Genomic DNA, 253,925 nt, shown 5'->3' on the forward strand with positions numbered 1-253,925 from the left:
GCTGGCGGAGGACGCGGCCTTCGTGCTGGGCCTGGTGGGCGCGCCGGGCCTGCGCTTCCCCGCGCCGCCCAGGGCCAAGGCGGCCGCCGCCTCCCGGGACCTGGCCAGGCGCCTCTTCCAGGACATCAGCCCCTTCTACCAGCGGCGTCTCTTTGACCTCTACAAGATGGACTTCCTGCTCTTCAACTACTCCGCCCCCTCCTACCTGCGGCTGCACTAGCGTGCGGTGCTCCCCGCGGTGCCTGGTGCACTGCGGAGGCTCCCAGACCAGGGATGGGGATGAGAATGGAAGTTTTTGACAATCATTGCATTGGGCCGACATCACACCTGGCTGGTTTTGGGTGCAGCCACTCAGCTGTTGTACAAATAGGTGCCTGTCCCCTGTCCTGCCTGTCGCTTGATGTTGCTTCCTCTAACTGCTCTAGCTGGGGTGGGTGAGGATTGGGCAATAGAGTTTTAAGTTGCAAAGAGGCCATTTTTTTTGTCAGCTCTGTCCCTGAACCTGTCCATGGTGTAACAGAGCAGAATGCTGGCTCAAGGCAGCCTGTGGCCATCCTAATTCCCTCCCCACTTCACCTACTCTGGTAAGGACAGCCTTGGCCAAGGAGAGAAGCCCTCCCCTGCAGGCAGGCCTCAGGCTGGAGCCATCCTTGCCCATGGGCATGGCACAGGAGCCAGCTGTGAGCCGCCTTCCCTCTGCCTGTCTCAGAGCAAGCCACCTTTCCTGTTGCTGGCCCTGCCCTGGCCCCACCCTTGGTCTTAGTCTGGCCGGATGCTAGGTTGCCTCTGTGTGCCCAGAGTCCAGGGTGCAATAGGAGGCAGGTTTTATAGGACTTCGGTGATCTGGCGGGCTCATGTTATCGAAATAAATGAGTTTTGTTACTTTCTGACAGTTTAGAGTTTCTCCACTTAATTTTGACATTTGCTCTGGGGTGTGGGGCTGTCTGATCTTGGAATCTCACTGAGTCTCTGAGCCTCGGTTTCCACTGCTGCCAAATGGCCTTAGAATGCCGGGTGGTTATGAGTGAGAGAGACAGAGAGCCTGGCTTACCTTCATAGCAGCACACAAGCCTGAGGTACTCCATGGGGAGTGGGGCATGGGGGAGTGCATCCTGTGGGGGGATCCTAAATTGTAGGGTTGGCGAAACAGTCTCAACTTGGGAGAAATGTATTCTTTGCCTGGGCCAAAGCTGAAAGCCCAAACCAGCTAGCCCAGTGAAGCCCTGCGCGTTGGGCCACCTCGCACTGGGGTGAGTCCGCAGGAAGAGCACAGATCTTGCCTGGAACCCCTGTGGCAGCGGAAGCCTTGTCTAGTCCTTCCCACAGCGGTGGAGCTGGCTCCCTGTTGCCACCATGTGGTAGCTAGAGGGAAGAGCAGCAGTGGGCTCCCAGGAGACTTACTACTGGCTCCTTTGGGGATTTCACAGCGCTTGGAGGTTTTGAACATCCAGAGATGTATCCTAGCGGCCCAGGAAGCCCATGCTTTCTGGTAAGGCATGTTTGGGCTGGAGTGATGAAGTGGGTACGTAGGAGCCGAAACCACATGTGCCCTCGGAGTTTGGGAGCTTCATATTCAGCACAGGTGCAACGAGTTTCCAAATGTTTACATCTCCAGCGTGTACAAAACTCTCTTTGTCCTATTCAATGTTTCTTCACCCCCCACCCCCCACACCTGACATTATGATTGTGAGCCAAGTCTTTGACTGGGTAATGGGTTTGTTTTGAGAAGAACAAGTGATAACTCAATCCTTTGTTCTCTCCCCATGTAAAAGGCTGCCAGAAAGTCAGTCACACTCAGATCTTGGGACCTTGAATTCTGCCCAAAACTCTAATCTGGAGCCTAAGAGTCCATTGAAGCGTCAACTTGCACAGCATATTGTTAAACACATAAATCCATGCTCAAGTGTTTGCAATGGAGGAGACCACACAGACAGCAGCGGGGGGCCAGTGAGAGAACCCCTCCTAAGCTGGAGTCTGGCTTGTGACTGCAGGAGCAGTGACATTTGATATTGCTGACATTCTTCTTGGGTGAAGTCTTTTTGGGGCCTCAACACTTGGGTTTGTGTTCACAGTGCTTGGTGAGGCTCTGGGCTCAGGCTGCCTCCTCTGAGGTCATGGGGGTCCCAGACCCTGCCTCCTCACAGGGTGCTGATGAGTCCAGGGCCCCAGTTGCAGACAGCTAACTCTGGAGAAGGCAGGAGTCCCACCTCTTTCCCCAACACACCAGTTAGATGGCCCTGGCAAGCGTTGGCATATGCGGAACTGTTTCCCAAGGCCAGCAGGAACAGGTGGGTAATCTTTACACTTGGCCGCTCTGTCCTTGCGTGATGGTGATCCAAGAAGCCAGGCCAGCAGGAGCGGATGTGGGGAGGAGCCAGGAATGGCTGAACAGATGGTGGCAGCCAAGGCAATTGTTCAGCTTTCACTCCCTGTCATTTTTTGCCTTTCTAGAATTTTACTCTGAGGATGTGTGGCTTAGAACTCAGCACTCAGGGGGTCCTGTGCAGATCTTTGGACCTCTTCTCTGCACAACTCCCACCTATGCCTGCCCCACATTGTACAGCTGCCTCAACCTCCTATTTCTATCTCAATTTAGCAAGCTTGTCAGCTCTGTTTGGATTCTCCCTTGAGTTTAGAGTGAAAATTACTTCCATGCAGAAAGTTGGGGCAACTGTAGGGAACCACCTCATTTGTTTCCTTCCTCTCAGGAATTCCAGGTCTGCGCTGTCTTGTGGTTCCATGCCTGAACGCAGTTCCACATTTCCTCCAGTTTGTTTACAGAGAAGTGTTAAGTCTAATACTCGTTATTCCAGCATGGGTGGAAGCATATGTCTCAATAAATATTTGATTATCTCTTGCAATAAAGTCCTAATAGATCTCCTTGTCAGATAGTTCTCCATTGGGAAATAAAACCACGATTTGAAAAACTGCACTATTACTAAAAACCTATAAAGTGTTCTAAAGCTCATTATACACTAATTACCAAAGCTTGAGCTGTTTTTGTTTGTTTGTTTGTTTTTGGTTAATCTTCTTCCAGGGATATTTTCCCATTGATTGTTAGGGAGAGTGGAAGAGAGAGAGAAACATCGATGTGAGAGAAACATTGATTGGTTGCCTCCTGCATGCGCCCTGACCAGGGCCTGGGCTGGGGAGGAGCCTGCAGCAATAGTACATGCCCTTGACCATAATCAAATCCATGGCCCTTCAGTCTATGGGCCAACACTCTACCACTAAGCAACTGGCCAGGTGCTTGAGCTACTTTAACACTAGCTCATTCAGACCTGTATATTCCAAGAGACTACAGTAATAGGAACTCAATATGGTCTCATGTATCTCAAATTGTAAGGAACACTTACAATTCGACACTGTTCCAGCAGCAATCACAAATTCTGACCAACTACTGCCCAGACCCACTCACCTATCTCTGCCATATAACCCCCTTTGACTAGCCTCTGCCCTCCCCTCCAATATTCTTAAGTGCCTTTCCCTAACTGCTATTTGAGATGAGACTATGAAGGTATTGCTCTCCCTTGCTAATTTGAATGGCTTCCCAAGCAATCTGTCATGAGTTTTGACAATCAGGGTACTCCAAGGAAGTTCAGCAGAGGACCACCACAGCCAAGGCCCAAGCCCATGGACTTGGCCCCGTAAGCTTCCCTGCTTAGGGTTTCCTTGTCTGCAATTATGATAAAAATTCAGTGCTAAATCTGAGATCCAATCCCTTTTTGATGAAATCCCAAATCTATGTGAGGTTTATTTTGTCTGCCCTAGGAAAAGAATCTAAGACCTTTTAGGTATCTGATGACATTTGTACTAATTTTAATTTTCCATGAACTTATCTATTACTGTGAAACATAGTTATTCCAAAACATAGTGGCTAGAAAAATATTTATTATCCCAGTTTCTGATAGGAATCTGGGAGAGGTCTAACTGGATTGTTCTGGTCCACAGTCTCTGGAGATTGCAGTCAAGCTGCTGGTTAGGAAAAGGCTTGCCTGGGGAAATATTCACTTCCAAACTCATTCACATGGATGCTGACAGACCTCAATTTCTTGTTTTTGGCGAGAGACTTCAGTTCCTCAGCATCTGGGCCTTCCTGATATGGCAGCTGCCTTCTCCCAGAACAAGTGATCCAAGAGAGTGCAAGAGAGTGAGCAGAACTTCAGCTGCAGTCCTTTGATGACCTAATCTTAGAAGTGACAAACCACTTCTGCCAGATGTTACTTGTCACACAAACCAACCTTCGCACATTATAGGGGGATTATGCAAGGAAGTAACTATCCATAATTGGAGATTCCAATTTGGAGCCCTTCAGAGGCTGTCAAAGCCCAGATTTGTCAATAGGTCTCTTACCTATTGGATACACTTTTGTGTGTTTATAAGAACTTTCCTTAAATAAGGTCCCTGTTTATCATTGTGGAAACTAAGACACTCTACACCAATATGCTATATATTGAAAACTTTATAAATGAACTCAATTGTAATAACTGTGAAATATCCAAAACTCTCAACACTTAATAAATCAAGAATAGGAAAAGTTAAACAATTTATTTTTTCATGCATCTAGTAAGTTGCAGGGCTAGGCATTTGCTAGTCTACTATTCTTCAAAGTTTAGGATCTTTCCATAATTCCCTGCTTCTTGTGACTTGTTCCTGGCTCTACCCTGGCTCTTTCTAGCTTGATCTCCCATTAACCTCTCACTCACCTCACAATACCTCCCTACTCCACTTAAATCCATACTGTATGGATTTAAGGTCTCTGGGGTCTCAGTGTGTCTCACAGCTAAAATCTCTATATGAGACCCGTGTTTTTAAATTTGTTGAGCTATCATAGTACATGGCAAATTCCATAAATATTCCATGTGCCCTTGAAATGAGTAAGTGTTCATGTTAAACAGTCTTCTTCATAAGTTCATTAAACTGAGTTTGTAAATTGAGCTATTCAAAACTATCTTTGCTGATTTTTTGTTTGTTTGATCTAATAAATTAGTGAGGTATGTTAAAATCTCTACTATAATGGAGGATGTTCATTTCCTTGTAGATAGATTGGTAAGCATCTGTTATGTGATTAGGTGCATACAAAGTGTATCTTCCAGGAAAAATGAATCTCTCACCATTACATAGAGCCCATCTTTACTCCAGGAGAGGAGGAAAGATAAAGGATGAGAAGAGATAAAGTAAGGGGTGGGGCAAGTAGCATGGGAGAAGGGAATGGGAGTCAGTTTCAGAGAGGTTTATATCCAAGCCTTCTCTCCTCCTTACTAAAGGAAGATAACTTGCATAGTGGTTCCAGGCTCTTTGAATGGGATATTTTCTCCTACCCATGCCAGTGAGAAGACAGGCAAATTTCTTTGCTGCTTCCTTCTGTGAGGCAAAGTGCATTTCAATCACCCTTCCCCTGGGGGTATAGTTTACTATCCTACACCCAGTGCAAAGCAGAACTCAAGATTTCTATGCCTCCTTGTTTCATTTCAGTTGGAGTTCTGGAAACCCTTGGCTGTGTATGTGCATGTGGCTCTGCAATACAGGAACAACATTTAAAAAGTTACTTTATCTAATATTTGAGTTGAAGTTATTGAAAGGATCATTCAGTGCCTTCTCCATATATTTGAAATCCTATTCATCCCTCACAATTCAGTTCTAATATAGCTTCTTCCAGTAAACTCTGTTCAATGATCCCACCCCTGCCTGCCTCACATCCAGTGAAAATTCATAACATCTTTCTGTTTCCCCTATGCTGTTTCTACCTCAGCTCTGGCAATTACTATGCCCTGCCTCACTTTTTTGACAGTTACATTTTACTCTACATAATGAAAAAGCAACTCAGTCATGGGATCCTACGTCAGTTACCTTGGGTCCTTATCCCCCCTCCTCTCTCTGCCTCTGGGAGAGTAGCAAAATGTCCTGTCTACAGAATGAGTTCCCTAATTGTTTATTGGTTTCAATTTTTTCTTAGAAATTCTGATCATAGAACTATCCAATCCCAAGGCAAGTGCTATCTAAAAGGGCCTTGACTTGGGCTGCTGTGTGCTATGTTGCTCAAGAAAACAAGATTTTCCAAGGACGTTGGATAGGCCTCTCACTGCAAGGGCCTTGCAGATGCTGACAGGTATATACATTCAAATGGCATCTTCTCATATCACCTGGTCACTTACTGAACTTGACCATAATTCAACAGATTGTAGATGGAATCATTGTAAAGCATTAAATACAGTTCAAATAATACAGTAAAACTTTTTAATATTACTCTTAAGATCAACATGAAAAAGAACTACAAGCATCTCTCTCTGACATGAGACACTGCTCGGTTTAGAGACACTAAGGGGAGAATGGCTCCCAGGGGGTTCCCGTCAGGGAACCAGGAGAGGGTGAAGCAGACAGTTACCCGAAGGCACTTCCGCAGACACACCGCTCACCAGTGACCCCGTGTGAATTACACACCCACACGATGGAAGATCTCCATTTTATAGTTTCATAACTGAAAAAATACTTTCTTAGAAACGAAGCAAAAAGATAAAAACTTTCAACCAGAAAGGTTGCCTTAGCTTAGTTATGTGATTAAAAGGTCCTTGAGAGGAAAGCTCAATTCTGACTTGGAAGAGTATTGGTCTTAGCTCACTTCACATGAGTTCCGAGCTAAGACGTCAAGGAAGCAGTGCAACTGCCTCTCCCATCAGCTGAGACTGCTGAGCAGACGCCTGCTGCTGCCCGTCTCCTTGTCTACGTTCTCATCTACGTGCAGTGAAGAAAGCCCTGCACTGGGCCCTGTAACAGAGCAGGTGCCCAGTCACAGATTGGCTGGGTCTGAGCGCGCGTTCCTATGTTTGAAAGGAATGAGAACAGACGGGGAGACTAGATAGCAGCAGGCCTAGCTTCAGCAGCCTTTCTGGGTGATGTCCAGGCCTGATGCCTTCGTTATCTCCAAAGTGGTAAATACCTGTTTGAAAGGAAGAAAACAAATCTGTGTTTAGCCAACAATATTTCAGTACTGCTTTAGGAAAACACATTCTGAATATATCTATTCTCCTTAAAATATGCAAAGTAGTTACTAATATGAAAACTTTCTGACAATGTGCTTCCTAATAGTTTTTCAAACTGCAATTACTGAAGTCAACTTAAAAAAAACCCTCCCATTTCTGTACCTCACCACATGTGGGGTGAATTCCAATAGTGTCATCAAGTAGCTGTTTCGTGATCCCACATTTCATTGCAGCTGCAAATCCTTGGGTAACCTCACCGGCATTTGGTCCAAGAATATGAAATCCTATCACCCGATTCTTTAATAGAAAAACAAAACAAAGGGAAGCTCAGTAGGTTAATGATCTGAATAGGAACCTAATCACTGCAGGTTCACAGTTCAAACTGACAGCATCTATAAAGAAAAAGAGCCAACGTTGAACTCAGCATAGAACATTACCATGAAACTGAGCCACTGTAACAATCTGTTAAATGAGCCAGTAAAATCACATCCAGAGTAATCTCCACTCAATTTACTAGAAACGAGCAATTTACCCACTGCATGAAAGAGCTCATTAATATGTATGGTAGAAATGTCTGAATTATGCTGAGATAGTGCTAAATAACAACATGCAAATCTGAATTAAAGTCCAACACTGGAATCATCCTAAGGCAGTAGGTTTCACTGGCATTGCAGAGATTCCCAGGAGGCAAGTAGCCTGGCTCCTTAAATAATTTTTAAAAAATATATTTTATTGATTTTTCACAGAGAGGAAGAGAGAGGGATAGAGTTAGAAACATTGATGAGAAACATCAACCAGCTGTCTCTTGCATACCCCCTTCTGGGGACGTGCCCGCAACCAAGGTACATGCCCTTGACCGGAATCGAACCCAGGACCTTTCAGTCTGCAGGCCGATGCTCTATCCACTAGCCAAACCGGTTTTGGCTCCTTAAATAATTAAGGAAGATCAAGGAGCAGTGGGGCTGAGGGCTTTTCCCCTGGACTGCATGTTATGAGGTGCAAGGCACATGTGATGAGCAGACCATTGAGACAGAAAGCAGATTCAGTGTAGCCCTGGCAAGCGTGTGGCTCAGTTGTTTGGATGTTATCCCATATACCAGAGGCTGCAGGTTCAATTCCCAGTCAGGGCACATGCCTGGGTTGCAGGCTTGATCCCTGGAAGGGGCCGTGCAGGAGGCAGCCAATGGGTCTCGATCCTCCCCCCCCCCCCCCCCCCCGCCTCTCTCTCTTAAAAAAAATTCATTATAAATATATATTTTTAAAAAATTCAGTTTATTTCCAAGGTATACTGCATTTAGGATGTCCTTTTGTCTGTTTTTCAGACTATAGTCTTTGTTTCAATCTTCAACAGTAAAAGTGTACAACAGAAAGAAAGAGCATCAGAGATCTTGAGGCTGGCACAAAGTCTTGCCTCCTCATATTCTAGAGAAAGAACAATGGTTCAAAGCAGCCAACTCATACACATCTACTGGTGGGGCTGAAATGAAAAGCTCCGGGAACAGTGTTTCTGGAAGGAAAGTCACAGGCCACAGGGGCTTGGGTGAAAAGTGGAGCTCCCAGGGCCTCACACAACACTGAATTGGAATCTCTGAGGTGGTGCATTGTACACACAGAAAACTGGGAAAAGACATGCAGGCCAGACAGAGTGAAAACATCCGATGAAAACCCCCATCTGAAAGTGAAAATGAAGACAAGTCCTGTGAGAAGGAACACCTAATTTCCAATTTTTACCACACAGCTATAGTAAAATTCATAATAGTAGGATGGTCCTCAAGAAACAGAAATATGGACAGTAGTAAAAGAAATTAACAAGCTCTCTTGATGACAGTGTGCACATGTGAGGGGCAAACAGGGATCATGGGCACAGCTGAAGGAGAACAGAAGGTGTGACAAAGGACAGAGTCGGAGTTCAAAAAGAGGGGTAAACAGACCTGGAAATTCTGCCTCAGGCCCGACAGCCACAGTAAACAACTCTGTCAAGAGGCCAGAAATAATATGAAGGCTGAGAATCTTGGTTTCAGCAGCAGCTCAATCAAACCCCATTCCTGCTCACTTTAGGGGCCTCGGTGCATAGCCTCTGCCTGCTCCCTTTATAAATGCACCTACAACTTCAGGACAGCAACCTCAGATTGCTCTGTAAACTTTATGTCAGCTATTGCTGTTCATATGTATTCATATGTATATAATTTATCTCTCCAGATAAATTATAAACTCTTAAAAAGGGAGGAACCAAGTGCTAACACTGCTTTCTACCCTCAGTGTCCTTGATACAACCAGTCCTAAATAAACTGTGCTTTAAACTCCGATAATCAGGTATTTGCTGTCAATTTCACATTCACCTCAATAACAGGGAAGGCAGAGAAGGCTGCAACAACAGGCTCTCCACTCCACTGACTCTTCTTTAATGAATTGCTTCATTAGGAGTTAATTAACTAGAGTTTTCACTTTGTGTAAGCATCTCCTTGTAAAGGCTTTGTGACACACATTCACTTTACAAAATGCACACAAACATATCCCTTCCATTTTGTTAGTTGATGATCAAAATTTTAGCAGATGATCTAGTTCTAAACTGCCCAGTTAGATCTGGGAAGAGCCAACTTTCAATGATTATTTTGAGAAGGTATTGGAAGACTCAGTCACAATCTGTCACTTGTTCAACCAGCGCAAACATATTAACTAGGTAATAATTTGAAGGATTTATGCCTTTCCCTGAAAACTACCTTTAAAGAGATTGTAAAAACCCACATACTAGAATAAAAGCTACATTTTAAAATTACAGTATTTCAGCTTTCAATTACATCACGTACATTATCGTCTTTATTGCAAATTATCTTTGCATAACAAGTATTGTTTTCTCTGCCAGCTACTGTCCATTCAAGAGGCCAGAACAAAGTATGATATACCTGGAAGACAAGAAGAGAGAGAAAGAGGCCAAGATTAGCATATATAAAAATCACTCCTTGATATGCTTTTCAATTATATAAACACTAGAGGCCAGGTGCACAAAATTTGTGCAAGAGTAGGCCTTCCTTCCCTTGGCTGCGGGCACTGGCTTCCCTCTGGCACCCAGGACTTGGGCTTTCCTTTGGCCCCGGCTTCATCCAGAAGTTCGTCCAGTCTAATTAGTATGTTATCTTTTTGTTATTATAAATGATAATCTCTATAACAGCTTTCAAACGTTTAGAGTTCCATGATCCCAATTGTACGTAGCTGATGAGAGTACCTGGGCCAGAGCTCCTAAAATGCCAGCGGCACAAGTGTGTTGACCTTTGTTTTGCTCTACTGTTAGTCCAAAAAATCTATTAACTGAATCCAATTCTCAATCATTTATAGAATACTGCCATCCAAGGCAATGCAGTAGGCTGTGTGTGGATTGAAAAGATAAATAAATAAAGACTTAGATCCTGTCTCTGTCAAGTTAACAACCTTCTTACAAGGTTCACTGTCAAACCAAATCTAGGAAGAGCAGAAACAATTCAACCCTTTTAAAAGATATTACGAACATTACCTATGCTACTTGAAAGTGCTCACTCCAGCACCCCGAATACTCTGCTCAGGCTCCTCAATCTGGCTCAATCATCTAAGACCCAGAGCAAAGCACAATGTGACCTCCATCCTGCTGGGGGAAGCTATACATTTCCAGAATTGTTCCTCCTAACCTACCCATTTAGAAAGCAATGGGTTAATGTTTGTTATTGGGATTTAAAAAAAAAAAGAAAAAAAAAGGATTCTAAACTACAGATGGTCCCCGACTTACAATGGTTCAACTTACGATTTCTTGACTTGACAATGGTGCATAAGTGATATGCTTTTAGTAGAAAGAGTACTTCAAATTTTGAATTTTGATCTTTTCCTGGGCTAGCAATAAGAGGTAAGATACTCTCTCGTGATTCTGGGAAACGGCAGCGAGATGATTTTGCTCAACTGTACAGGCATACCTGGTGTTATTGTGCTTCACTTCATTGTGCTTCGCAGATATTGCATGATTTTACTTGAAGGTTTGTGGCAACCCTGGGTAGTACAAGTCTACCAGTGCCATTTTCCCAATAGCATTTGCTTCTTGTCTCTATGTTACATTTTGGTATTTCTCACAATATTTCACTTTGTGTAAGCTTTTTCATCATTATTATGTTTGTTATAGGTTATGTGTAAATAGTGATCTCTGAAGTTACTATTATAATTGCTTTTGGAGCGCCATGAACCATGCCTATATAAGATGGCAAAGTAAATTGATAAATGTGTATGTTCTCACTGCTCCACTAAAATGGTGTTTTCTCATCTCTCTCTCTCTCCTTGGGCCTCCCTATTTCCTAAGATACAACATTATAAAGTTTTCATAATACATTTCCCAACACCAGAAGTTTAAGTTAAGAGTTTCAATAAGTCATTAGGTCATTTAACTAGGAAATATCAGTGCTATAGTTTAAGGCAGTGGTCGTCAAACTCATTAGTCAACAGAACCAAATATCAACAGTACAATGATTGAAATTTCTTTTGAGAGCCAAATTTTTTAAACTTAAACTTCTTCTAACACCATTTCTTCAAAATAGACTCGCCCAGGCCATGGAATTTTGTGAAAAGAGCCATACTCGAGGGGCCAAAGAGCCACATGTGGCTCAGGAGCTGGTTTGAGGAAATTTCTAGTAATAAATTAAAATATCTTTAAGGGAGAGAACTGAAATTTCAACACTCTTTTGCTTAAAACCTCAAGTAGTAATAATCCTCCAACTCTTTTCTTTTTCCTCTCTATACTTCCTATGTTGGGAGAGTGTGCAGAAAAAAGATACTCAAGCCACCCACCAAAATGTAGAAAAATATTTATAAGGTTGTTGTGTGTAGATGGGGCAGTGGTGAAGGAGAGGTGGAAGTAAATGTATGGAGGACATCTTTGTCAGTCTAAATGGCCCACAGCTCATAAAAACCATGGGAACTGCCCATCTTTCCCACCTAGAGTCCACGGATAGTGTAGATTCCTAAGGCCATATTGACACTCCATGAGTCATCATACCAAATGGAAGTGGTTGGATGACAGACCCAACTCGGACCAATTTTGAATAAAGACTGAGAAACAGTGAGCTGATCAGTTCCTCTTAAGTCCAGAATTATCAGACAAACTTGGAGGGGAAAGAATGGCCAGAGTTTGGCTGCTATGTGCATTCTAGGAGCAAATAAAGTCTATCCGCAAGCACAGAGGAATGAACTGCATGCAAACACACAGACATACTCATAAACCCCAAGCAAGTAAAAGAAAGAGATGAGACGGTCTTACAATTCCTGGTCCTCAGCCCTTTCTAAGGCTTTGATACATTCCCCAAAAGATCTCATTATAACTTGTGCTTCCTTGTATAAGCTTACTCAATTAGATATTTGTTACCTGTAATTCAAAAGTCCTAATGCATACCGTATATGTCTCTCTTTCCCCAACTGTATTATTAGTTTGCAAGAAAGACAAGGTTTAAGTCATTTAATTTTTCTAAAATAAGCTGGTTTCCTATAATATAACCATTAAAATAACTTGCAAAATGACAAAATAAAGTTACTGAGTAGACAGGTAAGTAAAAGAGATTCTTTAAAAAATAAATAAAACATAATCTTACTTCTAGATTCTCTTTTTTATATATTTCAATAGCTTTCTCTTCAGATAATCCACAGCAGCCATATTCCAGAGGAGTAAACACTGTAGTTGGAACATTAATATAATTGCACTGAAAGATAAACAAAAATTATACACTCTTATTTTGTGACACTTTTTTTTAAATAACAAAAATCTCTATCACATACATTTATAAAAGGAAACTAAGTAGGTCTAGTTCAGTGTAACTGTTCTGACACATCACCACATCAGGGAATTCTAAGTTACACTAAGGAGATGGGGTGACCCCTGACTAAAGGGCAGAGACCACAAGCTGGCCAGTGACCAATGAATAGAACTGGCTCTCCCAGTGCCCCAACCTCAGACTTCCGGTCTGATAACCACAGTAGAGGAGAAGATAGTGCACTCTGTTGCCCCTACAGACATTTTCTACTATTTTTTCATTCCATCCCCCACGATTCTGGAACATCTCTACCAGGTGGCAGAGAATTACACTATTTCACCTGACGCTCAGACCACCCTTGGCCATTTCATTTAATGGTGTCACTGACATGACTTCTCTTAGGTCATAATTTTTATTTAGATGTTATCTCAAAAACAACAGTAATAAACATACCTTTTCTGAACCACCCCCAAAAAGTCTTCGAGCCAACAGCTTGCCTGCCTGTATAGCGACGGGAGTGAGCTCAAGTTTACCATCCAGGACATCTCCGACAGCGTAAACATAGGGCACATTGGTCTGTTCTATGTCGTTTACTGGTATCTTGCCACTCCTATTAGATTTTGAAAGTAAATATTATATGACTCACTCTATACTGCTGGATGACTAGCACTATTCCAAGAAAACTAAGTACATAAAGAAAAGACCTCGCTCTAAGAACTCATGCACCTCAGTCATCCCCTGTCTGTAAGACCAATGACTTATAATAACAAAGGTATTTGTAGTTCCTGGATGATGAAACCAGGCTCATTTTTTTGGATGTCAAGGATATTCTCAGATTTCCCCCAGAATTCCACGTAGAGCTTTGAAAATTTTCTCCTTGCCTGACCACAGATATAAAATCAGATAGTGGGTGAAAAAATAATTGTTTTGATTTTATCTTTAAAAATCATGCATGAGCTCTTTAAGGCATACAATAAAGTTACTGATTGATTAATGAAAAAAAAACTGATAACAGAGCTGGGACAGTATTTACTATAAAATAACATTAAAGCATTTTAAAATTTTGCATCTTAGTAATTAAATGAGAATTTTAAGAGGTGATCTGTAGGAACATTTTGCTTTGCGCATCAATAGTGCAATGATCCCACAGGTACATACTTCTCACTGATTTTGACACCAATCTTCTCCAAGCCTATTTTCCTTGTAGATGACTCACGGCCAATTGCTAATAAAACCTATATTTAGAGAGAGACAAATTATCAATATCAGGGATGAAAGCGGGAACATCACTATTGATCCTTCAGACATTAAAATACTAAAACTATTATGAATGCCCTATGCCAATAAATTTGACAGATTAAGTAGATTCCTTTTTTGAGGTCAAAATGCATTTTTAATTGAGGTATAATTGATATATAACATATTAGCTTTAGGTGTACAACATAATTCGATATTTGTATGTATTGTGAAATGATCACCACAGTAAGTCTAGTTAACATCCATCACCACACAGTTATACAAATTTTTTTCTTATGATGAGAACTTTTAAGCTCTACTCTCTTAGCAACTTTCAAATATACAATACAGAATTATTAACTACAGTCACCATGCTGTACATTACATCCCCCAAACAGACTCCTGGACACAGTTTATCAAACTTACACACAAATCTGAATAACGCTTTGTTACATGCTGAATTATGCCCCCACCCAAATTCATGTGCTGAAGATCTAACTCCCAATAAATACCTCAAAACATGACTGATTAGGAGACAGGACCTTTAAAAAGGGAATTAACATAAAATGAGGCCATTATGGCAGGGCCTAACCCAGTATGACTAGAGTCCTTATTAGAACCCACACGTACAGAGCGGGGAACAATCACGAAAGGACAGAGAGAAGGCAACCAACCTCATCCTGCTAGCCAAGGAGAGAGGCCTAGGAGAAACCAATTCTACTGACACCGTCTCATGCTTCTGGCCTCCAGAACTGTGAGAAATTAAATTTCCTTTGCCTAAGCCACCCTATCTGTAGTATTTTGTTATGGTAGCCCTACCTGACTAATATGCCCAATTTTCATTAAGAAAACTGAATGCACAATTTATAAACTTCCTATTAATTAACTCCAGACCCAAATGACTTCACTTGTAAAGTCGATTAAACACACAAGTAAACAAAACACTAGTGGTACACAAACTCCTCCAGAAAAAAGAGAAAGGAGTGTTTCCAAGTCCTTTTTATGAAGCCAGCATAAACATCTGACACCAAAATCAAACAAGGATATTTAAATAAAATTATAAGTCAATATTTCCATGAACATAAGATATAAAATAGTTAACAAAATCTTAGCAAATCAAATATAACAATATTTAAAAAGGATAATTGATCATGACCAAGTGAGGTTTGTTCCAAAAATACAAATTTGATTTAACATGCAAAAATCAATGTAATTCATCATTTTAACAGAATAAAGGAGAAAACAAATTAATCATCCCAATAGATGTGGGAAAAGCATTTGACAGAACTTTATACCCTTGAGGATTCTAATTAAATCCTCAGCACACTAAGAATAAACTTCCCCAACCAGGTAAAAGGCATCTAAAAACAAAAGAACAGCTTTCCATCCTAGCAATCATAAAAAACTGAATGGTTAGGATCACCCCTAAGATTGGTGTAAGATGAGGATATGCACTCACAATGTCTATTCAGCCCTGTACTGGAGTTCTTAACTAGTGTAACAAAGCAAGAAAAAGAAATTAAAAGTACATAGATTGGAAAGAAGAAACCAAACTGATTTTATATAGAGACATAAATCCTAAGAATCTACAAGGTCAGTGGGCGGGGGCGTACCTTGAGGTCCCCTGTCAAGCCCTGCTGGATAGGGGGCATGGCCTGAGGTCCCCCATCAAGCCCCGCTGGGTGGGCGGCGTAGCCTAAGTTCCTCTGACCCAGCACTGGGGGTGCACCTTAAGGTCCCCTGGCAAGCCCTGCTGGGTGGGGGGCACAGCCTGAGGTCCCCTGTCAGGGTGGCAGGGTGGCACAGCCTCAGGTTCCCTGGCCTGGTGCTGGGGCGGGGGAAGCAGCCTGAAGTCCCCTGTCAAGCCCCATGGAAGTGGGAGAGGGAATAGCCTCAGGTCCCTGCTGATTGCTCCTTAAGGCTCCTTTATGGGTACTTGGCCTCAGCTGTGGGTGCAGCCATATTTGGGATGGAGTGATGGTCAATTTGCATATTCCTTCTTTATTAAGATAGGATATACACAGAAAATTCTAGATTTAGATGGTTGCATCAGTGAATTCTAGCAAACAAAGAATGTTCTAATACCACATAAATTCTTCCAGAGAACAGAAAAGAAGAAACATACTCCAAACTTCTTTCATGAGTTAGAATATCATGAAAAAATCTGAACATTTCAATATGTGTAAAGAAATTATAAGCCAATGATTCATGAATATAATGTAAAAATTCTAAATAAACAAATCAAACAACATATAAATAGCACCTTTATATCAGGAATAAAAAGTTGATTTAAGATTAGAAAATCAATATAATTCAACATATTAACAAATTAAAAAAAACTTGATATCAACAGCTACAAAAAGGAACTATTACAACTGAACTCATATACTCATAATTTAAAAAGCAACAACAACAACAACAAAAAACAAAAACCCTTAGCATCAGGAAATAGAAAAGAATTAAAAAAAAATATACACACACACACACACACACACACACATATATATATATATATATATATATATATATATATATATATATATATATATATTTCAGAGAGGAAGGGAGAGGGAGAGAGAGAGAAACATCAATGATGAGAGAGAATCATTGATCAGCTGCCTCCTGCATGCTCTCTAGTGACGCCCTACTGGAGATTGAGCCTGAAACCCAGGCAGGCATGTGCCCTTCGCCGGAATTGAACCTCAGGCTGACGCTCTATCCACTGAGCCAAACTGGGTAGGGCCAGAAAAAAATGTCTTTAACTTGATTAAGAATCTTTACCAAAACCTCACCAAAAACATTATTCTTAAATAAGGAAACATGGAATACATTCCTTCAATACTGAGAACAAGACAAGCATGGCTGCTATGGCCATTTCTGGTTAGCACTGTACTGGAGGTCCGAGCTAGCAGTGTACTTATGCAAGATAAAAAAGTAATGAGGAAGACAGTGGAAAAAAGAAATAAACTGTGGTTATTCACAAATAATATGAATAGGCATAGGGAAAACTCAAAATCTAAGAATAAATGATCAAATAAGAGCTTTTATTTTCTAATATATTTTTTACTTTGTTGACTCTCTACATTTCCTTTTTTAACTAAAAAAGTGTATAAGAGTATATAAAACATACATGTACAGTTTGTATTAAAACTATAAATTTTACAAAAGAAATGCTGTCATCCAAATATCAGCAATTTAAATCAGAATTGTTGCTATCCAAAATAATCCATAGAATAGTCAGACTTTTTGGATATTTCATATTATTTGTTTTTTTAATTATATTTATTATTGTCTTTATTATAAAACTAGAGTCCTGGTTCATGATTTCATGCACTCGGGGAGGGTGTGGTGGGGGGGAAAAGGAAAGGATCCCTCAGCCTGGCCTGTGCCCTCCTGCAGCCGGGACCCCTTGTTCCTTACCACCTGCCTGCAGCAGAGGTGGGAGAGGCTCCTGCCTATGCCACTGCATTCACCAGCCCTGAGCCTGGCTTCTGGCTGAGCAGCGCTCCCCCTGTGGGAGCACACTGACCAACAGGGGGCAGTTCCTGCATTGAGCGTCTGTCCCCTGGTGGTCAGTGTGAATCATAGCAACTGGTTGTTCACTGTTCGGTCGATTTGCATATTAGGCTTTCATTATATAGGATAGATTCATTGTTTATTGCAAAAATATTCAAATGCAGAAATGTTTAAGATATGTAATGTCCCTGAACAAAGTACTAACAGCAGGTATAGTTACACATACACATGTATTTTAGCATGGTATTCTTCACATACCATTATCAAATGTCAACAAACTACCTTCCATATTTATTATACACTAACAAAGAATCCAAAATATGTTAAGCTGTTATAATGTTCCCATAAGCTTCTTCTGAGCTAATTTATGAGTGTGTTCAACCACTTCCTGCTTATAAAATAAAAACTTACTGTGTTATATACTCCTTCAATAGTTTCTGGCTCTTGAGTGGATTTAGCCACTACTTTCAGCTTTCCAGGTGAACCTTTCTCCAACTTTTGAACCTAGTAAGGATAAACAATGTAATGATTCTATCTAAAGGAGACAGAAAATAAACAGACCTAGGGCATACAGGTGAGTGTGGGTGTATGGGGACCCAGCCAGAAAGGCAGAGAGGGAAGGGAAGGCTTATTTGTTTAAAGATGAGAGAAACTGCAGGGCATCATGACAGAGGAAAAGAGAATACAATCAGCTTAAGATGGGATGTCCCTGAAAAGGTGAGAGAAGGTGAGGGGAACAGCGAGAGAAAAGGAAATCCGAGCTGAGAGGAGGAAGGACACCACCATATCAGAGGAGGAGGGGACCAGGACCAAAGGAGCCAGGTTTGTAGACTCAGGGTGGAAACACTGTCTTCAAGGTTTGCTATTGACTACAGACCAATTTATTTTATAAAATGGAGGAGGAGTGAAATAAAAAACTAATGAAAGAGGGAATAAAAAGAAAATAAAAGGAATTCCAAATGACATTCAGACTCACCATCACAGGTACAAATTTCCTTAAGAACTTAACACCATGTTGCTCCATGTATGAACCCACTTTCTCTGCCATTTCTTGATCAAAGCCACGAAGAAGGATTGAACGCACCATAACTGTGACATCTAAGCCAACACCAGCCAGAAATCCTGCACATTCCAGAGCCACATAAGATGCACCAACTACTAATGTTTTGCCAGGGCAATAAGGCAGAGAAAAAAGGTCATCACTGAAAAATAAAAATAAGAAAAAGAATACCTCGGCAATAAAAATGGCACGAATTACTTAGGTTTCAATGGTCCTTTGTTGGCTGAATTGCAACGTGGGACTTGAATGAAAGAACACTAGAAGAATTTAGAGGTTTGTAATAGTTTCTCCTGTGGAGGAGAAGTACACCTCCATTTTTTCAAAATCAAATTAGTGGATCACAAGCAAAGTTTTTAAAAAACAGAACAGACAATTTTAGATTGCATTAAATGTAATAAGAGAAAATATTATTTTGTTAGTTTGGGATATGTGTGTGTGTTCACCCGAGTACTAACAGCACAATAAAAAATGTATTTCTTATTGTGCATCTGGTCAAAAAAGCTTTGCAGGTCATCGTACTACATTATATACTGTCCTCTGTAGAACTATCCAGGGAGATTCCTATTAAACCGCAGTATTAGGAATAGCCACTATTCTCCTGATCAGCAGGTTCATTATTATATTAGACACTAAAACCCAAAGCTAATTGTATTCATTGATCTCTAGGAAGTTTAGGGCAAATTTCAGGAGCAATTACCTAAAACATATAGCATATATTTGTAAGTAAATTCGACCTTATTATTTACCTAACCTTATTTTCTCTTTGTTCCATTATGTTAACTACATAGCTTCTTGCACTGCATATATGTACCTTTATTCATCAAGTCAAAACTTTGTGAAATAAAACAGCGAATAAACTAGAAACTCATAAATAAACATAATATAATTTAGTTAAAATAATTTAGTTAAAATGGCCTATTTACTCTTACCTAGTAATACAGTATTCTTTATCTCCTTGGATTTCTAAATACCGTGGCCTTGCACCTGTTGCTATGACAAATTTTGCAGCAGTATAATAAGTCTCTTGTCCTTTTCTATTGGTTGCCTTTAAAAAAGAAAAGTAAACTTCACTTTTCAACCAATACTACAAAATACCAGACACCATGGACAAATTAGTTACCACTCTTATGGAGCTTCCCATCAATAGGAACAGATATGCAAAAATAGCAATACAGTATGATAAGTACCACCATAGAAAACAGAAGTCTTTACAAAACATTAACCAAAAGACCACAGTGGGGTGGAGAAGGGGACTGGAAAGCTAGGCAAGAATGACTCCAGTCAGTAACATTTTAAGTAGGGATGAGAAAAGTGAAAAGATTATTCAGAGAAATTGACATCTAAAGAGAGAATAGTACACACATATATGCACACAGGCCCGAAAGCAGCTGGCATCTGGGGAACAGCAAGTTGCCAGAAGTGCCAGGAGAGGAGAGTACAGTATGTGTTAGAGGTAAAGTCACACAGATTAACGCCAAATGTAAAGATGCTTCTATGCCATCCTACAAATCCAGGCTATGGAATATCAACAAAGGTTTTCATTGTTTTTTTTATTTTCAATTATACAAGTAAATCATAAATATATTAACTTTCCCCCCCCCCCCCCCCCCAGAGAGCGAGAGATACAAACATCAATGATGAGAGAGAATCATTGATTGGCTGCTTCTTACTGGGGATCGAGCCCACAACCCAGGCATGTGTCCTGACTGGGAATCAAACCGTGACCTCCTTCCTGGTTCATAGTCAACACTCAATCACTGAGCCATGCCAACTGGGCTATATTCACATTTTAAAAATTCAAAAAGCGATGGAAGTGTTTAAACCAGGAGGTGGTTTCAGTGGGATAGAGGGAGGGCGGCCTGGAGACAGGGAGCTGCTACAAACAAACAGTGCAAGCTGTGAGGATGAAGTGGGAGGAACCTGCAGTTTCATGCTGGAGTAACTGGAGAGACACTGGTGTCACTAAGTGAGCAAGCATAGAAGAGGCAAGTCTGGCTGAGAATGATGGGCTTATTCAACCAACTCTAACAGGTGTAAGACAGTGCGAGAACGGAAACTGACTGGCATATACCAGGTATTTCTAGTTATGTCCCATATGAATGATGCCATTTAAATTAGCCCATGTATAGTTCTAAAGGGGTAGCTTTAATTGGACCACCTCTCACGTTTCTAGAGACAAGAAATGACTACAAATTACCCTCAAATTCTGTCAAGATCATTGCACTCTGTGCTATAAAAAGCAGAGTACAAAAATAAACGAGGTGTTGAGGATGATATCTGACCGTCTTTTATAACTCCAATTTAAAAATTTTGTGTTCATTAAAACGGTTTTATTTTCCTTACATATAGATTGTATAATACATAAACATTACATATATAAATTTATAAAATATACAAATTCTTATGCTACCTTTATTTTTATAAATAATATATATTAAAGTCTTAATTACTAAGGTTTCATTTTTAAAGAGAATTAACACTATTAAAATTTTGATTTTTAAAAATTGTTTAAACTATTTCTTTTCTTTCTTTATTTTTAATATATTGATTTTTCACAGAGGGGAAGAGAGAGGGATAGAGAGTTAGAAACATTGATGAGAGAGAATCATCGATCAGCTGCCTCCTGCACACCCTACATTGGGGATGTGCCCACAACCAAGGTACATGCCCTTGATCGGAATCACACCTGGGACCTTCCAGTCCACAGGCCGACACTCTACCAATGAGCCAAACCGGTTTCGGCTAAACCTTTTCTTTTAAGATAGCAATGAGCCTGGCCAGCGTGCTCACTGAGCCTGCAGTCTGGTCAGGCACATGCTGGGGTGTGGGCTTGAGCCTCAGTTGGAGGTGTGCAGGAGGCAACCAATCCATGTTTCTCTTTCATCACTGATGATTCTCTCTCTGACTCCTCTCTCTTCCTCTCTGAAATTAATTTAAAAAAATTTTTAAAGATGGCAAATAGCCAAAGCCGGTTTAGCTCAGTGGATAGAGTGTCGGCCTATGGACTGAAAGGTCCCAGGTTCAATTCTAGGCAAGGGAATGTACCTTGGTTGCGGGCACATCCCCAGTGGGATGTGTGCACGAGGCAGCTGATCGATGTCTCTCTCATCACTGTTTCTAACTTTCTATCTCTCTCTTCTTTTCTGTAAAAATATCAATAAAATATATATTTTTTTAAAAAAGATGGCAAATAACTTTAAATTAAGAGTTTTCTTTAAAAGGCAATTTCTTTAAGTTAGCCAGACTTGTGAAATGCACTAATAATGGAGGAGCATGCACTAGCTATCGTCCTTAACATAAATATGGAATTTTAGTTCAAGGCAAGTACAAGCAGTAATAAAGGAAAAGCAAAGAACAAGACAAAATATTCAGAGAGTACCTTTATTTTATGGTGTTCGACAAATTCTCCATAGGAATTTACATAAGTCACAGACTTCTCCTTCAAAGACAGCCCATAGCTCCAATTTAGAGAGCCAATGTGGTTTTGAATAGCTTCTGTCATGATCTCCCAGTTGTGCTTTACTGAAAATAAGTAAACAGGGTGAAGTTATCAAGTGAATCTTACTGTAAATGGTAAATGATATAGAAACGCACAAGCCACATGATATGTTGCTTTAAAAATCAAGAAATGAACAGAAAATAATTAGCAACTTAAACCTTTTTAATACCAGTTATGGTTTATACTTCTTCCTCTTCTATATTATAAAACATGCAAAAAAGTATAATTCTGAAAAGAATAAAACTGGGAAAAATATCCATGGAGTGCAGAACGGAGAAAACTGGCTCTCTCATGGCCATGCATGCAAAGTTATGAGGCAAAAAGATCATCACTTCTCAGGAGCACAGATGGACATTTTCACATGGCTGGCTTGTTGCACGTGGCCTTCTACATGTGAAGGGAAGCAAGTCTCAGGTGAGCGAGCACTGCATATTTGCCTCCCAGATAGGCCCAGGCTAGTCCCATTTGGTTCACCTGGTGGTGGTTTTATGATAGTGAATATCCTATATTTCTTTATGATAAATGTGGTCAGTATCACCATTGCATACCATTTTTATTAAAATGCTATGCACTTCCTTTTGAAGTTGGGATGGAAGTTGATGGAATCAGATTTCCCATTTTAGGCAGAGTTTATTTCCAGGCATTCACCTTATCTGCTGATGCTGGTTCCCAAAGGAGACACCATCTCTGTGCACCACCCCACCATATTTATAAGACACAGAAGCCAGCCGGCGGCTCCCATCAAACTAGATGAAATCCCTGAAGACAAACCAGCCAACTGAGGGTTCACCTCTGGTCACACTGGGAGACTAGACTCACCGCCTCTAGCTCTCTCAAGAAAGGGCCCAGCACTAATCATCAGGAACATGGGACATTACGGTGTAGGCAAGAGAAAGAGGTCACAGTGCAGAAAGGTTTGGCCAATGTAAACATTTATAATAAAAGTCAACTAAGATTTTACAATCCAGAGAGTTATTCTGTTACTACATTACCCAACAACCACCTTATGATCCCAGGAGGTTAGACCCAGCAGTGGCACATACCCTCCTATCCTGAGATAACTGCCTCATTTCCCCAATAGTTGGAAAAGCTATTTTTCCAGCCCTTAAGTATCATTTATCCCAAGGATCTTATCAGTTAAATTCACACTTCCTATTCTTATTTCTAGTTCTTGTTGCAAAACACATTCTATATTAGAGGCTCCCACACATGGCTGCACATTAGGACCCTGGGAATCATGTTAAAATATACAGCTTCTAGGACCCACCTCAAACCTATGCAATCAGGAGCAGAACCACAGAAGGCTCCTAATGAATGTTTATTAAACAAATTTTAAACTCAGCTATAGAAATACAAATAGCAAGTCTTTCTCTAAGAAATCCATTCTTTCTTTTCTCCCAATCTCTATTTTTATATTCCACTATAGCCACCAATTCTGGCTTCTTTCCTGCCCATTTCCTCTGCTCAGTCTAAATCCTTACACACCCCTTTCTATGCTATTATATACACAAGAAATATGATTATTTCTTTGTGCGGTTTGTTTACATAAATTGTACTTTTTATTTAATGCTCTAAAAATTGCTTTGTCACTGAATAAAATGTAGCTTTCCCTCTCTTAGCACACATCCATCTAACTCGGTGGTTGGCAAACTGCGGCTTGAGAGTCACGAGGCTCTCAAGCCTCAGTTTGCCGCTCTTTGAGTAATGAGTTTGCCGACCACTGGGATAGGGGCTTAATCACAAGGAACAACAACAGCCTGTAACTATTGGAATCGAGAGTCTAGGCCAGTGGTCGGCAAACTCATAGTCAACAGAGCGGCAAACCGCGGCTCGCAAGCTGCACGTGGCTCACCAGCTGCAGTTTGCCAACCACTGCACTAGAGCCCCAACGCATGGGTTTGTGCACCGGTAGGGTCCCTCAGCCTGGACTGTGGGGATCAGCCAAAACCAGCTCTCCGACATTCCCCAATACATCCCAGATTGGGAGAGGGTGGTTCTTGGGTGACACACCCTGGAATCGGGCTCCCTCCTCTCTGGTTCCTGGTGTGTCACCTGAGAACCACAGCTGCCAAGTCACCCTGCATTGAGCGTCTGCCCCTGGTGGTCATTGCATGTCACAGCTCCTGGTCGGCTGGTCAGCCGGTCACTTAAGCTTTTATATATATAGATTACCCACCTTGTTGATTATACTCCCAGCCAAATTTCCTTGAGTCTCTTAATGCCTGCCCTAAAAGAGCAGCTTGATGCATCAGTTTCTTAGGAATACAACCTACATTTACACAAGTACCGCCAAGACCTGAGAAAGAAAATAATTTTAATTTTTTAAAATATTTTATTGATTTTTTTACAGAAAAGGATAGAGAGTTAGAAACATCGATGAGATAGAAACATCGATCAGCTGCCTCCTGCACATCCCCTACTAGGGATGTGCCTGCAACTAAGGCACATGCCCTTGAACAGAATCTAACCTGGGACCCTTGAGTCCACAGGCCAAACCTCTATCCACTGAGCCAAACCAGTTAGGGCTTTTTGTGTGTGTGTGTGTGTGTGTGTGTGTTGTTTTACACATGTGTGGAGTCAGTGTTATTAAAATGTGGAAATGGCCTGGCTGGTGTGTCTCAGTGGTTGAGCATCAACCTATGAACTAGGAGGTCAAAGTCCAATTCCCAGTTAGGGTACATGCCTAGTGTGGGCTTGAACCCCACTGTGGAGCATGCAGGAGGCAGCCAATCAGTGATTCTCATCATTGATGTTTCTATCTTTCTTTCCCTCTCCCTTCCCCTCTGAAATCAATAAAAGTTTTTTTTTAAGTTAAAATATAGAGATGACAAATTTGAATGGTTGTGGAATCAACACCATACTCCACAATAACATGCAAATGCTTAACCCAGACTTTTTCAGTAAAGGTCTGTGAAAGAGGCTCAAGGATGAGCAAAAAAGTGGTTGTGCATTTGGAGATGCGCCCAAACTTTCATTTGAGTGTGACCTATGAAGGGATCAGAACTGCATTAGATTAATTATATACTACATCAACAGCCAGAACCCCAGAGTCCAGACTTTTCTCTTTGTAACTTGACTCCTTTGAGCCAACAGTGGGTCCAATGCAAAGCAAATTAGCTTAACTAATATAAAATTCTTGGCTATATTTTTTTTTAGTAAGGTTTAATTTTTAAAAATAATTTTCATATTTTGCCAGGTTTCTGGCAGCAAATAGATGACAAATTATTACTGAGGTGTGGGCAAGAAAGCAAGGAGGGATAGAACAACAGTAGCAACTACTAACAGTGGGCTCATCACCAACCCTACATGAAGGGGTAAGAACACCAAATAGGTGACACAGACCAGAGGGGCTGTGGCTTTCCGCTGGAGATGGAGCCAGCTTGCAGCAACCAGCAAGGAGGGAACCAAGAAAATGAAGACCCCCCCTCCATTCTCCTCCCTCCTTTGTTCTCTTCCCGTTTCCTCAAATGGCCAAGCTAGCCAGAAACCAGAGGGCAAAGATACTAACTCATCAACCTTCTAGGACATAAAGTAGGGGTGGAGACCAAAAAGAATGGGATTAAAGGATAAACAGAAAGTATCCAGCACAAAAATCTGTGTGTTCTATTTTATAGTGGAAAGAATGTGGAAAGGTAAGCACTCTCATCTACAGCAAAGTCACAGGCCTTCAGCTCCCTCTGCGCTTCATTAAACTGACTTGGAACAATCACACACACACTATTCAGATGACTATCATACAGCCATGAAAGTCAGTTATTAAATCAATGCAGAAACACAAAAAAAGTTACAGAAAACTTAAGTGAGCATGACACAGCCTACACGACAATCACAACTATGTGAAAATATTAAATGCATGTGTATAAAAATTATGGCAAAAGTGTTGGATACTAGGTCATGGGTTTTTTTGTTTTTTTTTAATCTCCCCTAAGCAATGGTCTATGGACAATTACTTTACCTCACTGAGACCCAAGTTTCCTCACCTATGGAACAGGCTAGTCATACTTCCTGAGATTGCTGTGAGAATTAAATGAGATTAAACAAAGCAAAAATGTTCGTAAAGAGCAAAGAACAATGAAGAAAAGCAGCTTACCCCAGGATGTACCCTGAGGTGTCGGGACCACAAAATCTAGCACCATTACTTTCTTCCCCAAAATGGCAGCTTCCTGAGGAAAACAGTGACATGTAAAGATGTGGTCATTTCCCTCCCCCAAGTTTTCTATTCCCTAAATAAAAAGGCTGTGTTTGTGCCATAACATAGTCTTTTCTCTTTATGAAACCAGCTATTACAATAAAAGCTTGGACTGAAACATCAAAATTGGCTTTTTTTTTTTTAAGTAGCAGAAGTCAAGTCTTATGACAATCATCAAAGAACATCAGGGAAATTATCTCCAAGTTTTACTTTTTTCATACCTGAGCACATGCAAGGCCACCAGAACCACCACCAATGACAATGAGGTCATAATCGTATGTTGATTCTTTTTGAAGCAGCTTCTGTAATAAACCACTCTGATGTGCCTATGGTTTAATGAGAGAATATGGTGTGACTTGTTTTAAAACTGTTTCTTTTTACCCTATGTTTAATTAGCATTTATTTTTTTTTATAAAAATACATGAATTTTTGTGCACTGAAGGAAGTCCCTCATCCCAGCCTGCGCCCTTTCACAGTCTGGGATCTCTCAGGGCATGTCCGACTGATAGCTCAGGCCCGCTCCTGGGGGACTGGGCCTAAATGGGCAGTCAGACATCCCTCTGGCAGTCAAGGAGTCCTCGGGGAATATACAACTAACGACTTAGGCTTGCTACTGGGGGGTGGGAGGGTGAGGAGCGGGTAATAAGCCTAAGCTGGCTTCTGGCTGAGCGGTGCTCCCCCTGTGGAAGCACTGACCACTAGGGGGGAGCTCCTGCATTGAGCATCTGCCCCCTGTTGGTGAGTGCGTGTCATAGCAACCAGTCATTCCCCCATTAGGGTCAATTTACATATTACCCTTTTGTGATATAGGATTAGAAATAATATACAATTCATGTAAACTGGAATTTAAATTTATCTGAATGGTATTCAAATAAGGTCCACCTAGTTAAGAATGTATGCCAAAGTACATGTTTGTTTATTATCTCCTGATAGGTAGGCATGTGTCAAATGACCCAGAAATCGTGGCTTTATATCTGTCAGATGAGCTCCTTTTCTTTGGCCTAATCAATGAAATATTATACCCAAGCACAATAAATAGCTAAGTACCACCCTCCTCCACATTTGTTCACCTCTGCTAGGATTCCTTTTGAAAATAATTCTTATGAATCCTTAGTAGGACACACACTTCAAATATCTCATGGTTTCTCATAAATTGATCTAAAATTTGCAGCTTATTGACAAATTTCTTATATAAAATTGCATTTTGCTTTTTCTTTCAACAATGATTATGAGCCTGGCTCTTCACTATATTCTCTTGTCCATTTGGCCCTCCTTGTGATCAGAAGTAGTTTAAATGAGGTTAGAGGATCAAATGTAATTTAGCAATAGTTTTCTTTATATGAAGTTAGTTCTTCAATCCTATTATGTTAGCTTTAGCAATGCCATCCTGGGAAGCACAACAGAAGTGCTATCAAACTGCAGGACTCAATAGATGCAATGTGGCCCACTGAAGGATGGAAGCTTTCGGCACATTCTAAAAAGAACTCCTTTGGCCTCCTTACTTTTAGATGCCATGTGAGAAATCTGTCTCCTAGGCCCGTGGTCAGCAAACTGTGGCTCTCGAGCTACCTGCGGCTTTTTGGCCCCTTGAGTGTGGCTCTTCCACAAAATACCACAGCCTGGGTGAGTCTATTTTGAAGAAGTGGCATTAGAAGAAGTTTAAGTTTAAAAAATTTGGCTCTCAAAAGAAATTTCAATCGTTGTACTGTTGGTATTTGGCTCTGTTGACTAACGAGTTTGCTGACCACTGTCCTAGGCCTTTTAATCTTAAAATAGAGTGACTATCTCTACATCTCCAGATTCATCCTCTGCCACCATTTTCTACATTAGGATTGGCAGAGGTATTTAGGGTCTATGATTACAGTACTTATCACCATAGCTTCTAGGACTAATAGAACAGACTGTTACTTGATTAACAATACTAAGCAAAAGACTAAGATACAATGTAGATCATCTCTTTTTCCCCCCAAATGAGTACAATTTTAATTATAATTTCAGATATAGTCCAATGTGGCTCAGTGGTTGAACATCAACCATACCCCAAGAGGTAGGTCACTAGTTTGATTCCCAGTCAGGCAGCCTGTGTTGCAGGCTTGATCCCCACTAGGAGGTGTTGCAGGAGGCAGCAGATTAATGTTTCTCTCTTAGTAAGGTTTCCATCTCTCTCCCTTGTCCCTCTTCCTTCCTCTCTCTAAAAATTAATAAAAGTATATTAAAAATTCTTCAGATATAAGTACTTAAACAATCACTGATTACTATCATTTGCATACATACATAAAGAATGAGAGCAGAATTTTAATAAAAGTAAATAACTAGTTATAAAATAAGAATCTTATTTAATAAACACCAGTTTTTATCTACTACTGTTTAACTGAATGATTCCTGTTTATTTCTGCATTCTAGGAACCAAAAATTTAAAGGCATGAACCTTTGCAAAGCTCCCAGGGTTAGCAGCCTTGACAGGAGTTTTACTTACCCTAGCCAAGAATGTTAGCATTGACCTCATTTTAATAAACGATAAAAAAAGAATAGATCTTGTTTCTCCCCTCTCCAGGAAGAAGAGACCAAGGTCTCCAGGGTGGTCCACCTGGCTGTCCAGCAACCTCACTCAAACATTCTTTTTCTTAGTTTCTGAAGTCTGAGTTGGTAGAAAAGCTAATTTCTGTCAAAGTAATAATCAAAGTTATCTGATAAGCATCCTATACACTTTTCATCTAACAATTTCCAAAAGACTAATAGACTCCTAAAAATCATTTTTCCCCCTTTTAAATATTTTTAAAAACAAAACTTGAACAAAAAACACACAATGCCATTATTACCTTGAAAGTTCGGTCACATCCACCCATATGTACTTTATTCACAAAAATATTGGGCACCGTTCTCTGATTAGTGATCTCTGACAGCACTTCTTGAACATTGGCCCCATCATCTAAAGAATAAAAAGTTAAATATATAAAAACACTGAAAGGGTTCCAAACCTTTGTGAGTCAAAATGAAGTGTTATAACACTTAAGTGTTCCCACATCCACATCCACACAAGGTCAGTGTATTATATAACTTTATGAAAAAATGACTTTAAGAGACACCTTTGAGAATATAGATGAAGCACCTGATTCATTTGAAAAATAAACCCTTCTAAGTTAGATTCTGATATATAATTTCTTGGTTAGATAAGAACCCTCTTTAAACGGAAAATATTAAATAAAATCCTCTTTAAACAGAAAATAGCAAATATCAACAGTAATAACTCTGAAAATATTTCCTACAATTATATTTGAAAAATCTTTATGATCAAAGTCCAAAATCTGTCCTCTATCCCTAAAAATAAAACCAGGCCACAACTACCTAAAACTATTGGGTATGCTCTTTAGAAAAGTCTCACAAACTTAAGAACATTTCACTTATTAAGGTGCCCGGTTAAAAGGAGTTGGTGAAGTCCCATGAAGGCAGACATTCATTTTTTTGTGTGTTCACCACCTCTGCAAAACATATGCATGTGTAAAGTGCTCAATTAATATTAGATAATTAATGCATGCCTGACAAGAATTCAAAAATGAAAGCTAAAAGATTAATGCATTCATTCATAGGTACTTCAATCAGGAAATAGGGGCAGATTCTTTTCACTTACTACAGCTTAATCTATTTTGCTAGAAAGTTACCAGATACATCTGAAATGTCTGAAGTGCTTTAAGGTTAGCAGCTTATACATCTTTCTCCTCCCCTCAAATACCAAAAATCTATAATAATAAAAGCGTAATATGCTAATTAGACCTGATGACCTTCTGGATGAAGCTGGGTCCGGGGTCCCGGGTTCCAGGTGCTGCGGCCGGAGGGGAGCCCAGGTCCCAGGTGCCAGAGGGAAGCTGGTGTTGGCATCCAGGGGAAGGAAGACCTACTCTTGCATGAATTCCATGCATCGGACCTCTAGTATATAAATAAGAAACTATGCCAAATTATCTGCCCTATATTGAGAGGTTCATTTTTTACATGGTTGAATGTAGAAAAAACCAGCTCATCTCACCCAAAGAGACAAGAGTAAACTGAATTGAACAAAGCAAATGAAAAGAAGCAATCTTGTTGACATTTACTGAAACAATAGTATATACTAACTATTCCACTTACCTACTTGATCAAGTTCCAAGATATTATATTCAACTCCCAAAGAAGAAAAGAGTTCTTTAACCTGCAACAAAAATTTGCTTTTACTCTCACAGAGCCAACAGTTATGAAATATGGAAACAGTAATAAAGATGTCCAAAATAAATGTTCTTCAGATATATGAGCTCTAGAGTCTAGACTCTAGACTATGGTTGTTTTTGTTTTTGTTTTTTAATCCTCACCCAAGGATATGTTTTTATTGATGTATTTTAGAGAGAGAGGAAGGGAAAGAAAGGGAGAGAAACATTGATCAACTGCCCCTCATATGTGCCCCAGCAAAGGATTGCACCCACATCCTAGATACGTTCCCTGATTGGGAATTGAACCCTCCACCTTTGGTGTGTGGGATGATGCTCCAGCCAACTGTGCTACTCAGCCAGGGTGTTTTATTTATTTTTTATTCCCTTCCTCTACACATCTTTCCAGAGTAATCTCAGCCCATTGCTTTCCTTATTTTACCATTTGAATACTCAACTTTCAACTTTTGCCCAAATCCCTTTTCGGAACTCAAGACTGACAAAAATAGAATGTCCCCAGGCACATCACATGCAATTTGCCCCAAAATAAAACTCATCATTTCCTACATACATTTTCTTCTTTTTATTTCCTTTCAATAGTCATTAAAGCATTCAACAAAATGTATCCATCAAATACCTACTATGTAGTCAAGCTATAACAATGAATAGACACAATCCCTGCCTCCAGGAGGGGAAACAGACAAAAACATTGACAATTCACACTGCCACTATTCACCAGTTGCCTGAACAAGAAGAAACCCAGGGCCTTGCTATTTAAATAGGAGACAGAGGATCCGCAACACAGGCATCACCAAGCAGCTTATTGGACAAGGAACCAGCTCCTGGAGCAAAACCTGCATTTTAACAACTTTGTGAAGCAAAGGCTTTACCCCAAGATGAAAATTCCAGGGACCTGATCACCCTGGCCTCAGCCCACTTGTAAGGTGAAGTTCCAGGCTGGGAGCAAGGTCTCAGAGATTCTGAGTCATTTTAATACTCCCTCTTTTGCAACATTTTCCTACCCCACATTAACTCCCCATCCATCCAATTAATTAGTAAATGGTATCAATCCTCTATGCTGAGCTAGTTCACCTTTCTAATTCCCAACAGTTGCTATCTTAATTTGAGCCGTTTCTCAGTAGCATCCAGCTTTGTCCCTTCCAGTTCCCTAAATTGCAACCAAAGTAGACTCTAAAGCCTACTTTTCGCCATTACTTAAACCTTTCAAGGTCCTCTACAGCCCAGAGAGGTTCTGATTCCAGGATGGAGACAAGGAGGCTGGCAGAGTCACTCCCTAACAGAACATCCACACCTGGTGAAATTATTGTAAAAATAACCTTTGAAAGTCTCTGGAAATTGACCCAAGGGCACACAACAAATGTAGAAGGTGTATTAAAGAAAATCTTCTAGAAGTCAATATGAACAGGGAAAGTCTGAGGCACTTAAGCCTTAATCCACACCCTCCCTCCTCTGTCCTGGGTCAGCTTGACAGAAGCTCCACTTCACGTGAGCAGCCAAGTCCCTGATACCTAGTCTCCAAAAGGGATGAACCACCAGCATTTCTCAGTCTCCCCACAGTTCTGAGTGGCAAAGGCTACATTCCTGACGAGTGTAGCCAAAAGCATGGGGACCCCCTTCCTCCAGCCAGCCTCACTCAGGGATCGAAGGCTTTACCCCAAGGTGAAAATACCAGGGACCTGATCACCCTGGCCTCAGCCCACTTGTAAGGTGAAGTTCCAGGCTGTGAGCAAGGTCTCAGAGATTTTGCTCAGGGGAAGAGGTAAACCATAAGATCAGAGAACTCAGAAGCTCTACCCAAAGGAAATTACTTTAAACTATGGGGAAGTTCAAGTCCAAATGTGGTCTTGAAAATAATGGGAATTTTGACGATAAGCAATGAAGAGGAGGCTGGTAGTTCCAGGAGAACAATAAGACAGTTAGTTTACCAGAAAGAAAAAAATAGTAAAGGGGACACACACACACACACACACACACACACAAAAAAAAAAAGGCAACAAAGAGAGAGCTAAGACTAGTATTTCTAGGATAAGAATAGCCTTAAACTTGCCATAAAAATTCTCTCTGCAAAGGAGCCTAGATTTAATTAGATAAGAGTGTGGAACAATTTACCCTCCAGGACATTGTAAAAAATGAAAGCACAATCAGCCTGAAATTAATGGTGCATAATATCTGGGTCTGATACCAGTAGAGACCAAAAAATTTAACACAGACAAGAGTGCTGCTAAAATCCCTGTCATCCCACGGTGACTGTGTACATACTCAAGGCTGCACTCTGAGGAGTGACGCCAAAGGCTTCATCTTTGGATGGAAATAAACATCCCTAAATTAAACCAGCAAACTCACTACAAGGAAATAAACAAGCAAACAAAGGAGCCACAGAGGAAGAGGTGTCCAGCAGCTAAACTTGCTACAATATATTACTTACGGCAAAATATCCCGATTTCAACAAAAAATTACCAGTCATACTAAGAAACAGGAGAGTGGATCCCTTCACAGGAAAAAAATCAGGCAAGAGAAACTACCAGTGAGAGGCCCAGATGTCATATCAAATAGTTAAAGTAGCCATTGTAAAATATCTCTATACAGATAGAGATATTTCTATACAGATAGAAATATCTCTATACAGACAGAAATGATGAAAAAACATCCAAATGAACATTATAAAGTTAAAAATTACAAAAATAAAATGAAAAGGTGACTAGAATATCTCGACAGTTGATTCAAGTTGGCAGGAGAATTAGTAAACTTGAGGACAGATCAATAGAGATTACACAACCCGAACAGGCAGAGAAGAAAGAATGAATAAAAACAGAAAGTCTCAGAGAAACATGGGACACCATTAAGTGCATTAACATACACATAGTGTGCATACCAGAAAAATGAGAAAACTGCAGAAACTGATTTCTTAAATAAGACCCAAAACCCACGAACTATAAAAGAAAAAGGTGATAGATTCAACGACATTAAACTTGCAAACTTCAGTTAACCAAAATATCTCATAAAGGTAAAAGGAAAAAATAAATCTGAGAGATTTTTCCAATACATATAATCAAAGGATTATATCCAAAACATAGAAAGAATACCTACAAATCAGTACAAAAACAAAACCACCTGATAGAGGAAAAAAGCAAAAGGACTGGAAGTTTCATAGAAGAGGAAACTTAAATGGCCCCTAAACACACGAAAAGATGTTCAACTTCATCAGGAAATGTATAATCAAAGCCACATTTTACAAAAAGTTCATTTTACAAAGTGTGGAAACCGGGGCTCCGCGGAGTTCTGTAACCTGCTCCAGGTGAGGAAGATGGACCTGACTCCAGCTCTAATCTCCTATTCCCAAGCCCTGGCCATTCCTTGCACTACTCTTATCAGGCCAAAAGGTTTTGTTTTTTAAAATATATTTTATTGATTTTTTTACAGAGAGGAAAGGACAGGGATAGAGAGTTAGAAACATCAATCAGCTGCCTCTTGCACCCCCCCCACTGGGGATGTGCCTGCAACCAAGGTACATGCCCTTGGCAGGAATCGAACCCAGGACACTTGAGTCCGCAGGCCGACGCTCTATCCACTGAGCCAAACCGGTTAGGGCCAAAAGATTTTTATATATATATATACTTTATTCTCCCGAATAAACACTTGATAAAGAAGCCCACATCAGACTAACAACCAAGAGGAAGAGGACGGGCGGTTAACCCCACAGGCCACAGTCCCTGAACAAGTAAGTCCGCGACCGCCTCTCCCCGAAGCCCAAGGGGCCGAGCAAAAGGTCCCCGTCCTGGCTCCGGGCAACACCCCAGAGAGCGGGCCCCAAGTCCCGGGGAGTCGTTGGGCCTCGCGGGGTTGCATCCGAGGGCGGACAGGCAACGCTCCGCAGCCGAGTCCAGAGGTCCCAGGGCGCCGGAGGAAGGACGCCCGGCCCCGCCCCGCCTACCCGCTGGCTGTGCGGACAGTAGCTCTTGCTGAAGATCATCACCCGGTTGTCCTCGATGAGGCCCTGCAGGCGGCGCCGCAGTTCTTCGCGGGCCTCGGAGGACAAGCGGCTGGGCCCGGGGGGTGAATGGCGAGTCCGGCGCCCCGGCAGCGACGACATGGGCTCGCTGTGGACGCCGCCCAGGCGGCGGTTGGGGGCGGCGCCCACCTTAACCGGCCCCGGCGACTTCTGCGCCCGCGACGGCGGCGGCGGCGGCGGCGGATGCGCCAGAGCCTCGGTGTTGCTCCTGGCCCGGCCCGGCCAGGCCTGGTCAGAGGGACCGATCGGCGGGCCGCAGAGCCCGGCCTGTGGTTGGAAGGAGGAACCACAAACGCCACCCACGTCCACACCTGCCACAGATGCCCCACGCCGCCCCGCGCCCCGCCCCCGCCCCCGCCCCCGTCCCCGCGCCCGCCCCGCCCCGCCCTCCACGCCCCGGCCCTGCCCCCGCCCCCGCGCCCGCCCCCGCGCCGGCCCCGCCCCGCCCTCCACGCCCCGGCCCTGCCCCCGCCCCCGCCCCCCTCGCCGGGCCTGCCCCATCTCGCCCCGGCCCCGCCCCGCCCCGCCCCGGCTCTGCCCCATCTCGCCCTGGCCACGCCCCCGAGCCGGCCACGCCCCGCCCTCCACGCCCCGGTCCGCCCCCGCCCTCCAGCCCCCCCCGCCCCCGGCCCCACCCCACCTCGCCCCGGCCACGCCCCCGCGCGCATGCGAACTAGGCTGCTGTGGGCGTGTCAACTACACTCCCAAAGTGGGTGAGGCTATGGCTCTTGGGCCTCTTGTGGCCCTACCCCCGAGGGCCCCGGGGTTCGATACCCAAGGAAGGACACGCACCTGCATGCAGGTCGGATCCAGTCCTGTAGGCTCGATCTCCTATCCCTGTGTGTGTGTGTGTGTGTGTGTGTGTGTGTGTGTCTCTCTATTCTCTCAAATCAAATTTTTAAAAATCAAGGAAAATATTAAAATTTTTAAAAATGGGTGTGTGCTCCGTATATCCTCATTATCCTTGCCATCATCCCAAGGCTGCCCATGGATGTCCTGTGTATCCTCCAATGGGTGCCCCCTGTGGAGGATTTTTCACGCCTTATAATCTCCATCAGCCTTAAAAATAGTCTGCAACGAGGATGTCTGAATCTTACGAAATTGTGAAGAATGATATTTTTAAAAGTGTACTTCCCACAAACTAAATAAAAATACTATGCTCCCTATCATAAAATGAGTTTCCTAGGTTGCTATCTCTAAGTCCCTACCCAATACATAGAATTCTGGAGGCTTCTCTAAGACAGGGACCCCGAAGTCATTTGTGCCAGACAGGAATCCTGTATCCGTTATTTGGGTGTATGGGTAGGTGGAGGACCTCAGAGTTAATCTTAGTCATGGTGATTTACAGCCCCCTGCTCTGCAATGAATGAATGAAATCCCACTACACAGAGGGGCTCAACCACAGAACCAGCAGGAATGGCCTGGCCTGGTCCTTCTAAGATTGTCATCTCCTGACCTGATCCTTCTGAATCCTTGTTAAACCCATTACTGCCTTGGGGTCTTAGCATTTTCTGCTTTCTCAGCCAAGGATGTTCCCCTTCCAGCAAGAAACCTATAAAAAGGTCCACATAATGAGGAACTATATTTGCCTTTGCTTTTTCCTGGAATTCATTTTTCACTTTTTCCTATTCCTTACATGTACATTTAACTCATTTATCTCTTCATTGTTTTTTAAAATAAATATTAATTTAACAAAAATAAAATATGCTCACTACTTTTCTGCATAAAAATTCAAGCAACACATAAAAGTAGGAAGGATAATGCTAAATATAATAATCACCCCAAAATTTATTAAAAATATTATTTTTAATGTATCGTGACCATCATTCAAACAACTGTCAACCTCAAGCCCAGGTGGGAGCCGCTCTCTCTGCATAGCTGTTGGGGTTCTTGAATAATTTGGGCGGCAAGTTTCCAAGCCGGAGGTGCAGAATCTCGGTCAATTGCAGCAAGTGGGAGGTTAAAGCAGAGCACTGCACAAGAGCTGTGCTATCTGGGTGGACTGGCTGAGCTCTTTGTGTTCAGACTCCAGCACTCAGTGCAGTGGGTTCACATGCAGACTCTCCATCACTGTCTTCCCAGTTCCCTGGGATCCCCTAGAACTAAGGCGTCGGGGTTCTTCCTCTGCCACAAGGCCCCAGTGGCCTCTCTGCCTCTCCCACAGCAGGGCCCAGGCCTAGCATTGATAAAGGACTCTGGTGTGACTTCAGTGTGTTTTAAGCACACCCCAGAGTCCAAACCTACTTGCGGAGGAGTAGCGAGGACAGACTGCATTCTGCTGGTTGAATCAGGCAGCCCCGGGCTCCCACGCAAGTGTGTCCTGGTTGCCTGAAGCCCCGAATACCTGGTATCTCTTGCCCATCTGCCCACTCAGTGACTCTGCCACTCTGGGGCTTATGTTCCAATTAAACTACATAGGGAGCCTGACCTGAATCCACTGAGGTAATGCATACAAGCACAAGGAAAGCCTGGTGTGGATACACTGATAAACAGGAAGTGGAGAGGCACCCTTATCTAAAGATGTCCTGGGCCAACTACTGAGAGCCCCATCCTAGGGGGGGAGGCATATGGACAGTTGTGAAGAGCAGAAAGTGCTAAAGGCATTGTTCTGCGAAGGGGAGGATAAAAAGCTGCGCTGTCTGCTTTGCAGATGCTGACCCACTGAAACCTCACAGGAGGGCTCTGATTCTCTCTGAGCTACTGAGGTTATCCCCATTTTACAGAGAAGCTCTGACTTGCTGGAGCCCACATCTTAGCAAGTGGCCAAAGGGGATGCAGAATGGAAGTAATCAGAGGATGGTGTGGAGGGGAGACACTGGAGGGAGGCGAGTGAAAGGGGGCTGGGAGGCAAGGAGAAGGATGCCTTCTGGAGTAGTTTGGGGCCGCTTCCGCAGCCCACAAACAGAGGCCAGCAGCATTGGATGGCCCCTCTTCCCAGAGGTCTGGGCAAGGAGGTATGGTGACTCTAAGAGCCAGGCCTGGGACCTGTTGGCCTTTCCCTCTGCAGACAGGGTGGGAACACATGCTCCCACCAGCCCAGGCTGTTCTACTTCTCAGAGCCTTTACACTCACCAGCCTGTAATGCCACATTTGTATAATTTTCTAATTAATGTCTGGCACCTTCCCCCGAAAACTAGAACACCTAGGGCAGGAGCACTAGGTGTTCACCACCGTGTCATCAGTGCGGAGTGTGTGCTGGCGCATGGTTGACACTCACGAATAGTAGGAATGAAATGAAACAGCAGAGTCAACCGTGGCAAGGATGCGGGAGAAGGGACTTTGGGGTGTGATTTGCACAGTCACCTCTTTGGTCTCAGCCCCTCCTTCTCGCTCAGGCCCAGACTTTCTCCTTGAATGCAGGTGTGTCCTTTCAGCATGTAGGAGCTGGAGTGATGCTCCCTGGATGTAGAAAGTGTTCAGAGGAAAAAAGGAAATGAAATTGATGATTTCTTTAAGGCCACATCTTTTCTGCTGCGGCTTTAGCTATTTTCCAGCTGTGAAATATCTAAGGACAGCCATCCCATTTCACTGGAATGACTGTCTCAGGGCTGTGACCAGGAGGTGACAGAGCTAGCTGTGTCCCTGGGCTGGGAGGAATCACCCAGGATTCCATCTTTTCTCCAGGAGCTGGCCTCATAAAACTGGAGCCGGCACATTGGCCTCTCTGATTTGGTTCCTGTTCAGGAACCAAATTAGGTGATATTATTGCAGGAATAATATCACCTATAAGAATTTATTTATTCCTCAACTATATAAGTGTCATCTCTTGGTAAAAGATGTAGAGTAATAGTTATTCAAGAAGTGGCTGGTTTCTGCAAGTTCCAGTCTCTAATTTGGGAGAATAGTAATTGTTGATTATTAGAAGATTCATGGGTTTTATTTCTGTATTTATTTATCTTGCAGCATTATGTGTGCTTCTTGCCCTTTAACTGTGATGAGTGAGTATTTTCTGAGTGTTCTCCTCTCCGCCTCTGCCTTTCTTCCTTTTTTAACAGCTACAAGAATTAGTGTCTAAATAAAATCAACCAACAGGAATGAGTACATACTACTGCTTTATGAATCTGACAGATGATTGTAATGGGCCACAAACCTGTAGACAAAAAACGTTTAAAACACCTCAAAGCACCTCTCTTCTGCTGTGATGAAGAATATCTATAAACTCAGGGAAGGAAACTCAACCAGCCAGGGAATGTGAGTGAATTTCTTAGCTCTGGCAGACAAGATGTTTACAACACTCGGGAGATATCGAGGCTGGGCTTGGAGGAAGATCTTAAGTTTTCTCCATTTACAAAGTATAAAATTGGGATTATTCTGTATTTATCCCATCACCGAGAAACAAAAGACACAAAGCCTGTTTCTTATAAAAAGCAGTAAGGGGGAAATTTGGGAAAACCATCCTGTAGCAGCATGGAAGTTTCATCCATCCCACAGAAACCTTTGGTCAACAAAACCCATCTGCTATCAGTCTCCCAAAGGCCCATCAAGGGTAGACATGAACACTCATCAGCAGCCACAGGAACCACCTGTGGAAAACTTCTTTGCCTCCCTGCCACATTCATGCTTATTCTTCACCCACACCCCGTTTTCCCTTTTTGGCTACTTCTGAATATTGGATTGGTCAACTGATCTTATTGGCTTGGGTCAACCCTTGGCACTTTGGAGGGATTTTCACACTTCCTGGCTTTCTCCTCCACAACCACCTCCAAATAGGAAGATACCTCAATCTACCTTTGCCTCCCAAGGATCCAACAACTAATTCCCTAGTGGGGACTACCAAATAAACTATAAGGGAATTATTATTTTGGAGCAATGGGAAGGAGTTCTGGGAAGGGAAAGAGAAAGGATGAACAAGGAAAGAGCTATGTAGGCAGTTCTATTTTATTTTTTTAAGGAAATTCCACACTGTTTTCCATAGTGGCTGCACCAGTCTTCATTCCCACCAGCAGTGTACATGGGTTCCCTTTTTTCCCACATCCTCACCAACACTTGTTGGTTTATTGATGGTAGCCATTCTGGCAGATGTAACACGATACCTCATTCATTGTCACTTTAATTTGCATCTCTCTGATGATTAGTGCTTTTGAACATTTTTTCATATGTCTCTTGGCCATCTGTGAGTGTCTGTTCAGGTCCTTTGTCCATTTTTTAATTGTTTGTCTACCTTTTTTGAGTGGTATGTGTTCTTTATATGTTTTGGAAGCTAACCCCTTATTAGATGTATCATTAACAAAAATGTTCTCCTATCCAGGGGGTTCCCTTTCCATTTGATGCTGGTTTCCTTTGTTTTAAGGCCTCTTCTCTCTTCCCTCTTCCTCCTCCCTCTCTCCCTCAAACTCTCTCTCTCTTCGTCTCTCTCTGTGAGTGGATATGCATCTATTGTTCATCTTTTCTGAATATGTTTATCTGTAAGTCTCCTTTCTTTTTGAATCTGTCCTTTTTCTTTCAACTTTAGATTTTTGTTTCTTCTGCTCACCCACTCCCCATCTTTTCCTGTCTCCTCTCAGAGCCCCTAGTGGGAGTATTTCTTTCTTTCTTTTTTCTTTTTTTAAAAATATATTTTTATTGATTTTGTACAGAGAGGAAGGGAGAGAGATAGAGAGCTAGAAACATCGATGAGAGAGTCATTGATCAGCTGCCTCCTGCACACCCCCTACCGGGGATATGCCCGTAACCAAGATACATGCCCTTGACCGGAATCGAACCCGGGACCTTTCAGTCCCCAAGCCGAAGCTCTATCCATTGAGCCAAACTGGTTTCGGCCCTAGTGGGAGTATTTCAAACCAGCTATTTTTCACTGGCTTTTCAAGTCAAATATTCTGCAGGTTAGCCACAAGACCTGTTTGCAACTCGGTTTTCTTGTCTGTGAAATAGGAACACAGAACTTGTCCAGTGCTGGGCGTAAGTGGACAAAACTTCCTTAGACTGCAGCCGTCTTGCATCCTCCAAAATGGCAATTTTTAAATCTCACACTGATTTGCTGGCATTCTTTTGTAAAGAACTTTCTCCCTTTTTTCTATTCTCTCTCTTTCCCTCCCCACATGGGCCACTGGGTTAAAAAACGTAATTGTTATAAACTCACATGGTCAGTGTTATTAATGTTCAAAGTGTCCCAAGTTTGGCCAGTGGAAGCCCAAGAGGCCAATTTTCTAACGAAGTACCCCAAAGGAAATTGGGGTTCTGTTGTATGAAGGAACAAATTGTTATCAGCCAGCAACTACTGGGCCTGCCATACTTATCTCCCCAAAGCCTCAGTTTCCTGGACTTTAGAATGGGGTAATAACTCTCTCAGGATGATTCCCAATTGGTCATGGATTGACTGCATGAAAAACAATGCGTGCCTGTGTCATAGAGCCTGATACAGAGAAGGGGCTAAAAAAAAAATTTAATAATTTCCCTTTTCCTCCTTCCTATGCCACTACCTTTACTTAATCCTCAATCTTACTTTGTTTGCATGTATGTAACATTATCTTCACTTGTTTGCAAGTCGGTTTTCTCATTCTGAAATAGGAACACAGGACTTGAGTTTTCATGAGGCTTAGCTATGCTTTGTCATTGCAACCCTCATGCTAAGTCTTGTGAAATCCCAATTTTGTCCCAGGATTTTGCAGATGGTGGTGGTGGTGGTGATGGTGGGGCACACACAATCTCATGGTCACAGTGAGACTATTTATGGCCATAATTTGTGCTCCTGAACACCCTGTGGGATCAAGCTAAAGCCAGTCTCTAGTTTTGACTCCATCTTTACTTAGCTTATTCTGTTCTGTCACTTTTTTTCTCCCGAGGCACTCACTCTCCCAATAAACTACTTGCCCCAGAATCCCCTACTCAGGCTGTGCTTATAGGAAAGAAATGCAGGGCAGAGGGGATGGAGGGAGATTTGCAAATCAAAGTATTTTGAATAAAATCAGCATATGTCCTTGTCCATAAATATCTTCCCCAGCTGCACATCTGGAATCACCCAAGCTATTCTCATGTCAGAGTGTCTCACTGGTCTCCTCTCATTTATTCTCTCCTCCTCACTCCTTTATTTCCTGGTTGCCAAAAGGAGCTCCAAATTACCCTTGCTATTTCATGTAGCCATCCAGTCTTCCCCTCGTTCTAGATTCCAAACTTAACTCCAGGCCCACTTTGGCAAAGCAAAGCTAGTCAGCAATTCAGATGAACGAGAGGGGGCCTCATTCATGGTTGCTGTGGCTGTGAATAGCAATCAAGTGTGTTCCTTCGTTACACATATGGCCTGTGTGAGAAGCAAACACACTGTGCTCAATGCATGGTATGTATGCTCCTTGGATAATGTCTCCTAAATGCTTATGACCATTCACTGCCCGCCTAAGAAAAAAACTCTGACCTTGGAATATAAGGCCCTCCTGGTCTGACCTCCTGATTTCTTGCCCTCCTCTGCTTGCTTCCCACTTTCCATTCATGCAGCTAGACCCCTCTCCCTTTCTTGAGTGTGGCAAGGTCTTTCCCGACTCAAGGCCTTTGCACTAGTTGGCCCCCAGCGAAGCTCTTTCCCCATCTTCTCCTGGCTATAACCCCTTACTGGACCTTAGGTCTCAGTTCAAGTGCTTCTTCCTCAGAGAGGTTGCTCTGGCCTCCCAAATTAAAGAAGGATTCCTCTTTTTAATGTCTTTCATGGCATTTATTACAGTGGTTATCAAGTTTATTTACATGCTTGTCTGTCTTTTCATTTGTTTCTTCTGTTATATGTAAAAAGCAGGAAGGCTGTTAGTCACTGTATTCCCGGCGCCTGGGTCAATGTTTGCCTGGTGTTCAATATCAGTTTGCTGAATGAACCAAGCCGAGAACCATAACAAATTCACCTCCTCAAGTTTAGTTCAGGCCCCTCCCTCGGTGGTCTCCTGGCCTCAGAACATTACTCTCAGCTCTTCTTCAAGGGCGACCTTTCCAAAGCGAGTATTGTCCCCACTTACCGTGCCATTGGAGAGGCTCTCCTTGTGTAGGCTTCCGTGGCTTCGCTTTCAACGCGTTTTCCACTCCCGTCCCCGACGCCTCCCGTACTCACAGGTTGCAAGACAGGACAGTCCCACAGGACTACAATTCCCACAATCCCGTGCGGGTCAATGCCACATGATTGGCCGAACTCCCAGCAACATCCAATAAAACGTAACTTTGTTGACTTGTGCCCGAGTCCCGGAAGCGACAGTTCGGCGTCGGACTGGTTGCTCTGGAGCTGGGTCGCGTGCCCGCCTGCCTGCCCGCCTCCACTATGGGGGCCGCCGAGAGCAGCGAGGGCCGCAGGGTGTCCTTCGGAATGGACGAGGAGGAGCGGGTCCGGGTGCTACAGGGCATCCGGGTGAGCGGGTCGCCGGTGGGCGCGAGGAGCGAGCGCGGCGGCCGGGGCTGGGCGGGTGTGGAGGGCGCCCGAGGGTGAGGAGGCCTGGCCCACTAAGGGGAGGCGCGCCAGGAGAGGGAGTGTGCGCGCCTCGCTGGCGGAGCACTGCCTGCTCCGCGGCGGTGAGCATCCTTTTCTCCGCCCAGTAAACGGGGAAGGTGAGGCTTGGAAAATGCTCCGGGTCCCTGTGCCGGGAGTGGCTACCTTCAGGCTTCCCCACCGCGGGAGGAAAATTGGAGAGCGAGAGAGATGGTGAGGCCACATTCATGCCCCAGTTGACCTAACTGTCACGGACCTGAATCTGTTCCACCGCACACCACGTGTATGCGTCTTGTGTGCACAGGAGATGCTGCTGCCAACCCAGGACACCTGCAACAGCTTCTCAACATTGCAGCCAAAGGGGCACGTTTAGAAGTTGTAATTCAAGTCATACACCCTTCCCTTGCTTAAAATTCCAAGCAAGGGTCCCCCACTTCCCATTTTTTAAGATCCTCACTGGAGGACATGTTTATTGATTTTTTAAAGAGGTGTGTGTGTGTGTGGCAGGAGTGGAGGGGAGATCTCGGTGTGAAGTGTAAGAAAGAAACATGATCGGTTGCCTCCTCCCTATGCAGGAACCCGCAACCATCTGATGTACTGGACTGTACTCCAAACAACTGAACCACCAGGCCAGGCCTTCAGCAAGGGTTTCAATTAATGCCTGGCACATTTACGATGAAAAGGAATGATCTTACCTTATTTTACAAAGCTGTGCTGCTGATTTCTCTGACCTGTCTGACCTCCCACCCCCCATCTAATCACCAGCGTTAGGACCTCCTTGTCCCAGCAAGATGTCAGCTTGCTCCAAGCACAGGACCTCTGCATTTGCTGTTGGTCTTTTATTTTATTTATTTTATTTATTTTAACATAATTTATTAGTTTTCAGGTAATAAGCATAAACATATGTTTCTATAATGCCCTCTAATTCTGTTGTAAGGATGATTGTATATTAACAAACATCTAAATGTCTTACCAATTGAATTTATGGGCAATAATATAGGATCATAAAAACATTTCTAATTTCTTCATTAGAAACAACAATGTAAAGCCCTAATTTATTAATGTATCTTTCTGAGAAAATAGGTTTTAAGATTCTAAATCTAGATCTTGATGATTTTTAAATGAATCCTTGGTTTTTCCTATTTCCCCGAAAATCAGTTACAATTTTGAGTATAGTCATATAGAAACCACAATCCAGTTAACTGCTGAGGGTCTTTTTCAAATCATGTCCTTTCCAACATTTTTCTGAAGTCGGTTTCTGGCTGGTTCCATCAGTACCAAGGGTTCTTGTATGATGATTGCAGGGTAATGTTTGCCTAGTAGTTCAATTTCCACTTGTCCTATCTTACTGAGCTCCGTAGGGATGTTTGCAAAAGCCAGACTCTTCTGGATGCTGTAACTGTAGCTTCCAGACATGGTGTTGTCAACCACCTTACCATTGTGCCAGATGCTTTCATTTCCCTCCAGATCTACATCGTCCATTGCCAAGGTGAGACAGTCCAGTCTCTGTCTCTGCCCCTTGGATTTAATGTGTTTCACTGCTTTCTTTCCTATGAAGTCTGCTGGCTACATCACTGTTCTGGTTAATGGTTCCTTTATAGGCTCTATCCCACCCCCTCTTCACACCCCTCCCCTCCCCCAGCTTTTCTTATGTCCAGCTCTTATCATTCTTGTTATAGTTAAAATATCTCAGTATCCTTCCTTCACCACTAAATCTAAAGTCCCTCCCCACCCACACTGTCACACATCTAATATTTTCATAGTGCTTAACACCATTTGAAACTACTATTAATAATTCACTTGTTTCTTGTGTTTCCCAATACATGATCAGCTCTGAGGCTAAGGCTTTTGTCTGATAAATAGAAGTAGCTCATATTTGAATGCTTATTGGGGGCATGGGATACATAGGTGTCCTCTCATTTAATTTTCAACTGCCCTGTGAGAGATGTAGAATTCTATATGCCCATTTCATAGTCTCAAGACAACTGAGGCACCGAGAGATGAAGTAACTTATCCAGGATCACCTAAGTGAAAGCGGTAGAACTGGATTGAAGTAGGCAACTTGGGCCTGTTCATTGAATGCTGTATACTTACTTCCTCCTACACCTGTGTCTGGCAAAAAGTGGGTGCTTTGTAAATGTTGAGTGATTGAATGGATGAACTCAGTGAAACAGAGACTGAGTGTAAATGGAGTGCACAGAGCTGGGTGTAGGCGAGTTAGTTAGGAGGTGGTTCAGAAAAAGACATGGGGGTGGGGTGTGTGGCGGGAGGGTGTGAATTCCTAGGTGCTGCCTACGATGAAATGAAGATGTGCGTTGAAGCGTTTAGAGAAAGTACAGAGGTACAGAGTGTTTTTGTAGTAGAGTGGAGGCCTCCACTCTGCCTGGCATAGTCCTTAGCAAATACATTTGGTGCCTCCTGGTGTTACCTAATCTTAACCCGATTCCTGCCAAAGACAAAATGAGGTTGGTGTTGGAAGACTGAGAGGCAGGAACCTGAATTGAAATTTATTTATTTTTTAATATATTTTATTGATTTTTCACAGAGAGGAAGAGAGAGGGATAGAGAGTTAGAAACATCGATGAGAGAGAATCATCGATCAGCTGCCTCTTGCACAACCCCTACTGGGGATGCGCCCGCAACCAAGGTACATGCCCTTGACCGGAATCGAACCCGGGACCTTTCAGTCCCCAGGCCGACGCTCTATCCACTGAGCCAAACCGGTCCCGGCCTGAATTGAAATTTAGAAAGATACCCTTGGCCTTGGCTCTGTTTGGGTGCTCTCCCACCTTTGTCACCTGGTATCCTGGTTTGGGGAATGTTGGAAAGTTACGTCAGTGGGAGTTTTCTAAGGTTCAGGGGACTCCTTTAAGAAGTGATTTCCTTTATGTTGACAGAGGAACATCTACTTTTTGGGTGTCAGACAGGTACATTTTATTTCTAGTTTTCTTGACATGTCTGCAAAGTATAAATTCTCTTTAAAGAAGGAGAATCGGGCTTAGAGAGGTTAAGGAATTCGTCCAAGGCATTACCCGAGAAACTTCTGGGACTTTTATCCAGATCTTTTGGGTGCAAAAATCAGCCTTTTCTCACCACTCCAGCTCCTTCCCCACCACTGATATGCAAGACAGCAAGAAAATTCTGAGATAAAGCCTCCACCTGTCCTACTAGGTGCTGGGGCCTCATTTAGTTCTACCAGAGGTTGTTCAAATGATAGGAGGTCTCAGGTTGACTGTTGGGCAAATTCATTAGAGAATACATGACTAGTCCTGAGTCACACTGTGGAGTGCATGCCATGACGACCCCCCCCCCCCCCTCGACTTCTTCCCCCACTTTTTTATATTCCTGGAGATCAGAGAAAAGTAGGTGACAGCAATGAAGTGTTTTGGTGTAGTGACTTTGTTTGCAAAGTTACTTGAGGCTTGGGGAGTTCACTTTGTCTTTAGGCAGATGAGTAAAAATCAGTAGACAAGCCCTGGCTGGTTTGGCTCAGTGCATAGAGTGTTGTCCCAGGTTCAATTCCGGTCAAGGGCACATGAGGGGCCGGGGGGTGGGGGGGTGGGGGTGGGGTGACAGGGTGGGCAGGAGGCAACCAGTCAATGATTCTCACTCATTATTGATGTTTCTATCTCTCTCTCCCTCTCCTTTCCTCTCTGAAATTAATAAAAAACAATATTAAAAAAATCAGTAGACAAGATTGTTGGATGTAAAATAAGAAGTTAATTTAATAGAGGTTAGATGCCAAAGAAGAATATCTGCCCCAGCTCCTTCAGAGAAAGTTAAATATTCATAAAGACCACTTGTATTTAATCCCCTGGGCCTGGGCCTGGAAAGTGCTCTAGTCCCTTAAAATGAAATGCTAGGTCCTTACTAGTTTGCACACTTATTTGCATAAATTTACATAGTGAGTTCAAGCCCTATTTTCTTAGAAGGTAAAAAGAAATTTAATTAATACAAAATGCTGCAATTATATGCAGCTTGTTTCCAGAGCAAACGGGTTAAATACATAAGATTTCATTTCTACAATTATTATTTAACCTCCTCTTCCAATAAGAAAAGAAGGCACACATGTGGCAATAATGTCCTAATCATGTCCTTTTCTCTGCCCAGTGTGAGCAGCCATCTTTGGTGATTCAACTGAAATTGGTTGCTCCTCAATTTCCAGGTTCCTCACTGTCTTCAGCCTTTTCCCTTCCAACCACTAGATGGCTCTTCCATAGTCATTTCCCCAGCCTGCCGCTTCAGGTGTTTTCCCAGGCTCATTTACACCCTTCATCACATAGACCCATCATTTATTGCTCCTGTGAGGTCAGTCTGGGCCACTGCTGAGGGGAAGATCAAGGAGGATGTAGTAAGGCACACAAGAAACAGTTCCCAAACATGCCAACACCAGAGAAGCCACATGCTGAGCATTGTACTCATAGCTATCATTTATCCATCACCTCGGTAAAATGCTTCCTGTGAATGTGTGATTGCCAGACATAGGGCCTGGGTTTGCAGAGACAAAGGGGCAAAGCATAAGGTCCCTGCCTTCATGAAGACCTCAGCCCAGTAGGAAGGACAGACCAAAAGAAAGAAAGAAAAAAGGCAGAGGAATAAAAGAACTGCAAGTGCAATGAAAGAAACAAAGAGTAATGGGGCCACCCGCTAATAGGGATAGTCAGCTTATGCTGCTCTGAGGAGGTGACTTTGAAGATGTGCCTGAGCCAGCCAGGCAGTGTGCACATATTTACTCTTTGCTGAGTATTTTGAGAGCATGATCCTAGATATTCCCCTTGCTGACCTTGTGAGATATTGTCATCCCCATCTCAGAGGTGAGGAAACAGGTTCAAGGTGGGACCTGAATGCCAGAGAAGGCTGTTTAGTATATCCTGGAGGCAACACTGCAGTTCTCTAATCAGGAGTGGAGCTTTGCAAAGATTGTATCTGATGATGGTGATTTTTCTTTTTTTAAGCAGCTGGTCCCCCCACAACTGCCCTCCCCTGCAGGCCTGATCACCCCCAACTGCCCTCCCTTGTAGGCCTGGTCCCTCCCGACCACCCTCCCTTGCTGGCCAACTTGTGGCGGCCATCTTGTGTCCACATGGAGGCAGCCATCTTGTGTGTTGGATTGTTGGTTAACTTGCGTATTACCCTTTTATTGGATAGGACTCACCCTTTTTTTTTTTTTTTTTTAAAGCAAACTTATAAAGTTGAGCAACTGTAATCACAGTCGGAATTTAGAATATTTGTAAGACATAAAAAGATCCCTTGTGCCTATTTCCCTGGTCCCACTTCCAACCTCAGATCACCATTAATCCTGCCTCCATGCATTTATGTTTTCTGGACATTTTATGTAAATGCACTCATACATCTTTTACCCCTGGCTTTCACTTAGCACAATATTTTCGGTGTTGGTTCATTGATGTTGAAGCATGTATCAGTAGTTTCTTTTTTTTTTTTTGCTGGCCATATCCCCTTACATGTTGCATGGGTGCTTATAACTCACTACTCCAAAGGAACTCATCCACAACCCCTCTTATGCACCTAGAAATTACCCTGTTTGCTAGGTTGTGAGTAGCTTCACCCAGTCCCTCTTCCGGAAAGCTGGATCCTACATTTCTCTTTTTCTACAATTAATGACAGATCTTGAGTTCTCCTTTCCAACTGTTTATCTCCTTCTTATCCTTTGTTTTATCCTCTCTTTATCCTTCTCTTTACCTCAGTTTAGATCCATTCCATCTTCCTCTTAGCCATCTGATAAATTGTTCTTTCTCCCCATAGGCTTGCCTCCCACAAATCTATACCTCCTGGTGCTAGCAGGGAAATTTTTTAAAGGTAAATTTTACTTTTTAACACGTTTCAGCCAAATGGTAAAATTCAGACAGTTTGAAATGAGGCACCTAGGGAAAAGAACATCTTTCTCTTCCACCTTGTCAGTCCTGCTCTGAGGCAGCCCCTGTTACCAGCTTCTTGCCTCAGTGATTCTTCACAGTTAAAGCTAATTGTGGTGCTCCCTTCCTTCCCATCATTACAAGCTCCCCATTGCCTCTGGGTCAAAGGCAGATTTCTCCCTTTCGAAAGCCCTCTGCGTGTTGGCACCACTTTCTACCTCTTGCTACACATCCTGGCAGGGAGGACACTTGCTCTTGCTATACTCTTAACCGTTTCATGCTTCTGTGTCTGTATTCTGTTCTCAGCCTGCAGTACTTTCCCTTTGACTGGCTAAATTCCTCTTCATCCTTAGGATCAATTCAAGTGTTACCTTCTGAAGGATGCCTTTCGTGATGTCACTGCCCCGCCTCTCACTGGTCACCATCCTCGGTCCTGGAGATCCTGTGTTTACCTCCCAGTGCTTATTATTCTGGGCAGAGATGATCTCTTTCTTGCTTACTCCTTTACTGCCACTGACAGACCTGACTCCCTGTAAGCTTGTTTTTCTGGAAATTGCCCTGGGTGCTCAGCCTGACAGGAGCCCTAGGCCCTGCTAGGAGAGAGCAGTGAGCTGTAGTTTTATCTCCTGGCACCCAGTGGGTCCTTAGAAAGTGGTGCCCTGAGAGGCCATGGGCATGGCTGTGCAGACCTAGCTAACTGCTGACTCACCACAGACCTTGGGCAAGCTGCCTCTCTGCACCACGCCTGCTTCATTCCTTGCATGAGGAGGACACCTCTCCTGCCCATGGGGGAGCTGGTGCATTAGTCAATGCGAAGAATAGTGCTTAGGAGCTGCCTCCACATTGTTTCTTCTCAAATGTGTCTAGATGAGTAATATTTTAAGACTCACAAGTGCTAATTTTCATATTGACATTTTCCTAATTTAAGTAGGCTTTCTGTTTTATAAGTACATACATATTCCTCTTCTACTCTCTACCCTGGGGCTCAATAAAACACCATAAACTGGGAAATGTGACTTTCAGAAATATATCTATATATCTATATATCTATATATCTAGCTATATTTTACTATTATTTTCTAAATTTTGAATTGGTCCTTCTATACACATGGTTACTCGTCACCTCAGAGTGGCTCTTTTACTGCCTGTCTTCACTGTACAAGTGTCACTGTTAGGTGCCCTAGCTTTGGATGGGGGTCTTGGTACCAGCACTTAGGACTTCCTGTAATCTTGGGTGAATTGTTTCACCTCCCCAACTCCAACTTCTTCATCTGTAAAATAGGAATGTACCTAGCCTGGGCCTGGCGTGTGGGGCATGCTCAACAAATATTAGGTAAGGGCTGTTTTTATCATTATCTTTAGAGGCCCAATGCACGAAATTCATGCAAGGGTAGGCCTTTGTAGCCCTGGCTGCCTCACGACCCTGCCCCCCCAACCTGCACCTGCCTTAGCCTGGCATTGCCCACGTCTGCCACCCCCCACCCCCATTCTCTGGTTCCATGGAGCGTCCCCCCGTCCCCAATTGATTGCCCCACAGAGGGTGGCTTGGTCCTCCTTCTGTGAGGTGATCATGGGGTGATGGTGGGCTCCCGACCAATCGCATGGCACCCGCCTTGGCTGGCCTGGCGCCAGTGCGTGTCATAGCTTCCGGCTGGTCATTCTGCTGTTCAGTAGATTTGCACATTATGCTTTTATTATTATAGATAGGAAGCCCTGTCATCACTCTAGAATTGTGTGCTTCTGCTGCAGCTATGAGCTTTGTTGCCCCCTTTTGGAGTTTGGGGACATCACCTCCTCTCTGGTCTGCCCCTCAGCACTTCGTTGCCAGGGATTCCCTGTTTTTCTACATGCAACCTCTTGCAGCTTCCTGTGCAGTCTGTCTGTTTGCCTGTGAAACAGAGCTGCTTGGATGGACACCCTCCCCGCCCCCTCCCCCCGACAAGAACTATGCTTGGCTCAGTGTAGACACCCTATCTCCAGTTAGCCAGGTTTGTGTTTTTCTGACACCTTTCCCTCATTTAGTCCTTTAAGACTTTTTCTTCTTTCAAGATGCATCTTATTTTTAAACTAGAGGCTCAGTGCACAAAAATCATGCACTTGGGGGGGGGGGCTTCAGCCAAGCCTGCAGCCCTCTCACAGTCTGGGAGCCCTCGGGGCATGTCCAACTGACAGCTTAGGCCCACTCCCCGTCAGCTGGACATCCTTAGTGCTGCCGCAGATGCAGGAGAGGCTCCTGCCACCACTGCTGCACTCGTCAGCCGTGAGCCTGGCTTCTGGCTGAGTGGCTCTCCCCTTGTGGGAGTGCACTGATCACTAGGAGGCAGCTTCCCCCTGGTGAGCGTCTGCCCCCTGGTGATCAGTGTGTATCATAGTGACCGGCTGTTAGGCCATTAGGTTGATTTGCATATTAGCCTTTTATCATATAGGATGACACCTGCTTATAATTTCTCACGAGTACTTTCAGGCTTTTTCAAGCCTCCATATACAAGCATACTCTTTCCTTTTATAGTATGCATGAGATCATACTGTATACTCCCCTCTGTAAAAGGCTTCTTTCACCTGTCCAGTGCACTGGTCAGCTGCCAGGTCTTCAATCATTTTACTTCCTTGGTGTCTCTTGTATCCATTTCCTCCCCGCACTTCTCTGATTGCATTTCTGTCCTCTTAGTCCTGATGTGCACTGTTGGTGCCAGACTATTCTGTGCAAGGCGAAGCTTGAGTTCCTCTTCAGAAACCGTTGGCAGCTCCCAGTTGACTGCAGAATAAATTACAGCCTCCTTACCTTGTCATTCAAGGCACTCACCGAGGGAGCCCACCAGCCTCTCATCTGGGTTTCTTTATGGACCTGTGCTATGTCAGGCGGAACCTTGGACTTCGCTGAGTGTCGTTCCTCTTTGCTCTCACCCCTTCTCTGCAGTCATGTTTTTAAAAGCCCAAGTCAGGCTATCTTCCTTCCAGCCGGAACTTAGGGTTCCTTTATTAGAACTCCCAGGCACCTTATTTGAGCTTCATAAACCTGACAACTTAGTAGCTTGTGTCATCTGTATGAGTTTATTTTGCCCACCCTATTGGACCATAAGCTCTTTGAATGTAAAGCTCTTGGTTATTATATCTTTACATGCTCCATTGCATTAGTGTGTTATGAACATGTGGCTTTAGTAAATACTTATTTAGTTTATGTCTTTAACAAATATTGAGCATCTCCAGTGTGCTGTGCACTCTCTAGGCACTAAAGGTAAAGCAAGAGCAAAACAGAACTTGCTCCCATGGAACTTATATTCTGGTGGGAGTCATGGCAAACAAGTGGTCAAATGTGAGTTATGGCTCCTCAGCAATCCCGACTCCTTCCTTGCTTTAGATTTGCAATAGTTGTCCCTTCTAGGGCCCTTCCTGCCTGTGAGTGCTGCTTTGCAAGTGCATTTCCCCTTGCTGTTGTCGTGGGGTCACATCCTTTTACCCCACAGAAGACTGGCTAGGGAGTTAAGCAGCCTGGCTTGCACTCTATGAGCTTCATGGCCTGGGCAAGTGCTTTACCCTTTCTGTGCCTTGGTTTCCTCTACTGGGAGATGGGTGTTGCTTGTAGTTATTATGACTCTGACCTTCTCCATTATAGTGGGTCAGCAGGACACTGCTCACGCCTGTCACTGTTCTTCCATCCAGTGCTAGATAAGTCCCACTTGTGATTTTTCTGGCAGCACCTTTCTCCTCTAGCCTTTTAGTCGTGGAGTAGCCACATGACTTACTGATAGATCTCTGTGGTTTAATAAATAATTCTTTAGTCCCCTCTTTGGAAACTTGCCTCTAAAGTAAGCGAGGAAAGCGTTTGGTTGCAGCCATGCAATTTCAATCGTGAGGATGTGGGGTCTAGGTTCCCAGTCGCATTTGCTAGGACAGATGTGGTGAGGTCTCTCATGTTTGTGACTTTGATTGAGGTCTGACTTTGGCTGTTGATGGCCTGCCTGGGCTAGGGCTGTGGGCTGGAGAAGGGAGGAGAGAGAGTCCCTTCTTGGGCTCTGTGTTGTCGGTGGAGACCTGTGGAGCTGCCAGCCAACTGCACATGGTGGTGGCATAGGAAGGCCCCTCTTCTTGAAATACTGTGTTACTCCACACTGCGGACAGGAGGTTGGAGCTGGAGGGTGCTGTAAAACAATCTTCCTAATTTAATTTTGAACAGATTACGCATGTAGAACACTTAGAACAGTGTTCAGTTTATAGTATACTAGAGGCCCGGTGCATGCATTTCTGCATGGGTGGGGTCCAGCCGACCTGCCCAATGGAGGCCCATTGGGCCAGGCTGGTGGGTGGGGGGGGAGGGTGCACAGGCAGTTGGCCAGCTGGCCTGGCTCCTGATCAGGGTATTGGGGGCTGATCAGGGGCTGGGCCAACCGGTATGAGGGGGCTGATCAGGGCCCAGATCAGGCTGGTTGGTTGCCACAGTGCGCATCATAGCCACTGGTTGTTCTGGTCGTTCCATGTTCTGGTCGCTGAGCTTTTATATATATATATATATATATATATATATATATATATATATATATATATATATATATATATATATATGGTGAATGTTACCTATTGTTATTACAATAGTCCCTTTATCCACAGTTCTGTTTTCATGAGTTGCCCGTGGTCAATCAACTGTAGTTAGAAAATATTAAATGGAAAATTCCAGAAATAAAAAATTCATAAGTTTTAAATTGTGCCCTGTTCTGAGTAGTGTGATGAAATTTCACACTGTCCCACCTGGATGTGAAAGATCCCTTTGTCCAGTATATCCATGCTGTATGTACAGAACAATCAGCTAATTTGAGAGAGAGAAACCACATTCCCATTACTTTTATGACAGTATATTATTATAATTATTTTATTATTGGTTTTTGTTATTTATTTCTTGCTGTGCATAATTTATAAATTAAATTTTATTGTAGGTATGTATAGGAAAAACCAGTCTATACAGGGCTTGGTACTATTATGGTTTCTGGCACCCACCAGGGGGTCTTAGAACATATCCCTTGTGGATAAAGGGAACTAATATATTATTAATTTAGGTATTTTACATCCAGTATGTGCCTGGTATGGATTATAATTAATATTTGTATAGTGCTTTGCAGTTTCACATTATAGCCAATATTGGTTTTTACTTTGTGCCAACTGCTTTATGTAGATTGCTTCATTTAATCCTCACAACAACTCAACAGTCTATGCCATTAATTATTTCCATCTCACAGATGAAGAAACTGACTTAGAGATAAGAAGTCCCTTGTCCAAGGTCAAGGGACTTCTTATCTCTAAGCTTAGTTTGGATTCAGACTCAGGCCCTTCTGAGCCCAAAGCACTTAATTCCTGAGATGTATCACAGGGATTCCCATTTTGTAAGTGAGAGAGGTGATGCCCAGAGAAGCTGAAGAATTGGGTGAAGGCCACACAGCTGGAGTATAGGCAGCAGTCCTCTTTCCTTGCACTGCTGTGGATTTGGCCTTCCATCTCCTGACCACATAGGACTGTATCTGGCCAGCTATGATGGCACAATGACCAGTGGGCCTTTAGCATCGAGTTCCAGACCCGTCTGGCTCTGGAAGCCTCCATTCTGGTTCTGTTGGTACAAGGAGCACTGTCCAGATGGTGTTTATTCTCACATGACTACTGTGTGTGTATGTATATTTGTTGATTAAAAATATTACTTGCTCTATTTTGTAGCAACATTTTAAAATATTGCTTTTTAAATACAAATCTCCTACTGCCAATAAGAAGTGTGCCAATGTTTTCCTTAACCCCTCACTCACCTAGTAATATGGTTCAGATGGTACCACCTGAGCTGGGGCTAGGAGATCAGTCTGGGACTCACCTGTGTAGAACTCCACCGGAGCTGTTCTGGCCCGTGGATCAAATGTGATCCTTTGCCAGGTTGTATGGTCTTGCCTTTGCCCGACTCTTTGGCCTGATCATCTGGTCCTACTCTCCTTCCTACGCACTGGCCTTCTGTCAGGCCCTTGGACATGCCAGCTTCAGTTCTTCTTTGAGACTTTGTACTTATCCTCTCCTCTGCTTGGAACTAGATCGTTTTCTCCTGGCTCTACAGATGTACTAGTAAATGTGGAGGCAGAAGTCTTGGCATTAGTGTCATCTCCTCTGAGAGGTCTCTCCCAATGCTGGTGGCATCCCATAACTGCAATTCATTTTCTCCTAGCACTTATCACTAACATGTTCCTGATTTTTAAGACATATTTTGTTGAAGTTTAGTATATCTGTTTTTTAAAAATTGTTCCTGTTTTTGGTGTCATAACTACAAATCTACTACCAAAGCCAAGATCATAAAGATTAATCCCTAAAGAAAAGAAAAAGATTTACCCCTATATTTTCTTCTAAAAGTTTCATTGTTTTAGCTCCTACATTTTTTGTATATGGCATGAGATAGGTGTTCAACTGCATTCTTTTACATGTGTAAATAGAGTTGTACCAGCACCATTTGTTGAAGAGACTATTCTTTTTCCATTAAATTGTCATGGCACCTCTGTCCATCAATTGACCATAGATATATAGGTTTATTTATAGATTCTCAATTTTCTTCCTCTGCTGTATGTGCTTGGTCTTCTCTTGTCCTGTATTATTAATAAGCTATTTGATTCGCATCAATCTTAAATACTAGAGGGACTCAATTTTATCATCACCATCATTATTAATTTTTTTAGTTGCTAAAGAAATGTTCATGCTAAAGAATTAAAACTCAGAAGCGTCCAAAGTGAAAGTCCTACCCCAGCTGCTCCTGCCCCCACTTGCAGGTCTTTGTTTTTTATGTGGCCTTTAGACTTTCATATCTGAACAGACACATGTATTTGTATGTATGCATATATGTGAAAGTTCAAATGAATTTCACATTTGTGAATATGCATAGGCATATTTATAATTGTTTGTCAGCATTTTTAATAATTGTATGTCTTTTTATAAAATTGAGATATACAAAGTGTTCTATGACTTCACAAAATCACCAGTATATCTCATACATCCTTTTGTGACAGTTACATGTCTTACTTCATTCTTTCTTAATGGTTCCATAATATTTCATAGAAGGTATACACCATCATTTCTTTAATCAGTTCTCTGTTGTTGCAATTTATATTGTTTTCTTTCCTTTTTTTTCTATTTCAATGCTGCTGTGTACATGTGGGAGCATTTTTCTCGGCTGGATACTTGGAATTGGAGTTACTGATTGTGACTTTTTGTCTTAAAGTCATTTTTACATTTTCCTCTCAACTGTGCTTTATGATGCTTTGCACATGTTAGGCTCTTAGTAAATATTTACTGAAGTGAACACTTAGGGTTTTCATTCTTGATTTATCCTTAGCTACTATTTCATTTCAGTAAGCTGTTTTATGACACCCTCATGCCTATTTCACTTCCTCTAAAATGAATGAACGTTTTGGTTATTCAGTCTTTATTAGAGGGAACTAAGGTGAAATGAGTATATGTGGCACTGGGGTGGTACACAGAGGTGAATAATTGAGTCCCTCAAGGTGTTTACAAACGATTAAGATGAGGCAGGTAGGTTGTGTGTATGTACCTAAGAGGCACATATGAGTTCTAATGGGAGCGTTAAGGAAGTGGAGAAATGCTACTTCACTTAAGTGCTGTCAGGGAAGATCTCACAGAGGAGGGGACACTGAGATGCCCTTAAAGGAAAGGTAAGATTTGGGCAGGTGGAGGTGTGCCTGGGGTCGAGGGACTCCTGGTGGTTCTTGGCCGAGGAGCAGTGTCATGAGGGTGAGAAAAGTGAGAGCTCAGGTCCCATTGAGTGCAGGGTGCAGACAGGGAATAGCAAGAGATGAAGCTAGAGAACCGGTTTGGAATCCAGACAGGGCCATTACAAGAGGTTTTGGAATGTGATTATATTATTGGAGTTGGTCTTAAGGAAGTGGTGTCAATGGTCAGTCTGGGTTATGGATAAAGAGTAGTCTTCATTTCCAGAGGTTTCTATGATATAACTTTTTCTCATCCCTCAATTCTTCCCTTAGCTTTCTGAAAATGTGGTTAACCGCATGAAGAATTCCAGCCAGCCTTCCCAAGTGGGCCAGCTGACTTGTCCTCCTGCTCCTTCACCTTCCACAATTGACACCTCTAAAGGCCCAGAGAAAGGTATGGCAGGTTGTAGTGATTCTGTGGAAAGCTGGAGTGTGAAAGGAATGGAAAACCATGCTCCTGTCAGAACATATGTGACAGCTAATGTGGCTCTGGTTTGTTTCTGGGTGATGCCAACAATTCCTTTCTGATAGCTGCTTTGGAGGAGGGTGTGGCTCCGTGCATGACAGATGCTGTCTGGTACAATATAATCAGAGCAGCACAGGTCAGTCCGAGCTTCTGTGACTGGGGCCAAACTGTTTTGCCTTACTATTTCAGTTTCTCCGTATGTAAAAAGTAAGGCTGAAGGGCTTGGTTTGACAATCCCTATAGGAAGTTGCTTTTAAGGATTCATAAGTGAAGCATAATCGTTAGTGTTGGTATGGTCTAAAGAATGATAGATTTACGTGAATTGGGACCTTTCGGGGAACTGAGTCGATGACTTTGGCTTCAGCTTCAGCAACTCTAACCTAGCCCACGTGCTCCCAGGGGGGCCTTCCACTCTGCACCTCCTAGGAGTTCTTTTTGTACCCATGCAGGGCTCAAAGCTCATTTGTTCTCTACTCTTTTGTGCCTGTCACAAATAAGGAAACTTGTGCTTTTTTCTAAAAGGAACACAAAGGAACAAAAAGTTTAAGGAAACAAGTATAAAGGACAAAAACATAAAGATATTAGAAACCAAAAAGTCTTGGGGCAATTGCTGTTCTACTCAGTAAATACTCGCTTATGAGAAATTGAGTCTTAGCTATCACTTATAACTTGATGTGTATTTTTTTTTAACCAGTTTGAGGAGCCAAGGCACTGTAGAGCATAAACTCTGTCTTACAGTGGGTAACTGTTCATTGCATTGTATGTGGTTTTGCATTAGAGTTATCGTTTCTGCTAATCCTCCCTATTAGGTCATTAGATTATAGAAGGCAGGAACGATATCCTGTCCACTCAGCATTTACTGAAAGCTAAACAAGGATCAGGACATGTGCTTTGTACTGGGACACTGGCAGGTAGACAGGGACACCACTCTAGTTAAGGAGCCACACATAGAAATAACCCTGTAGATCACATAATAGAATAAGTTATAAAAAGAAGTTAAAATTAAATCCTTATGTTACCTCATACCTGAAAATGAATGTCAGAGGCAAACAAGATTTCAATGTATTATGTGATGTTGCAACACTAAATACATGGCAAAAGTCTAAGGTAGCACAGAGCAGTGAGTGACTCATTATTTTAGGGCGGGGCCCCAAGGGGAGCTGACTTTTAAACTGGATTTTGATGAGCAAGAGCGACAAGGAGCTTTTGTAGTCGAAGGAACCGCTGAGTTAAAGCCAGCCCTTAAACTGGATTTTGAAAGAGCAGTGGTAGGTAGGCAGTTTGGGCATGGTGAGCAGCAGAGGCAGGCCCAGAGGTGGCACAGCCTGGCCTGTTTGGGGACCTAGCGATGGAGTACAAAGTAGAGGAAAGGGGAGGTGTCCTGGAGACCTCCGCACATGGGCCAGAGAGCTCCAGCTTCATCCTTATGCCAGGGTGCCGGCTAGGTTGTCAACACCTCTGCCCCTGTATTGTCTGTCTCAGGGCTTCCTAAGCTTTAGAGCAAATCAGTTCCTCCATTTGGACCCATCCCAAGATCTTTTTGAATATTCTGTTAGTAAAGGGGCTGAGCAAGGTTCTCAAAACCCGAATTACATGCCTCCCCTCTCCCCCATCCTTTATCAAAAGGGCTAGCTCCCATGATCTCTCTAGCTGACTGATTCATTGAAGTGGGTCTAACTTAACCCAGGGCATTTTACAATAATAAGCTGCATTAACTGCTGAGAAGGAGAAGTGATGAAAAAAGCAAAAATTACTAAAGTATATCATGCACACATCAATTTCAGCTTTGGATGGTAAAAAGAAGCACTTATTTCAGTTTTGGTATGTTTCAATAGTTTAAGAAGCAAGAATTGTGGCTCATCTGTCATTGGGTTTTAGTTATAACAAAGTGATTTGCTGTTTAAATAAATGATGAGTGTGAGTTTTGAGTTTCTGAATGCTGAAGAATAGCATACATGTACTGTCTTGAAGTTGCTAATTTTAAAATATTTTTACTTTAAAAAATCAGTGTTTGCTTTTATTTTAGCGATAGAATAAGTTATAAAAAGAAGTTAAAATTAAATCCTTATGTTACCTCATACCTGAAAATGAATGTCAGAGGCAAACAAGATTTCAATATAAGAATTGAAGCCATAAAAGTACAATGATACATAAAATACAATAAGTAGACTTTCTAAGCACTACATCAAATAAAGAAACCCTAAGTTATGAAGAAAAGTAGGTAATATAAGTACAATAAATTAGAGACAATTTAGAAAAAAATAAATGAAAAATGAATAATAAACTAGGGAATTATGACAGTATTGGTAGTCTTATATACAAAAGAGTTCTTAAAGACTCTTAGTGTACCAAGAATGGCCATATTCATGTGATGAGATTCTCAACTTTGCTACTTATTAAAGATGCATTAAATAATAAGCGTTACCATGGGGCAGGGAAATGGGCAGGCTCGTACATGGAAGGTGGGAGTGTGGATTAGTCTACATTGTATACAGTGGATTGTTATATTATTTTTGTAGTAATAAAAAAGGAAAATAGTATAAAAAGCAAAAATAGGATAAATTATACCTCAGTAAAGCTGTCATAAGCAAATAAGGGAGCATTAATGTCAAAATAAGAACTGGTCAGTAGTATACTATTTTTTATTTCCATTTGAGAACCTGTCATATTACTATGGAGCATTTAGGAGTGCACCCCTCTCCCCCCCGCCCCGCCCCCCAAGGAGGGGCAGGCAGGCTGGAGCACCGCTGTGCCCATCCATCTGTAGGTAGTCTGAAAGTGCAAATCATAGGATGATTACTTTTGGAAATTACTCTCTGAAGGGTTGAGTGCTTCAGTCTGTGAGTTCAGCATGCTTTAAAAGATCTTGGGAGTGAAATAACAAATCCTCACAGACTCTTTCACAAAGCCTGACTCTTCTAAAATATTTTGTGCGGTCCTAGTCACTGTTGCTTTAGGAACCTATGATGGAGGTATAAGACATTTGCCCAAGGCCACAGAAAAATGTTGAAATTTGGCTGAGAGATGGTTTGAGAAGGATAAAGGCTGGGGGAGGAGAACAAAGCCTTCAGTATCACCAGGTAGGGAAGAGAGTAGAGTGAATTGGAAATGCTCAGAAATCTCCAAGTTCAAGGCCATCAAAAGATAGACCTGTTATAACAACTTAAAGAACCCAATAATTCTAGAGGTGATCCAGATTAAGTAATATATAAAATACCACAACTAGGGGGTACTTGCCACATTCAGGATTAGAAATTTGTAGAATGGGGTACTAAGGGAAGCAAGATTTAAGGAACCTCCCTTCCCCTATGTCAAACCCAGACCCTGGAGCTGTTCTTTTAGCATTAAGTGGTTCCTTAGCTGTTCCTGGCCTGTGTTTAATAGATGACCTAGATTCCAAGTAACTGTAGAGTGAGTAGGAATGGATTTGAAGAATCCATATGAACACTGCATTCATATAGTTCTGCTTCCTTCCAGTCCCATGAGTAAGAGGTCCTGGTGCAGAAGGAGGGACTGAAAGGCCTTTGGGCTATCACTCTCCAGAACGGCTGGATGGAGCATGTGTCCATCCCTGGGGCATGTCCATCTATGGGAACGCATTCCTAAATCCATTTCCTAGATGACCACCCTGCCATCACTTATCCTGGGGTGCTACTTACAGGCCTTTTCTTCTTGTCTCTTTGCAGACTCCAAACTGCCCAAGTCGGAGGATGGTGGTGCCCCGCAGCCCTTGGAGGTGGAGGAGGATCTCCTTAAGAGGTGAGTGTGAGTGCCTGCTCACTGCTGGCTCTGAGCTCTGGCTGACCACTCTTTCCTGACTGGGGACCTTTCCCTGGTCCGAAGGCTCTAGGGTTTGTCTCCCATGGTTTGTCTTATTTAGATTGCACAACAACCCTACGGTATAGGTTGTACTGGTCCTAGTTTTAAAGGCGAAGAAACACCAAAAGGGACTTGTGGACATCGATTGTGAATGTTTTCAAAAAATTCACTTGAAAAAGCCAGGACTAAATAGTTGAGTGTCTGTGCCTTCTGTGCCTGTGTGCATGTGCAGGCATATTTTTAGAGGTATGGAGGAGAAAGTGGACCCTCACAATTCTAACTGTAATTGGTGAGATGGACTTGGCTCTAGTATGCTGGTGACACTTCCCATCAGCATAGGCCACATCCTGGAGAGCTGGCCATATCTCTGAACTGGGACCTGTTTCTCCTCCTGAGGCCTGTAGAATAGTGGTGAAGGCACAGAGACCCTCCTGGAGTGCAGGCTTGCATTCTGACTTTGCAACTTATTGGAAATGTGACCCTGGAAAATCACTGCATCTCTCTAGGCCTCTGATAAGGACATAATTCGAGTATCTCTTTCATTGGAGTATTGTCGTGATTAAATATGTTAATGTATAAAAAGTACACACAGTGCCTGGCACACAGAGTTCTCAGTGAATGCTAATTGTAGTTGTTATTGACCACCTTCTTTAAAACCCTTGAGGACAGATAAAGGACCCAGTGAATTTGTTTAAGAAGTGAAGTGTCAATCACATTGGTTTTTTCCTTCAGTAGGTCAGCCTTGTAGGTCTGTTCCATAGTCATGGATTAAGATTGACAGCCTAAGAATTTTACCTCCCTAGTCCTAAGAGGCCTCTCCAAGAATAACTAACTTGAACCCCTTTTTGGGTACTTTTAAACAGTGAAAAAATGATCAAGTAATACATGCTAATGAAAGACTTAGAAAATATTTAAAATGAACAAATTGACCCATAGGTTCACCATTTCAAGACAACCACTGTCAGTATTTTGGAATGTTTGTTTCAAATGTGTTCTTTTCCCTAGTTTAGGATTATTTTTTTCAGTCATATATAATTTTATATTTTGCTGTTTTCACTTAGTATTATAATTTTTTTCCCCATTTGTTACAACTGCTTTTTAAACATTTTTATTGCTAAAAGTAGTTTATTGGTACTCAATTTTTAGATTCAACCTATAGACAAATCAAATAATGTATTTCATAATGATGATATAATATCCCATTATGTGATTATATCAGATGTCCAACAATCAAGGTCAAGTTAAAAGACATTTCAGTTGTTTGCATGTATTGCACTATAATAAATAATACTAACAACATCTTAGTACTAGTAACTTTTTTCTTTCTTTAGGATTATTTTACTGGACAAAAAGCTCATAAATAGTTCAAAGGTTAGGGACAGATTCAAAATGAAGAGTTACATGTTCAAAACAGAGGGCTGCTGCTATCTAAAAACCTTCAAGCACTCAAGTGAAGGCAGGGAAGGTTGTCTCTCCACCCTTCCAGTCCACTTTGAAAGAGTGGCTGGTGAGGGATTGAAATCCTGCCCCACGAATTTATCATTTGGGGATATGACTGCCTGACTTGGTGTCAGTGCTCCTTCTGTTCTTAATCCATATTGCTCTGGCTGAGAGTGTCACTGTATCCCCTTGTCTCAGGCACTGTCACTGATGCCTGACTTCCGAGGGTCAGATGGTATGAGCTTTCACAGTACTCTCTCTGGCCAGTGTTAGATCTAATTTCCATTGGCCCACAGATCCCAGTCCCCTGGTCAGCGGAAGTGAGTGCACAAACTTTTTCTTGGCTACCTTCTGCCAAGTCGTTATATCTGCACCTGCTTCTTTCATGTCTCTCCTGGCACAGGTATAAACAGAAGCAGGCTATAGTCCAGGATGAGCCGTTTCAGGCGGCAATGAGGGAAAGAGAGGCAGCCACGAAGTACGGGAATGCATCCCTACACGGCGGGAAGGACAGCCTTGACCAAGAGAAGCAGAAGTCACTGCTGGTGAGTGCTGGTCTTACTGAGCTGGCCTTTTATGCTCTCGTAATGCAGGGAAACAGAGGTGAGGCCTGTGACCTGATCTGTCTGAAGCCCGGGGCTTAGTGTCTGAGTTACCTTGTAGAAAGGGTGTTTAGGGACCAGGAACTTGAGTTCTTGTAACCTTTGCTCTGGTGCTGATACGCTTTCCTCCTCTGGTCTGTTTTTAGTCTCTGGGACCTCGGGTCTATAGTTTAAGGGCTGGATCATTTGATGGCCTGGTTCTGATCTGAAACTTAACAGGTGTAAGTGCTGCAGTGGTATGTGTGCCAGAGGGTGTGAAGGGAGAAGACTGGGTCTTGGGCCATGTGGTAAATGAAATGTTAAGTTTGTAGAGTTAGGCAGCGTGGTGTGAATCCTAGCTCCCTACTTGTTAGCATGAACACATCCTCCAGTGTCCATGAGCCTCGTTTGAGAATCAGAATGTTTGCACACAGTAATGCCCAAGGGATCAGTGGAGGTGATAAGTAACTGTGCAGGGCTTAGTGCTCCCTGGCAGATCATGAATGTGTGCTATTGATGCTGTTATTGTTATTAATACACTTAACTGATGGGAGTCTATTCAGAGTCATTCTTCTGTGAGTGCACAGATAGGCAAAGTGTACAGTAATCACATAAGGAATGTTGGCTGAACTAAGCCCTCTGGGAAATACAAACAATGTAGGATCCTCTCCCTTGGGAAATGTTCAGTCTAGTGGGGAAGGCAGACTTACACAAAAACTTTGAAAAAGGCCAAATCGGTTACATTAAGTGTGAATCGAAGGTAAAGATAATATGCTTGGGAAAGCAAAGGCTGTGGTGTCAACTGCAGGTGGAAGAGATGGCATTGATCTCAGCCTTGAGCAATGTGGATGCCCCAGGCTGAGGGAGCAGCTGGGCTGAGGGAGGTGGATATCCAGGAGGTGATGGGTCCCGAGAAGAAGTGAGTGAGGTATGAAGACAGGTTAGAGAAGGCCTTGGACATCATGAGTAGTTAACCCACAATATAGCTCACAGTGACTGAAACTGCAGAGGATTCCCGAAGTTCATAAGAATGGGTATGATGTGATTTGACTTGTGTTTTTAGAACCCTATGGCATCCTGGTGAAGAATCAATTAAAGTAGAGAAACTAGGGTGAGAACACAGTTTTAGAGGCTCTTGCAGTTAGTGTCTGAGGGGCAGGCGGGTTGTCACGCCTTTGCACGGATCTTGAAAACCAACTCAAAAGGACCCTGGTCCTGGAAATGAAGGGTTAATCAATATGGCATGAGCAAAAAAGGTTGGCCACCTAGGACAGTCATCTAGCATGAAAAATTGCAGCTTCCAGGTGTGGTATCTATTCTCACCTGGAATGTGTTAATTATAGTGAAAGGGAATTCACAGCTTCCCTTCTCTACCTGCAAAGAAGACCGCTGGGCCCTTCTTCCAGCAAGAGAACCTGTACAAGTGGAAGCAACATAAATGACCTCCAGGACAGGTGTGTAGCTTTTAAATGGAAGGAAACTTTAGAGTATAGGAGATAACATCTTTACTTGAGTCCCGCCCCCAAATCTCTGGATGGGTAATGCCTTTCTGAACCAGAGTTCCTAGGGAATAGTGAAGCAAGTGACTTCCTTTGTTTTGAAGATGTTTAGTAACTACTTTTCTTCATGCATTTAGTGGCCCTGTTTTCTTCTGGGAACTTATCTGTTTCTCAGTGTTGTGTCATCTTGCTGGGATTGCAATTCTAATGTCTGACTTCCTCTGTGGAAGCTAAATCTCTTCCCTCCCCCTGCCACGGGTACTAGGAGGATCAGAGCACGGCACCAAAGGCCAGGCAGTCAGATCCTCTCTCTTGGGACTTTCAGGTTTGAGTGAATGAGGAGGCCAAGGTGGGGGGCCATGATGGGGTTATTTGTTGAATGGCTGACCAGGACTGTCAGTCTATGAGGCTGTCATTCTCTGAGGCAGCACATCCTCCTTGTGAGGAGGCCAGGTTGAACCCCAAGGCAAAAGAGGCATGGCCTCTGGCATGAGCTGGCTGCTTACTTGTTCTCAGTGGCTACTCTGACTAGTGTCCGCAAGCCCTTCACCCTTGAACCTATAGCCTTGCCTGAAGGATTTCCTGTCTGGTCCTCCTACCTTCTTGAGGAATTGATCATCTGCTGGTAACCTGCATCAACTCTCCTTAGCTTCAGTTAGTTTCTGTTGCTCAGTGTTATAGCAGATAGATGCAGAGTCCAGGTTTTGTTTATTTTTTTTAAAAAAATACCGTATTTTTCGGACCATAAGACGCACCGGACCATAAGACGCACCAGTTTTTAGAGAAGGGAAATGAAGAAAAAAAGATTCTGAAACAAATAGTTTCCTAAAATATTTTATGTGCATTAAAACCCAACATCACAGTCATAAACACATGTAATCAACCCTGTAAAGTAAACAGCAGCATTTAGAACCATTTTAGAGCCGGGCAAGCACACAGAGACCACACAGAGCCGGGCAAGTAAAAAAACTTTTTTTTTGCAGTATATGTGTAGGCTATATTTGGACCATAAGACGCAGGGACTTTTTCCCCCCACTTCTGGGGGAAAAAAAGTGCGTCTTATGGTCCGAAAAATACGGTATATCTTATTGACTTTTTACAGAGAGGAAGGGAGAGAGATAGAGAGCTATAAACGTCGATGAGAGAGAAACATCGCCCAGCTGCCTCTTGCACACCCCCTACCCGGGATGTGCTCGCAACCAATGTAAATGCCCTTGTCCGGAATCGAACCTGGGACCCTTCAGTCCACAGACCGATGCTCTACCACTGAGCCAAACCGGTTTAGGCCAGAGCCCAGTTTTAAAGGCTTACAACCACATTCAGTACTCAGTGTGAACAGAGGGGAAGGGAAGCCATTCCCAGGCCCTGTTCTATAAATCAATAGGGGCACGAGGTACTCTCCTGAGCAAAGCTGTTACCATCACTTCCATTCAGGTTGGTGTGGTTAGCATGTGCTTTTAGTGGAGATCATTTCAAAATTGTGCTTTGAAGGATTTAAATAGGAGAAAGATGGAGAGAAGAACCTGACCAGCAGCATAGGGAATTTTCTTTCTTTATCTGTGTCTTCCAGATGCAAGGATTGAAGGACCCCACTAGGGAGAGCACATAAGGGTGCTGGGATCACAGCACTTCCTCCTTGTGAGGAGGCCAGGTTGAACCCCAAGGCAAAACAGGCATGGCCCTTGGCATGAGTTGGCTGCCCACTTGTTCTCAGTGGCTACTCTGACTAGTGTCTGCAAGCCCTGCACCCTTGAACCTGTAACCTTGCCCAAAGGATTTCCTTTTGAGTTGGCTGAGTGCAGTTTGACATTTAATGTGCGCTTCTGCCCTGTCTTTTTGCTTCTGACTTTTACAATATTGATTTTTAAATCCCTTTCTGCATAAAGGAATGATTCAGCTCATTATTGGGAAAAGATCATAAAACAAATGACAAGGAAAGGCAATCATTTGTGTAACCTACTTCTGATAACAAAAATGTTATCATTTCCCATCTAGTGCATCAGTGATGAACTGTTTTTGAGAAAGTTTATGCCTGATTCTTGCCACTTGCTCACTGATAAAGTCCAGTTATAATTGGGGCTGGAATCAATTGAGCCTGTATGAGGTGTGCTTCTTTCTGAGTTGGGGGAGGAAGTTTGGTATCCAAATCAATGTTTTAGAGTCCAAAACATTCCAGAGAGAAATAAGAAAGAACAGAATGGTTTCTTGGGCTGAGTTTTCTGATGGGAAGAGCTTTAAAAATCCAGTGGATGGAGTAATACAGGCTTGGCAGTAGCTTTGCTTTAGGGAAGAATGAAATCTATAAGCTTGTCTTTTAGATTCTTGATACATATGATTAGATATACATGATTGCATTAATGTGATAGAAAATAAAATCTTTAATTTTTTTGGTAAGCAACTTATATAAAATTTTCTCTGTATACCTGTTATATGTTAGGCATTGGGTTAATTTCTTGGTAAATGGAAATAAGTAAGATATAGCCTGACTTTCTGAACTCTAGCTGAACAGAAGTCTTACAACTAAGGATATAAAGAAGAAGCCATATTGAGACTGGTAGGAGGAGAGACTTGGAGTTGGCTGTTCCCTTCCCCTCATGTGGTGGTTAAAAATTGGGAGGGGGGGGGGGAATCACTTCTGGGTATTTATGCAAAGAAACTGAAAACACTAAGTTGAAAAGACATCTATACATATAAAAGCATAAGCAAACAGCCAACCGGCTAACTGGCTAGTAGATGTGATGTGCACTGACCACCAGGGGGCAGACGCTTAATGCAGGAGCTGCAGTGACTTGGCAGCTGTGGTTCTTGGGTGATGCATCTGGAACCAGAGAGGAGGGAGCCCAATTCTGGGGTGCATCACCCGAGAACCGCCCTCTTGCAATCTGTGATCCCAGTCTTCACAGTTTCAGCCCAATCTTCACAGGCCAAGCTGGGGGACCCCTCCAGTGCATGAACCTGTGCACTGGGCCTCCAGTATATTTATATGTTCATTACAGTATTGTTTACAACAGCCAAGATATAGAAGTGTCCATCAATAGATGGATGGATAACAAAGAAGTGAATATATATATATATATATATATATATATATATATATATATACACACACACACACACACACACACACACACACACACTGGAATATGACTCAGCCAAAAAATGAATGAAATCTTACCATATGCCACAACATGGATGGTCAGAGGAAGACAAATGCTATGTGATTTTATTTATACATGGAACCTAAAAAACACAAAATAAATGAATAAGCAGAACAGAAACAGACTAATAGATACAGAGAATATTTTGACAGTAGATGGGAGGAAGGTTGGGGGGGGGGGATGGATGAAAACAGGGAAGGGATTAAGTAGTACAAATTGGTAGTTACAGAATAGTCATGGGGCTATAAAGTATAGCATAGGGAATATAGTCTATAATCTATATATATGCAAAATGTCCCCTCAGAAGTTAGACTGGGAGACTGGGAGTTTGATCGCTCGCTATTATGTGTGCTGACCACCGGGGGAAGCGTGGAATGAAGGAAGGCCCTGGCTAGTAGCCGGAAGGCCCTGATTGGCCCCGATTGGCCCTGATTGCCAGACAGGCCTAGGGATCCTACCTGCGCACGAATTTCGTGTACCAGGCTTCTAATCTTATAATAACTGTGTGTACTATCAGATGGGTAATATATTTATTGGCATGCTCACTTAGTAAGTTATACAATGTCTAATTACTATGTTGTATACCTGAAACTAATGTGATATTGTATGTCAACTGTAATTGAAAAATAAAAAATTATTACCAAAAAATTAGCTATAGTCCCTCTCTTTGAGAAGATCTATTTATTAGGAGAGTTACATGTTCTCCAAAATGACCATAGAGTGTTACAATATCATACCGAAGAGACAGGGAAGTACCAGAGGAGAAAGGAAGCAGCAACACTAGCCTCTTCCCAGTGAGGTGTGAAAGTCTTTTAAGAAGAGGTGACATGTGAGCTGGATCTTAAAGACTGAGAGAAGTTTGCCACGTGAAGAAGAGTAAGAAAGGGTGTTGCAGATGAAGGATACTGCAGGAGCAAAGGCCAGTGGCTGGGAGAAGACCCGGCATTTGGCTGGAGGCTAGGGGAGTGGGGGGTATGGCAGATAGGAGAGGTCAGTTCAGGCCTGGGCCTGGAGTAAAATTCTGGACGTGTGACAGGGATCTCTAGAAGAAGGTTTTCTTCATCCTCAAAAGAGACTCACAAGAACAGAGAGGCTCTCTTCTACTGAATGGTGTACACAGGGCAGTAACTGAGTGCTTCTCTACCCGAATATGCCCCTCAGGACTTGCACAGAAAAGTGGCTGTCCTGTTTTGCTTTCCAGTTTGCAGGGAGTTCTGTTTGTTTGTTTGTTTAAAATATATTTTATTGATTTTTTTACAGAGAGGAAGGGAGAGAGATAGCTAGAAACATCGATGAGAGAAAATCAACGATCAGCTGCCTCTTGCACACCCCCTATTGGGGATATGCCCGCAACTAGAGTATGTGCCCTTGACCAGAATCGAACCTGGGACCCTTCCGTCTGCAGGCTGACGCTCTATCCACTGAGCCAAACCGGTTTTGGCTGCAGGGAGTTTTGATCTATTATTGCATTCTTTTCATTGTTCAGACATCTGAGAAGCTGCTACCTTAGCTCTATGAACTCTATAACCAGAATTTTAAGAAAATACCAGATTCAAGAGTTTTTGAATTGCAGTTTTTTGAAATCATGAGTGAGATGAAAGACTTATTTTGGTTTTACTACAGTTATAGCCTTTTATTCCTAATTCTCCCCTCCTACATCTTTATAAGTCTTGTTCCTCAGATTATAGGCTCCTTGAGGATAGAAACGGTGCCCTCTCTCTAGGTGAGATCACTTTGATCTTCTTTGTAATGCTCAGCAAATTGTAAATGCACAGCAGACCTTTATGGAATGGCAGATCTCAAGTGACTGAGAATGTGAGGTGATATCTTCTGATTCAGAGACTTTGCATAGAGCCTTTGAGAGCTCCTTGAGGCCTCATTGCAGTACCCCATTGCAAATACTAGGCGGTGGAAGCAAGTAGCCATTTCAGCCTTTCCCAGGATGGATATCAACTCTCAGATCTGACCTTCTCAAACAATCAAACAAAGCACAACAAAGAAACACCTTTCAGGATGATATCTTGGAGTCAAGAAAGCAGTTTATATGACTGAGACGTAGGGACTTTGGAGTTAACTTGTGTGGAACAGGCAGAGAGTAGGACTTTGGTGACCTAGGCCTGGGGAATTGGGCGGCTTTGTCCGTAAACTTCCTCCAATTTGAGCCACCAATAGAGAGAGATCTTGAACCTTTATGGAGATCTACTTGTCAGCACTTAGAAGGCTGGTAAAAGGCATAATCTGGAAAAAAAGAGAGCATGACATCAATAGCCCTTTCTTTGTTTCCTTAAGTCTTGCTGAGGTTTTTATTTTTTTCTCCTAGATTAGATCTGGATTGACACACTTTCTCTGTAAAGAGAGCCAGATAGTAAATATTTCAGGTTTTATAAGCCACATATGGTCTCTGTCATGTGTTCTTTGTTGTTGTGTCTATAGTTGTAAAGAAATGTCAAAACCATTCTTAGCTCGGAGGCCATACCAAAAGAGGCTGTAGATTGGATCCCACTGGTGGGCTGTAGTTTGCTGACCCCTAGACTGGGCAGTGCAGTTCTGGAGATTTTAATTTTTTAGGGCCCTGTTGAACTAGATGCCTCAAGGAGCTGGGGGAGAGTGGGGGCAGGCGGGGTGGAGGGTGGGAGCAGTGGCACTGACAGTGGTCTCAGTTCCTCAGTGGTTTTCATTCCTTTGAGTAGTTTCATGGCATGATGGTATCTGTCAGTTTCAGTCTTCTGATCTGTAAAATGAGGATTTTCTTTTTCTGGAGACAGCCTGGTGGGTTCTTTGCGAAAAGTCAAGAGTATAAACTTTGATCCTTTTTGCACTTGGCATTTTTTATGGTTCCCATTTTTCTGTTGAAATTCTCTATTGTTTACATATGTTATCCACTTTTTCCATATTTATCATAGTTATTCTAAGATCTCTACCTGATAATTTCAACATCTGGGTCATCTCTGGGTTTGGTTCAATAGACTATTTTCTCACTTGATAATGGGTCCCATTCTCCTGTAGCCTTATGTACCTTGTAATTTTTGATTGGCACTGGACATCATGTGCAGAGCAGTAGAGACTGAAGTAAATAGTGTTTATGCCCAGAAATGCCACTCTTCTTCTTTGGACAGGTCATTAGTGTGGGTGGATGAGTTAAGCTAGTCTGTAGTTGAGCAAGGTGTAGGCTTGTTGTTGTTTCGGCTTCAGACACTTTTTAGGGTAGAACCAAAACCTTCTGTTTAGCAGCCTGTGAATCTGATCACTGCAGGGTTTATCTGTGCTCTCCTGCTTTCCTAGCAGACTTTTTGCAGACATTGCTTATCTGTCTCTGGGTGCTTCCTCGTACCTGTTCCTGCTGTAGAAAGTACCTGTGGTGCTTGGTGCTTCTCTCCATCTCCTGTCTGGCTCTCAGGTGTCAGCAGGCCCTGTGCACCTGCTACTCGGGGTGTGCATGGCCAGTGCTCATTCAGTTCTGCCTCACATCGAAGTCTTTTAAATAATACAAAGAAGATTCTCATAACCGGTACCAAATTTATTTCACTCTTCTCTTTAATTGCCATCACTTTGAAGCACTCTTCACTCCCCAAGGAAAATGAAAAGGGCACAGTAATATGACTTATCTCACTCCCTTCCTGAATGTTTAGGCTCATATGACTACTAATGCATAGGGTCAGTCCTTCCAAAGGGCAGGTAGAGTTTCCCAGAGCCAGGTATTAAAGGGACATACCACACAGCTGACCACCTCTATGCCCCTGCAGCCACATTTGCTCAAAGAGCAATGCAATGGTGTGTACATTTAATAATTTTAGAGAAGTGGGATAATTAGTTGGAAGGAGCATAAGTGAGGCCTCCTGGGTTCCTCTTTATTAAGGTCAGAGTTAAAATAGTCTGGCTTTGGAGAAAAGAAAAGTACAGATAAGCTTGCATGAAAACTGGTTCAACCGTATTTTTAGCCGATTACACACCAGAAAAAGAACTTCGATTTTATTTCTCATATAGTTTATACAAATTGGTGGGGAGTGAGGGCATAAAAACCAGACATGGCATCTAGGCACACACTAAAAGTCTGGCCCTTTTTGCTGCCTGGATCACTAAGGGATATAGAGTGTTCCTACTGATGCTGTGGTTCCCCGGGCAGGGACCCTACTATTTGAAACGTTCACTAGGTAACCAATGGCCCTGCCCCTGACACAGCTTGCTGACCACCTGGATGCCTTTATCAGACTTAGCCCCAAAGGGGCTCGTTTCTTTGCTGAGGATAGCGAGGGAAGAGAATCAGCTGTCTGCTGGTACCATGCTCTGGGAGAGGCCTGGTAAGCTGGGCTCAGCATTTTAGAGGACTGGGCATAAGAAAATGTTGCTAGAGGCCAGGTGGTGATTGCCATGGGACATGGGGGAGGCCAGGTTGGTACCCATCAGACTTCCAGCATACCCTGGCTTGTGTGAGAGCCCAGACTCTGTTCCTTGTAGCAGCAGCCCCTATAATGCTGGAGGCATGTGGCAGAAACAGAAAGAACTTCACAAGGCAGGTTGGACCTACGAGCCAGCCAGAGCACAGGAGGGCTGCTGTGGCCTAGTTGCTCCTCTGGTCACGGGGATGTGGCCCCAAGTGGGCCCAGCAGAACTGAGGGTTATACTGCTGCATTGTTCCTGAAAACCCTGTTAAGTCCTTGTTTTTTTTTTTGTTTTTTTTTTTACCTCATTAAGTGCATCTTGATGATGTCCTTGGGGTGAAAAAGTCCTGTCTGTCAGCTGTTTTGTGCACCATTAGGAAGGTGGTTGTGAGAGGAGGAGGAGAAGGACCAGGGTGAGGGGATGAGTAGAGGGATGGCATTGAGAGGGGCCCAGTGTTCGTCTGGACAGGGTCACCTGGATGGTTCCAGTGGAGCAAGAAGAAGGTGAATAGTGGTTTGAGTCCTAGTAGGAAATGGAAAACTTACAGACTCCTCTGTAATCATTTTTATGCCATAAGTGTCTATAGATGTAAGTGGTGGACCTTTTTAAATTAAATTAAAAATATTGTGGCAGCTAACTGTCTAAAGAAAGTTATTGCTCTGTGGTCTTCTCAGATTAAAATGCCGGTATTTCAGAATCTGACCTGTTCCAGAATGGACCTGAGGTAGGAAGGGAGATTCCAACACTTTGGGCATAGTGCTAGATAAGCTTAAGTACTCTTAAAAAAAAAAAAAGTTTTACACACATACACACTCACTGGTGTGTGTATAAAATTGATTTTGGAGAGGAAAGTGTAGGGAGAGAGAGTTAGAAACATCAATGATGAGAGAGAATCATTGATCGGGTGATTGAGCCCGCAACTTGGACGTGAGCCCTGACTGGGAATTGAAGCGTGACCTCCTGGTTCATATGTTGACCCTAAACCATTGCGTAACTCTGGCTGGGTGTTCCTGAGTACTCTTTTAGTTAAGCTGGAATTCCAAGTAGGTTCACAGCCTGGGCTGATTAGGATCTGTGCAGCCTCCTTCCCTTTGCCACCTCACAGATCTGCAAGATGCCTTTCGATTTCCCCTCTGATGTAGCTCAGGTGACCTCCGCTGTGTGCTGACAGAAGCTAGAAATCCTCATTAGCTGCTAACTTTGTTAGGCAAATGGATGATTGCGGTTCCATTCCTGGCGTCATTGCTTCTAATTAGCAGATCGCATTTCTACCAAAATGTCTGTTAGCACCAGGCATGAGCTAAAGAGGCTGACAGCTAGGGCTGGGAACCGGAGAGAACTGTGAAAGAAGCTTTTTCTCTTAAGCCTCTAGGGGACTCAGCTGCTGACCTCAGCCAGGCTCCTTGGCCTCCTGTGCCTGATGGGTTCCAAGGGATCTGAGCTGCAGACTGCCTTGCCGACACCCACCAGCAGAAGGGGGTGACCTGAGCCAGCTGCCAGAGGCATCCAAGCAGCAGGTGGCACTGACTGACCTACTGAGAGTTTGGGGCTTTTGTGTTTTGAGTAGCTCTTGTGCAGCTGTGTATAAGCCTAAATTTGTAGGGAAACCCGACTTCAGAACTGGGGCCATCCTCATAGCCGGAGTCAGATGGTGTGTGCTGGCTGCCCTGGCCTTGGGGAGGATGCAGGCCATCTGAGGCAGTGCCTGCTCTGCACCCATTCCATTCCTCCTCTCTGGGATAGCATTGCTCAGCACCCCTGCCACTCTTTCATGCCTGTGGACCAAATGGGGCTGATCCCACAGCCCCAAATGACCTTGGCAACAGTCTATTCTCCTCTTTCCTGCTTGCGTGAAATTAGGCTGCTGTCTTCCATGTGCCTTTAGGATGTTAGCAGGACTGGGCAGAGGGGAGGCTCATGGTTTATTTTAAGTCTATTTGTGTTGTCTATTCATATAGTCTTTGGGAAACTATCATTCTTCCTTTTTAATTTTTTTTTTTTTTAGTGAATAAATGTTTTAGATTAGTCAGTTAAGCAGCATGTGTTTGCCCTCTTGGATAGATGCCATTGTTGGCTACCAGCACAGTAAAGAATTAAAAAGGGATTATGTAGCTGGCAAACACTAATAAGTGGGACAAGAGAAAAGTCTCAGATTTTTTTCTTTTTACTTGTGTGTCCACTCAAGAGCTGAGCTAGGTCTGGGTGCCAAGATGATTGCTCTCAGTGCAACATGTGTGCCAATCAGAAGCAGTCTCGGCTGTAATGGCAGCCCAGGTGGCTGTGGCTGAAACAGTGGGGGTTGTTCATTATAGGAGAACAGGAGTCGGGGGCAGATAGTCCCGTATGGTAGCTTGGTCCATCAGGAGGGGTCCATTGTCGTCCTCCTTTCCTTGTGACCAGCCATCCTTAATGCGGCTCCTCTCAGGGCTGCAAGATGGCTCCTGTGCCTCCAGGCATCGTGGCAGTTTTCTAGTCTGGAGGGAGAAAGGGAAAAAAAGCCTTTTCCAAGTCAAGTTTTGTTGCTTTATGTGGGAGGGACACCTTTCCCAGGGACTGTCATTAGCAGAACTGTGTCACAGGGTCACCTCTGGCTGAAAGAGGATCCTGAGTAATTTCAGCTGGGCACTTGACCGCCTCTGCCCCCGAAACAGTTAGGGTTATGTTCTTGAAGACGGGGCTAGAGGCTGGAGGCTGGTTAAGTGACAAGCTGTAGCATGGCAGCGTGGAAGGAGATTCACCAAGTGCCATCTCTGTGACACTGGACATGTTACTTAACTTCTGTGAGCCTCAGTGTCCTCACATGTCAGATGGCAAGCATCTAGCATTGTTAGAATGTTTCAGTGACATGCTGTAAGCAGAAATTCCAGCGTGCTATCAGGCACGTGGAAGACTGCCAGTTCATTCTTTTCTTTGTATAGTGCCAACTCCCCCAAATTCAGGGGAAGAGAAGCTGAACAGGTGACTAATCCGTGTCCAAAAGATACAAGAGGGGACTGTTTTTTACCATGGCAGAGAAGGGACAAGACACGGAGGGCAGGAATGGTGGCTCTTACTGAGTCCGGCTTTTTTCACCTGAGCTGGTGGCATTATCAGCAGCAGGTGCGGCACAACCCTCTCCACCTTGTGCTCTTTTATCCTGAAGCAGACCACCCAGGTCCTTCTGGGCATGGTCTGCTCTCAAATATAAGCTGGGAGAAGGGGTGCTGATGCCCTGGTGCCTGCACGGTCCTGGCTTGTTTTCTTCTCGAACCCCAGATTGCAGTGTTTTTGTGAGTCCTCACTCTTATGAGGCTCAGGAGAGCGCCCACTTGCACACATTCTGGTGGAGTCAGGGCACCCCAACTCTTGGCAGCACTTCCTCCCACCTTGCCTTGCTGAGTCCAGCAGAGTTTCTCTGCAGGATTCTGGTGCTTTGCCCTTTGCTGGGACCTGGATGGGAGTGCAGGAGCAGCCCAGCAGAGAGCCCAGCGGAGGAGCTCTGTGTTCAAGGCCTTTGTGTGATTCACACCAAGCAGCAGAGCTCTGATGCCACTGGGAGGAGCCGCTGGGATGGAGTCTCCAGGGAGAGGTTCTCGGAAGCTCCATGGCTCACCCCTACCCACCCCCACCTCCACTCCCTCATTAGCCACAGCTGCAGGCAGTGAGTCACCTACTCTCCTGTTACTGTGCTGACTCTGCCCTCTCTCGTACCCGTACCCTTTCCCGACACACAGCCCTATAAGGACTTTCCCCCCAGCCCCAGCCCTCTGCCCTGCGTGGACCCCACTCCTCTCCTCTGCACCTCCACCCTTGCTGGCCACCGCAGTAGGTGTCCCCGTGAGCGCAGGGCAGGCTCTGCAGAAGGGCCTCTGTTCTGGGGTCCCCGAGTGTCAGACAATGTGGAGCATGGGGCCCATTCTCTAGTTGACTAGTCGGACATGATGTAGGCACCTTATCTTCATGCTGACACACACTGGACATTAATAGAAATACATAGCCAGGGAACACGTGTGGAATTTCAAGCAGCCCTGCCGCCTGGCACTTTTGATAGCCTATTGTGTGCTTAACCTCTTCTGAAGAGGTTTTTGAAGAGAAATGAGTAAGACTGTTAACTCTACGAAGCTGGGTATGTGGCCGGTTTCCTTTCTTCCTTTTTTTTTTCTTTCCTTTTCCCCTTCTTGATTCTCTGCACTGCTTCCTTAATCTTTGCTCCTGAGCAGTGGGTTTTGCGGCCTAGGATTTATTTAAATCATTGCTGTGTGAGCAGTGCTCTGTTGGCACTGACAGGAGGACCTGGGGGCAAGGAGGGTGTCTGTGGGGTCTCAAGGAGGCCCAGGGGGACCAGGAGAATCTTTACCTCAGTCTTAGTTGTCTCATCCTGAGTTTCTCATCCTGGTCCCAAAGGCCATCCCCCCCAACCCCCCCCCCCCGCCCCCACTTTTTTTTTTTTTTTTTTTTTTACTGCATAGGGCCTCTAAGACCACTGGCTTCTCTTTTGAGATGTTTGAAGCTTTGGAGCCATTTCCTTTTCCCCCCTTTATCTCATCTCCTTATTTCCCCTCAAGAGCTGCCTCGGTTTTTCTGATTGGTCTCTAAAATCCAGGAGAACAATGACTTAGGATATTTGGGCCTTAATATGGTCAAGGGTGGTCATGTAGGTGTTGTAGAGAGACTTGTGTTTGCCATCTCTGCTGATATCTTCGTGCTTCTTCAGGTTCCCAGCTGTCAATGAGAACTGAAAATGCACACAGGCCACAGGTTTAGTACGGCTTTTAAATGATACCGTAAAACAGCTAGGAAATGTCCGCACTGTAGTAGGTCCTCAAGGAAAATCATAAACATTTTCTTTGTGAGGCCTAAAGCTGATTATATTTCTATCTTCCCTCTAGTATGGCTGCTGCTCTGTTTCTGTCCAGAAGCCTCTTTTTTAAACTCTTCTCCTCCCTCACTCCCCCTGAACCCTTATCTTCACCCTCTTTGTATCTCCTGGCCTCAGGCCCCTGCCTGCCCTGCAGGAACTGTACTGACAGCTAGTTACAGCCAAAACCCTCTTCCCTTCCCTCCTCCCCTCCCTTCTCATGTCCTTCCTCCACTCTGCTTTGCCAGATTTCAGCCTTGGGTAAGTCCCACCGTTGGCTTTCTCTGTACCTGGGCCTCGGCTCCTGAGGGCCACAAGAGGAAGTTACACACCAGGCTGAAGGGCTATGAGTTCTGACTTCCCTGCTTCTGGCTCACCCCCCCTGTCAATTACTCCTCTTCAGCCAGCTTCTGTGGCATTGCTCACTGCATCCATCCCGTGCTCTCTCTATACCATCCTGTTCAGCTCCAACTCAGCTTGCCTCGCCGCCCTCTCTTCTCCATCTTTTCCAAAGGTGCCTTATCTGCTGCCGGGGTGGCTCTCGCCCCTCCTGGGCCCTTGGAGCTTGCCCTCCCACTCCCTGCACTCACTTCCTCCCTGTCTGAAACCACTGCACATCTTCTAGCAGCTTCTCTAGTTGCAGACTGGGTCTTTCCTTTATTGTAGTGTTTTGAAATCATAGTGGTGATATCATAACTTCACTTCTCAAACTTATTACTATTTGGCCTTCACTTCCATTAATTTGTATGCTTTAGCCATTTAACACATGTTTTCCAAGGGGCTCAATTGCCGGTTCACAGAAATGACATGTCCTGGCCCAGTTGGAGAGACAGACATTAGGCAAATAAATATCCATTGAATTATAAACTAAGGTAAGTAGAATGCTATTAAAGATCAAGGTATTGAGAGAAAGAGAGAGAGAGAGAGAGAGAGAGAGAGAGAGAGAGAGAGAGAGAGAGAGAAACAGTAGGGATTTGATGAAGGTTAGGGAGGTTAGTAAAGGCTTCTCTGAAGAACCAATGTGAGTGTAGACCTAGAGGAAGAATGGAGTTAAACAAAGAACTGTGAGGAGGACCCTGCGGTCAGAAGGAAGAGCATGGTCACGGGCCTCGGGGTAGGAGGGAGCTCAGTGAGTTAGAGGAACTTTTAGGCATGGGGGAGGTTTGTTCAGATGCAGGAAGGAGCCTGTGAAAGGTTTTCACAAAGGTTTTCTGGACAGGGTGGCTTGGAGTGGACGAGAGCAGAGGCGGGAGATCAACAGGAAGCCACCCAGGAGTCCTGTTACAGTGACCCAGACAAAGAACAGTGACCAGGTGGGTGGGGAGAATTGCACAGAGAAAGAATGGACAAGTGTGGGTTTGTGGGATGAGGAGGAAGGAAGTGTTGCACATGACTTTGGGACTACTGGCTGGAGCCGGATGCTCTTTGCTGACGAGGGGATACCTAGGGGAATGAACCATCTCTGCTCTTCTGGCCTCTTCCTACTCATATGGATGTGTTGTCCACACATGGTCCTATCAGTTAGGGCAGAGACTGAGCTGCTATAACCAAGAGGCCCCCAGATATAGCTGTTCTTCTTTCATGTAACAGTCTAGAGGTGGGTGGGTAGTTCAGGGCAGGTGGGGCTCTGCCAACTTCAGCACCTATGGGTTCAAGGTGGTTGCTTCAGCTCTCTTGTTTTCCAGCCTGTGTGAAAGGGAAGAGGCCAGTGGGCTCACATCTACTCAGTCATTTAAGGGCAAGACCTTGACGCCACTTTTGTCCATAGCGTATTGCCCGAAGGCAGTCAGTCACATGGCCACACCTAACTATAGGTTGCTTAAGAAATGTAGTCTAGCTGGGTGCCCTGACGAAACACTGTTACACGGAGGAAGGGAAGAATGTGGTAGGGACAGTTGGAAGCTTGCCACTATTGTCCGCCTCCTTGTTCTCACTCAAAGCCTCCCCCGTCATCTACCTGTGGCTGGACCTCTGATCAGGGCCTTGCATTTCTAGGTGCTGCTTGGACACGGCTCTCCGATGCTTTTATGGACCTCCAACTAAGAATGTCCATCACAGAACTTGTCTTCTTCCTAAATATGTGCTTCGGTCATTTATAAACGATTTTTGCTATTGTGATAACTGCTCAATTCTGTACATTTAGCAGCAAAGGGCCTTAGAGAAGATATAATGCTGTTGGCTCTACCCATTCATGAAGGTGGTTCTGAGTGGCAAAGGGGCATGTTCCTGTAGAGTTGAGTTGTCTTTGACTTTTCCTTCCTAGTGGTTAACATGCCTTCCAGGCAGCCGACCTTGAGGCCTTTCACTGAAATCTCAGATAGATGTCTCTGTTGTTTTGAAGATGACCTACCAGGATGCTGAATATGGCAAGGCACATGGCTCTTCCCCTGCCCATCTGTCCACAGTTGGGCCCTGGCCAGACCTCACAGAGGGACATTGTTTTCCAGCAAATCTGATGGAATGAGAGAAGAAAAGTCCTCCAGGATTGGGGACTGTCTCCCTCCTGGAAGTTGTTCCAGGGAGAAGAATTGGACTGGTGGTCCACGCTGGCCTGGCCACAGCTCATTGGTTATTGCCCTGTTGAACATTGCCGCCTCTGGAGTGTGAGGTCCTGGGTCAGTTTCCCCAGCTTCCTACCAAGCCCCCTCCTGAATGAGCAGACCCACCCAGCTAATTCCCTTTGCATCTTCCTGCATTTCAGTTAAAGGCAACCCATTAGCACTGCCCCATCTGTCACCATCAACAAAACGTTCTTCTAACAGGTGGGCAGGCAGTGCTCCCAGGCTAATGAAGAATCTATGAAGTTCCTCTGGGGACTGGGGGCACTGTCAGAGGCTTAGCCTTGGCCCACCTCCATGGGAAAATGCAGCTGATAGAGGGCAGGCGGTTGGTGCTCTGTGCTGACCCCAGTACGGCCCTCTTGACCTCCAGAGGCTCTGGAAGCATGGGAGAGAGATTGTGTGGAGGAGGGCATTCTTATTTATCTTGCCCTCAGGTTTTCCCTGGAGTCGCCACCAGGCCGGGAGAAAGGGAATGTGTGTTTTATCTTTGTGCCGCCTGACAGGTCTCTGGGGCCTGGTGTTTTCCTCCTGGTCTCTGATAGCACTGCTTTGAACAGAGTTGTTTTTTCTCCCTAAAAGGAATCTGCCTGCCTTGCCAAACTTGATTCTTGTCTCTGCTCCCCTAGAGTAAAAGGGTTCTTGCTGGACCCTCTGTTTCAAACAGACCTGGGTTTTTATAATTTTAAGGTAGAGAGTTTTTTTGTTAGGTCCAGCAGCTGGAATTTGAGGCACTGGCATAGCCTGGCCTCAAGGGCTGGGATCAAATCTTGCTCCAGCTGTACTCCTTGGTTAAGTCCCTTCACATCTTCTGTTAAACGGGGATGACCGTTTTTCCTGTTTCCTAGATTGCCATGAGGACTTCTCGCGATAATGTGTGTAAGTGCTTAGGGCAGTGCTTGACACATAGTAGGTCTCAATAAGTGTCCTCATGGTTGTTCACAATTGAAGGAGCTACACAGGCTTCCCCCTACCAAGGCTCCTTACTCTGCCCGACTCGCTCATTGATCCCCGTGTAAAGGATTTTCTGTTTTAAGGACTTTACATCAGGTTTTGGACCAGAACGTTAGGGTTAAAGGTCAGAGCTCTGATCCTCCGTTTCGGGGCCAGGCACTCTGCATGCTGCTGTGATTGCATTGTTTCTGCTTGCTGGGGGAAGGCTCCGGGGCAGGGGCTGCTTGTCCAGGTTTAGGAATGGTGGGGAAGGCTCCTTCCCATTTTTCTTCCTGTGACTGGTCCCCGGGACTGTGTGGTAATGATTTTGGTTATTGCCCAGCCTTGTGCTTTCTGAACCATCTGAGGCCCTGTTGTCCTGGAACATCTTCCTGTACTGCATGTTGGGCCCTCTAGGTGGCAGTCCTGGGCCAGCCTTTGGCTGGGAGGATGTGAGTCCCGGGAGCTGGCCTCCAGCCAGCAGGGAGGGCAGGCCCCTCCCTCTGATGTGCTCCATTTGAGGGCCTGGATCTAGCTGAGAATGCGAGAAAGGCCCATTATTCTGGGCTGGATCTCCCACTGCCCCCTTCACCTTTTGTTGGGAGACCTAGGGTTTTGTCTTTGTCTGTCTCGTGAGGCCTCCCTTTGTTGTGGCTGCCCTGGAAACTGGTGCAGATTACTGGATGAGGCTGCCCAGTGGGGAGGCATCCTGCCCTCAGCCCCTTCTGTGGGCTGCGTGGGGGAGGGGAAGGTGGGGGAGGGGAAGGTGAGGGGAGGGGCCCCCTCCTCTCCTGAGGTATTTTACTCTTCATCCAGAAGGGTGCTCATGGCTTGGCTTGGGTGCTGAGAATGTAGAGGAGGAACAGCTGGGAGTAGATGAGGAATGAGAAATGTCGGGGTTTTAGGATGGGCTGGGCTGGGCAGACTGGGGCATTCACTCCTCAACTACAGGTTATTCTCTTCCCAGAGCCGGTAAGTCACGTTGCTTCTCTTTGACAAATAACTGAGGTTAAGTCAAACTAAGAGCCCAGTCTGTGGCCTTCTTCAAGTGGAAGGAAAGATAGGAAGATTCCTGCTGGAACTGGTGCCCCCCCTCCCCCCCATTCCCCTTCCCCAATTCCGCTTCCCCCATCCCCCATCACCATGTGCCTTTTCTTTGGCTCTCTTTTGCAAAACAAGTAGATTCTGACTTCGCTGTGGGTGGATGGACTGCCACAGTTTTGGCATCCAAAGAGATTTTTCAAGGCCCAGAGAAGGGACATAGAGAAATCAACTAACAGTGGTGACTTGAACTTCCCCTGGCGAATAGCTGTTGAGTTAAGGAGCCTGAAGTTGGCAACCAAACACGGACTTTCTTGCTTATTTCTACTGAGAAGCCAAAGTCCTGGCTGTAGGAGCCTTGCTGGAGGCGGAGGAGAGGAGGGCTGCGCAGGGGCTCCTGGCCTGGTGCAAATCATCCTAGTGATATTCCGGTGAGCATGCTGCAGCCTGCCCGCAGGCCTGCCTTCCCTCCTTGCCTGCCCTCGCTCCGCTGGTTGGGGTGGATCCTGAGTAATGACTGGACAGGGAAACAGCTGCTACTAAGAGGGCTTGCTGAGTTTTGTCATCCTTATCAGGCCCTTGGCATTCTCTCAGATAGACACCAGCACACTCCTACCTCTCTTTTCTGTCTCCATCTTCTCCCCACCACCCCTGCCTGTCCCTCCTTTTTGGCCTGCAGGCACACGGCCCAGGCCTTTGTGGGCTGCCTTTCCACAGCAGTGGGCTAAGAGAGCGCCTCCAGGCTTTGTTCTTTCTGTCTGTGGCTGTGACACTCTAGCAGGAGCCTTTTGGTGGTGCGGGCACACAGATGCCATGCCCACTGGAAGTTGATGCCATCCAAGAAGCTCATGAGGTGCCACTTTCCTGAAGGGAGGACAGGGGTTGCCTGCCTGGAGCCTTTGTTGGGGAAATACTCCTGTGAAGGTGGTGTACAAATTCTTTGTGTAGTGGGGGACCCTATTAGAACGATCCACATACTTCTTTAAAGAGTTCACAGCAACACAGAAATCCCTGTGCCCTTTGTCTTTAATCTCTGGTTTACAGGTAGATTAGAAAGTTACCTATTCCTTAGTCCATAAAATAGTCTCAGCAGATAGAGTTCCAGTTCTTCTAGCTATAGTCTGAACTGCCCGAAGAGGTAGGTAGTGAATAGAAGAAACATCCAAAAACAAACAAACAAACAAAACTTAATTTGTGTGGCCTGGGCATTAGTTTCTCCATCTGTAAAATGGGACAGTAACATCTACTTTCCAGGGTTGTTGCGAGGACAGAGTATAAACATACTCAAAGTGCCTTGCTCAGTGCTTTGATTGCTGTAGGTCCTCAGTAACCGTTCATTCCCTTTTGGAGGTGGTGCCGACACCTGGCTTCTGGTCAGCACATCCTTTCCACCGGCTCCTAAGCCAGGTATCCAGCCCACGGGGAGTGTTCAGACTGCCCTGTGCACTCTGAGCCAGGGCACCTAGGGGCACTCCTCCTGGGGGAGCTCTTTCTAAGGTGCTGGCTGTTGGCAGCGGAAGGAGCCGGGGCAAGGGGCCCAGCCTGTAGGATCATTCTTCCTGATGTTTCCAAAGCAGGCTGCTTCGAGCAGCTCAGCTGCCAAAGTGAAAATCCTGCGCCCTCATCCTAATTGGTTTTCAGGGGAGATTGATTTTTGCTGTGTAACTGCTGCTGGGAACCCTGATGTCTCTCTCCTTGGGGATCACCAGATGGATTTTGTTTTTAGCCACTGCGGAGTCCATCCTCTACCTTTCTTAGGAGGACATGCTTAGGAGCCCTGACGGTGAAGGTAGGCACCTCAGTCTTTCGGCTTTGGAGGCTGTCCCTTAGAAGTATCCCCACTGTCCTTAGGAAACAGACAAAGAGATGGCCACGAGGAGGAAATGAGGCTGCTGTCAGTCTTCCTGGGCCTGGCATCTTCCCAGTGGAGGTAATGAGAGGTCCTACTCTAAAATCCTGGGGAAAGGGAAACTGCAGAGAGGATCAGGGCTCCTCAGGTCTATGAGGAATGATAGACTGAAAAAACAAAACAAAACAAAACAAAACAAAACAGTGTTCTGGCTCCAGAGAAGAGGGTGCGCCAGACACAAATGGTAACCAGCAAGAATGTGAGGAGGGGGAAGGGTTAAAAAGAATTAGAGTTGAGTAAAACGCTTCTCTCTGAGCAGGGTCTGTCCTGGCTGGCATACAGCAGAACCTTCAGTAGGGAAGGAGATGTATAATTATAAACGCTCAGAGCTGGGAACAGGTTCTGAGTTTGCCGCGCTCAGCTCTGTCACTGTACAGGGAACTGAAACCCATATGAGGGTAGGTGACCTGTCCAAGGACCTGAGCTAGTGCCCATGTCTGAAAGGCCCTGGGCATCTGTCTGGAGCTCTGGGTGGGTAGTATTGGCTGGACAGTCATCTCGGAGGCTGTGCTGCATAGCATAGCATCAGGAAGTGTCTTTCACACTGTTCCTTGAAATCTTGTAGTTTCGCTAAGCTCCCCAGGGATTCTGCAATATATCTGTATTTGAGTCACTGTAGCTCTTTTTTTGGCAGCCCGATTATTTAGACCTGACAGGTAGGCACAACTGTCTCATTAAAGGCAGATATACTTGTGTGGCTTCGGAAGAAAAAAAAAAAAAAAAAAAGGAACATTCCGTTAGTCTAAAAAAAGAATACCAGTCATTCCTTTTATTTGTAAATTCAATGTATTAACATTTGTTGTCATTAAATTTATGAAATGGGAACAGTTGTATCTAACTATTGTGAAATGCTTGCTCTTCAAGGTACTGTGTACAGTGTGCACACCCACACCTGTGTGTGTAGACATAGCCACTCCTTTTGGCTGGTCCTGGTTTAGGTGCTTTGCATATAATTTCTCAGTGATCCTCACGATTAGCCTGTTAGGTAGGGATAGTCTCAGCCTGCTCTGCAAATGACAGGCTCAGGAAGGTGAACCCAAGTCACAGCACATGTCTCTAGGCATTGGTGCTGGAGGACCAGATGAAAATTGCAGTTGCAAAGCAAGGCAGACCTTTAGGCTTGTCTGGCTGTGGCCAGGATTCTCAGTCACCTTCTGCCTTACCCACAACCCCGCTGTGCATTAGAAACTGGGGCTTGGGCAGGTGGAGAAAGGAAATGGAGATTGCAGAGGCCTCTTGGGTGATTGTTAAAAATGCCCACTATTGAGAATCGATAGTTTTGTAGAAGGAGAAAGATGAACATTATTAAAATTCTTCTCCTTAGTCTCCAAAAAAAATGCCAGGGGAAGCCCTAGCTGCTGGAGAACTGGCGCCCTGAATGAGGCAGTGTCTGCTGTAACCGCTTTCTCACTGCCTGGATCTGGGAGGGGACTCCACCCTGACTTTAATGCTCTAGGTCTGTGGTCGGCAAACTGCAGCTGGAGAGCCACAGGCGGCTCTTTGGCCCCTTGAGTGTGGCTCTTCCACAAAATACCACGGCCTGGGCAAGTCTATTTTGAAGAAGTGGTGTTAGAAGAAGTTTAATTTAAAAAATTTGATTCTCAAAAGAAATTTTAATCATTGTACTGTTGATATTTGGCTCTGTTGATTAATGAGTTTGCCGACCACTGACCTAGGTAATTGGGGATATGGAATTTGTCTCACCAGTTTTGGGGTGTTTTTTTTTGTTTTTTTTGTTTTTGTTGTTGTTGTTGTTAATCCTCACCCGAGGATACTTTCCCATTGATTTTTTTTACAGAGAGTGGGAGGGAGAGGGAGAGACAGAGAGAAACATCAATGTCAGAGAGACACATCAATTGGTTGCTTCCTGCATGCACCCCCACCAGAGCCCGGGAACCTGCAACAAGATACATGCCCTTGACTGGAATTGTACCCGGAACTTTTCAGTCCATGGGCCTACTACACTCTATCCACTGAGCCAAACTGGCCAGGGCTCTCACCAGTTTTTCTTTCTTTCCAGGATTGCATCTCCTTTGTAAATCGAGGTCTCTCTCCACTCTGTCATACCCACAATGCAGGCTGGAGGGGCTCAAAGGCCTTAGTTTCCTCATCTGTAACAGCCAGGAGGTTCACAGAGGATGAGGACTAAATGAGAAACCATTCATTTACTTGTTCACTCAACACATTAGAGCATGAGTACACCATGCTCTGTTCTTGGCATTGGGATACGATGTGGGCAGAACAAATTCTTATCCCTTGTGCTTATATTAGAGTTATATGGAGGGAACGTAAGTATAGGGAGAGACTTAGTAAAAAAAAAAAAATAGATAATTGGTCAAATGGTAAGTATTATGAAGAAAAACAAGGTTTATTTTAAAAGAGATGGAGAGTGAAGGGTAGGTGTGCTTTTTTCTTTTTTCTTTTTTACTGAGGTGAAATAAATATAATATGTTAGTGTTAATCCAGTGGCATTTTTGTACATTCACATTCTTATGCAAACATTACCTCTATCTAATTTCAAAACATTTTTGTCATCCCAAAAGGGGTTTCACCTTTATATAGAAAAGATGACATTTGAGTAGTGATGTGAAAGAAATGAGAAGTGACCCATGAAGATATCTACAGCAGGACCTTTACAGGTGGAGGGGACAGCAGGTGGGGAGACCTTGAGGCAGAGAGCTGCTTTGGTGAACTTGGGGGCTAACAAGGAGGCTGGAAGGCTCCTCAGTGAGAGTGGGGGAGAGCTGTGGGAAGTGCGGCGGGAGGACCTTTGGGGCTCCCAGCAGTCAGCTCCAGGAGACCAAGGGAGCGTGAAGGGGTGGAGTGTCTCAGTGGCATATTGGGCATGCAGCAGGCGCTCACTAGGTGCGCAGCATCATTTCTGGCTTCCTTCCTCGTTCTCTACAAATCATAAATTTTTCGTTTCATCTTAGTCTGGTTATTTGCATGTATCTTGTTAACAAAAGCAAGAATCATGTCACATGTGTTTGGTTTGCCCACCTTGTATACCTGTGAACTGACTAGTACTAGTACAGATTTCTACCTCTTCTTCCTGTGTGTTTCTGCTTGGGAAAAAAAAAAAAATCTTTAACAAATCAAGTATTTGTTTTCTTGATAAAATTTCAGGTTGTACTTGGGGATATTGCCTTCAGAATAAAAGGTATAGTAATCTGTCCGAGCAGGTCCAAGGAAAGATATCTACTTTGGTAACACAGGGATGAGGTGGTAGTAGGAAGGAAGGAGTAAAAGGGAAGTTGGAATGCATTACTATTAAAAAAAACGATCTAAAAAAATAAAAGGTTTCTGCACCTTGTGAGGGCAGGGCTGCATTGTTTACGATGTGTAGATCGTTGGAAGTGGGGAGAGTGCAGACTCCTTCACCAAACTGAAACCAGAGCCAGGAGTTATTTTTAAAACATTAAATAGGAAATGCTACTCTTACACAGCACAGAGATATCTTGGAGTAAACAGGATGAAGTGGCCTAGAAACCTGAGCCAACTTTAAGTAATGTTTAGATCAAAAGTTATAGATGTAAATGCCTTCTAGGGCCAACCAGGCCACAGGAGTAGGTGAGAATGGACAATGGAAGACAACAGGGAGTGGTGAGGACAGGGGACTGTGAGGCTCACACAGCCTCTCCACGGGCAGCCCCGGCTGTGGGCCTAGAGTATGTTCCTAGCAGTGCTCAGCTGGAGTTACAGGGTCTTCTGGGAATTTTTAAATGTCAGCAGATATTCAGACTTTTAAAAAAAGAAGGAGTTGGAGGAGAGTGAAGAAATTGTGTGGTACAAACAAAGCAAATTTTAAAGCTAAATAGGGTCCAAAGTCCCACCAGGTTTCAAGCTTTCATTCAGATGAAGCTACCCTCAAGTCTTTTGGAGAATGCAGGTTGTTGGTTAGTTTTGGGGCTGGGATTTGGAACCAGGTTAGCTCTCCTGCAAACCCTCTGTGGCCTGTTGATAACCTTAAGTTTGTAATCTGTAAAACAGGCCACCACCAGCTGCTCCATGTCCATGGGGAGCTTTAAAATCTTAATTAAAAGGCCCCAGCTAAATAGAAAGGACACCCTCGGTGAATGACAGTCTTCCCATGGCCCTCAGTGGCCATCAGCAGGTGCTGTCCTCAACGCCCCTCCAGCCTGTAGCTGTTTGCTATTTTTAGCTCTACTGTAACTCCATTAACCAAATCCACCTCCTCGTGTCACTTGTCTGTATTTTTAATTATGTAAATAGCCTTACAAATCATAGTGGTGTTGAACTGCATCTCATTTCCCAGAGCAAATCAAAGCCTGTTAAACTGTATCTTCTTGACCATCCATTCAGTCTGAAAGTAGACACAGTAGAGGATGATTGTTTTCTTCTTGTGAGGAAATGAGTTGGGAAAATGGAGGTCTCTGTAAGAGGGCCTCATGGGATGGATGTGGGATTGCTTTAGCAGCTGACTCTTTTCTTTTAGGTTAAGATGTGGGTTTTGTGTCTCTTAATATTGAGCCAGTTTCCTGCTGACTCATTTTTAGCAATTAACTTTAATTCTCAAGCCACTCCTTGGGTTGTATTTGAGCAAGGAGGTATGTGCAGCCTTTGAAGAGTTGGAGGAGGATGAATGGAGCCAGCAAGACTGTCCCCTAGCAGGTACCCTGTAGGAAGGGCTGCTTTGAAACTGGCCATAACCTCCCCTTCTAAGGCCAATGACGAATGTGTTCTTCCAGAAAGTCTTTCCTTCCGTCTAACCTGCATCACAAGGAATTTAAGCACTTTACCTTTTGATTGATCTTCAGTAAAGAATAAGTGGTAAGCACCCTTCCTGAGTAAACCTTCCATTTGATTCCAGTGTCTTTTTACATGCTCTGTTGAAATTTTTCATTCTCTGCTGCCTCTCTCTCTTGGCTCACCAACATGGTTAGATCTCCCTGTCCTCTCCAGTTCCACACTCTACTGATCCCCCAGTATCCCTCCTACCAATGACTTGAAGCTCTGATTGCCTGTTCATTTATGGAGTTTTTGTAATCTGATGGTCAGCCTTATTACTGCTCTTCCACAATGATTCTTTCAGAGATGCCGTCGATTCGTCCTGCCTGCCAAATCCAGAACGTTCTCCAGTGTTATTATTGTTGAGTCATTTGAGTTACTTGCAGGCATTGTCATTTCATCCCTAAATACTTCACCTCCTAAAAACAAGGATATTTCTACCTAACTACAATAAAATGATCATATTCTATATGTAATATACTTGTTTGTATGGAAAAGAATATAATAATTAATACATAATAATATAAAAATAAGCTCTACTTCATGTGCTCATAACTATAAATCTACTTTGCCCCACCCTGTATAGGCCGTATTTAGTTTTTCTGGGTATCCTTGTTATCTGTCCTTGATATCTGTCTTTTAAAAATCCATGATTCAATTCAATACATATTGTATCCCTACAGTGTCCTTTAATCTAGTAGAAGAGTAGTCTAGGCATTGTGTAGTCTTTTATGACATCGATATTATGAAGATTCCATTGTCGAAGAGTTTTTTAAAATGTCTCTGGACTTGTATACATCTGATCATTTCCTCATGATTACATTCAGATTAATAACTTCTTGGCCTTTTGGCTAAGATCAAGTGCACATTCAGGTAAAAACATTTTGGTGCGGAGAAGAGGAGAGGAGGTGGGGTGCTGCTCAGCTACTCCATCTACTCTTCTCGCATCTTTGGCTCTCTGTCTTTGTTAATCCGCCCCTCCTAAGTTACGAACTCCTCCTGGCAGAAAAAGTCATGTCTCATTTATCTTTATTCCCTTCAGCATCCAGCTCAGTGTCTAATATATACTGGACTCCTGAGTAAATCAGAGTGAGCAATAGAGGCCTGATCAATAAGAGTGTGAGAAAAGATTGCTCCTGTTGATTCTCAAGTGTGTCCCAGACACTGCCAGTATCTTCATCACTAATACGGTAAATAAGCAAATCATACAGGTAAAAGAAAAAAGATTTTTCTTTTCAATTTTATTTTAACTTCTGATTATTTAAAAACAAAGGCTCAATATGATGCCTTTGTGTTTGCAGCGGGTCCTCACACCAGCATCACTCCTAGTCACAGGGCATCCAGTCCTTTTTAATGGAGTGCACATGTCAGGCTCAACATTTTGGAGGTCTAGCTAAAAAAATTTAAGAATGTTTTATTTTCATTGTATCTGCTTTAACATGTAACTTCTAATAATGGCAAGTGATAATGATTTTCCATTATTGCTAGTTAAATAAAGTTTTAAAACCAATTTAAGTTAAAAAAAGCAAAGATAGATCTTTAAAAAAATAAAATAAGGTGATGCACAGATACTGCAAAATTCACTAGGAAGTCTTTGAATAACGAAAGCTAAGGAAACACCTAAGGAAGAGTTTACTTCTTTTTCTATTTGTTTTTTCACTTATATTTTTATTTTTGAGTAGATAATACATTGATATGACTCACACTCAGGCATCCAGTCCTCAAAGCATGTCTCTCACAGTCACAGGGCATCCAGTCCTCACACCAGCGTCCCTCACAGTCCATGTCATTTAGTGCTCACACCAGTGTCTGTCACCATCATGGGACATCCAGTCCTCACACTAGGGTCTTAAGCAGGAAGGGGTAGGATCATGGAAATGTTTCTTCATTTAGGCAAGACCATTGTTCAGCGAGTTACACACTTCTCTTTCGCTGGCTAGCATGTATGACCATTCAGACCAACCACCACAATAGAGAAGCCTGGATTACAATTTGGGGCTGTTACAATTTCCCCCCCAGGCTTACAAAGGGGCTTGCCTTTCCTGCCATCAGAGGCTTCCACCTCCCACAAAAGTGGGGAATTAGAAGCCTTGTGGGAATGGCCATGAGAGGCTAGTGCAGTGTCTGCTGTGGGACTTTCTAGGGATGCCAGTGGAAAAGCTGAGACAGATCTTGCTCAGAGAAGTCTCAGGTTGGCACGGCCATTTCTGAGCTCAGAACTGGAAGCAGTAACTGATCTGTCCTGAGGCATTGGTAGCATGGAGACACAAATACTCATTCTTGCCCAAGTTTTATGCAGTAGAACTAGATCCCAGAGGTTGTCTTCCTTTAAGGACCGCTCCCCCCCCCCCCCCCCCCCACTTACATCCTTTGGGAGAACTCTTTGTTTCACTCTTAACGTTAGAAGAAACCAGAGGTGCCTCTGCTCCCTCCTAGCCTGGGCCTGGATTCTTAGAGTCTGATTGAGCACCTGGCCATCATCAAAGGGGTCAGAACTGGAGGGGGGTACTGAGTAGACAGAAGTCGCTGGTCTTGAGAAGAGGCTGGCCTGCCCTGCTTTCAGAGCCTGACATTGGCGTGGTGCCCATTCTGGGAACCCATCTTTCCAGTCTGCCCCTCTTTCTGCCTCTCTGTTGCTCTTCTCTCCTTCCCGTGCTTTACTCACTCAACTGTTATTTTTCTTCTACTCCTTTCTAGCCCTGTAGAGCTGAGAGCTGGAGGCCCAGCATCTTTTTTTCTGACCTTGCAGTGCACAACTTTAGGAAGCCCTGTTGTTTTCATCAGCCGTGAAGGAGAAGGGCATGCTCAGAAGGTGGAGGCTTGAAGAAGGTCGGAGGAATGTCACAGGAATGAGAAACAGATGTAGCGATCCAGTGTGGCTTAGCCTAGTCAAGGGAGTTGCAAGGAGAGGGAGCCAGAGAAGGCTGGAATTTGGTGGTCATACTCATTTATGTGTTTAATCCTTTTGTAGCTTTACTGGTATTCATGGAGCACGAGACTCCCAGCAAGGCAGTGAACAACAAGCCGATGATTAATTGCCCCTTTTAAATTGTAATTATGTCACTCACCAGAACCCGTGAACATTAATTCTCAATTTACAGAGTGAGTAATTGAATAATGAAGGGGCTGCCTGTTTGTTGTGCTCCGTTCTCGCCCTTGCATTTCTGCAATGCCAGGCCCTTCTGTCTCCCTTAGTCCTTGGATAAAGCCCACTTCCCTGGTGATTTTAGGGCCTCTTCTGGCCTTCTGATAGCGAGTTGTCTGGCATCACTTTCCATGGATGGTGGGTGAGGCATATGCTGATGTCATTTTCTCCAGAGAGAAAGGAGATTAGCCATTTCTGACTCCAATGTGATGCTGGTTTTTAAGCTCTCTTCCAGAAACAAAAGCCTGCTTTGCTAACTCAACCAAAAGAACATGAGTTCATTGGAGGGATGTTGGGAGGATATCGGGAAGCTCACAGAGGCCGCGGGAAAGCTGGACACGCAGGCCTTAAAAGGAGAGAGCTAAAACCAGGACCCAGGTGGAGGCACTTCGTCCCTCAGGACACTGGGACAGGACTCTGCTCCAGCATTTCTAGTCTGTCATTTCACACTAGATTGATTCAAATTCTTGAGCTAGTCCCACCCTCGGCAATGGAAGGTGGGTCACCTTGACTGTGCCACCTCACTGGAAGCAGGAATGTTTGGTGGGCACCCTCCACAAGCCCCATCCTTAACCTTTGGATGTTCATACTCTTTTATTTTTTATTTTTTAAACTCTCTCCTTTCTAGCCCTGCTGAGCTGAGAGTGTGCCCACCGTGGTGAAGGAGTCCACAGGGAGGAAAGGTTAGCACTCCCTGGGGCCACAGGTCTGCATCAGCAAGGTTCTGGCCTTCTGTTCTTAAGTTCTCGTGGATGCCGTTCTGCATTTTCCTTTTCAAATCTGCAGTCTTATTTGCTGGCCTTGGAGTCCAGGAACCATGCTCTTCAGATGGCTACTCCTGGGCGTCCCAGTAACATCGTTTTGTGTATGGCACTGGGAACTCCTGGGCAGACTCACTGTCATTTTGAACGAGGTATGTAAGAAAGACCTTGTGTTTTTAAGAAACCCCGTGGATGTCCTTGTGCTGGATGCCCCACCCCCTGCTACTTCCTGCCTCTCAAAACAATCACCTACCCTGTTTGGTATGATTTTTCCAGTCATGAAGATACATGGTGTGGAGCCACATACACCTTTTTTGATCAGCAGCCATCATTTGTAAGCTAGCAGACTGCGTGAGGGGTGTAGGCCATGGTCCAGTGTGCTGGTCCCCAGGGTTGGTGGGGAGCCTCTCTGGTACACACAGCAATCAAATATACCAGCTTGGCCTCTTTTTGAGGAACTGAATCAGAAAAAGTAATTCAGTGCTTTTCCGAGAAAGAGAGAGAGAGAGTAACAGGGCACTTTCAGGAGTAGGTGAGTTCTGTAGACAAAATGTTTGTATCCTCCCCAAAATCCATATGTGCAAACTGTATGTCTAGTGTGGTGACATTGGAGGTGGGGACTGGGAGAGGTGAATGTGTCATGAGGGATTAGTGCCCTTGTAAAAGGGACCTCAGAAAGGCCCCTTGCCCCTTCTGCATGTGAGGAGAGTGCCATTTATGAACCAGGAAGCAGCCAAATCTGCATGTGTCTCGCTGGCATCGGACTTCTAAGCCTCCAGACGTATTTTTTCTGAGTCTTCGATATTTGTTTATTTTAGAAATAAATTTCTGTTGTTTATAAGTTACCCAGTCTATTTTTTATTTTTGTTTTTAGTAGTTCAAACAGACTAAGAGTCTATTTGAACTTCTTCAGATCACTATAGATTCATTTCCCCCTCGATCTCCCTTGGGAGACACTGGGCTTCGTACAAAGAGTCTTGAAAGCTGCCTGCAGATTTTGGAATTGCCAGTGGATGTGTTAACCACAAACAGGATGGGTAAGAATCCATTTTATTGCCCCTGGCCTCATGTTTCTTCTCATCAGTGATTCCTATCTTCATTTGACATAAGAAACCCAGCTCAGCTTCACCCTCACCTCTTGGCTTATTCTGCCTTTAAGAACCTGAACCACAGACCCACCATCTGTCTTTCTCTTTCTCTTTTTGCTCTCTCTTTCCTCTGGAGCTTTCTCATTGCTTTCATTGTATTCTCAAACTTCCCTGTTCTCCCAGTTCATCATTTCTGGTATCATTTGTTTTCTTACCAAGTGAGCATGTCAGGTCTCACCTCTCCTCTCCCCAGCACTCACTGTGGGTCTGCCCGCAGCTGGAGTGCTACTGGAAAAAACTCAGGAGCCACTGTGTCCAGTGCAGGAGCCTCTACCTGATCTTCCCTGACTCCCCACAGCAGCTTCTCACAGCCCTTCCCACCCAGGTACTCATCCTCTGCTTTGCAGCTCACTGAGAAAGGAGGCCATCTAATATGAACTCTTGCCTCTTTTTCCTTCCATGTTGGCGTCTCTGATTCTTTACTCAGTATGGCGCTCTCAGACCTGTCATCTTGCTTGGATTCTGAGGAAAAGTCTTGTCTGGGACTTTTTTCTGCCATTGCTCTTCCTCTTGCTTATTGTTTACATTTTTTCCTTCTACTGACTCCGTCTCCTTAGCTTATCTATTTGCCCAAGATTCCCAAAGCACCTTACACTTTTTTTTTAACCTACTTTTAAGGTTGTAGAAGCTGTGCATCCTCTGTTGTTCTTTAGATTATACTTAAATGTTTGTTTTTTTATCCTCACTCAGGGATATATATTTGTAATTGATTTTAAGAGAGAGAGAGATCGATGTGAAAGAGAAACATCCATCGGCTGCTTCCCATATGCACCCCAACGGGGAATCAAATCCGCAACCTAGATATGGGCCCCGAGCGGGAATTGAACCTGCAACCTTTTGGTGTACGGAATGATATTCCAACCAACTGAGCTCCCTGATTGTGCTTATATATTTTTAAAAAACTTAAATTTTGGAATGGTTGTAGGCTCACATAGAAGTTTGAAAAATAGTATAGAGATTTCCATGTACTCTTCCCCTGGTGATGACATCTTACATAACCATAGTATGGGGTTTCTCAATCTCAGCTCTATTGACATTTTGGGTTGGATATGTCTTTGTTGTAGCGGGGGAGGATGTCTTCTGGATTATATGATGTTTAACAGCATCATTGACCTCTATCCATTAAATGCCAGTGGCACTTCCCCAGGTATGACAAACAAAAGTGTCTCCAGATGTTACCAAATGTCTCCATATCACCCAGTTGAAAACTACTCTGTATTAGTTTTTTATTACAGCTGTAAAAAAATATCACTCCATAGTTTGGCCTGCATAGTTTCTGTTGAGAAATCAGCTCTCAATCCTATGGGTACTCCCTTGTAGGTAACTAACTGTTTTTCTCTTGCTGCTTGTAAGATTCTCTATCTTTTGCTCTTGGCATTTTAATTATGATGTGTCTTGGTGTAGTCCTCTTTGAATTCCTTTAGTTTGGAGTTCTGTGTGCTTCCTGGACTTGTAAGTCTATTTCTCACCAGGTAGGGGAAGTTTTCTGTCACTATTTCTTCAAATAGGTTTTCAGTATCTTGCTCGCTCTCTTCTTCTGGGACCCCCATAATTCTGATGTTGGTATGCTTTAAGTTGTCCCAGAGGCTTCTTATACTATCTTCAACTTTTGGGATTCTTTTTGCTTTTCCAGAGGAGTGTTTTTTGCTTCTTGGTATTCCAAATCTTTGACTTGATTCTTGCAATCCTCTAGTCTGCTTTTAGGTCTCTGTATAATATTTTTTATTTCAGTCAGTGTATGCTTAATTTCTAGTTGATCCTTTTTCATATTCTCCAGGGAGGAGGTCCTGATGGTAAAGACATGTGAATGAATTCCTAAAGCACCTGGGTATGACTCTAGTTCTGCCCTTCATAAGGTCAGGGTATTGGTTCTGTTTTTACCCATTTTGTCTTGCATAAAGTGAGTTTAGCAATCTCACTGGCATTGAAAGTATTAAATAAGAAAGCATATATAAAGCTCTTGACATGTACTCAACATTCAGTGAATCTTCATTCTTTTTCAACACATATTTTAGGAAGCTGGAGAATTTTCTTTTTGGCTGATTTAAGAATTGCGCATAGCACATTTGCACATCCCTTCAGAATGTTTTCCGGAGTGACATAACACAGAGGCAGAAGATCATGGTTAATCCTTGAAGATCCTACTCAATTCCAGGATTTCAGTATTTTAAGATTTATTTTTTTTTGGGGGGGGGCGGTATTGGCTTTTTTGAAAGGAATTTTTTTAAGCAGAGATTGTAGGTTTTTTGTTTGGTGTCATCTTATCATGTAGGTGAAGTAACTACCCTGAAGGTTAAATAATGGTACTCAGTTTAACATGGTGAGTACTAAAACCAGTATAAGAGCTCTCAAATTTTCAACAGGTAAGCCAGGTCTTCATCAGACCTACTGCTCCTCTCCTAACCTGTGGATCTCTTTTCTCTTTCTTCCAGACATAACATTCTTTAGGGGAGTCAAGATGGTTTAATTCACATTCTGTTTCATGTCAAGAGAGGCCTTTTTGCTAAGAGAACGTGTGTGTGTGTGTGTGTGTGTGTGTGTGTGTGTGTGTGTGTAGGAGAAGTACTGTAAGCAGAGATGAGATGAGAGCCCAGGTAATACCTTAGAGTAGATGTGAATGGTAGCTGTGGGTTTGTGTGGGACGGGAGAAATCACTACTTTATGTCCTTCTTGACTGTTGAATGCAGGTGGCACTCCTCTCTTGCCAGTGAAGTGAATCTTTTCTTCCCCCTCAGATGATCTGCTCACCACTTCTCTACCTCTCACCTTCTCGCAGCAGGTGCCTATGCGTTTCTAGCAGAATGTCTTGTCATCTTCTTGGGGAACTGTTTTGGGATAACACATGTGATTTTTCAGAGAGAAGTTTTACTCTTATGAGAATCATACTCTAACACACTGTGGACCATCTCTAGTAAAGTGGGCTTGTGAGGTGGTGTGGCTGCACCGGTATACTCCAGGGGAGGCCTTGGTCAGAATCGTGCTCCAGGGGTTAGGCCCCAGCCCTCATATGAGTAATGGTCCCGCAGACTCTTGCTGCCTCAGTTGCCCTGTCAGAGAGCTGCTGTGTTGAGGTGACCCTTCTGTGCATGTTGGGAGCCTTTGACATGGGCTCACTCTGAGCCTTCCATTCCAGCTGAGGTAGAATGTGCTGCCCTTTCCTCATCTCCTAGGCTGTCAGCAGTCAGCAGAATCAGGAGATGGTGGAGGCAAGTAGAGCCAGGAGCCCTAGGGTGTGGCTGCCAGGGAAGTGCGAAAGCTGCCTTCCCAGGGACTTTTCTCCCCAGGCCTTTTCTCTGTTCTTTGCCCAAGTCTCAGTGTTTTCCAGAGGCTCAGATGTCTGAGCTGCATCTAGTCAGCTGGTAGTAGGAGAGACTACTACCAGCTGACCAGATGTGCCCGTGTTGGCCCCTTTTCCCATGGCTCTGAGGGGTACAGAGGAGAGGAGGACTCAGATCTTTGAGATGATGGACAGAGACATCGCTGTCTACAGGGACATGTGCAGAATTCTGTGTTGTTTCAGTGGGAAAAGCATGTTTCTGTTTCTTCTGCTGTGAATACTAAGGAGAGATGATGAAGACATGGAGGAGATGGAGATGACGGCAATGGTGATACCGAGGAGGGTTGGGGCTGTAAGGGAGGGAAGGGTTGTAGGAATAAATAGACCTGTGTAAAATCTCCCACATTTGACATTTAGTTTCCCAGGAAGTTGATGGTTCCCTAAAATACTGAAAACACTGAGTTTCTGGTTTGAGCTAGAGAATTTCCCAGGTTTTTCTGTTTCAGTTTGTTGTTCCCACTTATTTGTGCTAGAAAAGGTGGAGTACCGTGGGACTTCAGGGACTTTTGATTGCCCACCTTAGGACTTTTTTTAAAACTGTATTATTTTATTTTTTATTTTAAATACATCTTTATTGATTTCACAGAGGAAGGGAGAAGGAGAAAGATAGAAACACCAATGATGAGAGAGAATCATTGATCAGCTGCCTCTTGCACACCCCACATTGGGGATCAAGCCCACAACCTGGCCATATGCCCTGACTGGGAATTGAACTGTGATCTCCTGTTTCATAGGTCGACACTCAACTACTGAACCATACCAGCTGGGCTTTTAACTCTATTATTTTAAACACAAGAGGGATACATACTTTGAGAAGGTCATACATGTTCATTAAAAATTTTTTAAAGATCCTAAGATGTTTTTAAAACAAAAAATTAAAGCCCTTTTACCCTCCCTGCCACTCCAGGCTCTCTAGGGAGTGGGGACCAATGGGGATCATTGTGGGCTCTTGTCTCACCATGCCCGGCCTGTGTGGCTTCCTTCCTTGGGAAAGAAGAGAGAGAGAAAAATGACAGGGCAACGTTGTCATCTTTGTCAAGCAAGAATGTTGGGAAGAGATGAATATTCTTCCCCCAACTGTTCATTTTTCCTTCTCAAGCCTTGTGCTGTGTGCTGCTAATGTATTTGATAAAGTTTCTCTCCTTTTCTACTGTCTGTATTTTTTGCTTCACAGTTTGAAGCACAGCATTTTAAAGAAGAGGCAGGAGGAGGGAAAACCAAATGGCATGCTGGGAGTTCTGTAAGGAGATCACCACAGCAGGACTTCCCCTGGTCTCCCATGCATGTGAGAGAGCACTCATAGTGAAGCCCAAGCTGTGTCTCCAGAGATGAGAGTTAAGGTTTCCGAGCCAGTGAGGTCCCAGCACTCCATGGCAGATATGACCTCACAGTGTTGGTTCTTGAGTGGCTTTTCTATGTAGCTATAAAGAGAGAAAGAGCCGAAACCGGTTTGGCTCAGCAGTAGACCGGCCGTCTGTGGACTGAAAGGTCCTGGGTTCGATTCTGGTCAAGGGCATGTACATTGGTTGCGGGCACATCCCCGGTAGGGGGTGTGCAAGAGGCAGCTGGTCGATGTTTCTCTCTCATCGACGTTTCTAGCTCTCCCTCTCCCTTCCTCTCTGTAAGAAAAATCAATTATATATATATATATATATATATATATATATATATATATATATATATATATATATATATATTGAAGACATAACCTGTTAAAACCTTGTCATTCTTAAAACAACAGAAAGTAGTTCTAGTAAAGAGCTTGGGCTCTGTGTTGTCAGTCTGCTTTTCTTGCTTTCAGGATCAGCCACAAGTTGATCTGGAAAACAAATTTGTCCTTTTTAATGGATACCTTCTGTTCCTTTTCCCCAGCTGGTTTTCCCTTTGTAGCAGGCGGCAGTCACAGGGTGTGAATGAATGTTCTCTCTCTTTGCTTCCTGAAAAGTGTTAAGCTCTGCTCCTGGACCTTGATGCCAGCTTATGTGTCCCAAAGGCAGGGGCAGGGCCTGAGTTACTTTTTTGCCCTCCTGGTGTCCAGCACACGGTCCGCTGGACCCTATGGTCAGTGACAACCTCTGACATGCACAGATAACAGCTACCTAGTCACTGCAAACAGACATTTGTTTTTTTGCAGGGATTCAGGCTGGGCTATGGTTTATGCTGCTCTGCATTCGATAGGGGCCTCTGCTTGATTCAGGCAAAAGCCATGCTGTTTCTGAGAATTCCAAGTTACTTTATGCCTTGGACTGTTATTCCCATGTCCTGGAATGTTCCAGTTGCTGCTTCCCCCAACTTAACAGGAAAACTTTCAGGGTCAGCCTAGCTTATCCTCCTTTAGGAAGCATTGCTGGCCCTCCCAGGGTGCTTTCTGCCACACTATGCTCTGAGTTTTGTTTACCTTGGTGCTTCTCTTCCATTACCTAGAATCGTGGTTGGCAAACTGCGGCTCACGAGCCACATGCATCTCTTTGGCCCCTTGAGTGTGGCTCTTCCACAAAATACCACAGCCTAGGCGAGTCTATTTTGAAGAAGTGGCGTTAGAAGAAGTTTAAGTTTAAAAAATTTGACGCTCAAAAGAAATGTCAATCGTTGTGCTGTTGATATTTGGCTCTGTTGGCTAATGAGTTTGCCGACCACTGACCTAGAAGAGCGGCCGCCAACCTTTTGTTTCTCACGGACCACCAGTGGCCTACGGACCACCGGTTGGTGACCGCTAACCTAGAATACAAATTTCTTGAAGGTAGAATCTGTGATTTAGTAATCTCTGAATCAAGCTTTCAGCTAGGAACTTGGCAGGGACTAAACAAAGGAAGAAAAGAAGAAAAGGTATGGAATGACTAAAGGAATCTTTTCTCTGGCTATGCTTAGCAGATAGTGGGTACTGTGAGCTGTAAAACACGTTTACAAAAGACAAAGGTTACCAGTAACAGAACTGATGGGATAGGGTCTTGAGATGCCCAGACAAACTGCATGACCTTTGTTCTAAAAGATATTTATTTCCTTGTGGTCTGGTCATATATATTGTCATAGTATTCCCAGGACAAAACGTGGATCTGTGATACTTCAGAAAATGGAAAGGAGAAATGACTGTCTAAAGAGGGGTAGAGGGGGTCAACAGGGAGAAAAAGGGGGATATACGTAATACTTTGAACAATAAAGTTTAACATAATATGAAATTAAATAAAGCTACTTTCGAAATTTTGAAATATAAATTATAACTGAATTAATAACAAAAAAATCTGTTAATTTAATTATAAACAAAATTTTGTTAAAAGCCTTTTAAAATTAGCAGGGTATTAATTTTTCACATATGACATATGGACTGGAAATTTTGTCCATTAAATCTGAAGTCTGTTAAATCATAGTCTGCAAAATCGAGGGCTTATTGTATTAAGCACAACCATTTACCTTGGCTCCTTACCCAAGCCCAAAGCAATAGTTTGCTATTTCTTTATTAAATGTGGGGGTAGGAGGGGGACGATCCCATCAAGAAATCAGCAATCATTTGATAACTTTTTCTGACATTATCAGATTAAAATGAGAATAAAAACACCAGGGGAGGAGGATGATGGTGGCAAATTTGTGATAGCTGGAAAATAAGCCTGTGATCTGTAGGCAATTGGCTAAGCTGATCAGAGAGAGCTGGAGTTCAAGCCTACAGCATGGAAGCACAGAAAGAGTTGGGCAACATCAGGGAGCCCCCAGTGCGTTCCAAAATCAGGCACCTGTGCAGGTGGGTGCAGGGGGTGGGGTAGAGAAAGTTTGTGTGAGTAGTCAGATTCCTTCCTCACCTATATAGTGTGGTAATTGCACTTCCTCACACTGGTAGAAGACCAGTGGTTTATCCTCCGGGTTATCACCTGGTGAGATTAACGTGGAAGGACTTCGTACTTCATGTGGGGAAAACAGGCATCACTGAGAATGGTACATCATGCTCCAGACCAGGTGAGACCCTTTATACCTGCTTGACTTCAACAGCATAGGTATAACCCTTCCAGACAAGAATTAAACCATTTCTTTATGCAAAGTTGAAGAGCTCAAGTGAAAAGCTGCATAAACAGTGAAAGTTGGAAGTTCTTCAGTAAAATGTTCCAAACCAGATTACCCTTCCAATTGACAAATTGCTCCACAGAAACAGATTTGTTACTGCTTTATTCTTAAATATGAGGGGATGATCCCATGAAGACATCAGACATTGGATAACCTTTCTCTGACATTATCAGAATATAAACCAAAATAAATATAAGACCAAAACAGTCAGCTTCTATAGTCCCAAACAATCAAATAGAGAAAAAAGGAACACAGGAAACAATGCAGGGGAATAGAACAGTTAAAAAAATAAAAATCCTCAGATTAGAGGAAATATTGTATTCATAAAATAAGAAGAGGAGTTGTTAAAAAATAACACTTAGAAAAAGAGAGCTCTTAGAAATTAAACACATGATACAGAAATGAAAAATTCAATTGAAGGGCTAGAAAATAGAGTTGAGGCATTCTCCCAGAAATTAGAACAAAAAGACAAAACGATGGAAACTAAGAGAGAAACATTAGGATCATCAGATACTTTGTTTAGGAGGTCAAACATCTAAATAATAGCAGTTCCAGAAAGAGAAAACTGAAGAAATTATTAATGACATGATTTTAGGAAGTTTCCCAGAACTGAGGAATAAGAGCTTCCAGATTTAGAGGTCCCATTAGTTCCAAGCCCATCAGCTTTTCAGAATAGATTTATACTTGGCTACATCTTCATGAACTTTTAGAACATAAAGCACCGAAACTGATCCCACGAGTTTCCAGAGAGAAGGACATATTATCTATTGCTGCATAACAAATCATTCCCAAACATAGTGGCTTAGAACAGGGAGTGGCAAACTTTTTCTTAAAGTATTTTAGGCTTATGGGCCACACAGTATAGTCACCTCTGCTGCTGCAGCACAAAAGCAAGCATAGATTATACCTAAATAAGTGGTTATGACTGTGTTCTAATAAAACTTTATATACAAAAGCACACGGCCACTTCAGGGCCACAGTTTGCCAACCCTGGCCTAGAACAGCATTATGTCTCACAGTTTCTGCGGCTTAGCTGGGTAGATCTGCTTCTTTGAACATTCATGTAGCTATTTACAGGGTTCAGTTCCTAAGGCCATTGCATCAAGGGCCTGAGTTCTCGCCACTCGGTTCTCTCCAGAAGCAGCTTGCTTCATCAGAGTGAGCAGGCTCTAGAGAGCATGAGCAGCACAGAAGCCGCCATCTTTTGTAACCTGAGAAGTAACATCCCATCACTTTTACTATATTCTCTTTGCTGGTAGCAAGTCACTAAATCCAATTCCTGTTCAAGGGGAAGGAGTTAGAAGGGCGCAAACCCTGCAGAGGGGAATCGTTGGGTCCACTTTAGAAGACTACATAATTCAAGAGGAATAGAGAAGAGGTTTGTACAAAGGGTTAAGAATCAGAGTTGTCTCCAGTAAACAGCAGCATTGGAAGCTACAGACAATGGAACAATGTCTTCACAATTCCTAAAAGGAATAAACATTAAATTCTAGAAAAAAACAGAGTTATACTAGAAAGGAAATATAATTGCTCACCTGTGAATAACACTGTAAACACTAAATTTTGAACTATATAAATGTTATGACCAAACCCACTGGGATGATGGGGCAAGGAGAAATGTGCATGGAGGTATGTATATGGGAGCTAAATCCTCATCTTTCATAGTAGTAAGTCAGTAGATGGCAGAATTGGAGTCATGGAGACAGATACTTGAAGAAATAGCTAAAATAATCTTGGCTGTCTCTGGGGAAATGGGGAGAGTTGAGGCAAACATAGATAGGCTTTACATATATTTGATGTTAATAGAAATGAACTTTAAAAAGAGGACATCTAAATGCAGCATGGTATCTGGGATTCGATTCTGGAGAACAGAAAAAGGACAATAGTGAGAAAATGTAAAATTCGAATAGTCTTGAGTTTAATTTATAGCAAAGTTAGCTTTTTCGTTGGGACAAAAGTACCATATTAATGTAAGATATTACCATCAGGGCAAACTGGGGGAGGAAAATGTAGGAACTCTGTATTCTCTTCGCAACTTTTTTTTTTTTTTTTCCAATTTAAACTTATTCCAGTTTAGATTACTTAAGAAAAAAGAGAGAAAGGCAAGATGAAGAAGGCTCAGTGTTGATACTCTCAGGCTACTGAGTGGATTGTGGGTGGGTGGGTGGGTGGGGTAAGAGGACAGGCTCAGTTGTAGAAATTTCAGAGAAGTTTGTGTATCCAGGTGCATCAGTGGTCCTGTGGACGGGACCCTCAGATGAGAGACCCAGGAGAGTGAGCCACCTGTCCATGCGTTATTGATTGGGAGCAGTTGGAATGTGTCCATGGAACATGTCTGGGAGGGGAAGAGAAAAGGATTTAGGACAGAATTCTAATGAATACCAAAAACATTAGGAGAATAAGTGCTATTTTTGCAGTTTGAGGTTTTTTCCATTTGTAGTTCTTTGTATTGATTCAGTTATTTTTATGAGACCAGTTACTGAACTTCTACATTATATTATAATTTTAATCAAGGGCTAACAAACTTCAAAGCCTGTGAAGCAAGGCAGAATTAATTGGGGGAAACTGACATTGTATGTAGATAATGGAGAATGGTATGAAGTAGAGCAAACTGAATTGTGCCTACTCTGCCCAGAGTGGGGACTCCAGCTGATTGTTGCTTCATAGGAATGTGGTCTAAAAGGGACACTTTGTTTTCTAAGTCAGAAATACTGAGTTTTAGGTGAAACCTCCCAATTTTAGACAACTTTAGTGTTGGCAATGAATTACTTTTAATTTTTGCTAACCAAATAGAACATATCTGTTGACAAAGAGTGGTTTACAGGCCACTTGTTTGTGACCTCTATTTAAATTCTTTCCTGTGTGTGTGGCCACTTTCCTGTTTTTTCCCTGCCCCAAATCCTTATCTGTGCATTTAATCTGATTTACCCCAGCAGATTGGCAACAGAGTGTTTGCTGAGGCTGTTGACAAATTTGGACTTAGGATATTCCTACATGGTCCTCTGTATTATAGCCTTGTGGCCCAGACGCACTGGCTTACTGATGTAAGCTGAACGCAGTTTGCTTAAAGGGACTTTATTTATCTCACGGTTGTCCCTTGTCATTGATGACCATGTCATAGGGGACAGGGCCTAATTTCATGCCAAAGTGAGACAGTGTGGCCCTAAGACCTGTGGAGCTATTATTTTGGCCTAAAAGATTAATCTAACCTGGCAGGACTTGTTCTTCTTATAGCCGTGCCAGAGAACAGCACATCTTCCTTTCAAGTATTTGCAAATGAATTTCTGTTTTTATTTCTACCTCCATGCTGCTGGTGGGAGTCTGAGAAGAACATAGCTTTAGTATTAGGAGGAAAAAATGGGAACCCTCAAATGAAGTTTAAGGACCTGCCATTTTCCAGTCTTGTGTCCTGGAAGTTCTTTGTACATATAGACATCATAATGGCTCCTTTCCAGATTGTTCAGGCATATTCTCAGTCCTCCATGAAGTCTTAGAAATACCAGATTTTCTGGGATGTATTTGGCCACTCTCCAATTCAAATTTGGAGATACAGATTTGGTTTCCTACCCTCCCCTTCTCTCTGTGGCCTGATCAAAAGTTTTTAGTCCATATGACTGACTTTGGAGGAAAAAGCATTACAAGTATTTTTTAAAATATGCTTTTAATTTTTAGGGAGAGAGGAAGTAAGGGGGGGGGAGAGGAGGTAGGGAGGGAGGGAGAGAGCGAGAGCGAGAGCGAGAGCGAGAGCGAGAGCGAGAGAGAGAGAGAGAGAGAGAGAGAGAGAATATCATCAATGTTGAGAGAGAATAATTGATTGGCTGCCTCCTGGAATGCCCTCTTCTGGGAATTGAGCCCGCAACCCGGACGTGTGCCCTGACTGGGAATCAAACAGTAATCCTGGTTCATAGGTTGGCGCTCAGCCACTGAGCCACTCTGGCCAGGCACAAATATTTTTCACGTGATCAGTTACCAACCTCACATTAAAGATTGGTAAGATCATATTTTTCTGGCTTCTAGTATAGCTAAAGAATGTTTTCCTATTTATTTAATGTCTTTTGAGTTGCATCTCATTTTTTGCTTAAACTTTATGATACTTTTTGTGGAAGACTTTTTCTTTTCCCTATTGATTGGCATTTTGGGATTTATTTTTAATTTAAGTATAGCTGGCATACAACATGATATCAGTTTCAGGTGTACAATATAGTGATTTGACATTTATATACATTACGATGTAATCACCACACTAAGCTAGTAACCAACTGTGCAAAGTTATCACCTGCCATTTTATATATACATTTGAATTATCTAATATGTTTTGCCTCCTCATCCTGGAGGTTTCCTGTTGGAGGCCCTGGTGTATGTGGCTTCTCTTCCTCCACACAGTCTTGGAACTTATCATGATTATATGTACATAATGCCTGCTTTGTATATTGTAGTTCTGAATAAGTTTGTCAAAATTAAACTTTGTAAATATGAATCTTTTTTTTTTCTGGGAGTCAGCATGGTGTTGTAAAGGAATATGGAATTTATAATTATAAATTAGATCAGGTATTTTGCGTGAAATTTCTTACCTAGAGCAATCAGTGGGTCAATAAATCTTACAATTTAAAAAAATAAAGTTTTGAAATCAGATCCCTATTTTGACTTTTACTGGTTAAGTAATCTTGATTGGGCAAGTCAGGTTGCATCTCTGAACACTGGCTTTCTCATTTTCTTGGTAGGGATGCTGTCCCTATTTGTTGACCACGCTAGATTGTCATTAAGGATTAAATGAGGTTGTGAGTAAGTCAGTTCAAAATTGATGTCTATAAATTACATTGCTGCTGTTATTTTAAAATATGCTAGGGCAGTTTGCTTTCTGAAGAAAACATAATGAATATGAATGGTTACCTTACTTTAATGAGTTTTCCTAAAGTGGCAGGTACCTCTACACTGTAATCTTCAGTGAGAGGAAGGACTGAAAGAAATATCAGTCTGGCCACTGCAGAGGGCTTTTACCTCCATTAGCTCCTTGAATCATCACAAGTGTTTGTTGCGAAAGGCCTTAGCTTTATTTTTGTATATGAAGACGGGAATGCCTGGCTGGAGAATTGACTCTCCTGATCTGCCCAGGGCAGTCTGAATGTCCATCGATTGGCCTGGAACGTGCTGGATCCAGAGCCCACACTCACCTGCTTGTTTCCTGGCTAGTCCTGGTTCCAGGCCCTTGAGCCAGTCTTAGAGGCCTGGAGCTGTCCAAGAGGGTCTCTGCCCAGAGTGAAGCTCAGAGTATCAGTCAGTTGCAGGGCACTAGCTGCAGCTTGAGGGAGCTACCAGGAAGCTCTTCGTTCTAAATTTTTTAAGTAGTCATCCAGATGGGAGACTAAATGGGAAAGAGTCCAAAATCCAACTCAGTACTTGTGGGATCTAGGATAGAGTTACCCCCAAAGGGATTGTTTTGAATCCAGCATTAGACTTAGCTAACTTTGCTAGGCTTATTCCACCAAGAATATTGATGTGTGGCTTTTCTTGATTTTGCGCTTCTGGATTGAAGTACAGTTTTTGAGGATGGGTTATTGGCCTGAAATCATATGTAGTACAAAAGAAATATAGATAGGGAAGATTTCTGTATATTTATAGAGAGAGCAAAGGGAAAGACATTGGTATGCTTTAAAAGGGTTGGAGGAGGCTCTTTGTGACCCCCTCCCTGCCTTCTTAAGGGAATTTGTCTGTCTCTGATGAATCTCAGATAGGAAGGATTTTATGAATCTCACCAAACTTAGGAGACCTTCAGTTTGGTATCCTAAGCCCCTTTATTGCAGGGTTATGTTTTTAGCAAGGCCTTGTTTTATTTCCTGCGTAATCCTTAAATCTTGGTACTCCCCAGGGTCATATCCACTTTTATTGAATAGAGATATGATTTCCTACCTTCCCATGGCTTCAGCTGTCTTCCCTGCACTAAGGACTCCTAATTCTGTGGCGTGTCCTGGTCAGATTTCTCTTTCTTGTCTCCCTAATCTGCTATTGTCTTGGTGTTCTCTAAATGGGCTCACAGTAGTCTAGAAACCTGGTTAGCATCCCGACTCCTCCCTCTCTCTCACCTGGTTACAGTTACAAGTCCTATTCACTTAACCTTGAGATTTCCCTTTTCTTCCCATGATCACTCTTGAAGTCATGGTCTTAGCTGCTGCTTTGTGGGCTCCTGGCCCTACCTGATCTCTCTATCAGTAGTCTTTGTTCCCTTGGGATCCATCCTCCACCATTTCTCTCCCCACCTCCCCCTTAATGACCTATCAGAAACATGTCTGATAATGCTACTCCTTTGGTCAAAACCTTGCCAGGCTTTGCTTTATTTCTGTGACCAAGTCCCCAACCTATAGCTTAGCAGACCAGGTGCTTAGGCCTTGATCCAGCTTTTTCCCCAAATAAGAGACCTGAACCCCTACTGGAGGCACAGCACTTTTCACCATTTACAAAAGACTCTGCGATTCCATTTCTCTGGGCTCTGCTTAGAATGTACTTTCTGCTTCAAAGATGCCTAAGTTGCCAGTCCTCTAGCCAGGGAAAAGATGTCTGCTGACATTAAGCTCAGGTGTCTTCTTCTCTCCGTGGGCCCTTCTGATCCTTGCTTCTCCTCCTCCTGCCTCTGCCTCTATCCCCTCCTCTTTTGGATCACTGTACATTACCAGGTCAGGACTGCTGTTATTTGTATTATTTCCTCCAGCTACAGTATAAACTGTGTGCTTGAAGCAGATTTGTCAGAAGAATAACAAGAGTCCAGCACAAAGCCAAACACACAGAGGCTTTGTCACGTTGGACATTCATAAACAAACAGCCAAAGGTGGTTGTATGGACCCGGGAACCATTGCTTGGCTCTGTTGGGGCAACCACCTTCATTTCTCACAGTTCACATTTCCTTTACAGGAGATGTGCCCAGTGATGGACTTTTCCAGCCAGCCAGTTATCATTAGTAAGGGAATCTTGTCTCCCTCTGGAAGGACCTGGCTTCCAGAATCTTGGGATTCCTTGAGATGTTTGTTAGGTGTGGGCCTGAGAGATTAGGACAGAGGAGATTCCCATTGGCTTGTTCTTGAGCTCAATCCTTTAACAGACTTACCTACAGCGATGGGAGCAGGGAGTCTTGCATAGGCATTGGGGAGCTCATTATTGAAAGAAGTCCTGCTGGGGACCTTTTTTTAGGGTATGGAAGCTCCTATACCTACCACTCTCTCTGAGTGGTTTATGGTGAGTGAGCTCAGGGATATACCACTGCAAAATGTTCTTGCCTGTCTGTTTTAATGACTGAAAGCCAGAAGGCAGCAGAGCACTATAGAAAAGAGGAATGTGGTTTTGTTTTCTCTTTACAGTTGAGTACCTTGGGGTTTTTGCCAGATAGATTTTCTCTTGCTTTTTTTTTTTTTTTTTTTTTTTTTTTTTTTTAAGTGAAAAGCTTTCCTGGCAGATGTCAGGGAAAAAAAAAAAAAAAAGGCCCAGACTTCCTTTCCCTGTCAGCTGACTGTGTGTTTCCACACCTGAGCTATCATTTAGAGAGACCAAGTGCCTGGGACTCCCTGGTTCAGGGACACCTCTCCGTGCATCTGTGCGTGATCAGCCCTGCAGGGCACCCCCACCACGGTCCCCACTGTGGTCAGTCAACTGCTGTCCAGCTTACTAGTTCATAGTCTTGCTGTCCTCTTTGCTGAACTCCACGCAGTTCCCAATTTTGTAGGTGGCATGCAGGGCTATGTATTTGAGCCTTCCTCTTTCCCTCCAGGGACTTCTGCCTCAGGTGGCCTGCACTCCTCTCCTCTGTGCCCTGTGCTTTGCTGCCTCTGGGGTGTGGGACTCTGCTGTCAGCCTGGGTGCCCATAGCCCTTTTCCTATTTGAAATGCAGTCTCTTTAGGTCTTGGTTGAATGCTACCAGGGGACCATAGAATGTGCTGAGGAACACCTCCCACCACCAAGTTTTGATTTTTAAGTCATCTCATCCCATCCCAGTAACATCAGGCCAATTATACCACCTTCTATAGGGGAGAGGCTCTGAGGGAGGAGGTGAACTGCTCAAAGACAGAGCTGAATGGCTGCCAAGTCAGGATTTCAACCAGACTTGTGAATGCCTTCCTTCTCTTTTTCCTTTTATGTAGCTCTCTTTCCTGATCTTCATAACTGTAAGGAATCTCTTCTTCCTCTGAGTTCTTATGCATTTGGTGGCACTAACAGTAGAACATGGAACTTCCCACTTCTAAAGGAATTATTATGGTTGAGCTTCTCATATTCTCATGTGCCTTAGCAGACATTAACTTTGTCTTCCACAAAGCCCAGCCCAGCCCCTCACCAGGTTTCCTGGCTCCATACATGCTTACTGTGTGCATGAGCATTCCGCTAAGTTTCAAGTCAGTCTCCCAGAGGTGACCAGATCCCCTTGGACAGCCAGACTGCCTTTCATTGTATTTATTACTTGCACTGGTTTTGACTATATTAAAATGTATATTTAAAGAGGAAATAAATGAAGGCATATGAAGTGATGGCCTATCCATGTGGGCTCCAATGTTCTCTAATACAGACCACCATGGCAACATGGTAGCCTTCACATTTCACCAGTTAAGAAGATGAACTCTCCTGCCCACCAACGCTAAGCCGATTGGCCACCCGTTTACCCAGTGCTCCCTGCAGAGGTTTCTTCCTGAAAGACAGTGGACCTCATTACCAGTAACCTTTCCTTGGTCAGGGGTCAACAGATAGCAGCCCTGGCTCCTTTCATCCCTTGTGTCTCCCTGTTGTCTGATTCCATTCTCTGTGACAGCCTGGTTTCTCCTGCCACAGGCCTCCTGGCATTGTCAGTAGGTCTAAGAAGGCCTGAGGTGAGCTGACAGGAATATCAGCCAGGGGGCTGTGGTCTGCATACCTGCTTTGTCTTTTCTCATTCCCATGCAGAGCCAGGAATGTGTGAGGATGGATTTTTAAGGTTCAGTTTAGCAGGTCAGCTTGAAGCTTCTGGTACGATTCAGGCAGCTCTGTGTTATCTCTCAGCCATGTCCATTTCCACTGGTTGTCCAATGTCCAGTGCAGTCTATGGGTGGCAGACTCCAGCTTCCCTTTCTGCAAAACCAGCCTTCCTTGAGCCTCTGCTAGGTCATGATGGAAAGGCGTAATAGTAAGCTCCTGGTTTCAGGCTCCCCCCCACCCCCCCCCCCCACCCCCCGAGAAAAAGGGATGTATATATATTTTTGGTAACAGAACACATTAAAACCAAGTGCAGGTACAGTGGACCTGAATTTTGACAGTTGCCCAGGAAGGCATGGCAGCATTCTTTAAGACCATCAGTCTTCGAATGATGTGTGGCCAGTACCTATCCCTGGACAGTTTAATTTCCCTTACCCATTAATAGCAAAGGATGCCTCGCTAGCCAGGTGTTTGGATATTGCATGAAGGCATTTCTGGTTGTGTGTTTTTTGCCTTCTGATATTTCAAATTGTTGATTTGATTCTCAGAATTCTCTACTCTACTGTTGAATAATATTATTCTTTATTTTCAACTGTGTATGCTTAGTTTCTGACTGGTCCTTTTCCATGTGTTTGGCATTCTCACTAACATCCTTGAAAGTCTCACTAAGTCCCTTGGAGATTTCTAGAAAATTCTTGAGTAACCTTATAACTATGGTTTTGAACTCTTTTTGTCCAGTAGTTTGCTTTCTTCCATTTCTTTAACTTGTGACATGTTTCTTTGTCTCTGAATTTTGGCTGCTTCCCTGTGTTTTTTTGTTTGTTTGTTTTTGTTTTTGTTTTTTCCCCTTGTGTTTGTTTTTATGTATTGGGTAGAGCTGCTATGTCTCCTTGAGTTGGTTGAGTAACCTTGTGTATTATAGTAGGTGTCCTATGGGGCTCAGTAGCTCAACCTCCCCTGTCACCTGAGCTGGGAGCTCTAGGTCAGTGTTTCCCAACCTTCTCTCATGATGAGAATCACCTGGTGGAGTTGTTAAAACACAGATTCCTGAATCCCAACTAAGAAGTGCTAAACTAGAATTTTTGGGAACATATAGGTAAAATTGTATACTTAACTAGTGCTCTAAGACAGATGTTATATACAGAGCACTAAGTTAGGTATGCAATTTTACCTATATGTTCTCAAAAATTCTAGTTTAGCACTTCTTAGTTGGGATTCAGGAATCTGTTTTAACAACTCCACCAGGTGATTCTCATCATGAGAGAAGGTTGGGAAACACTGCTCTAGGTGTACCCCTTTGTGGGCTGTGAGCACAATCATATTGTAGTTGAGACTTGATTGCTATTGGTGTCACTGGGAGGGATTGACCTCCAAGCCAATTTGTTGTGAGGACCAGCTGCTACTACAGTGGGAGAGCTGCTATGCGGGGAGACACCCCTCTGGAGCAGGACTTGCTTCAGTGGAGCTTTGGTGCTCACTGAGTCTGCCCCTTGAGTGTGTTGCTTATGGATATGCAGAGTTGTAATCTGTATGGTCTGACACTGACCACTGGGTACACTGGCTCTTGGGTCTCCAGGGAGATGCAAAGTCAGCCATTGCCTGGGGCCACCCAGCGGGAGCTATAGAGAGATTTGCAGATTTCTCCTCTTTGTATCCGGTTTGGAAGTGCCCAGACAAGGCCCAGCTATGAAGTAAGGCAGGCTGGTGCTGGTGCCAGGTCTTGGGCCTTTTATTGATAGGTTTAGGGCTCCCTGACCCAGCTGTAGCCTGTTGGAGAAGATTTTCAAGGACAGGCCATTCAAATGCAGGGAGCTTGGGTGGGGTTGTAAATTGGATGAGGTGGGGTTTTAAGGAATCACCAGGGCAGAGCAAACAAATGGCTGCCAGTCAAACCCGAGATTAGGGAGGTCCCAGCACAGGAATAATGATCCCTGTGAGTACCTCCCTTTGTGAGAAAGCCACTCCCAAGTTCCTGCTCCCATGTAAGACAAATGTGTCCCCCACAGCCTTACCCTGTTGCTGGAGCTCAGAGGAAGCAGAACCTTGTAAGTTTAGTTCATGGTGCCAACCTTTTAAGAGGAACAGCTGTGTCTCCAGCAGCCTCTGTGTCACTGAGCTCCAATTGCACTGGTTTTTACAGCCCGTAGTTCTTACTGCCCATAGGGACTTATTTTCCCAGCTCTGGGACTTTGGGCTGGGGTCTGGTGTGGAGCTGGGACCCCTTGCTCCTCTGGGTGGCCTCCGCAGAGATGATCCCCCTCCCAATTAAAAAGGTGGCCCCTGTGGGTGCCAGACCAGCCTGTTCTGCACCTCCAAACTCCTACCAGTCTCAGTGTGCTTCTTCTTTACTTCTCTAGTTGTAGGACTTCCATTCAGCAAGCTTTCTGACTGTTCTGGATGGTCATTGTTCTGTATTTTAGTTGTAATTTTGATGTGGTTGTGGGAGGCCGTAAGTGCAGGCATTTGCCTATACAGCCATCTTCAAATTCATGGATCTTAAGTCAACAATTCCTTACATGTTTATATGGGTATAATCACTACCTGGACCAAGGTATAGATAATTTTTTTGCATCACAGAAAGTTCCTTTGGGTTCTGTTCTAATCTGTATTCTCCCAAAATAACCAGTATTTTGACCTGTACCACCACATTTGGTCTGCCTGTTCTTGCACATTGTATATGTGGAAGTGTACATTATAGTATTCTTTTTTTTCCAACTTCTTCGGGTCTTCATATTGCCTGTGAGATTTACCTGTATTTTTCTATTGAGCAATAGTTTTTCCTTTTCCATTTCTGTGTAGTATTTTATTGTCTGAATAACCATTGTTTACTGATCAAATCTACATGGTGGGCATTTATGTTATTTATAGTTTAGGACTATTATGAATAATGATGTTATGAATATTTTTGTACATATGCTTTGGTGTACATAAGTATTTGTTCCTGTTGAGTATTTATCCAGAAGTAAAATTATTAAATAGCTTTCTCAAGTGGTCATATCAATTTACATTCCCTTCAATAATGTATGAGAGTTCCAGTTACTCCACATCCTCACCATAATTTTATATTGTCAGTTGTTTTAATCGAACTATTCTGGTAGAGGTACAGTGGATTTAATTTACATTTCCTGTCGAGGGTTGTACCTTTTCAAATGCTTATTGGTCATTTAGATATCATCTTTTATGAACTGTCAATTCTACTCTTTTGCTCATTTTGTAAAAAATTGGAATATCTTTTAAAAAATCAATTTGTAGGAATTCTTTGTATATTTTGAATTGAGCACTTTGTTGAAAATATAAAATGCATTTTTTCCCCCCAATCTGAGGCCTTTTTCTTCACTTTTTAAATAATCTCTTTTGTTAAGTCCCACTTGTCAAATTTTTCTTGTACATTTAGTACTTTTTGTTTTCTGTTTAGAACATCTTTGCCCATGCTGTGGTCCTAGAATATATTTTCCACTATCTACTATTTTCTTTTAGAAGCACTTAAAAAATATACAATATTTTTATAGATATAACTCATAGTATAAAATTCACAGTTTTCAGGTGTACAATTCATTGTTTTTATAATATATTCATAGAATTTTAGAATAATTACCACTATCTAATTTCAGAACATATTCATACCATCCCCTCAAATTCCATATTTATTAGGAGTATCCCTCTATACACCCCATGCCCTAGCTTCTGGAAACAATTAATCTGTTTTCTGTATCTATAGATTTGCCTATTTTGGATAATTCAAAGAATCATATAACATATAGCCTTTGTACCTGGCTTCTTTCACTGATTATAATGTTTTTAAGGTTCATCTATGTTGCAGCATATATCAGTGCCTCATTCCTTTTTTATGGCCAACTAATATTTTATTATATGGATATACCACATTTTGTATATCCATTCATCAATTGATGGTATTTCATTTGTTTTCAGTGTCTGATTATTATGAATAATGCTTATAAAGACATAAACAAGTTCTTATTGACATGTGTTTTTAATCACTTGTATAATTATTACTCAAATAGAGTTATTAACACATAAGATAACTCTTAACTTTTACCTTCTGGAGGAATGATACGAGTGTTTTCCAAAGTGGCTGTACTATTTTACATTTCTACCAGCAGTGTATAAAGGTTCTAATTTCTTTACATCCTTGTCAAAACTTGTTATTGTCTGTCCTTTAGAATTTACCTGTTCCGGTGGGTGTGAAGTAGTATCTTTGTGGTTTTGATTTGTGTTTCTTTTTTTTTTTTTTTTTTTTAATATATTTTATTGATTTTTTTACAGAGAGGAGGAAGGGAGAGATAGAGAGCTAGAAACGTCGATGGGAGAGAAACATCGACCAGCTGCCTCTTGCACACCCCCTACCGGAGATGTGCCCGCAACCAATGTACATGCCCTTGCCCGGAATCGAACCTGGGACCTTTCAGTCCGCAGACCGACGCTCTACCACTGAGCCAAACCGGCTTCGGCTGATTTATGTTTCTTTAATAATTAGTAATATAAATACACCTTTTTATGTACATATCTGCCATTTGTATATCTTTTTTGAAGAAATGTCTATTCAAATCCTTTGCGTTTTTAAGTTATTAGCCTTTTTATTTTTTGAGCTGTAAGAGTTTTTATATGTTATGAATATAAGACCCATATGAAAGAAATGATTTGCAATATTTTCACCCATTTTATGGGTGTCTTTTCATTTTCTTGATGATATCCTTTGAAACACAAAGGTTTTAGTTTTAATGAAGTTCCATTTGTCTAGTTTTTCTTTGGTTACTTGTACTTTTGGTGTCATATCTAAGCATCCATTGCCAAATTCAAAGTCATTAAGGTTTATCTTATGTTTTCTTCTAAGAGTTTTGTAGTGTTAGCTCTGAAATTTAGGTCTTTGATTCATTTTGAGTTAGTTTTATATATGTTTGAGGAGTAGGAGTCCAACTTCCTTCTTATATATATGCACATCCAGTTGTACCAGCACCATCTGTTGAAAAGACTACTCTTTCTTCACTGTTTGGACTTGACATCCTTGTCAAAATCAATGCACTATAAATCTAAGAATTTACTTCTGGATTGTGAATTTCATTCCATTAATTTATGTCTATCCCTATATCAGTGTCACACTGTCTTTTTATGAAATTTTATTGACTTTATTGGGGTAACATTGGTTAATAAAATTATATAGGTTTCACACACTATCTTGATTACTAAACTTTGTAGTAAGTTTTGAAATTAAGAGTTATAAATCCCCCAGTTTCGTTCTTTTTCTTGACTATTTTAACTATATGGGATCCCTTGAGATTCTATACGATTTAAGGATATGTATCTCTATTTCTGCAAAAGAAAAAAGGCAGCTGAGATTAAATATATATATATAAATATATATATATATATATATATTTATATATATATATTATTGATTTTTTACAGAGAGGAGGAGAGAGGGATAGAGAGTTAGAAACATTGATGAGAGAGAATCATTGATCAGCTGCCTCTTGCACACCCCCTACTGGGGATGTGCCCGCGACCAAGGTACATGCCCTTGATCGGAATCGAAGCCGGGACCCTTCAGTCTGCAGGCCGATGCTCTATCCACTGAGCCAAACCGGTTTTGGCAGGCAGCTGAGATTTTGATAGGGATTGCACTAATACTGTATTTCAAATTCTTTTAAAAAAAATCTTTCTCATTGAATGATCTACTGTGAATTAAATTTTATATAAGATATCACATAGCTATATCCATTTATTAAAAAGATAATTATTTCCTCACTGGATTTCAGGAGGACCTTTGTCATTAATCAGTTGACTATTTATGCAAAGCTGTTTTTGGACTCTATTCATTTCAATTGGTCTGTTCCCCCCCCCCACCCCCCCTTGTGCCAATAATATACCTTATTAATTATTATATCTTTATAGTAGATCTGATTAACCAACAATTTTGTTGTTTTCTAGATCCTTTGCATTCCTCTATCAGTTTTAGAATAAGTATGTCAGAGTAACATCTCTTTGCAGAGTATTGACATCTTAACATTCTTGCCAATCTCTCTCCCTTTTCCTCTCTCTCTCTCTCTCTCTCTCTCTCTCTCTCTCTCTCTCTCTCTCTCGTATTGCTTTTCATCATTTGTTTATTGCTTGTATATAGAAATACAGTTACTTTTTAAAAATTGTGTAGCCTTCTTATTTTTTTCTACATAGGTTTGGTTATCTCAGTATCATGGCAATTTTATTTTTTCCTTTACATTCTAAAGATTGGAATTTTTAAAAATTTCATTTATTTTCTTGTCTTGTTGCACTGACAGGACCTCTGCTATAATTTAGAATAGAAATTATTATAGTGCAGGGATGGATAATGTCTGGCTCATGAGCTTTAAATCATTTGGTCTGGCCCTGCCAACACATTAGGGGTGAGTTAATTGAATGTTTGACCAAATATAGCAGGCTAATTTTTAAGTTGATAATTTTGTATGGCCTGAGACTGATGTTATAAATATCCAAATTGCTTTTGGCAGAAGAATGTTTCCACACCCCTGTTTTAGTGGGTGCTCGTCTCTTAATTGCAGATTTAGGGAGAACATGATCAATATTTCACCATTAAGTATGATGTTTGCTCTGTGTTTTTGTAAATATTCTTTGTCAGATTTCTATGCCTAAGTTACTGAGTTTTTATCACAGTGCATTTAGAATTTTGGCAAATATTTTTCAGAATCTATTGATGACCATGTGTTTTTCCCCTTTATTCCCTTAATGTGGTGAATTATAATTGATTTTTTTAAGTCAAGATTATTGAGGTGAGATACACAAACAGTAAAATCTAACTTTGTTGCGTGCAATTCTATGAGTTTGGGCAAATGCATATCATTCTATTAGACGCTTCATGTGTATTATAAATTGCATTGTCATAATGATGACATGAAGAAGGCATACTTATAACCTGAGTTTAAGTAGAAAAACTGAAACCCAAAGAGGTAGTTTATTATTTATCCAGGGCCTTATATCTAATTAATTAAAAGTAGAGACTCATAATCTTGTCTTCTGACTCCAATACAGGTATTTGTCACCACACTTTGTTGACAATAGTAGTCTACTAGCAAGACCCCTTGAGGGTGTGGCCACAGCTTCCACTCCTACATTGGGGCTGGTTTTTGCAAAAGAGCTAAGACTAGATCCAGCCAGTGACTATAATGGTAGGGGAAGCTGAGAGCTCTTGGTGCTCCATGGGAAAGACATCTAGACTTGAGGAATCAGGGGAAGCAGTGAGACCTGGGACTTGAATAAGTAGGGGTTGGAGGGGTAGAGAGAGGGAGTAATCAACCAGAAAAGGAGACTGGGTGACTTAGTGCCAGGAGTAGAGTGAAGGAGATTTTGGGCATAACCAGGAACCACATCACTGAGGTATTGAAAGTCATTTTAAGGAGACTTGGACTTTATTCTGTGGACATTGTGAATCTGTTGAAGGCTTTTATACAGCTTTGTGTTTTGGTAAGATGATTCTTGCTGCAGTATGAGGAATTTTGCAGAGTGAAATAAGACTGAAGGAAGAAAGAGCAATTCCCAGCTGCTGTAGTAATCCAGGAGGCAGTTAATATGACCTGAGCCGGAATGACGGATGGGATATAAATGGAGAATGGCTCCGGAAATATTTAGTAGGGAAAATCAGTAGCATTTGCTGAGTGATTAGAAGGGGGATGAGAGGTAAAGAGAAAAGCCTTACGTGAAAATGAAGTTGCTCTGATTGAAATAGCAGTGGAGGGCTCATCTCACTGCCTCTCCTCTGCTACAGCAGCTCCTGGGAACATGGTGTGTAAAATACCTGCCTAAATCAGTAGCTTGGTGAGGGGCTTCATCCTCTTCAACCCTTCTTTGGGTGCAAACACTGAGGACTCCTTTGCCCTAGCTTCTAAGATTCCAGTCTCATCTAGATCTCTGCCACTTCTCCTCAGCCTCGTCTTTCTCAGTCTCTTCTGCTAAGTCCTCTTCTCCTTCCCACCTTAAATGTTGGGCCCTGAGTCTCACACACTCAGCTTCTCTTTTAAGTCTTTGTGGTTTCCCAGAAAAAGTCTCCTCTTTGGGTTTCAGTTGTGTTTTTAAGCTCAGAATGCCCCTCGGTTCTAGCCTGCATAGCCACTGGTCTACTTGATGTCTCCTCTGAGACTCTCCCAGGTCTCTAAAACCCAGAAGTTGGCTTATTCTCTGCCATTCCTCCCATCTTCCCCCTTTGCTGGAATGGAAGGCTTATTCTTCCTTTATCGTCTAGGCTCAATGAACAGTCATGTGTATGTGTATGTGTGTGTGTGTGTGTGTGTGTGTGTGTGTGTGTGTGTGTATATATATATATATATATATATATATATATATATATATATATCTTTTTTTTCTTGCTCAAAGCCCCTTCTTTCCTAACTTTGCACCATCAGTGATTAGCATACGATAGGTTCCCCGAATTGTTGTTGAATGACTATCTTGTGGTTTCAATGTGTAGCCCAGTTTCAGACACTTCAGGGGTTCTCAGGAAATGTTAATGCTATTAATAACAACTTCCTTCACCTATTGAAGGCCTGTTGTGTGCCTCTTTCATCAAAGATGGAGGAAAGAAAATGGAGCCTCTGCAAAGAGTGTTTAAGGCTTTGCTTTAGAACCTGGAAATAGAGGAAGGGAACGGAGTCATTGAGCAACTGCTGTGTGTCAGATGTCTGTCATCGTCACTTCATTGAACCCCCACAGTGACACCTTGACATAGCTGCCACCCCTTCCCCCCAGGAAAATCGAGGCTCAGATAGGTTACATAACTTGCCTGAGTTCATACAGCCAGTAGCCTAGGCTGGATTTGAACTTACTGTTACACTCTGCCTATCTGATGAATGAGACACTAAATGAATGAGCAATTAGCTATTTATCTACCATTCTTCTTAGCTAAACTGTAAGCAGGGAATATGCTTTATACTTTAGGGCAGGGGTCTTCAAACTTTTTAAAGTGGGGGCCAGATCACGGTCCCTCAGAGAGCTGGAGGGCCGGACTATATGAACTACTAATTCCTACTGTAACACCTCGGCTGCGCTCACTGCCCAAAAAACCTGGCGGGCAGGATCAGACTCCTCTGCGGGCTGCATGTGGCCCGCGGGCCGTAGTTTGAAGACCCCTGCTTTAGGGTCTGGCATAGAGTACATACTTAAGAAATGGTGATGGAATGAACTGCAAGAAAAGATGATAGGCCGGCCGGTGTGGCTCAGCAGTTGAGCTTCAATCCAGGAACCAAGAGGTCTAATCCCTTGGTCAGGGCCTATATAAGAATTAACCAATGAATGCACAAATAAGCGGAACAGCAAATACCTCTAAATAAATAAATAAACAAATAGATAAATTAATTACTTAATTAAAAAACAATTTTTGACTTTGTTGATTTATCTATTTGCTATTTCATTGATTTCTGTTCCTGTTTTTATTATTTCTTTTACTTTTGTTTAATTAGCTGGGTTTTAGGTTTATTTCTTTTTTTTCGGCTTCATAAAGTGGAATTACAGATCATGGATTTGGCGCACCTTCTTTTCTAATATCGGTATTTAAAGCTGTCAACTGCCCTTCAAGGACCATTTTCACCGCATACCATAAGTTTTGTCCTATGTGTGTGCAGTTCTGGGCCTAGCCAGAGACGTGGGCAGAGTTCACATGCGGGATCTGGGTCTCTCCTTTCTGGGTATCCCCCCTGGCACTCCAGATGCTGTGGTAGTCCCTAACTGTTTGATGTCTAGGCTCTCAGTGTGGAACCATATGGGATCTATTCTTAGGTAAAATCCATTAAAACCGGCAGTCTCTTTCAGTACTATTTTTTCCTTCCACACGTCAACTATCCGTGAACTCTTGCCTGTGTTTGGTTGTTCTCCAAGTGCTTCAGAGAGTTGTTTTTAAAAAAAACATATATATATATTTTATTGATTTCAGAAATGAAGGGAGAAGAAGAGAGAGATAGAAACATCAATGATGAGAGAGAATCATGAATCATTGATCAGCTGTCTCCTGCATGCCGCCCCCCCCCCCCCAACTGGGGATCTAGCCGCAACCCGGGCATGCGCCCTGACTGGGAATTGAACCGTGACCACCTGGTTCATAGGTCAGCACTCAACAACCACCGAGCACACCAGCTTGGCAAGAGTTGTTTTTTAAATCTATTTTGTCCAGAATTATTCGTTTGTTTTTCTGCAGCATAGTTGGGCTAATATGGCTTCTATCATGCGGGAAGTGGATCTCTTCCTGTTTGCACTAGCATTGTACCACCTGCGTCACTAGATGCCATTGGTGTCCAGCTAGATGGTGAGGACTGGAGGGTGTGGCCTGTGCATACTACACCTCTTTGCAGTCTCTGGGCCCCTCCCAGGGTCCACCCCAGAGAAGTGTTGCAGACATTTTTAGGCGGGCTTTCCATCCCATGGCTTCAGCTGCTCCCTGTATGTTGAAGATTCCTACATCCCTGTCTTTGGCTTCAGCCTCTGGCTGACCTGCAAACCCAGCGGCCTCCGAGGGAGACCACTGAACACATAGCATGTTTACAATGGAACTTGCCAGCTTTCCCACCCCATTGCCCTCCCTGTGTCCCCACTCACTTTTTTTCTTTTTTAAATAGAGAAACATTCTTTTCATCCTGTGATCTCTGTTCATAAAGAAACCTCATGACCACTGTTTGCATTTCGGGCCTCATCATCTCTTGTGTATTGGTCAAATGATCTTAATCTTGTGTCCCTCCCCTTTGCAATCTACTTTTAACACCGCCAGGAGACTTCCTTAGGGAAGAGGCTATTTTGAGTATTAATGTCCCTCATTAAAACTCCAGAGTCTCTCCATTGCCCAGACCGTTTTGCGAAGGCATTTGGGATCTCTGGGGCTCTGTTCCTGCCTGCCTCTTCTGGCCCCGTTCCCTCTGGGCTGCAGCTGGGCGGCACCACTGCTGCTCACAGGATAGTTCTTTCCAGTGCCTGGGGTCCTCTTGTGCTGCGTGCTGTGAACTTAGTCTCCTTCTCTGCCACATGAATTCTCAGTCTTGAGCTGAAAGAGTGTTGCCTCCTCAGTGAGAAATTTCTTGGCCCTTCTAAAGTAGAGTCAGATGATTTCTCCTCTGCAGATACTTCTGTGATGATACTTTAAGTGCTGTGTTGCAATTAGCTATTTGTTGGCCTCCACTTAAGTGGTGGACAGCGACCTTATCTGATTGATCTCAGTGCCCCTAACATGCAGATCAGGGCCCAGCAGGACCCATTTCCAACAACAGAACCCTCCAGGGCCATAGGCAGCCACCCTGAGTCTGGTACGGTGGGAGATGTGCATGGTCCTATTGCCTCAGCAGATGCGCTGTGTGTCCACTGAACTGAAGCTCACTCACGATCAGTAGGTAGACTTCAGACTCATGCCAAATCTCCATGAGAAAGGTAAGATTCTTACCTGTTTGTGGGAAAAAGGAAGCCATCCTTACCCTCACCCCTACCGTTAAAAAAGAGAAGAATGTGTTTGGTTTAATATTCCCATGGGAAAATGCTGTTGATCTTAAGTGAGCATGTGACATGCTTGCTGCAGGCTGTGAGGGGCTCCCTTTGTGTGTGTTGGAGTTTACACTGTTTGGGCCCTTCCTGTAGAAGGGGATAGAAAGTATGATAAATGCTTTTTTTTTTTTTTCTTCTTGTTTTTAAATCCTCACCTGAGGATATTTTTTCCATTGATTTTTGGAGAGAGTGGAAGAGAGAAGGAAAGACAGAGGGAAACATCATTGTGTGTCTCCTGCATGCACCCTGACCCAGGTTGGGGCTCGGGAGGATCCAACAACTGAGGTACATGCCCTTGACTGGAATTGAACCAGGGACCCTTCAGTCCACAGACCAACGCTCCATTCACTGAGACAAACTGGCTAGGGTCATAAGTGCTTTTCAAAGGAATATAAAAACATGCAGCCAACAGGAATTAATTAAAAAGAAAAGGGTCTTGCCGAAACCGGTTTGGCTCAATGGATAGAGCGTCGGTCTGCGGACTGAAAGCCCCTGGTTCGATTCCGGTCAAGGGCATGTACCTTGGTTGCGGGCATATCCCCAGTAGGGGGTGTGCAAGAGGCAGCTGATTGATGATTCTTTCTCATCGATGTTTCTAACTCTCTATCCCTCTCTCTTCCTCTCTGTAAAAAATCAATAAAATATATATTTTTTTAAAAAGGGTCTTAGAATTATTGAGCTCTTAGGATGTGCCAGGAGCTTCTCACATATGATTAGGTTAGTCTTCATCACAGTACATAGAGAAACTGAGGCACTGAGAAGGGAGTTGGCTTTCTCAGGGCCCCGCCCCCAGTTAAGTTCAAAGTTGGGATTCCAAAGCAGGTGTCTGGCTCAGAGTCTCTAATGACACATTCAAATGTCTAATGGCCCATCATAGGCACCTGAGTGAACATCTGTCTCTTCCTCTCTCCGAGCACATGCTACCTTCTCTTGTTCTATGTTAGCCTTATCTGCCAACCGGGAGACCACACTTGAACGCAGGGGAGTGTGTTGTTCCAGCAGCGGCAGAGCCCCTGTGGGCAGGCCCTCTCGACCGTGTCCACATCGAGCTAGTACTAGGCATCTAGTAGCTGCTTTGGAGTACTTGTGGAATCTGCAGTGAAAGCTGGCAGGACTCCTCCTGCAGTGTGTGCTGCTTGTTTCCTGCTGACACATCTAGGATGTGGAGCTGTGGAGTCCTCAGTGCCTGCCGTACAAAGGAGGAACTGTAAGTCTTTCTTGCCTTTGCCAAGATGAGGACACAGGATGCCTGGAGAGTTTTGGCTCTTGGGGTTGCTGCCATCCTCATATTTCAGTGGGCTTTATATTTTCTTTCTGCTGTGTGGTATCCTTGGGAACAGGACTCAAGTAGTACATCCTGGCGGCCTGATCAGCGAGGGGGTGCTGGTGTGGGACTAGAATTGATCAGAGCCTGCTGAGTTAGGACCACTGCAATGCCTCTCAGAGTGGGGAGGGTCCATGCAAAGTGAGCCTTCACCCCAAGCAAGGTCTACTGAGATTGGAAGGGTGGTGGAGAATCCTTACATTGGCATCTTACCCTCCTAGTCATCACTTTGGGTCCAGCAGTTTATAGATCCAGCCTTTGTATTATGCTGGGAGCTCCTTCAGGGGCTTAAAATTTAGTGGGGCAGACAAGGCACACAATGGCACAGTTCCCCTAGGGGTGCAACCAGGGGTTTGATGGGAGGTAGTCAGTCCCCTCCACGTGTGTATGTACACATGCATGCATCCACATGCACATACACACATGTGTGCACACATGCACATGCTGTGTATCTCTAAGCAGAGTTAAAATTCTGCACTCCTAGAACTTCCTAGTTAAGGAGCCACATGAGGGATGTCAGGTTCCTCCTGGGCTAGGGATGCATACTCACATTTTATGGCAGGGTCTGTCCCCCAACAAGGCATCTGGCCTCCTTCCTTCACCCGGGTACAGGAACCTTCTGGCTCTTTCCAGAAACTTGATACATTTTTAAAGATGGAAGATTTGCCATTACAAAAGAAATGCATGAACATATTAATTTTGTTTTGGACAGCACATTTGTTAGAATAATTTACATAGTGCCTTCCCTGTGGTATTTCTTTAGTAAAGACCTGTTGAGAAGCGTAGTAAGAATGTGGCCTTCATAATCATGCAAACCTGAGTTCAAAGCCCAGCTGTGCATTCTAAAGCTGTGTGAGTTCGAGTTCAGGGTCCTCATCTGGCATCCACATCCAGCATGCCACTATGATAGTGGCAATAATACTACTACATATTGTTGAAGAATAAATATGTAACCTCCCCAAAAGGTTTTTGAAGATTACAGCATTGTTAGAGATGGCCTAAGTTTATAAGTACAAATTCACTTCAACATACACTAAGTGTCTACCTCTCAGGTACCACACCCAACAAACAGAAGTGACTTGGGGCTTAGCTCATGAAGCTTCTATACTTGCAGGGGGACTAATAGCTATAGATCAATTAGTTTAACAATAATTAGAATAATTTTAACATATATTTAAATGCAGTGAGAGTGCAGATGGGAGAATTAGTTCCGTTTGGATGGAGAGAGAAGGAAGAAGTTTGTCAGGATTTTTATTGCAGCTTTAGAAAACATCTCTGGCTGTCATATGCAGAGGGAATTCACAGGAGGGATTGCAGGTGGACGTGAGGCTGAAGGGCCCGTGAGGCTGAAGGGCCCGTTCAGGGAATCTCCCTGGTAGGTGTGAATCTTGATGGACCTGCCTGCTGACAAAGCGACAGAGGTAGGGTAGGACCTGGGCCCCAGGCCACCTGGTGCTGGGTAGTTGGGAACTGCCTCTGTAACACCCCTTTTAACCCATGAGGGGAGGATTGTTCTGGAAGCCTCTGGGCTTGTGAGAGCTCTACACGCACCCAGGCTCTGTCTGTCCAGTTTGTGTCTTGCTCTCTGACTTGGAGCTGTAGCTGTAGATTGATCCTCATTTACTGCTAGGAGCCAAGTTCAGTCACAGGCCACGTTTAAGCAGCGTCTCTGAACTTAGTCTTTGTAGCCACAGTGAGAAGCAGCAGGCGGCCAGTGGAATCCTGGCTCCTTTCCCCTTTCTCTGTCTTTTTAGCCTGTGATTTCGATGCCCGGGTAAGCTCACTTTGCCCCCACTCCTGCTTATTTCAAGTGGCACGCTGTTACCCTGCCTGAAAGACAGCCCCTGCCTCACTCACAGGCAGGGATTGTATTCCCCATCATTACTTTAAAAAGGTGTTCAGCTAGAAAATTGCGTATTATTTCCTCTGTAAAGGTTTCTCCTTGTTGCCTTTGTGTAGCATACAGCTGTCATAACCGCAGTTGATATTTTGTGTGCTTGCACTTGCAAGTGCATGGTGCAGGAAGATTAAGATAATCAGGCCATCCTCCTGGGCAGCAGCCTTCCAGTTCAGCTTTTATGAACTGGATTTAAAAAATAAATAAATCAGATCATATCACTCTCCTACTTAAACCTCTCCAGTGGCTTCCTACTGCTCGGAGAAGGCAGTGCACTCTCCATGGCACCACCCGCCAAGCCCCACACCGGCGGCCTCTCCCTCTCTGCTGTTTGTTGTGTGGTTTGTTCTGTTCTGCCCGCGCTTTGAAACCTGTCACATTTGTTTCCAGGTAAGGGCATTCACATTTGTGTTCTCTCTGCTGGGAGCCAGCCTCCCCGCATCTCTGTGTGCCCCGCTTCCTTCCTTTGGCTGTCAGCGCAGATGTCACTTCTTCACAGGGCCCTTGTTTGGTCATTTAGTCCTCACTCTACCTCTCTGGGCTGTCACTCTGTTCTCTAAGGCCCTCATCACCGTCCAACTTCTTTTTAGTTTGAGCTCATCTATCCATCCCCTCATTCATCGCAGTGCCCTTGCTCCAAGAATAGTCTGGCTGCATGAGCATCTAGGACATTTTTGTGCCTGACTGGCTGACTGAACAGGCAGCAACAGGGACATTTTACAGGAAGAGGCAAAAGGCATAGCAGGGATTGTGCGGAGAAGCTGAGAAGAGAGAGGGCGTCTTCAGGGAGGACCCACTGAGACCAGGTACTCTGCTCCGGGGAGCCCCCCACCTGCTCTCTGAGGGCAGCTGTGGTAGGGCGTGGCCATGGGAGTCAGTATCCTCTTCACAGGCAGCAGCTCTCATCCACTCTCGGTTAATGCCCATTTTCCATTTTTTCATATGGAAGTAAAAATGGTTTTTATATAAAATTATGGTTTTATAAGTGCTGGTGACTGATTCAATTAAAAACCAAACCCAAATCACCTAACAGACCAAACAGAATAGGATCAAGTAGTCATGGGCCACTAGTTCTATTGTAGTTTGACTTTCCTTTTCTGGCTAGAGAGAGAGAGAGAGAGAGAGGAGGGAGGGAGGAAGGGAGAGAGAGAGAGAGAGAGAGAGAGAGAGAGAGAGAGAGAGAGAGAGAGAGAGAGAGAGAGAGGGAGAGGAGGGAGGGAGAGAGAGGAGGGAGGGAGGAAAGGAAAGGAAGAGAGATGTAAAAGCAGCAATGATGAGAGAGAATCATTGATTGGCTGCTTCCTGCATGCCCCCTGCTGGGGATCAAGCCCACAATCCGGGCATGTGCCCTGACTGGGAATTGAACTGTGACCTCCTGGTTCATAGGTCAACACTCAACCACTGAGCCACACTGGCCAGGCTGACTAATTCTTTTATTATCCATTCAGCAAATATTTGGTGAGCTCTTTCCCTGAATTCAGAGCTTCAGATAAGAAGATGGAAGTTCCCTGTCCTCTGGGGGTTCATGGTCCAAGGGAGGGGCAAATAAAGCAGTCCAGTACAATGCTGGATGATGGGACTGAGACAGAGGCGGTGCCTGGCCAGCCTGCTTCTCCAGAGGACATAGGGCTGTCACTTGGGGCTTTCACCTGCAGGAAGTCCCCATGTGATTCGTTGTTGCTCTGTGCCAATCTGGGGTTCCTTGTGCCCACCCCCTCTGGCCACCTACCCCAGTGATAAGTGTAATTTCTAACTGGAATCACTCTGTGCCCTAGAACGCAATTAGAAACTGCAGAGGTGGTATCCTGGCTTCTTAAGATGGTCTTGCTTAGAAAATGAAACCAGGTAGGACTTTATTACTGTGGGAGATGAAGTCCGTTACTTAAAAATTTTAGCTCTACCTTGTATGGCTCTGGGTGACTTAATTACTCTATACCTAATTTTTCTTGCCTTTTAAGTGGGTTTAATAATAGTTTTCTATCCCACCATGCTGTTGTGTAAATTAAAGGAGCACTTAGGTAATTATTTATTAACTGTTAACAAATAGTCATTGCTGCTTTTATCGACTTGTCCCTGATTGTTTCACGAGGCTGCTGATCCTTGTTTCTGTTATGACCAAGGTTCTACGTTTTGCTCAGTACCGAGGTGTTGCTAAGAGGAAGGAAGGCTGCAGAGAACGTGTTACTTATTGGATCAAATGTGTGAGTTAACCAGCATTGAGCATTTTCCATTGTCTCCTTCCTTGTGACCTTATTATTTTCTACTTGGCTACACGGAACAGCCTCAGAGGCCATCTGTCCTGCGATCCGTTGCACCTGAAGCTTCTGTTCTCTGGTCCTCTGGACATGTGCACTGTATCTGTACTGCAGATGGGGGTCTCAGCGCTGCAGCCTGTGGGTGGAGACTGGGAAGGAAGCAGCATGAGCAGACAAGCCTTCAGAATAAGACCATTTTTCTTATAACTTTCCCTGGTAATAAAGGGCAATGGGGGCTTCAGAGAGAGCTTTCAGTATTTCAGCAGATGGTCTTATAATACAGTGCTTTTGCAAAGCTGTCTTCGAGACATCAGTGACTCTTAGAAAATGCGCATTGAGTAAGGAGGAACAAAAAAGTGGCACATTGCCCAGCCAGAGTTGCTCAGTGGTTGAGCTTTGACCTATGAACTAGGAAGTCACAGTTTCATTCCTTATCAGGGCACATGCCCAGGTTATGGGCTCAATCCCCAGTGGGGGGTGTGCAGGAGGCAGCTGATCAATGGTTCTCTCATCATTGATGTTTCTATCTCTCCCTCTCTCACCCTTCCTCTCTGAAATCAATAAAAATATAATTTTTAAAAAGTGGCACATTGCTGAGTTGCCTTCTTTTTCCTGCCAGAATAGCTGCTTTTGGAAAGTTAGGAAGGTAATGCTAGAGAAGTGACCTCTCCTGATTTCTCCATGGAAGAGCTGGGACTTGGTCCTGAGTCAACAGTGCCAACACAGCTCTGCCCCATACCTACTCTTCTGGACAGGACCCATTGGATAGTCAGTGAAGGACAGCGAACTCCGTGGCACCCTATGAGGAAACCTGGGCTCAGAGAAACCCAGCAACCAGCGTCTTGTCGTAAATAATTGTTAGAGCCAGAATCTGGACCAAGCTCTTAGACATCATAGTGTATTATCCTCTTAAAGATTAGCATTTCTTTCCTCCCCAAAATCAACTTTCCAAAAACATCATTTTATTGTTTGAGCAAATATTTCCTGTGTGTCCCTGGGTTTCACAGCAGCAAACACAACCGCTGACCTCCAGGAACTTATAGCCTAGAAGAAGACAGTCTGGCAAATAGACCAGTAAATACACAATTTGTCATCTTGGAATGGATCTCTGTATACACACAAGTTTATGCTGAGTGTAGGTTGGCATCTGGCAGTACTCAGCAGTTTATCTTAGCAAATCCATGTGCTAAATACCGTATTAGCTGTGTGAATATATGTAGCTGTGTATAGATGACACAGATAAACACAAGGTGCACTATTTCACTTGTCTTCACAATCTAGGTGGGTTAGTTTCCCACTTTCAGACCAGCAACCTCCCTGTGTTTCTCTGCTCCCGCCTTGCATTTAATGAGGCAGTCTTCTCCTGTGGGGCCCTCTTTCCCAACCGCCAGCCTGCTCTGTTCCTCACTGTCTTCTGTAGTCTGGGTTATTGCCTAGGCCTTCTAACTGGTCTCCCAACCTCAAGTCTTTTTCCCCCCATAATATTTTGATAACTTTATTTCAGAATAGTTGGTTTCCTTTGTAATCCTATGAATTTTTAATGTACTTATTGATGTATAATGCATATATCATAAAATCACCTATTTAAAATATACAATTTAATGGTTTTTAGTATATTTACTGCATTGTGCAACTGTCACCACAATCTAAGTTTAGAACATTTTCATCACCCCAGAAAGAAACCCGATACCCCTTAGAAGTCAGTCCACATTCTCCACTACACTATCTTCAGTCCTTGGAAACCACTAACCTGCTTTTTAATCTCTTTGGATGTGCCTATTCTGGATATCCTATATAATAAAAGGCCAGGGACCATAAGCAAAATGACCGAATGACCGCTCGACCAATCACCATGAGGTGCATTGTCCACCTCTCGGTCCCTTCCCCTCTTCCCCCCTTCCTCCCCCCCCCCCCCCCCCCCCGCCCCGCGCCGCCCCTTGCTTGCAGGCAAATGAGGAACCCTTGAGAAGCCTGTGGGTGGTGGCAGGGTGCAGGGACTGGTGAGCAGGTGGAATGGCTGAGCTCTTGGTCCCTCCCCCCTGCCTGCAGGCTCTGATGGATCAGTGATGGTGAACTGAGGAACCGGGCTGGCTTTCAGGCCATTGGGATCCCAAGCTCAAACCCGGCTGCTCAGGGGCTCAGGCCAGCAAGAAAGCTGGCGCTGGCAACTTCAACTTCATGCGCATGTGCCAGGCTGGCCGCTGATGGAACACGCTGCCCACTTGGGGCTGCTCATGTGGGCACCATCACCGCCACTGCTGCTGCTGCTGGGGCTTGTGGTCAAGTCCTTCAGTTGATCTATTATCTCCCCAATAACATTTTTTTAAGAAGACATCGATAACAGTTACTGTGGATAGACATATTAAGGGGAACATATATGTGTAATGAGGGAAAGTAACATAGATATGTGCCTACGTGAGAGGGAAGTTGACAGAGCATCTCAGTATCAGTTCAAGGGCAGAGATGATCTCAGATCATCTCAAAGTTATATTTGTCTTTGAGATTTACCTTTTTACATTAAAAATCTGCTATCCGTTATGGTTGTGGATAGGTATATTTTCTTTTCTGTTTCAGTTTAATAATAACACTTTTGTTATTATGATAATCATTATTGGCTGCCATTTTTTTTGAAACTACTCAGTGTACCAGGTACTGTGTTTAATGCTTTGTGTGCATAATCTTATTTAACTTCATTACAACCTTATGAAATATAGGTATTGTTAATCTCCCCCTGGTATAGATTAGGAAGCTGAGACTTAGAGAAGTTCTGACTAGACCAATGTCACTAGGGAAGTAGCAGATCTAGTATTTAAATATAGTTCTTTTCTCACTCTAAAATCTGCTGTCTTACACCATACTCTATCATCTTTTAAAATTAGAACACATTATTATTAATTTAATGGAAGGGGTGTGTGACACATAATTTAGACCCAGAATGGCCTTCTGGGAACTGGCATTAAGGTGTGAGCCCTGGATGTAGGTCTGAGCCCTGGATGGAGGTCTGAGCCTGGGACTGAGGTCCGGGCACTGGAGGGCGGTCTTGGGCTCTAGGTGGAAGTCTGGGTCAGGGCCTGGACCTCTGGGTTATGAAATGGTGGTCTGGACTGCTGTGAAGGTCTGGACCCCGAAAAAAGACTGGATACTGGGTTTGGGGACTGGGTCCGGGATGGACTTTTTGGCCCCATCATGAAGGTATGGGGCCAGATGTAGGTTTGAGCCCAGGATGGAAGTCTGGGTCTTGGCAAGGAGGTCTGGACACTGGAGGGGAGTCTGGGCCAATGGTGGAGGTCTGGGTCAGGGGCTGGACTTCAGGGTCTTGGAATGGTGGTCTGAACTACTGAGGATTTCTGGACCCTGATAAAGGACTTGATAATGGGTTTGAGGACTGGGTCCCAGGATGGCCTTCTGGGCCCTGGCATGAAGGTCTCGGGCCCGGATGTAATTCTGAGCACCCGATGGAGGTCTGGGTCCTAGGAGGGCACTTCCAGCCCTGATGGAGGGTTGGGCCCGGGGGCAGGTCTGGCTCATGGGCAGGACCTCTGTGTTATGGAATGGTGGTCTGGAGTACGGGTGGAGATCCGGCCCCCTGATACCACACTGGATTCTGTGTTTGAGGCCTGGGCCCCGGGATGGCCTTCTGGGTCCTAGCATGAAGGTCGGGGAACCGAATGTAGGTTTGAGCCCCGGAGGAATGTATAGGTCATGGGAGGGAGGTCTGGGTACTGGAGGGTGGTATGGGCCCCCCATGGAGGTCTAGGTCAGGGGCTGGACCTCTGGGTCATAGAATGGTGGTCTGGACCCTGATAAAGGAATGGATACTGGATTTGAGGTTTGGGCCCTGGGATGGACTTCTGAACCACGGCACGAATGTCTGGGGCCTGGATGTGTAATCTTTGGCCCGTCCCACAGCTGTAATTCAGAATATGTATTTTATCAAAATCTCAGGGGATTCTAATGTGTGTGTAACATTTGGGAAGCACTGTTATGATACATAATTTTAGAGGTGTACAGTTCAATGATTAACCAGTGAATTTACATTATCAAAACACAATTCAGAATGGGATAACATGGACCCAAAATATTGTGAAGTTGGTGACCTGGGAGCCAGGAAACCTGTGTTCATAGCCCTACATCTGTGTGACTGGGAACAAGTTACTTAATTTGAGTCTTATTTTATCCATACCTGAAATGAGGAATCATTTTGCTTGTCTTAATTCTTAAAAATAAAACTTATAAGGCCATTGACTTACCTCTCAGATATCTCATTAGCTGTGCCACATATCTTTTAAAATATATATTTTTTCCTTTCTTGTTTTTCACCTGTTTGTATCTTTATATTTTTATCAATAGAGTTAGGGTTTTGCTCTTTCATGGGGAGTATGATAGGTATAATAATTCCTCTCCCCCCACAAATGTTTACCTCCTCATTGCCAGAACCTGAGAATATGTTATTTTCCATGGTAAAAGGGACTTTGTAGATGTGACTAAATTAAAGATATGTGGTGGAGATATTCTCCTGTATTATCCAGGTGGATCCAAACTAACTTTAAAGGCTCCTTATCAGGGGTAATGGGAGATTGGAATGTCAGAGGAGAGATTGGAATCTCAATAAGGACAGTGAGCTTTGTGACAGTAGTTAGAGGTCCAGGTGATGTGGGGCCAGGAGCCAAGAAATGCAGGCAGCCCCTCGAAGCTGGAAAAGGCAAGGAAGCAGAGGCTTCTCTAGAGCAGCGGTTGCCAACCTTTCAGACTTCACGGACCACCAGTGTCCTCGGACCACAGGCTGGTGACTGCTGCTCTAGAGCATCCAGAGGATAGAGCCCTGCCAATACCATGAGTTTAGCCAAATATGATCTATTATCTCTGTAACTGTAAGATAGTCAATTTGTATGGCTTTAAGTCGCTAGGTTTCTTGGTAATTTTTTTTACAAAATAGAAAACTGATATGGAGGGTAAGTCAGTTTATATTTAATGTCATTATTGATGTGATTGGATTTAAATATACTAACTTGACCTTTAATTTCTGTTTATTCTGTCTGTTCTTTGTTCCTCTGTTGCTAGTTTCTTGAAGGTTGTGTGTGTGTGTGTTGGGGTAGGGGCGATGTAGTGGATCAATATACTTTAGAATTCCATTTTATTTCCTCTATTGGCGTTTTATTTGTGCCTTTTTTTTGTTGTTACTTTTTAAATGGTTGCTCTAGAATTACTTAAAAAAAAAACCGCACTATGTTAAATATATTACTTTAGGAATTAAGAACTTTATAAAAGCATCCTGCTTGGAATTTTTCTCAGCTTCTTAGGTAAGTTATTTGTTGTATTTAATTATTTTGGAAAGTTCTCGATCTTTGTCTCTTTCTTTTGCCCCATTTTTCTCTTCTATGTGACTCCAGTTAAGAATATGCTATTTCATTTGAGATTGTCATATCTTGGTTGCACTGTGCCATTTTATTTTTCATCATCTTTGTGTTTCAATTTGAGTAATTTGTAATGACTTGCTTTCAGGTTCATTGATTCTTTGCTCTGTCCATGATTTCATGACACACTGTGCTAGAAATTTATTTCTAGCATTTCTGTTTGGTTCTATTGTATAGTTTTGGATGGTGTCAGTGAAAATGGTGGAATAAGGATCTCTGAAGTAAGGATCTCTCATGAAAATGGTCAGAATCTACTTTTTCAGAACTTTGAAAATTAGCCGAGGGCTTGCAGCAACCCAGGAATATCTGTTAAAAAAGGGGGGGAGGGTGGGGTGGGTGGGGGGAGGTGGGCGTGAATCTCAATAAGGACAGTGAGCTTTGTGGCATTTTAAACTGCCTTATTCCCATCCTCTTCTCCCCAGTTAAGCAGTAACCTGGAAAACAGACAGCTGCACCCAATCTCCTATGAGGACTCAGCTTGGGGAGGCACTGCCTCCATCTTCCCTCATGTGGCAGGATTTAGTTTCCCTCTGACTCAGTTCCTTACCATGTGGGCATCTCCATCAGTGTGAACAAGCGAGGAAGAGCGTATGAGCAAGACAAAAATCACTGTCATTGGAAATTGGAAAGTGACAGCTTATCACTTTTGCCATATTCTACCCATCAGAAGTTAGTCACAAGGCACAGCCCATACTCAAGGGGAGGGCATCACACAAGGGCATGAGTATCAGGAGAGCGTTCATGTGGTTTATCTTAGAAGGGGTGTCTACAACATATTTATTGTGTAACTGATTGACTTATACTTATTCCTATAATTTTGTTGATGTTGTTAATCCTCACCTGAGGATATTTTTCCATTGATTTTTAGAGAGAAGGGAGAGACACACAGAGAGAAACATTGATGTGAGAGAGCAGGGGTCAAGCCTGCAACTGAAGTATAGGCCCTTGACCGGAATCGGACCAGTCAGTCTGTGGGCCAATGCTCTGTCCACTGTGTCAAACCAGCTAGGGCTATTCCTATAATTTCCTATTTACATCCTCTTCTTCTCCCCTCATTTTCCTCCTTCCTCTCTTCTCTCTCCCTTCTCTCCCTCCTTCACCTTCTTTTTCCTCTGCCACCCCTGCCATGAAATAGGAAGTCAAGACTGACAGAGTCTTCTTTCATACTTGTTATCTCTGTCTTCCATTGCAACATTCTGGCTGCAATCTTTATACTATATTTCAGTTTACTAATTTCTTCCTTACTGCCCTCAGCTTAGGGCTTGTCTTATCCATTTTATTTTTCATTTTGAAGAAATTGAAATTTATAACATTTACCTGTTATCGGATTTTCCTGGTCCAGGTCCATAATTTCTTCTTTGTATTTATTTTTCTCTTTTTACACCAGAAGTTATTTCTTCCATATATTTTTTGAAGGGTGTGTGTATGTGTGTGTGTGTGTGTGCCTGCAGGGTGGGGCGGGGCAGGGGGGGGATGGCAATGTAGTGAATCAATATACTTTAGAATTGTGTGTGTGGGGGGGCAGTCTAACATTTTATCAATTGGAAATTTGAATACTGGCTGAATATAATGATGTTAACTTTTTTTTTTTTTTAAACATTTTCATTGCACTTGTTGGGGTGACATTGGTTAATCAAGTTATACAGATTTCAGGTGTACAATTCTATAATACATCATCTGTGCATGGTATTTTGTGTTCATCACCCAAGTCAAGTCTGTTTCATCACCATTTATCTCCCTCCGCCCCTTTCTACCATCGTTAATTTTTTAAAATTTGCATTGGTGCTATGGTTCTGTTTAGGAAAGTAAAAATCCTTATCTTTTAGACAAATATGTTGAAGTATGTACACATCTGCTATAAGAAATTTGAGGGTTGAGGGATTGTGGTGAATATAGGTGAAACAAGACTTCATTTAGTTTATAATATGAAAGCTTAGTGATGCCTGTCTAGGGTTTTATTATATTATTCTAGTCTTATTTTTAAAATTTTCCATAATAAAAGTTTTTTTTTTTATTTTTTCAAATTCTGTTGGTAATGTCCCATAAAGTAAATTTAATCTGGAGTGAATTCATATTTAAGTTGCTGATTTTATTAGTATTCTTTCTAAGCATTATATTTCTGCACATATTTGGGATTGGTTTGCAGGCTTGTTTTGAGTAGAAAGTTTGATATAGGTCTTGCTTTTGCTTTGTTTTGTTTTCTCTCTCATTTATTCCCTCCCTGTGTAGTATTTATGTGGTTGCCTATATCGCACCCAAGTGCAGGGCTAGGTTTGATGTGGCCTTTGAAGGCCTGTCTCCGCTGTGGTTCTGGTGGGACTGTGGCTCTGGGACCTAATCAGGGGTGCTTGGTTCATTTGTTAGGGCTGTAGCCCAGGCCTGTGGGCTAAACCTGGGTCCAAGCAAACTGAAAACCACGTCCTACGTTGGGGTCTTGAGGAATTTGTTACATCAGCTTCTTATTCCGGGGTAGCCCTAGGCTCTGTGTGGCAAATCTGGCCCCAGTGCCTCCCCTCTGTGGAGCGGTATTTGCTCTGGCCATCTCTGCTGCCGTCAGCCTCACCTGCTGCTTTGCATTTGTTTAGTTGGGGATTTTAATCTTGCTTTTTGAGGCTGGCTATGTCTTTTTGATCTTGTGTTCTTATTTTTTATCTGCCCTGGCTATGTATTTGGAGCAAAGTAGACACATCAGAGTATGAACTCATTGTGCTCTCTCAACTGGAGGAAATCCTTGACTGAATCAGTAAAGATTCCTTTCAATTTCCCATTCAAAGACTGTAATCTGCTGAGTATATCTTCATAAAGGTGATATTTTTCCTTTGTGTTGGAGATAGCATACTTTATTCAGTATTTTTCCTCCCAGAAGACTGTTTTGGAAATCTCCTTAGAGAAAATAGCAACCCGCTACCCCATAAGTTATTCTGTCTGTGGTCTCCTCAGCACACATCCCTCTCTGAAATTACCTGATTTATCTGCTCCCACATTTGTCTGTCCCACTGGGATCTAAGCTTCCCGGGAACAGAAACTTTCTCTCTTTTCTGTTTGTATCTGCAGCCCCTTTATGATAGTGTCTGTCACATGGTGGGCACTCAATAATATTCTGATAATTACTGAATCAGTCACTGAAACCTGTCTATGCCTCCCTCATGGTCATGCTGAGAGATGGCCTGCTGCATGTCCTCTGTGAGTGCTGGGAAGCAGGTGTTGGACTGCTACAGCTATATAGAGTGACTAGTGTTGTCTAATCCCACCTTCATTCATCAAAATCGAGTCATTGAGGGCCTACTCTGGGCCAGGCACTGACATCCAAGTGTTTATATCTCATTCATTTCCTATATCCCTTTACCATGTCACCTCCTGTCCACTGCCAGTTACTGGGTTTCGTTATAAATCTCAGATAAACTGAGTGGGTTGGTAGTACTGATTAGCGGGTGGAGTGAAGGCAGTAAGCTAGTCACCTGGCTGGCTCACTGCTGGAGGCCAAGGCTTTGAGGGATGTGCTGGAGTTGGCTGAGGCCCTTCCTCTCACAGAGCTTGTTCCAGTGGGCAAGACAGACTCATAGCTCTTGAAGCAGTTCCTCACTTACTTGGTAACAGCTTAGTTATGTGGCAAATTGATGTAATACAGAAAGGCCCCTGGCTCCTCAGTATACCTTCTCCTGTGTGAACAGTCTCTATGTGGCCTGAGGAATGGCAGTAGTTGGGGAGCTCTGCTTGGAGCCTTAGCTCTGTGTTCTGTTCTTGACATCAGTGTTCATGGTGGCAACATGGGCCGAGCATTCCTGGCGCTGCTGCCCATCCCGATGTGTCAGTTAGATGATGGGTAGACACGTGGAAGTGCCCCCTTGTCTGCTGTCCCACTGCCCCCTAGTGAATGGCCATGGAAGAGCCTCAGGACAATTTTGCTTTCAGATGTTATCTTCCTGCTTGGCTGGGACTGTTGGCCAACAAATGTCCAGCAGGGCCCGGCTATTTTACTGAATCAGATTCTCTGATTGCACCAGGGATAGTTAACTGGTAAGTGCTGGCTGCTGAGGATCCAAGCGCAGATTAGCCATGCTTGCATTCCTGGAACCTGCCTCAGCATTATATTTTGAAAAATCCTGTGAGAAATCCCCAGTATTCACTCTCACTGTTTGTATTTAGTTTTTTTGTTTTTTTGTTTTTTTTTTAAGTGTTGGCATTCCACAGGCATTCCAGAAGCCTTCTTGGCATTTTTAGGTATTTTACAGCTGCCTCAGGAGCCAAGCTACTCCTCCTCTGTATTCTGCAGGTAAGAAGAAAACACACAAGAAGGGGCTAGCAGCTTGCTCAAATTCACAGGCCCCTCGGTGATCCAGCTGGCATTAGGACTTGACTCTCGGGTGGTCAGCCTGTCGCCCAGCCCTGCTGACTTGGATTTTCCTGGGAGCAGTGTGGTCCTCCAAACCCAAACCTTTCCTCAGGCACTGTCGTGCCCCATATTACCATCCTTCCCCCACACCCACGTCCACTCCCGCTGCGGCTTCAGAAAGGCTTCATGCCAAGGAGAAAAGCAATGCCAAGGAAATGAGCTTTCAGACACACCACTTCTTATCCTACCTGGTGTTTCTGAGCAGGCAGATCCATGCACTCAGTGCTGTTTGAAGGAAGAAGCCCAGAACTCAGTGTCACACTGACTTAGGTTCATGGTCCACCTTCGTCATCGACCAGCTCTTGGGGTCATGAGAATGAAGTCAACCAGGAACCTAGAATGGTGTCTGAGCACACTTGGCCCTTAGCAGAGGATGGATGACAAGCAGATGGCATTATTCCTCCTACAAGCACCAAGCCTGTCTTCCGGAGTTCTCAGACCCCACTTTGCCATGATGTTGTTGTACCATTGTGGTGGCTTGCAGTGACCATGCCCTTTATGGGGATTTTCTTTAATCTCTATACAGTCCCGTGTGGTTCTGTTCCAGGTTTATATGTTACTAGAGGCCCAGTGCATGAAATATGTGCTTGAAATTTGTGCATGGATGTGGTCCCTAGGCCTGGCCAGTGATCGAAGTGCAAGTGACTTGTGTGGAAGGGCAGGTCCCAGTTGACCTCTGGGCCCTGGGCAGCACCTGGGCCCCTATCCCCCCTCCCTCCTTCGCCTAGTCACGGGGCCCAAGTCCCCATGCAGAGATGTGGTGAGTTCAGCTGGACGCTGTGGGCCAGGGTGCAGTGTGAGCCTCTGGATCGCCCAGCGGTGCCACCCGGGTGGGCAGCGTGCTCTCTCCTGGCTGGCCTCGTAGACCAGCTCCTGCGTGAACCCATGGAGAGCCCAACTGGCCCTTGTGGCCCAGCTCATCCGGAAGAGGCTGTGCGGGTGCAGGGTGGGCTCCTCGCTGGTGCCCGGCACCTGAATGTGGGGGGTAGGACTGGCTACCCCAGCACTCGAGCCCTGGCGTCCCGGGGGAAGGTAGCGCAAGCTTGGACACCCTGCATTCTCTCCGCACCTCCATTCTCATCACCCCCGCCCCCAGGTAGCTAACGAGAGGTCACAGGCTCCCACCTGGGCGCTGTGGGAAGCTAGTTGCCATTACCCAACCCAAGTTCCCTCTCCTAGCCCGGGACCCAGGGAATCAGGGCCTGCTGGCTGCTGGTTACCATCTGTGGGGATGAGCCCCCTGCCTGGCTCCCTCAGCACCTGAGAGCCAGCAGCGGCCCTGCCCACTGTTTGCTATCTGCAGGATGATGGGCGGGGCAGTTGGTTCCCATTCGCACCTGCCTTGGCCTGGTGCTGCCTGCTCACCTGCTCCACCATCCTGTCGTGGTCCCAATCTCATTGGGGCCCATCAGGGCCCGTAACACCTCCACTGCCACTCACTGCCAGCGCCGTGTCGCTAACACCCCTCATGTTCCCCGCTGCCATGTTCCCCACCACCCCCTGGTGGTCAGTGCACGTCATAGTGAGCGGTGGAACTTGCGGCCCAACTCCTGGTCGAGGGTACAATTTGCATATTGAGCTTTTATTATGTAGGATATCTGAGTAAGTGGGACCTTGGTGGAGTTAGTAAATTTTTCAAGGTCACTCAGTTAGTGAAGGGTGATGTGGGTTCAGCCCAGGTTAGCTGGTTCCAGGTTCCTTATCATGGTTAACCAAGCCCCTCCTCCTAACTGACCATGAGGGTGAGTCCTCAGCTGTGTGCACCAGCAGTTCTGTTTGTTCCCACCAGGTGGGCGAGGGAGCCACTGCAGCCTCCAGCTCTATGGAGTTTGCCTCACCAAAAGGACATCCCTGCCTCTTACAATTTAGAGAGTGAGTCACTGGCCTGGTGCGGTGCCAGGTGTACAGACTCCATGCCCAGATGTACGGACATCTGCACCTGCCATTAGGACCTGGCCCCAGCTCTTCCCTCGTAGCAGTGAGCATTGGGCCACTTAGCCCCTTGGTTTTTTTCATTTATAATAGGGCATCATAATAATCCTACCTACCTTTTAGAGAAATTGTAAGGCTCAAATGAAAGAATCTGTGAGAAGCACTTGGTCCAGTACTTGGCACATGCACTAGGAGCATTCAGTAAGTGTTAGTGCTTGTCATCCGCGAAATGGTTCTTGCAATGACCTACCTTGAAGTGTTGAGGTGAAAATTAAACACAAGATAGGCAAGCGATCTATCATAGCACGGGTTTCAGTTCGTTATTGCTCTTCTTCTCATTTTTAATGCCACTGTGAGCAAGAATCTCCTTGCAGCCCTAGCCCAGCCGCTTATGGTTAACATGGGCTTTGTTCTCTTCTCACTAGGTCAGCGAGCTGGAGAACCGAGAGTCGGAGCTGAGACGCCGCAACGCCTTCTACAAGGATCAGCTGGCGCATATGGAGAGGAAGGTAAGACTGGTGCTCGCAGCCTTTTTGGGGGCCCAGGTCTTAACGGCACTGACAGGGAGAGAGGAACCCACAGTTCCTCAGTGCCCAGTCACCCCAACAGCCAGTCACCCCATGGACATGCCCTCCTACATGCCACATCGAGCACCACACCCCCAAACGTTCAACAAGTGGCAGTCACAGAGATCTTTTTGTTGAATGCCCTCGCTCATTATAGCTCAATTTTAGTAAAAGAATCATTGCACCACAGGGCAGTGCTGAGACCCAGTATACCTTTCACAACTTAGTTAAGCTGCACTGGATAAAAATGATAATAACGTGAAGTCTTGCTATACAAATATATTAAAGTTGTATTATTGATTTTCTCCTGGGATTCGTGGAGATCAAAGTGCACCATGGCTATTCTACTTTTCTAAGGATAAGCCTTTGAAATGAATGAGATTCAAAGACATGTCATGCCTTTTTTAAAAGCCTACAACAATTCCTGAAAATGCATTTGGTAACTTGCTTACTTTGAAGGTGGGGAGGGGGGGACTCACTTGTTGATCATGGCAGATTATTTTTCAAAGAAACGGCTTAAAATGTGGGAGGGTAAAAAAAGAGTTCTCTCTTCTGCCTGAGACAGCATGCCAAGCAACCCGAGCCATCAGCTTATTGCAGGCAAATCTTTGAGAATCGTTTGTCACGGTTTGGAGCTTTGAAATTGACAGTTTGCTTGAGGGGCTTGATTTTCATAGGGGCTTTCTCCTGTGGCATGCCACACTGGAGCCTGGCAGAAACATGGGTTTCTGGATTTCCAGGCAGCAGGGACATGGGGGCGTTTCCTCCCTGCTCCACGGACACCCCCACCTGTCCACCCTCTCTGGAGTGTCTAGGAGACCATCAGAATTGTGATGTGAGCACAAATGCTCATGGTGACAGCCTGTGGTCCGAAGGGCTGGCAGGGGACCTGGAGCTGCCTACAGAGGTGGGTGGGCCTTAACAAGCACACGTTTCCTGCAACAGCCTCCTGCCCAGGTTTGACGAAAGCTGTAATGACAAGGATTGTGATTTGAGATCCTGGAAAAGGGTAAAAACATTCCACCAGCCATAGCTCTAATTATCACAGTTGCCCATATGTTCATAAGCGCAGATTTTTTTTTGTTAAGTGTGCAATTTTATGGTCTCCTGCTGTGCTTCTCCTGCGTTTTCCTCTCTGGGTTTGGCATGTGTGTGTTTGGGGTGGAAGGCAAGTAGCCTCACAGCTTTTTTCCTCCCCTAAAATCTGTTTTCCCCTCGTCACGCTCCTGTCTCCTCTCTGTTATAGTCCTCTGCTTTCCTGAAGGAAAGGACACTCTCCGGGATGAGCCCTTCTTTCTCATCTGCTCTCCCCACGCATCATAAAGTGAAGTCCAAATTCCGTTTGTATGCACATGCAGGCTTTTATTTTGTTAATGATGTTTTCCTATAAGATTGTGAACAGTATGGAATGCATCCAGAAGGAGGTACAAAAACATGATTTCCTTTCGACTCTTAAGCAGCAGCATTAATACACACACACACACACACACACACACACACACACACACAAACACACATATTATTGATTTCAAAGAAGAATGGAGAGGGAGAGAGAGAGAGAAACATCCATGATGAGAGAATCATTGATCGGCTGTCTCCTGCACGCCCCACACTGGGGATCGAACCCGAAACCTGGGCATGTGCCCTGACTGGGAATCAATCCGTGACCTGCTGGTTCATGCTCAACCACTGAGCCACGCCAGCCAGGCTAGAGAGCAGCATTTTGCTGTGATAATAAAAAGGAGGAAGGAGCCTCAAACATCTCAGAAACTGGAGATTGGTGAGGGAGCTGGAGAATGGAGCGGGCTGGAGAGAGGGGATTGAGGAGGCATGGTCAAAAGCTTAATTGTATCCGTTTTGAAAAAGTTTTCGATTTTTCTCTGTGGATAATTTTATTCCGGTAACGGCTTGGGAGGATGGAAACAGCATCCAACAATCTCTTTTATGAACTGTTGCTTTTATATTATTCTGCTTTCATTTGTTGAATACTCTCAGACCTTGACATTTCCGTACACACAGCTTCAGGGCCTTCCAACCATCAAGTTCCTTTCCTTTTCTTTTTTTCCCCATTTCCTTTTAAGTTTAGAAATTGGTGGCAGAAACCTGTTCAGGGGGAAACGTGGAACAGTTGTTGAATCATCCTTTACCACCCCAGATTGTTGGGCATTTGGCCACAGGTGAGAGAGAAGGTTAGGGTCGGGGAGACGGAGGCCGGGCTCTTGGAGGCCCATTGGTGGTCCACATGCCTCTCGGCTGGACCCCTGCCGTATGTTACCTGCCTGGAGTGCCGGCCCATTGCGCTTGGCATGTAGGAACAGCCTGCACAGAATCCAGACTCATTTTTCAAGGAGGAAACTTCTTAACCCCTTTGTACTGCAGTATTTATCCCCTAGATGATTATTCTTAAGTGTGCAAATCATGTTTTGTAGGGCTCCTATGCTTTATAATCTTTCTGAGTAATTTTTCCTCACGCCCACACTGTAAGATCTAAGTGAGGAGTGTTTTCCATTTCACCACAGAGTGCAGCGAGCTCTCTGTGAGGGTCTTAGGGCACCTATAAGCATATCCCAGACTCAGAGCTCACTCACGCTGAGAAGCAGAGGGCAGTGCGGGTGAACGCTGGACTCTGGCCCACGTGCAGCTCTGTGTCAGCACACTTTGCAGCCACTTCACCTTCTTGCACCTCAGTCTCTTCAGCTGTAAGATGGAAATACCAATGCTTTTTTTCAGAGAGTTGGTGGGGGCATTAGCAAGGTAAAATCTGCAAAAATGTTGGCGTATGCCATGGCTCCACCTATACCATATCTGTATTCAGCTATCATGGGGCTAAGGGTAACTTATGCTGAGTGGCGCTGAACTCGTACCGATGGCTGTTGAGCTGACCACTCTTCTGTCCTCCACCATGGGCCCCAGTAGGGTGTCGGATGTGAGCGGGCTTTGGAGTCCAGCAGACCTCAGCCTTAGTTCTGCCTCAGTAATTTAACAGCCTTATGACTCTGAGCAAGTTGTTTAAATTCCAGAGCTTCTGTTCCCTTATCTTTGAAATGGGAATTTTAAGACCAACCTGCCAGTTGTTTTGGGGATGAGTAGTCGTTTCCGTAAAAGTGCCTGAGATGGAAGTTTTCATTTCTCTCTCATGTTATTTCCAGCCTCTTTTCTCTTATTTAATAAATGTGTAGCCATTCATTAATTCCACATTTAATTCTGCTGTATGCCAGAGATTAAGACAGTTGTGGTTCCTTTCTCATGAAATTCAAAATCCAGTTTGGAAGGGGGAATGGAGGTTTGGAAGATTAGGACCCCCAGATGGGAAGGTGCCCGAGAGCCAGCTGCATATGACCAGCAGACCTTCCGGCTGCATAAAAATAGTCTCATTTTTTTCTAAACTCAGCACCTGCAAAGTGGAGAGGGCATTTTGGGGATCTAGCGTCTAAGAGTGAGGCAGGGAGAAAGGAAGAAACTCAGAAATATGTCTTCTTTCTGGATTTCAGGCTCTTTCCCCCTGAATGTTGGTCTCGCTTCCCTCCCGTTGTTGTAATGTACGCCATCCCAGCCCTTCTCCTATTTTTGCCTTCGCTTCTACTCCAGCCTTCTTGTTTTAAGGAATGACTGTCATGTGATCCTGCCAGTCCTACTGCCTTCTCAGTGACAGCACTGAACGGCTTCCTGCCTGGTGACTCTGGGGGTGCCAGTTAGGGCCTGTCAGGAAAACAGGAGCTGCTCTAGGGTTCAGGGAAGAGGAGTTTAATATAGAAGGTCCACTTCACAAGAGAAGTTGGAAACGTGAAAAGGGCCCAGCCTCACAGATATTGCGGAAATGTACTCACAGCCACAGGGCTGTGTGCACTCAGTAGAATGGCTGACAGGGGAACGATGGACACCTCCAAGTGCCAGTAAGGCTGTAGTTTAACCCAAGCTCTCCAGCACTGCTGCTGTGCTGTAACTTGGCAAAGCCACTTTGGAAAACTGTTACCCAGTGTTTGATGAAGCTGAATGTGCACATTGGATGGGCCCCTTTGTATGATGTACAAACACAGCAAAACTAACCTGTGGTGTCAGCCAGTGGGATAATATTACCTCTTGAGGACAGTAGTGATTAAGGGAACATGCAGGGGGCAAGGTTCCTTTTCTTGACCTGGGTGCTAATTACACAGGTGTGTTCAGTGGTGAGCGTTCATCAAGCTGTGCTTAGAGGATTTTACACTTTTCTGTCATTATGTCCTACTTAATAAAAAGTTGAATTCGGCTAAGGAAGGAAGGCCGGCCCTCAGGCACTAATAAATTTTTATTTTTGTTGTTGTTGTTGTTGTTGTTAGTCTAGACCTGAGGATATTTTCCCATTGATTTTTAGAGAGAGTTAAAGAGAGGAGGAGGAGGAGGAGGAGGAGGAAGAGAAGAGAGAGAGAGAGAGAGAGAGAGAGAGAGAGAGAGAGAGAGAGAGAGAGAGAAATACCGATGTGTGAGAGACACATTGATTGGTTGCCTCCCACACGGCCCAATCAGGGCCGGGGATTAGGCCTCAGGCACTCATAGAACCACCCGCCATTCCTTCACACTCTGGGCCCTGCGACCCTGTCACATGTTCTCGCACTCTCCACACTGTCTGGTGGTTCCTGGCATCTGCAGTTTTTTCCACTTCCAGACTGTGAAGGTATAGGAGCTCAAAGTTCTCATTGATCTGATTCATGAGGGTGATTCATCACCGAGGACTGGGGAGGCACAGAATAGGTGCTCATAAAAAGCAAGAATAATGGGAGGAAAGTGTGTGTGCACAAGTGGGAAATAGTGACACAGAAGGGCCCCAAGAAGAAAAGGGGAGCTCTTGCCAAAAAGGCTTCTAGGTAGAAGCTGTGTGTAGAGAATGAGCAGGACATGGAGAAGGTAAGGCTTCTGGCTGGAGACCCCAGCCAATGTGCTCCATGTACCAGTTGGCCGTGGGTGGTAAGCTGTAAAAATAGGTTGGGGTCAGATTGTGAGGGACCTTGGATGACTGGCTGACAAGCGTGGCCTTCCTTTAGGTCAGTGGTTCGCAACCTTTCTAATGCCGCGACCCTTTAATACAGTTCCTCATATTGTGGTGACCCCCAACCATAAAATTATTTTCGTTGCTACTTCATAGCTGTAATTTTGCTACAGCAGCAGTTCTCAGACTGTTGGTCGCTACCCACAGATTGAGAACCACTAGCAGGGTCACCTAAGACCATGAGAAAACACGGATATTTACATTACGATTCATAACAGTAGCAAAATTAACAAGGCCGAGGGACTACAACCATGCACAAATTTGTGCACCTGGCCTTTAGTTACAGTACAAATGGTAGCTGCCATTACTATTACGAGCCAATTATGCAGTATAATGCCATTGCTCTCATTGTCCCCAGAAGTCATATAGCTAGCTAATAATATAACCAGGACTCTAATTCCTTGCTGTTATGTGCATTAGTCTTATAGTTATTGTTTTTTTACATTAGGGTGAGAGTAGTTGTTAATTATAGGTGCTAGAGTTAGATGCTTTTAAATCTTGGCTTCCAACACCCCACCTCCACCTCTAAAATCATCATCTCACTCCTACTTCTACCTCCAACTCCTCCACTGTCACCTTCACTATCACCTCCACTTCCATCATCACCACTGCCACCTTCACCTCCATTGGCACCATCATCTCCACTATCACATCTACCTCTATCTCTATCCTCACCATCTCTACCACCCTGACCTCTACCTCCACATCCACCATCATCATCACTTCACCACCTTCACCTCCATCTCGTTTCGCCTTTTCTGCATCTGCTTTGTATATTGCTTCTGGTATGTTTGTTAAAGATCTGTTTCTTTACCTCAGTCTCATCTCATACTTTGCAAAAATGCTTTTGTTTATCTCATACTGACCTTTGAGGTGAGGCGGGAGCTGAGACTCTAGTCTGTTGCACATTTGGAGCGGCTGCGGTTTTCCTGGGCCTTGTGGCCAGGCTTTTCTGGGATAGATGTCTGGGATAAGAATCCAGCTGAACCTGTTGCACACCTCCTTTTTGCTGCACACAGTACCTAAGTTATGTCACTTAGGTGTTATGGCAGTGGGGGTGGGAAGTAGGAGAGGAGTGTTTATATTACAAATGAAAATGAGGACACTCGGCGAGGTTAAGGGATGGTGTAAGGTTTCAGTGCCATTAAGCTTCAGATTTAAGACTTAGTTCTTTCTGAATCCACATGTGTAAAATTGGAATAATAGTGGTTCCTATCTTGTGGGGCAGTTTTAGTTTTGAGAAATGTGTAAAATATTGCTAACAAATTGTCCCTCTGTTTCTCCAAAGCTGGCTTTCTTGGTGCTCAGTAGCTAACATTTGCTGAGTGCTCTTTTAGTTGCAAAGTCTTGGCCAAGCACCTTACTGGGAGTCCCTCCTTTGACCTTCACAAGAACCCAGTAATCTGGGTGATAAATGACAACTGCCCTTGTGTGAATTCTTGCTGTGAAAGTGCCAGGTGTGTCCTAGTCTCATGACATGCATTAATCTATTGCATCCTCAAAACAATCTTGTAAGGTAAGGACTATTATCATCCCCGCTTTACAGCTAAGGAAACAAGCTTTGAAATAGGCAGCAGTTTTCACATGAATAAGTTGGGGCTATGGGTAGCAGTCAGTTTGCTGCCCATAGGCCTTGGCTGGCTAATTCAGGGGATCAGTGTTTCATCACCTACTCAGAGTATTGTTTGAATCTGTATTAAAATGATTCGCAATGGAATTTACTTTAAGTAGACTAGGACAATAGTAAAATGAATCTCTCTGTTCTTATCCTCCAGATTCAATAATTTTGCCACATTTTCTCATATCTATTCCCATTTCCTTCTTTGTTCTTTGCTCATGTGCTTTACATCAAATCTCAATCAGTGACCATGACTTTTCCCCTACATACTTCTATATGTGTCTAAAAAATATGGACATTTTCTTACATAGCCACAGTATTGTTTCTTGCCTCTAAGAATAACATTATTTCTCCAATTTCCTAAAAAATCCATTTCCAGGGGTTTTGTTTGTCTGTTTCTGGTATAAGTTAAGACCCACCAGAGCCACCATGTTGCCATTGGTTCTGAGGCTATTAAGTCTCTCATCACCTCCAACTCTATGCCATTTTTTTTAGACCAACGACTTATTGCAGAACTCTTTAGGTTCTTATTATCTTTTTTTCTACATCATTGTATTGAACCCAGTCCAGAAAACTGAAGGTAAATATCTGTGGGAAAACCGACTGTTTCCTGTGTTAGGAGGGGACGTTTTCATGCAAGGCCTGAGCCAAATCACAGTGGCGAGGTGGCTGTCGCGGCTGCTGATTTATGTCATTCCCTCTGTTATTGGTGCTCCGGTCCTTTTTAAGCACAGGCTCAATCACAATCTCCTCTCCCCTCCCCCCCCCCACTATCTCCTCTTAAAGTGGTCTCAGCACCGCTTCTGGCAGCAGCTACATTAACATGCAGCAGTTCCTGCCCTGGGGTCATGTCTGTTGGTTTTCCTCCAGCACATTAAGTCTCCTAAATAAGTACTCACAGGTTGAAGAGCCAGAAGTGTCTGTCAGTCATATGTGTAGTTTGTCACCTATCCCTGCTGAAAAAGACCTAGTCAAACAAATACTTTTACTTAAATAGGGACTCCATGGTCTTTCCCTTCCCTTTCCTTCACCTCTTTCCTTCCCAGCTTCAATCAGCTCAGTTTGACCCAGTGAATTTCCTTGAACCTTTGCTTCACTCCTCTGGCCACCGTAGTAGTGAGATGCTGAAAAGGTAACCCAGACTTACCCTTTGGTCTCTCTCTACTAGTGCTTTGCCACCCTATTGCACTGGTGGCCAATTCAGTAATTTTGCCACAATTTCTCATATCTATTTCTCATATCTATTCATATCAATGAGCTTAAGGCTCCTAATTGTCCTTTGTCCTCCCCCCACAATGCAGAGCCTTGCTAATCTCTCTTTTTTTTTTTTTTTTTTAAATATATTTTATTGATTTTTCACAGAGAGAGGGATAGAGAGTTAGAAACATCGATGAGAGAGAATCATCGATCAGCTGCCTCTTGCACACCCCCTACCGGGGATGTGCCCGCAACCAAGGTACATGCCCTTGACCGGAATCGAACCCGGGACCTTTCAGTCCGCAGGCTGATGCTCTATCCACTGAGCCAAACCGGTCCTGGCAGCTAATCTCTCTCTTGAGTGGTCACCGTCACCTCCCCGCTGTTATTCTTTGGCCAGACCCTTCCTCACTTATGATCTGGCAGCTACTTGTTGCAGAAGGATTCTTTCTGAAGCCACTCTCCGCAGCATTCAGGAGAAAGCTGGGATTCCTCAGCCTGGCCTTGCCCGTGTTTTCTGCCTTTCCCCAGTTCTACCTGGCAAGCTGCCCGGCCTTATGGCCTCTCCCTGGATGCTAGAATCACCCTGGAGGCCCATTCTGACTAATTCCTGCTTCCCCCTCTGCACCCCGCTGCCACCTACCCTACTGGCTGTTTTGTTCCCAGAGTGAGCTCAGTGTCTGCTAGATGCCTGACATGGTGGCTCAGCAGTCAGGGCAGCTGACAGCACTGGTAGCACAGAGCAGCCAGCAGCAGAGTGGGGCTGCGGTGCCTGTAAGTAGATGGAGGTGATTCTCTGCATGTTGCGTGGTGCTACCCAAGGGTGCCAGGACCTCTCCGCCCTGAAAACGTTGCCTTGGCCATGGCATTGTGGGAATTACCCCTCAGTCTGCTTGGAGCCGAACCAGCCGTGGTGCAGCATTGCCTTTTTAAAAATTGCTTATACTTATTTCTTAAGTATCACCTGTTCATAGTAGAAAAAACAAAAATTGCAGATAAGCCCAAGGAATAAAATGAGCTTTGCCTAATTAGCCCTTCATCTAGAGAGGTAACAACCATTGTTAACATTGTGGGGGGTATTGCCAGACCTGTTTCTGTTGTGGTGATATTGGTCATGGTATATATAATATTTGAAAAACGGATTATAACCATCCATGTCCTTTGGTAACCTTTTAAAAACTCAATCCATTATTTCTTTCTACAGCAAATCTATTTCTATACTTAATTAGTTGTATACTATTCATTCTTATGGACAGTGTCTATAACTTACTCTACCAGTTCCCTCTCTTTGCACTACGTTGCTTTAGGCTTTTCCTAAAAAGGGGGGTGGGGTTTCTTTGACCACCTTTATTACTGCCTGAACTCAGTTATTAGGAAAAACACTTACGATTGTGATTACCACACCATAGATGTGTCCAGACTTCAGGCTTGTCACACCTTGCTAGATTGCCGCGCAGTAAGTTTGTAACAGTTCACACTCCTGCCAGCAGTATATGATGGTGCCCGGCTCCCTTCCTTTCATCTGCATTGCCTATTTTCATTTTTAAAACTAATTATGAGTGTAACGTGTGTTTGCGAGAAGTTGAAGTACCGTGAAAGCACATGAACCCTCCAGAAGGGACACTGATAGGCGTGCTTCCAGCCGTCCCCTGCGGATATCAGCCTTATTTGTGTGAAGAACAGAAGTGGTTTCTTTTTTACAGATGGAGGTCATAGTTCATATTGCTTCCTGTATCTAACAGTATGTCTTGGACAAGTTTGCATGTCAGTTCTGCTGTTTTCCTTTTCATGATTATAAGTTGGGGATGATCATCATTTCACCATTTTCCTGTTAACAGACATTTAGGTTTACTTTCACAATTAATTTTAATAGATACATCCACATTTCTCTTTAGAAATATGTACCAGCAAAAAGAGTTAGTGAGTTCCCCTCACACATCTATGCCATTACAGCCTTAAAATGGTTGCATTTCTTTAACCATTAATATGGCTGAGCATCTTTTCATAAGTTTTTTGGCATCTTGTATTTCCTCTTTTGAGAACTGCCTCTTCATAGTATTTACCCATTTTCCTATTAACAGTTGGTTGTTTTATAACATTTATTTATAGGACTTCTTTATGTAATATGGGTATTAAAGTGCTAATTATTATACTTATGGCAAATTTCCCCCCCTATTTAGCCTGTTTTAACTTTATGAGTATAGTTTTTGGCATTTTGATATTTAAAATCTATATTTTAAAAGCTCCTCCATTTTCATTTATTTTTAAAGTTTGTCAGTTTGATCGGCAAAAAAAATGGTCTTTTGAATTTGTACTTTTTTATTACTAATTGAGTGATTGAGCTCATTGTTTTCTGAAACCTGTTTACCCACACTAATCACTGTCAGAAGCTTTTGTCTGAAGGGACTCTGACCTGGTCCACGCGTTGTCCTGTTGTCTCCCAGCTGGTGATTGGTTAACCGCTGACTAATTTCCCCACAGGTTGGACAAGCATGGGATTTGGATCCGTACCTGGGTCTGCCTCCTTACCTGAGTTATGGCTAATTGTGTGACCTTAGGCAAATTAGTTTACTTTCTTCAGGGAATAATAACAATGACCTCATTGGACTAATGAGGGCTGAACGATAACATGTCAACATGCCTGTCCTACGTGTACAGTTCTGTGGTCGTGTTCCTTTCTCCTGAGGTAGTTCATCCCTGTAATGGACAACTGCAGCTGTTTTCTTTTTTAAATATATTTTTTATTGATTTCAGAGAGGAAGAGAGAGAGAGAAACATCAATAATGAGAGAGAATCATTGATCGGCTGCCTCCTGCATGCCCCCTACTGGGGATTGAACAGGCAGCCCAGGCATATGCCCTGACTGGGAATCGAACCGTGACCTCCTGTTTCATAGGTCGATGCTCAGCTACTGAGCCATGCCGGGTGAGCTGCAGTTGTTTTCTATATGGAGATCAGTTCAGGCGCTCTGCATGTACTAGTAACTATGACTTGCTGGTTCGACTTTTACTGTGCACAGTAGTAGCTGTTACCAAGCCCTACAGGACCAACCGTGTGGTACTCCAGAGAGGTGAAAACTAACTCCCCCTCCCCCGCCAACCTTCCCCCTCCCACTGCCCTTCCTTCCCAAGTAAACCGTATCTCCAGTTGTCTCAGGCATTCCTCACAGGAGGTAATCTGAGCATTCTAATTTTTATAGATTTTAGCTTGTCCCTGTCTCCACAGGCCCTGGAACTGAAGCCAGCAGGCTGGTTTGATGGATGGGGCAGGACAGGGCTGTGCTGTCGCCCTCGCTGGTCCTTCTGTGGGGCCGTTTTTCCCTAGCAGGGCTGCTGAGCTGCCTTTGGCCATGATTAGGTCCCTTGGTTGCCTGTGTGCACCCTGCTTGGAAGCCACGTTCCCTTCATTCTGCCTGCATGTGGACCCATGCACACAGGACTCTAACCAAGTCCCTGTTCATTGGAATGGACTGGGCTGCTCAGCCTTTCAAGATGTTTAGGTTCTGGTTCTGTTATCCATCCAATGTATTTGGTCCCCTCTGAGCTTCACGTCGCCTGCACATTTGATCTCATGCTGCCTCTCCTCTTCCAGTCATCAGTAATGATGCTGAGAAGGAAGGAAGATGCCACACTCTATAGGCAAGCCATTTGGTCTTCACTCTCTTGAGACTTCCAAGAATGGGAGCACTACTCCACCTCTCTGCTGCAGACTGTCACTATGCAATGTCCCCCATCACTCTCAGCCATGCCTCCCTTGTTCTAACAAGTATTCCCACCACTGTAGGAGGTACACCGCCCCCCATCAATTTATGACAAAAGTGGGAAGTGACTGTTTCTGTCTGTCTAGGCCCGTGGTCGGCAAACTGTGGCTCGCCAGCCACATGCAGCTCTTTAGCCCCTTGAGTGTGGCTCTTCCACAAAATGCCATGGCCTGGGTGAGTCTATTTTGAAGAAGTGGCACTAGAAAAAGTTTAAGTTTAAAAAAAATTTGGCTCTCAAAAGAAATTTCAATCGTTGTACTGTTGATATTTGGCTCTGTTGATCAATGAGTTTGCCGACCACTGGTCTAGGCTGGCTTCTAGGTGGCTGGCACTTCTGTTTCTAAGTACTTAGACTGTAGAATTTTGTCAGGGATCTGAGTTTGGGTTACCGACTATAGTTTGCAAAAATACCTTTTCTCTTTTTGCTAAATTGGACATTGTCTTGTCTTGGGCATCTTTCCATTTTCTTTGTGTCCTTGAGATTGGCAGCACCTAGCAAGTCTGTTCTGTAAGTTAATTCAGAGCTGAGATGTGATTCATCTGGATCAGGAGATTTGAATTCATTTAGTGTGACTGGATGTTCTCTCACAATCTCTCTCCCAACTTGCGTTTCAATTCCCTCATATCAGTGTTTGATTCACCTTTTTCAGTCTGAAGATTGTTCTCCTTGATAGAAAATAGGAGTTTAGTCGTTCTTTCTCTCCATCATCTGTTAACTGAACACCTTTCACCCCAATATGGGCCTAATCCTTTCTTATTCCTGTTGTTCCTAAGCCAATTTTAAAAGCCTATTTTTATTTTTTATTTTTTTTTGGTCCCTCGTGTTTTCCAAACGGCTCAGCTTACCTGACCACCACCCTCCCCACCCCACCCCCTTTTTTTTTAAACAGGCCTAGGCCACCCCTTACTGTCCCTGGCTGGTTCTGCACCCTATTGCCTTCTGTTAGATGTGCTTCTGGGAAAGCTCCCTCCACTGCCCCCAGAAGCCCTCTAGGTCAGGGACTCAGGTGTTTCGCTCCTGGGAGCACAGGGCAGGAATCACCTCTGCACCTTTGAGTCAAAGCTCCCCTGCTCGGAACACCTGACCTGCACCTGGAGGAGTGAGCCCATCCTGATTTTCATGCATTTGGGCTGAGAACAGCTCACTATCCTTCTCCCCTTATTAAGATCCTTTGTGATTATGTTATTCAGAAATGTGTTTTTAAAAGACTCTTATTATTCTTAAGCTGTCCTCTCATCACAGAACAGTGGTTCTTGATAAGGGGTGGTTTTGTTCTCCAAAGGACATTTCGTGGCATCTGAAGACATAATGATTGCCCTTACTGGGGGAAGATACTATTGGTATCTTGTGGATAGAAGTCAGGGATGCTATTAAACAGCCCTGCAGCTAGGAACATGTCACCAGTGCCACTAACTGTGGTTGTCATTGTCACCAAGGTGCCTGCGCACAAATGCAGGTTTCCTCTGGAGAGTCCTGGTCCAGTGGGGCCCTGACCAGCATTTTAAGCAGCACACACAGATGGTTCAAACCATTTGAGAAATACTGTTTTAGAATCTTGGGTAAGAGCCCTGGGTTCCTTGAACCCTTTCTCCGCTGTGAGAGAGCCCCCAAGTGTAGACCCACCCTCTCCCAACCTGCCAGGAACTCTGAGGTCAAGGTGGTTTTTTTTCCTTTGGTCCTACTTAAGTCCAGCACCTTGCATCTTTGGACAACCCAGATGTTCATACCTACTTCCTAAAACCTTGGGGCCAACTGAGACATTTTCCAGGTGTATGATAGATGAGGATGTTGGCCCATCACCACTGCCCTTGTCCCTATCATGATCTGCTGGAGGCAGGATACTGCTTACTTCTCACTCAGGCCTAACCTTGCTCCCCTTCTCCTTTGGCCTAAAGCCAAGTGTGTTTTAGCATGTTTGAGCTCTCAGGTTAGGCATGTATTTTTATGCTAGGGGGCTACTATGCCTCTAGCTTCTAGTCAGGGCTCTGGGAGAAGTTCATAATCCTGGGGCAGCTTTTATTGCTGGTTATAAGTAGACACAGTCACATGAGTACTTCTGTGTATCTCCACTAGCTATTTCCTATCACATGCATTGAGCACCAGGGGTTGCAAAACATTTTAGGATATTCAGAGACTATGGTGGAGGCTACACAGCTCTGTCATCTTTTCTAGAAGAGAACCTGTGCTGGAGTTAGTCCAGGGCCACAGTACTGGTTGCTCTTCCTGTGTTGCCTGAAGGACACTTGGTGATTGCTCAAGTGCATTATGTTCATGGTTTTTCTTTTTCCCCTCTTTCTCCTGAAGCCCTCTCCCTGCCTTGCTTCATTTGTTTGTTCTTTCAAGTCCATTATTCACTGCATGCCTCACTGATATCACCAGTGGTGTTGGCAGACTGAGAGCTGAGAGGGGACTTCATTGTCAGCTCAGAGAGACCTTGAGCACACTGAGTGCCTGTCCTCCCCTAACGCTATTGATTGAGGGTGCAGAATGCCAATTCAACTGAGGGCTGGTTCAGGTTGGTCAACCAAAGGAACTGATCCACAGGGCCAGGTGATAAGACCTTCTGGTTGTCCACACCCCTTTGCTGGCCTCTGCTGTACCGGGCAGCCACCACCCCTGAATAGAGAGCGCTGGTCTTGCACTTCAGGTGACCACCTATATCTGCCATTTATCAAGTGCCTAAGAATCAGGCACTTCCCCTTAGGCTTTATCTGCCAACACACAGGTCTTGTAAGGTGGATGCAGTCATTCGCATCAGACAGGTGAGGACTTGGGACCTTAGGAACTACAAGAAGCTAGTGCAAGGCCACCAGACTCATAAGTGGCAGAGGTGAGATTTACACCCAGGGCTGTCCAGTTTAAGAATCTTTAGTCTGGCCTCCTTTGTTCAAGCTGTAACATGTTTACTTTTGTAAAGAGCAGGCATGCATCAGAAGCGGAAATGGCCACAGCCCTGCAGAAGCAGCCATGTTGCCTTGCCTGTTCTGCATCCAGACTGTGTACTCTCCAGATTGTCTGCTGCCACTCCTGTATACTTGTGAAGTGCTTGTCTGGCAGCTTATGGTTTGCATGAATGTTTGTTTAGTGTAAACACTAAAGGTATAATAGATATAGTGTTATCTACAGTTTTGTTCCTGTTCTTCAGTGAAAGTGTTCACAGTACAGTCTAACCCAGAAGAATCCTTAGGAAGAGAATGAGTCATTGATTCAGGAGAAAGAAGTCAGAGTCGAGGGTCAGGGGGCTTGAGCCTGGTCAGCAGCAGGGGTGCCAAGAGTTGTGTGAGGCCACATGTGGAGGGCTCACCAGCATCTCAGACCGCCATCTTCCCCTGGAAATGTGCATGGCCCCACCTGTCCCCCACATTGGAGAACTCAAGGTCTGCTGGTCTCTTTTCTTTCCTTGTCCCTATATTTCCTACATTCAGTTTATTATCACACTTCCAAAATAGTTAAAATCTGTCTCCCCCCATCCTCACTGCCTTATTATTTGTTACCCAGAAGAGAGGAGGCATCCCTAATGATCCCATTGCCTTTAGTGACAGTCCCCATAGGCCAGATTCCTCATTGTCACAAACTGACTCTGCTGGTTCTGTGCTCAAAAAAATGGTCCTCATCCTTATGGTTTGAAATTCACATTCCTAGGCACTCAGCCTCTGCCTGCCATCCACCCACAGTTCCCACAGGCCCTGCTTATACTGTCCTACCAATAGGACTGGCTTGCTTCTGCTTGGTGTACACTCATGTTCCTTTCTTGCACATAGTCTGAAATGTGCTTCCCCCACCCTGTCCTATACTTCACCTGGTCTGTTTTTTCATCCCCTTTAAGACTCAGTTAAGCCATTTCTTGCTCCAGGTAGCTATTCTGGATCTTTCCTGGCAGGGCTCAGTGTTTCCTAGGCCCCTTGTTTGCCATCGCATTTTGATATTGGTAAGTCTCTTGCCTTAATTTATGCTCCATGTCAGGAAGTGATTCTTACTCCCATTATAGCACTAGAGGTCCAGAATTCAGAACAGGAAGAAAAGAGGGACGAGGAAGAGGAGGGGAAGGAGGAGAAGAAATGAAAAAATGTGAATAATGAAATGGCGATAAATACAAATATGTCAAAAATTAAATCTAAAAAACAATAAATGAACAACAGAACAGAAACGGACTTATAGGTACAGGGAATAATTTCAATGTTGCCAAATGGGAAGGGGTGTGGAAGATGAGTGAAAAAGGTGAAGAATTAAGAAGTACATTATTGGTAGTTACAGAATGGTCATGAGGATATAAATTAAAGCATCGGGAATAGTCAGTAATATTCTTTTAATTATGTATGGTGTCAGAAGAGTATGAGATTTATCGGGACGATCACTTAGTGAGTTATATAATGTTTAATCACAGGGTTATACCTGAAATGAATATGATATAATATGCTAATTGTAGTTGAAAAATAAAAAAAAAATGATTTAAGGAAAAGAAAAAAATCCAAGACAGAGCTTTCCCTCAGACATTCAGAACAGAAGAACAAGAATTATGAGTAAGTCAGTAAAAACAACTGGATCAATAAAGTTTGAAGAGTGAAAGCAGACGAATGACTCAACAGACTGAGGAATATGAGCAGAATGGAGGAACAGGTTTAAATGAGATCAGAGAGGCATCAAAGGGGTTTTGATAATAGAAACATCCAGATTATGAAGATTTTTAAGTTGCTGGGCTATGACTCATCAATTGCTGACTGCTATCCTGAGGCCAAAATCGTGCCTCTGCTGAAATAAGAAGAAAAAAAAATGATAGAAATGTGTGAATGTCCTGAAACTCAGGAAGGGTTCACCAGAAACCAATGAGATTGTTCCCTACAGGGATGTGTGGAAATGGGTTGGGAAGACAGGGAAGGAAATGAAACATCTCTTGAGTGTACTTTTTATATATAGTTTGACTTTTGAGCATGTTAATGTTTTTCTTATTCAAAAATTAAATCAACAAAATTAATACAAACAGAAATAAATGAATTCGATGTATATCAAGTAGACACTATGCCACACAGATGGAACAATATTAATTTAAATGGACTTTTAGTCTCGGCAAGATGGCTAGACTCATCTCTCTCATCATTCCCACTAAGTACAAATATGAACCTTGGAAATAAGTTTGGAGGCAACCATAGGAGAACTCTGGTTGGAAGGAAGAAGAAAGGAAACTGACTAGGGACTCTGCAACTAGAAGGATAACACAGCCTGGTGCCTCATGAGTTGCCACCCAATGGCAGAAAGCAATCCAGTGCCATTATCTCTGCGCGCCCCCCCCCCCCATCCTAGTGGCAAACAAGTACTTAAGTAGATTTATTCCTCCATTAGATTGAGGAGTCCAACCAGACATACTGGGTAGTTCCAGTGGCACCAAGCAAAGGCGATCAAGTGGGAACCCTACTGACACGTGTCTCACAGAAGCACTTTTTATTCTTGCAGGCTATAGACTCATTTTCTTGAACAAGAGACTCCCAAGTGCCTCAACAGCAGCAACAGGATTATGCCACAACGAGGAGTTCTCTTTGTCTAGTCAGTCAGAGATACACACACACATACACACACACACACACACACACACACACACACACCCCGCCCCACTTATCTAGAGACCCCAGGTGGTGGGAAGCATTCGCCTTAGAAGTGCACTTTGTCCTGTGAACCAGAGTCCTTTTACTCCCCTGGAGACACAGCAGGGGGCATCCTGCCATAGATTGCTATGGCAGGCTCTGTGTCCTGTGGGTCAGAGACTCCCTTCCCCCACCTGGAGATACTGGGAGGCCTGGCACTGGCAGGAGGGATTTCCCCGCAACAAGTAGCTGGCAAGGAAGCAATCTGTCTCCACAACCACAACCTCGAGAAGCATGAAGCACTTTCTGTTCCCACAAGCAACCCCAACAGATACCAGCAAGAACCCTAGTGACCTCAGACTAATCAACAGGTCTACATATTGTAATAAAGGCTCTGATTTAAGGAGCTGAGCAAATCCTAAAGAAGGTAAACTCAAGGAAATTCACACCTATACTATAATAATGAAACTTCTGCAAACAAAATACAAAGTATCTTCAGAGGAGGGGGAAAAAATCAACATATTAGTTATAAGGAATACCATTTTGAATGGCAGTGGAATCTTTTAAAACCATGGTGGGGAAAAAGTAAATGTCATATTTTTCAGGTGCTAAAAGATCTCTTAGTCATGAATTGCATACACAATAAAACTATTTATTTAGGAATGAAAAGGAAATAAGATAGTCTCAGATTACAGAGAATTTATTGCTAGCCAATTTACCTTTAAAGGATGGCTAAAGTAAGTTCTTGAAACAGAAAGAAAATGATACAGAGAACAAACTTGGAACATGAAGAAGTAAGAAAGAACAATGAAAAAGTAAAAATATGGGTAAATAGAATAGAATAGTCTAATGAGCTTTTAAAATCATATTTGATGATTGAAACAAAAATATAACACTCTCTGATATGAGGCAAATGTATGCTCAAAAAATGCCCAAAGCAAAGGTTTTAAAAAGTGAAGAGAAGAAAAAAACCTAAATGAACAAAAGGTTTCCATACTTTAAATGATAAAACATTGATACCCGTAGATTGTAGTAAGTTACATATGTATATTGTAATATTCAGTGCAACCACTGAGGAAAATTATGAGGCAATAGACTAAAATCTCTATTAATAAATCAATATAGAATCCTATGAAATGTTTAAATAGCCCACAGGAAGGCAGAAAATATAAATGGAGAGTGAGAAACAGAGGGAACAAAAAGAAAACGTATTATAAAATGGTAGACTTAAGCTCTAACATGTCAATAATTACTCAAAGGAAGATGGTCAAATTTGCCAATTCCAAGGTAGAAGTTTCCAGAGTAAACACTCAAATACACAACTATGCTGTCTATAAGAAACTCAATTCAAATACAGTGGTATAAGTTGAATATAAAAGGATGAGAAAAAGGTTATGTCAACATTTATTAAAAAAGAAACAAACATAGGAGTGGCTATATTAATATCAGATAAAGTATTTCAGAACAAAGAAAATTATCAAAGAAGGACATCATATGATAATAAAAGGGTCAATCCATCAGGAATACATAATCTCAAATAGGTATGGATCATATTTGCTGATGTGGCTCAGTAGTTGAATGTTGACCTAGGAACCAAGAGGTCACGGGATGTGCAGGAAGCAGCTGATCGATTATGTTTCTCTCTTATTGATGTTTCTATATCTCTATCCTTTTCCCCTCCCCTCTCTCCAAAAATCAATTTAAAAACATTTTTAAAATATACGAAGTAAAAATTAATAGGGCTGAATAGAGAAATATACAATTTAAAATAATAGTTGGGGGGATATCAACACCTCCTTCTCAGCAACTGATAGGAATACTAGTTGGAAAGTCATCAAGGCTATGGAAGATCTAAATTGCACAACCAAACAACAGGATCTAATTAACATATAAGCAATAATCCAACAATAGCAGAATACATATTTTTTCAAGTACTTCTGGAACCAAGATAGATTGTATCTTGGGCCATAAAATAAACCTTAATACATTTATAATAACTAAAATCAACATATCAAAATATGTGGGATAGAGCTCAAGCAGGGCTGAAAGGGAAATTTATAGCAGTAAATGTTTATATTAGAAGAGAGAAAAAGTTTCAAATTAAATTTAAGTTTGTACCTCAATAAACTAGAAAAAAGAGAAAGTAAACCCAACGCAAACAGAAGGAAGGAAATAATAAAGATAAGAACAAACATCAATGTAACTGAAATAGGAAAACAATAGAATTAATGAAACAAAAAGTTGGTTCTTGGAAAAAATTAATAAAATTAATAAACTTCTAGCAAGACTGACAAAGATAAATTAGCAAAGTCAGCCATGAAATTGGCTATATTCCTGAAGAATTTCCAGCCCATAGAAGAGAATAAGGTAATACCGAGGACAACTTCATGCTCATAACTATGACAGCATAGAAGAAATGGACCAATTCCTTAAAAACCACAAACTTCTAAAACTCAACCAAGATAGAATTGATACCTGAATAGTCCTAAAGTCACTAATGAAATTAACTTCATGATTTGAGAACTCCAGAAAAATAAATTCTAGACCCAAATGGTTTCTCTGCAGATTTCTCCTAAATAGTTAAAGAATTAAAACCAATTTTACACAATCTTTTCCAGAAAATAGAAGATCAGAGTAAACTTTTCAACTCATTTTATGAAGCCAGAATAACCTTCACAGACAAACAGTATTACCAAACCAGACAATGAAAATATATTTTTAAAAATTTCAAGGAATCCTAAAACAGCAACAACAAAAAATTCTCCTAACCTCCTAGTACTAATAAATGAATTTAGCAGGGTCATAAGACATGAGTTCAACATACAAAATTACTTATATATTGGTATATACTAATAATATCTGGAAACTGAAACTAAAACTGCCAAAAGTCTGATCCATAAAAGGAAAAATTGATACAATGGACCTTATCAAAATTAAAAACTGTTCTGTGACAGACCCTGTGGACAGTATGAAAACAGAAGCTACGGACTGGAAGAAAATATTTGTAAGCCAGATATCAAACGAAGGACTAATCCCTAGAGTATATAGAGAACTCTTAAAACTCACCAGTGGAAAAAGAGTAAATTAATTAAAACAACAAATTCAATTAAAAATTTAACCAAGGGGATATATAGATTGCAGATAAGGACATGAAAAGACAGTTAACATCATTAGGTATGGGAGATATTCAAATTAAATCCACAATAAGATATTACTACATGCCTATAAGATAACTAAAATAAAAAATAGTGACAACTCCAAATGCTGGCAAGTGGGGAAGAAAATTGGGCAAGAGGGGAGAAACTGAGTCACTCATGCATTGCTAGTGGGAATGTAAAATAGTACAACTTCTCTGGAAATAGTTTGGCTGTTTCTTATCAAAGTAAACATGCAATTACCATATAACCCAGGAATTACATCCTTGGCATTTTCCCCAGAAAATTGAAAACTTATGTTCGCACAAAATGAATGTTAATAGCAGCTTTATTCGTGATAGCCAAAAACTAGAAACAACCCAAATGTTCATCAACAGGTGGATCATAAATAAAGGTGGTTGCCCATATAAAGAATTCTACTTTCCAATAAAAAAAGCTATTGATGCAAAGATGAATCTTAGATGAATCTCCAAATTATGTTGGATAAAAAAAGCCCACTCCAAATGGTTAAATATTGTGTGACTTTACTTTTATAACATTCTTGAAATGACAGAATTATAAAGCCGGAGAACAGATTGTGGTTGCCAGAGCCCAGGGAAGTGTGGGATTGGGCAAGATGGGGAAAGGATGAATGTGGTAATAAAAAGGGAGCACAGAGGATATTTGAGGTGGTAGCACTGTTCCATATTTTGACAATGGTGGTAGTTACATGCATCTATACGTGCGATAGAATTGCATAGAACTACATATAAAGCTAAATGTGCATAAGTAATGCATATAAAACTGGTAAAACTTGAATAAAACTAGTGGACTATATCAGTGTTTGTTTCCTGGTTGTGATATTGTCTTATAGTGATGCAGGATATTAACACAAGGGGAAGTTGGTGAAGAGTACATGGAATCTTCTGTATTATTTCTTATTACTGATGATAAATCTGAAATTACCTTAACATAAAATATTTAAATACAAATGAATTTAGGTAACTTTAGAACATAGTATTCTGTATATCCTCAATGGCATATATTCTAAGGAATAAAATAAATTTTGAACTTCACTTAGTAGGTTGATTTTCAGTTGTAGAATTGATGTGACAATTTCAAACCATTTTATTTGTATTATAGGACTGAACAAATGAGTATTGATGTTGTGAGGAACTAGAGTTTTAACTGGAGGAGGATGGAGGTACAAATACCAAATGGAAGGAAAGCCAGAGCCATGTGATGATGGTTTGGAATTAGAGGGATCAATACAGACTCATAGTTTTTAAGAAATATATTCTCCCTAGCACTGTTCACTGAAAGAGCACCAAAAAATAAATAAAGATAGGAACAGTGAGCACTCCTCTTACATACCTAGATCTTGGTTTCTAACTACTTTCCCCAATAGAAAGGAACCAGTGCTCCTTGGAAGCTGGCTAGTTCCAAGAATGGAGCAGGAAATTGACAAGGTGAACCTAGAACATCTTAGTGAAAAAATAAGGACTTGTTTTTAAAAATGATAAGGATATGTGATTCTACATGGAACAGGGGAGCCAGCCCCAAAGAGGTCACACTGGCTATATTTGGAATACCCTGTTTGAGCAACAAAATGAAAAATGACAGGAATGGATTATAGAATTTTTTAAAAGAACCTAAATCCATACTGATATAAAAATATATAGAAACAAAAGGAGGATAAGGAAAGAAAAGCTGCCTTTACTAAAAATGATAACTATAATAAATATAGAAAGAATGATAATCTCTGTTTTGCCACTATTGTGATAATAATTAATTCAGTTAAAAACCATGAATTGATTTAAAACTATTGGTTGAAAGACTGTTGGGAAATAAGATAATCATATAGTCTTACAACATCACTCCTCAGATTATTTATTCATTATGAGGTAAAGTGATGTGATTGTAGTTACTACATAACAAATCACCTCAAAATTTAGTGGTATCAAACAACTATTTTATCACAGTTGTGGTACTGAGAGTCAGGAGTTCAGATAAGGCACTGGAACACCTTATCTCTGCTATCTGTACTGTCTTGGGCCTCCTCTGGGAAAGTGTGAAGGCTGGGTGACTTGATGGCCGGGGCTGGAACCATCTAGAGCTGTCTTTTCACTTACACATCTGACAGTTGGAACCTAAGATGGACTATTGACCAAAACATTTGCATGTGGTTCCTTATATGGGCCGTTTTAGACTTCTCACAGCATGGCAGCAAGGTAGAAGCAGTAGGCATTTTATGATCTAGCCTCCAAAGGCACGTGACATCACTTTTACCATACGCTGTTGGTTGAAGCGGTCACAGTGTTCCATCAGGGTTGGGGGAGGGAATATCTACCTCACTGCAGTGTGGGAGAAGTGTCATGTTACATTATAAATAGCATGTGGGGTGGGAGGCATTGTTGTGATTATTTCTTAGAAAATAATCTGCCGAACAAAGGAGAAGTCTAGTGGTCTCTACCTTAATTTTTTATTGGTCACATTGACAAGGGCACTATATCACCAATATCATTTTTCTACCAAGAATTTTAACCTGAATTTCATCATGAGGAAATAATCATTCAAATGCAAATCAAGGGACAGTCTCCAAAACAACTGTTCTGGACTCTTAAAAAATATCAGTATCTTGCCCTGGCCAGTGTGGTTCAGTGGGTTGGGCATTGTTCCATGATTTGAAAGGTTGCAGGTTCAATTCTTGGTCAGGGCTCGGTCCCCAGTGGGTGGTGTGCAGAAGATAGCCAGTCAATGTTCTATTTTCGTTCGTGTTCCCTCCCCCTCCCTCCCTCCCTCCCTCCCTCTCTCTCTCTCTCTCTCTCTCTCTCTCTCTCTCTCTCTCTCTCTCTCTCTCTCTCTTTCTCTCTCTCTCGCTAAAATTCAATAAAAACAGCCATGTGAACCAAACACAATGTGTGATCCTTGGTTGAACCCTGAATTGGGGACTATTCTTGGGACAATTGGAAATATAAAATGTAGATTTATATTAGTGTTATATTTATATAAAATGTCCTGATGTATACATTGTTTTGTGTTTATGTATGAGAATATCAGAATATCCTTATTCTGCCCTAGCTGGTTTGACTAAGTGGATAGAGCATTGGCCTATGGACTGAAGGGTCCTGGGTTTGGTTCTGGTCAAGAACACATGCCTGGGTTGTGGGCTCATTCTCCAGTAGGGGGCATGCAAGGAGGCAGCCACTTGATGATTCTCTCTCATCACTGATATTTCTATTTCTTTCCCCCTCTCCCTTTCTGAAATCAATAGAAATCTATCTAATAATAGAGAAATATGCAAATTAGCAAGATGCCGTAATATCACGACCAAACAGCAAAAACCTAAGGCTGCATGGCACCTGGTCTGGGCTAAGGACCTCAGGCCATGCCCCCCTCCCTGGTGCCCAGGCCAGGAGACCTCAGGCTGCACCCTTCACTCAGTAGGGCTTGATGGGGGACCTCTGGCCATGGCCCCTGCTCAGCAGGGCTTGATGGGGGGATCTCAGGCCGTGCTCCCTGCCCTGGCACCAGGCTGGGGGACCTGAGGCTGTGCCCTCCTGCACAGTGCCAGGCTTGGGGACCTGAAGCTGCACCTCCCCGAGCCAGGATGGGCTTGATGGGGGTGGAGCTGACTGGGTCGGAGTCTCACCCAGTGTGGTGGGGCCAGCCAAGTCTGGGTCTCCTGCATTTTCAAAGTGCATCTGGTGGTGGGTGGGGACTTAACTCTAGATCCTGAGGCGTGCCACAGCCTCTGACAGGAGGGAGATTTTCATATACATTTTACTAATTTTCTGACACTTCTATTATAGAGAAAGGCATATAACAATATTAAAATAGTTCCTCTAATTAATTCCCTTTTAATGTCCATGAATTTTGTGCACCAGGCCACTAGTGTGTGTGTGTGTGTATATATATATGTGTGTGTGTGTGTGTGTGTGTGTGTGTGTGTGTGTGTGTATATATACACACAGTGTATATATATCCTTATTCTTAGAATATGCAGCCGGAGTATTGGAGTATTTAGGAGTGAAGTGTCATGATGACTTCAACTCAAATACCTCCAGTCCAAAAAACTGTGTATGTGGGCACACGTACACAAATGTGTAAATGTGGCAGAACCTGAACCAGTGATGAATCTAGGTGAAACACCCATGGGCATTTATCGTACTAGTCTCCACATTGTATAGGTTTGAAATATTTGAAAATAAAAATACTAGGGTGGAGTAAACCTACATCCAAACTCTCCCCCTAAGTGGCAGAAATAAGATTTTTAGGAGGATGAAAGGAAAGAATATTAAAAAGGAGAGGAAGAGCTCTAGTTGGTTTGGCTCCATGGATAGAGCATCAGCCTTGGCCCAAAGGGTCCTGGGTTCGATTCCAGTGAAGGGCATGTACCTTGGTTGCAGTTTGCTCCCCAGCCTAGGCCCTTGTCAGGGTGCATGCAGGAGGCAACCAATTGATGTTTCTCTTACATCAATATTTTTCTCAATGTTTCCCTCTCTCTTCCTCTCTCTCTAATAATCAAGGGGGAAATTACCTTGGGTGAGGATTAAAAAAAAAGAGAGAGAGAGAGAGAGAGAGAGAGAGAGAGAGAGAGAGAGAGAGTGAGTCATCAGCATTGCTATTTGGTCACAAGTATACCACCTACATGTGACAGTGTACTAGCTGTGATGCACAGGGAGTCAGAAGAAAAAGCTAGTGTGGCCCCTGACAGACCTCCTTTCTAGGAAGGAAACTCATAGAAGCAGCAGCTAAGTTGCACAATACCCCGTGTTTTATAGAGACAAGTACTAGAAGCGGTGGTAGCCATGAGAGATAAGGAAGTGAAAGATGTGTGTCAAGGTTGCTCTGCAGAGCCAGGCCCTTCCATGACTTGTACTTGCCCCAGAAGGCTGTCCACAGTCAGACCTTGGATCTGGAGTGTTGGCCATATCAGTCAGAAAACAAAACATGAAACATAGTGATCTCACTATGAATAGAGAAGAAACCATATGTACTAGTCAGCCCAGACTGTCATAATGAAGTACCACCGACTCGGTGGCTTCAACAATAGAAATTTATTTCTCACAGCTCTGAAGGCTGGAGGAAGTCCAAGACTAAAATTCCAGTCAGTTTGGTTCCTGGTGAGAGTCTCTTTGTGGCTGTAGGCAGCCACCTTCTTGTTGTGTCCTCAAGTGGTGTGATGGTTAATTTTCTGCATCTACTTACTTGGGCTAAGGGATGCCCAGATAGCTGGTAAAACATTATTCCTGGATGTGTCTGTGTAAGTATTTCCAGAAGATATTAGAACTTGAATTGATGGAATTGGTAAAGAAGATGGCCCCCAAATGAGGCTGGGCATCATCCAATCCTTTGAGGACCCGAATAGAACAAAAGGGACAAGTTTGCCCTCTTCTTGAGCTGAGATATCCATCTTCTCTGCCCTTAGACACTGGTATTCAGTTCTTTGGCCTTCAGTCCCAGACTAAATGACATTGCCCACTTTCCTTATTCTCCAGTTTGCAGATGGAAGATTATGGGATTTCTTGGGCGCTATAATTGTATGAGTGAATTCCTTCACACAGTCCTGCACTACCCCATCTGTATCTGTACCTCCACCTCCACCTCCACCCTCTCATTCTCTGTCTTCTGTTTCTCTGGAGAATCCTGAATTATACACATGCTTTCTCCTAGGTGCACATGTGCATGCATGCACACACACACACACACACACACACAAACACAGTGCTGAGTTCTCTGATGTCTCTTCTTATAAGGACACCATTTCTATTATGACCTAATTTAATATAATTACTTCCAAAGAGGCCTTATCTCCAAATATAGTAGGGTTAGGGATTCAACATATGAATTCAGTCCATTCATCCCGGGTCTCCTAGGTTCACACCTCACCTAGACAAAATTCTCCTCTGAGATTCTCAAAGTCCCTACTCTAACTTATGCACCAGATTAAATCACAAAGCTTTAAAATATAAATGTGCGTTATCACCTGAGAGGATGATACTAGGGAATCTAGGTGATGACAAGGATCTAGCAGAAACCTATTCACACTATTTTGGGGGCAAATTCTAGGCTTAAAGAGATTAATGATATAAGGATGAGTTAAAGGGAAAGCTTAAAAGCCCCATCAGAGGCATATAAACACTGATGCAATGCTAAAGGAGAGAAACAGTACTGAAGATATAAATAGCCTTTTTTTAAGTTTTAAGTTTTTACTGCTAGAAACTATGGAGTTAAAAGAAGTTATGAACAAGAATTAAGGGGGAGGGGGGGAATAAGGGAAATGATCCCTGGTTGCTGATAGACGTGGAGGGTAGATGTAACAGGCAGAGAATTGGGTTCTTAGGATTCCTAAAGAAACCCAGATCAAAAGGACACAGCATAGGGAGATCTGGGGGAGGTAAGAGATCAACTGAAGGACTTGTATACGTGCACATAAGTACAACCAATGGACACAAAACTCTGGGGAGGGAGGGTATGTATGGGGGGGGCGGCAATGTTAAAATATGTACACAGATAATAATTTAATAAATAAATATAAAAAGGACACAGCAATAATCAAATATATCCCAGACGGAAATCTAAGTCAGAGAGCTACCTAAATTGATAGCACACACTTGCAGTTTGTGACCTGTGAGTAAGTTGATGGCAGTCAAACATGTGCCTGGAGCTTTCCCACTCTGGGTCTGTTTGCACTCTCCAGCTATCTTGGCAGGTCTCTCAGGCTTGCTCTACACAGATGGGCATGAGACTGCAATGCCCCAGGAAGAAACATCTTCTGACATCCCACCACCTACAATCCCCAGCACCCTGTCCAGTTCCCCATATCACATGTTCCTGCCTCTTTCGGTGTCTTCATTCTACCCAACATTCGAGTAGTTTGCCTTTTTCCCTGCCTCAGGACCCTGCAGTGGTCTCTCTTGACTGCAGCTTCTCTTGGCTGCCCACTCCCAGCCCTGCACTAAGCTGGGCCCAGTGCACCCTGACAGGCCTGAATGACACAGGCTCTTCAAGGGTGTGCATTTGTGCACCCTGTTTCCACCATAGTACACTTTTCAACTTATCTTCTTTCTTGTATTATTCTTTCTGAGAGCTAGGGGTCCCAAATAAGAGTTCATTGAGAGAAGAGGATATGAGTTTTGGTCACAGACTGAAAGATGTGAGTACATTTGTCTCTGTCGTCAGCGGAGTAATGCCCCCCAAAGATATCCATTTTGTAATCTCTGAAATCTGTGATTTTGTTGTTTTACTTGGCAAAAGGAAATTAAATTTGCAGAGGGAATTATTCTGGATTGTCTGGGTGGGCCCAGTCCTAAAAATAGAAGAGGGGAACAAAAGGGAAGGTTGGATTGACTCAATGTAAGAAGGACTCACCTATCATCGTGGGCTTGGAAGATGGAAGAAGGGGCCACCAGCCAAGATTGGAGGCAGCCTCTGATGTTTGAAGCCAGCAAGTTTGGAGTAATTTGTTATTGCAGCAGTAGAGAACTAATGCAGTCTATGAGGAGGAGCACAGAGAGATGGTGAGGAGGAAAAAGAACCAAGGGCTGGGAAGCCCATATGCATGGGTCTGACTCCCACTAAGCTATTGCTGAGAAAACTTCAGCCCCATTGTCACAGATGTGGGGGTGGGGAGAGGACATGTAGGCTACCCATTGCAAGTACAAACTCCAGGCCCCAGGAGCAGACAGCTGTCCAAATAGTGGGGTTGGGCAGTGTGGGAGCCTGCTTGGGACAGACAAAACCAAGCAGTAAGAGTGAATTAATATGGTTTTGAGACTGCCTTCAGCAAATATTTCTCACTGATGAGCCTTACTGCTGTTAGCATGATCGGGATGAATTGTCCCGGCACAGGACACTGCAAAGAGGGGTGGCCAGTGGGTGACATGGCTGCCTCAGCTTGGGAGAGATGGGGTGGGTGGGAAGTGGATCCTCCTTTGAAATGAGCATCATGGATTAAGAGTTGAGTGGCTTTGAACTCCAGGAGCGCTCTTCTGCAGTTATAAGTTGGCCAACTTCTCGGGGATCAGAGGGACCATCTGGCTGCCAATGTCCCTGTTATACCAGGCACAGTGTTAGATCAGCAGTTCAAGCCTAACAAGGACTTGTTTGGTCAAAATAATGGCAAAGGGAAGCTCACTCCTTGAAGCTGGGTGATTTCAGGATAGACATGGGAATTGATGATGATGGCAGGTGGCGGGTGGTGAGGGGGGGACGGAAGGGGGAGGAGGTGAGGCAGCCAGAAAGAAGGAGGCAGAAAGACCTGGTAAGTCCTGACACCTGAGGGGTGAAGTGGGGAGCAGGCCTCTTCTTTGTTCATGAGAAGCCAGCCTGCCGTGCCAAGGGAGAGCTGCTTAGGGCAGATTCCCACCCACTTCTGCGAGTCCTTTCTCAGAGCCAGGAGTGGGGGCAAAAGAGCCCTTTCCCTCTGGTACCCCCTGTGAGGGTTCAGAAGCACAGGAGCCCAGTTAGTAGCTCTGTCCAACCTGTCCCAGAGTGCTGTGCTCTCCCACCCCTTAAAAGGCCTTTTGTTTTAATTCCCCCTCAGGGCCCTCTGCTGATAGGGGAAAGTTTTGCACCTGGGAGAACGTTAGATGCCTCTTCTAGAGAGCTGGGGTTGGCCGTGTAAGGGGCCATGTTATGTGATCGGGGGACAAGTGTGTTGGGTGAAGGTGGTGCTTGACTACCCATCTTGTACTCTGCTCCCAGACACTCCCTGCCGACTCCTGCTGACTGAGCAGCAAGGAGCGAGGCTGCATCAGCTCCAGTCATTGGACTCTGGCAAGTGAGGCTTATATATCTGCTGCCTCGCGGCCTGAATTGGCCATGCTGTTGGGTCCCTAGAGACTCACAAAGGTAAGGGAGACCTGGCTATTTTTGGCTTGGATTCGGAAGTAGTTCTACCTCCAGACAGAGAGCCGGTGCCCCAGTTCCTGACAAAGTGCCTCACCTGGGGTGGCAGAGTGCCCGAGAAAGTGCTAAGTGGCCTGGCCAGGGCTCAGCCAAGGCAAAGCTGTGTGTTGGTCATGCTAGGAAATTGTTTTGGCCTTTATCCGTACCATCTACCCTCTCTCTTATTAAATGCTGTGTGCTGGGGCTGTAGTCACATGTTGAATAAGATTCAGACCCTGCCTGCTCTGATTGGCCACTCAGAGTCTGATGAGGAACCTGAGCGTATCACTCAGTGACACAGCAGGGTTGAAAAGTGCTCTCTGAGGACAGAGGCACCAAATAGCGTGAGGCAACCCAGGAAGTCCTCCTGTAGGAGACCCTGAACTTTAGAGGCAGCTTATATCTGCCAATCTATATATTTTACATCTTTCTATATTATCTCTATCTCTATCTCTATATCCATATCCATATCTATATATACATCTGTCTGTATATATGTATTTAACATATTTTTTATATTTTTTAATTTATTCAACTATTTTTATAGGAGCAGATGTTTTATCATACATCTTTCCTTGGCAATGTATAATGATGTTTCTTACTTAAAAAAAATCTGCATAGTATTTTATTCTTTTGATGTACCATCATTTATTTAACCACTCCCCTACTGATAGTTACTAGTTTTTTTAAAAATTATAAACAATGTAGTAAACATCCTTTAATATACATCTCTCTACACTTAACTATTTCCTTATGACAAGAGATGTTCATTAAAAATGCTGATACACATTGTAAAATTGTCTTCCAGACAGATTCCATGGAATCCCGCCCTGCCCAGCGGTGTAAGGACCTGCATAGCAGTGCTTCTGTCTGCCAGTTCAATAGGCAGAGTGTATCTCGTGTTCTATTTGTATATTTTTACTTAATATGGAGGCTGAGAGTCTTTTTCTGAGTTTGTTGGTCCTTTGGATGTGAGGTAGGTTGTAAAGGCATTAAAGCTAGGATGGGGAAGCTGGTGGCGATACTGCAGGAGCAAGAAACAGCCCATTCAGAGGTGGAGCCGGCGGGGGAGGGGGGTGGCCTGGCATCTTCTGGAAGCACGCCATGTTTGGTGTTTCTCCTGCCTCTTACGTCCCCAGGGGCCATTCTTACCCTCAGTGAGGCTGCTAGCCCACCTTCAGCCTCTCTGAGCTCTGAGTCCAGGTGTGGAGATGCCTGGCACGAGAACCGTGGTCAGGATGGAATCAGAACATGCTGCAAAGATGCTTTGTCAGGAGCGAAGCGCTGTCGAGATTCTGGGTGTGGAGCTGATAGTCTTGGCCCTCCATCACGGGCATCCTTCCAACATGAACTCTGACTCTGTCTCAACTCTTTATTTTTAAATATACATATATATATATATATATATATATATATATATATATATATATATATATATTTTTTTTTTTTTTTTTGCATTGATTTCAGAGAAGAAAGGAGAGGGAAAGAGTGAGAAACACCAATGATGAGAGAGAGTCATTGATTAGCTGCCTCCTGCATGTCCCCCACAGGGGATCAAGCCTGCATCCTGGTTATGTGTCTTGGACAGGAATCAGACTGTCCTCCTGGTTCATTGGCTGATGCTTAACCACTGAACAACACTGTCTGGGCTGTCTCAACTCTTTAATTCCTTGTTACAAATTGAGTGTTTTAAAAAATAATTACCACAATAGCTGCAATTCCTTTAAAGCTGACTATTGCCATGTACACTTACCAGAAACTGTCTTCTTTCTCATCACAGAAATCTGTGAGGAGGTGATTTCCCCTCCATTTCATAGAAGAGCAGTAGAATCTTTCTAAGGCAGCGTTACATGCTAGGGTTTCTGGAAGAGCCAGGGCTGGATCTAGACAAACTGGCCACTGTCTCCTAGGAGATGGCTCCCTGACTCCCAGAGGCCTCGGCGATGTGCCGTGTGCTTTCGTGGGGACAGAAGAGCCTTTAAACACTTTAAAATTCACTTTGTTTATTTACGCTGACCTTTTAAGTCGCTCTTAGAATCTTTCAGCCCAGCGTGCCGGCCGTGTGCTCTTGGCTCCTTTCGCCTTGACCAGGTTGGAGAATGTCCCCCAGCCCAGCACCACCTGTGGGCTGTGGATTTCTAAATCCGGGACTCTTCTACTTACGATATATTTCTTATTTGCTATCTCTACATATGTTGAACTGGCTGTGTTTACAGATATGAAAATAGAACCTTTTAAAAAATATCTTTTTGAAGCCCCCAAACATTAGGCTTATGTTAAAACCTGGGCGGCTTTCCTCAGTACTGGTGAGATTTCCTGTTTGCCTTTGCACCGCTCCGAGAGCAAATATACACTGGTGGTTACAGATTTATTTTGTCTTCTGCTCTCATTTATGGAGTTCATAGCTCATCGAGGCCATCCACCTCACATACAAATACTTATTTGCATCTGTTACTTTTCTTTGTATCAAGTCTTCTTTTTTTTCTTTCTTTCTTTCTTTCTTTCTTTCTTTCTTTCTTTCTTTTTTTTTAAATGTATCTTTATTGTTGAGAGTCTTACAGGTATCCCTCATTTTCCTCCCATTGCTCCACTGCACCTGGCTCCCGCCCTGCCCAGGCCTTCGCTGCCTTATTGTCTGTGTGCATGGCTTATGCATAAATGCATGTAAGTTTTCAAAATCATCCTTTGATGAAGAAGAGCAGGCTTGGGCTAGTCACAACTGGATTTGAGTCCTAGCTGACTCACTTTCCAGCTTTCAGCCTCAGGGTCTTTGTCTGTGGAATGGTGTGAATTATATAAAAGCACTTTAGGACTGCCCTTTAAGTAGGTCTTCATAATAGGCGAATTCCCTCCCCTGTAGATAAGGTAGCATCCTGCAAAAAAGCAAATATTTTCCAAAAGGGTCTTTTACAATCTTTAGTAAACATTTAGCAAGACCTTTAATGTAGCTAATATTGAATTGCTGTAACTAGTAAATTTTGCAATAAGGGAGGGAATTATTTTTTAATATAGGTAACCATTTACATACTACATATACACTGACTTGCATTATTCCCACGAAGCCATCTACCCACCAACATTTTGAAACGATTCTAAAATTAGAAATTGGAATCCATAGGACTTGACAAACCATGAAAAAAAATTCATATGTGTGAAGGAAAAGAGAAACAAAAGCAGGGTTTGTTATTTTCACCGAGTATTGACAGTAGGAATTGAACTGGTTTCAAATTGTTTTGGGTAGCAGAGAGGGTCCATGAAAGAGATGGGGGTGCAAATAGATTATTAGAAAATTTGGTCAAGCAGTTTTTCTCTTCCTTTTTCCCCCCCAACCTGCTTTCCTCCTCTGATTTCTTTTTAAAATAAAATCTCAAACCACAGACGACCAAAAAACTAGGAAACAATACCAAGGACCAAATTTTGGTGTCCCGCTGTAGTTACAAATTTTGAAATATGAACGTCAGATTTTTCAAAAGTCAGTGTTCTTTGGGGAGCAGGAATTTGGCCCTTAGCACCCAAATGCATATTTGGTACACCTGCTTTTCCGTGTGTGGACGGGCTAGAGGAGTTGCTTGGTGAGCACTGCTGACTTAGGTCAGTTACTTGACACACCAGGTATCTGTGGGTGAGGCAGGGCGGGGCGGGGCGGGAAAGAGGTACAGGAAAGTCAGTTCTAAGGCCCAGTTCCATGTCCTCCTCCCCAGAGTGAAGATCCTGGCAGAAAGAGAAGTGTGGAGGTTAGGCAGCCAGCAGTGGGCATGGCCAGCTGACTCTTTTAAATCTAGGCATTCAGGGTTCCTGTGAAGTCTTGAGTTTTTAACACTTTGTTTTAAGGTGTGGAGACTCCACCAGCTTTTTGAAAACTGTTCTTTGATCACAGTTGTGACAGTCAGGTACTGGGAACAGTGAGATTTCCCTCTACCTTTTTTTTTTTTTTTTTTTTTTTTTAATCTCATCCTAGCCCTACTCCCTCATTCTTCTAGCTTCCTCCAGCTTTGGTAGGAAGAACCGGTAGCCCCCTTTTGCTAAGACCCCTATGCCGTGCCTGTTGGTCTGGACTCCTCTGAAGAATCTAGCGCCTCAGTGGAAATAAATGTAAAGCACATGTTGCAAAGGCAGTTGAATCACAGTTTGAAAAATATTTTGCAAAAAAAAAAAAAAAAAAAAAAAAAAACCTGTTCAAAATGTAATTGTTTGCAGTAAAAGATGTGAACTAATTTAGAGAGTAACATAATTTGTGAAATTGCAGGAAGGCAACGTATACCTAAAAAAATAAATACTGCATTTAAGCCCCAACAGCACCTCATCTGTTGCCAGCAGCTTCTGGAGAGAAAGAGATTTTCTCTTTTCGGGGAATGGAAGGGAGAGATCCTGCCTCTGGTTCACACATAAAATGGGTGGGTATATCTGAATGTCCTCTGTTCCTGGCCACTGTCATTCTCTTGGGCCGCCCCCAGATGAGGGGAAGGAGCATGAGAGGAAGTTGGAATCTAGGAGGCCTGATGTCAGCAGCAGATGTGGGAAGAGAGTTGCAAGAATGAGAAGTAGAAGGGCCCATCCGTGCTGCCAGGATGTGAAGTCCTGGGACTGAAAACTCAGGAGGAGAAAAGCGTGAGTGGAGAAGAGTCTTCTAAGTGACACCAGAAAGAAGGTGAGGTCTCAGATGCCAGTGATGAAAGTTTGGGGTGGGAGAGGCTGCCTAATTGTATTGATTTCTTTAAAAGCTTGCTGGATGAAGACTGTTTGAATGTATTTACTAAAACAGTGGAATTGAAATACCATTACCAAGACTCATCCTGTTTTGTAAACAAAAGCTCCTTTACTAACAAACTCTGATAGAAATACTCAAAGGTGTGTGCCTGCGTAGAAACCTGGGAGCCCTTCCCCTGTTAGAAAGGCTGCTCACCCATCACACTGAGCTTTGACAGGGACTATGGAGAGACCTCTTAGGTTCTACGCTCACGTTCAAAAACAGGGGGAGTGCCCCCATCCAGTTTGGTAGACGTGGTATTAGGCTTTGGGACCGCTGAGATATTTTTGCCTCTTCCAAGGTCTGCCTTTAACCACACTTTGGTAGGTTTTTTTTTGTTTTGTTTTTTTCTGGAAGAGAAATGAGCATCCTCGGCTCATCCTCATGTGGAGTGTCACTGGTCAGCTCGCAAATGATTAAGTACATCAGGTCTGTGCGGCATAAACAGATGGGCTGGACGATCCTAGGCTTAGCAACTTGCTCCTGCGTAGCATGGTCCTTTGGGGGCACGGGAAAGGCCTGTGTGGTCCTGTTTGCCTCTCAATACCCACAACCACTCCCAAGCAGGTGCAGGTTCTCACCTCTGCTGGGAACTGTGTTTCACCTTCCATGCCCTTGCCACAGGCACAGAAGCTCCAGTATCCACACTGCCCTGCCCGGGCTCCAGGGGCCAGGAGGGCTCTGCAAATCACCTGTGCTCAGCAGCCTTAGTGGTGCCAGGCACGGGGCCAGGTGCTGAGGAGAGGGAGCAGGTGGGCAGCGATCAACAAGACCCAAGTCCTGCCCTCTGGCTCACCGTCCGTGGGGAGAGCATGAACTTATGCTTGCAACAGCATGTGATGAGGGCAGCCATGGACAGCAGGAGGTTGAGTAGTCCAGAGGCCATGTCTGAAACCCTTTCTTGAGGCATCATCTGAACTTGCCCCTGTTACCGGAGACTTTCTGTCATGCGTAACCAAACCTAGCCTTAACTGATAAAGATTCCTTGTAGCATACTCTGTTATCTAACATCGAAGCTGAAGCCCAATTAAGAATTCCCCTTCTGTTGCACCTAATTGTATTGATCCATTTAACCATTCTGCATTCAGCAGATATTGAGTTACTCTTTTGTGCCAGATACTGTACTGTACCAGTGGCTGCATTTTAATTAATATTGCTGACATTAACAGACACATTTTCATGCTGTGCCCCACCCTGCTGCATCCTACATTTTGCAGAACTCTGCCTCCCCGGTGGGATTGGACTTTGTGAAGGCCACGGGCCACATGGAGGGGCAGAAACCAGCAGAGAGAGGAGCTGGGCTCCTAGGGGCTTAGTTGGAGATGTAGCTTTCCTATCCGGGCAATGCTGGGAGAGCACACCACCACTGGCAGGGGCTGGAGATGGAGGAGTGAGGCCTGGGGGAGGTATGTGTTGGGGGTAAGAGGGTGGTCTCAGAACCCCAGTGCTCAGTCCCCCTGGGGCCCCTCCATGTAACCCCATCTTAGAGGGGTCAGGACTGCTAGGGAGGATTGGGGGGAAGTAGGGCATTCTGGGAACCAGTGTGTGGGGCTGGCCAACCCGTGTACCCAAGAGTATAGTTAGCAGGAAAGTCACGTGGGCCACCCACAGTTTCCCAGGCACAGGAAAGCACCCTCCTTGGCTGAGGGCACTTAACCATTTGCACGCCGTAAGTGTCTGTAGACACAAGTGGCGGCCCTTTTTTAATTAAAGTCAAACTATCGTGGCAGTTTCTGAACTAGATCTGTCTTCTGTGTGCATCCCAAGAGCCGTGCTTACTTCCTCCACCTCAGGCCAGGCTGGTCTCTTCCCCGAGTCCGAGTAGACTCTGTTTACATGGAAGCCACCGAGTGAGTCAGCTGGGACTCCTGCTCTGGGAAGGAAACGGACGCGTCAGCCCTATGTCACTGTGTGCGCCAGCGTGGGAGATCCAAGCGCAGTGCCTGTGGCAGGACTCCGGGTCTGCTCAGGGCCAGGATGTGGTGACAAGGGACATAGACTGCACAGCTTGTAATCGGCCTGCAGCCTGGTGGGAATGAGGGGTAGGGATTGGCACATTTTAGCATGGGGGTGTACACCGTGGGGGAGGAAATAAAAGCCCGAGTGACTGTCTGTGCCTGGCCACGGAGGCTCCTGGAAGGAGGTGGTGTCAGAGGCCGCTGGGAGTTCTAGGGGCAAAAGGCAAGAGGGGCCCAGATCAAGGCTGTGAGGGCACTGAGGGGTCCGGGCTTCAGCTGACGGTCCTTTCGGGGCAGAGCTGGGCTGTCTGAAAGGTCACTGTCCGCTGTTGGGATGTCAGTAAGAAGGATGAGGTATAGCCAAGGCCTTGACACTGCCTCCTCCCCCCCCCCACCCCCACCCCACCCCACTGCTTTATCTGGCCTTGAAGGGGTAAACTTGCAGTTTAGGAACTCGTTGCCCCCTTTGTACCCACCAAGTCATGCAGCCCCAGCCCAGATGCCTCTCCATGCAGTGGGCACACTTGGCTGCCGTGCTCACAAGCTACCTCGGACACTGAGAGCAGGATATTTCTGCAGCACCGTCACTGCATTCTTTCCATCCGCTTTCTACCCCTCCTCCCCGCAGCTTCTCCAGAGCAGAGGGACTACACGAGTGTCAGGAACATCATTTATAGAAAGGAGCCTGTTGCCACAGCAACCCCAGTGAATGGCTAGTGCCTGGTCTGCAGTCTTTGTCTAAGTCCACAGAAAGCACTACAGGGGGAGCAGCTGGCTGGACCCGGCTCTGGTTTATGGGTCTGCTGATAACATGGGTGCCCCGCGAAGGAGCTGGATTGGAGCTGGTTGATAGTTCACTAGGCAAGCTGACCCTGGGCGGGCTCTCTATTGAAGCCACAAGCTTCTCACAGCTGCTGTTCCACCTGCAGCCTGCATAGCCTGTGTGGGGAGGGCCAGTCAGGGACTTTGTAGTGACCCGAGAGGTGCTTCACTCATTACTGGGGCTCCCTGGATCACCGGCCAGCTGCTTGGAGAATGGGTGGGTTTTCTGTATGACAGGGAAGCCCTGCTTCGAGCAGGGGAGCAGGAGTGGCCAGCAATTTAGAGAAATAATAAATAGCTGAGCAAGGGCTTCAGGCTAGACAGTGTCCCAGGCGTCGCCCTCCGCCAGCAGGGGCAGAGTCAGCTCTGGCTCTCCTCTTGACTACCGCGGTCCTGCAGGGCTTCAAGGGCTGCAGCAATCCCCCTACAGGAGATCCCCCTACTACAGGGATGGGGGCACTGGCTTCTTGAGGACCCCAGGGACAGCAGGGGAGAGGAGGCTGCGAGCCGTCCTTCCCCCACCTCACACAAAGCAGGGCCCCTCCGTTTGTGTAATGTGCTGGGCTTCTGAGCAAGAGAGTCCATTTAAACAAATCTCTTCACTCCCAATCCACATTATAAGGTTTCGTGATTACTTATATAACTTAGTAAGTTACACTCTCCCAGTGTCTTGATTTTTTCAGGAGTGTTACTGAGCAGTGGCTCTCAGCCAGCCTTTCTCTATCCCTAACCCACCGGCTGTGACCTTTCCCCAAGCGGAGACTGCTCTCACTCTGGGAGCCCAGAGAGCTTTGGGAGGGCTTAGGGCGATGGGAAGCGGAAGCTCCAGCTCTAGGCCTTGAATTTCTTGGTGAAGGAGGAGGAGAGGACCTTGGAGGGAGGGACTTTTGGGGATGTTATTGATGGGATTTCAATTTGTCCAGGGGGAGGAATGAGATGGGGTTTATTTAGCAGCTACTACTTCCCAGGCACTGTTCTGGTGCTGGGGAGTTTGCTTTAAACAAGGCAGTGCTCTGTTCTCCAGTATTTCAGGTGCCAGTGAGTGTTCTGAGGAAAGAGGGGCTTGGGGGTGTTGAATTAGTTTGGTGTGTGGGGCCTTCCCTCAGAAAATGGCATCTGAGTTGAGAACTGAGTGAGAAGAAGGTGGTACTCATGGAAAGGTCTAGGGAATAGGTCTGGGTCCAAGTTCTGGGAAGTTCTGGGGGAGCAGGTCTGGGTCTGAGTTCTGGAAAGGTCTGGAGAAGCAGATTTGGTCAGAGTTCTGGGAAGATCTGGGGAAGCAGATCTGATCATTGCTCTGGATGGTCTTTGAGCAGAAGGAAGAGCTAATGGTAAGGCCCTGAGGTGGAAATCAACATGCATGTCCACAGGTCAGAGAGAGTTCAGTGTGGCAAGAGCCCAGTGGGTGAGGGAGGGGGTGGCCAGCCTGGAGGAGGCCTCTGTAAGTGATGGGAAAGCAGTCTGATGTCATTTGCAGGGGTGGGAAGTGAATGGAAGGCTTTGAGCAGATGTAACTGTACTTTGGGGAATGCCTGTGGCCACTGAAGCAGATAAACTAGTAGGACAAGTGTGGAAACAGGAAGGCTCATACTTAGTCATCCAGGTGCACGATGCTGTTGGCTGGGACCAGGGTTGAGGGAATCAGTAGGTGAGAGGAGGCAGACTGGAAGTTTGCTCAAGGTTAGAGTGACTAGACATACGGATGCGTTTGAGGGGTTAAATTAGAGGGAAGAGTGGGTCAAGGGTGCCTTTAGACCCTTGTCCTGAACTAGTGTGTGTATGGGAAGAGATGCAAGTCTTGGGGTCATAAGGTGTGGAAGTTAGCGTTAGCCCCATTCCAGAGCATCCATTAAAGATTTAGCCCCCAGTGATGCAGAGCTTCAGGGGGGCCATGTGTCCTGGAGCAAAGGAAGGGAAGGCCTTGGGCATTTGGGAAGTACCTGTGCTTGTGGCTGTGCTTGAGCACCCTGAGAACTTCCTGGGGCTTACACACTGTAGGGAGCCTCGATCCAGACTGGCATCAGCATGGTTGTCTGCTTTCACCCTGGGGCCCACCTCCTCTGCTCTGAGCCAGACAGGAGGGGCATTCTCTGTGTCATCACAGTCATCCCTTCTCTGGAGGCCTGCTGTCCAGTCTTCTCAGTGTCAGCCTGACGTCTCTTGTCCTGGTGAGCTGGCCCTTCTGCAGTTGAGGTGCAATGTCCTAGAGAGACTGCTAAACCTGTACAAAATCCATGAAAACGTCATTGCCAAGTTAGGATTCTGATCCATGGAAATCATTCCGCCCAGCCTCTCTCCAGAACTTTCTGCTGTGGCATCCCCAGCAAATAGCCCCTGGCTAGATTTTTCCCACCATAGGGTACCCACAACTTCATAATGTAGCTCATTTCTTTGCTCGAGAGCTCTGATAGTGTGAACTTTCTCTGTGTTGGGCATCCTTGGAATTCTGCTAAATAGTCCTGGGTCTGCCCTTCAGAGGCCCAGGTCTGTTCTTTCCATCTGTAGCTTTTAAGAGAGTGAAGGTGTCCTTCCTGCCCCTTCTCCAGTCTCCAGCCCCTTATTTTCATTTTTATATGAGGTGAGAGGTCTAGAGACCTACTGACCCTGGTCACCACCCTCCTCAGGAGACACCGTAGTTCATTCCTCTCAGATTTGAGGCCTAAAAAGGAACCCGGTTGTTCAGTGTCATGCACAATGTCTGTTCCTCACCCCTGACACTTCTGTCTTCCATTTTGTCTCTCTCGGGTAAGTACTGCTGATTGGGAGAGATTTTCCCTCTCTCAAAGAGCTCTTAGTGCCCAAAAGTCTCTTCAGCTGATTTGTTTTTAATTGACTGATCTCTAAGCTTTGAATCAAGCATTTCGGAATCATTCAGATTCCTGAGTAAAGGAGGATTTTCTCCCTTTTTTCTATCATTGAGATGCCTCGTTGCTCTGAGCTGCTCATGCATATTCTCTGCCTTGTCTAGCCCTATGGGAACTGGTGGCACTGCTTCCAGTGCTCTGGCCTACCTTGGACGAGGGCAGGGAAGATACTGAGCATGCCTAATAGTTCTCATTTATTGCTTAAGCCTTAGGAGCTGTTATTACCACCATTGATCCAGTGAGCACAAGTTCTTTGTTACTGTTACAAAATATAAAATGCCAGGGCAATGATAGCAGGGCTCCACATGGGAGGGGTTAATTCCAAAGGGAATGCTGTCCAGGAAAGGATTGTCCAGAACCAGCCTGGGAGATCTACCTGGGAGTAGACACTGACCTCCCTGGGGCTGCGGGCCCACCTGACTTCATTTCTGCAGAGGGAAGAGGCAGCGACTATCTTGGGCATTCTGCGAGCTCTGCTTCTAAGCCTGGGAGGAGGCCATCCCCAAATAGGTCCCTTAGAGCTGTGGGAAAAGTGTCCAACTCCTGGTGTGAGTGTGTGTGAGTGTGTGTGTGTGTGTGTGTGCACGCGCACGTTGCCTTTCCTGGTGTCTGCCCATACAGAGAAGATAGTGACTGGCAGCAGAGGAGGCAGTTGACCCTTGGAGGGCCTGCCGCTGCTGTTGTGACCACATCTCCCAAAGTCCTGCCCAGAAGGAACCAATGAGCATTTGGGAGGCTGAGCCAGACAGGGTTTTTTGTTTGCTCTTTTGCAAAATTCACATGGCAGGGCTGCATGGACAGGCATGAAGACACTGGAGCTGTCTTCCTGGCATGAGCCAAGACCTGAAGGCAATGCTGAGACACGTGGAACAATAGGTGCCTTCTGCTCCATTATTTATTTAATTCAAAAGCCATGTGTGCACATGATTAAACATGCAAGACAACATAAAATGGCACACCACTTTTCTGCCAACCCTTTATCCCCCTTGCCAGAGAGTAGCCACTGTTAGGTTTTGTGTATCCTTTCAAAAAATTGTAATGCATATTGAAACGTATATTTTACCCAAATTGAATCAAAGTATATTGCTCTACAGCTTGCTTTTTCCACTTTAATAATGTGTCTTGGAGTTCTTTCTCTCTTGGCATATATAAACCTTTCTCATTCTTGGTAATGATTGCATAGCTAAAATCATAGATTCTTCACAAGCTGAAAAGAACCTTCCAATCAGTGGGATCTGATTGCTTCATTTTGCTGGAACCTGGAGAAGTGAGGTGACTTGCTGGAGGGTAAGTGAGCTAGTGAGAGGGAAGGATTCCTCGGAGAGCTTCCGTCCTGGCGGGGCATGGGGATGACAGCTAGGAATGGCGCTGCTAGCCGGCTGCGTTTCATTGCATCATTGTCTACGTCCATCATTCCGCACGGTTGGCAGCAGGAGGAAGGGCGGAGGACAAACCCTTTAGCTGGAGATGATATGTCTTTTGCACACAGTGAAGTACAGTTCACAAGACCCTGAAGTAGATATGTCATCTGGGCCAGCAGAAATGTGTGTTCAGGCATCAGTGAGAAGCCCCCTGTCTTCATCAATAGAACAAACCACCCATCATTTGGGCAGCGAAGGGTTTCCTAGAAGTCTTCAGATCTTGAGCATATTCTTTGTAGTTCTTTTTAGGCACTGAAGCAGAGCTTGGCAGCAGGTGGCTATGACGATCAGTGACCCCAAACTTGTTCCTTCGCTGTGTTTTCTGGCCCCACCCCCTCACTGCCTATGGCCACTGGCATCCTACCTTCTGTGGGTGAGAGGTGAGTGAGAGCCTCCTTGGGGGCCTGCCCGCTGCAGCTGTGTGTTGCTGCATGACTGCACACAGTAACAATGGGACCTCTTTCCTGTGAGGTGCCGAGAGCCAGTGTGTGTGTGTGTGTGTGTGTGTGTGTGTGTGAACAAGCTTTCCTCGCAGAGTGCAGGTCAGAGGCAGGAGGGCCTTTGGAGATCCGCTAGGCCAGCTTGTCCCACCCCAGGGTATGTGCCTCCCAGGGCTGCCCACTCACATGCCAGGGTGTGGGCGATGAGGCTTCAGAGTAGAAAGGGCACATCTTCCTGGAACATCAATTTTACATGAAGCTTCAGGGGGAGAAATGCTATTTTTATATTAAAGCAAACACTGATATTATGGAATAGCATGGAAAGTTTAAGTTACTTTTTTAGATAAAACAGGCCATTTTAAAGCAGTTTTAGTCCTCCTTGCCTTGGGCAACTTCAAAATTAACCCTCCTGTTCCCTGGAGGGTGTGTGTTCAATCTCCTCTGCTGTTCGGGACTTTGTTTAAAAGTGTTTTAGTTAAATTGTTTCATTTTATTAAGAAAATGGCAGTTTAGCCTGGCTGGTGTGGCTCAGTGGTTGAGCGTTGACCTATGAGCCAGGAAGTCATGGTTTGATTCCCATTCAGGACACATGCCTGGGTTGTTGGCTTGATCCCTAATGTGGGGGTTGGGAAGGGGTGGGATCTGCCCATCAGTGTTTCTCTCTCATCATTGATATTTCTATTCCTATCTCTCCCTCTCTCTTCCTCTCTGAACTAAATAAAAATATTTAAAAATAATAATAATAGAAAGAAAGGACAAAAGAGGAAGGAAAGAGAAAGAAAAAAGGAAATGGAAGTTTATTATAAGGATGTGCACAGCTAGAACCAGGATGTGGGCAGGGCCCTAGGCTGCTCAGGTGGTGCCTACCTGTGTGCTGCTCTGTTCACTCCCTCCTGACAGCTCTACAAGCTGGGCTGTGTTTCCTCAGAGTCTCTCCCATGGCTTAGTCCTGGACCACCCTAATGACTTCCTGTGTTACCTCCACTTCTCTGCTTATCTCTAAAAGGAAAGCTGACTTGGCCCAGTTCATCTTTCCACAGGCTGAGAATTGCTTGCCCTTTGGTCATATGAGCTGGAGTGAAGGGTTCAGGGCCTTTTGGTACAAAACCTGTTTCCTTAAGCTGCTGCTTCCGGAGGGGTAGCTGGGCCCATTGAGCCTAAACAGGGCTATGAACCAGAGAGTGAGTAGAGGCTGGGTGGCAAGAATAACAGCTATCTGCTACAGTGGCTGACCACTGGATGGAGATTTTGACCTTTTGCCTCCACCAGGATGTTAACATGTTCTTGTTGTGGTCTCTGTCCCTAATCATAACCAATCATATTATCACTCATTCAGAGCTCAGAAACAAGGCCAGTGTATTGCCTTGCCTGGTGGAGTCTAGAACTACCTGTCCCTTGTGAATGCAATTACTTTGCTTAAGATAAGATTCTCTTCCTGACGCAAGCACGCTGAGTCTAACCACGCTTGGACCTGCACCTGCACCTGCCATCTAAAAGCAGAGCTCCCAACTGCACCATGGAGGACTGGATGCATGGGCAGAGCCACTGGGCTTCACTCCCTGTGCCCGGAGCTAAGGGAGGATCTAAAGCAGAGGATAATGCTCCAGGATTACAAAGCTGCAGGGAAGAAGGCGGGGAGGGAGGCAGGGGGGCAGACAGAAAGGAAGCATAAAGACCATTTGGGAGGTTCCTACAGAGGTTCAGGGAGGTGACGGTGACCTGTCTTAGGGGTACTCACAGTTTTTCTCCTCCTCCCATCTTTTAAGTATCAACTACAGTTTAACTTCTCAGAGATGATTTTTCTTGCCCTTCCCCTTTGCTCTCCATCACACTGTCCTGCCTGATGTCCTTCATGTGAACAGTAATATCTCGTTTATTTTCTTGTCTGTCTCACCCTGGCCTGTAAGCTCTTTAGGAGTGAGACTGTGTGTCCCATTTGTTTCTTGCTCCAGTGTGACCTCACTCTAAATAATTCTATCTGCAACAACCCTATTCCCAAATAAGGTCACAGTCTGAGGTGCTGGGGGTGAGGACTTCAACATATGAATTCGGGGGGACATATTTCAGCTCAGCACATAGCATCTGTGGGGGTTCTACATTTTGCCACTGTGATTATGAGGCCTACAGCTATGCTCAGGCCACCCTACAGCTACCCACAGCTCAGATGTGAGGTGTTGGGTAACTAAGGCCTCTAGCCTATTGCCCTGGTTTTGCCTTGTGACCCATTTGTGCTCTTTTTAGTGGTGTTTTCTGTTCCTTCCTGATCCATTTATCCACTCTCCTCTCCCACTCAGCTAGCCGGCCTTCCCTGTGTGCTCCAGGCTGTACCCCCACTGTGTGGTCCAGCCCACCCTTGTCCAGTTAGCAACAACCCTGAGTAGCCTCCTGAGTTGGCACTGTCTCCAGGAAGGGCACCCTGGGCGTGACTGAGCCCGTTAAGAATAATGCTGTGGCACCACCAAAAGTCTCCAAAGAAATGAATTTGGAGAGCTGATAGGGTGAATTAGAACTTCCAGAGAGACGGAGGGGATTGTTTCTAGGCTGGGGCCAGTACTGGCCAGGGCGTGACTGAGCATGCAGCCATGTGAATGGCACTCAGCTTTAAGGAGCTTCTGGGGAGCAGAGTTGCTGCATATGGACTCAAGAGACTAGAAAGCAGGTTGAGGAGGGCTTTGCCACCAAGCCAGGATGCTCAGGCTGTCCTGGAAGATGCCAAGAGCTGGGAAATGTTAGCAGAGGAGTAACAGGATTAAGTTTATACTATAGAAGTTAGCCATTATGTGGAAGAAATTTGGAGCTGGGGAGAAAAGATAGAGGCTATCATGATTGCTTTAGGAAAAAGACAATGAGTACCTGAAGTAGGGCATTTGGGAGGGAGGGCAGAGAGGAAGAAAGGGATTTGATGCATTTCTGAGGCAGAACAACAGAAATTGGTGACTCTCAGGGTAAAGAGAGAGTGAAGATATTCTGAAAGTTCTGACTAGAATAACTGATTAAAAGGAAATAGGGGAAACTCTTACAACACAACAGAAAGACAAACAACCCAATTTAAAAATGAGCAAAGGGCTTGAATAGACATTTCTCCAAGCACACACAAATGGCCAAGAGGCACATGAAAGGATGTTCATTTGTCACTAGTGAAATAAAAATCAAAACAACAATGAAATACCGCTTCCCACCTATTAGGATGACTATAATTGTTTTTAAAGAGGAGAGTAAGTGTTGATGATGATATGGAGAAATTGGAGCACTCATGCATTGCTGTTGGGAATGTAAAACAATTCACTAGTGTGGAGAGCAGTTTGACAGTTCCTCGAAAAGTTAAAAACATTATTACCATAGGATCTGTCAGTTCCACTCGTAAGTACATACCCAAATGAATTGAGAACAGGGACTTCATGCATATACATGTATGTTCATAGAGATGGTTGTTCTGCAATTTTGTGACTATATTAAACGCCACTTGAAAAGTGGTTAATTTTGTGTTATGTTAATTTTACCTCAATAAATGATTTAAAAACAACTGGAAATGTGAAACTTGAGAAGAGGAAAAGCACATTAAATGTGTGTCTGTTGAGGACCAGTGGGGCAAGTGGGACCCGTGGGCAACTGGGTAAGCAGAAAGGGCTTTGAGCTTCACCCGTGCTCAGGTTATACTGTGAGAGTCTCACACGGACATCAGTTCCTGTAGGGGCATGTATAATGGTAGCTTGGATTTACTATCACTCCGCAAACTGCAGTTTGCAAGCCGTTGTTTGCCGCTCTGTTGACTAATGAGTTTGCCAACCACTGATCTAGGGCAATGGTTCTCAATCTTTCTAATGCTGCGACCCTTTAATACAGTTCCTCATGTTGTGGTGACCCTCCCCCCAACCATAAAATTATTTTCATTGCTACTTCATAACTGTAATTTCGCTACTGTAAATGAATCATAATGTAAATATCTGTGTTTTTCAATGTTCTTAGGCTACCCTGCTAGTGGTTCTCAACCTGTGGGTCTCAAATACATAGAAACAAACACAGGGAGGCAGCCAAAATGAGACAAAGAAACATGTCCCAAATGAAAGAACAGAAAAACTCCAAAAAAAGAACTAACCAGAATGGATTCAAGCATTCTTCCAGATGCAGAGTTCAAAACACTGGTTATAAGGATGCTCAGTGAACTTAGTGAGAAAATCAGTAACATAAAAAGAACAGTCAGAAATAAGGGGTACAATAACTGAAATGAAGAATAATTTACAGGGAATCAACAGTAGAGTAGATGAAGGTGAGAATCAAATCAGCGACTTAGACGGTAAGAAAGCAAAAAGCACCCTATCAGAACAGCAAAAATTTAAAAAAAACCAAAATGCGGATAGACTAAGGAGCCTCTGGAACAACTTCAAGCATCCCAGCATTCACATCATGGGGGTGCCAGAAAGAGAAGAGAGAGAGCAAGAAATTGAAAACCTAATTGAAAAAATAATGACCGTGTTCCTATGGCAGTAATCTGTGTGAGGGAGGAGGCCGTCCTGTTCCTAGTCAGGCTGCATCTTGTACTGATATTCTCTTCATCCTGGAACATAGATCAATGGGGCTCTTTCCAAAGAGTGCCTGCAGGATTTGGGGAAGGTCTGAGACCATGCGATTAGAGGAAGGGTTGGGTGTTAGCAAGAGAAGACTGGCATTAGGATAACTGGAGGGTCAAGTTCGGTAAGGTCTCCTGAGTGAAATGGTACCATTGATCGCTATCATTTGCGAGTGCCATTGTACCCTTCCTGTCTCCCTCCTTCCTACAGCACTCCTTTTGAGGGAGCCACCAGACCTTACAGTTACTCTCACTGTCCTCACGTGGTCGATGAGGAAACCAAGGCACAGAGTGGTTAAGTAACTTGCCTAAAGAGTCACCAGTAGTACGTGGCAAAGCCAGGGTTTAATCTCAGGTCTCAAGCTCAAGTTTTCCTGACCTTAGAACAGTGGATTCTCAACCTTAGCTGCACGTGAGAATCCCCGGGGGGAGTTTCTTTAAAATACTGTTGCCTGGGTGCCTACCCAGACAACTTCCATGAGACTCTTCCAGGTGTGCTCAGGCATGACTTCTGAAAGTTACCCAGTAATTCTCATGTTCCACCAGAGTGAGACTGCTGGCCTGGAGCATAAACACCAAGCTAAGGGCCACAGCACAGCTGCCTTCAGAAGCCTGAGAGGAATTTCAGATACATGGAGTTGCAGGTATAAAACCATAGGGACATATAAGGGCTCTGGTGAACTAAGGAGGGCAGGACCCAATCCAGGGCATCCAAACTTTTGAAAAGTTAATGTAGTGCTATTGAAACAAATCCCACAGGAGACCTTCCTGGGACCTAGCTTCAGAGCAGGTCTGGGATAGAGCTTGAGGTGTTCTCGCTTTCTAACAAGCTTGCAGGCGATGCTGGTTCTGCTAGTGCATGAGCCTTCCTTTGATCAGAAAGGCCTCAGATTGCCACACTGCCTCAGACTGGCCAGATGGTGGTGTAATAGAGAGGTGAGGCAACTTTCAGCTGCATGGGAGGCCCAGGTCCTAAGCAGCAGGGTGTCCAAACTTGTTAGCTGCCTGCCTGGGGGATCTTCCCTCTCTTACAAGTCTTCCGAGGGGAACTAAAGGCCTGCTTTCAGGCGTGTGTGGCTGGCCTCCGTCACAGAGGGCTGAGTGTCCTAATGCTGAGAATCGCTGAGTGCGGTGCCATGCCCAGAGCCTGCCTCTGCAGTTCATCTGGACGCAAAAGTTCACGGATCAGCACAAAGAGGCAGAACATCTGTTTAATGCCTCTGTGACCTACATGCACAGCACCTGAAGGGCTGATGTAACTAGCGCCTGAGAGGGTCTGCACCGCAAAACCCTTGTCATACCATTTCCCTTGTTCCTTAACTGTGGAGTTCCCAGCCTCGGAGCTTTTCACAGCTTTCAGGTTTGTCCTTGAGATTTTTACTCTGCTGTTCTCTGTTGCAGAGAATCAGCAATTCACAGCAGCAGGACTCAGATCACCAGTGAGCTGCAGAACTGGAATTAAAATTCATGTCTATTGATTTTTTTAATTTTTATTTTCTATTGTGCATTGTATTTTGTTTTCAAGCTATTTAGATAGTCATTTAGCCAAATATGTTTCTGCAAATGTAAAAAAAAATAATAATAAAATAACAACTAACCAGCAGCACCAAGGCCTGGCTGGCTGCCCAGCTTTTGTGTGAGAACAGTGATGCTGCCCGTCAGACGGCCCTGCCTCCTTGCACACCCGCAGGTGGAATGATTACGGTGGCAGATTACCTTGTCTGTCCTGTTTACTGCAAGCACACTGTTGAATTCTCTCACTGTCTGCCCTCACATGGCTTCTGTCCATCTAGGTTAAATGCTGCTCTGTACTTAGCAGCTGTTTAAAGCTCTTTGCCTTCCTTTCTACTTTAATGCCCACTCCCTGACCTCAGTTTGGTTCCAGGGTTTCCATCCAGGTCTACAATCCCCAGGTCTGCATAGTGTGAAATTTACTTTCCACATACTATAGGTTATATATATATATATATATATATATATATATATATATATCCCCCCGCACATCACTTTAACCTTAACTGTTTATCATACTTCTTCCATGAAATTTTTCTTGAGTAATCCTATTCCTCTAACTTTATTTTTTCTGATCCCTTCCTGGCACTCCAACACAAAGTCTTCCCATTAGACAGGCGCTAACCTACACCTCCGACCAGCCCCTTCTATTGCAGATGGCTCACCTGTTTGTGAGGGACCGTAGGATTCCATCAGACCACTGCAGTCTTGACAAATACATGGAACCTTGGTTCTCAAACTTCATTCATTTCTGAAGGCTGTTAAAAAAATCAAATCATTTTTTTCCACTAGAAATAATGTAAATTGAATTAATCTGTTCCAGATCCCCAAATGATTCCGTTTTAACCTTTCTTATATACAGTGCATGTCTTATATACTGTTTAATCTATAAACACTTTACAAACAAAAAGGACATGAACTATAAATGAAAATTAACAAAAAGGAAATGTAATGTATAGTAAAAAATGAAATTTTAGCCCTGTCCCATGTGGCTCAGTTGATTGGATGTAGTCTGTGCACCGAAAGGTTGCTAGTTCAATTACTGGTCAGGGCACATGCCTAGGTTGCCAGCTTGATCCCCAATAGAGGGTGTGCAGGAGGCAGCCAATCAATGTTTCCCTCTCACACATTGATGTTTCTCTCTCTCTCTCCCTCTCTCTTTCCCTCTTTGAAAAAAAATCAATACAATGGTATATGTACAAAGATAATTTAATTTAAAAAATAAAAGAAAAGAAAAGAAAAGAAGAAAAAAAATCAATAAAATTCTTTAAAAAAATAAAATTTAAAATTTTAATAATGATAAGTAGTAACAAAAGCCAAAAACATATGAAAATACTCAATTTCCTGAGATGTTAACAATGTGAGGTTTAGTGGTAAACTGAATCATACTCAAGAATTGTTTCCTTTGTTACCTGATCATGCAGGTATCAACATGAAAGGGCTGTTGGGTAGAGAAGTGAATTGTTTGAGATGAGAGATGTTTGAGAACCGAGGGTTGACTGTATTCCAAAGAGGTGGGTCTTCTCACCCAGACACAAATACACAATGAAGAACAACTCTGGTAAGATCAGCACTCACCCAAAGGTCTGGTGGCTACTGGTTAGCATTCAGTGTAAATAAAAAGTTTTAAAAAATCTGTACAGTTATTACTAATTACCACAGCTTTACATTTATTTAATGCTTCGCAGTGTGCAAAGTGTGTATATGTGTGCATATGTGTACATACATATAGCTAGATGCCCAAGGCTGTATAATTCTCACTTCCTTGTAAGGGGAGACTCGTCATTCCCCACCCTCAGTCACACACACACCCACATCCAGAAATGCTAGGAGACTCAGCCAAACCCACAGAAGAGGTGTGGTCCAGAAAAACGCAGCTCTGTGCCTTTGACTCCTCATAATGACACAACAAAGACAGAGAGCCTGCTTTTCCTCTGACTTCACAAATGAAAAGAATTATATGAAGGCCTCACTTAAGGCCACTGTCACAACACTCTCATTAGCAGTTGACACCTTAGGGAATGATGTTCAGATGGCAGCCAGCCAGGTGTGTTAGGAAATAGGACATGGAATAGATGTCCAAGGATGAAGGGGTGTCTGGAAGGGCAGGATGGGGATGCCCTAGAGAAGGGGGAAGGGGATAAGCTGGGTCCTGGCACAATTAGGTATGTGCTCCAGGTGGAACGTTTCTGTGCTTTTGAAGGGGGGGGAGGGAGGATTTAAGGAGGCTAGGCCAGGGACTGGGGGCCCACCTGGTAGAGAGTTGTTGGCCAATTTAGGTTGGAGGTAATTACATCAGTGCTGAGGCAACACTGAAAATGTGGAGGAGACAGAGTCCAGAGATCAGAGTGAGTGGAGTAATAACACCTTCATTTATTCTTCAAGTATGGACTCTGAGCTCACATGGTTCCCAGTCCAGGTAAGGGAACAGGCACATTAGTCAATGATTGCAGTGCACTGTGGGAAGTGCTGCCGTACAGTATGTCTCAGCCAGGACACCAAGAAGGGAATCATTAATTTGCCTGGGATATGGAGCATTGTTGGGTATCAAAGCATGAACCAGTTTCTCAGGTGGGTGGGGAAGAATCGCCAGAGAAAACAGTATAGAGAACATGATGGAGGCTTGGAAAACGATGAGTCATGGCATGAAGTACAGAGCATATCAGGGGCAGTGCCAAAGTAATTTATTAGAGAGGTCAATTTCAAAGGGAGAGTCTTGGACGTTGCTCTGTAGACGGTGGAGAACCAGTGTGGCATATGAATAAGATGTGTTCTTATAGTAGTCCACTCATAAGATAATAAAGGTTGAATGAAAGCAGTGACAAGGGAGAGAAAGGGAAGGCCTCGAGAGAGAAGCAGGAGGCAGAGTTACTCACATGTGTTTGCCAGCTTGATATGGGGGCCCCAAGAGCAATGATTGACAGGTCGCCTGCCATGCAGGAATTGGAGGGGGTGCGGTGGTATTTACTAATGCAGGCAATGCAGGGAGCAGACACGTAACGAGAGAACCAGAAGATGAGGGTTTGAGAGAGGAGAGTTCTGGAGGCAGCATCCCACAAAGGGGCAGAGGGAATTCTAATGAGATCAGACCATCAATGGAGTTGGGATCTGCTGGGGGTCAAAGAGGATTTCAGCACTCAGCTAAGACTTGCTGAGTAGATGCTGCAGCAAAAGCTATGGAATTCATAGCCTGGACTTCACTACTCCATGAGCTCCTCACATATATCCCCACAGCCTTCCTGACTTTTCCACTGGTTGTCCTGGACATTTTCCACTCAGCAGAGCTGAGACCAAGGTACAGGTCTGCTTCTCCCCCGCTGACGGTGCAGAGAAGGTTCGGCACCCCTTGGTGAATGCCCGGCCACCTCTCCTGCAGCAGCCTCCAGGTGGCTTGGAGCCCACTCTCTCCTCCTAGTAGGCTCTACATTACATAGCAGATGTGATCCTTTCAGAATGGAAATCCGATTGTATCACTCCCTGATCAAACCCTCCTGTGGCTTCCAGCCAATCCAAGAACGGGAACCTGTGTGAGTGTGGAACCTTGTGTGAGCGTGGTCGGGCCCTATGTCCTTCCACTGCCTCTGTTTTCTCGTCTTAATGTATCCCATCCATGCTCCTCTTGCTTTCCTGAGAACATGCCAAGTAGTCCGACCTCAGGGCCTTTCCCCAGATCATATCTCCCTCATCACACTGTTCAGATCTCTACCCCAAGTCACCCTAGCAGAGAGGCCTTCCTGAATCAATCTATTTAAAATCGCCCCACCCTCATCTTGTTGCTCCTCAACTCCCTGACCCCTATGTCGTTTTATGGTGTTTATTACCAAGTAGAATTGTTTTCTTGCTTTTCCATATCGAGACTGCTAGCTCTATGAAGGAAAGGACCATTTCTCTTGAAACTGATGTGCCCCCTGATTGTGGAGCAAGACTTAGTAAACAATAGGCACTCAATAACTATTTGCTGGATGAAAGGAAGAAAATTAAATCTTGACATGCTGGGCAATATTCTAAGAATACTTGTACCCATTATTCATTGCATGCTCAAGGGCAAAGGGGATGGGTGAGGGAGAAGGATTAGTTTTCAAATTTAGGTTGGGTGTCAGCTGAGTGTTTGGGAAGGGGCTGGGCCAGGAGGAGGGAAACAGGGCAAAGACATAGTGGGCCAACTTCATAAACAGCCAAGAACCAGCTGTTTAAGGCACTTGACCAAATTGCATTGCTATTCATTCATTGATAGTCTGGCTGATTGCATGTCCTAAGCATTATAAAAGTTTCTATTGATTATTTGAACTTTGCACAAAATACTTATATTCATGTCTTCTTTGTGTTTATTATTCTTTTCCAGTCAGAGATTCTCCAAATCCTGAATGCATTTCCCCCCCCTCCTTTTAAATTAGCTCTCCTGGGAGTGTGGGAAGCTTTGGAAATTTGGATTGGGAGATCTACATCTGCTGGATGACTGGCCCAGGGCGTGATGGCTGCTCCTGGGCTTGGGGTTCTCCTGTCCTCAGGTTCTGGGACTTCCTTGACCCCTCACCCCCGGCTTTCCCCAGTTTCACTAGTTTGCTGGGAAACCTCCCCAGGCAGCCAGGGTCCTGGGCTTCCCAGTTTTCTTCGTATGTTCTCTCCACGTGGCCTTCGGTTTGTGGTGTTTCTTCCTGGGCAACTTCTGGGCCCAGAGCAAGAGCACCAAGTGGGAGGCTGACAGGCCTGTTCTGGGGTCCTGCCTCTTTCCCTGGAGGTCTGGCCCTAGGTGGGACCCTTTGCCTGGCGAAGCCTGTCTTGTCTGGCAGAGGAGCGACATTCCTACCTTGAAGCATTGCTCTGGGCGTGCAGGGGCCAGCCTGCTTGCAGGTCCCTGCCACAGCACCTGGCCCGAGGGAACTGTGGAATCTTGTGAGCAACATGCTTGTGGCCACGGAAAAGGACTAGTGAAGTGAATGTTGCTCTTACCTTCTCCCAAAACATTGGTTAAATGCTCTTACTTGTCGGGAAAGGGTCCAAGTTCTTATTCTCACTTAACCCCAGCAGCCCCCTCTCTGCCCGGCCCTGAGTCCTGGATGGGCTCCACCCAATTTGAGCTTTCCTCACAGGGCTGGGTCCAAACCTGGCTCGGTCCTTGGTGCCCACAGAGTGGCCCGCTGGTTGCGGAGTGGCTGCCCAGCAAACCTTCTCAATTGACTAAGCCAGTGGTCGGCAAAGTCATTAGTTCGAGAGCTGCAGTTTGCCGACCACTGGACTAAGCTAATGACCATGTCCTTAGCATGTTTTGGGATCTTTTCTGGTGGTTCTGACCTCCTACTTCCATTTACTGAACAGCTTTTTATTGAGGGCCTACTATGTGCCAGGTAGTGCTAGGGGCTCTGGGGATAGATCAGCAAGCAAGATGGGTGAGCCCCTCCTTTGTGGAGCTTTCATCCTGGAGGGACCTTCCCTCATTCTCTCAGCACTGCTGGGTCTCTTCCAGATGTATTCCTTGGTTGATATGCATTTGGGTGTTAAGTTCTTAATATATGCATTGAGCTTATTGTGTGCCGGACACGGTTCTGAGCATTTTGTATACATTATCTCACTGTATGAAGGAGGCTCTATTAATGTCTTCAGTTTACAGACAAGAAGCCAGTGTCCCCAATCTGGATGCTGGCCCATGTTTACAACTCCTGGGAGCTGGGCCCTAGTTCAGCCCACCGGACTCTAGAACCCGTATCCATCCTCACTGACCCTGGCAGCCTCTCTTGATCCTGGCACATGCCTTAGACCTTAATTCTGTCTTTCCTCTGGACAGAAATGCCTCCCATGACACTCAGTGCAGCTGTTGGTCTGTCAGGGCTCCCAGGTTCCCAAGGTGCTCCTTTGCAGGCCGTCGGAATGAGCCTGGTTATCTTCCTATCCACAATCCCCAGACCTGCCCTAAGCATGGAGCCAGTGGGTTACCCAGGCCTCCCCCACTCCTGGTCCCGGCTCCTGGGGTGGTGGTGGTGGGGGGCAGCAGGACCATTTCCCTGGCCTTCTACAACTGTTTCCCTGCCCTCCCCTTCTGAGCCTTTTCACCACGCTTCCCCTCACCCCTGTACTCTCTTTTGATCTTGCAAATCCAGGCCCGTGGAGAAATCAGACAGTATGAAATATGAAAACTGCTTGGGAAGTAATTGAAGAAACACTGCGACTTTTGAAACCCGTAGAGATAACACACCTTCTTGCTCACGTTATTTAATTTTTAATGGCAGATTTAATTAATGGAAATCAGGTTTCTGGTTTCAGATGTGCATACGAAGCAGCTGGAGGAGAAGGAGGGGGTGACCGTTTATTGGGCAGAGGAAAAGAATCCAAAATCAGGAATCAGAAGAGTCTGATGGGGAAAGAAAAATTCCCCAGAAACAATAGTTCACTCCTATCAGTGGGTGTTAATTAATGTGTGTAGATTCAGTACAGTGCATTTCAGAATGATTTCCTGTGACTTATGAATGGGTAACAGGGCTCCTTTTCAAGTGCAGACGTTGTGGGACTGTGCGGTGGGAACCCAGGCACTCTCCTGGTACTGCAGTTCACCGTCCACACAGCTGCCAGAATGTTCTTTCTGAAATACAAATCAACCCTGCCACTCCCTTGCTTAAAAAATAAAACCTTTGGCCCTGACCGCCATAGCTCAGTGGTTAGAGCATTGGCCTGCACACAGGAGGGTCATGGGTTCGAGTCCCAGTCAAGGTCATGTACCTGGGTTCAGGCTGATCCCCACCTCCAGTCTGGGTGCACATGGAAGGCAACCCTTTGATATCTCTCTCTCACATCAGTGTTTCTCTTTCCTCCTCCCCTCTTCCTTCTGCTCTCTCTAAAAATCAATGGAAAAAAATATCCTCATTTCTCAAGAAAGGATTAAATAGAAGAAAACCTTTGTTCCCCACTCATTGGGCTGGGGTCCATCTGGGCTCTGAGCCAGCTGAGACTGACCTCTCGGCACCGGCACTCCCTAACCCCTGCTGAGTCCTAGGTGACTTCCTCTCCAGGTCCAGGCTGCGGAGAGGTTTATTGGTCCCCAAATACCTACCCTCTGTTCTTTCTGCTTTTGCCTTTTTAAACCATGTATTGTTCTTTCAAAAACATTATTTAATATTTAAAAAAGATTAGGCTTTGAGCAGCTCCTTAGAAGCCAGGCTAATGGTATGGCCCAGACACCTTTCTGGTGCCGCCGTGTCATCTGGGGTGACTGGCCGAACGTCAATTGTGTTTGTGATGTGGCATCCTCTGGGAGCCCGGGAGGCCCGGGAGCAGGCGCCCCAGTCTCAGTACTCAGTGGGTTCCCGTATGAATGCCTGTGGCCAGCCCTTCTAGAAGGCCCTTGGTGGTGTGGTCCAGGAGTCTGCAGAGCACCCGGCCATTCCCAGCAGAGGGGTCTGGGTGCTCTTCGGAAGCCTCAGGAAGGCCTGCTGGACACGGGCCATGAGCACAGGAAGCCAGCTCAGCACTCCCAGAGTCCGACCAGGGCCTTGGTGTGTACCAGGGACAGCAGTGGGGCACCCAACAATGCCCGGTGGGTCTGGGTCTACGCAGGCAGATTAAAAGTCAGGGTGCGTGGGTGGGTCAGGTCAGGAAGGGGACTTCCTCTGAGTCATTCTGAGGGACAATAGAGGAAGCTGCCCTCGAGTAATCACAACCACTTCTTGGCCTGTGGGCACTTCCTGTGACAAATCTTACTGACCACATGCTCAGTCTGAGCTTGTGGTTGACTTAACCACTTATCGGTTCACCCTTGCTGGTCTGTGTGCCTGGAGATGCAATGAGCTTTCTGTCAACCAACAGCACTCTGGGCCCATCTGGGATGGGGATACTCTCTTATAAAGGGACATTGACGGGTGGTGGGGCCGGGAAGATGGGGACCAAAGAGGAGAAGGCGTGGGCTGTGAGGCTGTCTTGTGGGAAAGGAAGTAGACCCAGATGGGTCGGGTGCTTAGGTAAGGCATAGGTTAGCGTTAGAAAGTTCTGTGGTGTAATGGTAGCGGCTACCATGGACAGGGAGGGTATCGTGAGCCAGGAACCACCGGCCATGGTCTCAGCCAGCCTGTGAGGGAGGGAACAAGGAAACAAGGCCCCAGGAAGTAAGTGACCCAAAGGTCACTGCAGCATGTGCCTGAGTGGAAGCTAAAATGTGGGTCTCTGGACCATGCAGCCTTTTGTGAGGGCTCATGAATTGGACTATACAAACTGAGTCTCAGCGGTCCCCACCAGGGTGTCACGAAGAGTGAGGGGAGGCCCTGATCTCACTCTTCTCGTCCTTACTCCTCTGCTCAGAACAGTCAGTGTTGGGTGAATGTCAGTCTGGCTGAGGAAGAATCGTGATCTCTTGGCTGGAACATGCAGCTCCAGAGAGAAATGTGCTGGGCGTCTTGGAATGAGCACGTACCAGCAGGAGCCAGGGCAGCCTGGCCAGGAAGGAAGGGGAACCCCTATATATTTTGTACCTGTTGTGTGGTGGGAGCTTTCTCACGTCCCAGTTGTGTGCCTGATGGCCATCTCCCCAGTTCAGAGATGAGGACAGGAGCCAGGTAGAGGCAGCATGACCTGCCCAGGCTCACTCGGTGGCTGGGGGACGAAGGCCTGGCATTGGCCTTACCCCAGCACCACCCAGAGCTGAGTTTCTACACTGCTCTGTCCCAGTGTGCTCCCTCCAGCACAACTTTCCATGCTGCTCTCCCACATGACTCTTCCCTGAGGCTGCCGCACAAGGGTGGGGGTCCAGACTCCACCTTGGTGTTCTGTAGGACCTAGGGGAGGTACTTCCTGCCCCACCTTGGTTACCTTCCCTGCAGATGGGTGATGGGACAAGGCACTTTCTCTGCCTGGCACCTATTTCAGTCTGTCTAAGGAGGGGGTCATTCCCCTCAGGCCAGGCTATCTGTGTGCATGGCATCTGCTGCTATCTTGTCACCCTCCCTGGGGAGGTCTGAGTGCCTGTCTTGTCTTGGGCTATGATCTGGGTGATTTAATTCTTAAGGCTGTTCCTGCAAGAAGTCAGTCCTCACAGTTCTCTGCATGGGCAGGTGCGCTAGCTGTGTGTTTCTTTTGGTCTCCTTGGGGAAACAAGTGCAAAGTGCTGGATTCTGGACCTGTGGCCAGAAGCAACTTGCCCCTGAGACAAAGGAAGTAGTGACTTACCCAGAGTCACAGTGAGGTGGCCCCTGAGATTTAATCCACCCTACCTTGTTGCAAACCTGGCTGTCTCCACACCAGCCTGGCTCTGTACGTGTACACCCCGAGGCAGCCTCAGAAGGGATATAAGTGTGTGCCTTCAGAACCACCCTGCAAGGCTCTGTCCAGTCACCATGCCTAGAAGCACCTTGGTGTTGGCAGGCAGCAGGACTCATGCCTGACTCAGGATCAGCCTCCTGGGCTGTAGCCCTGGCACAGCCACTTGCTGTGTGACTTTGGGCTAGTGGCTTCATCTATCTGGGCAGCAGAGCCTACCTATAAAATAAGGCTTGGACCAGATTCAGACTCTGCAAACTTTTTATTTAAAGACTAAAGGCCCGGTGCATGAAAATTCATGCACTGGAATGAGGGTCCCTCAGCCCGGCCTGCCCCCTCCCACAGTCCGGGAGCCCTCAGGGATGGGAGGCAACTGGGCGATCAGGGGAAGGCGACGCCCCATCACACCTCTGCTGCTGTCACTGCCTTATCTGACAGTTACCTTAGCCCTGGTTACCTGAGCCTCAGGCGGCCCTGGGCGGCTGACTTGTGCCTCGGGGAAGCTGGGGAGCTGAAGGGACTGGAGTACTCTGGAGGCAGGAGTGCGGAGTGCCTGCCACCCCGGTGGGGCTTGAGGGGACTGGGTGCCGCCATCTTGTGGCTGTGGGCACCACCATCTTTGAGGGCATGCTAGTCAATTAGCATATTCCCTCCTTATTGGCTGTGGGAGATGCTATCTTTGCAACAGTATAAGGATCAATTAGCATATTCCCTCTTTATTAGATATTGTAGTATGGTAAACATTTTAGGCTCTTTGGGCCATACAGTCTCTGTCACAACAACTTAACTTGGCCATTGCAGCACAAAGCAGCCACAGAAGTGAAAACAAATTCAGACTGTGGCATATTTCAATAAAACTTTATTTATAAAACAAGGGGGCAGGTTGGGATTTGCTCATGGGTGGTGTGTTGCTGACCCCCAAACTGGAAGATCCATGTCTTTCCATTCTTTGCTCAGCTAGGATTCTGTAGCTCTGGTTGGTCCAGGGTAGGAACTAGCCCTAACCTGTGATCAATCACTAGTCTGCTTTGATGCTGGTCAAGATATTAGTGTCTGTCAGTTTTTTATTTTATTTTATTTTTTCAGAGAGAGAGAGAGAAACATTTATCGGTTGCCTCCCATACACACCCTGCCCTGGGATCAAATCCATTACCTTTTGGTCACCTGGCCAGGGCTAGCTAGCATCTGTCACTTTTTAATGCAGTTGCATCATGTGACAGGGACAGAGGGAAATTGCAGTCTTTGGTAACCTGTTCTATTTTTCTCTTTGTAGAATGCTGAGATGTATAAACTATCTTCACAGCAATTCCATGAGGCAGCTTCGAAAATGGAGAGCATGATAAAGTAAGAATTTGTTTATTATTCTTTGTAAACTTAGCCTGTATTTGTAAACATTCCCATACATGGCTTGAAACCTGCCACCACCTGCCTAATTTCAAATTTCTGTAATAATACAGAAGACCATCTGTTTCTCAGTTCTCTCACCTGGATCCGAGGCAGCTATTGGTCACCTGTAATTGACCACAGGAGCACTCCCTTCTCCCCTAGCAACCTGGCAAATGGAGGGGGGCTGCGGCAGGCTTGGCAGGACTATTCCAGGCCAGGTGTCCATTGGGCCCCCAGAGAAGTCAGGGAAGGGGTGCTGCTGGTCCCCCATTTGTGGAGCTGGTTTTCAGGGGATGGGTCTTTTTCCTGTAGGCACCCCATGTGTCTGGCCCTGTGCCTTAAGCTCGTGTATGCTGACACTCGAGGTCGCCCCTGCTTTACTCCAGAAGGACTGGCTCAGGGACACTGATGCTCACTCGGATCGCACAGTGCCCAGGGCAGCGTTCGGTCCTGGTCTGTCTTGCTCCTGTGCTGTCAGGGGGAGGCCCCAGAGCCAGAATGTCAGGATTGACATATATAGACGCAGTTCTGCTTAGTTTAGGGGACAGGTCAGGGAAGGTCTCAGACCATGATTGGCAAACTGCGGCTCGCAAGCCACATGTGGCTCTTTGGCCCCTTGAGTGTGGCTCTTCCACAAAAGTCTATTTTGAAGAAGTGACGTTAGAAGAAGTTTAAGTTTAAAAAATTTGGCTCTCAAAAGAAATTTCAACTGTTGTACTGTTGATATTTGGCTCTTTTGACTAATGAGTTTGCCGACCACTGGTCTGAGGGATTCCTGTGGGGAAGGGAGAGCCGGGCATTACGCTCTGGGTTATTTTTTGAAGTTGGTCTCTGTGGACCTTCATAAGGTACCCAGGGGCTCCGACCAACTCGCTCCTCCTCCCTTATAGGTCTTTATCCTTCAAGGGTGAGTCGGGTTGACTCCCAGGCAAACTAGTCAGAGTGCAGAGTGGTGAGGGATTGGGTCTGGCACCAAGAGAAGGAAACAGAAGGTCTAGGTACCAGGAGATGACACATTTCTTATGAACACGGCTGCTAATGAAAACCGTGTGGAGTCAGGAGGGATCGGGAGGGTAGAGGAGATGCACATGCAGTATTCACCTGAAGCTGGGGAAATATCACCAGATTGGGGTACAACTGACTAAAGAGCAGGTTTGGGCAAGGGAAACCGTGATCTTGAAGAGTTCGAGTCCTGCAGTAGTAATAGAGACTAGGAAAAAGACCTTTCCAGGCAGCAGGTAATATCCCGAAAGGTCCTGCGCAGGTCCATTGGGATCCCACAGGGCCTGGGGTGTGGGTGGGTGAGTGCTATGAGCTGTATGGACCCTGCGGAATGGAATGTTCCAGCTGTCCTTGTAGAGTGTGTGGGCCACCCCATGTGCGGAAGTCCTCACACCCCTGGGGCTGATCAGTGATCATTATCACAATCAGTGAGAGAAAGAGGTTGGAAAGCAGTCACACCTCAGAGGTGGGTGGGTGACAGCCACCCTAATAATGTGATCCTGGGAAGGGCAAAATCGGGGTTGTCTCCTGGCCCTGGCCCAGGCCCACCCCTGGAATGTTTGGGGCAGTTATGCTGGGTCCAGAGCACCTTCCCTCTTCACTGGATCATGGAACCAATTGCTGAAGGGAAGCAGCTCTGGGGAGAAGCTAGGCAGCTTTACAGTCATAGACACGCATTTTTGTCACCTGCTATGTGGCCCATCGTCCTGGGAGTTGGGACTCATGGACTCCTGGTCTCTGGCTTAGTGAATTTGATGGTATCATCATATTCTTTCTCATCATATCCTTTGAAGGCAAAGGGGAGCTGACATATGAGTATATTTTTAATCTGAGCGAAGCGAAGAGTAGTTTGTTTGCAGTATCCCTTGAGAATGACTTACTAAGCACGTTACTAAATGATAGGTGCTTTACAGGCACTTCAACTATATGCTTTTACTTACTATTATTGGTTGCATTTCACAGATGGAGAACTGAAGCTAGAGAGGTTGTCCATAGTCACACATGGTTCTCTGCTGGGCTGGGGTCAGGCTTAGCTGAGACTGCTCTGTAGTCACCATTCTTCACTGTTGGCCTTGGCTTCTTTCCTGTCCCTTGAAAGCTCCCTCTGACCATAAGATGGGCAGCTGATTGGAGCTATGAGTCTGCCTGGACCTGGAGTCACACCTCAGTCTTGCTTCTGATTGGCTCTGTGCCCTTGGGCAAGTCACTTAACCTCTCTGGTTTCCTCTTTTTCAAAACAAAGAGGAGCAATCCCTTTAAAGCTTTTAGTGAGATACCACAGAGAAAGTAGACCTATGATGTCAACAACCATTGGTATAGTTTGACTTATGCCCAAACCTGTAGAGAATTTTTATGAGTTTGAGTCAAACTGATAACTGTTGGGAAGCAAGCTACCTACAAGTTGAGAAAATGCTCCTGAGAATGGCAGTGTTGCAGCATTTATACCTTAGAACCTTAGGAAGAGATGTCAGGAGCACTAACAGGAACCCATGGCTGGTAGATGAAAGGGGTGGGTGGAAGCAAACCCGGGAAATCTCGGGGCTGGATAAAAAAAGTAAAACAGGAGACACTTTTACATTGGCGGGTACAGAATAGTTAATAATTAACATTTCAGCACACAGAGATGGTATGTGGGAACCAGATAACAAAAAGGGTTTGTGTGTTCTCCTGCTCTGGTGCAGGGAGTTTTGCCTTGATGGGTCTGGAAAAGGAGATTCCTCTGACATTCCAAAGGTATGTTATCTGAGACTACAAAAAAGATAATAGACAGGCTCACTTAAGATAAAGATTGACCTTTGTCAAGGAAGCTGTAGACCTAAGACAACTACTACGGGTAGTATCTGCCGGGACCTGCTTTTACTTAGGAATTTTCACACCATCCTTCTCTCCATTTATCGGGTTTAATATGTGACCCTTTTTTCGTCCACAGACTGTTAAAAATAGCAGTCATTTGAATCATTTTTACAACACCTAGCTTGACATAGCATGGAACAGATGTAATAGAGTTTACTAAAGAAGAAAATTTTCTCTTTTCCCAAATAAATTAAACAGTAAGTAATGTAGAGTTAAAATTATTGTACTTAAAGATAAGGTGGGGACAGAATCTTTGATTGAGAGATTTCTTGGGTTGGCAAATGATTGTAATCACATTGTAAATGCCACAGGAGTAAGTGCCAACTGCTGACAGCAGTACTACTGGAGAATTCTCTTCTTTTAACAACTTTGAATAAACTGAATGGTTACTTAGATGGTTAATTAATGTTTCACACACTTTTTGTGTGTGTGTTTTTGTATTGTTTTGTTTTGTTTTGTTTTTGTGTGTTAATCCTTACCTGAAGATATTTATCCATTGATTTTTAGAGAGAACAGAAGGGAGAAGGAGAGACAGAGAAACATCAATGTGAGAGAGACACACTAATTGGTTGCCTCTTGCACACATCCTGACCAGGGCCAGGGAACCTGCAACCAGGGTATATGCTCTTGACCGGAATTGAACCTGGGACCCTTCAGTCCTCAGGTTGATGCTCTATCCACTGAGCCAAACTGGGGCTCACCCGCTTTTTAAACACACGTGTATAGGCTCTTTGCCAGACACCATGCTAAGTGCTGGAGATAAACAAGACAGCTTCGGTTGCTACCAGCAAGGAGCTTATAGCATTTGGAGAATAAAAAACAATATTTTTAAATTAATAGCACAAAAAGCAGTTGCCCAAACAATAACTGATTACAGTAATGAGTCGTGAAAGAAAGACTGTGTTTGAATTTAAAAGCCCAGGTTGGAGTCCCTAAACCCAGATTTGGAAGTTGGTAAGGCTTCTAAGGAAATGGCATGTCAGCTGACTCCTGTTAAATGAGAAGTTGGCCAGAGGAAGGAAGGAGTAAGAACATTTCAAAAAGAAGGATTACCTGTGCAAAGGCCCCAGGGCAGGAAGTAATTTAGCACATTCAAGGAATTGAAAGGCCAGTGTTGGCAAAGAAATGAATGAAGAGAGAGGGAGAGGGAGAGGGAGAGGGGGAGAGGGGGAGAGGGGGAGAGGGGGAGAGGGGGAGAGGGGGAGAGGGAGAGAGGGAGAGAGGGGGAGAGAGAAGGATGAAGCTGGGGAAAGTCAGCAGAAGCCAGCCTGGACAGATTTTCGCTTGCATTTGAGGAATAGTGAAATACCATTTTAGCTTGCTTTCTTTCCTAATATATGTGCTTACGGAATTAATTTATCTGAAAACATAGCTTTAGCTCTACCCTGCAAGTTTGGATATATTGTATTTTTATTATAATTAAATTCAAATTTTTTTTCTAATTCTTATGATTTCTACTGGTCTCATGGCTTATTTTAAAACACATTGCTTAATTTCCAAACAGATTATAATTTTTTAGTTACCTTTTTATAATTGATTTCTAGTTTAATTTTGTGATTAGAGATACTCTAAATCCTCTTTAAAAGTTTGAAATTTGGTGTATGACCCAGTTTTGGTAAGCCTTCCATGTACACTTGAAAAGAATGTATAGTCTACTCATGGGTATAGTTTTCTCTTTGTCAATTAGGTTCAGGTGGTTGTTCGTATTCAAATTTTCTGATTGATGGATTTATGGTTTTTTTCCAAGATCACTTTGCTTCTGACTGAAGAACTCATTTAGTATTTAGTTTAGTACAGCTTTGCTGCTGAAGGAAGTGGGGTTCTTGCTCTGTTGCGAGAAAAAGCATTTTCGAGGACCCATTAAGGAGAATGAGGTCTGATGGTAAGATTTCTTTTAAAATTGATTTCAGAGGAAGAGAGAGGGAGAGAGAGATACTAGAAACATCAATGATGAGAGAGAATCATTGATCGGTTGCCTCCTGCACGCCCCATTCTGGGGATAAAGAAAGTGATAAAGAATTATAAATTTATTAGATCATCTGCAAACCAGATAGACTGCCCAAAATGGTGTAACCCAAGGACAGGGAGTTAAAGATTTTAAAGGACTCCAGGTGGGCTTTTTCAGCGGGGAATTCTCTGGGTTGGTCCAGATCTGGGGCAAGTCCGGAGGGGAAAGTTACTGGTCTTAGCAAATGGAATATGGTCTAAGCGAAAGGAATGCCAGTTGTGAAGTGATCTAAAGGTCAGTTTCCCAAGGGAGGGGGTATTGATTCAATTATTTGATCTGAACTAACAAAAATAGAAGGCAGCCCCTGGGTTCCTAATGTCCCAGCTCTGTCTGTCCTGCCATGGAAAATCAGGGCCAGAAATAGGACCAGTGGCAGAGACCCTGTGCCATATTAAAGTTTAGTCCTTTGTAACCTTTGTGGTCTGCCAGGCCAGAGGTGGCTGCTAAGCCATCTCAGTCCTCATCCAGATAGGTTAGCACTGTTCCCAGCTCTGATCCATCATTGTGGGCTGTATCCAGTCTTGGAGCATGTGATTGGAGTCCCAGCTGCAATCAGTATGGCTTCTAGACCCCCATGGCTGCTACAGAGAGAATGCTTAAACCCATGGGACAAGTGCGCGCGCGCGTGCGTGCGTGCGTGCGTGCGTGCGTGCGTGTGTGTGTATGAGAGAGAGAGAGAGAGAGAGAGAGAGAAAGAAAAGAGAGAGAGCGGTAAGGGGGTGGTGAAAGGCTTTGTTCTCTGGGATTAGATTATCTTGGGTTTGGGAAGGACCACGAATTTATTCAAAATAACCAATCAATTTCCCAAGCTTTAGGGGGTGTGGCTTCTGATGGGACCCTCCCCTGTTCAGTCCATTCTTCCCCTAGGCTAGACTGACAGATCTCTGTAGTCTCCATTTTGGCTCCTATTGAGCATGTGTTTATCTCCCCCTTCATTGTTGTATCCTTTACCCCAATGATCTGCAGGAAGGGGAGTAGTGAAGCTGTAATATAGTGGATAGAGCATTGGCCTGCGGACTGAAGGTTCCCGGATTCGATTCTGGTCAGGGGCACATGACTGATTGCCAGCTCGATCCCCAGTAGTGGATGTGCAAGAGGCAGCCAATCAATGATTCTCTCTCATCATTGATATTTCTGTTTCTCCTTCCTCTATGAAATCAATAAAAATATGTTTTTAAAAATTCTGCCCTATTGTATCTTTTCTCCTCTCTGGAATTTCAGTTACATGTATTACTGTGTCTCACATGTTTGTGGGTGTCCACCCCCATATTTTTCATCACTTCTTTGTCATCTCTATGCTGTAGCCTGTGTTTTTTCTATTGACCTTGCATTTTACTAATCCTCTTTTTAATGTGTCAAGTCTGTCTTAAACTTACTCTAAAATTGAATTCTAAATTTCAATTATTGCATTTTATTCAATTCTAGAAGTTTTGTCTGCTTTTTTTTAAATTTAAATTTCAGTCTGGTGAGATTCTGGTTTTATCTGTTTTCTTGAACATATTAATTATAGTTATTTTGAAGTCATCTGAGGGTCTTTTGCTGTTGCATATTTTTTCTCTTGGTCCTATATATTTGTGTGCCTGGTTATTTTTCAGTGAATGTCATACATTATATAGTTAAAGCACAGTGGCTCTGGCTTATGTTATCTCTCTCAGCGATGCTCTGCCCTATTTCTTGTTGCCCATCTGAGTGAAGGCAGATTACCTTAAGCCCATGAGGGACTGAGCTGAATGGAAGCTTACCTGCAGTGTTGGTAAAGCTTTGGCTACTTTTGCTTTACCGCTGTTCCTAGGGTATGGCTTTCCAGGGCTCCTCTTTCTTAGTGTGTTCTAAACCCTTATTTTACTCCTTCAGCTCTGTGAGACTTTTGAAAATTCTACTTTGTCTTTCAATGGATTTTTACTTAGCTCCTTAGCGTCTTGCATTAAGTAACTCAAGAATCTGACAAATGCTTTAAAAGAGGAAAACCACTAAGTGTTGGCTCACTTCTTTTTAGCTCCCTTCTCTCTAGATTCCTGATCCCTCAAATCCTGGCTGCCTTGGCAGCCCCAACCTCCAAAGGAATGTTGTCTCTCTACAGTCCTGTGAAATTGCCAAAAGCCCTGCTGGCTTTTCTGCCTGTTAGCTGAATCTGTTTGCCCTACTCTCAGCCTTCCTTCCTGCACCAAGAATTGGCATAAACTCTGAGGGCAAAAGTGACTTTGGAAACGAATGCTTACCTTTCTACAGCTCCCTTTTCATAACCTTGACCCTTAAGTCCTTCTTTGCCTTAGTCCTTAGATGTCTTAGAACAAATTATTGTATTCCAGCTTTTAACATTTTTTTTTTCCTCAGAGGAGAGCATAGTTTTTTTCACTAGCTACTTCACTGTAGCTGGGAGGAGAAGTTCTGACTTAGCTTTTGATGAATGATTGGAATTTGCCAAGCAGAAAATAGCCATGCCAGGTAGAAGAAACAGTAAGTGATGGAGTCCATCAGACACTGGTTACAGTAGCAGCATTGGACACCAATGGCATGGGTGATGTTTCCCAACTTTTTGGGGGGCCCATCAAGCTTTCCTGAAGTCTGCCAAGCCCAGCATGTGTGCAGGACAACAGAAGGTGCCTGCCTGAGTTGAGAGACAACAGGGAACTTATGACTAAAGAGTGTTGTTGGTGAGGCTGACATTAACAGTTGGAGAACTCATGTTTTGGAAGAATTTTATTGTTGGGGTAGAAATGAATATTCAAAGTTTGTAGACACATGCAACAACACACACACACACACACACACACACACACACACACACGGACACACGGACACCCCTCTACCTCACAACAGTGCAGCAGGTGGAATTATTCAGATTTTTTGAAAGAAGAGATTAAGACCCCAGGGAACATCCTGCATTTATTGTGTCGCATCTATTTTTTATGACAACCTTCAGTCCTCTTCCTGTGGGATTCATTCAGAGCTTGTCTGGGCTTCTTCCTGCCAGGAAACTTGTACAGTCCTCCCTGGCCCCACAAAGAGCCAGCCCTCAAAGAGGTTCCAACAGTTGAGTTGAAGGAAGAAGGGTATTAACTGTTTCCTGAAACTGAGTCATTGTGCTCCAAGGACTTTGATCCAAAGGGATCTGATTAACATGGACACGGCCAAGTGGAGCTTGCAGGAGCTGAGCTGCTGCTCTGTGCTTTCACCATCACTTGCAAGTGAGCCTTCTTAAATAAACAGTGGGGGAGGGGTTGGGACCCACCTGGAAGGATAAACTATAATATTTTCTGGGGCTGAGCTTCCCCAATTTGCATCTGTTAAGTGAATTAACGACAGATCAGTTACGTATTAAAACAATGGCCATTTATTTGAACCCCTACTAAGATGGCATTCTAAACATTGTTTATCCCAGACAATGTTCACATTGGTCTGAATTCAAAAGATGCTCCTATCTCTAGCTTCTCTATTTTACCTAATCTTTTAAAAGGAGCATTATCTAGTTAGAAATTTACTAAAAATATGTGGTTTAAACTGGTGTACGTGGCCCTTTGAAAGGTTAACAAATCATATCCCACTTAATAATTTATTTAACAAATCAAAATTCAGTGAATACATTTCTTTTTAAAAAACCAGTTACTGACCATCACCTTTTGCAGCTGTTAAGCTAGGTGTGCACATAGTGCCCGAGGTCTCCTGGTCACAAGAAGCTCATGTGGCAGATGCCATTATTGTCCCTTTTTGCAGAATTGGAAACTAAGTCACTTAACCTCTCATTTTCCTGGTCTATAAAACAGCGCCAATGATGATGCCTATTTCTGTCAGGCTCTTATGAAGACTAAATGCAAAATCCACATAAGTGCCCAGGGATGGACACACAGCCAGGTGGCAGCAGGGTGGGATTTAAACCATGTCAGCATGAGTCTACACTTGCTCTTTTCTGCTGCACTGGGATGCGTATCCTCTCTCAGGGACTTACGGGACAGAGGATTAGCTGCTTGTTGATTAGCAGGATGACTGACTTCCCCAGAGCTATAACATTTCCTTACATTTCTGTCTACAACTGTGTGTGTACACGCATTTTCTTCTATATCAATGCTGGCAGTTCTGCCTCTTTTTTAGTGAGAGAGACAATGATGTGTAGAGAGAATGGGTGATCAAAGGTAATGTTTGTGTATCATATGAAATGGAATGTCCAAACAGAAGATGTGAGGTGATAGTGCTCCTCAAGGCCAAAGCCTTAGGCTGGTTCTGTGGGTTAGTGAGTGTGGCCACCTGCAGAGAGCCTCGGTCACTTTGTCTGGGAAAGGAGGGGGTTGGCTCTGGCCTCTGCCTTCATTGTACACCTGACAGACTGTGGATGCCAGCCGCCTCCCACTGAACCAGGAGATGGCCTCAGGGTCCTCAGTGCGGCACTCTGGCGGGGTTTCAGCCCTTCAGGGTTGGCATTCATATGCACGGATCCAATGAGTGCTAAAGATAGTTTTCAAATCCAAGACTGAGCCTGGTTCCTGATTTCAGAATGCAGAATCTAGTTAGTTGTTTATTTTTATACATCTATGTTCTGTCTGGAATATCCTCCCTCCTTTTTCCTTACACATTATGCTCACTTTCCAAAATTCAACCTAAGCATCTTTTTTGTTTACTATTTGTCTTACCCAGAGGTCAAGCCAATATCTTATTTTTCTCTGTATCCCCACTGTCCAGCTCCGGACTTAACTGTGATAGATGCCTACCAAGTGTATTCTGGACAGAGCTGGTGCCTATTGTGAGGGGTAGGGGTTAAAAGCAAATAGTTCACTGTTTGAGCACCTTTTCTGTGAGGCATGCACAGGGCCTCCTGTGGCGCGGGGACTCCGTGTGGAGCAGGGATTTGAGGTCAAACTGGTGAGTGTGCGGGTCCCAGCAGTGCTGCCTGGCGTGTGCCTGTGTTAGATGATGTAACTGTCTGAGACGCACTTCCCTTGCTTTGGAAGTTTGTTTTGAGGGCATCAGAAGGTAATGTGATAAGCACATAGTAAGTACCCAGTAAACAGTAGGTATTATATAGAAGCTCACATTTTAGTGAGAAAGAGATTGGAGGGAACGTGTCCTTGACAGACCCTCCATGTGTGCACAAGCAGCCACAGGCAAGCAGGCGATGTGGCCCTGGTTCCAGGTGTGAGAAATTGGAAACAGCCTCACTGCCTGTGGACAGGTCAGTGGGTGAGATTATCCATGTGCCTCTGGAATAGAAAACGGCCGTTAGAAAGAATGTTCTGGAGCTCTGTGTGTTGGCACAGGAAGATGCCTGAGATGTATTAACGGTGAAAAAGCAAGTTGTGGTTTACTGTGTATATATATATACTGCTCACACATACACTGACACACTAACTGTTCTGTAGGTATGTGTCATGTATGTGGATAAAGAGAAGAAAGTCTGAAAGAGTACACTCCAAACGAACACAGTAGTTACCTTTGGGCAGTTCCAGGATGTTCAGAATTATGAAGAGGGTCAAAGTGAACTTACTTTAGCTGATGTTTTTAATTTTGTATATAATTAAACATATTATTATGTATAGCTTGTATAACAAGAATATAAAGGCAATTATAAGAGAAAGAGTGTTGTTGATTTGGGCCCAGGGAGAGGGAGGTTCCCAGTTGGGATCAGGTCCCCAGTCTGACAAATGACAGTGACCACACAGAGTCAAGAGCTGGCCCTGGAACAGTGTTCCTGGTGGTAAGAGTGTATGTGTGTGCGTATGCTCATGTCCATGTGTGCACGTGTGTGAGCATGGGTTGTGTATAGATGGGTTGTGTGTGTACACATGTGAGGACATCTATGTGTGTGCATATGTGCACAGACACACGCGTGTATGTGTGAATATATTGCTTTCTGGTCAAGGCTTGGCCTCTAACTCTCTCTGGTACCCTTTCCTTGAACTTTCATCCCATCAAAGAACCTGTTAGACTAGATCTGTGGTTTTTCAATGTTCTTTAGCTATGGCTCTCATGTCAGAAGAAAGCTATGTGAAGTCGGAACACATAAGGCATAGATAAGCCATACTTCTGTGTGAAGCCAGAATGGACATTCCGAAGTTCTTGGGTCAAAAGACTAGCTCCTGGGAGGCTGGAGGTTTGGGTAAAGGTGGGATCCTTTCCTTCGAGGCCCCCTGTCACCTGCCTTCCATAGGCTGTATCCTGCATGGTGACACTATCCTATAGATGCTGCTGGACAGGTGTGGGCCAATATCCATTTCACAAAGTAGTAGGGAGGTCATGAAAGATGAAACATGGGACAGGCAATGTAGCTTTTTGCTGGCAGATATACCCAAAGGTTCAATCCAGAATGAAGTTATTGAGCGAAGGAAACTTAGGAATTAGCCCATGGCTTTCTGTTCTGCATTCTGTATGTATCCCCATAAATCAAGTGCTGGGTGCCTCCTGCTGTGCCACTCGGGCACACAGTTGAGAGATTGGCAAGCTGCAGAGGCAGAGAGGCCACAGTGGCTGAAGGGTTGAGTAGGTAAATGCCTCCTAGGAGGGAGAAGGTTGCCAGAGCATGTAACTATTCCTCTGAGAAATCTGACTTGTAGCAGGTCTAGAGCCTTGCACTGCAGCTTGAAAATTAAAGTTAGACCCAGAGAAGGATTTTCTGATTTGCGATGGGAGATGATAGTGTGATAACCGAGGGAATGAAGCTACACAGCCTTTGTCTTCCTCTGTAGATGTTTAAGGAAAAGCAACAGTGTGGATCTGTAATTGGAATGTGCTGTACCAGCCCTCTTTCCCATCTTATCACAAACAACAGAAGGCCTACTTCCTCGACGCCAGCGTTGGCATTCAGTCTCGGCTCCTCTGGCTGGCAGGCAGCTGGCCACCTGGCTTTTCCCATGAAGAGTTTCCTCATGGCTTGCTCTTGACCACTGCTTAGGGCAGGGAGGCCACCCTTGTTCTGGTGACTCATTCCCAAAGTACCCGCTCTGGCACTGTGGGCCACCATGTACAGAAGGGGGTCAGGAGGGCCTGGCTGTATTTGTACATAACTTTATCCTCCCTTAATGTCTTTTATTACCACTGCTCTTTAAAAAGGGGATTAAATCTGGCTCCTCCCCTGAGGCTGGTGGTAGACAGGACGTGTGCGCGATGGGTAAGAGGGATCTTTGCCTCCACTGGAGAGCGCAGACCCTCCCTTGGCTGCCCTGCCTGCGGCCTGCCCACCTCCCAGGGCAGCACTCTTTCTGGTCCTGTCTCCTGTGTGTCTCTCTGCCCACCCAAGATAGAATGCCTCCTTTGTGCCCCTTGGGCCTGGGACCCCGGGAACGTCCCCTGGGCCACTCGTAGCTCCATTCTGCATTTCTGTGTTCGTGTGCCACAGCCTTTCTGTGGGCAGTCACCTTGCTTTCCTATCCCAGAGCCATGTGCATATTTAGTGGATGGAAACCTGCCATGACATGTAATAACAGTCACAGTTTACGGAGAAAGCACTCCCGGAGCAGAGAGGTGATGGGGCAATGAGTCCTGCCCAAGTGCACTGGGGCTTGAGAGATGGTCCAGGCAGGCGCAGCTGTCAGCGATCAGTGAGAGAGTCAGGTGGGGCCTTCCTTGTGGGGTGTTAAAGGAAGGTAGTGCGCCTACACGGGTGTGCAAGGAAGAAGCAGATATCTGAGGCGGCAGGGATGAAGCCTGGATGCAGCTGAAAGGCCAGGCTGATCCCGGAAGTGGATACAAAGAGGCTTGTGAGCATACGAAAGAATTTGGAATTCATCCTACAGGCAGTGGCGAGCCATAAAAAAGCTTTTAAGGAGAAAAATGGACATGCCCAGATTTGCGTTTTAGAAAGATGACTGGCTGCATTTGGGAGATGAAACGGTAATGTGTTGGGTGGTGGCGGGAAGCCGACTTGGGGCCCGCTACGTTTACTAAAGCCAGAGGCCCCACCATCTAACAGCCATGCTGGGAGCGCCGCTGCATGGGCACGTTCCAGGGTACAGCGGGAGTTGGGTAGAGAGGGCCCCTGCACTCAGGGCAGCAGGATGGACAAATGGTCAGCAGCGATCATTATACCATGTGCTGTGAGGAAGGTAAAACAGGAAGCCATGTAGAGGGTGACTGGGACTTCTAAATGGAGGATCAGGGCTGTGTCTGACCCGGGAGCAGAACTGAGCAATGAGGAGGGGGTGTGCAGATAGTGGGCATGGATGCAGTCAATTACTGGGAGGCCTGCGCCAGGCTGGGAGAACAGGGCCCAGTGGGAATGGAGGAGGAGTAGGGAGGCTGTTGACTGAGGCTGGGGTGAGCATGAGCCTCCCAGAGGCTTGTTCACTGCCCCTCCCCCAGTGCTGCAGGCAGACGAGTGGCTCCCAGCTGTGGGTAGGACAGTGGGCTCAACAACAGTTCTGTGGGGTTTGAAGTGCCTGGGGCCAATGTCCCGAGCTGATACCTGACCTCAAACCAGAGGTTTTGATGGGGGTTCTGACAAGGGTAGCCACAGGCTCCGTGGGGAGGGCAGCCTCCACCTCATGCTTTCATACTGCTCAGAGATTCATGACTTGGAAACTGGGCTTAGAAATGGCAATTTGCTAATCCCTTCCCTCAACAAAGGTGAAACTGGCATTTCATTCCCAGCTCTATTAACGGATCACTTTGGGAATAAAGCCAGCATCCCCAAGGCCCAGCTAGGGCTCTTTTCCTCGGTGCCACTTTTATTTTGTTACATTTAGATTAACTTCTGGGGATTAAATGTTATTACAGTAGAAGATTTTTTTTTTTTTTAAATCAGTGAAGAGGTGCTGCTTAGCACCATCATCATTCGAGTGATTTTTTCCCCCCAAGTACTGTTGCCTCCCTTCCCTGCTTCCTAAGAGCAAGCTGTGGTTTCTGCTGTGGGAAGTAGCAGCCTGGTCGGAGGCAGGGCCTTTCTAGTCAAACTTGCATGGGCCTTGGCATGCTGGCACTGTCTGGCCGTGGGCTCACCCTGCTATGTGGCATGTGGGTGTGTATGCTCTTTCTACCCAGGAAGGTAGCCTTGGCCAGGGGGATCAGGAAATTGTTACCCTGTTTCCCCGAAAATAAGACAGTGTCTTATACTAATTTTTTCTCCCAAAGTTGCACTAGGTCTTATTTTCGGAGGATGTCTTATTTTCGGGGAAACACGGTAGGTGGTAAAATGGTGACAGAGCTAAAGAATTCCCCTCAGATCTGATTATGGCCAACCACACTACTTGTCTCTGCAAGCACCCTGGGCTCTGGGCTCTGTTGACCTCCCAAGAGGCTGCCAGCAGGACCCACTGTGGTGAGGCTAGATACTGGGTCCTGGTACCCAGTTCTTCCAGGATCAGATGGATGTTCCAGATTTATTTCCTCTGCAGCACTCTATAAAACCATATTCATTTTAACAGACCTTGAAGATTAATGGGAGCAGGTATTTCTGGTGGTTATGTTTCAAGATTTTGAGACTCCAGACCATAGGAAGAAAGTCCGTGGCAGGGATGAGGAAGGGTTTGAATGGGTAGAGTCTCCACCCCTGCTCTCAGAGAGCTCTCTGTTTCTGCAAGTGCCAGCAGAAGGGCCTGCCCTGGGCATAATATGTGCTGGCCACATGTTTACCCTTGGCACTTGACTCATGCCCACCCCAAGTCTGTGGATCCAGGCCAGAGTGTACCCTGGAAGGTGCAGCTTGACTTATTGCTGCTGGTTGCTGGTTTTATTATGCAGGAAAGGGCTTTTTGTTCTTGGTATAGTCAGATTCAAGACAATCAAGATCCACAATTCTAAGACTTCCCTCAAAAAGTCCAGTCTCTGTGGGAAGTTGAGGGTATCTACGTTAGGCCATTATTAATCATCACTACCATCATTGCTCCCCTCCCACACACATGCACAAATGAGATAAAGATCTGAGTCTCTGCCTGGTGGCATTCCGGAAACCACAGAGCACATGGCTGGATGGGCCCTTGGGGTCATCTAATCCAGTATGCAGACGGGGTTCTTCCTCACCGCATTGTCCAATTGGCTTCCAGTCTCCATCTCCCCTCCTTGTGCTCCCTATTAGCAATGGGCTGTGGAAGCCAAAGCAGGCTGGCCGGCCAGAGTGCAGTGCACCATCATCTGCCTTATCTACGCCCTGCGCTCTGTCAGCAGCACACTCCCAGGCTGCAGCACCACAGTAGCTTGATTGTGCACCGTCTTGTTAGTGGGACCTTTCTGACCATTCATATAAAGCTTTTGCAAGCTCATCTCCATGCACAGCTCCTGAGTGCTCTGTTTGGACTTGGGGTTCAGGACCTTGTATTTATCTCCAATATACTTCTTTGGGTAGAGTCAGCTCAGCATACAGCTGATTATTTGGGTATATGGATTCTATCATCCCCCATATGACCCATTCCTCCCAATTCAGTCTTCCATAAACTTGATAAGTGTACCTTCTCCTCTTCAACTAAGCCATTGTTGGAAACGTTAAGTTGCACAAGGCTGAGGACGGAACACCGGTAGAGACTTCCTTCAGAGCTCATCACCTGCACGTGGTTCAGGGATACAAGGAGTTCCCAAAAACACTTCCTGGGTCATCCGGCTTATATTATTTATCCTTTTCTACCAGATTGGACTGTGAAGGCAGAGGCTGGGCTAGCAGGCAGTTGCAGGGCCCTAGCCTCCTATCCAGAATATCCGTTACAAGGAGCAGGCGAGGGTGTGAAATGACATGACTCTAGTGGGCGTGCTTGTTGCTATTGATCACCAGTTCCTCCTTTAAGCATTTGAAACTTGCTAGACCATTCTAGAAGCTTATCTGGGCTTCGCCTACATTTTAAGGAATACAACCTTCCAAGAAGTGGAAGACTATTCCTGTGCAGCATTCCAGTATTCTGCGTTCAAGAGGATTCTTTAGATATACGTAGCTCAGTGGTTTAGACCTCTAGTTCTCTTGGTGTTCTTGGATGCAGGCACAGAGAGGAGGTGGGTCCCCTCTGCTCACCTTCTCATCTAGGAAGACCTGTACTTTGCGGCTGCCATTCATTCCATCTTCTGGGAGGTGGTCTGTTACATGGAAAGACATAGGCTTAAATCCACGTTGTGCCTCTCCCTTGGTGCATGAAACTTGACCAGTAAGTCCATTCTCTGAGCCACAGTCCTCTTCCTCTGTAACAGGGCGACAACCCAGAGGGCTGTTGTAACTGCTAGGAAGCAAGCCTCTGCCTTTTCCTCTGCATCCCACAGTTCCATCTCCTTTGGAAGCAAAACAGAAATTTATCCAGAGTGCAGTTTCTCCTGCCTCTTGCTACCCCCAAAGCCCCACAGCTTGTGGTGTCTAGAATAAGACCTTCCTGTCCCACTGCACCCCTACTGCTGCCTTGTCAGTCTCATCTGCCCAGGCTGGGCTGCCTTGTCCTGAGGAAACCCTGGTATGCAGGCTCCATCTTGCTGCACAGGGCAAGTCTCCATGAAATAGGCCACAGAGTAAACGAAAGGATTTGCACCCAGCACCAAGGCCCTGTATGGCCTCACCCTGTTGTACTAGAATTGTCCCCCATCTGCCCTTCCCACAGAGAAGTCCAAGCCCTGGATCCCTCATTGAGTCACCCTGGGATTTCCTAGTTACTGGGGGCAGTAAATCCCCTTTTTACTTAAATTAATGTAATTGGGATTTTGCATATGGAAGTGAAAATTCTAGAATGCCTTTCATTTTCATTCTGGTCCCAGCTTGAAGTCCCTTGGCCAGGTTTTTCAGAGGCCGACCCCAAGCTTCATTGTCAGCCTCCCTCTGGTCTTGGTTGGTTAGGCTGCAGTGTGGAGACCTGCTTTTTGTTTGGACCCTGTTAAGAGGAATGGTCATTGGAGCACATGCACCTGAACTTTGACCTCAGGCTCTTTCAGTGCAGGCAGCCTCTCCTCTAGCTAGAATCCCTCAGAGCATTTCAGGTAGACATGCCTACCACTGCCCTCTCTCCTTAGTGGCCATCCCCCACCCCCCAGGTCCCCTCCTCAGAGCTCTTAGAGCTCCCTTCTAAGCAGTCTGCTCCAAGTAGAAGGGAATCAAAGTCCCATACTGGCTTACAGGCCTCTGGTGTTATCTGCACTTTGAAAGAAGGGCCAGGACAGACAGCACACAGATGGTCAAGCTTCTTGTCTCTCATGGAGCACTGACACCTGCCTGAAACAGGGAGACCCCCTTACCCCATTTTTATGATGAAACCTGCCAAACGTTGTTGGTCCAAGAAATGGCAGGGCCAGAATTCAGGGCCTCGTCTTTCTTGTCCACAGCCCAGGATGTTGGTGTCATCAAGAGCTCAGGATCACTAAGGTACATGTTTATCCGTTGCCAGAGATTCTGGCAAGATGCTCTGTGAGGTCATTTGGAGGAGAGAGTGGTTGTAAGGCCTCTGCTGTGCCCTCTGTCCCTCATGAGCCTTAATGACTCAGCTCTGTATAGATCTGCTGGTACCCATACGCTGTAGCCTTGGGTTGCCTCAGAATCCTGTGGAATGCAGTCCAGGGCCCTGCTGCAAGCTGGCAGCCCTGGAATCTGCATTATTTTAAACAAGCTCCCAAGTGATTGTTATGAGCCCTACAGTTCAGATCAGCTGCCAAAGTGAATGTGTTCCAGCCAACAAATTACTCACATTCACTTTCCTAGAAAAGCCCCCCGGGAATGCCAGTAAATCCATCCCAGTTTCTGAATAGCTCAAGGCCCTAGAGGCTGGAGGGGTCTGCTGCCTTCTCCCCAGCTGTGGAGTACTTCCCCGGCTCAGACTCCTCTTCAGGGTCAGACCCAAGAGAAGGTTCTCCTCAGCCTGCAGTCACTGGCAGCCCTGCGGGAGGGGACACTGTCCCATGCACCCTGAGGCCTGTGGGCCTGACAGGAGCTCCTCAGGTGGGCTCAGACTCCCTGTTGCCTTGCTGGACTGCAGAGCAGCCAGTACACCCTATGACGAGGCCAAACCAGGCAGCCACCAATGGGCATGCTCAGACCTGGCACAGAAAGGCTGCATAGCCACTTTGGCTGTGATGAGCTGCCCATCTGGGCATTGTTTCAGCAGCCACCTGGTGCAGTCACCATCACTGAACTCCTGCCCTCTGGTGGGCCTGGGTCCCCTGCTTTTGAGAACTTGCCTTTCACTGACTCTGAAAGGAGCGCCAGCCTACTGGTTGGGTTAGCATCTGGGAGACAGCTGAGGGTGCGGCGTCTCAGGCTGGGGGAGCATCAGGTAAGCTGGGTGACGCCTGCAGTGCAGCCTCCTTCTGTGCTCCTGCTGTGGGGACCCCTAGTTCCCTTGGGCCTCTCCACTGGCTTTTGTGGGTGGTGTGCCCTGTACTCAGCAGGACAGAGGCCGAAGGACTCAGGAAGCTTAGGATGGCAAAGTAAGTTTTATCCTGGTGGTGATAATAATTAAGGACAGTTCATTCTTCCAGATCCTATTCATGAGTTTAAAAAATTCTCTAAATCCTAGACATTGGTTTATCCCCTCCTAAAACTTGCTCCAACAATAACAATAATACTTTTTATTCACAATTGATAATTTTTAAAACTTATTTAAGGAGTGAATAAAATCATCTTTAGAAAACTTCGCTAGTTTTATTGATCTCTAACATACAAACCAAGTAAAATTGATTGCAACATCAAAATAACCCCCTCTTTCATATTCTCACTCATGCACTCATACGAACTCACATACATGTTAACACACACATGCTCACATATATACACACTCATGCATTCACACACAAATTTACATATATGCTTACACACACTCACTCATACACTCACACATTCGCTAACACACACACGCGCACACACACATTCTCACTCATGCCCTCACACACACTCACCCTAACGAGATTATACATTTTGTGTTGGGGGTTCGGAGCTATTCCCCTATCAGTGACATTCCCTGGGCTCAAAATCTGACTCCACAGAAATCAGATCCCTGGAATGCAAACATGTTAATGTGCCTGCCTTTGTATGTATACGTATTTATTTTCTGCTAAAGGGATCTGTTAGGAGCCAAACAAAGGAAGTTCTTACCAGCAAATTCCTTAAAGAGGTTATGTTCACTTGCGTATAGTCAGAGATGATTCTGGCTTTCTGGGTTCTTCCTTTGAATTTCACAGGGATAGATAAGTTGCCTTCCAGACTCTTCTGAGTTGACAGTTGTCAGGAATGCCCTGGAGTTTTACTTAAGCTAACAAATGACTACCCTTCCCATTAGTTCTACAAACACTCCCCTAATTAGTGAATTGGCTAATAGCAGTCGCCTCGGGGGTTGTTAGCCTGACGTGCTGGCACGGCTTTGAGGGAGCACAGTGTCACTGTGCTAAGGTGCTGTCAGGCGTTGCTGGGAGCCCGTGCAGTATCGCTCCCCCTTTTTATCTTTCACATGGTCTTCTTGGGTCAGGTAAATTGATGCCTGCCTCAAGCGGCTGTGAGTTTCTAAATGTGGATTACAAATAATGATTTGGTTTCTTTTTTTAAATAAAAGGGGATTTTTTTTAAAAAAAAAAAAAGTGGCCACATTGATCCTGGATAAGGAAAGTTTTTATGATTCATAGTTCTGTGTTTTAAAGACACACCTAGTCAATTTAGAAATCATTTTGGAAAGAGCCTGTTTCTCATCATATGCTTTGGGACTCGTGTGACTACAAATCACCTGCCCTGGCTACACAGGACCCTCAGCAGGTGCCACTGGCAGTGTTTTCACCCGGGGTCTTAGTTTCTTGTGAGCAGGATGGCAGTGTTGGCATGAAGCAGAGTCAGTGTGTCTGTGGTAACCTTAGTACTCGGGTGATGTTGAGCTAGGAACACTCCCAGGGCATAGCACCTTACTTGACCTCACTCAGCCTCACAATGACTAGACCTTGAGTCCCAGGCTTACATAACAACTAGTCCTTAAGTTCTACGTTCACTCGATGACTAGTCCTCAAGTCCTAGGCTCACTCAGTGACTGATCTGTGAACCCAGGCTCACAGGATGACTAGTCTGTAGGTCCCAGGCTGAAGTTCCAGAGATGAGGACAACACCGCATGGTGAAGCACAAAAGAATGAGCCTAGACTGGGTTGCCATGATGGGAAACTTTAGACCGGTAGCAAATGTAACAAAAGGCTCTTTGCATTCAGGGTCTGTTACTGTACAGATTCTTGCTACATCAGCTCAAAACCATGTGCAGCTTAGTTTAAATGCCTATTTAAGCAAAGGCCAAAAGTCTGTTTGAAGATATAAAAGAAAAAATAGGATGTTCATAATACAAAGCTTACAGCTAGTCATGAATGTAAAATTTATGACACTTTCCACACAGTAAAAGAGAGTAGCGAAGCTGCATTTATATTATTGAAAGTAGCAGAAATGCATCTTGAGGAATTAAAAATTATGAAAGGGTGATTATACAGCATAGCAAATCTTTAACGTGGATTAAACTGAATTGTTTAGGAAGTAAAATACCAGGTCAACATGCATTTCGAAAGAGGGAAGAACAGTGCTGGGAGAGTTTTGTTTTTGCTTTTGCTTTTGCTTGGGGCTGATGTGGCAGGAAGTTGATGGTTCATGGTCCAGAAATCCACATGGATGAAAAGCCTTGGCCACTCCTCTACAGTATATGCACTAGATGTACTGGTTAATAATGCAGATTTTTTCCCCCAATAGATGGAGTATACATATGTTGATATATATGCTATTTTGTTGTATTGACAACAAGCTTCAAAACTTCATATGTCAAATTTACTGAAGGTGTTAACATCATAGATATTTATTTGCTTAAAAATGTCGAATTTCATGCCGAAAAAAGAGCACTTGTGGGAAGTTTTAATTCATTACTTTATTTTGGAAAAAAATTATCATATACTTGGGGAAGCTTATGATGAACATGCTCCATCTCAAGATACTTGTGAACGCTGGTTTAAATGCTTTAAAAGTGATGACTTCTATGTGAAAGACAAGGAACATCCAGGTCAACCAAAAAAGTTTGAAGACCAACAATTATAAACATTATTGGATGAAGATGTGTGTCAAACTCAAAAACCACTTGCAGAAAGATTAAACGTTGCTCGGCAAACAATTTCTGATCTTTTACAAGCAATGGGAAAGATTTTAAAGAAGAAAAATGGGTGCCACATCAACTGAACAAAAGACAAATGGAAAACCGAAAAGTCATCAATAAAATGTTGCTTTAATGGCACGAAAGAAAGTCTTTTTTGCATCGAATTGTGACTGGCGATGAAAAGTGGATCTATTTTGAGGATCCCAAACACACAAAATCATGGCTTGATTAGGTCAACCATCAACATCGCCTGCAAGGCCAAATTAGAAAGAAGACAACGATCTGCGTTTGGTGGGATCAGGAAGGTGTGGTGTTTTATGAGCTTCTAAAACCAGGTGAAACCATTAATACTGATCTCTTCCGGCAACAAATAATCAATTTGAACCACGCTCTGATCGATCGTGAAACAAGAATGAGCCAGATGACACAGAAAAGTAATTTTGCTTCAGGATAACCCACCATCACACACTTCAAAACCAGTTAAAGACGCATTAAAAGATCTTGCCTGGGAAGTATTTACCCACCCACTGTATTCACCAGACCTTGCTGCTTCAGATTACCACTTGTTCCGATCAATGGCACACGCACTTTCTGAGCAGCACTTCAAAACGTACAAAGAGGTGGAAAATTTGGTTTCTGAATGGTTTGCTTCAAAACAAGGAAAGTTCTATTGGGACAGTATCCACAAATTACCTGAAAGATGGGGGAAATGTGTAGCTAGCGATGGACATTACTTTGAATAAAGCACTTTTGATGTTTTTCTTGAAATTATTATGTTTTCTCTGATTACAAAATCTACCATTATTAACCGGTACACCTAATATGTACTTGACCTATGGACAGTGTATTATACAAGGCACTCCCAGACCAAACAGTTGCTTGCATCTGGGCATCCAGATAGTGCCCTGTGGCGCCTGCAACCCTGGACCAGCCTCTCCTGTCTCCTCTGGTTGCAGAGCCCCCAGCGTGTTCTGGTGGCCCCACAGACGGCAAACCTGGTTCAGATCCTTCTCCTACATGACTCCCTAGCTCTGGGTCCTGGGACAAGTGGTTCATCCACTCTGAATCTCAGTTTGCTCATTTGTGCTGATACTGTCTTTGCAGGCTAGAGCAGGGATAATATAAGATGATGTTTACAGAACACAGAGTATAGAGGTTGGCACAAAACAAGGCCTCCAAAATAGTCCTGGACTGTTCATATACTGTCATCACTGGCCACTTGTGGCTATTACATTGACCTAGCACAAAAAATGAATGTAAAATATCTCAACATGTTGCTTACATGTAGAGATGATACTATTTGGTTAAATGAAACACATTATTAAAATTAATTTCATCCATTTGTTTTTACTTTCTTATTGTGGATACTAGAAAATTTTGAATTCCATGTATGGCCCACATTCTATTTCTATTGGACATTACCATTGGTTTCTATCTTCTCTCATCCCTTGCCTGCCTCCCTCCCTTCTTCATGTCCCTACCACCTTATAGGTGCCCAGCACGCTAGGCACCAGCCCTGTGCCCCATGCCTTCCCACACAGCCCTCCTTCTCATCTGCAAGGTAGACTCACAGGTGTTATTCCCATTGGACAGTTACGTAAACTGAGGGATTTAATCTGGGCCATGCAAGTAGAAAACTGAGGAACAGTGATCTTGCAAAATGTCCTTTCTTTCCCCATTTTAAATAGGAGGAAGCTCCAGATGAAATGAAAGGCCTTTGCCAAGGTCAGAAGCCGGTTAGCAGTTGAGTAGGAACCAACCTAAGGTTTCTGGCTCCAGCCCATTGGGATTTCCCTACCCCCTATGCCCCCTGTTTTGCTGGTTGATGTACCGCTGGGTTTAAGGTGCATTGAGTTCAGTGTCCACATAGAATTGGAGAGACTGTGCTTTTAAGCACTGAAGAGGAGCAGATTGGGCAGTGCAGTGGACCACAGGTTTGGATGAGAGAGAGAGCTACACCTGTTGCAACCTTCAGGACCAGTGCCTCTGCAGCTGGTCTAGGTGGGAGAAGGTGGCACCTTCTACACTGGATGTTGGGACAGCATGGGCTCTGGAGTCTGATCTGGGCAACCTTGGCAAACACACTCTACCTACTGTGTAGTTCAGGGTCTTCATTGTGTGAATATTGAGTTCTGTTCTCTGCAGGTGCTCAGTACATGGTGGCATCCTTCTAAAGGTTCAGAATCTCTGCATGGGCTGTGCTGTGACTCACTGGTCTCTCATCACAGCCCTGGGTTCTGCATGCCTTGCATCCTCAGGTGACACCAGTGAGCATATATCGGTAAGAATTTGAGCAGAGTGCGAGGCGGATAGGCTTGAAAGGGATTGGAGGACGTGTAGAGAAATGGTCTTACAGGGCCCTTGCTGTCTCTTGTAGCAGAGCTGGAAGTTTGCAATAACCTCTGGGGCCCAGACCCAGATAAGGATGCAAAAGTCTAGCATCCTAAGCCATGTGACTGAGAAAAATGTGGGCTTCCCAGGCTCTACAAAGAGCCAGGCTGCAGATTATCTTGCTCTGCAGATAACCGGCAGCAAGTCATAACGCTGAGAACCCAGAGAAACGGCTCTTCTTATTCAGGGCACCGTGTCCTCACTCCCCTGGTTTGTAAACGTACAGGCTGCCACCGATCCATTTCCATCAGGGCAAATGGGCAAGGGGGCCGTTCGCTTGTGACTGTGGGCTCGGGGTGAGGAAGGTGGTAACCCTCTTCATGGCCAGCATTGCAGGAGAGGAGTTAGGCACCAGTCTTGAGAGCAAAGACACCCGAGACTCAGTACCAGCCCATTGCATGCTGGAGCTGCGACAGGGGCAAAGTAGACCGTGTCCCCTGGTCCGCTTTCTCAGCTGGGAAGTGGAGGTGAGAGAGCCCCCGGAACACTGGCATTTAGGTCCCATGGGAGTGCAAATGTGAAGGAGGAGGCGGAGGGCTGGCACATAGTAAGGACTCGATCAATGCCATTTGTCTTATTTATCACTGCTGTCGACTCTGCTGGAATCCAACAGTCAGCGCAGACTTCCAAGTTGCAATTTTTTGTGCCATGAACCACATTAAACGACTCATGCCAAAAAGGTTTTAAATGAAATGCCTCTCATAATGAGAGAGAAAATCCCGGTACCCAAGATGCCCCAGTGCTTTGTCAAGAGCTCATCTTCCTGTGGGGCATTAGTGGGTAATTACAAGCAGGCCCGGAAGGAAAGGTCAGCTCTGCTGGGGGGTCCCCAGCTCCGCAGGGTCCCCTTCCCTCAGGAGTGCCTGCGCGTTAGGCCCCGCCAGCCCCACACGGAGGGTCTCTGAAAGCTCTGCTTGTATGTCCCCAGGCACAGGCCTCACTGCCTCCCAGCTCAAGGTGTCAGGAAGCTGTCTTATTGCCCCTGCATCGCCTTTTATCCCATTCTTCCTTGGCTCCCTGGCGTTCCTGCCAATGTTCCCGTAGATGGAAGGGGACAGCAGGATAGAGGCATTTTTGCTGATCAGACCCTGACTATGGACCAGCACCATAGATGGCTCCCTGTCACGCACTTTGAATACATCACCTCATTTATTACCACTATTCTATAGACAGTTCCCCAAAGTGATATTGAGCTAAGGAGCAGGGGAGTCAGCCTGCAGCCCACGCCAGCTGCCTCCAGAATCTGCCCCTCAGAGGGAGGTGTGGCTAGGGAACACAGCTGGAATCAAATGGTGGAGTTTTGAGTGCCAGAAGTTCGGGCTTTATTCCGATGCCTTGGGGAGCCATCATAAGTAGCTGAGCTATGAAATGGTATCATCAGATGTGTGTTTTAGGAAGATAACTCTGGTAGTAGTGTATTAAGTCTGTTAAGCCAAACTCTTCCATCCTATCCTTGTGCAGTTGTTTTTAAGCCCCAGTGTAGGAAATTACATTTGTCTTTACCAATTTCATGCTCATTTCTGCCTGTTGTTTCAGCTTCTTTCTGTATATATGTGTGTGTGTGTGTGTGTGTGTGTGTGTGTGTGTGTGTGTGTGCAAGTGCATGCATGGTGGGGGGGGAGGGGTATGTATGCCAGGAGAATGCCTTGAGATGGCTCCCTGCCATGCAGCCACTGGCTTGTGACAACTGTGACTTGTGGCAGCGTAGAAAGCAGGAATTTTATCTCTCACATACCTGGGCAGTGATGGAAAAAGATGGGATGCCAAAATAACATGACTGATCTTTTAACAACTCTGCCAGAATTACACTTATTCTGTTGACTCTGTCGGTAAGCAAATTGATTTGGAACTTCTATTTTAGAATTTCAGAGGTAAAACAGCCTTTATTTGCTCCTTCTGGTTCAACAAATATCTATCTTCTACAGTGTGCAAGTACTCTTTCACTGTGTGTCTCATGCCAATCTGTCTTCATCCTCTAAAACTGTTCTCTGGGTACATATAGTGTGGGGATATGATAACACTGAAGAAAAGAGCTTTTTAACTCATTCAGGTACTTTCCTAATACTTTAGATCTACAATGTGTAGATTTGGTGTTTACACATGGTTTGGTTTGTAGCATCTTAAAATGACCACTGATTTTAAAAAAATCAGATGGGTATATATCTTTACAGTTTTTCAAAAATGAAAAATAGTTTTGTATTCTCATTAGAAAAATGATACATGAATATTGTTTAAAAATGAAATGATGCAGAAAATATACACTTAAAAGAATCCAAAATTTCTCCATGCTTATGTTGTGGTGACATCACTCTGCTCACAAGAACACAGATACACAGTTGCACACAAGAGGGATCATGAGCTCCTGAGAAACACATAGTTTAGTATTTTCTGTTTCCCCTTCACATGCCATGGATCTCTTTCTGTATCAGACAAAGTAGATTTACATCTTTACTTTTGATTAGCATATTATTTTTCTGTATGGTTATAGCAGAATTTATGTAACCAATCCCTTATTGATGGATCGTTGGGTGTTTTCCCATTTTCTTACTAATATCATGAACACTGTGACAAGTAGCTATATCTTTCTTTGTACACTTATTTGCTTAAATCCTTCTAGAGGGAAGAACGCGGTCAAAGGACACACACACACACACACACACACACACACACACAAATATATCTACATTTGTATTTATGTACTTACATTCTCCCAACTGGCCCTCTGAACGATAGAGGTCCTGTACCAATTTTCACTCCAAACACTGATGCGAGGGGGTGTCCATTTCCCCAAATCCCCCCAAACACAGGATTGTAACTTTCCTAAAAAAACATCTTTGCCAATCTCAAAAATAAAAACAAATAAACAAACAAAACCTTTTGTTTTTAAAATTCCTCTTTTCCTCATTGTTAGTGAAATTAAACCCTTTTAAGTTATTGGCAATTTGTATTCCCTCTTTTGTGAATTCCTTACTTATGGCCTTTGCCCTTTTTTTCTTCTTTTTAAAAAAAATATATATTTTATTGATTTTTTTACAGAGAGGAAGGGAGAGGGATAGAGAGTTAGAAATATCAGAGAGAGAAACATCGACCAGCTGCCTCCTGCATGCCCCCCACTGGGGATGTGCCCACAACCAAGGTACATGCCCTTGACCGGAACTGAACCCGGGACCCTTCAGTCCGCAGACCAACACTCCATCCACTGAGCCAAACCAGTTAGGGCCATTTTTTTTTTCTTATTATATCTTTTTAAAAGATCTTTGTATAATGGTGTTATTAATCTTGTATCATTTTTTTTGTTTTAACTGTTTTCCTCATTAATTTTTAAGTTTTTGCCCTTTGGAAGTTGATTTGGGGGTAGGGATAAAAATATTTCTGTTGCTCCCTTTTCTTTTAATATATTTTACTGATTTCAGAAAGGAAGGGAGAGGGAAAGAGATATAGAAACATCAATAATGAGAGAGAATCATTGATCAGCCATCTCCTGCATGCCCCATACTGGGGATTGAGCCCACAAACCCAGGCATGTGCCCTGACGGGGAGGGAATCAAGCCATGATCTTCTGGTTCACAGGTCGATGCTCAACAATTGAGCCACACCAGTTGGGCTGTTCACTTTTCTTTTGTGACTTACATTACCAGGGACTTACTTCCTCAATACTCATATTTTTAGTATAGTACCATTATGGTTTTATTCTCTGCCATTAAATCATTGCTCCAGAGAACCTCACTGTGATTTATTTAGGTGTAAGATATGAAGTACAGATCCTCCTTTGTTGTTGTTTTTCTTCCAAATAAGGAGTCCTTTGTCCCATCAGCAGTGATATAAAATTCCACCCAATCATATGCCAAATTCCTCAGGTCTATTTCTAGACTGTTTTTCAGCGCCTATCCTGCATGTCTTCGATACGTTTAAATTATATTATGCAGCTATGTTGGGCTCTTTTTGGGATAAGTGCATCTTTTTTTAATACATTCAGTCCTCTCAAATTGTCATCTTTATTGTGTTTGTTTTGTTTTTGAAATATTTTCAAACCCATAAAGAGTTTACAAGAATGATGGTGAATTTTTGCTTGTCTTTAACTCAGATCTCCTAATTGCTCACATGTTACAGAGTTTGCATTATCACCTTTCCTTCTAGATTGAAATACTGTCTTTTTCTAACTTGGTGACCTATCAGCCCTAACTATTCTAGTGCATTCACCTATCTCCCAGGAACACATCTTCCAGTCCCCCCACACCTCTTCTTATCAGGAAAACCTCACTGATTCAGCCACAGACCACATGCACATTTGGCCTGCTATCCAACGTCATCTCTTTCCTTTTTGGTCCAGGATCCTGCCCAGGAGTCCACACTGCACTTACTTGTTATGCATCATCAGACTTATTTGGCATGGTTTTCCTGTCCCTCATGACTCAGACGGTCTTAAAGAGTACAGGCCTTTCTTTCTGTGATGACCCCAATGTAGATCTGCCTTATGTTTCTCATGAGCAGATTCAAGCTATGTGTTCTTGGTAGGAAGAACCCGAACCGGTGCTGGGCCCTTCACAGTGATATTAACCTTGACCTGGTTACTTTGGTGTCTGCCTGGTCTTTCTGGTACAAAGTATACATTTTCCCTTTGTATTTGATTAGTATTTTGTGTGTGGATGCTCCATCGTATGCTAGCATTCTGGTCCTCATCAGACCTCCACCTGTCTGTCACCCTTCTCTCCCAAGAATGACTCTTGCCTGAATCAGTCACCAACATAATGGTTTTAAATGGTTTAGTCCCATTGTTTCTTCTACATTTGTGAATTGACATTCTATTAAAGGAGGAGTTTTCTGTTTTCCCCCATTTAGTTAGGTATTCACTTATTTTTTATATACTGAGTGGCCAGATTATTATGATGTCTGAACATATAATAATCTGGCCACTCAGTGTATACACTATATAATAAAAGGCTAATATGCAAATTGTCCCCTCAACCAGGAGTTCGACCAGCAGGCAGGCAGGCCAACTGCCCATGTTCCCTCCCCTAGCCAGGCTGGCCAGACCCCACCCATGCACGAATTCATGCACTGGGCCTCTAATACACACACACACACACACACACACACACTGAGTGGCCAGATTATTCTGCATTCAGAGATCACAATAATTTGGCCACTCAGTGTATATAAAAGCCTAATATGCAAATTGTCTCCTCGGGAGTTCAACTGACCAGGAGTGTGCTGACCACCAGGGGGCAGCATGGAATGAAGGAAGGCCCCAGCGGGCAGCCACTAGGGACCCTACCTGTGCATGAATTTCGTGCACTGGGCCTCTAGTTCGTTTATGTTAGTAAAGAGTCAAGAATTCACAATTACTCATTGAGTTGTAATATATATTCTAATTTATTTTGATGTTCAAAATTTGGTTGATTTAGCCCTTCAAACATACTTCTGTTCTTTTGGTATGTTTCTTCATCCTCTGAGTACTTCTTTACCTTCTGGTACAAGGTGTTCCTGGATTATCTTGATCTTTTCTGGCCCCAGTTTTGGAATCAGCACTTCTCCAGGAAGCCCTGTTCTTGTTACTGGAGAGTGGAATTTAGAAACCATGACCTGGGCACTGGGTATGCTCATTGCTACTAGAGTGTCAGTGTTTCTAGATCCTCTCAGTGACTAGAGCTAGGAATATGCATATGTACAAGCATAGTAGATGTTTATATGTATGTGAGTAATATACACATGGGCATCATCTGTAAGGATGTCATGTCTGTCTGTGTATATAAAGCTCACACTAATACCTCTAATTCTAATGTTTTGGGTTCTTTGTAGCCTTCTCTATGTTGAGATCTCTTCTCAGAGAATGAGAGGCCTGACTCCCAGTATTCTCAATATATATACTTATTTGTTCAATCACTGAACTTTTGTGCTCAGTGTAATCAACTGCCCGACTGCTCTGGCTGCCTTTCTACCCATCACCTCTGCATCTCTACCCACTGCTCCAGCTGTGGGCACACCATAGCCACCACTCTCCAGTGGCCCCTCACCACCTGTTTTTTAGCTTCTGCTGGAAGGGAAAACACAGGGGCAGAAAAGGCATCCATTCTTTGTGTTTTGAAAAGAGCTGAAGTCCTTCAGCGACTTCAGGTGGATGGAGTTGGGAAATGGAGGCATAGCCTCCTGCCCCCACTGCATGGCTGCAGGATGGAGCCATGTTCCCCCACCTAGCTTGTTGGGCTTCCTCACCCTGGATTAGGTTGTGTTAGGGGTCTCGCTGGACTCCATTGGCCTATGGCTGACTCTGTGGTCATACCAAGTTGTGATGCTAAAGGATAAAACCAACTTTTCTGGGTGCTTTTTACACAGAGGACACTGCCACAGTTCCCTTTTGCCTTTGGTGACATTTGAGGTCCAGGGAAAGGTGATGCCCTTGAGGATCCCCTTTGCCTCTTGGGGCGTCACTGTCGTTTTACGGGGAGTTGGGTCGTCATCGTTTTCCTTGCCTGCACAATGAATCAGGCCCAGTGTTCAGGAGCCCCGTGCGAAATGCCAGGCTTAGCCAAAGGAAGCCCCCGTGATTTTCTGTGCTGCTCAGTGTCTGCATATGCTAGGGAGACCACAGTTAGAGGGGAAGGACTCACGGGGAGGCTCCCTTCGTCTGTTTACTCATTGTGATTCTGAGTAAGATTTCAGCTGATAAAACGTTTCTACAACTTAGGCTGAGAGGAATCGCTCTGTGTGAGGATGGTGGGAGAAGACAAGGTTCAGAGTAATCATTTACCTTGGGCTCCAATGGGGCCCTCCTGGTGGGCTCGGAGTAAGCAGAGCTTCAGGAGAGCCTGAGTTCGTGGACAGGTGGGGGCTGTTGGGAGGAGACCCAAGATGAGGCCATTCTGGTGGTGGGAGGAGAGAGGATGTGGCCTGTGCAGGCGTGGCATGAGGGGCAAGCAGGAAGAGGTGTGGAGGGTGTCCTGAGGCCCAGGCCAGGTGTCCAGGTAGAGGGGTTTGGTGACAGTGAGGAGCCCAGAAGCATGTTGGGGATGTGAGGGGCTCAAGAGTTCAGTTTGGGTTGCACTAGGCAAAGGGATACAGGAAGCCAGACCTGAGGGGCATCTGTGAGGAAGACCCCCCCTCAGAGAGGAGCGGGTGTGGCTTTGACCCAGGCCTGATTGCACCACCAATAAGGTCTTTCTGTCCGAAGCTCACCTGACTGGGTCCCCATTCATTTCCGGCCTTTCTGTCCCTGTGTCACTTGTTGGGAGGAAGCCCTCACCAGAGCAGACACTGGGAACTCTTGCACTTGAGTGACAGGCTGGCAGGGGCCATGTCCACATTCCTGTGCCTAGGCTTTGTGTCTTAGTCTTAGCTCATGTGGCTGCCTTAATCCCACTGGTGGTTGTGGACGGGTGGGAGGCATTGGTATGTTCATTCCCGATCACTGTTGAGCACCTGGCTGCTATGAAGGCGTCCTGGGCCATCTGGTTCCCAACCATGAGGCTGGGTGAACATAGCAGGAGCAGCAGGGCTGGGCTCTAGGGAGTGAATTGCGATAGGGAACAGGAAAGAGGAGGAGGAGGAGGCTGGAGAGCAGGGTGCAGTGTGGCTAAGAAGAGACACACTCTCAGGAGGTTTGGGGTGGATAGCCCAGGCCAGCCTGCCAGGTTACAAAGGCACTGAGCCAGACCAGGCCGGCAGCCAGCGGGTCAGGAGGCTATGGGCCATGTCTGGAAACACTGTAAGAACCAGCCCCAGAGACTTCCTTACTGGTGCCCTGACTAGCTCAGCTGATTTGTGGAATATCTGCTATGTTAGGTGAGGGCCTATGGGAACAAGTAATAAACTGGGATCCTGCCCTTAGACATTCCCAGGCCAAGGGGAGATGGGCTTCACACAGGTCTGGCCACAAGAGCTCGGTGCCCTAGTAGGTGATGGTCAGCACCATTGCAGGTCAGCAGGGCAGCAGAGCAGAGGTCACACTGGATGGAAAGCAGGCCCACCCAGGACCATGGTCTCGCAGGCGCTGTGGGAGAGCAGAAAGCGCATGTGGCCTGCCTGGGGAGGAGCAGCATGGCTAGCATCCCTGTGGAAACGGCACTTGTGCGAACCCTGCAGAGGTGGGGGAGCTGTTCCAGAGAAGAAAGAGTAGGAGCCAAGGTGCCGTCTGTGGGAAAACGGGGCACGTTGAGAGGTCGGCCCACCGTGCATCCCCTCACCGCCTGTTTCTTCAGCACCTGCTGTGTGCAGCACTGGCCAGGGCTGGGAATGAATGAGCAGTGGGAGGAGTATACAGGCCAGAGAACAAACAGAAGCATGGCCATGAGAGCTCTGCGTACTATGAATCACACAGGCAGGCTCCTGGCAGGCAGAGCAGCAAGCATGGCATGGACACACAGGTGGCTCTCAGCTGGCATCAGTAGCACAGAAGCACCTGGTCTTCCTTCGCGGCTGGGGACTTTGCAGGTAAAGGGGATGGAGCTGTGTCATGAAGGCAGCTCCATCTGCCAGGCAGCCTGATGGCCAGGGCTTGGCAAGCAGGGGCATGGGAACAGAGGGAGTCATGCGTGCCTGGTCCCTGAGGCCCGAAAGAGAGTGTGTGTGTCCAGGAGGCAGGAGCAGGTCCCTGTGTTTGAGCAGAGATGAGGGCTAGAGGCGACAAGAAGCCTTCGGGCAGCAGAGCAGATTGAGCACAAGGTCGGGAGGATAGAAGAGCGCTGAGCACCACATAAATGAGGGGATCCAGTAGGAGTCAAGCTGGAGCCTGGCTCACAGTCTAATTGCAAGTTAGTCATGTTGGCGGCAGAGTGCAAGGTGGGCTGGAGGGAACAGGGAAACTAGGAAACCAGTGCAGAGCCCATGACAAGTGGTGGGACGTCTGAATTAGAACAGAGGACACAGGAGAGTGAAAACAGGCACCTAAGAGATTGGGAGCCAGAGTAAGTGGATGTCCGTCCTCCACCTCTGTGGTCCCAGTGCCAGTCTTATCTCCTTCAGGCAGCCTCCTTCTCCCCCCGACCCCTTGACCAGGGTGACACCCAGGCTGAGTCATTTTCCTGCCTCATGCCTCCCCTCCAGTTCAGAGCTCCACATCTATGTGTGTGGTTTCTGCTTTGCTACTTTAGAGGCTCCCGGAGGCTTTGTGGGAGGAGCAGGTACAGGGCAAGGAGAATGGAGCTGGGAGCCTTGCCTGTGGGCACGGCTGGCACTGACGCATGGGGATAGAAGGACAGGCCCAGGCATTTGGCCATCCTTCTGCAGGAAGCCTGGGCCCGGCCACATGTATGTCATGCTTAGAGAGCCCTCCACCTGGTGTTAGCCAGGAGCTGGGCTGGGAGCAGACCAGCAGAGGGTTGTAAACTGGTCAGGAGCTGACTGAAGTTGCCCTGATGGTCCACAATGAGGGCTCAGAGGGAAAGGGTAGGGAAAGAAGTGGCTTCTCCCAGACTGGGATCCTAGAGGCCCTCCCTGCAGTTACCCTTGCTGGAGGAGGTGGTGTTCTGAAAGTCTTCAGCCGCCCAGGCAGGACACAGCTGGGGCCCTGGGACCCCCACTCGAGGGCCAAGGCCGCCTAGGGACTGCAGTGTGGCCTCCGATGGCAGAAACAGAGTCAGACAGCTCTTCAGCCAGGCACCAGACACCACTGCGACCCTGCTGTTTCCTTCCCCGTCACCGGCCCCCAGAAGGTGCCAGCCTGCGTCCATCCCTCACGTCCAGTGAAGCTGGAGGGGTCCCTAAGGGAATGTGCATGCTCTGTTGTCTTTTCAACAAAGGAACAAGGCCAGGGATGGCCCCTCCCCATTCTGTGTGTGTGTGTGTGTGTGTGTGTGTGTGTGTGTGTGTGCGCACGTGGAGTGATAGTCCCGGGAAGAATTCTGTCACAGGCGGCCTCTCCTTCACTGATTGAGAGCAGCAAGGGGCCAATTTGTGTTTTGTATCCTCTTGTGAGCAGAGCTCTCCCTCGGCTCTCAGCGGAAGGGCTGTCTTGCCAGGCCTTGCCTCTTGGAGTAGCTGCTTCCAGCCCGAGGGACGGGGGCAGCTGGAGGCCGGCGTTCAGCAGCTGATAGTGATCCCACGTGGCGCGTTGATCGATGGTGGGATCTCTGGGCTCCACTTACCCAGGCTGAATGGCACATCGTCAATAGCAGCCAGTTAACCAAGTCCTCAGTAACCAGCTGGTCTTGTCAGCACCTCAGCCCTAGCTACGGTTAAAGCTGAAACCTCTCCTGAACAGCTAGATTGGAGCTGACGAAGATGAATGTCTAATTCACTTGCGATCTCCTTAGTGCTGCCTGTAATAAAAAGCCTGCTCTATATAGTCATCCCCTGCCGATGTTTCTCTGAAATTAAATAATCAGGAGGACATATAATAGTCCAATTCCACACCAGGCCAATATTATCAGATTGATGTCAACCGTGATAATAGAAGAAGGAGAAGTTGATGTGATTTCATTTATTAAATAAAATAAGAGAGCACACCGAGGGTTTGGGGCTGCTCACAAAGGATGCGGTGCACACTCCAGCAGCTGACCTTCCCTGCCGGCTAAGGGGCTGGAGGTGCTGTCTCCACCTGCCCAGGCCCGCAGCTCTGGCTGGGCCCTTCGCTTTCTTCGCTGTTTCCCTCTCACCTCTCCAGTCCATGCTGCTCTTTGTTCTCAGCCTTCCTGCGTGGCCACACATTCATGACCTTCCTCCCTTACTCTCCCTCCTGTGGATCTGGGCCTGCAAGCCCTCTTCCACTTCCCACTTTGAGTCAGCAGCTGTCTGGCTCCATATGGGAGCCCTGACTACTGTGTGATTTGGGGCGAGGGTCTTTGTCTCTTCTTGGTTGTTTTGTTTCCCTCTTGGTTGTTTCTTCTTTGGGATATTTTGGGATTTTCCAAAGGCAGAATGAGCTAAGATGGACAGAGTGTGGGTAGCAAGGGCTGTGGAGCCAAACACACCAGGCTCTTATCCTCAGTGACTCCATCTCACTGTTGTGTGACCTCAGGCAAGTCACTTAACCTTCTGAGACCAGTGTCCCCATCCGCAGAAAGGGACAGTGGTGCCTCACTCACAGGGCTATTGTGGGTATGCCTAGGACCTGGCACACAGTAGGCCCTACAGGTATTGGTGCTCAAATACCAGGACCACACATCCATCCAGATATAATCTCAGATGAGCTGGATTTTCCGCCTATACTGTTCACCAAGATAGAAGCATGCCCCTTATCAACTCCCCACCCCATAGCCTGATCCTCACCCAGAAGGTTTTGTGGGAGCACGGGGAGCAGCTTTGTAGACCTGGCTATGAATGACAGCTTCTTCACTTACCAACCAGGTCAAGGACTCAAGTCAGAGGAACCAGTTCTTCTATACTAGTAAATGGAGATGGTAACTTGCAGGGGTGGCAGAGACCAGACACTGCAGACTACCAAGCCTGGCACTCGCTGGATACTCGTTAAGGGGTAGCTGCTGTGGCCGAGGAGCCTTATGTCATAGAAGCTCGCATGTTGCTCTGTTAAAAGGTGTCTAGTGATTCGCAGCCTGTCACCAATTTCCACCAGTCTGACACTTCCAGCTCTGCCTTTGGAGGCCAGGTCCCATCTTTTTTCTCCATGGCTGACTGCATGCAATGACAAAGAACCAAAATCAGACTTGCTCTCCCTGAGGCAGGAGGGGCGTTCTGTTCCACGCTTTTCTCCAAGCTCCTTGCATTCCCTGGCTGGTAGAGGTATCACTCCAGTCTCAGCCTTGGTCATCACTGTGGCCTTCTCTCTGCGAGTCTGTATCTCTCCCTTCTTATAAGGACACCAGTCATATCAGATTGATCTTCCCTACCCCAGAATGATCTCATTCTAACTAATTGTATCTGTAATGACCCCAATTAAGGTCACATTCTGAGGTTCCAAGAAAGACATGATTTGCGGGGGAGACTCTCTAACCCACTGACCATCATGCGTACAGATAATTCTCAGGAGCCCTTGACCCCATCACCTCACCACATTATCTTCTCTAGATAACTTTTTTGGCTGGAAGTGACAGACACTCAGTCCCAGCTAACATAAGCAAAAGATTGAGTGTATTAGCTTGGAGAAGGGATGCCATGATTAGTTCTGGGGAAAAGCGGCACCAAGGTTCCAGGGAGAGAGGCACCAATGAGGCCTGGGCAAGCTCTGAACTGGGTCTGGAATGATATGGAAGCTTAGGTTATAAGGAGAGGGACATGTTCAGACAGGGAGCCCCAAAGCCTCCTATCTCAGCTCTCTTCTACCAAGTGCCACCAGGAACCCCAGCCTCCCTCCCTCCCTCAGCTCCTCCCAGTTCACCGGCCCCTGCCATGCCTTGATATTCCACATGGGCAACCAGGTTGTTAGTGAGAGCTGTACTTCACAGCACACTCCCCTGTTCTTTGGCAGCCTCCGGCAGGCAGTGTCCCCATTGTGCAGATGAAGAAAGTAAGGGCCTAGGGGGTGAGCAGCATCTTAGCAATGCATGTGAGGCTTCAGACTTGAGTGATGCTAAATCCCCAAAGCCAGCGGACACCCTTAGACAGGTGAACAGGACTTACCTCAATCCCTGAAAGTTCACAGAACACAACAGATACCTTTTTTGTGTGTGCATTTGAAGAGCAGCTGTTCACAAGACTAAATGTTTTGAAAATCGGCAGTTTCTTAAGCAGGTTACCATGGACCAGGGCCGGGCAAGGCTGTGCTTGGATAGAATGCACCTACTTTCGTGAATGGTTTGAGCACAGGCCTAGCCCTGCCCTGCTCTGAGAAAGCCTTGTATTGTGGATCTGTGCTCTCCCTGTCAGATCTCATTCCGAGCTGTTTTGCAGGCAAATGGGTGAAATTTCTTCCAGTTGACATTTGCCTGCCATCCTGTCTCCTCATATTGTTCCTGATAAATCCCTGAGGACAGAGGCCTGCGCAGTCCCAGAGGTGGTGCTGGTGTGGAGGGGCTGGATTTCGACATGGCCCAGTTTCTCCTGAGCTGGGAGCCCACTCAGGGTTTGGTGAGATCTGCCCTCAAAACACACAGTGGTCCTTGTCCAGGGACCTGCAACCAAATGAGGAGGGGACAGAGGGAGAGGGACGAGTTATAAAGAAACTGCTTTGCCTATTTACGACCCGAAACGTGAGAGCCATGGCTGTGCTGTAGGTGGAGAGGGCAAAGCTCACATGGTCAGGGCTCTGCTTCTAGGATGACTCAGCTGCCCCACCTGGCTCAGGCCACTCGGACCCCACCTGACCTTCTCCAGGACACCTTGGACAGGCCTGCAGCTCAGAGCAGCTGTCCCTACTGAGCCTGATGCTTCCACAACCAAGGAGGCCTGGGCTGCGGCCAGGAACAGGCCCTCCTGGGAGTCACATGATGGGGGGAGGTGGTGCTGCTGCTTCAAGACAGTGCAAAGGAGGGTGCAATAACATCTGTGTCCTCAGCGCTCCTGCTTCAGGGCCAGTGCCCAGGGAGAAACAGCAGAGTAGGGCTGATGTGAAGGACAACAGAGGTGCCAGGAGAGTGCCCATGGAAAGACGTGGCCTCCCAGGTCATGGGCAGGTCGGAACTGGGAAAGGAGAGGCCCAGACCTCTGGAGAATGGAGAACCAGAGATTAAAGCAAGGAGGACAAGGCAGTGGATGGAGGGCAGAAGCAAAGGTGTGTGACTTCGTGTCATTCCTGAGCGAGAACATTGGAACAGTTGGAACTGAAGCAGCAAGCATAATCAGAGGACTGACCCGAGGCAGAATGCCCATTTAGAGCCTGGATATCCTCAAGAACAAAAGTCCAATGTTTTTTATTGATTTCAGAGAGAGGAAGGGAAAAATATAGAAACATCAATGAGGAGAGAGAATATTGATTGGCTGCCTCCTATACACCTTCTACTTGGGATCAAGTCCAAAACCGGGACATGTGCCCTTACCCAGAATTGAACCATGAACTCCTGGTTCATGGGTTGAGGCTCAGCCACTGAGCCACACCAGCTGGGCCAAAAGTCCATATTTAAAGTCCTGCAATTAGACACATCCGTGTCAAAAAGTTTTTACATACAAGAATGGAGAGACATCCTATAAGCACTGGAGGAATCCGGTGGTCACCCCACTGTACCCCAGTCGTTGGCTGTCCCTGTGTCTCTGCCCAGTAAGGGGATCTCTGAAAGGCGTGCTGCTGGGGCAGAGCCTGGCCTCACAGGCTGCCAGGCTGTTCTGCTCCCTCCTTCCCAGAAACGGAAAGGTCGCTTCTCCTTCACACTCTTTACCTTCCGAGTCACACACCTTTGAATTGGCATGGCGTGGCTTCTGTGGTTTATAAATCGTCATTTTTATATGAGCATTGGGCCTGAGTCTCACTAGTCTTAGCTAAACATAGTCACTTCACTCCCCTCATTAGTGATGGGTTTAGGGATGGGCTTTGACACAGTTCAGGCTCGTGGAGAAGGAGAAAGCTGATGTGCGTGAAACAACAGACCTGAGATGACAGCCACCGTGCTGCTTTGGTGCAGGGGACGGGACACACACACACACACACACACACACACACACGATGATGATCTGGCTTGGATGGCGGCATTGATGGTACAGCAGCACTGGAAGTGCCACCTCCAGACTCTTAGTGTGACAGTAAATCCTGGTGTCTTACTTCTTAAGCAGCTGAGTATCTGCTCCTTTATATTCGTAACTGTCTGTGAGTTTTCTTAAAATAATAATGGTGCAGTAGACGAATGGGTAAAAAGCTGTAGTATGTTTACACAAGGGGATACTACTCAGCCATAAAAAAAAGAAGGAAATCTTGCCTTTTGTGACAGCATGAATGAACCTGGAGATTATTATGCTAAGTGAAATAAGCCAGTCAGAGAAAGACAAGTACCACATGATCTCACTTATATGTGGAATCTAATGAACAAAATAAAGAAACAAACAAAATAGAAACAGACATATATATATATAGAGAACAGACTGACAGCTGTTAGAGGGGAGGGGGATTGGAGGTGGGTGAAACAGCTGAAGGGATTAAGCAAAAACAAACAAACAAACAAAAAACAACTTCATAGACACAGACAATAGTGAGGTGATTACCAGAGGGAAAGATGGGTGGGTGGAGGTAGGAGGGGGTAAAGGGCAGATAAAATGGTGATGGAAAGAGACTTGCTTTTGGGTGGTGAACACACATTAGACAGATGATGTATTATATAGACGTATACACCTGAAACTGTATAAATGTATTAACCAATGTTACCCCTAGAAATTCAATAAAAATTTTTGTTTCCTATTTTAAAAAAGAAAACATTAAGTTTATGTAGGTTCTAAACCTCCTTTGAAAAATGAAGAAAGAAAAAATAATAAAGTACTCCCAAAATACTGTAATATCAATAGTTATGTCTAGGAAGTAGGATTCTCAACAGTTTTCTTTTTTAGACATTCCCATAGTATTTCAGTTTTCCTCACTGTGCGTGTATTAGTTTTTAAGTCAGAAAAACAACTTTGTGTGAGACAGTAGCTATAATGTGTATAATTGCATGGTCACAATCGGTGTACAGCTTGGGCCAGGATTGCCCCGGGGGGTGGCGAGAGTGTCAGCACCACCGTCCTGCAGCTGGCTGCTCCTCTGCCCCTGGGGCACTAGACCCACTTCCCACAGCACTAGACCCGCTGCAGCCCCCTGGCTCTCTCTGAAGAGGTACTGGGAGCGGAGGTGCGGGACCTGCTGCCTAAGCCATGCCCTCCCCTCTACCCCGGGATGGAGCCCCACGCCTGCCTGCTTTCCGTCCCACAGGCCCCGCAGGCTGGAGCCCATGTGCTCAGAGCTGCAGGCTCAGATCCTTCGCTGCTACCGCGACCGCCTGGATGAGGTGCTCCTGTGCTCGGACCTGGTCAAGGCTTACCAGCACTGCGTGAGCGCTGCCCACAAGGTAAGGCCCGGGGCTTCTGGGCTGTGGGGGCGTGGGGGCGGGCACTGCCAGTGCTGACAGCTGTCTGCCATCTCTGTCTGCTGCATCAGGCATTCTAACCTCAAGGTCTCTGCCTTTCACACGGGGAGGGACTCATAGGAGGGACTTAGAAGCTCTCAGGTGCTTCCTGGTTCAGGTGTCCTGGCCGGCTGTTCCCACAGGGCTCTTGGAAATCTAGACTAGGAAAAGGGCCCTGTGGGCATTTGGGCCCCACTAGGTCAAGTTCAGGGGCAGCACTGGGCAAAGTCAGGCCCCACCTTCAAGGGGCCAGTTAAGAGCATGCATATGCCGCCCATTTCTTACCTTTGAGCACTTGGGGGTAGGAGCACGGAGGAGGGCCCATGGCATAGGGTGGAGATCATGGAAAAGGCAGGTGAGCCCTGTGGAAGGAGAAGAGCCTTGGGGTTCTGGAGGTGAAGGCACAGGTGTGGCCTGCCTCAGAGGAGGAGGGGGCTGAGGGCACCCCCCTGCCCACCCCACTCCTAAGGTTGTCTGAAGGGGCATGCAGGACCCAGCCTCTGTGAGAGGGTAGGGGTAACAGTGGGTCCAGGTCTCAGGGACCTGGGGTTGTCCTAGACATCTGAGGCGGGCAGCATCCCTCCCCTGAGACTTGGTCCTAGGACCTTGTCCTCCTTCTCTGATCCTCCCAACCAGTTCCCATTCCCTTCCTCACACCTCCCAATTTCTGTCCCTCTTCTAGACCATTCCATCCCCTCCCCAAGTACACTGCTCCAGACTGGACCTGGCCCCCACACACATACTTAGGGGCACTTGGGTTCGGAATCACCAGAGGGCTGTGCGTTTGTTAAAGGAGCTGTGGGGTGGGGCCTTTTTCCTGTGGAACAGCCTCTTTTGCCCAAGTAGGAGACAAGCTGCTGTGAGTTCTGGTGGTGGAAATCCTAAGATCAGAAGTCAAGGGTTTCTCTGCTGAGGTCAATGGCCTGGCCTCACTAGAGCCCTTCTCACTCTCCTGTCTGCCTGTTGGAGGCTCTGCCCAGCTCACCCCTGCCCGGTGCCGCTGGGACAGAGGGAGCCCAGCAGCAGATCCGCACGGGATCAGGTGGAGGCGGCGGCTGGACAGGAGGTCGTTTCCTCTCCCCTGCGGAGCATGGAAAGCTGTTTGCTCATCTGCAAGTTGAGCAGAAAAGACAGCCAACTGTTGCTGCAGCCCTGTTGAGGGAAGGAGTCTGGAGCTAGGCGGCTTGCTAGACCACACTGGGGGCCATGGAACCGAAGGAAGGCTCTCCCGTGCCTTGTGCATCTGCCGAGGTCTTTGTGAAAGTCTGCAGAGTACCTTTCCCCTGACAGGTCCTTCCAAGCCCCTGCTCACCCATAACGGGGGTTCCTTTTACAAGGGAAAGACCTGGGACTGAGGCAGCTCCCCTGGCTTCCCAGCAGAGTCCTGTCTCTGTCCTCCCTCTCTCATCCAGACCTGCCTCCCCCTCCCCCCCCCCCACACACACACACACACATACCAAGGCCAAGGTATGATCACAAAGGAAGGCAGACTGCATTTAACCAGCAGTCTCTCTCTAGCTCCAGCATGCCTGAGAGAGACTGGGGCGCTGCCAGGCCTGGCTCCCTCTTTCCCACACCTGTGCCTCCCCTCCCCCCAGAAAAGCATGTTGGACCTGACTCCAGAAGGGCCTCTGATTGTGCCCTGCGTGGGAAAGGCAGCCGGTGCCAGAGAAACTCAAACTGCCCCCTGCCAGCCTCCACTGCAGAGGAGCCTGGCAGAGCTGGCGATGGAGTTCAAGGCTCTAATAGTGATTTGCTTCTAGAAGCGGCCAGGTGGCAGTGTCTCTGGCAGAGGGAGTAGGCACCGATCAGAGGCCCACCTTGCTGGGAGTTGTGCATGAGGCGCTTCTCAGAGCACGGGCAAGCTCCTGCCCGGTGCAGCACCTGCCTAGCCTGGTGACGTATGTGGATGTGCATGTGACAGCAGGTGAAAGCCTGAGTCCAGGACATGCTCTCCGAGTGGTTTCCCGTAGGCAGTTCTGAGAGAACAGGGAGACCTGGTGGGGCTGAGGAAAACTAAGCTGAGGCCCATCTGTCTTCGGGGCGGGAGGTCAGGTGAGTAGAGGGTCCATGTTAGCTGGTCCTTGTGGCATGCACTGAGTGAGCACTGGGCCTGGAGGTGGAGAGGCCAGTTCCAGGCTGCAGGACCAGCTGGGCAGGACTCTTTCTATTAACGCCCTCTTGGAGTCTAGGCCTGGGTGCACAGGGTTTTTGAGAGAAGAGGTACATGCCTGAACTCTGACCTCTTTTCCTTTGTAGGGCTGAGAAGCAGCCATCATTCCTGGCCCTGGCGATGACTTGGAGCCTTGAAGAAGAGACCAGTTATGGGACCACAGCCTCCAGACCCTCCGACCACAGCCATCTTCTGCCAGGTGCCCATGATGCTTAAGAAATGAAGGATGTGCTTCTGTCCGAAAACAAATAAAGCAGCTGTCTGTGTTTTCAGTCACTTCTACAACTGGCAGACAGTCATTGGGGTCTCCTCTGTGCAGCCCTGTTCTGGGCCCAGCAATGTAGGCTGACAGGATAGGCTGGACACCTCAAGGAGCACCCAGCCTTGCAGGGGAGACAGGTGGGACCCATAGTTCTGCTGTGGCCACAGGGGCAGGTAGGAGATTAAATGGGGGAAATGGTTCTTTCTAGGGACAGAGCCAGGACAACAGGCCAGCTCCCTGGCAGAGGCTCTGTCTGAGCTCCATTTCTGAAGCTGACGGATGACTCCAGAGCAAGCCAGAGGAGGCTTAGAGTGGGATCCCAGATGCGGGCTCGGGGGAGCACAGACTGTGCGCAGCTGGGCCTTGCAGAGAGCAAAGTGGGAGCCGGAGGGCAGGGAGTAGATGCCAAGCTGAACTGCTTTGGGGGGTGGAGGGATGGTCTCTAGCAGAGAGCAGCGTTGTTCAATCCCTCCCTCTGAATGATGCCACCCACACTCCTAGGGGAGGATTGGCCCAAGTTGGGCAGGGCACTTGAAAGTATGAGAAGCCAGAGAGAGGCTGGTGGGGTGAGCCAGGGGGGCTAAAATGACAGGACTCTGGTTTTGATCGAGGATGATTTCCAAATTTCTGGCTTGGGTGCTGTTGATTCTATAGACTGAAATGAGAGACACAGGGACTGAAGGGGGCAGATGACAGCTGGGTTTGAGATGTGCTGTACTCAGTTGATGTCCAAACACTGGCCTGCTAGTCCCTGACCTTTGGCAGGGCCCTAGGCTGAGGCGTCTTGAGCACACAGGGCTGCACTCTGTGAGGCCGAAAGAGGAATTTGAATTGGGGGCAGGGCTTCTGCTTCTGCTGACCTTGGATTTCCTGCTAAAGCTTGTTTGGAGAGCCCCCAGCCATCTGGAGCGAAGAGACTGCACAATCTTCACTTAGGCTTTGCAGCCCAGACATCGCTGTTCACCCCTAGATCCTCATACACAAAGCTCCAGTGGGCAGTGGGCAGTGTCCTGTTATCTGAGCAGGTAGAGGAAGCAGTTTTATTCAGCTGGGTTACATAGTGGCTGCCCCCTCTAGACGTTCTGGGCTCCTTTACCAGACCACACAAAGGTGAGTGGTCAGGGCCTGAGTCCCTCCCAGCCAACTCCTGGCTGCCCAGGGCGGGGCTGGCCCTCTGCAGGGTGAGGCTGTTGGAGACACAGGTCACCTGGTTCATTAAGTGACATCAGACCAGCCATTCAGCCAAAAATTGCTGAGGCCTTTCTGAGACTCCCTTAGAAGCCTCTGGTGTCCAGGGTGTTGTCCAACTTCCAAATCATGCAGGAATAACTCCAGACTCCATCCTCCTACCCAGGAGTCACTTGGGGGCAGCTATGTGTACACCTGGGTCTGTGTGTACCTGTCCATCTGTGTGTGTGTGTATGTGTGTGTGTGTGTGTGTATGCCTTTATGTGTGTGTGCACATGTGTATGTGTACTGGGCTATGTGCACAGTCCACGCGTAGCTTTTTACCTGTGATGTGTTTAGGTGCATTTGTATGTGTGCACAGGCAGCCAGCCATGTTCACCACCTGCTAATGCTCCCAGCCTCTCTGTACTTGGATCTTAGCCCATTTCCTGTGGAGTTAGAACTGAGCTTCCCTTGCCTGATGTCCACCTCTCCCCTACTGGGGACTTGAGGTATGTGTGTCCAGAGCCATCTGTGTCAGTGTGTGGGAGGGTCCATGTGTGTGTGGGGGGGGGGGGTGCGTGTGCTCAGGGTTCAGGCATTGTGTGCATATGTGTATGTACCTGTACATTACTGGCTATGTGTGGACCTGTCTCCAGTCCCGCCACATGGCCATACCTCACAGAAAGTCAGGCCTGAGAGAGATTGTGTGGGGGAGGGGTGTGTTCAGTAAGATGTAGACCTGGAGGCAGACATTCATATTCCTGGACTCAGGTCCCAGCTGTATGACTACTGATAGGGAGGGAGTGTGAATGCCCATCCCGCCCGGGATTAGATATGATGATGCTGGCTGTGGCATATGGGATCCAACCAGGACACTAAAAAACACTGTAATTATTTAAAAAGGGAATTTAATGCAGGGAGTTTATCACAAAGGAGATGGAGGAGCTGAAACCCCAATGGGATAGTGTTATAACCCAGGAATTAGTAACAGTGGGAAGATTCTGTCACCTCTGGTTTAGAGGGACAAAGGGAAGAGACAGAATTGCCCAGTGGAAGCTGGCACCCTGGGGGTTGGGGCCACCAAGGGGACACAGCTGCTGCAAGAGGTGCTGCCTATGGGCTTCCCCTCCTCCCACCCTCCAGCCTCCATTCATTCGTGCCTCCCCTTGGCTGAAGCTAGTAGGGTTGGAGGGCAAGGCAGCCCCGGAGCTGCCCCTTGCAGGGAGGAGTGGCACGAGGCCTAGGACCACAAGCAGATCAGCAGGAAGCATATCAACATGACGTTTTGGGTGTACTGAGCAGGCATGTGTGCCTGTGCTTGGGTCGGTGTGAGTAGTGGGTGCCAATGGCAGCACGTACACACACCTGTGTGCATTTATAGCTTGTATTGGCACATGGTGGCCAACTATCAATCAGCCCCAGCAGACACCCACGGGCCAGGTTCTCTCCACACCTGTCTCCCACGGGCCTGCAGAATAGTTCCGCAGTTACTGCCACACTTTACAGACCAGGGAACTGTGGTGTAGAGAATCAGAGCAACTAGCTCCAGGTTGTGCAACCTGGCCCAGTGGTTGCCTCTGGGCAGAGTCTGGATCTCCTTGAATAAGGAGCTTTTCCACGGGCTATAGGGGCAGTGAAGTTAGGAGAGGAGCAAGGCAGGGTCCAACGTGCGCCAGGAGGGAGGCCCCCAGGGGTCGCCTTAGTTATTCCTCTTTTGCACAATAAACATGGCATTGAATGCTTGCTGTGTGCAGTCATGGTTCTAGTGCTGGAGATGCAGCATGAGCAGAACAGAGCTGCCCCCAGGTTCTTAGAGATCCGCAGGGGAGACAGACAAGATAAAATCAGTGATCTAAGATGTTTTGCAATGGGGGAAAGTCGGGGGCCCAGGAGTGCCAGAGGTGGGAGTTGCCATTTCCAGTGAGAACGGGATACCTGTACCCCCATTCCCTGGGGGTTCCCACTCCCAGACAAGCCAGCTGCCAGCCTCTCTGTGGCCCTGGAGCCAGCACAGCCAAACCCAGGTTACTCTTAAGGAAAAACACTTGCACTTCATACCTGATAACCTGCCTCATTAAATTTAATGGGCCAGTTATTCCCGTAAAATAAACATCAACTAATTATAAAAAACACATTTGCTGAAGTTTGACTACGGAATGAATAAACCAATTACATGGTTATTCAGCCTCAAAACACACACAGCAATGAAGGGGGCAGACCACAGCAGGGGCGGGGGTTGTGGGGGGTGGGCTGGTGTAGCACTTGGAATTCAGAGTCCCCATCCCTCCCCACTTCCTGTCCAGAGCTCAGTGGGCCTCAAGAAAGTCAGCATCTTGGAGAGCTGGGCAGACTGCAGCCCACACTGGGGCTGACTCGGACCCTGCTTCAGTCAGGACCCTTTTAGCACAAGTGACAGAACCCTACAAATGGACTTAAGCAAAAGAGTGTGTTGGCTCATGCGATTGAAAAGTCAAGAAGGAGGTCTCAGCATGGTGGATCTGAGAGATTAAACAGTGGCTGGGACTGGTCTCTTTCCTCCTGTCTCTTTGCTCTGTCCTCTCTGTGGCCTTCACTCTTGGGCTCCATGAAGTGCCCCAATGATTCATGCCTTGTAGAGTTTCTCTTTCCCTTTAGCTCTAGCGTGGAGTTGAAAGGCAGGTAATAAATCGCTCTAGAGCTGACAAAGTGATATCAGGAACCTCTCAGGGGAGGCCAATAAACATACAAAAAAAATGTTTCACACCTTACGACTCATCAGGGGAATGTAAAAGAAAGCCATAAAGAAATACTTCTACACACCCATCCACTGGCTGAACTTCCAAGGACAGACAACACCAGGTGCTGGTGAGCATGAGCAACCTCCGGGCCTCATACACTGCTGCTAGGAGTGCAGGATAATTATACTACTTTGAAAAATGACTGGGCAGTTTCCTATGAAGTTAAACATTCACCTACACTCCAAATGCAGCAAGTTTACTCCTGTGTCGATACTTAGGAGAATGAATATGCATGGTCACTAGATGTTACATACAGAAATGTTTGTATCCTATCTAATAAAGAGGGAGTATGCTAATTGACCCTCACGCTGTTGCAAAGATGGTGGCACCCACAGTGAATAAGAAGAGAATATGCTAATTGACTTCCCCACCCTCAAAGATGGCAACACCCAGAGCCAATAAGAAGGGAATATGCTAATTGACTGCCCCGCCCTCAAAGATGGCAACACTCACAGCCAATAAGAAGGGAATATGCTAATTGACTGTCACACCCTCAAAAGATGGCAGCACCCAGTCCCCTCAGCCCAAGGCCACCCGAGGCTTGTGCTGCCAGCTGTGGCAGCAGCAGAGGTGTGATGGGGGCATCATATTCCCCTGATAGCCAGGTAGCATCCCACCCCTGAGGGCTCCCGGATTGTGAGAGGGGGCAGGCCAGTCTGAGGGACCCTCTCCCCCTTCAGTGCATGAATTTTCATGCACTGGGCAGCTAGTCTATATGTATATGAAAACCTAGGCGACTGACCATCCAACTGATAGCTATGATGTGCAATGACCACCAGGGGGCAGATGTTCAGCGCAGGAGCTACCAGACTGCAGTGACTTGGCAGCTGCGCTTCTTGGCTGACACACCCAGAACCAGAAAGGAGGGAGCCTGATTCCAGGGGTTCATCACCCGAGAAGCTCCCTCTTGTAATCTGGGGTGGGGGAAGGGTGCCAGAGAGCCAATTTCGGCCCAATCCCCAGAGGCCAGACCGAGGGACCCCACCAGTGCATAATTCTGTGCATTGGGCCTCTAGTGGCTTTATAGCAGCCTAAGTGTCACAGACAGTAGAATGGGTAGGTGGTGGTTTATTCATACAACAGAATACTACCAAGCAATGAAAAGAACAAACTAGAGCTCCCATGACAAAGATGACTCTCACATCTCATGGAGCAAGAAAAGCCAGATAGAGAGGAGTCCGTGCTTCTCAGCTTCATAACAAGTGACCACAAGCCAGCTGCTTACACCCACAAGGTCCTGGGTCAGCCCTGCTCGGGGCTCATGAGGAAACAGCCGAGGCGTAGCCAGACTGGGCTCCTCTCCCAAGTTCCCCTGGCTGCAGGCACAGCTCCTTCCCTTTGGCCGTTGCACGAAGGCTACCCCAGTGCCCTGCCACATGACTCGCAGGCCCTCCCTCAACAGGACATGAACTTTTTCAAAGCCAGTAAAGGCATTCTCACATGACTATGAGAGAGAGAGAGGTCCCTGACCTTCCCAGGCTTGTTGGTTAGAAGCGAGTCACACACTTTTGGGGAAAGTTGCACAAAAGTGTGACTCCTCGGAAGACAGGCCTGCTGGAGTTTATTTCTACCAGATTTAAGAGTGAGGGGCATATCTTGAGGTAGCTCTTGTGGGATGATCTCAAAACATCTGTTAGTAACAGAAAGAAAAAAGAAAGAAAATGAAGGAGCAGGGTGTGCAATATGTGTCTTTGGAGAAAACAGACAGGAAAGAATATCCATGGAATGCCCGGCGGGTCGCTCGGTTGATTGACGCGTCATCCCCTACACCAGCAGGTTTCGGGTTCAAGTCCCTGTCATGGCACTGTATCCAGGTTTTGAGTTCGGTCCCTGGTCAGTGCATGTTTGAGAGTCAACCAACCAATGTGTTCGTGTTCTCTCTCTCTCTCCTCTCCTCCCCTCCCTTCCCCTCCCCTCCCCTCCCCTCCCCTCCCCTCCCCTCCTCTCCCCTCCTTTCCCTTCCTCTCTCTCTCTCCCTGGCCAGTGCATGTATGAGAGTCAACCAACCAACGTGTTTCTCTCCCCCCCCCCCCTCTCATCAATAAGCATATCCATGGGTGAGGATTAAAAAACAAAAAAACAAAAGAATATCTGTGGGTGTCTACATTTGCATGTAGCACAGTACCGTGTCTGAGCTGAGGGCCCGCAGGAGACTGAGTTTTCATTGTGTACCCTTTTGTACACTACTTGGATTTTTTTTTTAAATCATGAGCATATATTTTAATAATTAAAAGTCCTGTTTTAATTGTTTAAAAAAAAAAAAAAAAAAGGTCAGACCTCTTGGGAGAAGAAAGGGTCTGGAGACAGCGGCAGCTGCAGTACCAGTGTGGTTGCCTCCCCCTAGCCCCACCTTGCCGTGGAGAGGGCGGGGGTCAGACTCAGGGACTACACATGCTCAGTGTGACCCTGGGCTATGTCACCTTACTTCTTCTTTTAATACTTTTTATTGATTTCAGAGAGGAAGGGAGAGGGAGAGAAGCATCAATGATGAGAGAGAATCATTGCGGCTGCCTCCTGCATGCTCCACACCAGGGATCAAGCCCACAACCCGGGCATATGCCCTGACCAGGAATTGAACTGTGACCTCCTGGTTAATAGATCGGTGCTCAACCACTGAGCCACGCCGGCCCAGCCACACCACTTGTTCATGCCTGATCCCAGTCAGTCCAGAAAGCCACCAGCGTCTTCACCAGCAGATAGGGAGAGAACACTTGAGAATGCACACAGAGGAAGGTGGAGCCAAGAAATGGATGCCTGATGACATCATTGGGCCCTTAAGCAAGACCTCCCTGGACTTTTCAGAGGAGCAAGTCAGCGAATGTCCCTTTGGACGAAGGAAAGTTAAGTTTTTTTTAAGCCTGGTCCTACTCATGGTTCATGTCATGTCCACTATGATTGGCTGTTAAATATTTTGAATGTCACCCCTGGTCTTTGTTCTTGCCTGAACTAGAGGGGTTTCCAGTGAGTGGAATTTGGACCAGGTGACATGTGTTCAGGCCCCTGCCTCTCACTGGCCTTGCTCGGCTGCCCCCTCTTCCTGTGGGACCGGGGCCTGTGCCCTCAGGGCTGATGCCCAGGATGACCAGCTGCATGGCTGGCTGTGGCCTCACCAATCAAAGAAACAGGAGAGAAGGGCTGGTCTCATCCACTCCCCACACATTCCTTGTCAGGGACCTGGTGACACCTCTGCGTCTGACCTGCTGGAGGCGCAGGCCCAGAAAATATCAGAGGAGGGGCATGAAAGGAGCCTGATTATGGGAGTGGGGAATGGGGCATCTCCAGGATTCTACTGGCGGCCTCTGTTTTCGATGTTCTACCGGTCTGTGAGCTCTGTAGGGGACCCAGGCAGAACTACCCTATCCAACCAGCCGTCACAGAGGACAAGGGAACCAAAGAAGCAAGCTCTGCTTCGAGAAGTAGTGCCAGCTACCACAGTATTTTTAAACTTTTTATTTTAAAATAAGTACAATCTATAATAATGATAGCTTCACAGGAAGTTAAAGAGACAGTACAGAGAGGTCCCACATATCTTCCTGATTGCATTTTCTGTGATTATTGATACATTAGGGCCTTTTTAATTTTTGCTCTATTGGTTTCCTTTTTTTTTTTCTTTTTTTTTTTTTCTTTCTGTTTCTTTTTCCTGACTTCCGGTGAGTTACTTGAGAACATTTTATAATTCCATTTTGGTTTACCTACAGTATTTTTGAGAGTATCTGTTGGCATAGATTCATAAACTTACTCTAAGGATTCCAGTCTACATGTGTACTTATCACAGTCTACTTTTTTTTTTTTTTTAACAGTTTCAGTGATGTATAGAAATCTTTTTACATTCCTTTACCCTCCCCCACATATAATGATTATCTTAGAAGTTGCTTCTAACTACACTGAGACATGAGGCAGTGGTATAATTTTTGCTTCAACCACCCAGTGTAAATTCAAAAGCTTTAGAGCAGAAGTCCATTGTTCTTTCTTCCTTCCTGGTTGTCCCAACAACACCCATTCTTTTGGCATTTATTTTTTGTTTAGCCATCCTGTCAGGGTACTTTCTGCTGGTGACAAATTCTCTTTTCCTTCATATGAGAATGCCTTGACTTCCCTCATTCCCTGAGTAGAATTTTCCCTAGTCAGAGAATTCATGAGTGACAGTTCTTTTCTTTCAGCAGTTAATAATGTCATTCCACTTCCTCGCAGCCTGCCTGGTTTCTGACCAGAAGTCCACATTATTCAGATTGTTTTTCTTTCCCTCACAGGTAAGGCGCTATTCCTCTGTTGTTGCTTTCAAGGTGTTTTTATCTTTAGTTTGGGGAAGTTTGATGATGGTGTGCCTTTAGCATAGATTTCTTTGGGCTTATACCTTTTGGGGTTCATTCAGCTCCTTGAATCTATAGGTTTATCCCTTTTGCCAAATTTAGACCATTATTTCTTTGACTATCCTCTTCTCTCCTTTCCTTCTGGGGCTCCGTCAGTGGCAGAAATGTTAGACCTTCTGTTGTATACCACAAGCTCCTAACACTCTTGTATTTTCTTCTCAGTCTATGTACTGTTTTTCCAGACTGGGTAATTACTATTATTCTATCTTCATGGTTTCTTTCCTTTCTCCTCTGTTCTGCTGTGGAGCCATCTATTGAGCTTATTCTTCTTCTTAATTTAAAAAAACTCTAAAATATCTATTTGATTTTCCTGCTAAGACTTTTTACATTTCCATTTGTTTCAAACACATTCATAATTGCTCATCAGAGCATTTTTAAATGATGGCTACTATAAAATCCTTGTCAGAAAATTCCAGCATCTTTGTCACCTTCGTGCTTGCATCTGCTGACTGTATATTTTCAAACAAGCTGAGCTTTCCCTTGTGCTTGCTATGATGAGTGACTTTTGATTGGGACCTGCACATTTGAGAAACTGTATGCTGAGACTCTGGATTGCATGTCAATCTTTGGTTTCACAGCTTGACTCCTCAGACCCCACATGGGTAGACAAAGAGGGCACTGCCCATAACTTTTGGGGGGTGCCAGTCTCAGCTTCACCACTTCAGCCCAGGGGATTTTAACACAATGGGAAAACCACGGCTGCTTCCCTGATTCCTGGGGGTTTGATTCTTGGGGCTGTGGGGTACAAGGCCAGGGGTGAATTTTCCAGAGGTCACAGCCCCAGAGAGGACTCCAATCCTTGGGAACATCATCTGGACCAAGCCAGAGATTGCAAACGGGAGACCTGTGGCTGGGCTCTTCTCACTGGTGTGTTTTGTTTACTCAACACTTGACCAAGAGTATGTCCATGCTTTCCATAGTTACCCTCCAGCCCTAGATTCCACCTGCTTTACTCTTTACATCCATCTCCTATCTGGCCCCCAAAGTCTCCTGAGTCTGCAGTCCCAGGGCAAGGCAGTGCTGAGCCCCTCCAATGGTCTTGGGAAGTGCCTGTGGAGTGGTGGGTGGGGAAATCTGCTACCATGTATGCTGTGCAGTGTAGTGCTGATAGAAGCCTGGCTGCATCCCCAAGGCCAGGGGAGAGCTGGTGACACACCTGAGCCCAGGCTGGTCAGAGCTGGCACCGAGAGGGACAGGAAGCCTGAGGAGGGCTCATGGGTGGAAGGGGCTGTCGTCAGAGAGGCTTTCTAGAGGAGGGGGAGTTAGGAGCATGGACCTTGAAAGATGGAAAGTAGAGACGGGGTTACTCCTGGAACAGGGCACGGCCTGTGGAAAGGCCTTATGTGTGAAGGCATCTTTGGAGCAAGAATCTTAGCATGGTGTTTTGGGGGACCCAAGAGGGCAGAGGAGGTGAAAGTTATACTCACCTTCTCCTAGAACCAAACAGGATTTACAAGTAACGTAAATAACAAACAACCTGAAAAACCAAATGAAGATTAGCTGAACAAAAGTCTTATAACCAAGAATTTACAGAAGATGCCATATCAAGATTCGTAGGAAGGGTGAGATGTGAAAAGTGTTGGTGCTGGACCCACACTGGGCAGGTGCAAATCCGGAGTGGTATCTTGGCTGCAAAGATCCACCCGAGGAGTGTGGAGTCTCAATGCCGCCTGGGCACCAGGGCAGGGAAGAGAGCCCACATAACATCTGGCTGTGAAAATCAGTGGGGATTCTGTCTACCAGGCAGAGACAGGGGTCTGCTAGAAACCCAGGTGCCCTCTTAAAGGGCCAGTGTACAAAATATTGTTTGTGTCCACTCACTCTGGGTTCCAGAAGAAGGAAGGCAGCTTAGAGGGTTGTGTGAGTTTGGGGACAAGGCTAAAGGGACAGCTGCCAAGATCCCTGTACTGAGGCCCTCGCCCATGCTGCCCATAGATACTATTTTTCCATCAAGCACTCCCCTCCATACAATAGCAGCCTAAGGAAAGGTACTAGCCCCAGGCTCCCAACTCCCTGTGGCCCTGCCCTACCAAACTTGTGCCCTAAAGAGGTGTTTTCTGGATGCCACTAGCCTGGGACCAGCTCCAACTTTCTTGGAAGGCTCTTAGGAAGATCTGGGAAAACTTTCAGGAAAATCCAGGTATCAGAGAGGAACAAGAAAAGACAGTTCTGTGGTTCTAGGCCCTAGAATCTAGGGCAAGGACCATTTTCCCTCTCTTGCTAATCAGTGCCGCCCCTTGGCAGGTGATCCACTAGCCCCATCCTCCCAACTCCCTAAAGCCCCACTGTGTGGAGCTCTACCCGCGAAGGAGTCAGCTGGCTGCTAGCAGCCTGGGCTCACAGTGTAGACTTTCTTGGAAGGCTCTTGAGGTCTGGGCAGACTCGGGGGAGTAGAGACTCTGTTTTGTGGCTCTAGAGCAAGGGCCATTTTTTCTTGCACACTGGTATCACCATACCTGTGTCCTTCCTTCCACATGGCCAAATCTTGGTTTGCTTTAGCCTAATGAACTCTGCTGGCCTCACCCTGACAACTCCCTGAGAACCAGTCCCATCACAAAGGTCCTCAGTTCCCAAGTGGGTGTTGGCTGACTTTTGCTGAATGGCATCCGACCAATTACAACTAATGAAATTAAAGAAATAATAATAATAATAATAAACTGTCAACGAACAAAAGCCCTAGACCAGATGGCTTCACAGGTGAGTTTTACCAAACATTCAAAGAAGGACTAACACCCATCTTTTTAAAACTATTACAAAAAATTCAAGAGGAATGAAAAATTCAAGAGGAAAAATTCATTTCATAAGGCCAGCATTTTCCTAAATCCAAAACCAGATAAAGACACTACAAAGAAAGAAAACTATAGGCCAATATCCCTGCTGAGAATAGATGCAAAAATCTTCAACAAAATATTAGCAAACTTAATTCAATAATACATTAAAAAGATCATACACCATGATCAATTTGGATTTATTCCTGGGCTGCAAGGTTGGTACAATATCCATAAAGCAATTAACCTGATACACCACATAAACAAAATAAAGGATAAAAATCATATGATTGTATCAATAGATGACACAAATCCAGCACCTATTTATAATAAAAACTCTCAGCAAAGTGTGACTAGAGGGAAGATACTTCAACTTAATAAAGGCCATATATGACCAATGCACAGCTAACATTCAATGGGGAAAATCTGAAAGCATTTCAAAAACAAGACAGGGGTGTCCAGATTTCACCACTCTTATTCAACATAGCACTAGAAATACTAGCCACAACAATCAGACAAGACGAAGAAATAAAAGGCATCCAATTAGAAAGAAGTAAAATTATCATTATTTGCAGGTGACATTATAATATATATATATATATATATATATATATATATATATATCCTAAAGATTCCACAAGAAAAGTACTAGAACTGATAAATGAATTCAGTAAAGTAGCAGGATACAAAATAAATACCCAGAAAATGTTTACAGTTTTATATACCAATAATGAACTACCAGAAAGGCAAACTAAGAAAACAATCCTATTTACAATTGCATAAAAAATACCTATGAATAAATTTAACCAAGGATGGAGAAGACTTATACTCAGAAAATTATAAGACACAAAAGAAACGGAAGAAAATATAAATGGAAGCATATACTGTGTTCATAGATAGTAAGAATTAATATCATTAAAATTTCCATACTACCCAAATCAATCTATAGATTTAATGCAATTCCCATTAAAGGACCAATGGTGTATATCACAGAACTAGAACAGATAATCCCAAAATTTATATTGAACCACAAAGGATTCCATATAGCCACAACTATCTTGAGAAAGAATAACGAAGTTGGAGGTATCAGGCTAACTGATGTTGACCTATACTACAATTCTGTAGTAATCAAAATAGCATTATAGAGGTCTAAAAGCTGGTACAGATCAATTCAACAGAATAGAGATCCCACAAATAAACCCATCCCTATATGATCAATTAATATTTGACAAAAAAGGCAAGAACATACAGTGGAGTGAAGATAGTCTATTCAATAAATAGTATTGGGAAAATTGGACAGGTACAGCAAAAATAAATAAATAAATAAACAAACAAACAAACAGCCACCTTCTTTTTAAAAAATATACTAGAGGCCCGGTGCATGAAATTCTTGCATTGGGGAGGGGGAGATTCCTCAGCCTGGCCTGCACCCTCTCGCAGTCCAGGACCCCTTGCTCCTTATCCCCTGCCTGCTTGCTGCTCCTTAGTGCTCCTTGGTGCTGCTGTGGATGCCACCACTGCTGTGCTGAGCCCAGCTTCTGGCTGAGCAGTGCTCCTTGTCTGGGAGTACACTGACCACCAGGGGGCAGCTCCTGCATTGAGCATCAGTGTGTATCGTAGCGGCCGGTAGTTCTGGTTGTTCCGCCATAATGGTCATTTAGGCTTTTATTATATAGATGTTTTTATTGATTTCAGAGAGGAAGAGAGAAGGGATGATAGAAACATCTATGATGAGAGAGAATCATTGACCAGCTGCCTTCTGCACGTCTCCTACTGGGGATCGAGCCTGCAACCCCGGGATGTGCCCCAATCGAGAATGAAACTCTGACCTCCAGGTTCACGGATTGATGCTCAACCACTGAGCCACACCGGCTGGGCTAGACCGCCTTCTTACATCATATACATGAATAAACTCAAATGCATTAAAGGCTTAAATGTAAGACTCAAAACCATAAAACTCCTAAAAGAAAACAAACAATAACATCTCAGACGTTTCTTGTAGTGCTATTTTTTTTTTTTTAATATGTATCTCCTCAGGCAAGGGAAACAAAAGAAAAAAATAAAAGGGACTACACATACTAAAAATGTTTTGTACAGTAGAGAAACCATCAAGAAAATGAAAAGACAACTTACTGAATGGGAGAAGATATTTGCCAATGATACTCAACAGCAGTGGGGGCCCACCATGGGGAGGAAAAAAACACTTGCTCAAAGCTCTGAGTCACTAGAATGCAGAAGTGGCCCCTGCAGCTGTTCCTATGTCGAGCACTTCCTCCCAAAATCCTGATCAAAGTCATTCCTAGGAATCGTTCCATGCCATCCAACAGCCTCCATGCCCTCCTGCACTGCTTGGCCAACAGAAGCAAAACCACAGAGGAAGCCCAGAGAGGAAAAGCCCACGCTGTCCACTGACTCACTCACCCCCATGATGCCTGGTGTGAATCCAGCGGAGCCTCTCGCCTCTCCATCTGCATTGGGGCGGCCTCCTTGGAGGGTGCTGTCGGGACACATGCACACACATACACACACTCAGGCACAGGGGTCTTCAAACTATGGCCTGCGGGCCACATGCGGCCTGCAGAGGAGTCTGATCCGGCCCGCCAGGTTTTTTGGGCAGTGAGCGCAGCCGAGGTGTTACAGTAGGAATTAGTAGTTCATATAGTCCGGCCCTCCAGCTCTCTGAGGGACCGTGATCTGGCCCCCACTTTAAAAAGTTTGAGGACCCCTGCGTCAGGCATGTGAAGATGAAGAGCTCCCTGCTCAATTCAGGGCAGACCCGCCTGGGTTAGACAAAGCAACGGGTGCTGTTGTACTGGGCTCATTGGAGCAACAGCTATTTCCTATTTTCTTAATAAATGGCCTGTAGGGAGTCTTCTCCCCAGGTTCCTATTGGATTGTTGTTTTTTCCTTACTGATTCTTGGAGTTCCTTCTATATTCTGAGCATTCCTTCTATATGCACCTTTTGTCAAATATATGTGTGTTGTAAATATATTTTCCTACATCCTGGCTTGTCTGGGCATTCCCACTTTTATAACTCTTAATGAATTCTAATTTTAATGAACAAAAATTAACCGATTGTAAGGTAGTTAAATTGATTCATGTTTTCATCTTTATTTCTGATTCTTTGTTGAAGAAATCTTTTCTAGCCCACATCCATAAAGATAATCTGCTCCGATGTCTTCTGAAAGTCTTGGGGTTTTCTTCATCATGCTTGGGCCTATGGCTCTCCTGGAATGATGCTCGCATATGATGCTTGAGCGTTGTATAATCAAACTGCCATCTTGGAAAGACCTTGCCTTTGCCATGTGGGGAGTGGACAGAGCGGTGATATGAGCAGGAGCAGGGGACAGAGTGGTGATCGATGGAAGCAGTGTAATCTGCTTTAAGTTTTTGAAGAGAATCCATGGGATGCAGGGGTTCTGTCGGGGGGAAGGCTATTCAGGTGAACACTGCAGTTCCATAATATGTGAGGGTGCCATGTTAACCATGAGCTGGCCAGCACCCAGAGCCCAGCATCTCTCTTGAACCATCCCAGGCACAGTGGAGACAGAGGGCTGGACCCACCTCACTTTACTCATCTGTAAAAGGAAGCAGAGTCCTGTGTTGAGTCAGTGCTAGATTAGTGCTTATTCAACAAAATAGTAGATAGGATTTTTGGAAAAGATGCTCACCCTCATTCAGGGACATGCAACTTAAAGCCAGAGTGAAAAACTGTGCCTATCACCAGATAGGCAATGATTTTAGAGTGACAGTACCAAGCGTGGGTGCGGATGGGGGCTCCTGGGGCCCTCCCATCGTGCTGCCAGGACTGCAAACCTAGCTGTCATTGGGGAAACTGTTTCGGGTTATCCACCCAAACTAAACACACACCACCCTGGTGACCTAACAGTCCACCCCAGGGTCCAACTGCTGCCAAGAGCCTACAAAGATATATCCACAGCAGCTGCCTGCACAGCGGCCCTAAACCAGGGCGCTGGTCCGTCCATCGGCAGAAGGGATGACCAGCACCACATGTAAGGACGCTACAAGCCGAGTGAACAAACTGCCCATCAGTGGGGTTGCTGTGATGCCCTAAGGCAGGCCAATCTCGTTTCTGTGATGCCCTACCACAAACACAGCAAAGCAACAGACCATCCTGAGATGCTCAAAGGAAGCCAAGAGAAGGATTAACCCAGAAACAGGATAGGGCTGCGAGAGGGGAGGGAGGTGGATGAGGCGGGAGAGGGATGAGGTGCGAGGGACCCCATGGCCAATCTAAGTCCTTGCCCCAAAGGGGCTGTAGCTGCTTTCTGTGGAGATGACAGCGAGATTCTCACCAAGCATGAGCACGGAGGTAGTCTGCTCCTGTCATCCACCAGCTCGCCTTCCCACCGTGAAGCTCTCGGGCCCTATGGGTTCTGTTAGATTCACTCCTGTGCCTCTCCTCGCCTTTCCCTAGGCATGTGCTAGGAGGCCTCCCCAGGACCCACCTTTGGGCGGTTTTCAGAACATGCAGGCCGCAGGGTGAGCCTAATCATGGGCTAATGCAGCCTGCCCCCATGCTGGGCAGCCCGCGGGAGGGGAAGCGGGGGAGGGGGTGGGGGGAGGAGGAGGGAGGGGTGCGGTCCGGGATGCCCGGATTCCTGTCTGTCCCC

General features: G+C 45.1%; 3 protein-coding genes across 4 annotated transcripts in view; 2 read left to right on the plus strand and 1 right to left on the minus strand.

Annotated features, from left to right (window-relative positions):
* Positions 1-892, plus strand: part of CHST13 (carbohydrate sulfotransferase 13) — a 14,806-nt gene extending 13,914 nt beyond the window's left edge. The window contains exon 3 of the mRNA XM_084888695.1: positions 1-892. This exon is cut by the window's left edge and continues 626 nt beyond it. Within this exon, the coding sequence (XP_084744821.1) occupies positions 1-220 (220 nt within the window). The 3' untranslated portion in view covers positions 221-892.
* Positions 893-6,223: 5,331 nt separating this feature from the next.
* Positions 6,224-42,471, minus strand: TXNRD3 (thioredoxin reductase 3). Of its 2 annotated transcripts, none has more exons than XM_084887403.1 (16): positions 42,376-42,471; positions 30,359-30,419; positions 29,056-29,165; positions 26,458-26,562; positions 26,138-26,210; positions 24,224-24,343; positions 21,928-22,070; positions 19,478-19,593; positions 18,465-18,690; positions 17,900-17,992; positions 13,895-13,971; positions 13,190-13,346; positions 12,578-12,685; positions 9,788-9,883; positions 7,143-7,277; positions 6,224-6,937 (listed from the first exon to the last, which is right to left on the minus strand). In XM_084887403.1, exons 3-16 carry the CDS (start codon positions 29,080-29,082, stop codon positions 6,875-6,877), a joined length of 1,539 nt encoding a protein of 512 aa, XP_084743529.1. In that variant the 5' UTR covers positions 29,083-29,165; positions 30,359-30,419; positions 42,376-42,471; the 3' UTR covers positions 6,224-6,874. The 2 variants fall into 2 exon arrangements, with proteins under 2 accessions (XP_084743529.1, XP_084743528.1); XM_084887402.1 differs by lacking the exon at positions 42,376-42,471 and adding an exon at positions 34,364-34,791.
* Positions 42,472-42,589: 118 nt separating this feature from the next.
* Positions 42,590-238,219, plus strand: CHCHD6 (coiled-coil-helix-coiled-coil-helix domain containing 6). Its single transcript, XM_084887360.1, has 8 exons — positions 42,590-42,758; positions 56,719-56,839; positions 60,598-60,670; positions 62,574-62,715; positions 138,340-138,423; positions 196,523-196,593; positions 235,578-235,713; positions 238,030-238,219. The coding sequence occupies exons 1-8, from the start codon at positions 42,672-42,674 to the stop codon at positions 238,033-238,035; spliced, it is 720 nt and encodes a 239-aa protein (XP_084743486.1). The 5' UTR covers positions 42,590-42,671; the 3' UTR covers positions 238,036-238,219.
* The last annotated feature ends 15,706 nt before the right edge of the window (positions 238,220-253,925 follow it).

Source organism: Pipistrellus hanaki, assembly GCF_964339955.1.
Source record: "Pipistrellus hanaki genome assembly, chromosome: 6".
Classification (NCBI taxonomy): Eukaryota; Metazoa; Chordata; class Mammalia; order Chiroptera; family Vespertilionidae; genus Pipistrellus; species Pipistrellus hanaki.

Excerpts from the sequence above, each read along its gene's own strand:
- TXNRD3 (XM_084887402.1), bottom strand. The coding sequence starts at position 34,522 with ATGTCGTCGCTGCCGGGGCGCCGGACTCGCCATTCACCCCCCGGGCCC. Across the intron at positions 24,344-26,137 it reads ACCTCAGGGTACATCCTGGG|GTCTTGGCGGTACTTGTGTA; the intron begins GTAAGCTGCTTT and ends TTTCTTTCTCAG. Across the intron at positions 17,993-18,464 it reads GGAAATTTGTACCTGTGATG|GTTCAAAAGTTGGAGAAAGG; the intron begins GTGAGTCTGAAT and ends TATCCTTACTAG.
- CHCHD6 (XM_084887360.1), top strand. The coding sequence starts at position 42,672 with ATGGGGGCCGCCGAGAGCAGCGAGGGCCGCAGGGTGTCCTTCGGAATG. Across the intron at positions 42,759-56,718 it reads GGGTGCTACAGGGCATCCGG|CTTTCTGAAAATGTGGTTAA; the intron begins GTGAGCGGGTCG and ends TTCTTCCCTTAG. Across the intron at positions 138,424-196,522 it reads TGGCGCATATGGAGAGGAAG|AATGCTGAGATGTATAAACT; the intron begins GTAAGACTGGTG and ends TTCTCTTTGTAG.